This window comes from Pinus tabuliformis, chromosome J, assembly GCF_031772625.1.
Source record: "Pinus tabuliformis cultivar Carrire ecotype Pingquan chromosome J, CPIR1, whole genome shotgun sequence".
NCBI lineage: Eukaryota > Viridiplantae > Streptophyta > Pinopsida > Pinales > Pinaceae > Pinus > Pinus tabuliformis.
In genome coordinates this window covers 540,557,462-540,845,819 of record NC_142295.1, presented here as the reverse complement: position 1 = coordinate 540,845,819, position 288,358 = coordinate 540,557,462, and the positions used below count along the sequence as shown (strand labels likewise).

General features: G+C 39.8%; 2 protein-coding genes across 2 annotated transcripts; both read left to right on the top strand.

Moving 5' to 3' along the window:
- The first annotated feature begins 29,207 nt into the window (after positions 1-29,207).
- On the top strand, positions 29,208-30,762 carry LOC149228151 (uncharacterized). Its single transcript, XM_089375646.1, has 2 exons — positions 29,208-29,909; positions 30,033-30,762. Exons 1-2 carry the CDS (start codon positions 29,782-29,784, stop codon positions 30,526-30,528), a joined length of 624 nt encoding a protein of 207 aa, XP_089231772.1. The 5' UTR covers positions 29,208-29,781; the 3' UTR covers positions 30,529-30,762.
- Positions 30,763-68,288: 37,526 nt separating this feature from the next.
- Positions 68,289-199,518, top strand: LOC149228150 (glutamate--tRNA ligase, cytoplasmic-like). The gene is made up of 5 exons (XM_089380689.1): positions 68,289-68,294; positions 68,441-68,594; positions 68,779-69,878; positions 70,023-70,490; positions 198,906-199,518. The coding sequence occupies exons 1-5, from the start codon at positions 68,289-68,291 to the stop codon at positions 199,134-199,136; spliced, it is 1,959 nt and encodes a 652-aa protein (XP_089236815.1). The 3' UTR covers positions 199,137-199,518.
- The last annotated feature ends 88,840 nt before the right edge of the window (positions 199,519-288,358 follow it).

Below are 288,358 nucleotides of genomic sequence, written 5' to 3'. Positions count from 1 at the left end.
TGCTGGGACTCCAACACATGTTAAGCAACACATCTTGGCTCAACCATAACCTGTTCTGCTCCCTTCATTGGATCACAGATGCTTTCTGGACACCCAATACTAGGTACTCCCTTTCAGACTGAGATATATTCTTCTGTGGTAATTTAGGCTGCTCCCTCTGCCACTGAGGTCTTTCAATATATCAACTATCAATGACAATCCATCATCTCGGACACAGAGATCAAATCCCTCTGAAGCTAAAATAGGATTCTTGAGGAAGTCTTGATTGTTCCTTCAATAAGCTCTTCTATTCACAAGTTTGAGGTAGCTCTTATGGATACTTCTTCTTCAATTATTGAGGAAAACAGTCTCTGTATCAACTTGGTGCAATAATAGAAGTGTATTTCACAACGGAGACAAATGTATTGTCACGATCCTCTCCCTCTTATTTGGAGAACATTCTATTCAATTTTTGCTTTGAATTTGATTATGCTACCATCTGTTGCATGCAAACCTCATACTTGCTGATCTCCTGGCTCACTCTGAGCTCGGATTTCATTTGGTACAATTTCTTTCAAGTAGCAATTGTGGAAAGTCCTCTTGCTTTTCTTCGTTCTTACACTTCTTCCAATTGTTGTCAAAGCCTTGGCAGCTTCTACTATGTACCTGCAATCCGCACAGGAGGTCATGGAAGAACAATTACAACTGACCAAGGAGCTGAAAGACAAGATACTAACTAATAGCAATAATCAAACAAGAGAGATATAAAATACTTATCTTTTGAGAAAAAATCTCCCTCTTGATCTTTAGTCTTCTTGCATCCTCCAACAACTTTGTCCACGTCATCATCCTGATGTCATTTCGACCAAATCTAGTGTTTTGTCCATGGACCCTAGGGCTTCCCTATCCAAGCCATTCTTTCTTGCTAGGGTTTACAAATCCTAGATACCTAAATGTCCAAAAAAAAATTTAGAAGTTGAGGTCTTAACAACGACAGATTGGACCAAGAATTTTGTGCAAATCCATTGCAATGTTAAATCTTCCCTTTCATATTTCATTGGCCAAGCATACTTAGTAATTCAGCCAAACATTGATTTTTGAACCCAAGTAGCCCATACATCGAGTTCTACAACATCATTGGATTTTCAACCTTGATGGAGTATTCAGTCTCAAGGTGTGCAATGCATCTTTCAAAAATTAGTGCAAGGTTACAATGATTTGAAACAATAGTCATGCTCCTGAATCAATGTTACAGAATCCTGTATATTTCACCTCGACTTTTCAAACATTCTGTTAATATACGTTCCTCATAATGGTGACATGCTTGAGTAGATACCCAAACCAAGCTATAGTTGCAAACTGATCTTACTCTGGTTAATTACTCATACAGGTTCCCCATATCATACTTGAATACATTAGATAGTTTATATGCTACATGAATAATTGACCTCAAGGGACTGTTTAGGGACATTGATATAGTCTTCTAAAGTATTTTCATTTTCTAGGGCATACTGGATATCAACGTCTTTAAAAGAGTTATAATAGATACTCTTCCAACCAAATCTATGCTTGGTATTTATTGATAGAGATCATCGAGATCATTGACTACAAATATCATTGTGGAAGATGATACATACCTCCCACAGGACTTCATGTAAGTTGTGACTGTTTCTTCATCACTTCAACCGTAGCATCAAATTGAGAAGTCAATATGAGAGATTACTTCAATCCAATTGAGACATCAACTCAAGCCCTTATATTACATATATTCACAAGGCATGTTCAGAAAAACTTTTCAACTCCATTTTCAGCCATTCTGAGATATTAGTCTTGGACTTCGGATTCCTGCAACCAAATTGGAGGCATAATTCAGTCCTTGAGATGACTTCATATTTTAATCTTAAATAGGAACTCGACCTCTTTTCTATCGTCACTAGGCTTTCTACAAGGGTATACTTAGTAATAGTGAATCCTCTTCCTTTGATGTGCAATAACAGAGTCCGTGCAGCAAATGTTGTTAATACTCAACATCTTCAAACATTTAGCACCGCGTGTTATTGCTTTAATCAATAATCTGATTTGAGATACTGTCATGGCTTCTCGAGCAACACATATCATCCTTGACTTTTTAGCACTTTATACACAACCCAAATCATACTTAAATGCACCATAACTCTCCTCAATACCTTCGCCTAATGCATTTACATTCCAAAGGTTCTAGGAGGCATCATTCTTAGATTGTAGTAAGATTTGCATGCAAAATGTTTAAAGCCTTCACCAATCTTACTCTTCTTCAAAAGAACTTTAGTGAATAAAAAACGTATTTTGGATTTCCTCTAACATTCGTCCATATTGAGATTTGGTCTTACTATATTTGAATTGAAAATCAGGTAAAGACCACAGAGTTCCAACTAAGCTTGAAGATATTGCCAAAATTACAGAGAGCAGATACATAACTTGTTGAAAATAATACCAAGGAGAGGTGTTACTAGGCCTTTATCCCTTTTAACCTAGTAAACACATTAATGACTTTTGACTGGTGACATTTATGAGTTATATTAATGTGATGGGTTGAAGAGATACTTAAAAGTGGTGTACCATGTTCTTAATATTAAAGTCACTTGTATTTTATAAAGTGACTTTATGTGTAAAGTACATAGTTCACTTTTCTAATATTAAAGTGAGTTGAGAAAATCACTTTATGAGAAAATTAGAAAAATATATACAATTTGAAAAAGGTACTAGGAGACTTTTAAGTAATGGGGCCAATGTATGAGGGGGGTCATTTGGGAAAAGTGATCTCAACCACACATCTTGAGATTTGGAGATTAAATCTCAACCATTAAATCCTAGGTTAGGGATTCAATCTTTTCCAAAAGACAAAAGGAGAAAAGGGAGGCTCATTGCTCACTTCACACTTGAAAAAAGGAGAAGAGAAGAGGAAAAGAGAACTTGAAGGAGAATTTGTAGATTGAGAAGGAGAGCACAAAAATCGAGGGACAGGCAGTGCAGAAATTGAGGCAAACAACACAAATTTCGAGGGTTGTGGCGTGAATTTCGAGGGTCTGTCCAGCATGATTTTTGAGGAGGGCCTCTGCAGTTTCCTTGCACAAATTTCGAGGGCATCTTCAGTCACTTCCAGCGCAGATTTCGAGGCTGTCTACAGCATGATTTTTGAGGCAATTAGGGCACAGAAATCGAGACAACAACACAGATTTCGAGGCTGTTTTGCACAGATTTCAAGGCTGTTTTGAGTACAGAAATCAACGTTGTTTTCTAAGCACAAAAATCGAGGAGCTGAGTTGTGGATAAGTGCTGAAATTTCTGGGCATGAAATTTTGTAAATTTGGAAATTATTTCAGTGGGCACAAATTTCCAGAAATTTCATTTAAAGCTTCAGCTAAAGGGAGATAAGTACTGTGGTTATTTTTATGTATTTACTCTAATTTCTCAAGCAATAAAATCCTCCTTTGAAGACCGGTTTTCCCCAAAACGCTGTGTGGTTTTTCCGAGGTCACCTTGACAAAAAATAAGTGTCTTTCATGCTTGAATGATTGCATAAATTTTAATTTCATTACCGTTGTTAGGAAATATGAAAAATACTAGAAACACTCATTAAATGTTTGCAATGAATGCATACTGAAAATTATATCAGCATGACAAAACATGTGGGTTGGGTCAAATAAACACTTGCAAAATTGTAAACTGGGGTTGGGGTGCAGATCATTTGTAAGGCCTTAAATTTAAAGTTTTTAGCAGAGTATAACAATTCAAAATATCAGAATTGATGTTGAGTACCTACCTGGGTTTCTGTGGTTGAAGATGCTTTTGATTTGCTCCTGCTCCCGCTCTCGTTACCAAAACAGCCAAAACCTCCCTGCCAAACTGGGCACAACCTCGGTACCCAGCTCCAAAATACTTCAGAATTTCAATACTTTGGTCCCCGTGCCCAAATGAATCAAGAAAAATCAAGGCTCAGTAATCTTTGCTCAGTTTATGACTCTCTGTTGTAAATTCCTTCTCTGTTTTCTCCATTCTCCAAAAGAAAAACCTCCCTCAAAACTCCCTTTCGACTCCCTTATAAACTCTTTCTCCCACCGTCTCCACTTCTCCACTGCCCTACCTGTCATCTCCTCGACTCTTCTTCATTACATGCCACCTGCAATGTCTCTTTGTCTCCTTTATGTTAAATGAGTGTATATTTATTACGTGAGTCATTGAGGTTGCCGACTTTGTTTCTTTTGATTGAATTGATTTTATTATGGTTTTCTTTTATTTAGTTTAATATAATGTTTTATGGAATATATTACTTATTTTATTTATAATTTTTAATAATTCACTTTATTCTTAACATATCATTAAATTAAATTATACATTGACTAAATTAAATTCATAATTTATTATTTTTATTGTCTATCTATATATCTTTGATTAAGGACTTAATCATATATATATATATATATATATATATATATATATATATCAAAAGGCCTCATGCACTTTATATATATATATATATATATATATATATATGGTGAGCTAGAAATTTACTTCGATAATCGATTTATTAACTTAAGCATAGATAGAGTCCAACATTAGCTGGTATGTATACAATTGCACTACATGCGGGTCATGCATATGTAGCTATTGTATTGATGGCCCGTATGTGTGCTAATATTCACATTCTGTATGTAATTATAGGTCGGTCATTACATCATTAATTTTCTACATGGTATCGGAGCTTAGTTGAGCCAAGTTGAGGCTCAGATCTATATTGTCAGTCAGTTGATAAAGAGGGCAGCAAGCTACCAAAGTCTTCAAACAGTGAACCATACCTTTGAAACTTTGCCAGAAACCCAAATATTTCAACAATTCAGAGGGAGAGTGGTTCTAGCTTCTAGTTTTGCTTCATTTGGTTGGTTGTGGGGTCATGGCTACTAGGTTGAGAGTAGAGGACAGATTGGTGGGGGCTGAAAATTTTGGCCCATGGAAGGAGAGGATCATGCTTTTACTGGAGGAGGTGGAAGTGTGGGATATTGTACAAGCAGTTGTACAACCGCCCACTGATCTAGCTCTATTGGTAGAGTTTACTAAGAAAAATGTGAAGGCAAAGAGGATCCTTCTAGATGCCATCAAGGATCATCTGTTCCCTCATGTTTCAGGAATGACATATGCATATCAGATGTGGGAGTCCTTAGTCTCTTTGCACCAGAGTTCTAATGAGAACAGGAAGATGGTGTTGAGACAAAAATTACGCAACACCAAGATGACCAGGACTGACAATGTTACATCTTTCCTCACCAGAGTCTCACAGGTGAAAGATGAGTTGACTGCTATTGGAGAGACTATTCCAGAGGAATAGTTGGTTCGCATTGCTTTAGAAGGGTTCACCGAGAAGTGGGATAGTTTTATCCACAACTTGGTGGCTAGAGAGCATTTTCCTGGATGGAGGAGGATGTGGGATGATTTCCTTGAGGTGGGGATTAAGAGAAGCATGCGCAGTGGCAGCAAGAGTGGGGGGGGAGGTGAAGAGGAGAATGTTGCTCTTGTGGCAAAGGGCAAGAGGACAAAGAAGATCAAGAAGGGGTCTTCTAGTGGAGCAAAGCAGGATAAGGGGAAGCAAAAGGCTAAGGAGAAGGACATGAGCAAAGTGAAATGCTTTGCTTGTGGGAAGATGGGTCACTATGTCGTACAGTGTCCCAACAAGAAGGGTAAGAAGAAACAAGGATTTGCAGCTACAACAGATGTGGATGAGTTTGCAGCTATGTTTGACTCAAAGTGTGCTTTGGTGGTGAGTTTAGCCACTCATGTCACATCTTCACATGCATGGTTCATAGACAGTGGAGCATCTTGCCATATGACCGGAGTTAGAGAGCACTTCATGAGCCTTTTGGAGGATGACATTGACTTGGAGGTTGTGCTTGGCGACAACTCCAAAGTCAAGGCAGAAGGTATGGGGACAGTATCATTTCAGAGGGAGTCATTACCCCCTCTAAAGGTGACAAATGTTCTTTATGTTCCAGGGTTGAAGATGAGTTTGATATTAGTTTCTAGCTAGGAGGACAAGGGGTATGAGGTACCGTTCCGAAAGGGACAAGTGTTATTGTATCCTAGAGGATCTAGTATCGAGTCTACTCGTAGCGAGAGACTATACAGACTCATGTTTCAACCTCTTTGAGCTATGGTGGCTCAGACCAGTAGTAGTGGTTTATGTGAGTTGTGGCACAGGAGGATGGCCCACTTGCACCATGGAGCTTTCAAGATGTTGAGGGAGATGGTTATCGGGTTGCCAGACTTCAACACTGATCATCATGATGTGTGCAGGGGGTGTGCTTTGGGAAAGTACACCAAGACACCTTTCCAGAGCAGTGACAGTAGAGTTGCAGGTGTCCTTGATTTGATTCATTCTGATGTATGTGGTCCCATGTCCCATTGAGTGGATATGAGTACTATGTGAAATTCATTGATGACCACTCCAGGAGGACCTGGATTTACTTTTTGAAGACCAAGGATGAGGTCTTCCGGTGATTCCAAGAGTTTAAGGCTCTTGTGGAGAACCAGACAGGGAGGAAGATCAGGGTGTTGAGATCAGACAATGGGGGAGAGTACACTTCAGTAGAGATGAGAGACTTTTGTGGGAGTGTTGGCATAAAGAGGGAGCTCATTGTGCCTTATAACCCTCAGTAGAATGGGGTGGCAGAGAGGAAGAACAGGACCATTGTGGGTGTAGCTAGAGCGATGCTACATGATTAGAGTTTACCTTTCTTCTTGTGGGCTGAGGTGGTTAACACTGTTGTTTATTTGCAGAACCGAAGCCCACACAAAGTCTTGGGGAGCAAGACTCCTGAGGAGATATATACTGGTAAGAAGCTAGAAGCTGGACATATCAGGATTTTTGGGTGCCTTACATATTCACGTCCCTGAGGAGAAGAGGACGAAGATGGAGCCCACAGTAAAGAGAGATATATTGATGGATTACAACAAGACCAACAGAGCCTACTGCATATACCTTCCTGCACAGAGGAAGATTGTCTTGAGGCGGGATGTGAGATTTAAGGAGAGGGATTTGAGGAGATCTCGGGAGATTGATCAGGTAGAGTAGCAAGCTCCTCAGCAGGGGGGCACACCACAGGTTTCACTAGCATCAAGTGGTACACCAGGATCAGGAGGTTCACCTTCTTCAAGGGTGATAGGTTCACAGAGGATAACTTTGCCTGGTACCGAATCACTTGGCATAGGTTCATCGGGCACGATATCTCAGATTTCAGGATCTCCTTTGGTTAGTACAGAGCCTTCCTCGCCAGGAGGAGAGGCACGAGATGAGGATTTTCTCATACCTCCACACGAGACTACTGCAGGGAAGAGGAAGCCAATATGGCTTTGGGAGACCCTGAAGGAGGCAGTGGGGAGACCTAAGTGGTCAGTGAGGGAGAGCAGACCGCCAGAGAGGTTGGGTGGCTTCGTGGCAAATGTTGTAGAGACAGAGCCAACTTGTTTTGAGGAGGCCGCTAGACAACAGATCTGGAGGGATGCCATGATGGAGGAATATTCTTCTATCATGAAGAATGATGTCTGGGAGGTAGTGCCACGTCCTGATGGGAAGTCAGTTGTGACTTCCAGGTGGCTCTACAAGATCAAGCATGCTGCAGATGGCAGCGTTGAGAAGTTCAAAGCTCGGTTTGTGGCGCGGGGGTTCTCACAGGTAGAGGGAGTTGACTATGAGGAGACCTTTGCATCGGTTGCTTGTTATACTTCCATTAGAGTAGTTATATCTATAGCAGCTGAGATGGGATGGCGGATTCACCAGATGGATGTGAAGACCGCCTTTCTCAATGGTGTTATACAGGAGGAGGTGTACATTGAGCAGCCTGAGGGCTTTGAGTTGCATGGGAGTGATTCTCATGTATGTAGGCTAAAGAAAGCCTTGTATGGACTGAAGCAAGCACCGAGGGCATGGTATGAGAGGATAGATGCCTACTTGCAGCAGCTGGGTTTCCAGAAGAGTGATGCAGATCCGAACCTATACTTTATTTTGGTAGGTGACGATCCACTCATTCTGGTACTATATGTGGATGACTTGTTTATTATAGGGGAGGACAGTCTCATCCAACATTGCAAGAGAGATCTTTCTTCAAAGTTTGATATGACTGATATGGGGTTGATGCATTACTACTTGGGGATGGAGGTTTGGCAGGAGGATGGACACATCTTTGTGGGCCAAGGAAGGTATGCAGGAGATATCTTGAGGAGGTTCCATATGGATGGTTGCAGGCCTATGACTACTCCTATGATCACCAACTGGAAGAGGCTGCATGATGTTGATTCCGAGTTGGTGGATCCCACCTTATATCGTTAGTTGATCGGTTCATTGATGTTGACTAGATATTTGTTTTGCAGTCAATACATTGAGTCAGTATATGATGGAGCCTAGGAGAGTACACTGGGTGGCTGCAAAACATGTGTTGAGATACTTGCAGGGTACAATAGATTATGGGTTGGACTATGTCAGATGTGATGGGGTCAGATTGATTGGTTGCACAGACTCAGATTGGGTTGGCAGTGTAAGTGACTGGAAGAGCACTTCTGGATGTTGTTTGTCATTGGGCTCGACAGTTGTGTCATGGTTCAGTAGGAAACAAAATTCAGTGGCATTTAGCAGCTAGTCAGGCAGGATGCGAGGCATTATGGCTTCGCAAGATGCTTCATGGACTATTTGGTCAGATGCTGAGACCAACTACGATTTACTGTGACAATCAGAGTTGTATTAAATTCTCTGAGAATCCAGTATTTCACGATCGGTCAAAGCATATAGAGATCAGATGCCACTTCCTCAGAGATTGGGTTTAGCGAGGGACTGTGAAGCTTGAGTATATATCTACTGATGAGCAGGTAGCTGACATTCTCACCAAGTCTTTGCCAAGAGGCAAGCATGTCCTTTTCAGAGATAGGATGGGAGTGGTGAGCAACACCTTCCTCGGTAAGAGGGGGTGTTGAAAATAATACTAAGGAGAGGTGTTACTAGGCATTTATCTCTTTTAGCCTAGTAGACACATTAATGACTTATGACTTGGTGACATATATGAGTTATATTAATGTCATGGGTGGAAGAGATACTTAAAAGTGGTGTACCATGTACTTTTTTCTAATATTAAAGTCACTTGTACTTTATAAAGTGACTTTATGTGTAAAGTACATAGTTCAATTTTTAATATTAAGTGAGTTGAGAAATCACTTTATGGGAAAATTAGAAAAAGGTATACAACTTGAAAAAGTTATTAGGAGGCTTTTAAGTAATGGGGCCAATGTATGAGGGGGGTCATTTGGGAAAAGTGATCTCAGCCACATATCTTGAGATTTGGAGATTAAATCTCAACCATCGAATCCTAGGGTTATTAGGGATTCAATCGTTTCCAAAAGACAAAAGGAGAAAAGGGAGGCTCATTCCTCACTTCACACTTAGAGAAGGAGAAGCGAAGAGGAGAAGAGAACTTGAAGGAGAATCTGCAGATTGAGAAGGAGAGATCAAATTTCTAGGAGGCAGCCAAAGGGAGGCACGATTTCCAAGGAGGGCAACACGAAAATTGAGGGACAAGCAGCACAGATATTGAGGCAAACAACAACATGAATTTCGAGGGTCTGTCCAACGTGATTTTTGAGGAGGGTCTCTGCTGTTTCCTAGCACAAATTTCGAGGGCATTTTCCGTCACTTCTAGTGCAGATTTCGAGGTTGTTTATTGTGTGATTTAAGAGGCAGTCATGGAACAAAAAGCGAGACAGACATCACAGATTTCGAGGCTGTTTATGCACAGATTTCGAGGTTATTTTGAGCACAGAAATCAAGTCTGTTGCAACACAGATTTCGAGGTTGTTTTTTGAGCACAAAAATCGAGGAGAGATGTGGATAAGTGCAAAAATTTATGGGCGTGTGTGAAAATTCCTAGATCTAACAATCTCTGGAATCCTACTGCAACCAACTAAATCTACTTCACCTAGATCGTAAATTACGTTACAAACTTATTTCAGATTTCTTCTTGAAATATTGAAGCAAATTACTGAAGCAGCCTACACCAAATTAAATATGTTTCTAAAACATAGAAATTGAGCAAGGAAATACAAACACATAGGACATCGTTATTTTTGGACAAATGTCCCCAAAAAAACCCAATGCGGGAAAACCGGTGTAACAACTCTGAGAGTTTATTATTATTAAGCAGTGACAAATTCTGAATACATCTTTGAATACCTCACAAGGTTATTCAGTTACAGAGAGAAATACTGGCAGAAGCTTTGTGAGATTACCTCACACAATCACTGAGAAAAAATCCCGGTTGATTCGGCTGTTGGATGAGGTGCCCCTGGCAGGCCCTACGCTGTCTCTGCGCTGCCTGTACGCTGTCCCAGCCCAGAGTCACTGCTCTTAGCCTCCCAGTCTCACACCGAGTCTTCTGACTACTGAAACTGACTCTTTGCTCTGATTTTCGACTCTCTCTCTCCCTCTGCACAGCCTCTGCGTGGCCCTGCTGGCCCAACGTCAGCCTCTGCGTGAGAGTTGTTTGATCACTCTCAGTTGATGATTCTTCGATTGAGAATCTCTCTCCGGAAGCTGCTATCCCTGCCCCTCAACTGCAAGAAATCTCCTCAATCGAATTTTCCTCCTGAGAATTTCTTACTTCTGAAAATTGATTTCTTGATCTCTCTTGGTGTACTTCCAAATGACCCTCAAGTCCCTTCTTATATCTTCCTGTTGGACAACCAACAACCTAGATTAACTTCTAATCAAAGGCTCATATCATTTGACTTGATCTCTGTCTTTATCTAGAAGATTCACCCACAATTAGATTAATATCCATTAATATTTTAATTTTCCTAAGTTTACACTTAGGAACCCCATTAAAAATATTAATTATTTTAATATAATCGTCTTTGGGTGGAATTTCCCAAAACAATTTCTGGGTTCTTTGGAATGCATGTGCCTAAGCCTCCCTGCAAAATTTGAGGCTTAGAGCGCATCCGATGCTACCCCAAATCAACTCTCTCTTAGCAAGGAATGTGCTCTAGCAATACACTGCTATTGCATACTGCTCTGACTCTGAAGCATCGTCCTTTGCTCTGCTGATGCTTGACATGCTATCCACCAACTACTGCGCTGCTGCTACTACTGTACTACTGCCTTTGACACTGCCACTGCAAATGCTACATTTGTAGGACAACTCCCTCTCAAATGCTGCATCTAGTATGCTGCTAGCACTGCATCCGTACTGCAACTCAGTTGCTGAGAGAAGCAACTGAAAACACCCAAGGCTAGATAAGTATCTTGTGGATACACCTCGGTGCTGAAATCCTGACTGCTGCTAGTCCCACACTATCTTTTGAAGCCACTGCGTTGCTGAAGCTCTGCATTGTGCCTCCACGCACTGCTCCCTCTCTGCTCTATGTTGCTCACGTTCTGGCCTACTAAACTACTGCATCTATCGAATCGACACTCCATGGCACCAACTGAAAATTCCTCCATCCCGCTACTACTGATCATGGGCTCTCGTAGCAAGGTGATGATCCAAGAGGTGGACTCCTCAACGATCTTGCCCATATATAGTTCTATCGAACTATAGTTCTATATCAGCCCACCTCCCTCCTGGAGGTATCTTCTCTGTCAAGGTGAAATCCTCGTCCTGTTCGATCTTTGCAGCTGCAACTTTAGGAATATGCTTCTCATCCTTGTCCTTTTTCTTCAAAGGACACTGAGATGCATAGTGACCCATCTCGCCACATCTCAAACATTTCACCTTGGAGACGTCCTTCATTCATCTCTATTGCCCCTGCTGTCCCTTTGATGCAAGGGTTACGTTATCCTCCTCCTCTACTTTGGGCTTCGACCCACTACTGTTGTTGCTTCCGTCAAGTTTGACCTTGACTAGGTCTCTCCTCAACTCTTCTTGTTTCATAGTTGCCCACATCTTGTCCCAATTTGGCAATGTTGTTATGCCCAGTATACTCTGGACAAAGACTTGCCATTCATCCGAGACAGAATTTAGAGTTAGTCTCACTAACTCCAAATCCTGAGGTGTGTGCCCTGCAACCGACAACTCATCACGGGTCTCCTTCAGTTTCGTGAGGAATGGATCCACACGTTCTCCCTTCTGCATCTGCGCAGATCTCAACTTCTGTTCTAAGTACATCTTCCGCTGCTCGGAAGATCCATAATACAATGTGGCCAAGGCATCCCACATCTCCTTAGCAGTCCCTCTACTAGCAACGTGACATACAACATGATCCTTGACTCCATCTAGGATCATCCTCTTCGCCTTTCGCCATCTTAGCTCTGTACTTCTTCAGCGGATCTGCATCCGCAGGGATAGCTACCACACTATCAACAAACGTCTTGAGGGTGTGCTCATCTAGAAGGAAAGACATTTTAGCCTTCCAGATGATGTAGTTGGAAGTCCCATCCAACTTGCCCTGATCCCTCAAGCCATTGGTTGCCATATCCTCCGAAAAATGTCGAACAACTCCCTCTTTCTCCCTCTTGTGTAGCTCCTGTTAGCGCTTGAAATTTCACCTCAGGCTGAGAAAGGCAAACTCCAAGGCAACATCAAACCACTTAGCCTCGTAGCTAGCCCTACGGGGCAGGAGAAGGCTCTCTCCGGTCTATCTCGGTAAAGATCTTCAACGGGCGAGATAACCAATAAGGAAACACTGATTTTAGGCTAGTAAACTGATAAAAAGGTTTGAATTGGGAAGTTTTAGGATTTTGGTGGAAAATCGGGGAAAGGCAATTTTGGGTGCGGGGATTGGACACAGTTTTTGCAGGGGGTTCTTTGGGGCAAAGTAGGAGATTGTATTGATGCCTTTGAATTAAGTGAATGGATATGAATGACCGGTGAGGGGCTAAAGAGAGCAAGAAACCTTCAAGAGTTCTCTTTAGACAGATGAAAACATAAATATTAAGCAAACTTAAAAGCAGAGCATGGCAATCATGAATTCTACTTTAACACTTCATTTGCCTAATTTGCAGAAGGAAAAGTAAGGAGATGATTCACATAACAAACTTACAAGTACAAAGAGAAACACACCATCAATACATGTAACCACAGGAATCCCAAAAAGGACTGCAAAACCCTGGTCTTTCTTCCTTTGCCAAAATTGCAGAGATACAATGAGTAATACAATAGAAGCTTTCTCCCTCAAGAGTCCAACCATGAAAATGACCAAGAAAGTACATAATATAGGCAATCTAACATCTTTCCTTGCCTCTAGGGGTCGAGCTCACTATCCTAGGAGCTGTTTCAACCAATTCTAAACTGAGCACTAAAAACTAGGCAGTCAAAACAACTTGCCTCTATAAGCTAGGAAACCAATTCATTCATTAAATTTTTGCCTATCTCATGAATGAATCTTCTAGAAGAGATAAATAAGTGTCAAAATATCATAAAATTACATCATTTACAACAAGGAGGATCAAAATCTACTCCAAAAAGTCAAATCCAGTCAAAACTACGTTTTGCTGAGCTGTAGGTGAATTTCTGTGAAAACTGCCCAACACGTCGCGCCCTGATCCTGAACACGCCGCGCGCCTTTGGAGCTGCTTTTGAGGCACTTCCAAGTGTCCAAATGAGGCAAAAGTGGGCTTGTTGGAAAGGTCTGGATGTCTACTTTCCAACCCAAGTGGAATTTCTGAATTTGGTGGCCATTTTCCCCTCCAAAATTGCAATCTCCCAAGACTGCTTCCTGTGTGTCAAAAAGGTGGTAGAAAGTCATTTTTTGCTTTTTTTTTGACCTTCTGGAGGCTCAAAATTTGATGAAATCTCTTGGTAATTGCTGAGCAGGTGTATCTTTGCATGACAAATCCAAAAATGCTGAGTTTTCCCGAAATGGAGTTGCCCATCGAAAGGGTCGCGCGCGGCGCGCGACGTGTTGGTGGAGAAAACCTGTTTTTTGCCCAAAAATTCACAAGTGACCCAAAAATGCTCAATTTTTTTTGAAATTTGTGCTGGAGTTAAGTCATTTAGCATCATGCTCCTTCAAGGAAGCCTCAGCCAAGATGTGGAGGGGATCGGGCCTTTTCCTTCGTTTTAGTGCTTTGGCCAACCGTCTTTGGAGCACCTTCATTCTTGCTTTGCATACGTGCATTCAGGCCCAATAGTGGTTCTTCATGTTCCGGAGCAGGTCCTTATCTTTGTTGGCCTTGGCCAGCAACCTCTCCAAATGAGCATTGACCTGGAGAAGCATAGCCTCTCGCTCAACGGGTACCAAATCACCGGGTCTCTTACGAGCCAAGTTGCGGTCTTCATGGATCCTCCGCAACTCATCAAGAGTGTGCTCATCTTCAAGTTGCTTGTTGCGCTGCTCTAAGTAGGTGATTGTCCAATTTGCCATTTCCAATCTTTGCTGCAACGAGTCATTTTCAGCCCTTAGGTGCTGGATGATCTCCTTTGGCTCTAGGCTAGGAGAACTGATATCAAGGTCAACAACATCTATGCCTGGATCACCTGATGGCCCCTCATCAATATTGGGCTTCTTGCCTCTCTCCTGTACCTGTGCTGCTGTCGGAAGCGAGGCCCCTTCCACCTGGTGTGGAGATAACACTCGCGGTGCTGATGAAGAAGGCGAGACCCCTTCCACCTGGTGTGGAGAAAATACTCGCCTAGCTGATGCAAATAAGGCCCTGTGGCCTTTCTGATATGTGACCCATGGAGGGGAGCTGACATGTCTGGTCTCAGGAATATCATGCTGCTGTGAAGGCCCTCCCTCCTCATGAACAACCTCAGGGGGTGATGATGCTGGTGCTGTGAAAAAATCTCGAGAGATAAAATCCTCCCATGGGATACCCTGCTGAGCCAACTGATGTATGACCACAAGCTGGATCAAACCATAATGATAGATGCTCCTGTGTTGCTGTGCTGGGCTCTTTCTCTGCATCAAGGGCACCATCTTCTCAATATTCCGGCACATGAAAAATGGTATGTTCATCATCCGTACCCGTGTGAAATGCATCAACAAGCGAATATGTTACGAATACAAACATGAAAATCTGCCCTCACAGGTGAAATAGCGCATGATGAGCCTCATCAAGGGAGCATACTCATCCCTCAAAAATCTGAAAGGAAATACACCAGTCATGTACCTCATGTAGGCAGGTTTAATGCAGGGCTCATACTGAAATCTGTCCAATAGTTTGCGCTTGTTCCACTCTTCTCCCACATTGGGTATCCTTGTTGCTTGAGCAATAATTTCAGATGACAATATAAAATCCACCCCTGCAAGATTTACATGCTCATCATGCAGATGCAAAACAAACAAGCGGACCAATTCCCTATGGTGCTGAATTTGAGAAATCCTCTCGCAAAATTCATAACATGAGAGGTGGCGGAAACATGTGACTGCAAGTAGACAAGCCTGCAAATAGGTCAAAGAGGTGGGCTCCTCTCTCACATGGTGACCACTCTTACCACCCCTGTGAGGCCTCCTTTGTACCTCAACCTCTGGTGTTGACTCACGGTCATCACTTTGCTCATAGTCGGTTTCGGTTTCTGACATGGTTTCAAGAGCAAAGTGGCTGAAATGTACTGCTGCTTCTGCTCAAAAATCTGTTGTTTTAATTGTTGAAATGCTGTTTCAAGGGGACAAATAACACAAGGGAGATGTTAGGGAGGGGAGACTTTTAAGGGAAATTAGGGAAAATATATGAAATAGGGAGTTAAGGGAAGGATTCATGACATATACACCATCACACAATTATAATTTGCAAGGGTTTTATGGGAGATAGGGTTTAGGGTTATATTATTGATTTTTAGGAATAGGGGTATGGTTTTAGGGCTTTTGGTATTTTTGGTAGGGGGATTAGGTAGAAATGATATGGGAGGTGGTAAAGGGATGTGGGGAAAAAGTGGGAGTGAAAAGGATGACCTCGAAAACAACAAAACAAATCCTAGCTTTACTAGCACTTTGACATTCTTAAGCAAATACACATGGACTCCTCATTTGAAAATAATGGCTTTTAAATACATTCTCATGCTCTTTCAAGCTTTAGCAAACAATACATTTTGATGATTGGAGGCCTACCTGCAACCTTGAAGAAATTTGGGGTCGTTTTGTAGTTTACAGGCAATTTTTTGTGGATGAATTCCCAACACGTCGCGCGCAGGTCTGGACGGGTCGCGCGCACCCAACACGTCGCGCCAGTGCTTTTTTCCAACTGCTATGACCCCCTTGACGCGTCGCGCCTTCCCAACACATCGCGCGCAGGTCTTGACGGGTCGCGCGCGGGCTCTGTCTGCAATTTCACCCAATTTCTCTCCAAATCGCTTTTCACTATTGCTTTGAGGCAAATGATGATCAAATGGAGGGAGGGAGGGGCTTTATAGGCTTGATTTAAATTAATTTCCCCTCAAACCCTCTTTCTAATGTTTATAACTTGACACTTTTTCAAAATTTAAATGCTGCTGACTTTATGGTTTCCTTTTGTCCTGAAATTGGTTGAACTGATGCTTTTTCTTGAAAATTTTTGCAGGGATAGCTTCTGAGGAATCTTGGCAAAGGGGACCAGGGCTACATGCTGACTTTCGAAGAATTTTGAATTTTTACAACTTTTTACAAAAATGAGAAAATGACCTTGTCTTTAAAAACAGGGTTTTTAAATCCAAGGTAAAAATTAGCTGTACAAGATGAAATCTTTTGAAGAAATACTTTGATAGTCATCCCTCTGGCCTGCTGGGCATTTATTGACTTTTAAAGACATGACCTCAAAGACAAATTGGACCTAAACCCTAGACCTAGGACTTTTGACCTCAAGACAAGACAAGAAACCTTGAAAGAGTTTATTGACTGAAACAACTTGATCCAGCAGTGCCAAGAGGGGAATAAAGACACCAGCTCCTCCATCAGGGTTATGGCATGCCTAATGGAATGCAATGAGATGACACTGATGAGACACCTACTTATGCAAATGCAAAGAGCTTTGATCGCTGATGGAGGGCTACTAGACCGACTCTAACATTGGCTCCAATGGGGATGGTAGCTCCTTGGAGGTACCAAGAACCTTAGACCTCTGGGAGAGCAGACCAGTGCTTTTCAATCATTGGGAAATGGAGTCATTATTTACATATGTGACCCAAACCGGGACAACTTTATTGACTTTAACAACTGACTGAAAATTGGACTAACTTTGACCCAAACTAACTCAACTTTTGGACAGAAAATGGACTGATAAAAACAACATAAAAAACTCACACCAACTAATCTCCATCTTCAGAATTATAGCCTTCACCGCGGGCCCCAGACTAAAGATGAAAGATCAGTGCACACTTGCAGTGAAATATAAAGTAAAATGGTAATTACAATGATAATGGCTAGAGTAGAAAATGCTCAGACATGGTACCTTTTAAGCAGCCGGCCATTGACCGACCCTCCGAGACAATCATCACCATTCATTTCCTTGAGAAGAAAGGCATTTGGACCACGGTATGCTGCAATTTTGTAAGGACCTTTCCATAAGTTATCAAACTTTCCATGTTTCCCTTTGTCTTCATTTCGGGCATCCCACCTCAAAACAACATCTTCTATCTGGAAGTCATCCAGCTTTTCTTTTCTGTCATAGATTTTCTTTATGCGCTCTTGCAACTTAAGAGTATTTTGAAGAACCTCCTCCCGTGTCTGCTGTAAATGAATCATTTGACTAATCCGCCTTTGCATTGGATCCTCCTCACCACCAACTTCCTGAAGCAACTTTGCTACCGGAATACTAAGTGAAGTAGGAAACACCGCATCTGTCCCGTAAACTAGTTCAAAGGGTGACATACCAATTGACTTTTTCTGACTTACACGATCAGCCCATAATGCATTTACTAACTGTTTGTGCCAGCTCTTCTTATTGTTTTCCAGCAGTTTCTTTATGATGTTTACCAAAGATTTATTCGAAGATTCAGCCAGCCCATTTCCTTGCGGATGATAAGCGGTTGAATGCCCCAAGCTGATGTTATATTTGTAGCAAAAGTCAACCATCTTCTTTGATTTAAACGCTGCTGCATTATCTGTAATCAACTTATGTGGACAGCCGAAACGTGACAATATGTTATTTTCAAGGAAAGAAATAATTACCAAGTCCGTGGCCTGCCGGGTGGGAATGGCTTCAATCCATTTCGTGAAGTAATCGGTGGCTGTCAATATCCATCGATGCTGCCCGGAAGATGCTGGATGAATTTCGCCGATGAAATCTAAGCCCCACTGCTGAAATGGTGCGCTGACTTCAATGGGCTTGAGAGGCAAGGGCTGTAATTTCTGCTTTCCTTGAAAAATTTGACATTCATGACAACTCTTGACTGCTTTATATACATCTGAAAACAACGAAGGCCAATAGAAACCTGCCCTTAGGATCTTGTTTGCCGTGGTCTTCCAAAACAAGTGACCCCCGCAGTCACCTTTGTGAAAATCCTCTACAGCTCTCTTAGCTTCCTCCTCGACCAAACAATTCAGCAATATGCCACCGGGGTCTTTCCAATATAGTGCAGATTTGATGATGCAAAATTTGGCAGCCTTTAACTTCAATGTCCTAGCTTTGTTTCGAGGCATCCCGGGAGGTGAAGACAAATTTTGAAGCACATTTACAATATCAGCATACCAAGGAGAGGAAATAAAGATATCAGATACCTGTAGCGCTGAATTTTCTTCATCTTCGTCGGGCAAGGCAGCAATCAAATTAATGTCTAGGACATGGAGATTTGTTTCAGCCATCAATTTAGCGAGACCTTGGCCCTTGATCAGCTTGGTAGGCTTGATTTCCACATCATACTCCAATAGTGCAGCAATCCACTTACCCCGTTTTCCTTCCGGTTCCGCTTGTACCAAAACATCTTTAACAGCTGCGTTAGGAACATATGCCAAAATGTGGGAATTCAGTATGTACACACAGAAATCTTTCAAGGCTTTTACCAACGCCAATGCTTGCTTTTCAATGATATTATACTTCAGCGCTCCGTCCCTTATAATACGACTGAAAAAAGCAATGGGCTTCTCAGCTCCATCTCTCTTTTGCATCAGCACAGCTGCCAATGTATGCTCAGAAGCAAATGAAAATAAAATAAAATCTTGTGTATAATCCGGGCTGATTAGAGTTGGGGCTGAAGATAAAATTAACTTTACCAAATTGAAAGACTTTACCGCCTCTTCGGTCCATTTGAGCTGGCTATCCTTTTTAAGAATCTTAGTGATTTCTCTAAGGTGTTCGGCAAGATTCGGAATAAAGCGACGCAGAAAATTCAACTTGCCATTAAAGGACTGAATCTCTTTCTTGTTTCGGGGCTGCTCTAATTGCTGAATGGCTTCCACATGTGCAGGATCTATACGAATGCCATCTTTGGAAATGATGTGGCCCAACAACTTGCCTTCACTCATGGCAAAAAGACTCTTCTTTGGATTCAATGAGATACCATATTTTCTGCACTTTTGAAACACCATTGTTAAATGATACAAATGTTCTTCATCAGATTTAGAAAACACAGTTAAATCATCAAGATAAACGACCAAAAAGACATCCTTCTCATTAGCAAAGGCCATGTCCATCGCCCGCTGAAAGGTGGCACCTGCATTTTTCAATCCAAATGGCATCTTGGCATAATGAAATGTTCCCCATGGAGTAGTGAATGCAGTCTTGTCGCGGTCATCCTCATGCACCAAAATCTGATTGTACCCTGAATAACCATCAAGTAGCGACATCCTTGATGCCCCAACTACCCGCTGCAGTATATGGTCCATCTTGGGCAGCGGATAATTGTCCTTTAGCGACACCTTATTCAGATTTCTAAAGTCTATACACAAGCGGATCTCACCGGTCTTCTTTCTCACGGGCACCAAGTTGGAAATCCAATCGGAAAATCTGATTGGCACTATAATTCCAGATTTGTACAACCTGTTAACTTCCTTCTCAATCAATGGCAGCAACTTAGGATTAATTCTTCTCAACTTTTGTCGGAAAGGCTTTTGATTTGGCTTTATGGGAATGGTATGCTGAATAATACTTGTGTCATAAGTCTTCAAATCCGAATAATCCCATGCAAAAACATTAGAAAACGAAGACAACAATCTGATATATTCTTCCTTTACCTTTGGCGACAATGCTTTCGATAGTTTCACCATCTTTGGATTTTCAGCTGTTCCGAGATTCACTTCTTCGACACCTTCTTCCGTTGGCCTCAAGGTTGGTTTGCGAGCCACATCATCTTGATCGAACAGCTCTTCCAAAGGAATTAATCCTTTAGGAATGAAATTGTCTTTAAGCTGCAATACATCCATTTGATTTACTTCCTCAGGTTCTGTGTCTATGGAAATGTCTTTGAACTCACCTTCAACTTGCAGAAAATCCTTGATTTCTTCATCATCTTGGAAAACTTGCCAACATCTTTGATTGTCTGGGACTGTAGGACGGTGCTTCACATAAATCTCAAACTTATTGCTGGAATTCATGGGGATTTTTAGATTACTTGCTGCCTTAGCCAATGCATCCGCAACACCATTTTGGATACGGGGCACACATGTCAAAGTATGTTCAGAAAACAGCTTCAAGATATCTAGGACAGCATTTCGATATGCTCGCATACGAGGATGCTTGGCCTGAAACTCACCTTTCACTTGCTTTATAACCAGCTCGGAGTCGCCATATACTGCTATCTTCTTTGCCTTCAATTTCCGAAGGATTTTCAGGCCAGCAATGAGAGCCTCATATTCCGCCTCATTGTTTGAACAATCAAATGCCAATTTGTAAGAGCATACTCGTACCTTGCTTGGGACTTTGTTTCGGACAGAAAATGGACTTCGAATCCACACACCTATACCAGCACCATCGCTGCCCACAGCGCCATCAAAATCCATGGTCCAAAGACCATCCTCATCATCTTCTAAATGCTGAAATTGTGATGTCTCTGCATTTTTTGTTTGCTTCCCGTTCATTTCAGCTGTTGGCTTCATGACAACGGACCTTTCTTCACTTTATTTTCTCAAAATTTCTCTAAAATATTCTGTAATGTCTGGTATATCTTTTGCTTGAACCAACTGACTATCTATCTCATTAAAATTATCAGCAAACAAAACAAACGATTCCAAATCTGTATGTACATAATTTACAGGATGATTCACTGGCTTTTCCTTACTAGTGATCATGTATTTCATCTTTTGCTCCCTATATAACTTCCTCATCTGACCAAAGACCGGGATTGTAGCATAAGAAAAATCAAGCTGAAGTGTACCTTTGAGCTTGGCTCCCCAAGATCTCGAAAGCAACATGCCGAACCGCGGAGGAATATCCACCACCACCACATCCATCAAAACATTCTTTGCTGGGATTTGATCTAGGCTCACCACCAAGTCCTTGATCAAACCAATACATTTTACCCGGCTGGAATCAAATGAATACAAATCATGATATTTCCTTGTGATGTCTAGTCCCAGCTTTTCCATAATTGCTTTCGGCATCAAATTATGTGAAGCTCCCGAGTCAAACATGGCATTATGTAAAACATACTCATGCAATCGTAAACTGATATAGAATGGAGGAACATCACTTTCGGGAGACTCACCATTTAAAGCAGGCCCAAAAATCAATTCCGGCTGATCATCTTCTACATTCACCGTGTCTAGCATTGGATCAAAATTCAACATCTTGGAGATTTGGCCTCGGTAAGTGCTGTTCTTCATGATTTCCGTCAAAGGAATGGACACTTTCAACTTTGAAATTTCATTCTCCAAACTGAAAGCTGAAACCTTCTCACCTTCTTTAGCCAGAACTTCTCTTTTTTCAACTTTATCTCTCGATGTACTTGCTGGCTGATCTAACTTGCTTGCTGATGATGATTGACTTGCTGAAGGATCAATTATGTCTTTTCCTTTTGTCTGTGGGGAAGCTGAATCATTCTTTGCTGAAGTATCTTTCCTTTTCTGAATGGGATTTATGGGAACAGCTCGGTTTCTTAATTGCCTCTGCTGAGCGGACAAAGCATTGAGATATCCTCTTTGGTATTCCTCCGATTCTTCCTCAAGTACTGCCTCATTTGATAAGATATAATGCTCATCCTGATGTATGACTGAATTTCTCACAAATTCTCCTCCTTCTGTAATATAGGTAGGCAGATCATCAGGAGTGAAAAAGTGATTTTCCTCTCCCACCGTATCACCTTCATCCTCGGATTCTTGGCTAACAAAATTCTGCTGAAAAGGAGGTTTAATTTGCTGCTGAACTGCTGCCTCTTGTGCTCTTGTTTCACGCTGTTTGATTCTATATTGCGACTGCTGTGGACCTCGGAAATTAGGATTATGGATCTGCGTTTCCGGCTTGCTGAGATGAGTATGTTCAAGTGCCCTTTCAATCTTTTCAACCTTACGGAGGAGCTGATCTGATGTAGAAGCTTCTTCTTTGATTGTGACTCGCTTTTCCGCCTTCATCCTTGCTCTTTTATCATTCAAATTCGCTTCAACACTAACAACAATTTTCTGCATATCCTCCAAGGTAGGCGGATCTCTATCTCGCAATGAATAAGCCATCTCCGGATCAAAGCCATCCGGGAATTTGAGAAGTGCTGATTTTCTTGACGGTCTCAAATCATCGGGAATAGCATTGTACACTGTATTAAATCTGATTATGTAGTCTTGAACGGACTCACCATGATTACGCTTGAGGTTGTTGTATTCGGCATTAATCTGAAGCGGATCCTTTCTGATTTCCCATCGATCTAGAAACTGCCTCTGAAGTGCCTCTAAGGTAGCAATGCTCCGGGCTGTCAAACCTCTGAACCACTTTCTTACTTCGCCATCAAATGTTTGTACAAACAAACGCATAGTTACATCCTCTTCATCTATCTCATATAGATCAAAGAAAGTCGTCATTTTGTCTATATGTTGCTGAGCAGAAATACTCTGTGGAGTGCCATCAAACATGGGAATTTTACTCTGATAATCGGCTGGCATATCATGCAGATTTTGGGGAAGAGCAAGAGGAGCAAATCGGGCAGCCATTGCTTTAGGTAGATTGGGTCTAGGAGTAGCAGGTGGAGTAAGTGTAGCTGTAGTATGAGGAGTATGAGGAGGAGAAGTGGTATGGGATGTAGAGGGCGAACCAACTGTAGATTCCGGATAAGTGATTATAGGAGAAACAGAAATAAAAGGAGGATTGGACTGCTCATGCGCCGTGATAGTGGATCCAATATGAACAGATATAGTTTCAACGAACTCAGCAAGATTAGTAGCGTGAATATCTGACTGAAGAGATCTTAGGATGAAATTGTCAACCAATTTATTGTGTCTCTCAACTTCAAGGGCAGCTGCAAAATCAGGGTTGGGAACTAGAGAATCAAGTGCACTTTCAGATTTAGTTTTGAACAAGGACAACTCAAAACTCTCGTCAAAATCAATGTCTTCAAGATACTCAAAAACAGCTGGACATGAATGAGATTTGAATATATGACCAGAATCTGAAGCCAGTTTGGATATCAAGGAACAAATAGCCAATCAGCCTGTGAAAACTCTTAACTAATCATCCAAAAGTTCAGAGTTTGCAAATATACTGGGGCAAAATGCAGATGAAGTGTTACATTCACTAGCTCACGGAGGTCGACTGAAGCAGCGTTTATCTACTTGCGTTGATGCAAAGCAAGAGCGTTTTCGAAGGCTACCTGGCGTATCTTCAGACTCTGTCTAAGACTTATGAAATAAACACATCAGTCAGCAAACAATTTGTTCTTCCCCAGTATGGTCGCCAATATGTTAGCGCTTGAAATTTCACCTCAGGCTGAGAAAGGTAAACTCCAAGGCAACATCAAACCACTTAGCCTCGTAGCTAGCCCTACGGGGCAGGAGAGGGCTCTCTCTGGTCTATCTCGGTAAAGATCTTCAACGGGCGAGATAACCAATAAGGAAACACTGATTTTAGGCTAGTAAACTGATAAAAAGGTTTGAATTGGGAAGTTTTAGGATTTTGGTGGAAAATCGGGGAAAGGCAATTTTGGGTGCGGGGATTGGACACAGTTTTTGCAGGGGGTTCTTTGGGGCAAGGTAGGAGACTGTATTGATGCCTTTGAATTAAGTGAATGGATAGGAATGACCGGTGAGGGGCTAAAGAGAGCAAGAAACCTTCAAGAGTTCTCTTTAGACAGATGAAAACATAAATATTAAGCAAACTTAAAAGCAGAGCATGGCAATCATGAATTCTACTTTAACACTTCATTTGCCTAATTTGCAGAAGGAAAAGTAAGGAGATGATTCACATAACAAACTTACAAGTACAAAGAGAAACACACCATCAATACATGTAACCACAGGAATCCCAAAAAGGACTGCAAAACCCTGGTCTTTCTTCCTTTGCCAAAATTGCAGAGATACAATGAGTAATACAATAGAAGCTTTCTCCCTCAAGAGTCCAACCATGAAAATGACCAAGAAAGTACATAATATAGGCAATCTAACATCTTTCCTTGCCTCTAGTGGTCGAGCTCACTATCCTAGGAGCTGTTTCAACCAATTCTAAACTGAGCACTAAAAACTAGGCAGTCAAAACAACTTGCCTCTATAAGCTAGGAAACCAATTCATTCATTAAATTTTTGCCTATCTCATGAATGAATCTTCTAGAAGAGATAAATAAGTGTCAAAATATCATAAAATTACATCATTTACAACAAGGAGGATCAAAATCTACTCCAAAAAGTCAAATCCAGTCAAAACTGCGTTTTGCTGAGCTGTAGGTGAATTTCTATGAAAACTGCCCAACACGTCGCGCCCTGATCCTGAACACGTCGCGCGCCTTTGGAGCTGCTTTTGAGGCACTTCCAGGTGTCCAAATGAGGCAAAAGTGGGCTTGTTGGAAAGGTCTGGATGTCTACTTTCCAACCCAAGTGGAATTTCTGAATTTGGTGGCCATTTGCCCCTCCAAAATTGCAATCTCCCAAGACTGCTTCCTGTGTGTCAAAAAGGTGGCAGAAAGTCATTTTTTGCTTGTTTTTTTGACCTTCTGGAGGCTCAAAATTTGATGAAATCTCTTGGTAATTGCTGAGCAGGTGTATCTTTGCATGACAAATCCAAAAATGCTGAGTTTTCCCGAAATGTAGTTGCCCATCGAAAGGGTCGCGCGTGGCGCGCGACGTGTTGGTGGAGAAACCCTGTTTTTTGCCCAAAAATTCACAAGTGACCCAAAAATGCTCAATTTTTTTTTGAAATTTTTGCTGGAGTTAAGTCATTTAGCATCATGCTCCTTCAAGGAAGCCTCAGCCAAGATGTGGAGGGGATCGGGCCTTTTCCTTCGTTTTAGTGCTTTGGCCAACCGTCTTTGGAGCACCTTCATTCTTGCTTTGCATACGTGCATTCGGGCCCAATAGTGGTTCTTCATGTTCCGGAGCAGGTCCTTATCTTTGTTGGCCTTGGCCAGCAACCTCTCCAAATGAGCATTGACCTGGAGAAGCATAGCCTCTCGCTCAACGGGTACCAAATCACCGGGTCTCTTACGAGCCAAGTTGCGGTCTTCATGGATCCTCCGCAACTCATCAAGAGTGTGCTCATCTTCAAGTTGCTTGTTGCGCTGCTCTAAGTAGGTGATTGTCCAATTTGCCATTTCCAATCTTTGCTGCAACGAGTCATTTTCAGCCCTTAGGTGCTGGATGATCTCCTTTGGCTCTAGGCTAGGAGAACTGATATCAAGGTCAACAACATCTATGCCTGGATCACCTGATGGCCCCTCATCAATATTGGGCTTCTTGCCTCTCTCCTGTACCTGTGTTGCTGTGCTGGGCTCTTTCTCTGCATCAAGGGCACCATCTTCTTAATATTCGGGCACATGAAAAATGGTATGTTCATCATCCGTACCCGTGTGAAATGCATCAACAAGCGAATATGGTACGAATACAAACATGAAAATCTGCCCTCACAGGTGAAATAGCGCATGATGAGCCTCATCAAGGGAGCATACTCATCCCTCAAAAATCTGAAAGGAAATACACCAGTCATGTACCTCATGTAGGCAGGTTTAATGTAGGGCTCATACTGAAATCTGTCCAATAGTTTGCGCTTGTTCCACTCTTCTCCCACATTGGGTATCCCTGTTGCTTGAGCAATAATTTCAGATGACAATATAAAATCCACCCCTACAAGATTTACATGCCCATCATGCAGATGCAAAACAAACAAGCGGACCAATTCCCTATGGTGCTGAATTTGAGAAATCCTCTCGCAAAATTCATAACATGAGAGGTGGCGGAAACATGTGACTGTAGGTGGACAAGCCTGCAAATAGGTCAAAGAGGTGGGCTCCTCTCTCACATGGTGACCACTCTTACCACCCCTGTGAGGCCTCCTTTGTACTTCAACCTCTGGTGTTGACTCACGGTCATCACTTTGCTCATAGTCGGTTTCGGTTTCTGACATGGTTTCAAGAGCAAAGTGGCTGAAATGTACTGCTGCTTCTGCTCAAAAATCTGTTGTTTTAATTGTTGAAATGCTGTTTCAAGGGGACAAATAACACAAGGGAGATGTTAGGGAGGGGAGACTTTTAAGGGAAATTAGGGAAAACATATGAAATAGGGAGTTAAGGGAAGGAATCATGACATATACACCATCACACAATTATAATTTGCAAGGGTTTTATGGGAGATAGGGTTTAGGGTTATATTATTGATTTTTAGGAATAGGGGTAGGGTTTTAGGGCTTTTGGTATTTTTGGTAGGGGGATTAGGTAGAAATGATATGGGAGGTGGTAAAGGGATGTGGGGAAAAAGTGGGGGTGAAAAGGATGACCTTGAAAACAACAAAACAAATCCTAACTTTACTAGCACTTTGACATTCTTAAGCAAATACACATGGACTCCTCATTTGAAAATAATGGCTTTTAAATACATTCTCATGCTCTTTCAAGCTTTAGCAAACAATACATTTTGATGATTGGAGGCCTACCTGCAACCTTGAAGAAATTTGGGGTCATTTTGCAGTTTACAGGCAATTTTTTGTGGATGAATTCCCAACACGTCGTGCGCAGGTCTGGACGGGTCGCGCGCGCCCAACACGTCGTGCCAGTGCTTTTTTCCAACTGCTATGACCCCCTTGACGCGTCGCGCCTTCCCAACACGTCGCGCACAGGTCTTGACGGGTCGCGCGCGGGCTCTGTCTGCAATTTCGCCCAATTTCTCTCCAAATCGCTTTTCACTATTGCTTTGAGGCAAATGATGATCAAATGGAGGGAGGGAGGGGCTTTATAGGCTTGATTTAAATTAATTTCCCCTCAAACCCTCTTTCTAATGTTTATAACAGTGATGTTAAAATCGCGATAAAATCGCGATTTTATCGGAAAATCGCGATTTTTATCCGTAAAAATCGCCACTTTTTTTTTATACCGATTTTTATCGAAAAAATCGCGATTTTTTGAAAATATCGCGATTTTTTCGAAAAAATCGCGATTTTTTGCGTAAAAATCGTGGGAGGCGCGGGCAGCGGGGTTTTATATGGCAAATTCGATTTTTTTTTAATTCATTGTGCTGTCGCCGCGCGGAGGAGGAGGAGAAGAGGTGAGGGAGAGGAGCTGAAGGGTTTCCGTCGGATTTGGGAGCGAATCCAAGCGTTTTTAGGAGGAATCCAAGCCAAGATCACCAATTTGTCCATAAAAGAGGTATGTAGATTAATTTTTTTTGGTTTTGCTTCTATAAAAACTTTTGTTTTCATTGTTTTTAAAGAATTTTTTGAAATTTTTCATTGATTTGGGATGGGTAATTTGTTATGACTATGAGAACCAATTTTTTATTTTTATTTTCTCATTTTTTTTAAACATTGTTTATTTTTTTTGAATTTTCATTGTTTTTTGGCATTTGCCATTGGCATTTGGTTGGGTAACTTGGGTTTAGAAATTGGGATTTTGGAAATAATTAACTTGTAATTTTGCAAATGCTAAATTGTAATTTGTATTATGTAATCCTAAATTCCTATTTCCTAATCCTTATTTTTCCATAGGTTTGCAAATTCAAAATTCAAAAAAAACATGCCAAGGAAATTGGATCCTTTCTGGGAATATGGTGACCCTAAAACTTCGAATGATAGACAAAACTTGTATTGCAAGTTGTGTGGAAAGGAAATATTCGGGGGGGTGTACAGGTTGAAGTTCCACCTTGCACAAATCCCTGGACATGATGTGGGGCCCTGTCTAAATACAAATGCTGAAATTATCCAAAAAGCCATGAGAGCATTGGGAGAATTAGAGCACACTAGAGATGCCAAAGAAGAACTCAAAAGGCAACTAAAAAGGTCAGTTGAAGGAAGTGGGCCAAGTGGCATTGGTTCTACTGCAGCGTCAGTCAATCCGGTAGCTGCATCATCATATTTTGTTCCTCGAACCACACCTGGTTCACAACCAACTATTGGTTCAATGCTAAAAAGAACTGAAAAAGAACAAGCTGACAAGTTGATGACAAAATTTCTCCTCTGGAGTGATATTCCTTTCAGCATTGTAAGGAGTAATCCATTTTTCCAACCTACTGTTGATGCTATTGCCAGTGTTGGCCCGGGGTACAAAATCCCTTCTCTTCATGATTTCAGAGGCCGGCTTCTTCAAGATGAAAAGCGTGACTGCACCCAAAGATTGGAGGATTTTAGGGCATCATGGGCACAAACAGGATGCACTGTTATGTCAGATGGTTGGACTGACCAAAAGGGGAGAACCCTTATAAACTTCTTGGTTAGTTGTCCCAAGGGGACTATGTTTATCAAATCTGTTGATGCAACTCATCAAATCAAAGATGCAAGAACTTTATGTGATTTGCTGGATGTGTTTATTTTGGAGGTGGGTGCAGAAAATGTTGTCCAAGTCATAACGGACAATGCTGCAAATTATGTTGCTGCTGGTAGAATGCTTATGGACAGGCATCCTACTTTATTTTGGACACCTTGTGCTGCCCATTGTATTGATTTGATGTTAGAGGACATAGGGAAAATTCCCTTTGTCAAAGAGGTTGTTGACTCATCAAAAAGCATCACAAAATTTATTTACAATCACACATCTGTGCTTAGCTTGATGAGAAAATGCACCAACAACAAAGAGTTGGTGCGCCCCGCCATTACACGGTTTGCGACGAGTTTCATATCTCTTCAATCCCTCTTGAATTCTATGTGGGATTTGAAGAGAATGTTTCTTTCAGAGGAGTGGCGTGCTTCGTCAATGAGCCGCAAACCAGAAGGAGAGGCCGTCTACAGACTAGTTTCATACCAGGAAGACTTCTGGGCGGGAGTGCAGGAGGTGTGCGCTGTTACAGAACCTTTGGTAAAGGTTCTTCGGTTGGTTGATGGTGAGAAGCCCGCAATGGGCTATTTGTATGAAGCCATGGACAGGGCCAAAGAAGCCATTCGGTCCTACTATGATGATAAGGGAGATGATGGGTTTCAGAGACAACTCCTTCTATGGGAAGTCATTGATGAGCGATGGAACAACACACTCCATCGTCCCATTCATGCTGCTGGGCTTTTCCTGAACCCTGCATTTTCTTATGCATGTGGGTTTAATTTTGATGTTGAGGTCGTGGAAGGATTATTAACCTGTGTCCAGAAGATGGTGAGATCTCCAGAAGAACGTATGGAGATCTCTAGACAAATTGAGCAATATAAGTTGTCAGGTGGCACATTTGGCTTTGAGATGGCTGTCATTGATAGGACGATTAAAATGCCAGGTATTTTTTAGTTTGTAGTATGTACTTTGTAACTTTGTTTCAACTTTCAAATTTCATTGTTTCTTCAAATTCCATTTTTTTCTTATGTTTATTTAAAATTTTATTTGTAATTTTGTTGTAGACGCATGGTGGAAGATGTATGGTGGCAGAGTACCCCTTTTGCAAAATCTTGCCGTACGCATCCTCAGCCAAACATGCAGCTCCTCGGGATGTGAGCGCAATTGGAGTGTATTTGAAAAAATACACAACAAGAAGCGCAATAGGTTAACACTTAAACATTTAAAATATTGCAAATTTCCAAATAAATTTTTGAATTCATTAAAGTTTTAAACAATATTTTTTTTATAATATTAATTATTAATTATTATTTCATGAACTTTGTACAGGTTGGAGTCCCATAGACTTAATGACATGGTCTATGTCTACTACAATCTTCGATTGTGGGTGAGACAACTAGAGAAGAGTAAGACACCTGATACGGAAGCCATCTCATTGGATGGGATTGACACCACTGCTGAATGGAGGGTTGAGACCGAGAGGCCTCTCATGGATCCCACTGAGGATTGGTTAGTGCAGGATGAGGGGGAGGAGGAGGGGGAGGAGGAGGAGGAGCAGGAGCAGGAGCAGGAGGAGGAGGAGTTGGAGGAGCAGGAGGAGGAGGTGACACCGCCTACCCGGGCTACCCGGGCTACCACTACCACCAGTAGAGGACGTGGTCTCCGTCCACCTAAGCCTCCTGTAGCTGCTACTACTAGTTCTTCAGCTTCTAGAGCACGTCAGACTCCACTGCCATTTCCACCAGCACAGGCACCAGCTTCTACATCTAGAGGGAAAGAGAAAGCTGTGCCATTTTCTCGCAAGAGGGGCAGAGGAAATCAATAGGATTAGACTTTCATTTTATTGTATATGACATTATGACATGATGAGATACATTATCATATTTTTTGTTGATATTTTGAGGCTGAGTTGGACTTGGGACTCAGGACTTACTATTCAGGACATGATTCAATGTTATGTGTGATTTTAGCGCTAGAAATGATATTAAACATCTTATATATTAGTTTTTTTATCATATTTATGTGTCAATGTATTTATTTTATGTTGTAGATGGTTTAGATATTAAAAAAATTGAAAAAAAATGAATATTTTTGTGCCAAACGCTTTTTTCCCGCTTTTGTCGATTTTTTCCGCTTTTTTCCCGGCGCCGATTAAATCCCGATCGCGCTTTGTGCAACATTGGTTTATAACTTGACACTTTTTCAAAATTTAAATGCTGCTGACTTTATGGTTTCCTTTTGTCCTGAAATTGGTTGAACTGATGCTTTTTCTTGAAAATTTTTGCAGGGATAGCTTCTGAGGAATCTTGGCAAAGGGGACCAGGGCTGCATGCTGACTTTTGAAGAATTTTGAATTTTTACAACTTTTTACAAAAATGAGAAAATGACCTTGTCTTTAAAAACAAGGTTTTTAAATCCAAGGTAAAAATTAGCTGTACAAGATGAAATTTTTTGAAGAAATACTTTGATAGTCATCCCTCTGGCCTGCTGGGCATTTATTGACTTTTAAAGACATGACCTCAAAGACAAATTGGACCTAAACCCTAGACCTAGGACTTTTGACCTCAAGACAAGACAAGAAACCTTGAAAGAGTTTATTGACTGAAACAACTTGATCCAGCAGTGCCAAGAGGGGAATAAAGACACCAGCTCCTCCATCAGGGTTATGGCATGCCTAATGGAATGCAATGAGATGACACTGATGAGACACCTACTTATGCAAATGCAAAGAGCTTTGATCGCTGATGGAGGGCTACTAGACCGACTCTAACAGCTCCTAGGCTGGCTTACGCACTCCCTGATGGAGCTAGTAAGTCTGCTGCACCTCCACTGCCCAACAAATGAAAAATATTGATTTCTTTGGCAAGAAATCATTGAGGAAGTATTCCCTCACTATGCATCTGCTTCCTTCTCCTGACGGCTTTTCTGCCCAACACTCAGTGTGCAGAAAACTGCGTCCCTCTAGATCTACATGGCTCTGCGTAGCTCCCTCTGCCTCGGCAAATTCTCGATCTGGCAATCTTACCTCTCTGTCGGCTCACTCAGAGAGAGACAAGCTCGAAAATATAGCCCTCCTGGCTAGAACTGCGCAATCCCTTAGGGGATTTGAACTACTGCTTGTTGCAGCAAGTTGGCACTTGCTTCAATGCTAGACCTTCTCTTCTTGTTTCACATCAACAACTTTGATACCATGTGAAAATTCCTAGATCTAACAATCTCTGGAATCCTACTGCAACCAGCTGAGTCTACTTCACCTAGATCATAAATTACATTACAAACTTGTTTCAGATTTCTTCTTGAAATATTGAAGTAAATTGCTGAAGCAGCCCACACCAAATTAAATATGGTTCTGAAACATAGAAACTGAGCAAGGAAATACAAACACATAGGACACTGTTATTTTTGGATGAATATCCCTGAAAAAACCCAATGCCAGAAAACTGGTGCAACAACTCTGAGGGTTTATTATTATTAAGTAGTAGCAAATTTTGAATACATCTCTGAATACCTCACATGGTTATTCAGTTACAGAGAGAAATACTGGCAGAAGCTTTGTGTGATTACCTCACACAATCATTGAGAAAAAGTCCCGGCTAATCCAGCTGCTGGATGAGGTGCACCTGGCAGGCCCTGCATTGTCCCTACGTTGCCTTTACATTGTCCCAACGTCAACCCTCTCAGGCACAGCGTCACCCAGCTGGGGAATCAGTTAGTAGCCCAGAGTCACTGCTCTCAGCCTCTCGGTCTCACACCTCGGCTTTCGATTGCTGAAACTGACTCTTTGCTCTGATTTTTGACTTTCTTTCTCTCCCTCTACGCAGCCTTTGCGTGGCCCTGCTAGCCAAGCGTCAGCCTCTGCGTGGCCCTGCTGGCCCAGCGTCAGCCTCTGCGTGACAGTTGCTGGATCATTCTCTGCCTTTCTCTGCTGATGATTCTCTGGCTGAGAATATCTCTCTTCGGAAGCTGCTATCCCTGCCCCTCAATTGCAAGAAATCTCCTCAATCGAATTTTCCTCTGAGAACTTCTCACTTCAGAAAATCAATTTCTTGATCTCTCTTGGTGTATTTCCAAATGACCCTCAAGTCCCTTCTTATATCTTCCTGTTAGACAAACAAAGACCTAGATTAACTCCTAATCAAAGACTTAGATCATTTTGACTTGATCTCCGTCTTTATCTAGAAGATTCACCAACAATTAGATTAATACCCATTAATATTTTAATTTTCCTAAGTTTAGACTTAGGAACCCCATTAAAAATATTAATTATTTTAATATAATCGTCTTTGGGTGGCATTTCCCAAAATGGTTTTTGGGTTCTTTGGAATGCATGTGCCCAAGCCTCCCTGCAAATTTGAGGCTTAGAGAACATCCGATGCTACCCCAAATCAACAGCATGAAATTTTGTAAATATGGAAATTATTTCAGTGGGCACAAATTTCTAGAAATTGCATTTAAAGCTTCAACTAAAGGGAGATAAGTACTATGGTTATTTTCATGTACTCACAATAATTTCTCAAGCAATAAAATCCTCTTTTGAAGAGTGGTTTTCCCCAAAAGGTTATGGGGTTTTTCTAGGGTCACCTTGACCAAAAATAAGTGTCTCTCATGCTTGAATGCTTGCATAAATTTTAATTTAATTACAACCGTTAGGAAATGTGAAAAATTGTAGAAGCACTCATTAAATGTTTATAATGAATGCATACTGAAAATTATATTAGCATGACAAAACATGTGGGTTGGGTCAAATAAACACATGCAAAATTGTAAACTAGGGTTGGGGTGCAAATCATTAATTTTCTACATACCTTGACTTTTGGTTCTTATTGTTTCTGTTCTTTGAATAGGGAGGATTTTTGAACTTCCTTTGACTTAGGTAGCTCAGATCTTCTGAAGTCATTCAAGAGATTTCTTTGACTTCAATGCAGTTGGATAGCCACAAGATGCCAAGTCCAAAAGGTGCTTCTTCACAGTTCGGTCAAGGTCTATATTAGGAGCCAAAAATTCGGTCTGATTTGAACTTGATCACAGACTCCACTCCACAGAGAACTCGGATTGACTTCGCTCTTCAAGAATCTCGGATAGGCTTTGATTAGTCTCTCTGAGATTTTTGGTCCTGTGATCTTTTGAGAATTTCAGTCTATGCAATATGTCCTGAAGGTTGGCATAGAGACTAGAACTGAGGTCAAAAAATTAGGGCTTTGATCCTTTAGCAATTTTGTCCATCTCTTTAGGAACTTTGGTCTACCATATAGATTTAACTAAGAGTTGAAAGGATTCATTTCAAGGCCTAATGAGACTTCATCTTCAATGTTGCTCTTTCAACCACAAGCTCTGATACCATGTTGAAAAACTAGGGCATCCTCTATGTTGAAATTTGTAACTAGGTTCAGTCTTCATAATGTCTAATGTAATCATGATTTTATTTGATGTAAAGAGATTTTTATTTTTATTTTTTATTATTGTCATTCTTGATGCATGGGTTTCATGCTCAAGATAAATTTATTTATAGGTCAAGCACCCATTGAGTCCTTCTAGGTTTGTCATAGAGTTATGAAGTCAAAAAGGTCATTGTCATACATGTAAGATCCCTTTGGGCATGTTGTATCTTGTAAAGATTTTTTTTTGTAAAGTCAAAGTGTCATAAAGACCTCCAAGACCTTGTCAAACAAGTCAGCCTACAAGAAGGATCAAGTCGGCCTCATAAGGGCTATTTGACCTACAAGAGAAGCTTATATATAAGGGAGATATCAACCTCATTTGTGCATCAATCAATCAAGAAACAAGAAGTTCGATCAAGGAAGAAAAGGAGACCTAAAAAGATCGAAAAATAGGAGGATTAAAAGAAGGAAAGGAACGACATCTTTGAAGGTTGTTTTGGGTTACCATCTCCTTACAAGTGCGGAGATCAGGGCTACATAACTACAACAAGATCGAATTGCAGATAGGAGCCTAGTTAGGGCACCAAAGGTCTACTTTGCAAGCCGAGTTCCAAAGAAGGAAGAACCAAGTCAAGCGAAGGAGAAGGAAAGAGGAAATCACCATCTTTTCCACATGTGCAAGAGCTAGGGTCTTTACAATACCCGAAAATTGCAGTCAAGAAGTTTTTGGGGTCGAAGTTGTTAGAAAATTTGCCGGAAGCTGTGAAAGTTGACTTGGCCTTGGGGGGGTCTTTGACAAGGGTCTTAGGTCTTGGAATTCATCATCTGAACATTCTATAAGAAGAGAAGAATTCTTGTGGGTTTTCCTCTCAAGAGGAGAGGTTTTGGCCCTAGCTTACAACCTACATTTTGTGTCCTCTTGTCTCATTGATCTTCATTGTTTGGTAGTTGTTTGATGATAGAAAAAACAGTAATAATAATCAAGTGAAAGAAGAAGCTAATCAAGTTAAGTAAAAATACATCACAAACAATTATCAAAGAAAGATAAATCATGTAATCTAGCTGCCCCTAGATTTCTCAACATGGTATCAGAGCTAAGGTGACAAGACAAGAAGAGGCAGTGTGAAGATCATTGAAGAATGATACATAAGGGCCGAGCTTAAGGAAGAACATCAAAGAGGACTACCCATCTCATCTCAAGGATCAACACTTTGTGGAAGAAGAAGACCTCAAAAAACCCCTAGAGCATTCAAAGAAGGATTCTACACTTGAAGCATTCTTGGGAAGCTCAAACATTCTACAATCATCATCCAATGAAGCAAAAAGAAGCATTGCCATCATCATAAAAGGAATCAAGACTATCTCCCTCTCTTGAAAAGGAAGTGTTGATTTGGGGTAGCATCGAATGTGCTCTAGCCATGAAAATTGGTGGAGAGGCTAAAGCACATGAGATATCCAAGACTCATAAATGGTTTGGGGAAATTCTACCTGGTGAAGGAGATATTAAAATAATTAATATTTTTAATGGGTTCCTAAATCTAAACTTAGGAAAAAAAAATATTAATGGGTATTAATATAAAATCGCGTTAGAAGGTTCTAAATGACATGGATCAAGCCAAATCTAATCTTAATCGTTGATTAGAGATGTAATCTCAGCCATTGAAGATTCAACAGAAAAAGTATAAGAGGAGGCTTGAGGTCAGTTGGAAACACACCAGAGTGATCCGTCAGTTCGATTTTCTAGAGCGGGGTTTGCTAAGAGAAATCGAACCAGTGATCCAAGTTGTAGCGAGGGGTAGTGAGTGCATAGTAGAAAGGCAGAGATAGTGCTGGAAGACCAGCACAGAGGCAGAGAGGCAGATGCAGAGTCAGCAGGAGCCACGCAGAGGTCAGCAGTGACTGCGCAGAGGGCCAGAGGGCCTGCGTGAGTGACGTAGAGGCTGCAAAAGTGACGCAGAGGGTCAGAAAGGTTGTGCGGAGCATCAGAGGGCTGATGTAGAGGGTTTCAGGCTGACGTAGAGGCCAGGAGGGCTGACGCAGTGCCTCAGTGAGGCGCTGGAGAGAGTTTCGTGGAGCAGACTTTCAGAATATCTTCTTCCGAAGAGAGGTATTACTATTCGATAATTTTCTCTGTCGGGTGAGCCAGTTTGGCACCCAGTTGTACTCAAGAAAATATGCTTAATAATAAAACCCTCAGAACTGTTGCACTGGTTTTCCCAAGTTGGGTTTTTCCGGGGACGATTGTCCAAAAATAACGGTGTGCCTTGTGTGTTTGTCTATTTCTTTCAGTTGATGATCTGTAGATGGTTGAGACTTCATTGTGTTTATTTCAGTATTTATATGGTTAAATAACTTGTTCAGTAATTAAACAAGTAGGCGAAATAAACCAGATAGTGCAGGAAAATTTCTAACGGGTTAGACTTATAAATTTCAACAGGAAGCACTAGGAAGACATCTTCAAGAAATCATCATCATCAAGAAGGGATCTTCTATTATCAACATCATCAAGAAGGCATCAAGTTGAAGATATCATCTTAAGAAGGAGCATCTTCACTTGACAAGTAAGTATTTTCTATTTATGTCTGAATCTGCTATCAATATGACTTCATTTTGCAAGGAGAGCAACAAACTGGTTGGGTCATCAAATTTCCTTGCATGGAAAAAGAGGATAGATTTGATCCTCATAGAGAATGAATTTATTGAATATGTTAAGGGTTCAATCTCCAAACCATCTCAAGAGCAAGCTCAAGCACTATCGAAGTATATGAAAGGGGAAATAAGGGCTCAAAGAATCCTTGTAGAACCAATCAAGGATTCCCTCATCCCTTATGTAGCAAAGTTGGAGAAATTGAAAGATATCTATGAAAAGTTGGTAGAATTGTTTTCTGTAAGCACTATAGGAGAAGTCATATCATTGAGAACTGAACTATACAAAATGAAGGTATCAAAGGAAGAAGGGGTAGCCTCATACCTTATGAGGGTATCTCAAATAAGAGATCAACTACAAGAACTAGGAGAAATAATGTCTGATAAAGAAATGACCACCGTTGTGCTCAATGCACTACCTGATGAATGGGGCAACTTTGTATCAAGTATCTATGGAAAGAAGGAAGCCACTCCATTTAGTGAACTTTGGTCATTATGTAAGATTGAAGAAACTAGGTTGAAGGCAAAGAGCGATGTTGGATCAAGTGAACAAGTTCAAGCATATGCTGCTATGGCTAGAAAGAAAGGGAAGTTTGGAAAGTTTGATCCTCGGAAAAAGAAGAAGATCAACATGTCAAAGATCCAATGCTATGAGTGTAATGAATATGGTCACTTTAAGAGGAATTGTCCAAAACTCAAGAAGGACAACAAGAAGAGAAAAGAAAGAAATGAAGCCCATATCACCGAAGAAGTAGAAGAACCTGAAAAGAAGAAGTCAAAGGAGGAAGTGAAACACCTTTATTATGACTGAAATAACCTCCTTCACTTTGTTTGTAAGAAGATAGTAGTCATGATGGAATGCATCACAATAATGATAGGATGCATTATAGCTGAGATAGAAATGACATCATCATAGAAGCATGATATAGCTGAAGTTGAAGTCTATATAAAGAAATCATCATGATAGAAAGGAAGTAGCTCATGGTATCTTCATTGAAAGCATGAAAAGACAACCGAAATAGTAGTATATATGGTTGGACAAAGTCATCTAGCAAGATAAAAGATAAAAGAGGTCATCATACATCATCATTATTAGAAAGGAACATTTGTAGAATGAGGATCATCAAGATCCTCCACTAGAATCTTTATAAGAAGGTTCACCCTACTATGAAGAAAGCAAGTGCCTTGCAGATAGTCCACATTCCACCTTGTGTGGGATCCACTGGTAAGGTATGATGACGAAGATGTGCAGCATGTTGAGTTGGTTGAAGTACTTTCATCTTCAAGCAAGAAAAGGAAGCTGCTAGAAGGAAGTCTAGATGACCAAAAAAAGGAAAAGGTATGTATATATTTGATAGATAAAGTCATGTCATCATATAGTTGCAGATAGCATGGTTGAATGCTCTATCTCATGAGCATGATCAAAGAAGAAGGATCTCTTCCATTAGAATGATGCATGAAGGCATGTAGATAATGTGCCTTGAACTCTTCTACATATTGATAAGATGAAATCAACATAATATGACCTCATATGGAATATGAGGTGGTTGACAATCATGGTTCCTATGTTGAAAGAACCATGTAAAGAAGATCCTGAGGAAAGAAATATGTGAAAAAGATGAAAGAAGAGTTTGTGGGAAGATGCATCTATAAGATAAGATAAGTGATCAACATCTGATATCTAGGAGGATTAGCTATGACATCTCCACAAAGAAGGTATGAAGACCCTAATATGTATGATGGAAAAGGAAAACCTTGGTAATATGTGTCTTAGAGATGGATTCATACATATGCAGGATGTTGATGCTACAAAAAGCCGATGCCTTGATGAAAGGCCATCATAAAGAGGTAACTTTGATTTATTGTTCATTTTGATTTTTGAAAGCATCTGGTTGGGTTGTTACAGGGCTACCAAAAGAAGGTTGTAGAAAGTCACCTACAACCTGTACTCATGAGATTGGATGGAAGATCCTGAAAGAAACATGACTTGGAAGAGGTCGCTACAAAGGCAGATGTGGACTAGAATATCACTTTCCGATAAAGAGAAGGATGGCATGACTATTGGTTCAACCCTATGGTTCGTTGAAGGGAAGTGATGGAGAAAGATGGCCGAAGCCCTACAAAGAAGTTATGATGAAGAAGGCTCCATAATGAAGAAGATGAAGTTCATGACATGATGTAGAAAGAGGAGCCCTACAAGCAGCTAATAGTACCATGATCTCCACCAAAGAGCAGATAGTTGTTGTTGGAAACAAGTCCCTAGTTGAGAGGGAGCTTGGGCAAGTCCCTTGTTAAAAGGGAGCTTGGGAATATTCCTTTTATAGGAATGTGTAGATCCTCCCTAGTTGAGAGGGAGAGATAGACACATCATTCTTGTCTTCATGTTATGAAGAAAGAATGGAGGATTGGGTAAGCATTTGAGATTGATTCCAATACTCTTTGAGGATGTGGTAGGGCATCCAATAGGCAAGAGTAGTCGAAGAGGAAATTCCTTAAGGATGTGTTATTCCAAGACAGGAATGGTCCTAAAAGGACATACCTTGTGAACATCCGGATGGGGTATGTGCCTTGAGAGACAATGATGAAAGGTGTCTATTAGTCATTGTCTCGCCAACATTGTGCTTTGATCTTGTGGAGAGATAGAGTTGTTAGTTAAGGCCTTGCTATGTGACAATGTTGGTTGATATGATGAGATGCGCTGATATAAGCTAATATGATAGCTTATGAGATAGCTTACCAATCCGACTCTTATTATGAGAATTCTTCAGTATTAGAATGTCCAAGTACTGTGTATGGATTCTGAATACCTCCCTAGTTAAGAGGGAGTGTTGAAATGTGTAACTAGGTTCGGTCTTCATAATGTCTAATGTAATCATGATTTTATTTGATGTAAAGAGAAAAAAAAGAAATTTGTTATTATCATTCTTGATGCATTGGTTTCACGCTCAAGATAAATTTATTTATAGGTCAAGCACCCATTGAGTGATTCTACGTTTGTCATAGAGTTATGAAGTCAAAAAAAGTCATTATCATATATGTAAGACCCTTTTGAGCATGTTGTATCTTGTAAATAATTTTTTTTGTAAAGTAAAAGTGTCATAAAGACCCTTTGAGACCTTGTCAAACAAGTTGGCCTACAACCAGGATCAAATCGGCCTCATAAGGGCTATTCAACCTACAAGAGAAGCCTATATATAAGGGAGACATCGACCTCATTTGTACATCGATCAATTAAGAAACAACAAGTTCGGTCAAGGAAGAAAAGGAGATCTAAAAAGAGCGAAAAAGAGGACTAAAAGAAGGAAAGGAACGAAGTGTTTGAAGGTTGTTTTGGGCTACCATCTCCTCACACGTGTGAAGATCAGGGCTACATAACTACAACAAGACCAAATTGTAGAGAGGAGCCGAGTTAGGGAACCAAAAGGTCTACTTTGCAAGTCGAGTTTCAAAGAAGGAACAACCAAGTCAAGTGAAGGAGAAGGAAAGAAGAAATCACCATCTTTTCCACACGTGCAAGAGCTAGGGTTTTAGCAGTAGCCAAAAATTGCAGTCAAGAAGTTGCTAGGGTCGGAGTTGTTAGAAAAGTTGCTAGAAGCTGTGAAAGTTGACTTGGTCTTAGAGGGGTCTTTGAGAACGGTCTTCGATCTTGGAATTCGTCATCTGAACATTCTATAAGAAGAGAAGAATTCTTGTGGGTTTTCCTCTCAAGAGGAGAGGTTCTGGCCCTGCCTTACAACCTACATTTTGTGTATTATTGTCTCATTGATCTTCATTGTTTGGTAGTTGTTTGATGATAGAAAAAAAACTAATAATAATCAAGTGAAAGAAGAAGCTAATCAAGTTAAGTAAAAATACATCACAAGCAGTTATCAAAGAAAGAGAAATCACCTAATCTAGCCACCCCTAGATTTCTCAACAATCTATACATATAATTACTTCTTATGAGATTTATTATTTTAATCTTCTTCTTGTTATCCTTTCCAGCATAAAGAAATTACAAAGAGGATCTCAACAGTAACACAAAAGTACCATAAGGATCATAAAGGGGTAGTTACACAAGAGCAGACATTTTACCCTGGGAAAACCCACATGGGGGAAAAATCTAGCAATCCTTTTCTTATAGAATCAATTAAACAAGAAAGAAATTAAAGTCAAGATCATAGGCAATTGACAAACATAAATTACAAGCTCAACCTCTCACTAAGAAATTGAGTCAACCCTCCTTAATCTGATTGCAATTACAGAGATAGAAGATGTCACCCTTTTGCAAAGAGATATACCACAGAACTTCGACCCTCTTCCACATATCTGAACCATAAAATTGCAGTCTCCTAGCATAGAGATTCAACCTCCTACAGAGATTTGGCCCCTTCACATAGAAATAAACCATATAAAACATCGGCCCGTCCAAGAGATATGCCACACATAATTTCGGTCCTTCTAGCACAAAGATTACACAGAGAAATTTGGTCCTTTGCCTCAGGTAGATGCCATAGGAACTCGCACTGAACTTGGCCTCATGATCTTGCTTGAGCGAGGGCAGAAAGAGCATCTCTTATATTTTTTATTTTGACCTCTTTGATTCCTTGTAATTGCAGAGACATATTCCTTGAGAGGGTGATCCAAAGTGCACCAAGAGGGAGGCGAAATGACTCCTTTATATAACCATCATGAGGTCGAATGGGTGCCATAAGGGGATGAGCAAACTTGAGCAAGAGGAGGGCCAACTTGGTTTTCTTGTGGAGGGAAAATCATAATTTCAAAATTCAATTTTTTTTTTTCCAAAGGTCAAGAAGAACATGCTAAATATAATTTATAATTTTACATGTATACATTGTTCATTATGAACACCGACCATAGCTACATTCTTCAACAGTCTCATGGTCTCCAAGTGATGAATAATCCTGAATCTGCTCCAATGTTGAGGGCATTGAAGATGGTGCTAGCCCTCCCATGTCTCAAGGCATGAGACAAACCTCATCTAGGCCCTGGATCGATTGCCACACCATGTAATTACTGCTAAGCGGATTGAGGGCATGTCGGTCCAGGTGCATCATCCCATGAATAATAAAGTAAATGCAGGAATGCTATGGGTGCTGAAGGTGCCCATGGCTATGAATGATGCTCTATAACTGTCCGGAGTCCCATGGCTCTCAACACATCACCTGTGGGTGTCAATATGTCCCTCTAGAGGACCTAGACCCCAGTTAAGTTGCCCAGACCTATAGATGGAACCACCTGCCAATTACACACAATATCCAGTGCTACAACTTTCACCATCAGGTACATTAATCATTATTGCATCTAAGTGAACCAAGCTTGAAAGAAATGTGAAAATCCAGAAACCCGAATCCTATTGTAGCAACTGGAAATTATTCACCTTATTGTTATTTTTAATTAACAATTTATTCACTGTTTCCTACAACAAATACTGAATAACTCACACTGCAACCTACACATAAAACTGCGGAAGAATAAACGCTGGAAGAAATGCTAGCACACACACAAATTTACACAGTTATTTTTGGACCAATGTCCCCAGAAAAACCCAACTTGGGAAAACCGGTGTAGCAGTGAGGGTTTTATTTATTATGCAGCAGTGAAATTTGAGTACATCTAACAATTCCCAACTAGCTATCGAAACAACAAGAAAATCTGAGTAAAACACTGAAGGGAATTACCCTTCTCCCACAAGCAATCTATGGCTGGACTTTCCCTATCAAAACTTGGCCTTCTGGAGCACTGCGTCAGCGTCTGCGCTGCTTTGCGTCGCTGGTTGGACGACTTGCTTTGGATTGGGCTCAGATGAAGTCGTTCTGCCTTTGGAAGCTGAGAAAATCGTCTCTCCGACCCTTTGAGACTCCTTCTCAGCTTCTGGAACTGAGAATGATTTTCCTTCTCTCCAAATCGATTTACTTGACTGAAGCATTGCGCATCCCCTCAAAACTACCTCTCTAGGATAATTTGACTCACTTGCTGCTGCCTCTCCAGATTTGGAAAATCTTTCCTCCAGATCACTATCTTTGCCCCTCACTCACTGCTTCGATCTCACTATCTCTCTCTCCGGAAATTGACTGCTACTACTCTGGAAATCGATCTGCTCATGTAATCGAATCTCTCAAGTGTCTTCTCCAAGTGCCTATCGACATCTTCTTATAATCCTCTGTTGAGACTTCAACGACCAAGCTTAGATCTTAGTCGATGGCTAGGATTAACTTGAAGTCAATCTGTGTGAGTTTCTAGAACATTCACACCTTAACTTAATTAATTCTGATTAATTAGTCATATTCCCTAAGTTTAGACTTAGGAAATATTTAAAAACTGACTAATAATCTAATTAGGTCATTTCTAGACGGAATTTCCAAAAATGATTTTTGGGTTTTGAAGATCTCCTGTATTCTAGCCTCTCCACAAAATTTCGTGGCTAGAACACATCCGATGCTACAAAAAACTAACACTCCCTCCTAGCGAGGAATGTATTCTAGTGCTCTACTGCACATCCTGTGACAACACCCTATCTCTGCATCATCTCCTGTCACGTTGTTGATGTCTAGTTGTTGCTGCCCAAAAACTACTACGCAACTCTGATATCTGTGCGTTTGTGTTGCTGTTGACCGTACTGTACTGCTGCCAACACTGCATCTGCACTGCAACTCCCTCTCATCTATTGCTGTTGTAACTGCAACAACTGCAATTGAGAAGCATCCTAAATACTGAATCAACTTTGATCAGCATGATGCATCTGCCACTCGAGTCTCTGACTATTGTTAGTATCTGCACTGTTAGTGAAGAATTTACGTTGCTGCTGGCTCTGCACTATGCCAACTGCACTATTGCCAACTCTGCACTGCGGTCCCCAGCATCTGACTACTATTAGCCTATGCATCTGTCGCTCTGGCATCTAACTGCATCAACGATCACTGATCCATCCTGCTACTGAATACTATGGGCTCCCGTAGCAAAGTATTGATCCAAGAGGTGGACTCCTCAAGGATCCTGCCCATCTGTAGCGCTCTGGGTCTACACAACCAAATCACTCCACCTCACTCCTGGAGATATGTCAGCAAACATGGCGAAGTCTTCCTCCAACTTGGAGGACAACCTATCGATCTTTGCTGATGCTGCTTGTTGATCTTGCTTCTCCTCCTTGTCCTTCCTTCTGAGAGGACACTGGGTACTATAGTGACCAAGCTCACCACATATGAAGCACTTGACATTCGACAGGTCCTCCTTCTTCTTTTGTTGCTCCCCCTGTCCTTGACTAGGACCCTTAGATGCGAGGGACACATTCTCCTCCTCCTTCACCTGCTTTTGTCCGTTGTTGTTGCTACTGATGGAGCTCTTTAGAAGAGCTCACCTCAATTCCTGTTGCTGCAAGTCAGCCCACATCGTGTCCCATTTTGGTAACTTGTCTCTGCCCAGTATGCTTTGGACAAAGACCTTCCAGTCGTCAGAGACACTATTGAGTGCGAATCTCACAAGCTCTATGGGTTGAGGCATTGCCCCAACAATTGACAGCTGATCCCAGGCCTCCTGAATCCTGGTGAGGAAGGGGTTTATGACTTTTCCCTTCTGCATCCAGATTAGCCTCAACTTCTCCTCTAAGTACATCTTCCGCTGCTCGGAAGTGCCCTGGTAGAGTGTGGAGAGAGTCTCCCACATTTCTCCGGCATTCCCTTTGCCATCTATGTGTGAAACAATGTGATCCCGAACTCCGTCTACGATCAACCTCTTTGCCCGCACCATCTCCTTTTTGTACTCCTTCAGCTAATCTACATCCTGGGGTTTGGTAAGAGTAGGATATATTATCATGCACAGAGTTGATTCCTAGTATCTGATTTCCATCAACTAGTAGTGTTGTCGCACAAAGTGTCTAGGAACTGTGACAACGCTTAAAGTAAGGGTTGTCACTCTAATCCTTACTCACTCTGTTTAGATTCTCTCCTAGACAAGTGAAGGGGGTAGTCCCTAAGGTGAGTGGATGAGGATAGCCTGTGGAACACAGGCTCTAGGAGATTTTAATGATGAACAACTTGACGAGTTTAAAGCAAGTCTCGGTCAATTAAGATAGATTAAAATATGAGACAATCACAAAATATAAATGATTACAGACCGATGCCTTTAATATTTAAATTAACCATAGACTAAATAAAACAAGTTATCCAGAGAAAACTTATAGATGTGGCAAAGCGACAATCATGAACAATTAGTTGTAAAATGCCCAAAACTTTAGCATACAGGATAATCTAGCAAAATAATATTTCTCCAATAGTCAATATGATTTAAAACATTTATCGCACCTTGACCATAGAAAAATCATGAAAATTTTAGATTTTGCACTTAACACCAGAAACACCAAGGAATTTTAAGTTAGCATTTTAAGTATTCCTTAGGCAATAACTTCAATGGTAAATGAAACAGTCAAAATCTTTTAATGTGACGAAAATAAAACAAATCAAAGGGTTAAAAAATAATTTTTTAATGGGCCATAGGCCACATTAATTTTTTTTTTTAATGTTAAAGTGCAAATCCTTTAATTTACTTCAGTTCATTCTAAATTCTAGAGTCATCAAAAAAAAAAATCTAGAAATTTTTAGTTTTTAAATTTTTTAGATTTTTGAATTTTTTTATGATTTCTAGTTTTAGAATTTTTTATATTTTTTGAATACATATAAAAAAAATCAAAATAAAATCAAAATCAAAATCGTAAATTGAAAATAAAAAATTGAAATAAAATCAAATTGAAGTATTAACAATAAAAGCCAAAGCAAGTTTGGGGTTTTACATATCCTTTCTTCTTGCTGCCCTGTTTGAGGGCTCTTCTGCATACTTCTCTTGAAGTATTGTTTTGTAAGTGGTTTACCCACACTACAGCATATGCGTTCAGCATCTACAACATGTAATTTTCTGATTAATGGAAATTACGAATTCTCTTCTTCGGAAAAAAAATAAAAGCCAAAGCAAAAAATCAAAATAAAAAATTTGAATCTAACTTAAGTTAGGAAATGAAAATTAAAAAAGAAAAGACGAATGTATTAAAATCTAAATTAACCCTAATCGTGAACACAATAAAACAAAACAAATAAACAAATGAAACAAAAATAAAAATCGAATGAAAAAAAAATAAAAAAAATCGAAATGTCTAAAGTCTAAACCTAACGTACGTACAAAAGAAAAGAATGTATTTCGTTTTGCAGGGTACGATAGTGAGCAACTCGATGGCGAGGAAGACGGAGCCTGAAGGTTTGGACGGAGGTCTGAGGACGGTGTAGTGAGAGGAGGTGGAATGCGAAGGATGGGGAATGCGGGTTGCAGGTTTGACGGTAATGAAGACAGGGAGAATGGAGCAGCGACAAAGGACGCGGGCAGGAATGGAGATGGAGGGTTACGCAACAAAGGAAGATTAGAGGACTGTGTATGCTACACGGATCTGTAGCTTCACGTGGAGGAGAGAGGATCTAGAACAATGGAAACGACGGGACGCAGAGATTAGAACTCGAAGGAGCTTGATGCAGATGATTTGGTGAGGAAATTGCAGGGAAAAGGGAGATTAGGATAGCAGTGTTGAAGCTTCGCAGGAGCTCGTGGCTGGAGATGGGCAGACAGACCATGATTTGGCAGCGGTTAAGGAGGATTCTTAGGGGGCTGCGAACATATAGATGACAGCAAGGAGAGAAAACGCAGGCAGACAAGGGTAAAAGGAAACTTGAAATTTTCCAGAAAGAAAAACCCCAAACGCAGACAGTAAAAAATTTCGAAATTTTTTGTTTAAAAAAGCCCAGGCAGCAAAGAAACTGTAGCCCAAAACTCGAGATAAACCTAGAAAAACGAATTTCACACCAATTTATTTTCATGCTTTAGATTTATCAGAGAAACCCCTGTAAAATATTTCCAGATTTAAAAAATATAAAACCCTTGGACTGCAAAATAATGCTCCTGCAAAAAATGATTTTGAGGCCAGATCTTACCCTCCAGGGCCTAGATCTGGCTTCAAATCAAACTTTACCTTCAGATCTGCAACTTGTACCTGAAAACAAAAATACCCAGAACCCAGATATACAAAAAATAAATAAAACCCAAGAAACCCAAGTCAGAAAACCCAAAAACTTTACAGATCTATGCACAGGAATGGCAGATCTATCAGATCTGAGGAGTGCGAGTCCAACTCCGCTCCCAGATCTGATAATCTAAGGCTCTCAAAATACAAATTTATCAATTTCGAACATAAAAATTTAAATTTTTTCTTTTTAAGGAGGTGCTTAGCTTGAAACCCTTTATGCATCACTAACAAAAATCTTATGATAAGCTCGAGATTAAATTTAACTGGGCTCTTAAGAAAACACGGATCAGGAGTTGGCTAGTCCAACTGAAAACTTCCCCGAATGTCCGATGATCTAAAATCAAGATTTTCCTGCAAAACTTAATTCAGCCATCAAAATAGAGCGAAAAAATGATAATAAAATTCAGATAAAAAGAGAAGCCTGCTATTACATTCAAAATTTAAATTATCACTTAAACCCTAGCGACTGAGCAAGATACCTGTACTCAAATCACTCTTTCAGAAGCTATCATCAATGGCTAAAAAAAAAATTACGCATGAAAAAGACACATCTTACAGTATTTCCATGAAGAGTAACACCGACGAAAATTAACCCCAAAGTCTTCCTTTATTATTCAAAAAAAGATTACACGAGCTTTTCGCTTAGCACACGACTCAAAGATCGGATGGATCAACTGACAAATGACCTCCTATTTAAAGATAAATCTTCCAATGGCTAGTTCGAGTGATCCTCGTCAAAGCAATCTCGACCGTTGATGAGGATTAAAATTTCTTTTAATCTCATCCGTCGAAATATTAAATTCTTGAGGAAATTCGAATTTTTCAATTAAATGCATTTTAATTAACTCAAAAATAAAAAATTTGAGTTAATTTCCTAAAAAATTTGACTTTGACTTAATCCCCAGGGACCAAAGGCTTAAAATTTAGCAAAATAATTAATTTACCTTAGTCTCGAGACCTTTTAAAATTTGATTTTTAAGGACCCATGAATTTTGCTTTTGGAGAAGTTTAATTTTACCTAGGACCTAGAATTAATTAAATTTTTGGCTTAGGATTTTAATTAATTTTGGCCAGAAAATTTAATTAATTAACATATGAGGGGATAAATTATTTTTTCCAACCCTTAAGACATTTTACATCATAATTTTCATATTTTTTATATCATAAGGGGGGAAACCCATCTGTAATAGACCCTCATAGACTACCCATTTCTGTGACACATATAATCTAGCAGACCAAGCAATTTATAATTAAATAACCTAACCAAATAGCTAGGATTATTCCCAAATCACTTTTACATAGACTCGATCTATAACACTAGGGCTCGCCTAAGATCCCAGTGACAAAATACATTCCGGTTTTGGGGTGAGATTGAAGGAAAACTATGCCGACCATTCGAGAATGGATCGGTGAGACAAATAACCTCCTAGAATGTAAATCGTCACCAGAAAAGTAGGTTTACCTAGGCCATTACATACATGACATGATTCTGCTGAGATTATTTACATCATATATATGAAGAATGGGTTTACATTATAACATGATGATCAGGTTGATGACGATAGCTGGATGGCACGAACACATCGATCAAGCGCTATCCCTTTTGTGAAAAAAGGGGGTGTACTGCTATGGATCGTTGACACGTAGTGGTCAACATTTGGCTCTACTTGGGGACGCGTTGCTGCACCGGAGGAATGTGAGAATCCAGAATCTGCATCCACGCAACACACAAGATAACATAAGTAGCGTCCATCCAAAATCATCATATAACATTAAGCACATGAAAGATATAAGCTCTTCATTTATTAACTATCCTAATAACATGAAAAACATGAATCTGACATAACTACAAAATGAAACGCTAAAATGAAAGGGTGTAGGGTTAGGAATACAATACAAAGGATGCCCAGTGGCATCAGATGTCCTCTTTGAAGTACAATTTGAGCATTTGGCCATTCGCTGGTAAATACAATGGTTCACCTGTTAACGCTCGAATTTGCCTCAGGCTGAGGAAGGCAAAACTCAAGGCAACATCAAACCACGCTCAGCCTCGTAGCTAGCCCTACGAGGACAGGAAAGGGCTCTCTCCGGGTCAATCTCGGAAAAATATAATCAATTAGGCTCGAGATGACTGAAAATATAACTAATCTTAGGCTAGGTATTAAGTGCAGAAGTTCAAAGGTGAGTTTTTTGGGGTTTTCGTTGAATCAAAGGGAAAAACAATTTTGGGTGCGGGAATGAGACACAGTTTCTGCAGAGGTCTGATTGGAGCAAGGTAGGCAATTGTTTTGATGCTTTTAAAGCAATGAGGTGAATAGATCAGACAGATGAGGAGCTAAGGAGAGCAAGAAAACCTCAAGAGTTCTCCTTAAACAGATGAAAACATAGGATATCAAACAAACTTAAAGGCAGAGCATTACGAATTATGAATTCTACCTTAACACTTCATTTGTTCAATTTGTAGAAGATGAGGGAAGGAAAATGATACACATAACAAACTTACAAGTACTGAAAGAAACACACCATCAAGACATAAAGCCACAAGAATTCCAAACAGTGCTGCAAAACCCTAGTCTTTCCTTTGCCAAAATGCTGAAGAAAAATGTACAATAAAGTCTCCAAGCCTCTTCCCAAAGAGTCCAACCCTGAAAATGACTAAGAAAATACATAATATAGGCAAGCTAACTCATTCCCTTGCCTCTAGGGGTCGAGCTCATCATCCAAGGAGCTGTTTCAACCAATTCTAAACAAAGCACTACAATCTAGGCAGTGAAAACAACTTGCCTCTATAAGGTAGGAAACTGATTCATTCATTTAATTTTCACTTTTTAGTGAATGAATCTTCTAGAACAAGTAATAAAGTGTCAAAATTACATCATGTTTCATTAATTACATCAATAGGAGTGAAAAAAAATCCATCGCAAGTCAAAACTGGTCAAACTGGCTACGTTTCCTGAGCTGAAGATGAAAATTGTGCCAAAACACCCTGATGCGCCGCGCGTCTTTCCACTTGCATTTGGGGTACTTCCTGGCATTCAAATTGAGCTCAGGTTGGCTTGTTGGAAAGCCCTAGATGTCTACTTTCCAACCCAAGTGGAATTTTCCAATTTGATGCCCATTTGCCCCTCCAAAAGTGCATTCTCCCAAGGCTGCTTCCTGTGTGTCCAAAAAGGGGCAGTGAGGTCATTTTTTGCATGTTTTTTGACCTTTTGGGGACCAAACCTTGATGAAATGCCTTGGCAATAGCTGAGTAGGTATATTTCATCATGACAAATCCAAAAATGCAAACCATTTGTGATTTGGACCTCCCAATCTTATGGGTCGCGCGCTGCGCGCTACGCGTTGAGCCAAAAAACCTGTTTTTAGAGCCAAAAATTCAAAATTGACAAAATTTCCTCCAAATTCCTTGAAATTTGGGCTGGGGGTCCCCAATCAAGTACCATGCTCAGCCAAAGAGGCTTCGGCCAAAATCCGAAGACGATCAAGCTCCTTTTTTATTTTTTGCTTCTTGACCGCTTTCTTCAATTTTGCCTTAAGACTCCTAATTCGCGCCTTGCAAACTAGGTTCCGGACCTTGTAATGCATAGCCATGTGTTTTAATAATGCATTGTCTCTATTGACCTTTTTCAGTCGTTCCTCCAAGTAGATGTTGACCCTCTCGAGATTAGCCTCTCGATCCTCATTTACCTGTTGCTCTAGAGAGGTGAACTCAATTTCTCTATGTTGGGCAGCTTGGCGATTCTCACGGATGTTCTGTAGCTCTATGATCACGTGCTGGTCCTCAAGCTGTTTATTCCGCTGCTCTAGATACTTGATATATTGGGTCTTCTCTGATTCTGAAACTGTCTCATCATCATGAATAGTAACAAAACCTGATGGCTCACCTGAAGGCCTCTCCTCATGCTTGGGCTTCTTGCCCTTATCCTGTACCTACGGTGCTGCTGTCGAAAGCGAGGCCCCTTCCACACGAGGTGGAGATAACACTCGCTGTGCTGATGAAGTCAACGAGACCCCTTCCACCCCGGGTGGAGATAGTACTCGTCGTGTAGATGCAAATAAGGCCCTGTAGCCTCGCTGGTATGTCACATATGGAGGAGCACTTATATGCTCAGTCTCGGGAATGCCTGGCTGGTGTGAAGGTCCTCCCTCATCATGAACTATCTCGGGAGGTGGCTGTAATGCTGCAAAGTAATCACGGGAGATGAAATCTTCCCAAGTAATGCCCTGCTGTGCCAACTGATGCATCACTACGATTTTAATCAATGCATAATGATAGATGCTCTTATGCTGATGTGCTGGGCTCTTCCTTTGTACTAAAGGCACCATCCTTTCTATGTTGCGACATATGAAAAACGGAATGTTCATCATACGTACCCTTGTGAAATGCATCAACAAACGAACATGGTACGCATATAGACGTGAGAATCTGCCCTCGCAACTGAAATATCGGATGATGAGTTTCATCAATGGTGCATACTCATCTCGTAGGAATCTGAAAGGAAAAATTGCACTCAAATGTCTTATATACCCGGGCTTGATATATGGCTCATAGTAGAATCTGTCTAACTGCTGGCGTTTGCTCCATTCCTCCCCTACATTTGGTATCCCAGTGGCCTGAGCAATAGTCTCGGGTGACAAGGTGAAATTCACTCCGGCAAGGTTTACATGACCATCCTGTAAATGTAGAACAAATAAACGGACTAGTTCCCGATGATGCTGGATTTGTGAGATCCGCTCACAGTATTCAAAACATGATTGATACCGAAAACAGTCCATTGCAAGTGGACAAGCTTGCAATTGAGCCAAAGAAGTAGGCTCCTCCCTGACATGCTGACCACTTTTGCCACCTTTGTGATACCTCCTTGGCACATTTACCTCCGGTGTAGAATCACTATCATAATCCTGCTCATAAGCTGACTCGATCTCTGACATGTCTTTGAAAACAAGATAGCTGATAGCTGGAATATATATGTTGATGTATAAACTGTGTGTACAATTGCTTGTAAACTGTTCTTTTGCTCTAAGAATGCTGTGACCAAGGGGACACAAATGCACAAGGGAATATTAGGACAAGGGAAGCATTAGCGAATTAGGAATTTGGAAATAAAAACAAGGGACTTAGAAAAGGGAAGGGAAATGATAAGGATAATGTGTTCTGTATTAGAGGCGAGAGATTAGGATTTTGAGGGATTATGTGTAGGATGAAGGAGGGAATTAATGGGGAGAATAAGGGTGAATTTGGGAATGGGAAATAAAGGGAAAGGGAGAAATAATGACAACCTTGGTTACATTCTGTTTTTTGAAACCCTTACAGCAATTTTTACACTAAACCCTACAGCAATTTCATTGACAAGGATGGCTCTCCACTTGGACTTCAAAAGCAAACATATCATGAAACATTACATTTATCTTTCAAAACCCAAGCACAAGTGATAGATGCGAGCCTACCTGCAATTTTGTGCGGAGAGGAGGCGAGTTCATGTGCTTCTAATCAAATTTTGGGCTCAAAACCCCAGTGCGCCGCGCGCCTAACCCAACGCGCCGCGCGCCTCTGATGCGCCACGCGCGTGTAATTTTGCACTGCAATTTCTTGCCTGATGCGCCGCGCGCCCCTGATGCGTCGCGCGCCAAGTCCAACGCGTCGCGCGCCCCTGAAACTGCTCCAACTTCCTTACAAATTCACAATTTCGCTTTGGAACGATGCTCTTCACTCTTGGCATGCAAAATGAGTTGAAAATGTCATGAAATATCTTTATAAAGACTCCCTTTTGATTTTTGCTTGGTCCATGACCCATTTTGTAATGTTTTGTTGTTGACACTTTTTCAGGATTAATAGACTTCTGACCTTTTTAGTTTCCTCCTTAAATTTGATTGAAATGATGATTTTCTTTGCAATTTTTTGCAGGGATAGCTGTGATATGATCTGGCAAAGGAGACCAAGGCTGCGCTTGGACATTTCAAGAACTGAAATTTTTGAAGATTTTTACAAAAATGAGATGACGACTTATCTTCAAAACAGAGTTTTGAAGAAAAGTCCTAATTTATCTGTATAATGATAACAATTATTGAAGTAACCACCTATCGAGGACATCCCTCTGGCTTGCTGGTCTTCTTAGACTTTGCAACACAAGACTGACTCAAACCCAAGACCTAATGACCAAGAACCATTGTTATGACCCAAAAATTCGAAACAGGATTGTACATGACCTTTGAAGACTTATTTTTATGAATAGACCTGAACCAGCAGTGCCAAACACGAGGGGAATAAGTAACACAAACCATTCCGTCAGAGTTATGGCATGCTTAACGAAATGCAACCAATCGAAACCGATGGGACACCTAAACATGAAATGCAAAAAAGAGCTTTGATCTCTAACGGAGGGATAACTAGACCGACTCTAACATCACCTTCCAATCTGCTCAAATGGAATGAGTTGGGTCCAGCAATGCTTCGAATGATGTATGGTCCCAGCCACAAACTGTCAAATTTGTTATGTTTTCCTGGTTTTTCATTCTTTCGATCCCACAACAAGACCATATCTCCAACCTGCAAAGATCTAGGACGAGATTTTTTGTCAAAGCTTTTCTTGATGTTAGATTGATTCTTATACATATTATCAAAAGCCTTCCTACGAGTTTCATCCAACTCTACAAGCTGATCAATTCTATTCTGGACAACAGTTTTATCGTTAGTAAAGTGTTGAAGGAGTTGGTAAGCTGGCAATTTAAGGTGCACTGGCAAAGTTGCATCCAGGCCATAGACTAATTCAAAGGGACTTTTACCAGTAGCTTTCTTTTTTGTTATCCTATCTGCCCACAAAGCATACTTGATTTTACTGTCCCAAGATCGCTTGTTATCTCCCACTATTTTCTTGATAATGGTTATAAGATTTTTATTACTTGATTCAGCTAGGCCATTACCCTGAGGATAATAGTTAGATGAATGAGATAACACAATGTCGTACTTAAAACAGAATGATGAAAGTTCCATAGAACTGAAAGCCTTAGCATTGTCAGTAGTGATCTTGGCAGGGACACCAAATCTAGTAATTATTTGATTTTCAAGAAAGTCCATAATAACCTTTTCAGTGGCATTCTTAGCTGGAATGGCTTCTACCCATTTTGTAAAATAATCAGTAGCAGTCAAAATCCATGAGTAGCCATTGCTAGAATTTTCATGGAATTTCCCTATGAAATCCAGACCCCAATGCTGAAAAGGAGCCTCAACAACCACAGGTTGAAGGGGCAGGGCAGCTAGCTTCTATTTCCCAATGAATAGTTGACAGGATTGGCAACATCTAACAAATTTGTGCACATTAGTAAAAATAGAAGGCTAGTAATATCCAACTTTAAGGATTTTGTGGGCAGTAGTTCTAGCCGCATAATGCCCTCAACAAATTCCAGAGTGAAACTTAGAAATAAACTTTTTAGACTCAACTTCGTCAACACATCTAAGTATAATGCCCTCTGGATTTCACCACCCAAGGCCATCCTTCATGAGGCAATACTTAGAAGCCTTTAATCTAAGAGCCCTTCTTTTATGAGCAACTAAATGGCTAGGACATGTAAGATTCAATAGGTAATATATAATATCCTTGTACCATTCATGCTCTCCTAACCTTTGCAGCTCAGGTGAAGATGAATCGTTAAGACAAATCAAACCAAGAGCTTTCTCGTTATTTTCAGTTAACATCTCAGCTAAACCTTGACCCTTGACCAACTTGGTGGGTTTAATTTCCAAATCATATTCTTGAATTTTCATTACCCACCTAGCACGGGTTCCTAAGCAATCAGTTTGAGTTAATATATCTTTGACAACGGAATGTGGGATGTAAGCTATGACTTTGGAATATCCCACATATGTCCTGAAATGCTTAAGAGATTTAACTAAGGCATAAGCTTGCTTTTCCATGGTAGTGTAATTGAACTCAGAATTCTGAAGCGCTCTACTCATGAAAGCAATAGGTTGTTCTTGCCCATCCTTATTTTTCTGAAGTAAGACACCAGCAATGGTATCCTCAAAAGCAAAAGAGAAAATCATGAAATCCTTGGAATAATCGGGACTGATTAAAACATGAGCTTAGAAAAGCCTTTCTACTGTCTTCTTTCCACAGAAAATTTGCGTCTTTTTTCAAAAGACTTTGAATAGGCTTTGCTAATTCTGCGTAATTTGGAATAAATCTTCTAAGGAAATTTATTTTTCCTAGGAAGGACTGGAGGGATTTTAGATTATGGGGCAGAGGAATCTTTTGAATTGCCTCAACCCTTTCAGGATCAATCTTGATCCCATCCTTTGAAATTATGTGACCAAGTAACTTCCCTTCAGTTACCCCAAAGATAGATTTAGCAGGATTTAAAGAAATGCCAAATTCCCTACATTTGTCAAAAACTTGCCTAAGATGACTTATATGATCAATACAATTCTTAGAAAAAACAGTAAGGTCATCTTGATATATTTCAATGAATTTTCCAATTAAACCTTTAAAAGCATAGTCCATGGCCCTTTGGAAAGTAGCCCCAACATTTGTTAAACTGAAAGGCATTCTTATGTATTCAAATGTTCCCCATGGTGTGGTGAAAGTCGTTTTATGTCGATCCTCCCTTTTTACCCAAACTTGATTATACCCAGAAAAACCATCTAACAATGACATCATCCCGGATCCCGTCACTCTTTGCAACATGGTCTCCATATTAGGCAAAGGGTAATTATCCTTTTTACAAGCTAAATTAAGGTTTCTGAAATCAACACAATCTGATTGTACCGTTCTTTTTCCTAACGATCACCAAATTTGAGCACCATGTAGAATGCCTAGTTTGAGCAATAATGCCAGCAACCAACATCTTTGTGAGCTCCTTTTGGACTAAGGGGGCCAATTTAGGATTTATTTGTCTAAGTTTCTGACGAAATGGCTTAGCATTTTCATCCTTTAAGGGAATGGTATGTTCCATAACATCTTCCCTATAGCCCTTTAATTCATCGTAAGAAAAAGCTAAAACATCCCTATACTTATGAAGTAAATTTATTAATTTCTTTCTTTCATCTTCATTAGTACCTTTACCAATTTTAATAATTCTAGGATCTTTAGATGTACCAATGTTTACTTCAACAAAGGACCTACTTTGTGGTCATTCGTTGGACATTAATAAAATTATCTTATCTTATCTTATCTATCTAGGATCAATTTTATTTTCCTCTTTCCTTTTAACAACATCATGTCGATCAAAGTGTTGCTCAAGAGCAACGACATTCCGAGGAGTAGGATTTAAAATATCTTCATCGATATCAGGTCCATCCTCCTTATAATTTACTTGAAAACCCTGAAACTCATCCAAATTGTCTAAGAAGCGAATAATCTGTCTTTCATCATCAAAGACCTGCCAATGCTCAGAATTATCTGGGACAGAAGGTCTAAAAACAATTTCCATCTTAATTTTATCTTCAATTAAATTATCAGATAATTGCATGGTGGAAGCAGCAACAACTAACTCATCGGCCAAACTATTTTGCTCCCTTGGGATAGCTTCAAGGTTAATGGCATCAAAATACTCCATGGTATCCCACACAACATTCCTATAATTTTTTAATCTCTGATTTTTACATGTGAATTTATTTTTAATTTGCATGATAACTAAATCTGAATCACCCTTGATACTTATCAATTTAACTTTTAAAGCTTTTTCCAATTCAATACCCAACAACAAGGCTTCATATTCAGCCACATTGTTGGTCGCTTCAAATTCTAACCGATAGGCAAATTTGAAAATATGACCAAGGGAGATTTTAAAACAATCCCCGCACCTTTACCATGCCTAGATGCTGCACCATCAAAGTATAAATACCAAACCTTATCTTTTAAATTACCCACTTTTTCTTCAACCTTGGCCTCCAAGGGAATGATAGAATTAGATAGGATAGCATGATTCCCTAGGCTAGGTTGTTCACTTATGATTTCATTGTGGGGACTTTTAGGATCTTCCACATGGAATCTCCTTTCAGGCTCTCTGTTTAACTTAAGATATCTTTGACCATTAGGGGAAGGAATCATAGCATATGACCAGTTCATTTGTATGCTTCCTCCTAAATCAAAGGCCCATTTCCTAGACAACAACATACCCCAAGCATCAGGCACATCAACCACAACAATGTCCATAACAATCATGATATCAGGGTAGACAGACAGATGGAATTGTAGGTCCTTAATCAACCCATGAACTTCAATTTTCTTCGAATCCATGGCACATATGTTATAGTATGGCCTAGATATCCTTAAGTTAAGTTGTTCCATGACTCTCTTAGTCATCACACAAGCGAAAGCATCAAAGTCAAGCATGCAGTTATATAAGCAATAATTGTTCACAAGCAAAGTAATGAAGAACAAAGAGTGTTCTTTATTATCAGAATCCATACTCTGCAAGTATATGGGAGCATCCTAATAGAAAGCCTCAGGAGGTTCCTCTTGAGTAGCATTTACCTGGGTGCTACTAATAGCATTCAATAACTTAGTCCTTTGGGAGGGGATCTTTACTATTTCGGTGACAGGGACCAAAAATTTAGAGTTATTAAACCAACCTTCTAAATCAATATTCATTCCAGAAGCTGATCCAAAATTAAGACTTCGAGAGTTAACTGGGTTATCATTTTGATTTCTCCTCTGATAAGTTTACCCCTTGTCCTTAGTGATTTCAAGGACTCACTTAGGTGGAGGTTTCTCACCAAAGAGCTTAATTAAAACATCAGTTTCCTGATCAAAATTATTGATACTATATGAAGATGTGAAAGGTCTGATAGATTGACTATTTTGCTTGACCTCTTCCCAATTTTTCTACGACAAGTGATATTCTTTACCAGCCACATTTATCTGGTTGCTTGTCCCAAGCATCTGATGATGCATGATTCTCTTGATAGTAGGAAAAGTGGCTTCTTCATGAAGCTCATCACAGGCTCTACAACAAGGCGGGGTCTCCTCCACAAGATTATTCGTCTCAAGAGGGTGAGGAGGCTGTTTTGCTCACTAGACTAACCTTTCTTCTGCCAATTATTTTGATTATTATTATTATTATTATTATTATTCTGACCCCTAGGTTGATGCATTTGGGCCCGTTCCATTTGAATCAACCTAGACTGTAATGCAATTATCTCCTTAGCATGATAAACGATCATCCTAGCTTGATTTAACTCCATATTTTCTAACTTCTAAAGCAATTTTTGCGTAGATTCTTCTTCAGATTCCTTTTCTTTTCCTTTAGGTTCTTTTAATTTAACAACAGATCTATCAAACCCAGGAACTTCATATTTTCCAGAAGCCTTCTTATCTTTTTCAAGCTCTTCAGCTGTGATTTGACAAGCCTTGTAATCACCAGGCTTGGACCTTCTCAGTTCATAAGAAATGTCAGGATTGAAAGCATCGAGATAGTGTTCAAGAAGCATTTTCTCAGTTGGTTTGTAATCAGTAGATATTTCTTTAAGCATACCATTAAACCTTCTATTAAATTCTTCACACATCTCATTTTCTTTCTTTTTAATGACGCTAATGGCTTTTGCTAGAAATCGATCTTCTTTCTTATCACCAAATTTCTCTTTAAAAGCATTAAGGAGGGAATCATATGAATCAATGCTATGATTAGGCCTATCCCTAAACCAATCCATAGCATCCTACTCAAGGGTCAAGACGAAGCATTTCATTTGCACATCCTCATAATTTTGAGCCAGAGCGAATTTAGCCCACCAAGTCGAAAAAGCATATAAATGATTTTTAACAGTGATTGCATTATTTCCTTGGAAAGCGGGTAGCTTGTCTAGACTAGCATTAGGAAGGTTACGAGGATAACCTTGGATGTTAGCAAAGTTAAGAGGTTGATAGATATCCATGATGTCTGGAACGGGAGGATTCAAGAAGAGTGAATGGATGTCACAAAGAGCTTCCTGGCCGAGATTGTCAAGGAGCGTACGAGAAGAGAGCTTGTGTAATCTAGCTCTAAGAGCCCTTTCAGGATCCGAAGCAAGATTAACCAAGCTACTTGGGTTCCTCCTAGTACACGCCCTTGTAGAAGATGAAGGAAGTGGAGTCGCCACCCGGACAGAAATCTAACTTAGACACAGAAGACGATATGAGATGAATATGAAATGAAGGTAGATGAGAGGACCAAGGACAGAAAACTCTATCCCCGGCAACGACGCCAAAAAATGTTGTCGCACAAAGTTTCTAGGCATCGCGACAACGCTCAGAGTAAGGGTTGTCACTTTCATCCTTACTCTGTTTAGACTCTCTCCTAGACAAATCAAGGGGGGTAGTCCCTAAGGTGAATGGATGAGGATAGCCTGTGGAACATAGGCTCTAGGAGATTTTAAGGATGAACAACTTGATGAATTTAAAGCAAGTCTCGGTCAATTAAGATAGATAGATTAAAATAAGACACAATCACAAGATATAAATGACTATAGACCAGTGCCTTTAATATTTAAATTAACCATAGACTAAATAAAACAAGTTATCCAGAGAAAACTTATAGATGTGGCAAAGCGACAATCATGAACAATTAGTTGTAAAATGCTCAAAATTTTAGCATACAGGATAATCTAGCAAAATAATATTTCTCCAATAGTCAATATGATTTAAAACATTTATCGCACCTTGACCATAGAAAAATCATGAAAATTTTAGATTTTGCACTTAACACTAGAAACACCAAGGAATTTTGAGTTAGCATTTTAAGTATTCCTTAGGCAATAACTTTAATGGTAAATGAAGCAGTCAAAATCTTTTAATGTGACAAAAGTAAAACAAATCAAAGGGTTAAAAAATAATTTTTTAATGGGACATAGGCCACATTAAAAAAAAAATAATGTTAAAGCGTAAATCCTTTAATTTACTTCATTTCATTCTAAATTCTAAAGTCATAAAAAAAAAAAAAAAAAAAAAAAAAATTTAGTTTTTTATTTTTTTAGATTTTTTTATATTTTTTGAATATATAAAAAAAAAAAAAAAAAATTAAAATCAAAATCGTAAATTGAAAATAAAAAAGTGAAATAAAATCAAATCAAAGTATTAACCATAAAAGCCAAAGCAAAAATCAAAATAAAAAATTTGAATCTAACTTAAGGTAAGAAATGAAAATGAAAAAAGAAAAGGCGAATGTATTAAAATCTAAACTAACCCTAATCATGAACACAATAAAACAAAAAAAATAAACAAATGAAACAAAAATAAAAATCGAATGAAAATAAAAAAAAATCAAAATGTCTAAAGTCTAAACCTAACACACGCACAAAAGAAAAGAATGTATTTCATTTTGCAAGTTACGGCAGTGAGAAACTTGACGGCGAGGAAGATGAAGCTCGAAGGTTTGGACGGAGGTCTGAGGATGGTGCAGCGAGAGGAGGTGGAATGTGAAGGACGGGGAATGCGGGTTGTAGGTTTGAAGGTAATGAAGACAGGGAGAATGGAGCAGCGGCAAAGGACGCGGGCAGAAATGGAGATGGAGGGTTACACAACAAAGGAAGATTAGAGGAATGTGTATGCTACACGGATCTGCAGGTTCGCGTGGAGGAGAGAGGAGCTAGCACGATGGAAAGGACGGGACGTAGAGACTAGAGCTCGAAGGAGCTTGATGCAGATGATTTGGTGAGGAAATCACAGGGAAAAGGGAGATTAGGACAAAAACGTTGAAGCTTCGCAGGAGCTCGTGGCTGGAGATGGGTAGACGGACCACGATTTGGCAGCAGTTAAGGAGGATTCTTAGGGAGCTGCGAACAGATAGCTGGCAGCGAGGAGAGAAAATGCAGGCAGACAAGGGTAAAAGGAAACCCGAAATTTTTCAGAAAGGAAAACCCCAAACGCAGACAGTAAAAAATTTCGAAATTTTCTGTTTAGAAAACCCCATGCAACAAAGAAACTATAGCCCAAAACTCGAGATAAACCCGGAAAAAACGAATTTCACACCAATTATTTTTATGCTTCAGATTTATTAGAGAAACCTCTGTAAAATATTTCCAGATTTAAAAAATATAGAACCCTTAAACTGCAAAAATAATGCTCCTGCAAAAAATGATTTTGAGGCCAGATCTTACCCTCAAGGGCCTAGATCTGGCTTCAAATCAAACTTTACCTTCAGATTTGCAACATGTACATGAAAACAAAAACACCCAGAATCCAGATATACAAAAAATAAATAAAATCCAAGAAACCCAAGTCAGATAACCCAAAAACTTTACAGATCTATGCACAGGAATGGCAGATCTATTAGATTTGAGGAGTGTGAGTCCAACTCGGCTCCCAGATCTGATAATCTAAGGTTCTCAAAAGCTAGATTTATGAATTTCACACATAAAAATTAAAAAAAACTTAAATTTTAAAAGAGGTGCTTAGCTTGAAACCCTTCATGCATCACCAATAAAAATCTTATGATAAGCTTGGGATTAAATTTAACTGGGCTCTTCAAAAAACACGGATCGGGAGTTGGCTGGTCGAACTGAAAACTTCCTCGAACACTCGATGATCTAAAATCAAGATTTTCTTGCAAAACTCAATCCAGCCATCAAAATAGAGCGAGAAAATGATAATAAAATTCAGATAAATAGAGATAACTTCTATTACATTCTAAATTTAAATTATCACTTAAACCCCAGTGACTGAGCAAGATACATGTACTCAAATCACTCTTTCAAAAGCTATCATCAATGGCTAAATTTTTTTTTTATGCATGAAAAAGACACATCTTACAGTATTTCCATGAAGAGTAACACCGGTGAAAATTAACCCCAAAGTCTTCCTTTATTATTTAGAAAAAAGATTACACGAGCTTTTCGCTTAGCACACAACTCAAAGATCGGATGGATCAACTGACAAATGACCTCTTATTTAAAGATAAATCTTCCAACGGCTAGTTCGAGTGATCCTCGTCAAAGCAATCTCGACCATTGATGAGGATTAAAATTTCTTTTAATCTCATCCGTCGAAATATTAAATTCCCGAGGAAATTCAAATTTTTCAATTAAATTCATTTTAATTTACTCAAAAATAAAAATTTTGAGTTAATTTCATCAAAAATTTGACTTTGACTTAATCTCCAGGGACCAAAGGCTTAAAATTTAGCAAAATAATTAATTTACCTTAGTCTCGGGACCTTTTAAAATTTGATTTTTAAGGACCCACAAATTTTGCCTTTGGAGAATTTAAATTTACTTAGGACCTAGAATTAATTAAATTTCTGGCTTAGGATTTTAATTAATTTTGGCGAGAAAATTTAATTAATTAAACTATGAGGGGATAAATTATTTTTTCTAACCTTCAAGACACTTTACATCATAATTTTCATATTTTTTACATCATAAAGGGGAAAGCCAATCTGTAATAGACCCTCATAGACTACCCATTTCTGCGACACAAATATAATCCAACAGACCAAACAATTTGTAATAAAATAACCTAACCAAATAGTTAGGATTATTCCCAAATCACTTTTACATAGACTCGATCTATAACACTAGGACTCGCCTAAGATCCCAGTGACAAAATACATTCCAGCTTTGGGGTGAGACTGAAGGAAAACTCTGCCGACCATTCAAGAATGGATCGGTGAGACAAAAAACCTCCCAGAATGTTGATCGTCACCAGAAAAGTAGGTTTACCTAGGCCATTACATACATGACATGGTTTTTTTGAGATTATTTATATCATATATATGCAAAATGGGTTTATATTATAACATGATGATCAGGCTGATGACGATAGTTGGACGACATGGACACATCGATCAGGCGCTATCCCTTTTGCGAAAAAAGGGGGTGTACTGCTCTGGGTCATTGACACGTAGTGGTCAACAGGTAGCATACAGGGATTAAAGACGAGGCTAAAATGGATTCCAACAGTTATCTGTATGTCACAACAATAATCAATAGTATTTGGAAGTTGTGGAATTCCAATTTGGCTATGGGATCCATGGATTCGTCTAGTTGTTAGATTGCATCACTTCTTGAGGGACAAAGTTGTGAAAGTGATTGGTCCACTTCCTTCTTAGATTATTAGGAGAAGGATTGTTGATATTTGCTCTATATGGCGAGAAAGGTTTTACCTTCTGTTAATCAGGATCAAGTCTAGCCATGGACTGGTAGACTTTGACTTCGCTGAGATGCCTTGGCAAGATATGTTTCATGGTTGTGGGTTCAACACTTAGATACTTTGGCATGGGTTCCAAGAGAGGAGAACCAAGTATGAGCACGATGGGTAGGCAGTTAGGACGAGAGTGGTTTAGTGTTAGCATGGTGACTTCTTTTTGAGATTAGGGTGGGACCTTGGAATTACAAGGCTTGGCAGATCAACAATTGATAGGGATGGATGGATATTTACTGGGGAAAGTCACTTAGATTTTCCATTGGGCTTCTGTGTTGACGGGATCATTTCACTTGTCAGTGATGTAGGCGACCTATATATCGAGACTCCTCCCATTGGTGAAAACCCATAAAAAGGAAGGGGTAGTGGTTGTGGTGATAGTGGTCCATTACCTCATTTTTGTCACTTGGTCTAGTGCTTGCCTTGTAGGGTTCCCCTCTACAAGGCATGTTAGATTTTGCAGCAACATTTTTGGCGTTGTTGCGGGGGAGGAAGCAAGTCTACCTGCCTGTAATCTAAAGATTAAGCTTCATTCCTTGAGGGGACCAAATCTCAAACAATAAGGTAGATCCTCTTCTGGGGACTCCATAGGAAGAATGGAGACCTAGTTCTTTATTGAGTTTTAAATTTTCAATGGTTGTCAGGTGAAGCAAGCATCTCTTGAGGCATTTTAAATTCACCTTGGCGACTCCCCATTCAATTATTATGCAAGACTCAAGGTAATGGCTCCTTGGGAATCTGCATGGGATGTTCCCTTCTTTGGATGTCAAGGACATTCTTGGATATCCAAATTGTTGGGATACATATTCTATGATGAATGTTCCAAAATTCGATGGTGACCCTTCTTCAATTGTGAGTCATATTGCAAAATTTATCAAGTATACTTTAGAGATCAACATGGTTCATGAGGATCCTCTCATGAGCTTTTTCATTAACTCCTTAGGGGATGATAAAAGAGATTTGGCTTAGGCATTCTTGTATACCTAAAAGCATCTCTTCCATTAAGGTGTTCATTGAAGAATTTCTTAAGGATTGGGGATTGATGTGTCATCTTGAAGTTGTTCTTTAAGATTTGACCATAGCTCTCCAGGAAGAGCACCTCTTCAATTATGTTGAGGAAGTTGAAGAAGATCATTACCATCCTAGAGAAGAATACCATAAGGAAGAATCTTTTCTAGATCATCAAGATGAACACATTAAAAGTGATCTTGAAGATGGTCTTGAAAAGGAGCATAGTGGGGATCATAATGAAGATGGTTCTTTGGCAAGAAAAGTTGGGGCAAGCTCCACCCTTTTCATGGATGTTAACTTTGATGATGTACTTGTTGAAAATATTGATAAGGGCGATCCCATTAGTTCCCTAGAGGTTGACATTTTTGATTTCCTGCATATAGAAGAAGGGAAGTGTGATATGAGTAACGTTCATTTTGACAGTGATTTCATATATGATGTTGATGTGAACAAGGACCTTGTCTTGCGCTATACTCCATATGATCAGGAAGATATGATCATTGATATATTTGAGCCCTCCTTATATCATGTCGTTGTTGTTCCTTAGTCATATTCATTCACATAAATCTTGAACATGATAAACTGACATTGGTTGACCCTTTTGAATGTGATTGTTGTGACAAGCGGCCTAGTTGTTAAGATCTTTCGTGTCAACCATCTCCCTCATCATATCACTACCAACATGTTCCTTAGGATATCAATGACAGTTATATGCCTAAGGTGGCACTTCAACGTAAATTCCCTGAGCTTGATCATCGATTACTCCATCTTTAGGCTGCAAGAGAGGATCCAATGGTGTAGGTATATTTCCTCTTTTCCCTCTTTATCTATAGCTCCTTTTCATGATGCATGTTCATCTTCTTTTCCCACCTCCCAACCTTGTGATTCAACATGTAAATTGTGAAAATTTCTGAATCTATACAAACAGAAATCCTACTGTAGTCACTGGCTTATCATCTCCTACTTGTTATTTCATTCAACAAGTTATTTAATTATAAACAATGATGAAAAACACTACTGCAGACCACACGGACATACAAATCATAAATTGAAACAATAGATGAGACAAACACACAAGGGACACCATTATTTTTGGACAACACGTCCCCGGAAAAACCCAATGTGGGAAAACTGGTGCAGCAGATAGAGGGTTTGAACTTTGTATTATTAAGCAAGCAGAATCTGAGTACAACAGGTTGCCTCTCACACCGGCTAACCTTTGAGATAAATCACAGCAGCAAGAAATACATACGATGGTTTACCTTGTTCTCTAAGTCACAATTGATCCACTAAGTGGCCTGACTCCGGCGAACACTGTGAAATCCCAACGCAATCACTGCTTGGGCCAGCATCTTGCCTCTAGGAGATTGCGTCACCCCTTTTGGTGGATCGATTTCCTGGAGGAAGACTGTTGTTCAGCCCTCCTGGCTCAGAACCTCGCTTCTCCGGCAAAATCTCAGACTTCTGACGAATACTTTGCACTGCTACTGCAAGAGACCCTCCTGGCCTGCGTCAGCACTGTGTGAGCCCCTTATTGGGCTGCTTAGGCCTCTACATTGCCTCTCTAATGCTATTGTTGCCTCTCTGCCACATACTCTTTGGTTCGGAACTCCTTTCCGATCCAAATCTCTGCTTCTACCCCTCACTGAAACTCAGATCACTTGTTCGATTTTCTTAGCAAACCATGTCCCAGAAAAATCGAACTGAGTGATCGCTTGGTGTATTTCCAACTGACCCTCAAGCCTCTTCTTATACTTTTCCTTTTTAATGAATCAACGGTCGAGATTAAGTCACTAATCAACTACTAAGATTAAAACAGACTTGATCCTCGTCTCTTAGAAGCTTCTCACCCATATTTTTATTAATACCCATTAATATTTTTATTTTCCTAAGTTTAGACTTAGGAACACCATTAAAAATATTAATTATTTTAATAACTCACAATCTGGGTGGAATTTCTCCAAACGATTTCTGGGTCTTGGAGATCTCATGTATTCTAGCCCCTCCACAAAGTTTTGGAGCTAGAGCACATCCGATGCTACCCAAAATCAACACTCCCTCTTAGCGAGGAATGTGCTCTAGCATTACTTCCCAATAGAAGCATCACATTGATCCACTGCATCGGTCCTCTGTGATGCTGATGCTTGGCCTACTATCCTTCATCCATTGCACTGCTGCATCTTGTACTGCTACCCATGACAAAGTCACTGTCATTGCTGCATCTATACTGCAACTCCCTCTCAATATGCTGCATCACGCTGCCCATAGCACTGCCACTGCTAACTGTTGCACTGCAACTCAGTTGTTGAGAAGTAAGTAACTGAAAAGCCACCCAAAAGCTGACATGTTGGTCAGTCTGGATACCCCGTGATGCTGAACCTACCTCTACTGCTAATCTATTCTGACCCTCTGTTGCTACTGCATTGCTGCAATCTACTCTATGCCTCTCGCACTGCTGCAACCTCCACTGTGCTGCTTCAGACTTTGACACTCTAGCTCTGCCACTATTTTCTCCATCATCCCTCACATCAACTGACTCCCGTCATTCTGCTACTGTCATTAAGGGCTCCCGTAGTTGTATGTGATCCAAGAGTCTGGGCACCTCAAGGATCCTGCCTCCATCATGTAGTCCCCTCGACTACAACTCCATGTCGCCCCACCTCTTCTCCAGAGGCGCATGAGCACTCATGGCACAATTGTCATCCTTTCCTTCCCTGTCAGCATTCACTGGAGCAACCTTCGAGTTAGAAGCCTCCTCCTTGCCCTTCTTCTGAGGGCACTGAGTGGTGAAATGTCCAAGTTCCCCACACTTGAAGCATCTGACCTTGGAAATATCCTTCTTCTTTCTCTTTTGTTGCCCTTGTTGTCCCGATGATGCGAGAGCTGCATCCTCCTCCTCCTCCTTCTTGACCCGCGCTCCTTTATCGCTACCCCCTGACTTGGTCCACCTCCTGATCTCTTCTTGTCGAAGAGCTGCCCACATCTCCTCCCAACTGGAGAGAGTCACTTTGCCCAAGATACTTTGGACAAATGTCTCCCAGTCCTCGGTGACTGCATTTAGGGCAGTCCTGACCATGAACTCAAGATCTGGTGTAGGCCCCACGGAAGTCAACTGGTCTCTAATCCCTTGCAACCTAAGGAGGAAGCGATCGATTTGAGACAAACTAGCCTTGCTTCTAGTGCATTCTTTTTCATTGTATTTATTCATCACCAAAGTGTCCTATGAGTTAGAAATTCTCTTTCAATGCTGTCTTGACTTCTTCCCATATGGTTATGAGTTGATGGATAACTTTGTGCTAATGTGCGAAATATTCCACCCATGGCAGTACATTTGAGAGTTATGAATGCAATTGTCACTTTTGTTAAAAAATTGATTAACAACAAAATATGATTCTAGTTGCTACAACCATTCATCTATGGCTTTGGCGTCAATATCTCGTTTGAATAAAGGGATTTCAATGCTCTACCTTATTCTTAATGGATCATTACTTCCTCCAAACAGTGCATTGGCTCCATGATTGGGATTCTGATTGTGATTATGTCCAAGTGTGAAGTGTCACAAATTATGTGAATTGATCATACATTTCCTTTCTCTGTTTGCAGAAGGCTTCTTCCATGATGCACTATACCTTTGCTATAGAGGCACATGTTTTGTCTCCCATGGTATTGCTACTTCGATGTCTGAGGTGTATGATGGAACTACCTTGAACTAAGCAAATGAAATGGCACTTGACTCAGGATTGTCCTGGGCTGCTACCAGTTGCATTGCATGAAGCAAAGTTGCATTGGGTGGAGTTGCACTAATTGCATCAAGATGGAATCCATGCCTGTGAAGCATATCACAACTTGGAGGAGTACCACAACTAGGAGTAGTATTGCTTGAGGTTGTGCTTCTATGTATGTGAAATGCGATGCTGATCACTCCATGTCTGCTTTCAAAATTTGGAAGCTAAGAGGCCATTTTCGAAGTGCAAGTTTGTTGGCAGTTGGGCAGTTAGGCTACATGGTGTTAACATGGAATTTTTTTTTACTACATGGATCATGTTTACCATCCCCTTGCTTAGTTTGTGTGACCCTTATAAAAGTCTACTTCTGCTCCTTTTTGGTTGCAACTCATTCAATCAAATTAATATTTCCATTTGAAAACATTATTTTTCAAATTTGTACATAACTTTCTTTGTATTATTTATTGCCTACATAGTGCCTTATCATTGAAGGATAGCTAATTACATTCTATAGTGGATATTGAAGTGAATTTAAGTAATCATTTAAAACTAATCTGAAAAATGATCTGTAGGTTAAATTCCCTAGCATTGCAAAGCCAAAAATTTCATTTCGATGCCATGTACATAAATATTATATATGGGATAGCAAGTTCATGATGGATGTATGTGCACATATTCATTTTCTAAGTGAATTTTATTCATTTGTTGCAGTGATGTTAAAAATGGGTGTTAAAAATGTCTGAATGCTTTCTATGTATTTTTTAGCATTTTTAGAAATTGATTTTATGAATGTATGATATTGTGCCAGATTGATGAATGGGTGGAATATGCAACTGTCTTTTCAGCGGGAGCTGAATTTGAAAAAACATGTACCTATGTGGATAGATATCTTTCACTACGGACCTTCCTGGTTGAAAATAGTTTATCTGTAGCTGATATAGCAGTTTGGTCCGGTCTAGCAGGTAGACTTAACTATCTAACGGTCATGTATACATTTGTACCCATCTTTTTTTATCAGTCTCTTGTCAATTGAAGCACATGCTGATCATATACAGAGAGACATGTCACATACGAAATAAATACTGGTTTGTATCTCTTGCTCTTCTAATAAGTCACTTTAAGTTTGCTGATTTCTATTGTTCCCAGGCACTGGGCAGAGATGGGAAAATATCCGCAAATTAAAGAAATTTCAGAACCTGGTCCGGTGGTTTAATTCAATATTGTCACAATTTTCAGTGTTGAGTGAAGTAGTTCAAAAATATGTAGGCAGAAGAGGAGTTGGCAAGCCAGGGCCGATGAACATAAAAGAGAGTGATGGTACTGGGATCAAAGGTCAAAGCAACGAGAAAGAAAAAACAGAGGGTTCTTTTGACATTGATTTGCCAGATGTTGAGATGGGAAAAGTGTGTACCCGGTTCTGTCCTGAGCCCAGTGGGTATCTCCACATTGGGCATGCAAAAGCTGCTTTTTTAAACCAATATTTCGCACAGAGGTATAAAGGACGCTTGATCATACGCTTCGATGACACGAATCCTTCTAAAGAATGCAATGAATTTGTGGAGAACATTCTGCACGATCTTGATAGTTTGGGCATTAAAGGAGAAGGACCCACATATACTTCAGATTATTTTCCGCAGTTAATGGAGATGGCTGAGAAACTAATATCTGAGGGAAAGTCCTATGTAGATGACACACCCCGAGAGCAGATGCAGAAAGAGAGAATGGATGGAATTGAGTCAGTGAATAGGAATAATAATGTAGAACAAAATATGGCTTTGTGGAAAGAAATGGTTGCTGGGACTGAGAGGGGCAAGCAATGCTGTCTTAGAGGGAAGATGGATATGCAGGCCATAAATAAATCACTTAGGGATCCTGTTTATTATAGATGCAATCCTATATCTCATCATCGTGTTGGGTCCAAGTACAAAGCTTATCCAACATATGACTTTGCATGCCCATTTGTTGATAGCATTGAGGGTGTAACACATGCTCTCCGTTCAAGAGAATTCCATGATCGCAATGAACAGTATGACAGAGTTCTGCTGGACATGGGTTTGCGCAAGGTTCATGTATGGGATTTTAGTCGTTTAAATTTTGTTTACACTCTTTTGAGCAAACGAAAACTAAAATGGTTTGTAGATAATGGAAAAGTAGAGGGTTGGGATGATCCTCGGTTCCCAACAGTGCAAGGAATAATACGAAGAGGCTTGACTGTGGAGGCCTTGAAGCAGTTTATTCTGTCTCAAGTAAGACTAGATACTGGCATTCCTTTTTCTGTATGATTGTTCCTTTGTGCCTGTTCTTGTTATCATTGTATGATTGTACTTACTGTTTCTCATATTCCAGATTTAGTAGAGATTTATGAGTTTTGTTCTAAACCATTTTTTTAGGGAGCATCGAAAAATCTTAATCTTATGGAGTGGGACAAACTTTGGACAATGAATAAGAAAATTATTGATCCTATATGTCCAAGACACACTGCTGTTTTTCAAGAAGGTCGTGTGCTTTTGTGCTTAACAAATGGGCCTGAAGAACCTTTTGTTAGAATTGCACCCCGACATAAAAAGTATGAAGGAGCTGGGAAAAAAGCAACTACTTACACAAAAGAAATCTGGCTGGATGGTGCTGATGCACCAGCTGTCTCAGAAGGTGAAGAGGTAACGCTGATGGATTGGGGCAATGCCATCATAAAAAATGTTGAGAAGGACAAGGATGGTACCGTCATATGTCTTAGTGGAGTGCTGCATCTCGAGGGTTCTGTCAAAACAACAAAGTTGAAGCTTTGCTGGCTTCCAGAGATATCTGAGCTGGTCAATCTGTCTCTTGTTGAAGTCGATCACTTAATTACTAAAAAGAAGGTGTGTTTTTACGAATTTCTTTTAACCTAATAACTTTACAATGGATAAATATGTAAATATATTATTTACCTTTATGTACCTAATATGTAAGTGAAAAGTATCATTGTTGTTTTTGATTTTCCAATATAAACTTTAAAAAAATATATGTTATTAGTGGCAAGTGGATTGTGTATTGTAGAGTCCAGACCCTTATAGTACAACTCCTTGAGAATTTATGCAGATAGTTATTTGCTTTCAGTGCAGTTGCATGCCAACCTTTTTAATTTAACTGCACAATAGTTAGATTACACAGTACGAAACTATTTAATCAAACTGAATAGACATGTTCAGGAAAAAATATATTGTAATTGATTGATAAATAAAAGGTTGCAAGGATGACTGCAAAGCTACAACACACAACGTTGTGACTCCTGCTAAATGGTACAGACTTTGATAATATTGTTTATAATTATTATTACTATATGATGCACTTTAAAAATTTATTTGGGTACATAACAATGTCACCCCCCCTTGAAATGCTTCGAACCTAGAGCTGCAAGATTAACATTTGATCGTCTAAGAGGTGGAATAACAGAAACATTTTGATTGGAATAAAGATGGAAACTTCATATTTTGTTTGTCCTGAATGTTGAGAATTGTAACTAGTATCGGTCTTCATAATTGTATTTGTGTCATGATGTAATGAATTTGTCAAAAGAAAATAAAAATTTATTGTAAAAGAAAAATATTTACAAGCATGGGTTTCATGCTTTGTTTACTTTGTTTCTAGGTCAAAGCACCCATTGCGTGTTTCTAGGGTTTATGTCATGAGTCATTGTCCACGTCATCTTACCCTAGACTCTAATTGGGCATTTTGTATCAAAGAAGAAAATTTATTTATGTATATTGGTCTAATATGGCTCCTCCACCAAGTCAGCCTGCCCTCCAGTCAAGTCGGCCTTGTTACCCACCAACTTGTGGGTGAAATCCATAGGATAAATTTTCTCCTAAATCATCTCCAGCCGACAGCCAGCAACCCCTTGCAGCCCCCAGACAGCTCGATGTGCCACCATCTCTGCCACCTGAGCCAACCATTATGTGCCCTCACCCTTTCTGTATGATCTTATGTTTGAAGGCGGGCCTTCCTAACTCGAAGGTATGGCTTTTCATTATATAATTGGGTATTTTTTCTTACTTATTATGGACACATTTGGACATGGATTAGTGGGGGATTTGGCGGAAAGAATGAGCTTGGTCTATACTCTTGTTCCCGTGTCTAATTTGGTGGTTAACCTTGTATCCTAGTCTAGTGGGATCTCCTTTATTGACTACTAGCTTTAGGAGGGGCACTACATGGGAAATCTCGATTTTGGTTGCGTGGTCCTACTTCCCGACACCATATACATCACACCCCTCCGCTCATTATAACCCCTTTCCACATATTTCCCATCTTGGTCCACGTTTGTCCATTGGATCCACAAGGAGTTAGCTTCCCCCTCCTTTTGTCCATACTTTGGGTCGGGCCTAGAATGATGCCCCAGAGGTCGATTGTAGTGCCCCGCTCTAGTTGACTGGCAATGATATGTCATTAACATTTATTTAGCCCTAAGACCCACACTTTATTCTTTGAGGACCCCAGGTTGAGGATCCGGACCTATGACTCTATTATTAGTGGCTTTGATATTAGTGGTTGTGATGATTATGTATGTTCTCTATTGAATTTATGATGATGATAGCAGTAAAGGATATGTATGCTCTCTATTAAAATCATGATGATGATAAATTTGATGGATAGGTATATTTCTATTGATGTTACGATGTTGATAGTTTAATGGATATGTATGTTTCCATTGATGTTTTGATGATGATAGCCATGATGGATGTGTCCTCTATGTTAACTACTTTCTTTAGTTCAGGCTTACAATGGACAATGATGTGAATGACTAGGAATTGTTAATGATGCTATTATGACAATGACTAACATTGAAAAACCTTGTTACTAATGATTATTGAGTATGGCAGGAAACCATCAGAGGCACTCGCATATGACGAGTTGATGGCACCTGGTTTGATGAAAATTCATATTATTTTATCTTTGAAAGTCTAAGTCGATCCTGGAATCTGCCATATATGTTTAACTATATTCTGATGATATATTAATGGTTGCAAGCACAGATTAGTTGCTTGACCGAATGACTCACATATGGGTGATGGTGTTGTACAAGTGGATGGAACTACATGGGAGGGGTGGGACAGTGTCCCTGATCTCACCCACTAGCACTCCCGCCATGACTTGGGCTGAAAGGGTTGAAACACCTTCGCCTTGAAGATCACGATGCCATGAGGGCAGGTCCCCAAGTTGGGTCGCTCATGAGGATTTTACCGGGGGGCGCGCATCAAGGCGGATTCCTTGATCCCCGACACCATTAGTCTCACTATAGCAGGCAACATAAGAGATGATAGTGGTCTATGATGTTGCACCTATATTTTCCCCTCGTAGTCACTGAATGCTTGAAGGGCAAGTGGCGTGGCACCCTTGGAACTTCAAGGGAATTTCTTGAAGGGCATGACCAACTTGGCACCCTTGGCATCACAAATAAAATGTTAGGCGTGGCACCCTTGGAACTTCAAGGGACTTTCTTGAAGGGCACGACCAACTTTGCACCCTTGACATCACAAATAAATTGTTAGGCATGGCACCCTTGGAGCTTCAAGGGAAGTTCTTGAAGGGCACGACCCAAACTTGGCACCTTGGACTCATTAAAAATAAATTAATTAATAAATATAACCAAGAAATGAAAACTAGGTAAATTTACATCAAGGGTAAATGATGTTAGAAACCGAGGTAATTATATCAAAAATAAAACTTGGGTTAAGAGGATCATAGGAAGAAATAAAATAGATTACCTTAAAAATTCTACCCTTCCCATGTTGGAAAATACTAAGTAGATTATGTGGTTTAATTAGGTAAAAGGAGAAAGAAGGATATAATTGTAAGGATAAAGATTAATCCTAAACTAATTAAACCTAATTAAGAAAATAAGAAGGTGAATTAAAATAAGAATAATAAATTAAATTTAGAGAAATATAGAGAACCTCCATGTGGCAACAACCAACATAAGAATATCCATCTAAGAGATAACTTGAGTTAAATTAGGGGGGTAGATAGGGGATCAAATCTTGACTCATTAATTGACTTTAGTAATGAACCCAAATCAAGGAATAAAAAGGGGGATAAAGAGGCGACTAGGAGAAGAAATAGGAATCTTGTGGAGGTGAGGAAAATATTAATTCTAAATTGAAATTTAAGTAAATAATTTTGGGAGACCCTTGATGAGAGAGTGACACTTGGGTGGGTGAATAATCAAGCTATTGAATTATAAAAAAAAAAATAACTAATTATGCATGACATGCCAAGTGTCACATATGAGGACTCCTATAAAAGAAGGGGCAAGCCATGAGAGAAGACACTTTTGGGAACCCTATTATTGGATGGATGAGATGATGTCAAAGCAGTGATTACGATCCTATAGTGAGTTTGGTGAGGTAGAGGATTTTAGAGAGGGGACTCTTGAGCCAAGGAGTGCTCTCCTCTACCAGCTATTGCAATTCTCCATTGTACAACCCCATTGCAGCTCGGGGGTTCGCGGGGAAGAAGAGTACCCAAGGAGTAGGCTGGGAGGTTAACCAGTGGGTCATCGCATTCGGACCAAGTACGTCGTCATTCACTCTCGGAGGTGACCGACAACAAGGGAAGACAAGTAACGACAAATCAAGTGGAATCTAGTCTTCTGGTGAACGATACATATGTGTTGCAATATTATTTTGTATGATTTCTTTATGGCCTTAGTTAAATATATGTAAATTTTATGATATGTTCAGTGAAATGAAATTGAGGAATGTGTTAGACATTGCTGAATAAATTTGAATTCCCAATGTTTTCTCTTCTGGTTGTATTTTATTGTGGTTTATTAAAAAAAGAAAAAAATATATAGTATAGAACTGATCCTTACACTTGGTATAGAATTGGTCCTTACACTTGGTATCAGAGCTTAGTTGAACCCTTGAGACCTATGGGCCCATGCATGCATGACTAGTTTGTTAAATATCTACTACACTCTACCTTGAAATTGTGTATGGTAACCTTTCAAGGCTCTCCCTAATAAGCTGCAAATTTATTTTTGGTTAAAGAGAAAAAAAATGAATACTTAATAAAATAAGGATCTCCCATAATTAAAAATAAAAATAAAATAATAATCCTATTCATTCCAATGGTCTGCTGCAGTTCAGGTTATTTTCTCATGGGCTGGGTTTGAAGAATTGGACAATCTTGCTATCCCCTGAATTGCAGGATTTGTTTTTTTTTTTGTTAAATTTGGTTTCAAATGAAATGCCAAGAGCCCACAACGTTGTTCCTGGTTTCCAGCTCTATTTCGAGGTTATATGCTGCCAAGGGTGCCAATTTGGGATCACTGTTAAAGAGAATGATAGATACACCACATAACAAGTAAACATTCAACATACCCACATAAGCAGGCTAGGTCTAAATATGCCATTGCAATGTCAAGCAATTGGATAGTCTGCGATTGTTGGTGGGTTCTGAAAGCCGAAAAACATTATCACCTTCATATGCAATGGCAATGGCTTCATCGTTATGCAATCAAAAGAAGAATGCGATCCTCTTCCTGCACTCGACACTTCAGAACTTCAAACCAATTCTTACCCATGCTTATAGCCACACCGGCACACCAACTACATTTCAGTGGCCACACTGCTTTTGTCAGCGAGCTGAAAACATTATGCAAGGAGGGCCGACTGAAAGAGGCGCTGCAGTTCTTGCATCTAATGGACCGGCAAGGCTTTTCACAGAACTTTTCCACCTATTCTTCAATTTTACAATGTTGCGTGAATAGAAAAGCATTAGCAGAGGGCAAATTGGTCCATTCCCACATTCTCCAAACGAGATTCGAACCAGAGGTTTATTTGGGTACGAAGCTTGTGATACTGTACGCCAAGTGTGCCAGTCTGGTGGACGGTAACAGAGCTTTGGAGGAAAACGACGGAGCGTAATGTGGTTTCATGGACTACCATGATTGCAGCTTATTCAATGAATGGTTCTAGAGAGGAGGCATTGGGAGCTTTCTGTGATATGCGGCGAAGTAGCATTCAGCCGGATCATTTCACTTTTGCAAGTGCCCTTGCAGCATGCCCATTGTGAAAAGCCACACACTGCCTCCTCCCTCGCCCATTTTGCGGTACAGAACCAGAGCAATCAATAACACACACAAAATCTTACCAGATCGCACTAACAGAATTAGATTTTTACCAGATCACCCTGACTGGGTAGAACAGTGACAAAATTAGATTTTTACCAGATTGCCCTGACTGGTTAAAACTATGACAAGGTTTGGGTGGAAAGAACGGTAGCTAGTGAAAGACAGGATGCGATGATTTATATAGTGGGATGTAGGTAGATCCCCGAGTTTGCGAAAAATTTGTAGTATCTTCAATTCCATGCATGGTGGTAGGTGTTATAAGCGCCACCAACTTCCCCGCCCACTTCGACATTCATTATTCAAAGATTACGGTCATTAATTCCAAATAACACTATATCACCTCCGTTAAAATCACCCACCACCTCCATTATTGAAATTTGGTCGAGCAAAACAAGCGTTATATGCCATGATCGCACAACGTTCTACACAATCGGTGGATTTCGGAAGATCGAAGAGAGACAAATTATCAAAAGATTTATTAATATTAAAAACCTGACCTGATTTTGAGGGCTCTGCTCCAAACTTTTCTGCGTAGGACTCTGCCCCGATGATGGAGAGAAGTGAAAGTGTTTAATTTCTTGACCTCACTCTTTTAAATCCCATTTTAAAATATTCTTGAAATCCATTGAATTAAATTCAAGTAATTATATGTGCAATATTCAACTATTACAGGAGATTTCACGACGTGGTGGTGGTAGACGCGAACGGTTATAAATCCTGTACTGCAGGGAATGCAAAGCGCTACGACACTGGCAACGACATGATTACTCTGAATAAGGGTCATAACTACTTTATTTGCAGTTTTTCCTCGGCACTGCTCTCTTGCTGGGATGAGACTTGTAGTCACCGCCGATTAGACATGCGTGTGATAATTGTCATTCGCATCTGATCGAATATACATCGCTGCGCTCCAGCCGTTTCTCCAAGCATGAAATCCTCATTTTTGGTCCCTATCTATGCTTATATAACCATATCTATATATCTATATATTTATTTATAGCTGCTACTTATGTTTTGTTCATTATGTTTGCAATGATTAGCACTACTTGTTTGTATTCCCTGAATATAAATATTGTAAAGCTGAGCATCCCGCTTATGTACGTGTATAACGCAAGCAAATGATGATAGATATCAGCACTACTTCTTATTTCCTGAATAGAAATATTGTAAAGTTGAGCATCTCGCTTATCTATGTTTATAACCTAAGGAAATGATGATAAAACCGGATATTCGCTGTAAATCATAGTTACCAAAAATTCGGTTGAATTGGGGGTAAAATGTTTGGAAATACTAATTCGATTGGAACAACAAATGGTTCAATTTGGTTCATTTATTTGAGCATTCGATTTAGTTCAGTTATTTGAGCCTGTCTTTAAAGAGAGCAATATTTTAACATAATAGTGTTTTTAAGGAGTTAGGCTGCAATGCAAGTTAGGAGTGTTTGCTTTGAATTTTTGTTAGGAAATAAAAATGTGTGGCTCTATGATTTGTAGGCATATAATAAGATTTTAACACATATAAATAAATTGTATTTAGAGAAAGAAATTAAAGAAAAGAGAAATAATTGTGAAATTCGAAAAATTTTATTTTGCAATTCCATTATTGGTTTGAAGGGTTGGAAAGCCAGATAAAAAATAAATAAAAAAATGTAAGCATATAATGTTAAGGTTCTAACACATATATAATTGTGTGTATTTAGAAAAAGAAAAGGAAGGAAAATAAAAACAATTGTGAACTTGGAAAATTTTCATTTTTCAAAATATTCTTTCTTTGGTGGGCGCGAAAGCCAATAAAACAAGAAAAAAAAAATGTACATTGTGACTCATTTTCTAAATATATTTTTATTTTGAACTCTACATAAATCAGTGTAAAATGGTGATTTTCTAAATATGTATTTATTTATTGGATAAGAATTTTTGACTAATGAGTTAAAAGTTTAATGAGTGAAAGTACATTATTACTCATTTTCTAAATATATTTTTATTTTAACTAAATCTACATAAATAAATCAGTATTGATTTTCTAAATATGTATTTATTTATTAGATAATAATTTTTGACTTGAAATTTTTCATGGGAAATTTTATGGATTCGAATTCAAACTTGGTAACTATGTTGTAAATTAAGATGAAAATAATAATGGTTTTTCAAGAAAAGCTTTTAAAATTGTGTTGATTTATTTTGTTTTTAAAACATAATTTACAGCCCCCGGGTTATGGATGGTGTGTTAAGACCATTACACTCAAAATTTAGATTTGTCATATTATAAAAACATTATAAAAATATTTTAATTTTCACAATTTCATTGGATTCCTTGATAAATTTAAGAGGGATGATAGATTCATGTATATAATTAATTAAATGTTAAATAATATTTTTTTTTTCTAGTTAAGACTAACCTAAGTACCCACGGGGGATTTGAACCGATGACCTATCGCAAGGAGTGCCTTAACAAAGCACCCATTCACCGTCAATCCAAAGCCCGTGGGCAAATGTTAAATAATATTAATGACCATGTTAAATAATATTAATAACCAAAGAAATCAATATTGATTTATTAATTCTATTTATAAGATATATTAATTTTCAAATTTATTTATGCATAAGTATATAGCAGTGTAAATTGCAAATTGATATAAATTTAAAAGTTCGAATAATTTGCCTTGTTTTCAATTTTGTTGTTTCAAGATATGGTTGTTGATTGGAATTTTTCATTTCTTACCTTTGTAGGGATAAAGTAAAATGGTTTTTCTTATATTTTATTTTAATTTGGTGAGAGAGATCGGTCAATTGCTCAAATCGAAACAATTTTTGAGACCTTTAATGTCGTTATATGATGGAAATAAATGTTCAAAATCCTCATCATATTATTTAGCATCTTTGAAATAGTGAACAAGTGTGGAACTCTTTCTAGGGTACACTGCATTCACTGGATTTCTATCAATGATGGACGCACATGCATTGCAGTGTCCCTCACGACTTGCTTGCAGTGTTACCACTTGACAAAGTCCTGAACAACCCATTTTTGCAACCTTTTCACCTTTTCCCACTTTAGTTGTAGATTTTCCATATCGCATTCCCCTTCCTGCACACACCCCTATTTAATTTATATTAGTATTAATTTTGAGTTTAAATATTATTTTGTATGTCTTATAAAGTCATAATTATAAATTTAGAGAGCAATGATTACTCTCTAACCCAATGTCTAGGTTGTGTAATAATTTCACATGTAAGTGGAAATCTACATATATAAATCTCTATGTTAGAAGAAGGCTAATGTAAATCTATATATCCAAATCTTTATGTTAGCAAAAGGCTAATGTAGAATAGTTCAACAATGAGCAAATTTTTATTGTTATACATATTTGTAAAATTTAGATAGTAATGTTTACTCTTTAGTTTAGTGTCTATGTTGGTAATAAATATATATGTAAATGGAAATCTACATATCCAAATATCTATTGTTAATTAGTTGAAAACCTTTAGGGTTATTTAAGGAAGATTAATTTCCCCAAAGTGGTTTCTATCTTTAATTCTTCTTATGAGGTTTGAATCTATCACTTGGTTGGACTAACTCCCAACCAAACCAGCTGGCCTACACCTTAGACATGCCAATTGTTTGGCTTCTTGATGTAACTTTTGCATTAAAGTGCTTATGATACTAATTTTAGATACAAAATTAAGTAAAAACAAAAAAACAAAAAAAAGGTACTAAGACTTACATATTTCATAAGACACCATTGAGTTGATGGATGAAGGCAAACTACCAAGAGATTCATCCAAATCTATTGTCGATTGAACTTTCAATGCAAAGGAAGAGGAAGGAGTAGGGGTCCATATCATAATCAGAACCAAAACAGAAATCGGCAAAATTCATAAGGAAATGCATCTCCTTCGAGAGGTAGAGGAAGGAATCCCCGTCAATTCAGAGGAAGAGGCAGAGATGGATCTCGCGGAAGAGGACAAGGAAGAGTTGGAGATAGAAATGGAGGAAGAGGCTGGGGACCACATTGTTATTATTGAAAAAATTTGGCCATCTTGAAAGAGATTGTTATGCAAAAAATGTGAGATATGGAGCAAAAAGGTGTTGATACAGTTGCTGAAGAAAATAGGAATGAGAAGTTATTCATATCAATTTTGATGGCACATATTGAAGAAAGTGAAGCATGGTATATTGATTTGGGATGTTCATCTCATATGACATCTAAAGAGGAGTTTGTGTTGATGCAAGAAGGAAGAGTAATAGCTTATGCATCAAGGAAACTGAGAAACCATGAAGAAAACTACGCAACCCATGATCTAGAAATGGAAGCAATTGTTTATGCACTAAATATTTGGAGACACTATCTTCTAGGAAGGAAGTTTGATATTAGGACTGACGATGGTGGGCTAAAATGCATATTCCCTCAAGACCACTTAAATACAAGACAAAGACAATGGTCTGAGCTAATTAGTAAATATGATTTTGATATCACTTACACAAAATGAACGATAAATAGGGTGGTTTATGCTTTAAGTAGAAGGCCTCAGATACTTTTAGTGATTCCCTTAAAGACAAATTTGAGGGAGAAATTGCTTGATTTACATTTTAAAGACACCTGGTATCAGGAGGTTAACAAAAGTTTGAGGGAGGATGAAATGAGGGTCCCAAAATATGAAGAATGATCCCTTGATAATGATGGGCTACTACGATTTTGGGGAAGGATATATGTACCACTGAATGAAGATATACGCTAGTTAATCTTGAATGAAGCACATCACGTAGTATACATGGCACACCCTGGTGTTAAGAAGATGAGTGCGGACCTGAAACCACTCTTCTTTTGGAAAGGGATGAAGAAGGACATCGTGAACTGGGTAGCAAGATGCTTAGAGTGTCAATGAGTAAAAGCTGAACATAGACATCCAACAGGGTTATTGAAACCCCATGAGATACCAAAATTTAAGTGGGAAGTTACATCAATGGACTTCATTGTGGGACTACCAATGACCTAAAGAAGACATGATTCCATATTTGTAGTGGTGTACACGTTGACCAAGAGCGCCAATTTCATACCAGTTAAGACTAAATATAAGGCACTAGAAATAACCAGAGTTTTTATTGATGAGATTATGAGATTGCATGGAGTGCCTAGGAAGATCATATTTGTGACAACTGTTAGTGGACCAAGTTAAGGTCTAGTGGGACAAATATAGTCCCAATTGAGCTACTTTGGAGGACACCGAAGAGATGCGTTACCATTTTCCTTACCTATTCCAAGGACTTCGAGACGAAGTCCATTATTAAGAGGGGGTGTATGTAGTGCCCCGCTCTAGTTGACTGGCAATGATATGTCATTAACATTTATTTAGCCCTAAGACCCACACTTTATTCTTTGAGGACCCCAGGTTGAGGATCCGGACCTATGACTCTATTATTAGTGGCTTTGATATTAGTGGTTGTGATGATTATGTATGTTCTCTATTGAATTTATGATGATGATAGCAGTAAAGGATATGTATGCTCTCTATTAAAATCATGATGATGATAAATTTGATGGATATGTATATTTCTATTGATGTTACGATGTTGATAGCTTAATGGATATGTACGTTTCCATTGATGTTTTGATGATGATAGCCATGATGGATGTGTCCCCTATGTTAACTACTTTCTTTAGTTCAGGCTTACAATGGACAATGATGTGAATGACTAGGAATTGTTAATGATGCTATTATGACAATGACTAACATTGAAAAACCTTGTTACTAATGATTATTGAGTATGGCAGGAAACCATCAGAGGCACTCGCATATGACGAGTTGATGACACCTGGTTTGATGAAAATTCATATTATTTTATCTTTGAAAGTCTAAGTCGATCTTGGAATCTGCCATATATGTTTAACTATATTCTGATGATATGTTAATGGTTGCAGGCACAGATTAGTTGCTTGACCGAATGACTCACATATGGGTGATGGGGTTGTACAAGTGGATGGAACTACATGGGAGGGGTGGGACAGTGTCCCTGATCTCACCCACTAGCACTCCCGCCGTGACTTGGGCTGGAAGGGTTGAAACACTTTCGCCTTGAAGATCACAATGCCATGAAGGCAGGTCCCCAAGTTGGGTCGCTCATGAGGATTTTACCGGGGGGCGCGCATCAAGGCGGATTCCTTGATCCCTGACACCATTAGTCTCACTATAGCAGGCAACATAAGAGATGATAGTGGTCTATGATGTTGCACCTATATTTTCCCCTCGTAGTCACTGAATGCTTGAAGGGCAAGTGGCGTGGCACCCTTGGAACTTCAAGGGAATTTCTTGAAGGGCATGACCAACTTGGCACCCTTGGCATCACAAATAAAATGTTAGGCGTGGCACCCTTGGAACTTCAAGGGACTTTCTTGAAGGGCACAACCAACTTTGCACCCTTGACATCACAAATAAATTGTTAGGCATGGCACCCTTGGAGCTTCAAGGGAAGTTCTTGAAGGGCACGACCCAAACTTGGCACCTTGGAATCATTAAAAATAAATTAATTAATAAATATAACCAAGAAATGAAAACTAGGTAAATTTACATCAAGGGTAAATGATGTTAGAAACTGAGGTAATTATATCAAAAATAAAACTTGGGTTAAGAGGATCATAGGAAGAAATAAAATAGATTACCTTAAAAATTCTACCCTTCCCATGTTGGAAAATACTAGGTAGATTATGTGGTTTAATTAGGTAAAAGGAGAAAGAGGGATATAATTGTAAGGATAAAGATTAATCCTAAACTAATTAAACCTAATTAAGAAAATAAGAAGGTGAATTAAAATAAGAATAATAAATTAAATTTAGAGAAATGTAGAGAACCTCCATGTGGCAACAACCAACATAAGAATATCCATCTAAGAGATAACTTGAGTTAAATTAGGGGGGTAGATAGGGGATCAAATCTTGACTCATTAATTGACTTTAGTAATGAACCCAAATCAAGGAATAAAAAGGGGGATAAAGAGGCAACTAGGAGAAGAAATAGGAATCTTGTGGAGGTGAGGAAAATATTAATTCTAAATTGAAATTTAAGTAAATAATTTTGGGAGACCCTTGATGAGAGAGTGACACTTGGGTGGGTGAATAATCAAGCTATTGAATTATAAAAAAAAAATAACTAATTATGCATGACATGCCAAGTGTCACCTATGAGGAGTCCTATAAAAGAAGGGGCAAGCCATGAGAGAAGACACTTTTGGGAACCCTATTATTGGATGGATGAGATGATGTCAAAGCAGTGATTACGATCCTATAGTGAGTTTGGTGAGGTAGAGGATTTTAGAGAGGGGACTCTTGAGCCAAGGAGTGCTCTCCTCTACCAGCTATTGCAATTCTCCATTGTACAACCCCATTGCAGCTTGGGGGTCCGCGGGGAAGAAGAGTACCCAAGGAGTAGGCTGGGAGGTTAACCGGTGGGTCATCGCATTCAGATCAAGTACGTTGTCATTCACTCTCGGAGGTGACCGACAACAAGGGAAGACAAGTAACGACAAATCAAGTGGAGTCTCGTCTTCTGGTGAACGGTACATATGTGTTGCAATATTATTTTGTATGATTTCTTTATGGCCTTAGTTAAATATATGTAAATTTTATGATATGTTCAGTGAAATGAAATTGAGGAATGTGTTAAACATTGCTGAATAAATTTGAATTCCCAATGTTTTTCTCTTTTGGTTGTATTTTATTGTGGTTTATTAAAAAAAGAAAAAAATATATAGTATAGAACTGATCCTTACACTTGGTATAGAATTGGTCCTTACATCGATGCAGCTAACAAAAAGTTAAAAGCATAATTTGGTCACTATCAACAAGAAATGTACCATAAAATGCAAAAGATGGCTGAGACATACAAATTTAGCACGTGGACAAAAGCCAACATGAGCTCTACCCCTGTCATTATGGCCATCATCCTGGTTCCTAGGGCCCCTCATATGAGCCCCTTGCATCATTGAGGAACCCATGATTGTCCCAACCCTTGATGAGTGATGAGCTGCCCAATCTTAAGGGGGTATCCACTGCTATATCATTCACATTATTTTCTCATTCCCCGGAGCCTGAGCAATTATAAAAAGAAAAATCGTTAAAAGGCAAAAGGCATATGAAGAAGGGTGGAAGAACAATGGCCAGGGGTAACTCATGTACCACGATTGCTCCCTCCATCCATATACCCATGTGTGGGCTTCCCTCATCATTGTTACCCTTGTACCTTGGCATGGGCCCTTGAGCCTCCCCTGATGCCCCACTCTATTCCATCATTAGATCACATGACATCTGCCATTTAAAGGATGTACCATGGACCTGTCACTCCCTTGGAGGTTGAAACCACCTAATAGGGTCTTTGATTAACCTCTTTATTGCACCTGGGGACGCTTGTACATTCTAAAGCCCATTATGGGATGACATTCCACTATGAAGTGTCCACTTGGTTCCATGATTTATAAGCTCATTCACTCAATTACACTAATGATCTAATGTATTGGAAGGTGAGGAGGCGCATTGGATCTTATACAGGATTGCAGGTGGGTCTTCATCTTGGGGTTTGGTCTCCCTATACGGGGTCCAAGCCCTCTAGAGGGTTATATTGGCATTTATAGGGTGTGCGTTAAGAGCCATGGGCCTCCACTATAGCAGTGAGTAGATTGCCATGCCATGGGATCCTTCAACACTAGTCATTGCTCGCTCGTGTTCCACTTATTTAATGATGATGATGCACATGGACCACCTTACTTAGCCGGCTACACACTTGCAACATACACTTGGAATTTATCCAGGGCCCAGATGAGGTTGTGTCTCACCATGGGAGACAAAGGGAGGGATTGCATCATTGTTTTAGCCCTTGCAGATGGGGTACATGCTTGTTCGATCTAGTTGGAGAACCATGAGGATGATTTTGTGCCCCCACAACCACTTAGGAGCACCACAGGTCATTTGCTTGGAGATCAAGTGGTCATCCCCTTTATCACTATTTTTTTTGCCCTTCCACTCATTTTGGCACATGAAGGACTTCACTAGGCCTTTCAAATGGCCCTCCTAGCTATTGTATTACCATTTCTGCCCCCTTGAGAGGCTTATTTTTCATATTATGGTGCTATTTCGTGGGTTTTTCACCAAAGAATGTTATTTTGCACATTATTTTATTATTAGGGGCATTATTAGGCCTAATTAGGCAAATCAAATCCCTTAGAGGATCATATATATTGATGAGAGGCTCATTTCATTCCTCATCATCACTTGGATTAGTATCTCTCTCTTCTTGAGAACTTCACACTACCTATTGATGGACGAATTAGAGGATCTTTAATGCATTTCAATGTTTGGATAATCTCTTCTTGATCTTCGAGCTTTTCTTTTGTCTTTATATGATGATTGCATATATTCGTTATACTTGTAAGTGCTCTTTCATGCTTATCTTTCTCTCTTGTACACATGATTAATGTATGGAATTTTCGTTCATGAAATCTGAAATGTGCCCTAATTGTTAATACTGAATATAATTCATATAAAAACAATAAATATAAATATAAATATAATAATAATAAATAATAATTAATTAACTAATGGTTAGTTAGTTAGTAATGAAGAGGCATGTCTTAGAGACATGACCATTCATGAAAGGGCACCTGCCTAGGGTATATAAGCAGATCCTCATTCTCATTTGTAATCATCTCATATCTTACATCAATTCAATATAAAGTTACATGTCTTACAATGGACATTTATGTCTTTGAAGTATTTTAAAGATTTCCGCTGCATATACGACTTTTGGTCGTTACATTGGTATCAGAGCCACGTTGGCAGATCACCCAGCCTTTGGCCATCAACCTCTCGTCAACCTTGCGTTGTGTAATTGAAGTGTTTCGCTTAGAGTTTGGAGATTCTCCATATCGCCATTTAGGCCTTTGGTAAAAAAAAAGGGCCTTTGGCCATTGACATTTCAATTATTCTAGTAAAAACAAATATTGTCCGATGTAAATTTTGAAGGAGAACATTCATATATGTAAAAAATTTCTACATTATTGATAAAATTGCATGATAAAGTCAAAAGGGAATCTTTCCAAATATCTTTAAAACTATACGTAAGAGAAGAAAGGGTAGATTGTTAATTTTTGAAATTGCGGTCAAATTCCACCTTGGACAGCTCAGATGACCATGATAATGATTTCATTAGATTCCTCTTTTGGAGAGGACCAAAATCAACCTAAATATCACCCAATTTGGTCACACGGAAGTTGAGTTTTGAATTATTTTATTCATACATGTATTATGGAATGGGTCAGCCCTAACCACATGTGTACCTGCTTAGGTTGGCCTCAACCCCATCTGGACCATTAGGAAAGCCTATAAATAAAAGAGACCTCAAGCTCATTTGAACACATTGATCAAGCCATCTTCTCTTCTCTTATTGTCTTAGTTCGCACAGGTCTGTCGGAGGAAAGTTCGCACAAGGGTCTGAAATCTCAGGGGCGAAGCTCGCACTGATCTAGGGTTTTCTAGATCTCGAACACTGGCACAGAACTGGGTATTTTAGTCCCTGGACGCTGGCACATAGTGGTCCTGACAGCGTCTAGGGAGCCTTGGATGTTGGCACAGTGTGTTATGGGAGCGTCTAGGGTTTCAGAGATAGATTGGGTTGTATTAGTCCCCAAATGCTCACATAGAGTGGTCCTGAGAGCGTCTGGGCTACCATAGACGCTCGCACAACAACCTTATGAGAGCGTCTAGGGCTTGAGGCAGATCTGGGTATGGTTGACCTCGGACAACCTCATCTAGTTCACCTGGGAGTGTCCAGATTTGTTCCGGACGCAATCATCCAGTTATGCAGAGAGCGTCTAGATTTGCTTTAGATGCTCGCACAGCTCCTTCTCCCTGCGTTTGAGACTCATGGATGAGATTTCTTTATTCTGAAGATTTCGCTCAGTGACAATAGTGTTCAATAGTGTCCAGCAGTTGTCTACAGTCAGTGACAGCATATTACAGTCATCAGAATCAGGGTTTTGATTTCAAGCATGATTAGATTTGTTTCATGGATATCATAGTTGTTTTGTTGCATAGATGAAGTTATGGATCATTGTACTCTCTTTTGCTGAATCATTTGATGACGATCTAAGAAGAAGAAGATTTGCAAGGGTTTTCCCCATAGTGGGTTTTGCCTTGGTCTCGGACCAATCTTGGTGTCTCTATGTGTGTGCATGCTTTTCTTCTATTGTTCCTTTATGTTCCGCTGCATTGATGATGATGATGATGTTGTTCTTTCTATATAATTGCATATGCTAATGAATAATGGTGTAGATCTGAATAATGTAATGATGATATGGGGTGAACTTAATGTATTAATGAAGAAATTCAATTATCAAAGCAAAGAACAATGTAGCCCTATGAAAAATTAACATGGTATCAGAGTTGGGCTGAAGAAAAGCCATGGAGATCACCCTGATGATGACACCTTTGATGGAAGCAAGAAGAGGATGGTGGAGACCTAAAAGAATTCTAGGGTTTGAAGAAAACCCTAGGCAACTTGATTATTAGGGTTTGATGGATTCTATGAGGTTAGGGTTGGAGAGAAAACCCTGGTTTATGGAAACAATATGAGATATGGAACCTAGCTGGTCAATGTGAAGATGCTCAAGCACTTGACAAAGATTTGATGAAGCCCTAGATGGGATAATCCCTAGCAGACCTGGTTGGATAATTGAAGGCAACATTGGTATATGGACCATGGACATTGATGGCTCTTGAAGATTGGTTCAAGAGGGAGAGGATCACCTCTCATTGAAGATAAGTATTTATTGACTTATGATGCCTCTTACTTCTATTTAGAATTATGGATCTGATGATTACGTTTATTGCTTATACTTTCTGCATATGTATTTGAGTGTATGGATGTTTCTAACCTCCTTGATGAGATATGATGAGCATATCCTTCTGAGGATCATTTGAGATGTAGGAAATAAAAGCTAGATCTAGGAAGAGGTACTTGATGACAGATGACAAAGTGCTTCAAGTTGTCTAATGAAAAGGTGCACAGGTATTTGAATACCACAAGGTATGCATGGTATGTTGTATTTCAATTTTCAGTTGTAACATTGATGGCTCGGTAAGCCCTAAGATATGATGAGAATGTCTCTTTCTTTGATGGCTCATACATGCATATGAAATTGACTTGGATCTATGTTTCCTATGATGAAATGATGCACCTGGTGTTGAACATTTTGATCTTCTTGAATTCTATGAGGCTATCTAATGTTGATACATTGATACACTTGATGATTGGCTAACATCCATCCATTGGACATCTTGATCCTATAAATAAGGCTAGCACCTTGACTCTAGTAAATGATACTCTTGATACTTGTCATGATGGATTTCATATAGAAGGACAGCTCATTGACTCCTATACATGAGTCCGCTGATAATGCTTGTGATAAGCATGATGAAAGCATTAAGGAAAGAGAGATTGACGCTTTTGTTGTTTTGGTAAAGCTTTATTGAATGACCTAACCTGATCCTATTGATCACGATAACCTTGATGTTAGAGGTATAACTATGAGATTGATATTCTAGATCTCTTACTACTTGTGGCCTTGTCTTGATGGCATATGGTTAAAGTGAATGTCCTAACTTGATGAAGTGACTTGATAGAAAGTGCTATTGTGTTTATAATGTTTGAGATATGATGTTGCTTCTATCTATTGCTTTGAGTCTAACCTTTGATGAAAGATTGATGTCATGGTGATGATAACCATGATAGATATATGTTTATGATCTAAAAGATATGTGGTTGCTTGACTCTGGTAGAGACAGGTTGATAACATGAATGAAGATGAATTAAGTAGATCCCCAGTCAGAGGGAGAATCTCTTCTCAAACTACTATTTGCATTATGTACTGTGGAAATATGATTTATGTGCATCTAACATTATTGATCTGCAGCAAAATCTCAGATTTGAAGCTTATACAGAAATTAGGGTCTTTGCTCCAGATGCAGTCACAAAACTGGGAGATCTCATCCCTGTACGCATGCATTCTAAGGCCCAGAGAGCGTCCAGGCAACTAAAGACGCTCCCATGATAACCTCAAGGGAGCATCCAGGGGTTTGACTACAATTGACCATCATTTGAATCTTTTTGACGCTGTCTGAACTCTGAATCAAGATGTTTCTGACATATCCTGCCACTGTAATCTGATTTCTAAAGTTGTTGGGTTAAATTGTTGATCACATAAGAATGAAGTATCTTGCATGAAATCATATGTTCACCTAGAAGATGTCAGTACCACAGATGTGTTGCAGATAACAGCAAGATTTGCAAGCAATAAAAGCTTGTATGTTTGCCAATGAACATGCACACTGAACTTGTGTTTGCAGCTGACCGGGACATACATATATATATGTCACTATGTTTGTGCTACAAAAGGTTGGCATGATTTGGTTGATTGATATAGATAAGTAGTGTTTAGTGTTTTGTCATGATACTTGACAATAACTTTGAATTGATGATCGAGAGATGCTTTGACTATAAATCTCTCTAAGATAGTAAATTTGGACTTGACCTAATGTCTAATGATCTGATTTGGCGATTCTTGATTTTCCTTGATATCAATGCTATGTGGGCATAATGACTTTTGTTGGTATTCAAAAATTGGACTCCTTGTTCCAAGCACAATGGTTGAGGTAATGATAGTTGGGATTCAACAAGAGAATGGAACCTGCATGACTCATCCTTGGTGTATGCATTTGCACGTAGTGACCCAAATGTCTTTTGAGAATGGCATGATGAAGTCATGATTTGATATGGGCTCCACCTATCTCCTGGTTGAAAGAATTGATACTATGATGTTGATGACTTTGATAATGGTTGTGATCTGACTTCTAAATTTTGATAAGCTGACTCTATTGATGTGATGGTACAACATTGACTTATGTAAGGCTGATTATGTTGGCTTAGCAAGGCATTATGCTTATAGCTTTGCATGAAGCAAGCTCTTCGATCCAGATATGTCTATATTTGACAGTTATCTGATGAAGTCAGGATGATGAGTTCCAAGGTATGACATTGATTTTGATTATGGTTTTGGTTTTATATCCTGATGGTCTACTCTTGACAGGTGATGAGCCTCTGATGATCTCATTAGCTTCTAAAGCTTGAAATGATGTATCATGGCATGATGAATCGATTTTTGGAATTTGGAAAATAAATTCTATATTGCATAGCTATTGAAAATGTTTTGAGTAATGAAAATGCAAATCCTGGGATACTCTAATTTGAAGTTCAAAGATGTTGTTGAACTTGACATGGCATCCGTCAGCTGATTGAAGCATTGGTGTTCTATTTTGAACATCCATCTGTATATGTATGATGTGCATAGAACCTGAATAAATTCATGATTGAGCCACTTCATTCACATAGAGTTGCCACCAAGCATCCTTTGAAATATCTGCATGAGATATTCTATTTTTGAGGCTAAGATAGTTCTCCTATGATATGTGACTGTTAAAATTTCTAAGCCTAACACGTCAGAAATCCCTACTGCATTATCTGGTTTATTATCTCCTACTTGTTCTTTCCATTAACAAGTTATTTATAAATATAAATATCGAAATAAACACAAATGCAGCCTTAACACATATATAGATCAACAACTGAAATAACTGAGACAATCACACAAGGGACACCATTATTTTTGGACAATCGTCCCCGGAAAAACCCAATGTGGGAAAACCGGTGCAACAGATATGAGGGTTTTATTATTATGTAGTTTCTGAATACAACTAGGGTGCCAGAAATGGCTCACCCTTAAGAGATTTTCCTTGGCAGAAGTACCTCTCCTTGGAGACAGATATTCCGACTGATCAGCAACCGGATGATTGATCCCACAACAACTTCGACAGTTCCTTAGTTGGACAACGAAAGCTGCTCCAAGCTTCTTTCTGGAACTGCGTCACCCTCTACAGCTTTGCATCTGCGTCTCAGCTCCCAGTTTGCCCCACGAAAATTCCTCAGCGTTGCCTCTACAACCCAACGTTAGCTCTGCTAGCCTGTGCAGCCTCTGCTGCCTCTACGTCAGCCTTCCTAGGCTTTACGATGTCTCTCTGATATGTATTCTTGGCCTTTTGCCGAACTGCCCCTCGCTGCAACAGATCACTAGTTCAATTTCTCAGCAAACCCTGCCCCAGAAAATCGAATTGACTAATCGACTTGGTGTATCTCCAACTGACCCTCAAGCCTCCTCTTATACTTTTCCTGTTGACGATTCGACCGAGATTAAGTCCCTAATCAACGTTTAAGATTAGATTTGGCTTGATCCTCGTTATTTAGAACTTTCTCACCCATATTATATTAATACACATTAATATTTTAATTTTCCTAAGTTTAGACTTAGGAACCCCATTAAAATTATTAATTATTTTAATATCTCTCCATCTGGGTAGAATTTCCCCAAACGATTTCTGGGTCTTGGAGATCTCATGTGCCTTAGCCTCTTCACCAATTTTCATGGCTAGAGCACATTCGATGCCCTCTTAGTGAGGAATGTTCTCTAGTAATGCTTCACCACAGAAACATCACACTGATCCTCTGTAGCGGTACCTGTGTTGATGCTTGGCCTGCTGCCTCACATCCCCTGCACTGCTGCGAGCACTGCCTCTGCCACTACTGCTAGCACTGCCACTGCTACATCTATACTGCATCTCCCTCTCAACATGCTGCCCCTAGCACTACCACTGCTAACTGCTGCATTGCAACTCAGTTACCGAGAAGTAGGTAACTGACTTCCCCCAAATACTGACATCCGAGTCAGTCTGTAAGCCTCGTGATGCTAAAGTTGCCTCTGCGGCTAACCCGTGCTCCCTCTGCTACCAATGCGCTGCTGAAAACACCTTTGTCCCTCTCGCACTGCTGCATTGCTACAGACTTCTGCACTCTAGCCTTGCCTTGCTGCTCCACCACACTTTGCTCCGCTCGACATCTGTCATCATTCTACTGTCGTTAAGGGCTCCCGTAGCCAGATGTGATCCAAGAGTTTGGGCACCTCAAGGATCCTGCCCCTAGTATGTAGCCCTCCTGACTACAACTCGATGTCTTCCCACCTCTTCTCTAGAGGCGCGTGAGCACTCATGGCACAATCGTCATCAGTCTCGACATCTTTCTCCGCCTTGGCTGGCGCTGCCTTTGAATCAAAAGCCTCTCCCTTGGTTTTCTTCCTAGGACATTGGGATGCATAATGTCCCAGCTCCCCACAATGGAAGCACTTAACCTTGGAGATTTCCTTCCTTTTCCTCTTCCCTTGTTGTCCCACAGATGCTAGAGCCGCATCCTCCTCCAACTCTTTCTTGATTCGACCTCCCTTGCCACTACTCCCGGCCTTGGTCAACCTCGTGATCTCTTCCTGGCGAAGAGTTGCCCATATCTCCTCCCAACTGGGAAGAGTAGCCCTGCCCAAAATACTTTGGACAAATGTCTTCCACTCCTCGGAGACTGCATTCAGTGCAGTCTTGACCATAAACTCTAGATCCGGTGTAGACCCTACGGAAGTAAGCTGGTCGCGAATCTCTTGCAACCTGAGAAGGAATGGATCTATTTGTTGTCCCTTCTACATCTGATATGACCGCAGCTGATTCTCCAATAGCATCTTCAACTGCACAGAAGAGCCTTGGTATAAGGTGGTCAGCGCCTCCCACATCTCCCTTGTTGTGTTCTTCTGAGCGATATGTGGTATGACATGATCTTTGACCCTGTCTAGGATCAAGCATTTTGCCTTCGCCTCGGCCTCCTCATACTTCTCATTAGCATTCGGATCAACTGGGACAACTACGGTTTTCAAGGCAAAGTCCTTGATGCGATGTTTGTCCAGGATTTCCAGGATCCTGGCCTTCTAGATGAAAAAATTGGAAGTTTCGTCCAATCTGTCCTGATCCCTCAATCCATTGATTGTCATCTCTGCTCCTGTACTAGACTCCCTCTGAGTCTCGACTTCCCTCCTCGAAATCCTTCTGCCAACTGTCGAACTACTCTCCAATCCTCCTTTGTCGCTGCAACATGGATCTGGATTCCTTGGCTAGAAATCCGTTGAGGTAGTGATTCCCTCTACCTTGGCTCCATCTCCTTAGACGTTGTTCTGCTTCGACAAAAATAGCGTCCCACCAGCTCTGCAAATCTCAATCTACCCACAACTCCCCATGCTCCAAAAACTGAAGAAACTGAGCCTTTCAGGCTCTGCGCAACCCCGACAATGGCTGAATCTGCTCCTCCTTGCCACAGCGTCGATCCTTCCTGGCTGAGAAAGATGATCGAGCACTGCATAGGTTTGATCTGCCCCTTTCTGCCTCTGCACTGACCCTCCTCCTGGCTCGAAATGATGACGCAGGCTTTGCGTCACTTCTTCTCTAGCTGCTTCTGCTTTGGAACAACGTTGTCTCTCGGGACAACTGCTACTGCTGCAAATTTCAGATTTCTGCTGGTGCCTTCAGTCCTCCTGTGATCTGCAATGCTCTGATACCATGTTGAAATTTCTAAGTCTGACACGTCAGAAATCCCTACTGCATTATCTAGTTTATTATCTCCTACTTGTTCTTTCCATTAACAAGTTATTTATAAATATAAATACCGAAATAAACACAAATGCAGCCTTAACACATATATAAATCAACAACTGAAATAACTGAGACAATCACACATGGGACATCATTATTTTTGGACAATCGTCCCCAGGAAATCCCAATGCGGGAAAACTGGTGAAACAGATATGAGGGTTTTATTATTATGCATTTTTTAATACAACTAGGGTGCCAGAAATGGCTCACCCTTCAAAGATTTTTCTTGGTAGAAGTACCTCTCCTCGGAGACAGATATTCCGGTTGATCAGCAACCGGATGATTGATCCCACAACAACTTCGACAGTTCTTTAGCTGGACAGCGAAAGCTGCTCCAAGCTTCCTTCCGGAACTCCATCACCCTCTAGGGACTACGTCACCCTCTATGGCTCTGCGTTTGCTTGTCAGCTCCCAGTCTGCCCCACGAAAATTCCTCAGCACTGCCTCTATAGCCCAGTGTCAGCTCTGCTAGCTTCTACGTTGTCTTTGCGTCAGCCTCTTGGCCCTCTGCGTCTTTTGCGCTGGCCTCCTCAGCCTCTGCATCAGTCCTAGATGCCTCTGTGTCAGCCTTCCTAGGCTCTGTGTTGTCTCTGCCTCTCTGATATGTATTCTCGGTCTTCTTTCGAACTACCCTTCACTGCAACAGATCACTAGTTCGATTTCTTAGCAAACCCTGCCCCAGAAAATCGAATTGACTAATCAACTTGGTGTATCTCCAATTGACCCTCAAGCCTCTTCTAATACTTTTCATGTTGATGATTCATTGGCCAAGCTTAGGTCCCTAATCAACGACTAAAATTAGATTTGGCTTGATCCTCGTTATTTAGAATTTTCTCACCCATATTATATTAATACACATTAATATTTTAATTTTCCTAAGTTTAGACTTAGGAACCCCATTAAAAATATTAATTATTTTAATATCTCTCCATCCGGGTGGAATTTCCCCAAACGATTTCTGGGTCTTGGAGATCTCATGTGCCTTAGCCTCTCCACCAATTTTCATGGCTAGAGCACATCCGATGCTACCAAAAATCAACAGTGACTACATGGATGTATTGTTATCGTTAAGCACATTTGGATGTTGCTTTAGTATGAGATCTACCATGATATCTTGGATGAGAGGTCCATAGTACGATTGAGGATGAGTACAATGTTGCTAGCATGGCTAGCTGTGAGGCAAGATGAAGAAGCTCCTTAGAGAGTTGTCTGAGCATGATCTGGATATGACATGGATACATTGTGATGACATAGAGTGAGATCCGATTGGCAGAAAGTCCCATATTTATAGTTGGGACCGAGATACTCTCATATATTGAGACAGTGCAGTTGTTTGAAACAAGCTTAGGCTTGTGGTTGGCACCTCCTTGAGAGGGAGGATGATTATGGTATCCTTTTGTGATTTATATGATTATTTATGTTCTGACATGATATTTGATTTGATGTCCTGTATGAATAGGAAACAACTGCTATTGAGACAAGCTGATACCAGATTTGAGTATGATGAGAGTAGCGCTGATCGAGGACATTGAGCCAACTCTTCCTCCCTGTTTGAGCTCCCAGGGTGAGGAATTGAGATGGAGGGCTCCTGGGGTTGAGGGAACTCTGGACAATAGGGTATGACCCCTATCTGTTACCCATAGGGTTGAATATGTTGCTCCCCTATCTTCATAGGGTCAGAGAATGTTGCTCCCCTATTTGGTCTTTGCAAAGTATATCCCAGTTGGCATCATACCCACAAGTTGGGCTTGTCAAGAATGCCGCTTATTGTTTGGCCAATGAGTTAAGAGTGTACAACTCAAGTCGATTATGATGCAGGTGTTCTACTGCATGACTATTCAGGGTCATCGATGGGAAGATCAGTAGGCAATAGGATGGGTTGAGATAACCCTATGCGATTCTAGGTTGAGATTGAGCTCCCTGATGAGATCCTAGGGTCGAGATGTGCTCCCCTGTGTGTTTGGATATCCTATTGCTCAATATGGGGTTGTAGATGTATAGCTCCCCCATGAGATTTTGGGTCGAGATGTGCTCCCCGATGTGGTTCCAGGTTGAGATGTGCTCCTTGATGATATGCTCTCCAATGACGATTGATGATGATATTTCGGGTAGTTGCTTACTGACAGAGATTCCAGATAGCAGCCTATTAAAATTGGAAACTAGGGCCAAACTCCACATGGGTCATCTTATTTATGACAGTTGATATTTTTCTTGGATTCCTCTCTCTGTGAGGTGTAGGATTGATCTAAAGATCATCCGATTTTGACATGTACAAATGAAGTTATGAATTTATTTTGATTATGGACAAATTGTCAAGGTCGGCTAGCAAATTCATCTAGGCTCAGAAGCCCAACAGTCACGTCTATTCATCCTCAACGTTTTCCTATAAATTCTTGATGCCTCCTCCTCATTTGGACACACTTCACTTCTCACACATCTCTCTCTCCTCACATGATTGGGTATGGATTTCTGGGTAGCTCTCCACACGTGCGAAGCATTGTGCTTTTTTGTTCCATTTGTTGACCAACGTTGACCAAATTTGCAGGAGGTTGTTTTGACTGTGTTGACCATCTTTGACTACGATTTTGTGTGAGGAATTTTTGTTTGGGCAGGCCGCAGTTTTGGGTACGAAATCCGAGGCTATTTGACCTCTGTTTGACCAGTGTTGACTGTGGTTAGGGCTGACCGCAGGTTGACTGTTTGACCAGACTTTGACTAGGCTAAATTTGACTGTTTTGAGGGTTGTTTCATCTTGTTTTTTGGAGGCCAAAGTTGACTGAAGTTGACCGAATCTTTGAGGGTCAAATCTGCCTTGTTGACCAACATTGACTTTTCTGGTTAGGGCTCTTTTGTTGTTGTCATAAATTATTAGAATTTGTAAATTGTACTATCTCTCTCTGCTGAACTATTGAAGACTAAAAGAAGATTTGATCAAGGGTTTCCCCACATTGGGGTTTGTCCCTGGCTGGTGCCACATCTTGTGTCCTCTTGTCTTGGCTTGTCTTATGTTGTTTATGTTTATGTTCTATCAGCATTTTACTTACATGTTTATGTGATTGCCAAACTGAAAATGATATTGGGTTCATAAAGAAATTGAAGTAAAATTGCTCTAAAGCATAGAACATACCATTGTTGCCTAAAATTAACTAAAATTAACATGGTATCAGAGGTGAGGTGAAGACAAATCCCAAGCAAGAGTGAAAGAGCAATCACCAAAGACAGTGGGACAGGGACAAAAGACTCAATGGGTTCCTCATCCTACTTCCCAGCTGAAGACAAGCTCCATCATAAATCTGACTATCATGGATGGAAGATGTCTCTTGATTTGACCTTGGAAGAGAAGTGATGGATTATGAGCAGGGTAAAACCCCTAAGCCTCCTTCAAATGCACTGGCTGCTGCGAAGACCAAGTACAATAAGGTTGAAGTCAAAGCGAAGAAGATCATCAGCGATTCCATTGACAAGCATTTGGTGGCCTATATCTCCGAATTGAAGACCTCCAAGGAGATATATGATAGGTTGGTCGGCATGTTCAAGGTTAGTAATGTTAATCAAATTCTCTTTCTCAAGAATAAGTTGAAGGATATTAAGAAGGGAAAGGACGAGGACATTCAATCCTATTTCTTGAGGATTACTGAGATCAAGAATGATCTACTCTCGATTGGAGAAGTCATTCCTGACAGGGAACTTACTCTCACCACCCTTGGAGGACTCCCACTTGAGTGGTATGTATTTAGAACCACTATACTCAACAATGATCGAATTCCAAGGTTTGAAGAATTGATGTCGAGATGCATTCAAGAAGAAACAAGAATGGTGGAGCAAGAAATGCCTTCTAATAGAAGCAACCCCACTGCATTCTCTGCTCATTCCAAGAGGAAGAACAATGCAGATTCAAAGAAGAAAAGTCAAGGAAGACCGGGTTTCAAAAATGGAAGGAAGGGAAGATGTTTTGTTTGCAATAAGTTTGGCCACTATGCAAGGGAGTGTCCTAATAGAAGGGATACACCTCAAGATGATGACTATCATAACAACTCCAAGGGCAACTTCAACAACAACGATCAAAGGAATGGCAAGTCCAATGGCAAAGGAAAAAGGAATGCGGGACATCAAGGAAATGGTTGACCCTCCAAGAAATCAAGGAACTCCAGGTATGATGAATCCAATGTTGTTAACAATAAGAAAAAAGAGTATTATCTTATATCGGCCCTCTCCACTGCCTCTCCTCCAGACACTTTGGGAAATTGGCTGATTGATAGTGGTGCCTCAAGGCACTTCACCGGATACAAGGAAGCCCTCTCTAATCTAATAGAAAAGGAGACAAACTTGGAGATCATCCTTGGAGACAATGCCACCTATCTCGTGAAGGGAGTAGGGAATGTTACCCTTCAATTGAATCAAGGTAACACTATTCATTTGCAAGAAGTACTATATGTACCCGATCTCAAGAAGAACCTGGTGTCCATTTCAGCAATGGAAGATAAAGGATTCAAGGTGGCTTTTATTGATGGAAAGGTATGTGTTTGGAAAAGAAATTTCAAGGATGCTTTTACTCTTGGGTTCAGGGTTGACACTTTGTATCAAGTTGGAGGAAGTCCATTGGGAGCCATGTCTTGCGACACATCTCTACAATCTGAACTATGGCACCGGAGGTTCGCCCATCTTCATTATAAGGCCCTACCTGATGTGAGACAGATGGTGACAGGTATGCCCGAATTCAAAGTAGAGCATGAAGGTGTATGTTCAAGATGTGCCGAAGGAAAACTTACAAGGGGACCATTCCCCTCAAGTAATAGCAAGACCACATACATATTGCGATTGATCCACTCTAACATATCTGGTATGATGCCCGTAAACTCCTTGGGAGGATACTTATATTATCTCACCTTTTTGGATGATTATTCTCGCAAGACCTGGATCTACTTCTTGAAGAAGAAGGATGAAGTGTTCACCTTGTTCCGACATTTCAAAGCCTTGATCGAAAACCAACTCTAGAAGAAAATCAAGATATTGAGGACTGATAATGGGACCGAGTACGAATCCAATGAATTCCAAGATTATTGCAGAGAAGATGACATTAAGAGGGAGACTACAATGCCATACATTCCCGAGCAAAATGGTGTGGCTGAAAGGAAGAATCGCTCTATTGTAGAAGTTGTTCGTGCCATGCTTCATGATCAAGTGTTAAAATTGGCAACTAGGGCCAAACTCCATGTGGGTCACCTCATTTATGGCAGCTGATATTTTTCCTAGATTCCTCTTGTCGAGAGGTGTAGGATTGATCTAAAGATCATCCAATTCCGACAAGTATTTATGGAGATATGAATTTATTTGTATTTACTTGACAAATTGTCAAGGTCGGCCAGCAGTTAAATGTGTGGCACACATGCCTAGTGAATCATATAAATACAAGAGAGGTTGATTCATTTTCTCATCATCTCATCTCACTCATTCTTCTCTCTCTCCCCTTAGCTTTGGGTTATACAAGGAGCAACTCACACGTGGGAAGGAGGAGGATGCATTAGGGCAAGGAGGACGCTGAAAGGAGGACGCAGAAGTTGTTAAAGGTATCTTTGACCTACGTTGACCAAGAGTTGACTCATCAAGGGTGCGGTTTTGGCGTGGCTGCCTCTCCTAGGCAGGCCGTAGATTTTGGCACAAAAATTGAGGCAATCCATCCACAAATTTGACCAGCGTTCACTGCCCTAGTTTTGGGCAGCAGTTTGACTGTGTTTTTGGGGCTGTTCAAGGGCTATTTCTTCAGGTTGTTCGAGGGCTAATTGACTGGAAATTGACGAAGCATATTGGAGGTCAATTTCAACTCGTTTGACCAAGTTTGATTTTGCTGATGTAGGGTTTGTTGTTGCTGATATAAAATTACAAAATTCTGATTTTGTACTATCTCTCTGCTGAACTATTGAAGATAAAAGAAGATTTGATCAAAGGGTTTCCCCGCATTGGGGTTTGTCCCTGGCTGGCCGCCACATCTTGTGTCTCTTGTCTTGGCTTGTTTTATGTTGATTGTTTAATGTTCTATCTACACTTTACTTAATGTATATGTGATTGCTAATCTGTGGCTAATAAGAAGAAAAGAAGTAAACTGCTCTAAGCATAGAACATACCATAATTTAACATGGTATCAGAGCTGAGGTGAAGACAAAGCCCAAGCAAGAGCAAGAGAAATCACCGAAGAGAAGGTTGGCAAGGCTATCCTAAAAACTTCATGGGGTCCTCAACACTCTTCCCCGCCGAAGACAAGCTCTATGAGAAGTCTGACTATCACGGATGGAAGATGTCTCTCGATTTGACTTTAGAAGATCAGGAAGTGTTGGACCATGTGAGAGGCAATATTGTTGCGCCTCCATCAAATGCATCCGTTGTTGCTAAAGGCAATTGGTCCAAAGGAGAAGTCAAAGCAAGGAAGATCATCTGGGACTCTATCGACAAGCGCCTGGTGGCCTATGTTTCCGAGCTGACAACCTCCAAGGAAATCTACGATAGACTGGTGAGTTTATTTAAAGTTAATGATGCAAATCAAGTTTTGTTCCTTAGAAATAAGCTGAAGGAAATTAAGAAGGGAAAAGATGAGAGTATGCAAGCATATTTCTTAAGGATCACCGAGATCAAGAATGATCTCCTATCTATTAGGGAAGTAGTTCCTGACAGGGAAATGACTATCACAACCCTTGGAGGACTGCCACCTGAATGGTATATATTCAGGACTACTCTTCTCAACAATAATGTCATCCCAGGATTTGAGGAATTGATGTCTAGATGTATTCAAGAAGAGACAAGGATGGAAGAGCAAGAAATGCCTGCACTTAAAGGCCATCCCTCTGTGTTTTCTTCTCATGCTAAAACAGGAAACAATTCTGGGGCTAAATCCAAATGAAAGGCTAGACCAAAGGGTGGAAGAAAAGGTTGATGTTACAATTGCAACAAAATGGGCCATTATGTGAGGGAGTGCCCTGATAAAAGGGACTCACAGCATGACGATGACCAAAATCACTCTCAAGGCAATCAAAGGAATGGCAGGTCCAATGGCAGAGGTAAAAGAAATGTCGAAAATCAAGGAAGAAGACAACCCTTCAAGAAGGCAAGAAACTCCAAGTTTGAATCTAATGTTGTTAACAATAAGCAACATAAATATTGTCTACCAGCGGCCCTCTCTACTATTGCTCCCCCGGACTCGTTGGAAATTGGCTTATTGATAGTGGTGCCTGAAGGCACTTCACTAGTTACAAAGAAGCTCTCTCCAATCTAATAGAGAAGGAGACCAACCTGGAAATTGTTCTTAGGGACAATGCAAAATATCCCGTGAAAGGCATAGGGAATGTCACTCTTCAATTGAATCAGGGTAATACAATTCATTTGCAAGAAGTCCTATATGTACCTGATCTCAAAAAGAACCTGGTGTCCATTTCGGAAATGGAGGACAAAGGCTACAAGGTAACCTTCATTGATGGCAAGGTACGTGTATGGAAAAAGAATTTTAAGGAAGCTTTCACTCTTGGGTTTCGAGTCGATTCATTATATCAAGTCAGAGGAAGTCCGCTGGGTGTCATGTCTTGTGACACATCACTTCAGTCCGAACTATGGCATCGGAGGTTTGCTCACCTTCATTATAAAGCTCTACCCAATGCAAGACACATGGTGACAGGGATGCTCGAGTTCCAAGTAGAGCAAGAAGGTGTATGTCCTAGATGTGTCGAAGGGAAGCTCAAAAGGGGACCATTCCCCTCAAGCCAAAGCAGAACCTCCGATATATTGCAGTTGGTTCACTCAGACATATCTGGTATGATGCCTGTGAACTCTTTGGGAGGATATTTATATTACCTCACTTTTACAGATGATTATTCTCGCAAGACCTGGATATACTTCTTGAAAAAGAAGTCTTGAAAAAGAAGGATGAAGTGTTCACTTGGTTTCGTCACTTCAAAGCCTTGATCAAGAATCAAACTGAAAAGAAGATCAAGATCTTAAGGACTGATAATGGGACTGAGTATGAATCCAATGAGTTCCATGACTTTTGCAAAGAGGCTGGCATTAAGAGGGAGACTACAACACCATATACTCCTGAGCAGAATGGTGTGGCGGAAAGGAAGAATCGTACGATTGTGGAAGTTGTCCGTGCTATGCTTCATGATCAAAGACTTTTGAAGTTTCTATGGGCCGAAGCTGTGAATACCACCGTATATGTGCAAAATCGATGCCCTCATCAAGCATTGGGTTCCAAGACTCCTGAAGAGATGTTCACTGGTAAGAAACCTGACATATCTCATTTTAGAATTTTTGGAAGTCCAGTATAATTTCATGTGCCGAAGGAGAAGAGGAATAAATTGGGTGCATCTGGAAAGAAAGGAATCTTCGTGGGCTATAGCGAAAACACTAAGGGCTATAGAATCTATGTGGCTGGTCAGAGGGAAATCGAGATTAGCCATGATGTCACTTGTGATGAAGATATGGCTCTTAGCAAAGTTGACAATCTTCCTACTCAAAGGGGATCTAAAGAAGCCGACACCAGGGAACCAAAGGAAAAGGAAGATGAGACGATGCCCGATGTGGAAGAACCTATGGATCCTATTGATCCTCCTCCGCAACAGCCTTCCTCTTCTAGGAAAAGGCCTTCATGGCTTAGGGGGACACTTGATGATGCTGAAGGGCACGTTGCACCCAGGGGAACCTTCCGGGAAAGTAAGAAGCCGACTAGGTATCAGGGATACTTGACCATCATGAGCACGATCATCCAAAATGAACCTTCGTCATTCGCAGAAGCTGTCAAGCATCAAGTATGGAAGGATGCTATGACTGAGGAATATGAGTCCATCATGAAAAATGATGTCTGGGATGTGGTCCCCAGACCCCAGGACAAAGCAGTTGTCACTTCAAAATGGCTTTACAAGATAAAGCATGCAGTTGATGGAAGTGTGGAAAAGTATAAGGCTTGTTTTGTCTCTCATGGCTTCTCTCAGAAGGAAGGTATACTATAGACTATGATGAGATATTTTCACCTATTGCCCGATATACCACCATCCGCTCGATCATAGCCCTTGCTGCTTCGCAAGGATGGAAGCTACATCAGATGGATGTCAAGACCGCGTTCTTGCATGGTTCGATCAAAGAGGAGGTCTATGTGGAGCAACCCGAAGGATTTGAGATTCATGATCGAGAATCTCATGTGTGTAGGTTGAAGAAGGCCCTCTATGGGCTGAAGCAAGCACCTCGAGCGTGGTATGAGAGGATCGATAGCTACTTGATGAAGCTGGGATTCACTAGGAGTGAAGCCAACCCTAACCTTTACTTTAAGGTTGAAGATGACAATCCTCTCATACTGGTGTTGTACGTTGACGACCTCTTTCTAACAGGTGCAAACCCTCTCATTCACAAATGTAAGAGGGAGTTGGCTTCTGAATTTGAGATGAAGGACCTAGGACTGATGCACTATTTCCTAGGACTAGAAGTCTGGCAGAAGCTAGGGGAGATTTTCCTATCTCAAGGAAAATATGTGGTGAAGATATTGGAGAGATTCGGTATGGTGGACTGCAAGCCCGTGACTACCCCGATGGAGCTTGACTTCAAGAAGTTAAGTGGTAGTGCTACCGGACCCGTTTTACGAAATGCTACCGAGTATCGTCAACTCATCGGAGCATTGATGTTCTTGGTGAACTCTTGTCCGAATATATGTTTTGCAGTCAACACGTTGAGTCAACATATGGTTGAACCTCACCACTCACATTGGATTGGTGCCACGAATCTGTTGAAATATCTTCGTGGCACAATCACTCATGGGTTGAGATACATTGTCGGAGATGTGAGACTACATGGATATACCGATGTTGATTGGGCAGGCAGTGTGGTGGATCAAAAGAGCATTTCTGGGTGTTGTTTCTCTTTGGGATCTGCCTCGATATCCTGGATGAGCAGGAAGTAGAAGTCGGTGGCTTTGAGCACTGCCGAGGTAGAGTACATTGCTGCTAGTATGGCCTCTTGTGAGGCGGTCTGGTTGCGAAAGCTCTTCAGTGAGCTGTTTGGATTTACATTGGATACCACTGTGATCCTATGTGACAACCAAAGCGGGATTCATTTATCAGAGAATCTCGTATTTCATGATCGCTCCAAGCATATCGATATTAGGTACCACTATATTCGGGATATGGTGCAGCGGGGAGCAATAAGGCTCCAACATATCGGTACAGATGAACAGGTCGCTGACATTTTGACGAAGCCCCTGGGAAAGGTCAAATTCTTGACTTTCCGAGAATGACTTGGTGTCGTTCAAAGACCCTCTTATGAGGGTTGAGTATGATGTATTGAGCTCTGAGAGCTCCAGGCGGCGCGAGGTACTTCTTGGAGCGACATGCGACCACAGGGCGACTCACCATCCCCTGGTGGTGCACAATGTACAAGGTGAAAGGTTCAACCTTCCCTTGTGACACGCCGTGGTGACTGTAGGACAAGATGATTAGTTCTCCCGTGGGCCAGGATGATTAGTTCTTCGTGGCAACTGTGGAACATGATGATTAGTTCTCCTGTGGCAATTGTTGGACAGGATGATTAGTTCTCCTGTCGAGGCATCCTACCCATGCAGTCTGGGACTCATGGGAAGTATCTCTCATCTGATCAATGAGCAGGGAAATGGGGTTAGGGACCATAGTAGTATTATCGATGGACGCATCATTGTATTTACCCTACTCCCTATGCTAGGATGACCTCCATTGATCTGGGATCAATGATACTGATCTGGGATCAGTGAGAGTGGTATGACACACTCTGAGACTAACTTCGAGTCAGTGGAGGATGGTATGATACATCCTTGATCATTTCTTCTTCTTCATAGTTCGAGCAAAGCAGAGCAGAGTAGAGCAGGGCCAAGCAGTGCAAGGCAGTGCATTTGATGGTTGGGATAGTAGCGACGGTCAAACGGATTGCAGATGGAGTTCTCCCTAGTTGAGAGGGAGTGTTAAAATTGGCAACTAGGGCCAAACTCCATGTGGGTCACCTCATTTATGGTAGCTGATATTTTTCCTAGATTCCTCTTGTCGAGAGGTGTAGGATTGATCTAAAGATCATCCGATTCCGACAAGTATTTATGGAGATATGAATTTATTTGTATTTACTTGACAAATTGTCAAGGTCGGCCAGTAGTTAAATGTGTGGCACACATGCCCAGTGAATCATATAAATACAAGAGAGGTTGATTCATTTTCTCATCATCTCATCTCACTCATTCTTCTCTCTCTCTCCTTAGCTTTGGGTTATACAAGGAGCAGCTCACACGTGGGAAGGAGGACGCATTAGGGCAAGGAGGACACTAAAAGGAGGACACAAAAGTTGTTGAAGGTCTCTTTGACCTGCGTTGACCAAGCATTGACTCATCAAGGGTGCGGTTTTGGTGTGGCTGCCTCTCCTAGGCAAGCTGCAGATTTTGGCACAAAAATTGAGGCAATCCGTTCACAGATTTGACCAGCGTTGACTGCCCTAGTTTTGGGCAGCAGGTTGACTTTAGTCAACAGTAGTTTGACTGTGTTTTTGGGGTTGTTCAAGGGTTGTTTCTTCAGGCTGTTCGAGGGCTAATTGACTGTAAATTGACCAAGCATATTGGAGGTCAATTTCAACTTGTTTGACCAAGTTTGACTTTGTTGATCTAGGGTTTGCTGCTGCTGATATAAAATTACAGAATTCTGATTTTGTACTATTTCTCTCTGCTGAACTATTGAAGATAAAAGAAGATTTGATCAAAGGGTTTCCCCGCATTGGGGTTTGTCCTTGGCTAGCCGCCACATCTTGTGTCTCTTGTCTTGGCTTGTTTTTTGTTGATCGTTTAATGTTCTATCTGCACTTTACTTAATGTATATGTGATTGCTAATCTGTGGCTAATAAGAAGAAAAGAAGTAAACTGCTCTAAGCATAGAATATACCATAAATTAACATCAAGGCCTTCCATAGTTTCTATGGGGTGAAGCTGCAAATACCGCCGTGTATGTTCAAAACTGATGCCCTCAACAAGAATTGGAATTTAAGACTCCCGAAGAAATATTCACTGGTAAGAAACCCGATGTCTCTCATTTTAGAATTTTTGGAAGCCTCGTATAATTTCATGTGCCGAAAGAGAAAAGAAGCAACTTGGGTGCATCTGGGAAGAAAGGAATCTTTGTGGGCTATAGTGAAAATTCTAAGGGATATAGAATTTATGTGGCTAGTCAAAAGGAAGTTGAGATAAGTCATGATGTCACCTTCGACGAAGATATGGCCCTCAGGATGATCAACAACCTTCCCATCCTAAGGAAGGACAAAGAAGCTGACACAGGGAATCAGGGTGAAAAAGAGGACGAAACAATGCTTGATGTTGATGAACCTATGGATCCTATTGATGCACTCCCTCATGAGCCTTCCTCCTCCAAGAGGAGACCGTCATGGCTTAGGAAGACTCTTGAAGATGCTTAGAGGCACATTGCACTAAAGGGGGATTTTGAAAGCAAGAAGCCGAACATGTATCAAGGATATTTGACCGCCGTGAGCACTATCTTTCAAAATGAGCCTTCATCATTCGAAGAAGTTGTGAAGCAACAAGTATGGAAGGATGCTATGAATGAAGAATACGAGTCAATTATGAAGAATGGTGTCTGGGATGTGGTCCCTAGACCCCAGGACAAATCGGTTGTCACTTCTAAGTGGCTCTAGAAAATCAAGCTTGGAGCTAATGGAAGTGCAGAAAAGTTCAAGGCTCGCTTTGTTGCTCGAGGCTTCTCTCAAAAGGAAGGTGTAGATTACGATGAGATATTTGCACCTGTTGCTCGATACACCACCATTCGCTCGATCATAGCCCTCGCTGCCTCGCAAGGATGGAACCTACATCAAATGGATGTCAAGATCGTCTTCTTGCATGTTTCAACCAAAGAGGAAGTCTATGTGGAACAACTGGAGGGGTTTGAAGTACATGATTGGGAATCTCATGTATGCACGTTGAATAAAGCTCTCTATGGATTGAAGCAAGCACCTCGGGCTTGGTATGAGAGGATCGATAGCTATCTAATGAAGTTGGGATTCACTAGAAGTGAAGTCGATCCGAACCTTTACTTTAAGGTTGAAAATGATAAACTTCTCATTCTGGTACTTTATGTGGACGGCCTCTTTTTGACAAGTGCAGACCCTCTCATTCACACCTGTAAGAGGGAGTTGGCTTATGAATTTGAGATGAAGGACCTAGGACCGATGCACTATTTTCTAGGGTTGGAGGTCTGGCAAAATCCAAGTGAAATTTTACTCTCTCAAGGAAAATATGTTGTGAAGATATTGGAAAGGTTTGGGATGGTGGACTGCAAGCCTGTGACTACTCTGATGGAACTTAACTTTAAGAAGTTATGTGGTAGTGCTGTTGGACCTGAATTGGGAAATGCTTTCGAGTATTGTCAACTCATAGGAGCACTGATGTTCTTGGTGAACTCTTGTCCGGACATATGTTTTGCAGTTAACACATTGAGCCCTCAGCCAATACATGGTTGAGCCTCATCATATACATTGGATTGCCACCAAGAATCTTCTGAGATATCTTCAGGGCACAATCAGTCATGGACTGAGATACACTACCGGAAATGTGAGGCTTCATGGTTATTCTGATTGGGCTGGCAGTGTGGTGGATCGCAAGAGCACTTTTGGATGTTGTTTTTCTTTGGGTTCTGCATCGATATCCTGGATGAGCAAGAAGCAGAAATCGATTGCCTTAAGCATCGCCGAGGCCAAATACATAGCTGCTAGTATGGCCTCCTGTGAAGTTGTCTGGTTGAGGAAGCTATTCAGTGAGCTGTTTGGACATGTACTGGATATCACTGTGATCCTCTACGACAACCAGAGTGGGATCCGATTATCAGAGAATCTTGTGTTTCATGATCGCTCCAAGCATATAGATATGAGGTACCACTTTATCCGGGATATGGTACAATGAGGAGCAATAAGGCTCCATCACATTGGGACTGATGAGCAGGTCACCGATATTCTGACAAAGCCCCTTGGAAAGGTCAAATTCTTGGCCTTCCGAGAATGACTTGGAGTTTTGTGGAGAGACCCTCTTATGAGGGTCCTATACGAGATGAACATTGATCTTTGGGAGATCCGGGGGGCTTGGGGTACTTCTTGGAGCGGTGAGCAACCATAGGGTGAGTGGTTCAGCCTTCCCCTAGTGGTTTGTTGTGCACAGGGTAAGTGGTTCTTCCTTCCCCTATGATATCCCTTGGTGACATGTGAGCAGGACGAGTGTTTCATCCTTCTCCTGCCGAGACATCCTACCCATGCAGCTTGTTGACCACTATGTGTCAACGACCCATAGTAGTACACCCCCTTTTTTCGCAAAAGGGATAGCGCTTGATCAACGTGTCCGTGCCGTTCGACTATCATCATCAACCTGATCATGTTATATTGTAAACCCAGTTTGCATGTGCAAATTGTAAATAATCTGAGCAAATCTGTGTCATGTATGTAATTGCCTAGGTAAACTTAATTTTCTAGTGATGATCTACATTCCGGAAAGTTTTTTGTCTCACCGATCCATGATCGACAGAGTTTTCCTTCAGCCTTACTCGAAAACCAGAATGGATTTTGTCATTAGGATCTTAGGGGATTCCTTGTGTGTTAGATCGAGTCTATGTAAATGTGATTTGGAAATAATCCTAACTATTTGGTTAGGTTATTTTATTACAAATTGCTTGATCTGCTAGATTATGTTTGTATCGCAGTACTGGATGGTCTATGAGGGTCTATGTCAAACGGGTTTCCCCCTTGAGATGTACAAATGTAAAAATCATGATGTAAAATGTCTTAAGGGTTAGAAAAATAATTTATCCCCTCATAAGTCCTAAGTCCCAAGTCCTAAGTCCTAGGTCCTAGGTAATTTTAAATTTTCCAAAGGCTAAGTTCAAGAGTCTTTTAAAAAATTAAATTTTAAGAGGTCCAGGGACTAAGGTTAAATGATTATTTTGCTAAATTTTATGCCCTTGGTCCCTAGGGTTAAGTCAAAGTCAAAATTTTGAGGAAATTAATTCAAAAATTAAATTTTTGAATTAATTAAAATGCATTTAAATGATAATTTCGAATTTCCTCATTATTTTAATTTCGACAGATGAGATTAAAAGATTTTTTGATCCTCATCAACGGTCGAGATCGCTTTGACAAGGATCACTCGAACTAGTCGTTGGGAAATTTTTCTTTAAATAGGAGGTCAGTGGTCAGTTGAGATCATTCGATCTTAGAGTCGTGTGCTAAGTGAAAGCTCTCTTGTAATCGTTTTTCATGTGCAAATAAAGAAAGACTTTGGGGTTAATCTCTACTGGTGTTACTTTTCAGGAAAATGTTGTAAGATGTTTTATTTTCTTGCATAGATTTATTTTCAGCCATTGATGTCAGCTTATTGAAGAGTGATTTAAACACAGGTATCTTGTTTGATCACTAGGGTTTGAATGATAGTTTAATTTCTGAATATAATGGTAGGTATCTCCATTAAATCTAAATTTCATTGTCGTCTTCTCTCTCTATGTTAATGGTTGAATTAAGTTGTGCAGGAAATCCTTGATCTTGAGATCACCGGGCGTTCGGGGAAGTCTTCAGTTGGACCAGCCAACTCCCGGATAGCATTTTCTGAAGAGCCCAATTGGTTTTGATCCCGGGCTTATCATTAGATTTTCTGTTGTGGATGCATGAAGGGTTTTCTGAAGCACCTCATCTTAAGTTTAAAATCTTAAAAAATATATGTGTGGCATAATGACAGATTTGGCTGCTTAGAGCCTTTAACTTGTGAATATTATAATTATTTAGCTGGTTTTTTAGGGTTTTTAGTTTCATCCTTTCATATATTGTTTCTGGGCATTTTTTTTATCATTGCAGGTTGCAGATCTGAAGGTGAGGTTCAATCTCGAAGCTAGATCTAGGCCCTGGAGGGTAAGATCTGGCCTCAAAACCAGTTTTCTGCGGGTGTACAGTTCTGTTGCTCGGGGTTTCATTGTGTTGCACGAAAATTTTTCGATTTTTTTTTTAAAACAAATTGTGTTAAGCTCTCGCTGCACCCATCGAATCCGTGTTTCTTATTCAGCTGCCATACCCAACACTACAATACGCTGCCCATGTTGCCCTCAATCTGCAAAAGTGTGATCTCAGAACGCTGCCATACTCCCATCTGTCTGCAGCCTCCATAACCCGTAAAACCCTTCTACGCAGCTCTTCCCATCTCAGTTTCTTTTCCCTTACCTCTACGTTTTCCCTTACTTCTGCGTATCCTCTGCCAAGCTATGGCCCTCACTCCCTGATCTCCATCATTGAACCCATCTCCACGCCCAAGCAATTCCTTTTCTCTCCCACGCAGTTTTCTCTCCATGCAATCTCATTCCCCATCGTAGCTCCCTACGCTGCCTCCAAACGCATTTTTGACTCCTCTGCGCTTTTCTTCTCACCTGCAATACACTCGGATCCCTTCCCCTCACTGCATTTCTTCCTCCGCAACCCCATCTCCTCTTCAAGCTGCGAATTCCCTTCCTCATCCTAGCTGCTCGAGCTCCCCTCTTGGTTGCTTGCTGCCATTGCTCGTCTGCTCTCCGGAACCCCCACGCTAACCTGCAATTTCATCACGCTGTCGTTGCTACTCTCCCCTCCGCGTAGATCCGTTCTCCTTTCAAAGTCTTCTCACTCAACCTGCAAGCTCCTCATGCCTAACTCTCCGTCGTCACAAACCTGCAGAGGCAATAAAAACACATTTTGATTTTTTGGCTAGGTTTTGTTTTTTTATTACATGCGTTGATGTATATATTTCTTTAGGATTTAGGGTTAGCGTAATTTAGTTAGCGTATATTTTTTTTTTATGTTTGATTTAGATTTAGATCTGAGTTTTATTTAGTTAGGATTTAGATTTTATAAATTTTCATTTTTGTTAGATATATAGATCAGGTGTTAGTTTTTACTTTTGATTTCTTTTAGCTTAGCTTTTAGTCTTAGAATTAGTTTAGTTTAATTTAATTTTAAATCAAATCAAAAATTTTAAAAAAATCCTAAAAGTGAAAAAATTTCTGTCAAAAAAAAAAAAAAAAAAATCTTAAGAAATCTAAAACATTTAAAAAAAAAAAATTCGATTTTTGGTTTCTTTTTCAATGTATTTGATTTGTATATATTTAGGTTAGCTTAGGTCATTTAGTGAAAAAGTCTAAAAATAAAAAAAATAAAAAAAATATTTTTGAAAAAGATTAATTAAAAATTGGAAATTCCTTTTGATGTCTTTTTTCTGTTGTGGTATCAGTATTCATCATTTTACTATAGTTAAATGTGCTTAAATTATTATACCTAAGGATTAGCTATTCGAAGGTGGTGAATCATTCCTTGAAACTGATTAGCATTTAAATTTTGTGGTTATTTAAAGCATTTGCATCTCTTGAAATTAAATTGCTAAGGCATTGTGCTTCTATAGAAAATCTTTCATTATTTCTTGAATTATATAATGCTCGTTACATATCAGATATTTTACAAATTTTGCAAGCATTCATTAATTATTTCATAAGCAGCAATAGCGAATTGATTACCTTGGATCATTAACTCCATAAGGCACTGGTATTTATCTAATCAAATTCTGAAGTCTTGCTAGGCTTTAATCAAGTATTCGATTGCTTCGCTGTGTCTCCCGAACCGGCTGATTCACAGCTGGTTCTCTTTTATCCCATAGGGTCTACCCTCCTTAGCCTGCTATAGGGAAACGACTTAAACGGAGAGATTGGGGATCAGGGTGACAGCCCTCGGTCTGAGCGTTGTCGCGGTGCCTAGACACTCTATGCGACAACACAGCCTGGGACTCATGGGAAGTACCTCTCATCTGGCCAATGAGTAGGGAAATGAGGATCAGGACCATAGTACTACCGATGGACACATCGTGTACTATCATACTCCCTATGCTAGGATGTCCGATATTGATCTGGGATCAATGGGAACTGACTTCGGGTCAATAAGAGTGGTATGAGACACTCTCTTTTGATTGGGACTGACTTTGGGTCAGTAGAGAATGGTATGATACATTCTCGATCACTTCTTCTTCTTCATAGTTCAGCAGAGCAGAGCAGAGCAATGCAGAGCAGTGCATGGATGGCAGAGATAGTACAGATTGGTAGATGGATTAGCAAGTGGAGTTCTCCCTAGTTGAGAGGGAGTGTTAAAATTGGCAACTAGGGCCAAACTCCACATGGGTCATCTTATTTATGACAACTGATATTTTTCTTGGATTCCTCTCTCCGAGAGGTGTAGGATTGATCTAAAGATCATCCGATTCTAACATGTACAAATGAAGTTATGAATTTATTTTGATTATGGACAAATTGTCGAGGTCGGCCAACAAACTCATGTAGGCTCAGAAGCCCAACAATCACATCTATTCATCGTCAATGTTTGCCTATAAATTTATGATGCCTCCTCATTTGGACACACTTCACTTCTCACACATCTCTCTCTCCTCACATGATTGGGTATGGATTTCTAGGTAGCTTTCCACACGTGCAAAGGACTGTACTTTTTTGTTCCCGCCGTTGACCAGCGTTGACTGAATTTGTAGGAGGTTGTTTTGACTGTGTTGACCATCTTTGACTGCAGCTGTGTGAGGAATTTTTGTTTGGGCAGGCCACAATTCTGGGCACGAAATCTGAGGTTGTTTGACCTTTGCTTGACCAGTGTTGACTGTGGTTAGGGCTGACCGCAGGTTGACTATTTGACCAGACTTTGACTGGGCTGAATTTGACTGTTTTGAGGGTTGTTTCATCTTGCTGTTTGGAGGCTGAAGTTGACAGAATCTTTGAGGGTCAAATCTTCCCTGTTGACCAATGTTGACTTTTCTAGTTAGGGCGCTTTTGCTACTATCATAAATTATTAGAATTTGTAAATTGTACTATCTCTCTCTGCTGAACTATTGAAGACTAAAAGAAGATTTGATCAAGGGTTTCCCGACATTAGGGTTTGTCCCTGGCTGGTGCCACATCTTGTGTCCTCTTGTCTTCTATTGTTTATGTTTATGTTCTATTATCATTTTACTTACATGTTTATGTGATTGCTAAACTGAAATTGATATTGGGCTCATAAAGAAATTGAAGTAAAATTTCTCTAAAGCATAGAACATACCATTGTTGCCTAAAATTAACACAGCCTGATGGATAGAGGGTGGTAGCTTGAGCTCCCCTTCGGTATCAAATTCTTCTTCTTCTAGATTCAAGAATGTTCAACATATGAGTAGGAACAATCAAGAGATAAGTAGGAATAAGATAAATCAAGAGGTACATGATTGGAGATGATGAGATACTTGAGGTGGTCATGACATGATGACTACATGATAGAGATGATCAGTGATGGTACATGATGACACTTGGAGATTCCAGAATGGTATATTGATCGATGGACAAATATTGGCAGGTGAAACTCTCCCTAGTTGAGAGGGAGTGTTAATTTCTGCAACTATGGTCAAATTCCACCTTGGACAACTCAAATGACCGAGATAATGATTTCATTAGATTCCTCTTTTCGAGAGGACCAAAATCGACCTAAGGATCATCCAATTTGGTCAAGCGGAAGAGATCTGAAGTTTGACTGTAGCTTCTCTCTCCTTTGATCAAACTCTTTTGGGATTGTTTTGACTTGAATTTGACTATTACGGAAGGCTGACTATTTTGACTGTTGACCAGGTTGATTTGGAGTTGATGTGAAAAATTCATCTATCACAGCAACTAAAAATTATTTTCCTAATCGTTAATTTATTTAACAATTTATTTGCAGTTTGCTACGACAAATACCAAATAATTCACACTGATTTTCACAAATAAACTGCGGAAGAAAATAGCGCTGGAAACTGAGAAAATCTAACACACACATAAAAATATGACACTATTGTTTTTGGACAATTGTTCTTGGAAAAACCCAATTTGGGAAAACTGGTGCAACAAATGAGGGTTTTATTATTATTCTTCAACAACAAATCTAAGTTCAATAATTTGGATGCCAAACTGGCGATCCAATCTGAGAGAATCACTGGCAAACTTATTCAGAGGATTTTTCCTCACCCCATAGCTGATTTCAGCTCCCGAAACTAGCCCCTTAGCAATTCGTACTGCCTTTTGCGCCAACGTCTGCGTAGTGCGTCCACAGGCCTTGTTGTTGCTACCTTTAGAAAATTCTAAAATCTACAGTGCTACTTCTCTCTGGATTTGGAACTGATTCATTGGTCCTCTTGATCAAAATCCTGACCACCAGCTACTGAATCGACTGCTCCTCCAATTATATCGAAATGCTCTGTTGCTGCTTGCATAGTCCTTGCATAGTTCCTCTGGACAAACTCGCACTCCCTCAATCTGACTCTTCCGGCATTGAGAACCTCTATCAGAATACTGCTTCAGTCCTCTGCCACCTGCTACTCGATCTCTAGCTTGAATCCTCCTGCTGAATCACTCTTCTATCGGAAAATCGATTTTCCTAGATCATTGAGTGTCTGCACTGGTTCATTCTCCATCTAACTGCCGACTTCTTCTTATAATCCTTTGTTGGAGCACCAACGACCAAGATTAGAACTTAATCAAGGGCCTAGATTAATTCTCTGCCAATCTGTGAGTTGTTAGATAATTCTCACGTTATCTCAATTAATACTGATTAATTAAGCATATACTGTAAGTTTAGACTTAGGAAATATTTAAAAATCGACTAATAATCTAATTGAGCAATGTCTAGGTGGAATTTCTAGAAACGATTTCTGGGTTTTGGAGATCTCATGTGTTTTAGCCTCTCCACAAAGTTTCGAGACTAGAACACCTATGATGCCACAAAAATTAACACTCCCTCTTAGCGAGGAAGGTGTTCTTGTGCTACACCATTGTTGCTACAACACACTGTCTCTGTATCACCTCTTTGCCATGCTGCTGATGTCTAGACACTGTGACTAACTGCCACTGTGCACCAACTACTGCGCAACTCTAATGTTGCATCTGTGTTGCTGCTGACATTGTTGTACTACTATCAACTCCGCATCTACACTGCAACTCCCTCTGATTTGTTGCTACTACAATTGCAACTGAGAAGCATCCAAAATAATATGTCCTTTCTACTAAAACTGGTTCTCCACCATACCCATCTGTTCTATGAAATAGACGAACTTAGTTGTCCCTAGAGCTTTCGTGAATATATCTGCAACCTGCTCTTCTGTGGGAACATATTGTAGTTGGACTGCTCCACACTACACACAATCTCTAATGAAATGACACCGAATATCTATGTGTTTCGACCTGTCATGAAACACTGGATTCTTAGAGAGCTTAATGCAACTCTAATTATCACAGTAGACATTGGTCGCCTCCATCCTCTGCTTGAACAAGCTTACTAGCAGCTTCCGAAGCCATATAACTTCGCACGTAGCTGTGCTTGCTGCCATATACTCTGCTTTTGCAGAGCTCAGTGCTACTGACTTCTGCTTCCTGCTACACCAAGAAACCATTCCTGATCCAATGTTGAAGCAGTACCCAAAGGTACTTTTCTTGTCCACTGAACTTCCTGCCCAATCTGCATCTGTGAACCCACATAGTCTGATGTCATCCCCTCAGGTATATCTCAACCCATACTCAACTGTGTTGTGCACATACCTCAAAACATGCCTCACTACTTTCCAATGTACCCTCTTCGCTTCTACCATAAATTGACTGAGGGTATTGACTGTGAAGAAGATCTCTGGCCTAGTGTTGACCAGATACATGAGAGAACTGTTAAGTTGTCTATACAAGTGTTGGGCATGGGATCCCCCGCAACAGGTTTTGGGGCTTAAAGCCCAAGTTTTGGTCAAAGATGGTGTAGAACTTCGCGAAGTGCGGCCGCGAAGCGCAAAGTGTACAATCGAGTCCTAGGGTTGTCCGCCCTAAGAATTGTAATTTAATGTAAAGTTGTGTCGGCCTACCCATGGTCCACAGACCATGGGATTGTATAAATAGAGCGAGGCTCTAAGTGTAAAGAAAGCGAAGCTTAGTAGAGAATAGATAGAATAGCAAAGGCATGGTTAGAGCCTAGAGTGGAATCTGAAGTGTACTGGGTTGTAGTAGTAGGAAGAGGCTCTGCAGCTGAGTGCGCAGAGGCCTAGTAGAGTCCACAGCTGAGTGCGCGGACCCCTGTAGCTGAGTGCGCAGGGCGGAGTCGGGTCTGTACTTGGGATTGAAAGATAATAAAGAGAAGTTTATTTTGTGCATCTATTCTGGAATCTTTATGTTGATGTTATACATTACTTTTACTCTGTTTATTTACTGCGCGCACTTGATGAATACTCGTATGAATGCTTATATGTGAATTTAATCTAAGTAATCAACTAATGGAGACTAATTAAGGAAGACTTGGGTAAATAACACGGGTCGTGCTGCGGCTAGAACTGCGCGAAGACAGTATCACAGGGCGTGGGGTACCCACAGGTGCGCGTAGTGCAGTAAGTGCGAAGGTTGGACTGCGTATCAATCACCTCATATCAAACATCCCTAGGGTGCGGAAACCTGGTTCTAGCACCCTCCCATACTACTTCGAGTGAGACCTCAGTCCGCGCTCCGCGGACTGTTGCCAAAAGGGCCAATAGTACCGGGATTTGCTTGGCTAAATCACTTCCGAACCTAGGTCAGGCCCCACTAAGCCAACAAATGGTTTTGTTGTCGGGACCGGGATCTGCATAAGGGATGTCTGATGTCGTGCCACTGGAACCCAACAAAGAAGGAAATTGAAGAGTGGTTGGATAAGAAGATTCACGAGTTCGCGGCGCAGGAAAACAGAAATCCGCGGGTATCTAAGGAACAGTGGTTGGATCGCTATTTGTACATTGAAATCCACGAGATTTTCTTTGCATCCTTTTCGTCGGAGCTGTATGAGTGGATTGCGAAGCTAGCAGACAGCCAAGGAAGGTGTAGGCTTGACAAACCAATAGTGTGGACTCCGGAACTAGTGCGCAGACTAGAAGCCTCAGAGGATAAGATAGCGCGAGCTATGGACCACTGGCTCGACCGAATAATAGGAGGATTTATCACTGAGTTCGCGGTGGACACGACTGTCAGTTACAGCGAGGCAGAGCAACGTTTTCTCAAGGGACCGCGAGGTAAGTATATTAAATCTTTGAACACCTGGATTAAGATGATGTTATGTGAAAAGCGGGTTATGCGAATAAATTAATGTTTGGGACTATGCGGAGCGGAAAGATCTACAGAAGCGGGAGTAGTGAAGAATTAGAAAACAGTCCCTTAATTTCACCCTCGCGGGAGAGCGAGGACAAGCTCGCGAAGGTTTCTCCGAGAAGCGCGGTCAGTTTGATAAGGCAGCAGATTCCGTGGTTACCACCTCCACCCACATCGCCACCCACTTCACCTCCCTCACCTCCATCTCCACCTACTCCACCCCCACCACCTCCACAGTTCAGTATGGCGAGCGTGATCAAACTACCAGTATTTAGAGGAGTAGGGAATGAGGATCCGGACCAATTCTGGTTCGTGGTAAGAGCAGTATGGGAAGCACAAGGTGTCATGGACGACAATATTAAGAAGGCTACATTGGTGAGCGCGCTGCAGGATCGCGCATTAACGTGGTATATCAAGCATTCTAACGACCACCCAAACGCAGGATAGCAAAGATCCAGAACGCGCTGAACATGGAATTTAGCAGACCAAAGTCAGAAACACAATCAATCATCGGGTTTAAAGAAATCGCAATGCCCCCGGGCGAGACTCCTTGGGATCTGGATCAACGGCTGAAGAGTACGATCCGCGAAGCCAATATGACGTTGACAAATGGATAGCATCGTGCATGGTTAGTAGCATCTCTGGCACCGCACTTGAGGACGGCACTGTCACAGCAGAAAGTTTCTACCCAGGCTGAAGCGTTGGAGATGGTGATGAGATTACATGAGACCTCGATACAGGACCCTGGGTTGGGGGTTTAACAAATCCACGCGCAACTACAGAATCTGTGTTTGGAAATGCAAAGCTTGAAGCAGGATAGGGCACTGCGGCCAGAGACACGTGAGGAGGTATGGTGCATAAAGTGCAAAGGCCAGGGCCATGACAAGGATCACTATCCAGTGTTTGCAAACTACTTGGCAGGAGGAGGGCCAATGCCATTGAGACTGGAGGCGCAGGTAGGGCCGAGTGCGACACCCGCTTTATGGTGCGCGATCTGTCAGATAGGAGGGAAACACACGACGGACAATTGTCATTTGCTGTAGAAATATACACAGACACCCCAACAATTGTTTTGTAATTTCTACAGGTCGGTAGGCCACGATGAGCGCACTTGCCGTAGTTACGAGCTAATGATGGATCGGACCCCAACCTATAGGATGCAGACCGAAACGCGAGCCCTCGACCCAGATGCGGGGATGGCGCGCGCTGGATTTCAGGGGCGAGGTCGGGGATGAGGTGGAATGGGACCAAGAAGGGGCCGCAGACAGTTAATTTGTTACAATTATGGAGGACCAGGGCACTATGCCCGCGATTGTACCAACCCGACGAGGATATCTTGTTCGTATTGTGCTCATTTTGATCATGAAACACTAGACTGTCCTACGTTGATCATAAAGATGTGCAAAAAAGGGGTATTCCATCCTCCCCCAACTCAGAATATACAAATGATGAGGTCTGAGCCACGTGAAGAGGACCCAAATGTAAACATGATGCTCAGAAGCGGTACAGCCATGGGAGAAGATACGGGGAAACAACCAGAGGAAAGTACATGGGTTCGCAAGGCTCCTGCGAAGGAACCTGAGTTTGACTTAGAACGCGCAAAGGAGACATCCATGGAAGCTAAGAAGAGCTTCGCGGAGGCCTTCACTTCAGGTAGTAAGGATCAACCAGAGCCAGGGATGGATCCTTCAATGCTCACTACCTTTCTGGAAACATGCATGAAACTGCTGCGTGACAACAAGGTAGTTAAAGGACTATAGGAACTAATTACCAAGTGCGCGGGGTCAGGAGAAACGTGCGTAGTCAAGAAATTGGGAAAGCATGCATTGCGTTGGGGAATATGAAATGGATCAGGTAATCATAGATCTGGGTTCGAACGCGAATGTATTACCAAAGCAAACATGGGAACGCATGGGCAGGCCCGCGTTGCAATGGTCCCCTATTCAATTACGAATGGCGAACCAACAGAAGATTTTTCCCATGGGAAGGTTGCAAGGGGTAACAGTTGATATTGAAGGCGCGAGCGCGCAGGCGGATTTTGAAGTAATAGAGATTATCGATGACAACAATCCCTATCCCGCGTTGTTAGGAATAGACTGGGCCACCGATATGAACGGAGTCATCAATCTGAAGAAGCGCAAAATGATCTTCGAGAAAAAGTCACTACGCGTAGTAGTCCCACTGGACCCAGCCGAAGGAGCGTGCTACATTGAACCAATGCGCGACGATGAAAGCGACAATGATCTTGATTGTATTTACAAGATAACTGCGCAAGACCAGGATTGGGTGAATCTGACTGCAGATGGGAGGATCTCGTGGGAGTGCGAAAGCTCCTGCACTTCGGATTCAGACGAAGAAGTAGAGCGCTAGCAGAATCGGTTGCACGAAGTGACAATGTTGAATTGCAACATGATGATTAGATCACTGCGTTGCGTGACAACAGAGGCAAGAGAGCTGCCGACATATGATGGATTGATAGCGGTGGACGAATTCCTGAGCAAATTTGAAAGTGCGGTACCCGAACAGCAGCGGTTCGATGCGTTGAAGTGGGCACTGCGCGCAACACCCGCACGATGGTGGGATACACATCAAGGAAATTTTGAGGACTGGCGCGGATGTAGAAGGATGATGCGCCTACGATTTGGAAGCCCCCAGCTTCAAACAAAAGTCGGTCAGCAAGGACGGAACAACTTGCGCGCCCACCTGTCTCGATGGGTACAGACATGTGCTATGCAGTCCACACAAGCACACCCCAAATTCAGGATCGAAAATCGGAACAAGACAGTAGTAGGAGAGGCGACGCGCACCACAAACGTTCCACGTAGAAGCATTCAAGAAGGTATGTGGAATCCTAAACAGAGTTCACCAGGTCAGGCGAACTGATTGGGACCTGCACGTACCAACGATCTGAGGGGCCTATAGGGCCATGTGTAAAAACCTGAGTGCGGAGACGATTCCGAAGTTGAGGAGCAGAGTCGAGACCATAATTTTGGAGGAAAGGAATCCTCACGCAATAGCTCCCACAGTTGGGACAGTACGCGAGGACCAGGATGAAGGAATTATGCAGCTACGCGAGGACGAACATATGCAGATTCAGGAAGCCATTCGGCGAGGGAACCTTAAGCTTCACGAACTCGAAGAAGATCGGGTATGACTGAGGAAGAAAAGCATGTTAATGGACGCAGAGATCAAAAAATTGGAAAACAAAATTGCGCAAGCATGTCACGTTGATAAACTAAGAATGACAGGACAAGATATGGGCAGCCATACTACTGCATTAGAAGATTGTCGCCGAGCATTTGTGACTCTGCTACCATGGCTACGACCGCACCTTACCAGACAAAGTAACCAGGGGAGCACACTGCATAAGGAAGAACGCACGGCACTGACTGTCGCGAGGGTAATTGAGGAGTGCCCGCAGACTAGGCTGGAAGGTGAATTGAAGTCTCGCATAGGTGGTGCGACCACCTGACTATCCGTAGGGAGCACAGTCTCAGCGCTCCAAGCAGTTGAAAGAGAGCGCGGGACTATAAAAGAGTCTGTGAGGGAGTTGCGCGATAAGGAGGTTGCGCGCAGGATCGGCATGTCACAAGGGTCGCGTCCGCGCAGAGGGGGTTGCGCTGCCGTGCATGTAGGCTGGGAAGTGACCGTTGGTGTCACTGTTCATGACAAGATATCCAATTTAAGACAGAGGAGCGGGCGGCGGGCAATTAAGACACGAATTAAGAGCTAGATTTGGGACAATCTATCGCCAAGAAGGCATTAATGACTCAGAAGTGGGGGGAATGGTCAAATTCAAATTCAAAAGATGTTATAAAACCCCCGGGGCTAGCCACGAGACAACACTTGGTTGTTTGAGATTTGAGCAGTTACAGAGCATTGAGCGCTGAGCACTCTTATCACCTTTGAGTACGCGATCGAACAGATCCCGTGAAAACACGATGACTGCTACCAGACCAGGAGTGTGATTCGCCGAAGATACCGCTAAGGCCGCGGAGCCCCATATGGCCCATGAGGAGCTCGGAGATACGGTGGTTGTGCCAGATGTTCCAAAATCGCCACGGACGCTGCGGCCGAAGAAAGATAAGCAGACTATGGGACCAGTTCGCGTATCCCCAAGAAACCCACGGTTCGGCAAATTGTCAATGGAAGAGAAAGGCAAAGCCGTCACCGTTGAATCAGATGCAGAGGAGGAAGACTTACAGGCTCTAATTGATCAAATAGAGGCGCAAGACAATGTGGAGGAGGATGTCCCACCAATGCCTTCCGCAACAAAGTTACCCACGTACGTCCCTCCGTGGAAAGGGAAAGTTAAGGCAGCCAAAGACCTGGAGGCCATGAAGAGTGCACTCCAGACCCCGCTCCTCCCCGACGGCATTACTTTTGAAGGTCCGCCCCTCGGCCGGGTGCCTACCCTGAAGTTCGAAGATTGGGACCTCGCAGACCGCGAGAAGTTCCCGCACCTGACGACGGAAAGCTTGATAACACAACAGTGGAAGGGCCAGTGATCATGTTGGAACCGCGAAAATGGCTGCGCGGTGTGGAGAAGGTCGGGTTACTTCATCTACGATGGATACCCCACTTTCACCGCGCACCCATCACCATTTTCGTCATCAGGCAGCTGTTGTGCCTGGTGCATGATGGGTATCTATGGCTAGAGGAGCCGATTCCCATCATGGCGGAACTGATTCACAGAATTTCTCGGCTTCCTTGTAAGGGAAGGGACCCCGCGGAAATAGCTGGTAGAAGCAGCGATTTGGCTCTCGCGGAAGCCATGAAAACCAAGTACAAGCTGGAGAAGAAGAAGCGCGGCTATGCAATTGCGAGTATCAAGGACAGAGGCGTGCGTGTAGCCACCCAGCTCCTAGTCGGCAAATTAATGCGGAAGTGCCGTGCCGATGAAGTACCAGCGCCCATGGTTGTGTTGGCCAAGCAGTGCGCGGAGGACGTCCAGTTCAACTGGGCTGAGTTCCTCTGTGAGGAATTTTTGATAAACTGCAAGGAGGCCCAAGAGCAGGGTAAGACCTTCCACTACACGTGGTTGCTCTTATCCATTGTACTGGTAGCAGGTGAACTACCGGCAGATAGCCAGTTCCCACCTATCAACCAGGACCTTCCTGAGGCCACGAAGTACACTTCGCTCTGGGCCACGAAGGATGCAAAGCGGATTCACGTGGTCAAGGTGTTTTGGGTGCTGATGGAGGCGAGCATCCGGATATGGATCAATAGAAGGCCATGATTGTCTCCCACAGTGTACGCCACTTTGCAGAGTTTAAAGCGAACATGCACAACATTCATGTCCGGGTGCGGAAGGATCCAGCGAAGGAATGGACAAAGCTTCCATTTATTGCTACGGATGATGCCATCTTTACAGCATTGGAAACATGGCCTCCGGAGTGGCGTGCCCCGGACATGGCAAGAATGGAGATAGCTGCAGCCCAGCAAAGGAAGAAGGACACCAAGCTGCGCATCGCACAGTTGGCCGAAAAGAGGCACTAGGGACAAGAAGCAGCCGCACAGCAGAAGACGATCGATGCAGCAGCAGCGACGCAGACGATAGAAACCACAACAGCGCCAATAAAAGAGGCAAAGGGGGGCCAGGAAATGTCCACAGGGCAGGGGACTGAGGACAACGACCTGGATGAAGAGTGCGCGGATCCGGAAACCACCTTGCAGCAGTTGAAACGACCGCGCGTCCCTAAGAAACAAGTTCCCAGAAAGAAGACTAAGGCATCCAAGACGTCCATTGACCCAATCACGCTTACAGAAGGTGATCTTTTTGACATTGGCGAAACGGTTCGCAATGTCACTAAGGACGCGCTCCAAGAGGTAATGATGGAGCAAAACACTGTGTTGGGGGCGCTCAGAGCGCAGCTACAAGGCTTACAGGTACAGACCCCCCAAACAGGTACAATGGCTCCGTACGTCGCAGCAGGAACTGCAGAGGCCGAACAGACGCTGCGCGCCCGTATGGACAACCCTTTTGTGTTGCCCGAAGGTGCGCTAGCAACAACAAGCGAAGTTGACCGGGCTACAATGAGCAGCATGAAAGGCGTAGGCTTAAACTTGGTAGCCTTGTCGCGTGAAACCCTGTACCAGTTGCAGATGGGGTCATCGCAGAGCTCCACGCCAGGGAAGGCCGCGCGATCCAGGTCTTGAATGAGCAGAAAGTCAACATGGATCAGCTCAGCCTCCAGCGTGATGAGCTGGTTGCGCAGCTTGCGGACTGGAGCAGGCGGTAGAGGATGCGTGTAGGAGCGTCCCAGAGTTGGCCGTGCCGGCAGAGCTACCAGCAGTAGAGCAGGTCCACCAATTGGCGGCCGGAGTTCGCGAGGCCAAGGAGGAAACGACAAAGGTTCAGTTGGAGCTGAACCTGCAGATTGCCGAGCTACGGTTGAAGGCGCAGCCTTCCACGCCCCCAAAGGTCAGAGAGCAGCGCGCCTGCACTATCCAAACGAGGTTGGAGCAAATTGGCCAAGCGGTACAGGACTGCACCGGGATGTTGGATCAAGCACTAACCATGCTTACATACCTACAGGAAGATCCAAACCTACAGCGCCTAGAGACAGAGGCGTGCGAGTTGCAGCAGGAGTACGACAGTGTCTGGGGGACTGTGTAGACGGTCGCCCTTACTCAATGACTCGCCAAACTGCAGCAGGCAAGGGCACTGAAGGACCAGTTAGACGTCACGCGACAAAAAGAAGCCTTGCTTAAAGCGCGCATCTAGCCATGGATCGATGAAGCTTTCACAATTACAGCTACCATCGAAGGAAAGTTGGCACAAATGCAGGGACTTTATGCAGTTAGACAGGGAGGTGACCCTGCTCACGAAGGTTCAGAGATACGCGTGCAGCAAGTACAACAGACAGCGGAACAGTGTGCCGCGGACATCCAAGCTGTGTGAGACCTGCTGGATGGACTCCGCGCAAAGATCGCCGCACCAACAGAGTGACTCGGGACGAGTCACGATGATTGTGTTGGGGGCTTGTTGGGCATGGGATCCCCCACAGCAGGTTTTGGGGCTTAAAGCCCAAGTTTTGGTCAAAGATGGTGTAGAACTCCGCAAAGTGCGGGCGTGGAGCACGAAGTGTACAATTGAGTCCTAGGGTTGTCCGCCCTAAGAATTGTAATTTAATGTAAAGTTGTGTCGGCCTACCCATGGTCCACGGACCATGGGATTGTATAAATAGAGTGAGACTCTAAGTGTAAAGAAAGCGAAGCTTAGTAGAGAATAGATAAAATAGCAAAGGCATGGTTAGAGCCTAGAGTGGAATCTGAAGTGTACTGGGTCGTAGTAGTAGGAAGAGGCTCTGCAGCTGAGTGCGCAGAGGCCTAGTAGAGTCCGCAGCTGAGTGCGCAGACCCCTGCAGCTGAGTGCGCAAGGTGGAGTCGGGTCTGTACTTGGGATTGAAAGATAATAAAGAGAAGTTTATTTTGTGCATCTGTTCTGGAATCTTTATGTTGATGTTATACATTACTTTTACTCTATTTATTTACTGCGCGCACTTGATGAATACTCGTATGAATGCTTATATGTGAATTTAATCTAAGTAATCAGCTAACGGAGACTAATTAAGGAAGACTTGGGTAAATAACACGGGTCGCGCTGCGGCTAGAACTGCACAAAGACAGTATCACAGGGCGCGGGGTACCCGTAGGTGCGCGTAGTGAAGTGCGAAGGTTGGACTACGTATCAATCACCTCATATCAGACATCCCTAGGGTGCAGAAACCTAGTTCTAGCACCCTCCCATACTACTTCAGGTGAGACCTCAGTCCACGCTCCGCGGACTGTTGCCGAAAGGGCCAATAGTACCGAGATTTGCTTGGCTAAATCACTTCCGAACCTGGGTCAGGCCCCACTAAGCCAACAACAAGGTGGGGTCGGCATCCTTGTCATCTGATGCATCTATCTTCTTCTAGTTAGTGATCATGGGCGTAGACACGGGTCTACAATCCTGTATTCTGAACCTCTTCGGAATATCTGTAGCATATCTTCCTTTCGCAAGGAAGATCTCCCCGTCCTTCTACCACACTTCCAATCCTAGGAAATAGTGCATCAACCCCAAATCCTTCATATCAAACTCTGCTACAAAGTTCCTCTTATAGTCCTCTATGAGCCTTGATGATCCTATCAAGAAGAGATCATCCACATACAATACTAGGATGAGTGGCTCACCCTCTACCATCAAGTAGTAAAGGTTGGGATCTGCGTCACTCTTGACGAATCCCATCTGCTGCAAGTAGTTTTCAATCCGACCATACCATGCCTCGAGAGCTTGCTTGAGCTCGTATAGAGCTTTCTTCAATTTGCACACATGAGTGCGCCTCTCATGAGTCTCGAATCCTTTTGGTTGTTCTATGTACACCTCTTCCTCTATCACCCTATTCAAGAATGTTGTTTTGATGTCCATTTGGTGAATCTTCCATCCCATCTGAGTTGTTAGGGATATAACTGACTGAATAGAGGTGTATCTGGAAACTGGGGCGAAAGTCTCCTCATAATCTATCCCTTCTTTCTGTGTATACCCCTTTGCCACGAACCTAGCCTTGTACTTCTCTACGCTACCATTTGCAGCATATTTGATCTTGTAGATCCATCGAGAACCTACAATTGTCCTGTCTGCAGGCCTCGATACTACCTCCCAAACATCGTTCGTCATGATAGAGTTGTATTCTTCTACCATGGCATCTACCCACACCTGATGCTGTGTGGTTTCCTGAAAGCTGGAAGGTGCTGCAACTTAAGTTACTAATGCTTGATATCTGTCAAGTTGTCTGCGCTCTCTCGTGTTCTTCCTAGGAGCTCCAATAAACTTCTTTGCATCTTTCAATGTCTGATGAACCTCTCTGTTGGTTCAACCACTAGTAGTGGGAGGTTCAACCAACTCCTCCTCATTCTGCCTCTATTGCTTTGTCTCCCCAGATTTCACTAGATTTCCTGCTCCTGAGGAAATGTTAGTACTGGTTACTGTACTGGATCCCTGTGACTGCCCCACTAGACCAAGGGAGCTTCAACTGGTTGATTCTGATCACCTGCAGGCATCTCACAAGATCTCTTGAAAGCTCGATCTTCCATGAAATTTATGTCCTGTCTTGCTACAATCTTCCTACTGCTAGGAATGTAGATCTTGTATGCCTTGGAGGTTTCGCTATACCCAATGAGAAACCCCTTCTTTGCAGTGTGATCCAATTTGGTGTGTTTTTCATCTGGCACGTGGCAGTAAGTAACACTGCAAAAATCATGAAGTGTCTAACTTCTGGTTTCTTCCCTGTGAAGACCCCTTCTGGCGTTTTCTTCCCCAATGCTCTATGAGGATTCTTGTTCTGAATATACATTGTTGTGTTACATACCTCTGCCAATAGAAACCTGGGCAAATCTTGGTCATATAACATTGCTTTTGCAGCCCCAACTATAGTTATGTTTTTCCGCTCCGCTACACCATTTTGTTGTGGATTGTTAGGAGTTGTCCTTTCTCTTATGATGCCTTCCTTCACACAAATTTGTGGAGTCTTTATCAATATACTCTCCACCATTGTCTGAGCGAAACACCTTGATATTCTTCCCTGTCGCATTCTCCACGAGAGCCTTAAACTCCTTAAAACGATTGAAGACCTCGTCCTCAGTCTTCAAGAAGTAGATCTAGGTTTTCCTGTAATGGTCATCAATAAAGGTGACGAAGTATTCGGCACCCTTGAGGGCTCTAGTAGACATTAGGCCACAAATATCTGAATGTATAAGTCCTAACATGCCATCTACTTTGTTGTCATTTCTTGGGAATGCAACCTTAGCATACTTCCCAAGCACGCATCCTCTACACACAACATCGTGTTCTGTGCCAAGTTCTAGAACCCCTGTTACTGTCTCCCTGAGCATCTTGAGTGCTCCATAGTGTAGATGTCTCATTCTTCTATGCCACAACTCATTCAGTTCCTTCCCATTACTACTGTCACTGCTTATTAGTGCCATTGGAGAGTCGACCTGCAATTTTTACAAGTTGTTTCTTCGAACTCCAATATGTCTTACCCTCTTCCAGCTCAAGTGTTTGACAAACACTTTCTTATTGATTTAGGGTAGCATCGGATGTGCTCTAGGCCTCAAATTTTGCAGGGAGGCTTGGGCACATGCATTTCAAAGAACCTAGAAAGCATTTTGGGAAATTCCACCTAGAGATGATTTTATTAAAATAATTAATATTTTTTAATGGGACCTTAAGTCTAAACTTAGGAAATTAAAAATATTAATGGGTATTAATATAATTGTGGGTGCAACTTCTAAAAGAAGACGTTGATCAAGTTGAAATGATCTAAGTCTTTGATTAGGAGTTAATCTAGGTCGTTGGTTGTCCAACATAAAGATACAAAAAGGGGCTTGAGGGTCATTTGGAAAACACATCGAGAGATCAAGAGATCGAATTTCTGAAGTGAGAAGTTCTCAGGAGGAAATTTTGATCAAGGAGATTTCTTGTAGTTGAGGGGCAGGGATAGCATCCGGAGAGAGAGAGAGAGAGATTTTCTTAGCCGAAGAATCATCAACAGAGAGAGGCAGAGAGTGATCCAGCAGCTCTCACGCAGAGGCTTACGCAGGGCCACGAAGGGCCACACAGAGGGTGAGAGAGAGTCTGAAATTTTGTTGGGCAGAGTCTGTTTCAGAAGCCGAGAGACTGGGTGTGAGACTGGGAGGTTGAGAGTAGTGACTCCGGACAGCAAATCGATTAGTTGGCTGGGTGACACAGTGTCTAGAGGGGTTGACGCAGGGACTGCGTGAGGACTGCGCAGAGGTAACGTATGGCCTGCTAGAGGCACCTCATCCAGTGTCCGGATCAGCCGGGATTTTTCTCAGTGATTGTGTGAAGTAATCTCACAAATCTTGCTGCCAGTATTTCTTTCTTTGTAACTGAATAACCCTTGAAGTATTCAGAGATGTATTCAGAATTTTCTACTGCTTAATAATAATAAACCCTCAGAGTTGTTGCACAGGTTTTCCCGCAATGGGTTTTTCCGGGGACATTTGTCCAAAAATAACGGTGTCATTTGTGTTGTATTTTCTTTCTTGCTTAGTTTCTTGTTTCCACATATAATTTAATTAAGTGAAGACTGCAATAGTATTTACTTCAATATTTACCATAGCACACTGTAAATAACTTATATGAATTAACAAGTAGGAGAAGTAACATCAGGTTGCTGCAGTAGGAATTCCGTTGAGGAATTTTCACAGAATAAGATGCATTGCATGTTGATTTTCGCATTAGAACTAATATCATATTCTTTTATCATGCTAGATTAAATGCATTTAGATTAGAATTGCATTTAGAATTAAAATTAGTTTCTTGTTGATTTTTGTGGCCTAGCATGAGCATGAGCGATCGTAAGCGCCGTAAAAACATGTTGCCCCGTGTGCTTAGTCTTTGATGTGTAGGCAACAGGTTTGTGGTCCCAAGAGATTATTGGTGTTCTCATGACCTCCTCGTTCGAGCACATTTGTGCACTCTACTAAGAGATCATGTCTCAGTTGAAGCCAGATCTTACCCACCACCAGTGGGTGACGCCCATAGGAGAAATTATTCTCCTAGATTTTCTTCATCTAGCAGCCCCTTTGTAGCCCCAAATAGCTCGATATGCCACCATTTCTGACAGCTGAGCCAGCCATTATGAACCCTTGCCCATTTTGTCATGATCATATGTTTGAAGGTGGGCCTTTTGATCCTAAAGGTGTGGCTTTCATTATGTAATTGTGTATTTTTGCTTACTTATCATGGACACATCTGGACATGGATTAGTGGGGGGATTCGGTAGAAAGAATGAGCTTGTTTTGTACCCTTGTCCCCTTGTCCAATTCGATGGTTAGTCTTGTATCATAGTCCTGTGGGATCTCCTCTATTGGCTTCTAGCTTTAGGAGTGGCAATACATGGGAAACCCTGTTTTTCACTGTGTGGTCTCGCTTCTCGACACCACATATATCACTTCCCTCCACTCATTTTAACCCCTTTTCACTTTTTCCCCATCCGGGTCCACATTTGTCCATTGGGTCCACAAAGTGTTAGCCTCCCCCTCCTCTTGTCCACACTTTGGGTCGGGCTTGGAACGATTGTAATGACCCAGGTACTAGTACAAAATGTGAATTATTAGCATGCATACGAGGCATGCGTCGCATGTACTACACTAGTATTCATATTAAATTATGAAGAATTTCCAAGCATAGGATAAAAGACGTAATTGTTGAAGATACTAAATAAATACCTAACTCGCAAAAATGTATTGAAATATGTATTTTGTGTGTGTCGTCATCATAATAGGTAACAATACAATATTATTCAAAATAAAAGATTAATACTCTATACTGTACAAAATTAAAAATGGAAAATAAATTATATGAATAAATAAGAGGGACAAGTATAAATGAATGGAATGAACATTTAAAAGGATATTATACATGTTATACAAAAAAAAGGCAAACAAAAAAGGAATATAATATGTTAGCCTACCTAACCCAACCAATTCATAAAAGCATACTACAATATTAATATTGTGGAGGGTGAGTAATATAATACGTATAAGTTCCAAAGGTAATGAAAAACCTATCATCTTAAAGAGAGACCACCACATCCAATTATAAATGCCTTACCTTCCTCACGAAGCTAGCACAAAGGAGAGGTAGTCATGCAACCGATTGAAAGTTCGAGAAGAGCCTCAAGGAAAAATATAAAGGGAATAGAGATTAAGTTTTGAGGGAGGAAAAATTTTGGGGAAGAAGGAAGGAGAACAATTTTAACAGAGAGTATAGATAGTAGGGCTGAGCCTTGATTGTAATGAATTTTTTGGGCACGGGGAATCAGATTGCATAAATTGGGAAGCATTCTGAAACTGAGTACCTAGGTTGTACCCAGTTCAGCAGGGAGGTTTTGGTTTTTTGGTAGCGGAAGCGGGAGTGGGAGCAAATCAAAGGCATCTTCAACCACAGGAACCCAGGTAGGTACTTAGCATCAAATTGATAAATTCAGAAATTGTTATATTATGTTTCACACTTTAAATTTAAGGCCTTACAACGATGCCCCTGAGGTTGATGCAGCTAAAAACAAAGTTTAAAAGCATAATTTGGCCACTTACAATAGGAAATGTAACATAAAATGCAAAAGATGGTCGGGACATAAAAATTTAGCACGTGGGCAAAAGCCAAACATGAGCTCTACTCCTATCTTTTTGGCTATCACCCTGGTGCTTAGGGCCCCTTATGTGAGCCCCTTGCATCATTAAGGAACCCATGGTCGCCCCAGCCCTTGGTGGGCGATGGACTACCCAGCTTTAAGGGGGTGCTCATTGTTATATCATTCACATCATGCTCTCATTCCCTAGAGCCCCGAGCAGTTAAAAGAAAAAAAAAATCAATAAAAGGCAAAAGGCATATGAAGAAGGGTGGAAAAACAAAGGTCAGGGTAACTCATGTACCACGATTTCTCCCTCCTACATCTATACACCCAAGTGTGGGCCTCCCTCATTATAGCTACCCTTGTACCATGGCATGTGGCTTGGAGCCTTCCCTATTGCCCCACTCCGTTCCATCATTATTTCATATGACACCTGCCATCTAACAGATGTACCATGGACTTGTCACTCCCTTAGAGGTTGAAACCACCTAATAGGGTCCTTGATTAACCTCCTTCTTGAGCTTGGAGACACCTGTACATTCTAAAGCCCATTATGGAAGGGCATGCGACCATGAAGTGCCCACTTGATTCCACGATTTGTAAGCTCATTTACTCAATTGCACTAATGAATTGTTGTATTGGAAGGTGAGAAGACGCATTGGATCTTATATAGGATTGCAAGCGGGTCTTCATCTTGGAGGTTTGGCCTCCCTATACGGGATGCAACCCCTCTAGAGGGTCATAATGGCACTTGTAGGGTGAGCGTTGAAAGCCATGGACCTCCACCACAGTAGAGAGAAGATAGCCACACCATGGGATCCTTCAGCGCACCTATTGCTTGTTCGTGTCCCAATTATTCGATGATGATGATGCACTTGGACCACATTGCGCAGCAGGCTACGCACTTGCACCACACACTTAGCAGTTGATCCAGAGCCCAAATGGGGTTTTGGCTCACCTAGGTAAACAAGGGAGGCCTTTTATTATCGTTACAACCTTTAGTGATGGAGAACAGCATTGCTTGATTCAGTTGGAGACCCATGAGGCCATTCTTTGTGCCCCCATGGCCACTTGGGAGCACCACAGGTTATTTGCTTGGAGATTAAGGGGGCACCCTCTTTATCATTGTTAATGGAGCCCTCCTATTCATTATGGCACGTGAGGGACTTGATTTGGCCTTCCAATGGACCTATTAGCTATTGTTCTATCATTTCGGCCCTCTTGATAGGCTTGTTATTCATTGTTGGAGCTATTTGGTGGGCTTGTCACCAATTATTGTTGTTATTTTGCACATTATACTATTCTAGGGGTTAGGTTAAATTAGGCCATTCGAATTCCTTCGAGGATTGTATAAATATGAGAGAGGCACTCTCATCCATTCATCATCACTTGGATTTGTATCTCTCTTGAGAAAAGAACTCAAACCTCCTATTGACAAATGAATTGGAGTTTTATTGATGCATTTTGATGTTTGGATAATTTTTATCTAATCTTGGAGCTTTATTTTTTCTAATGTGATGGATCATGGATGGATATACTTTTTTCGTCATTTAAGTGCTTTTTAATTCGAATTTCTCGTGATTTATGTCTAATGTGTGGAATTTTATATCATGATTTATTTGTGCCCTAAATGTTAATGTGAATTTATGAAACACATTGAATCTTCATCTGTTGCATATGTTACTCATCTTGGAAATAAGAGTGAATGTTCCTAGAGGTAGGTTATGTACCTTTGACCTTCAAGCTCCATCAAATTCTGGAAATCGAAGTATAAACTCCTTTTTGTGACCAAACTAGGGTTTCTCTAGTCTAGCGAAGTTGCAAAGGGACTCCTTGGTAGAGCAAAAATCTCAAAATCAAAATCACTTTGACTCCATTCTCCACATTTGGCTAGGCACTAGTCTCAATCCTTGGTGATCACCCTTCAAAACCTATCTTTACGTCTTTCCAAAAATTTCGGCCCTAACCCTAGACGACCTAGCTAGGGAATCCATCTAAATCAATTTGAGCCATCCTCTTGCTCAGCAATTTGGTGAGGAGGTCCGCTGGGGTGTCTTCTACTAGTCCTCCAAGTTTGAAGCCAATCCCACAGGCAGTTTATGAGAAACACCAAGCCCTAGCTCCAAACTTGTTTTGGTTTAGGTCTTTCTTGGTTAGCGCCCTTGCAAGGGATCGAGCGTGCTTAAAAACTCTAGGGAATTTCATCTATTATTGAATCCATCCTTTCACCCTTACTTGACCTAGACATTTGGTTGAAGATCGCCCTAAACCGTAGGCCTTGTTTGGGTGTCCTTGGTCTGTTTATGGTCCCATTCATTCTATGACAAATCATCTTACAAAAACTGCAAAAGAGATCATTCTCCTTTCCTTGGGAATCCTTGATGTAGGCATTTCCATCATATTGATCCATCCTTACCTAGGTCTTGACATTCCCCAATTAGCCTTTCTAGGAGAGCCCTTTAACTTGCTTTTTAAGCAACCAAGCCCATTATTGGAGCCTCTCCTGTGAATGGGACTTAGAAATCACTACATATTCTATCATTGATTTCATCCTCCTTAGTGATTTCCTTCCTACTGGGACTCCTCCTGTCAATGAAAATCCGAGAAGAGAAGGGGACATATGATGTGGTGATAGTGGGCCTTTGTCCCAAATTGTTGTTGTACTTGTGCCCTCTAGCTTTAGCCTTTTCGCCAGGCCTGCTAGTTTGTGTAGCAACAATTCCATTTTGGCAAGAGATCCAAAAATACCAATCAAGTTGTTGAATACTGTCTCTTACGCTGACTTCAATAGTTGATCTTTCAACAAAGCTCTGATTCCATGTTGAAATTCTATGGCAAAAGCAATAGAATGCAATTTTTTGCTAGGTAATTACTTCCTAATGGTTTTCAACCAGTTTTTTATGCCATTGCTATCATTGAATAATTACACTTTAGAAAATCTCAATAGTAAATGCAGCAGAAACAATAAAGATCATAGAAAGACAACCATGTGCAATAGAGTCAATAATTTTACCCCAAGAAATCCGACCTTGGGAGAAAACCCATCAACTTTTATTAGCATAAATTATTCTTCAGCAAGGTTTACAAATCAACAATTTGTCTAGAAATATGTGTCATTAATCCAACTCAAACACCAATCAAACCTGGTCAAAAATATGTTGATCAATGTTGGTCGAAGCAGCCAAAGTATCAAAAAAACAATGTTTGTCAAATTGCCTTGAGTCAAAGTTTGGCTCTGCAGTTGACTATAGTCAACTATGGTCAACCCTATGGTTCAACAATTCGCACATGCGGCCCTCCTGTGGTCAACAATTTGTAGTCAACCCTTGGTCAAACAATCATATTTGGTCAACTATTGCAATCAATTGGGCTGGTCAAACTTGTCTAGATTTCGGTCAAATATTCTTCACATGTGCAGCCAAGAGAGAAATAAAAGATAGAAAGATGATCACCAAAGCATATTTCATCTTGCTCATACTTGCTCTTTATCAGTGGAGAAATGAGATGTCACATCATCTATTTATACTTGTTGAAATGGGGTAAAATAACCCGGGTCCCAAGGGACACACTCTTTCATTTGGTTGGCCGACTTGTCAATCCAAAAATAAGTTTTATTTTAAGTTTTCTAGGCCGACTTGGAGACCCCTTTTGCCATGAGAGAATACCTCCCAATGCTACAAAAAATCAACAATAACAACCATCTTGTTATTCTACCATTAGTAATAGGTTTATTCATTGAGTACTTGATAGAAAAATGGTCGATATGAATAAAGATCTCATAACCGGTGATGTAGTGATAGAATTTGTTGATCGCATGCACAACTGCCAATATTTCTTTCTTAGTAATAGTGTAATTGAGCTCAACAGGTTAGATTTTCACTAATTAAAATAAATAGCAAAAGTCTTAAGGTCCTCCTTTTGACCTAATGTTGCCCCTATTGTTGTATTGGATTCGTATGTGGAAATATGAAATGGTAAAGCCCAATTAGGCCCTCTTAATATTGGTGTCATAGATAGTTTTTCTTTAAGCTTCTCAAAAGTAATCTGGCAGTTAGCATTCCAATAAAATTCAGTGTTTTTAGCAAGCAATTTAAACAATGGCAGGGCTATTTTGCTAGGGTTTTCTATAAATCAACAATAATACCCTGCATAACCTAGGAAACTTCTTACGTCCTTTTGACTTGATGGAACTGTTAATTTTGCAATGATTTCAATCTTGGCTAGATCTACTATTATTCCTTCAACAAATATATGATGTCCCAGTAGAATCTCTTTTATTAATAACATAAAACATTTCTCATTGCTAAGGGACACATTGGTCTTTATGCATCTTTTTAGAACTTTTTGTAGATTAACCAAAGATTCTTCAAAGCATTGCCATATACAGAAAAATCATCCATATAAATTTCAGTGCATTCATGTATGAAATCAACAAAGATGGCTAGGACTGCTCTTTGAAATGTAGCTGGTGCATTGCACAAACCGAAGGGTAATGCCTTATAGGCATATGTTCCCCAAGGACATGTGTAAGTTTTTTGTCCTGATCTTCTAAAGCTATTTTGATTTGGTTGTAGCAATGTAGCCACTAAACCCATCCAAGAAGGAAAACTATTTCTTCTTAGCTAGGGTATCGAGGATTTGGTTGATGAATGGTAATGGAAAATGATCTTTAAGTGTAGCTTTATTTAATTCTCAATAATTAACTCAGGCTCACCATTTCTCATTATTTGTAGGTATGAAATCTAAATGAGGAACCCATCCTCTGTTGGAGATAGGGTAAATAAAATCTACATTTAATAATTTTTGGAGTTCATCTTTCACTGTCTCCTTAAGTATTGGAGTCATTCATTTTTGAGGTTGTCTTATAGGTTTTGCATGTTCATCTATCTAGATATGATGGATGCATGTTCTAGGATGAATTCTTTGCATATTTGTGTAATTCCAAACAAATGCTTTGGGATATTTCTTTAATACTTGAATCAATTGGTTTTCTTGAGATGGTTCCAATGTGGAAGTGATATTCAAAGTTTTTCTTGGTTCAGTTTCAACAATTTTGGTATTCGAATTAGCCATCGAATTTAAAGGAAAATTTGTTTGAAATAAAGGCTATAAAGAATTTGTTGTACCATCTTCTTGAAAACTTTGTTCTAACAAATGATTTGTAGCCATATAGTAAGTTGCTTTTAATTGTTCTGCAATATTAGGGTTAGAAATGAAACAATCTAACAAATATTCATTTGTTGCATCCCTGAAATCAATAGATTGATTAATAATGAATATAGGTTAAATTACTTGTTCCTCTGAATCGGTTTCTTCAAGACATGATAATTGTTCTAATTCATTAAATGATTTAACAAGGGAATATAATGTAATTTGTTTACTTTCACTTCTCTTTAAAATTGTCATTTTTCCTTATCTACATCTAATGAATGTATTAGTTGTAGCCAACCATGGTTTTCCAAGCATAAAGGGATGTCCACCCAAATTAGGTTTAGGTTGTAGAATTAGAAAGTCTACTGTATATTCCCATAAATTCAAGGAGACTATTACATCTTCAATTACACCTTCCAGTTTCATTCTTGATCTATCCGCTAACTCAATAACTGTAGGTGTTGGTCGAAGATTATGTAAATTTAAACATTTCATTGTATCCATCGTCATTACATTGATAGCTTCACCTAATTCGATTAATGTAATCAGAATTGAAAGATTGTTGATAATAATTGTTTACCATAGGTATTCCAAGATCAACATATTTTTTAGTTTCAATTGTTTATGACATTAAGCTAACCAAGTTTCCAGTGATATGAATTGTATCTGGATGTTTCTTTCTTTTACCTAGTTTCTTAAAACATGATTCCTTACTTGTTTTTGTGTAAATAGGTATTTCCTTAATAGCTTACAATAAAGAAATTCTAACAAAAAGATTCTCCAATTGATTTAAAAATCGTGCTCAAGAGGGATCACTGGCTTTTCTAAAATCAACCTCTCTGGAAAAGGAGGTGATTTGGTTGCTAGTGATTGATCTTGGTGAGCTTTTGTGCTTTTATGTAACTCAATTTTGCCAATTTTGTGAGGAATTTCCCCAATTTCTTCTTATTGTTTGTGAAAATTCCTACACTAAAGGAACCGCTACTACAGCAAATTTGAATCTACTTCACCTACTTGATTTTTTTATTACATTCATCAAGTTATTCTTCTGAATACTGAAGCAAATTACTTATGCAACCTACACTAATTAAATATTTGATCTCATGAAACAGAAAACGGAGCAAAGAACAAGATACATAGGACACACTTATTTTTGGACACAATAGTCCCCAGAAAAACCCAATGCGGGAAAACCGGTGTAGCAGCTCTAAGGGTTTTATTATTATGCAGGAGAAATATCTGAATACAAATCTTGGATGCTCATCTAGCAATCCTTTACAGAGAAAATACTGGCAGAAAATCTGAGTGAGTTTTACCTCACTTCATCCTCCAGAATTTTCGCTGATCCGGCACAAGACTGGCTAACCCCAGCTATTTCTGCACTGGCTCTGCATTAGCACTGCGTCACCTTCTCTGCCCTCTGCGTCAGCTCTCCCGATTGTTCCGGCAGTTCCCGTCAATTCCCAACAGTTTCAGTTGTTCCCGCAGTTCTGGATTCTACGTGACAGGCAGTTTTTCTGTGTCAGCTCTCCCCGCTACTGTGCTGCCTCTCTACAAGCTCTCTCGTCCTCTCCATCAGTATTCTCCGGAAATTCCTTCTTCTGGATTTTCACTGCCCCTCAGCTGCAAGATCTCCCTAATCGATGTTCCTCCTAAGAACTTCTCACCTTAGAAAATCAATTTTCTCAATCTCTTTGTGTGTGTTTCCAAATGAACCCCAAGCCTCCATTTTATACTTTTCCTATTGAGTCTTCAACGGCCGAGATTAAATCTCTAATCAAAGGCTAAGATCAAAACATGACTTGATCCACCTTCTAGATCATTCTCACCCATATTTTGATTAATACCCATTAATATTTTAATTTTCCTAAGTTTAGACTTAGGAACCCCATTAAAAATATTAATTATTTTAATAAAATACAATCTGAGTGGAATTTCACCAAACGGCTTTAGGTTCTTTAGAACTCATGTACCTTAGCCTCTCCACCAATTTTCAAGGCTAGATCACTTTCGATGCTACCAAAAACTAACATTGTTCTTCTATGATTATGAGAGATTCCTTTTGTAAAATTTTACTTGACCTTAAGTGGATATTTTCAACATAAACAATTTGCATAAAGTGGGAAGTGTTCCTTCCTCAGTATTATATACAAGTTTTTTCACTTTACTATTGAGATTTTCCATTTGCATTGTGTAGGTCTAGGTTGAGGTTGATTAGGTGGCCTGTGGTAGCGAAAGTTGTTGAGGTTGGGTTATTTGTGGTACAGGGAATGCCCATTGAACATATGGATTGTGTGGTTGTTGGAAATATTGCAAAAGAAGAGGTTGTTATTGGCATGGATGTTGAGGGCATGATCAAGCATAAGGTTGTTGACGGGTGTAGGAAGGCTATTTTCCATAGGCTTGTCCTTGCCAACCTTGTTGATAAGGTTGGTTTGGAAATTGTTGAGGTGGCCAAGCTTGCCAGGGCATAGGAGTATTTTGTGTATTCTACATAGGATATTGAGGAAATTATTGAGAAAACTATTTGGGGTTCTGAGACATACCTGTAGGTCAAGTTTTCCAAGGCCTTCTTGGTGGTGCAACATAATAAAGTGACTTTGATGCTTCACCTTCTCTTTTATAGATTGTTTTTAGCTCCGATATTGTTGGACAATTTTCCATTGAATGTTTTTTTGCACAAATTCCAAAAATTTCAATACTATCAAAAGGATATTCACGTAAAGAATGTTTCTTTCTACATTTAGGGGAAAATATAGATAATACTTCACTCTGTTCTTCTTGCCTATTTTGAGGTTTTAATGTATCGATTTGAGAGCTAAGAGTATTTAAGAGGTCAGTTTTAAAATTTTATAAACGATTGCCAAGTTCTACCCTTGTAACTCCTCCTAAGGCTGACTTAGTCACCTTTGAGAGAGCATCTCGTTGCCCATTACCAGATTTAGCTCTTCCCCTGGAGTATTTCCCGAACAATTCAGTAATTTGTATCATAAGGTAATTGAGAAATATCCCCTACCCCATAAGATTAAGGACATCTTGTTAAGTTTAGGTATGTTCTATGCTTAGAGCAATTTAATTCAATTTTCACAGTTAGCTCAATATCTTTTCTAGATTAACAATCACATCAGCATTAAAGTAAACCGCAGATTGAACATAAACATAAATCGCAGAAGACAAGCCAAGACAAGAGAACACAAGATGTGGCGCTAGCCAGGGACAAGCCCCAATGTGGGGAAACCCTTGATCAATTCTTCTTATATGTTCTTCAATAGTTCAGCAGAGAGATAGAGAGAGAGAGAGATAGTACATTTACAATAGAAGTCAACACTTTGACTCGTCTAGATAAGAGCATAGACCATCTCTAAGAAGATTATACATGAGATCAGTTGAAGACAAGCTACTTCAACTGATTCTCCAAGGTGACTCCTTCACCTATTATTGTGTTGCATCTCGTCATCATGCTGCACCTCACCGTGCTGCACCATGCTACACTACTGTCCCCGTGTTTGGCACTGTTGTACCTTGTGTCACTGCTACACTATGTTGTCACCCATGTGCTTGCTGCACCATTGTTGCTTTGTGTACTCGCTGCACCAAGTACTATACTGCTGTCCCAATATACTTGTAGCACTATGCTTGTTGCTGTCCATGCTTTAACATGTTGCTGTTGTCCATGCTTCACCGTGCTTTCTGCTGTCCATGCTTCACCATGCTTGCAGCTGTCCCATGTGTCATCATGCTTGCAGCTGTCCTATTTACTTGCTCCGCCAAGCTTCATTGCTGTCCCATTGTCATCATGCTTGCAGCTGTCCTATTTGCTTGCTCCACCAAGCTTCATTTCTGTCCCATTGTCATCATGCTTGCAGTTGTCCTATTTAGACATGTTGTACCTTGCTGTCCATGTATTGATCATGTACAGCTATACTGTTGTCCCACTGTAACACCTACAGCACACATTTCCATGCTGTCACCTACAGCACACTTAGATTTCAGCTGCAGATCTTGGCTATGCTTGACGGCAGATTAGGACTTCCCTTTGATAACATATAGTAGCTCCTATTGACTGTATATTAGGCCTCCTCTCCTAGCTGTGTATAGGTCTCCTCATTTGCTGTGGATCTGGCCTCTCTTTACTGCGGATTTAGGCCTCCTTTCTGCGGCCAGACCTCTCCCTTAATGGCTGCTAGAGCGCTCTTTCATCTGTGGCTAAGTCTCCATTTCGATCTGCAGCTAGGGCACATTTAACTCAGTTGTAACCCTACCTTAGATCTGCAGCTAGGGCATACTTAAGGCCTCCTTATGACAGCGGATTAGGGCAGCGTATAAGGGCTCCTTTGGACAGCGTATGAGGGCAGGTTAGGGCAGCGAATGGGAGCCTCCTTATCGCTGTTATGGTATCCCTTTTGTTGCATCTAAGGGCTGTCTCAAACCCTTCCAGAACAACGTATAGATTAGGGCATGATAGGACTGCGTTAGGGTCTGCTGTTAGGCCTCCTTCACCACTTGCTAGATTTCCCTTTTCTCCTGCGTCTAGGGCTTCTTCATTAGGGCAGCATAGAGCCTAGGGCACTCCTTCTAGATCTTCATTAGCGCAGCGTTATCCCTTAGGATCTCTTCTCCCACCAAAACCCAAAGACAAATAGAGAGGAAGAGATCCCAAGTGAGTGTGTCCAAATGACTTTCAATGCACCTCTATTTATGCTAAAACGTTGAGCACATGTGGGGTTTATTTGGTTGTTGGCCGACCTTGACGAATTGTCCCATAACACAAATAAATTCATATCTCCATGAATACTTATCGGAATCGGGTGATCTTTAGATCAATCTTACACTTCTCGATGAGAGGGATCCAAGAAAAATATCAGCTGCCATTAATAAGATGACCCACATGGAGTTTGGCCCTAGTTTCCAATTTCAACACTTCCTCTCAACTAGGGAGAACTCCATCCACTGATCCATATGTTTGACTGTACTATCTCTGGCATCAGTGCCCTGCACTGCTCTGCTCTGCTGAATCATGAAGAAGAAGAATTGATCGAGAATGTCTCATACCATTCTCTACTGACCCGAAGTCAACCCCATATGAAAAGAGTGTGTTATATCACTCTTACTGACCCGAGGTCAGTTTTATTGATCCCAGATCAATATCACAAGAGAGTGTCTCAAACCACTCATACTGATCCCAAATCAATGGAGGTCATCCTAGCATAGGGAGTACGGTAGATACAACAATGCGTCCATCAATAGTACTACTATGTTCCCTAACCCCATTTCCCTGCTCATTGATCAGATGAGAGGTACTTCCCATGAGTCCTAGACTGCATGGGTAGGATGCCTCGACAGGGGAAATAATCATCCTGTCCTTAAGTCCTCGGGGTATCACAGGGGAAGGCTGAGCCATTCACCCTGAACACAACGCACCATTAGGGGAGCGTGAGTCACCCTATGGTCGTGTGTTGCTCCAGTAAGTACCCCAAGCCCCCCAGAGCTCCCAGAGCTCAATGCACGCAACATGCAGGACCCTTATAAGAAGGTCTCTCAACGACTCCAAGTTGTTCGGGAAAGTCACAGATTTGACCTTTCCCTTGGGCTTTGACAAAATGTCTTCGACCTGTACATCAGTCTCAATGTGATGGAGCCTCCTCGCTCATCAACGTACCATATCCCAGATAAGGTAGTATCTGATGTCTATCTGCTGGAGCAATCATCAAATATGGGATTCCTCAACAATCGAATCCCCCCTGGTTGTCACAGAGGATCACGGTGGTATTCATCATGTGTACAAACAACTCACTGAAGAGCTTCCACAACCAGGCAGCTTCATACGAGATCATACTCGTAGCTATGTATTCAGTCTCGGCGGTGCTTATAGCAATCGACTTCTGCTTCCTGCTCATCCATGATATCGAAGCAGAACCCAAAGAGAACCAGCACTGAGAAGTGCTATAGTGATCCTCCACACTGCCTGCCCAGTCAGCATTTGAATAATCATGCAGCTTCATATTTCCGGCAGTGTATTTCAGTCCATGAGAGATTGTGCCCCGAAGATATCTCAGAAGATTCTTGGCACCAATCCAGTGAGGCTCAACCAAATATGAGCTCACCATGCTAACTGCAAGACATATATCCGGACGGAAGTTCACCAAGAACATCAATGCAAATGATTTTATGAAACTCAGAGGCATTTCCCAAATCTGTTCCAGCATCACCACCATATAACTTCTGAAAGTTAAGATCCTCAAGGTAGTCACTGGCTTGTAGTTTACCATTCCACATCCGGAATCCAACTCCCTCTTACTTCTGCAAGTGAGAGGGTCTGCACCTGTCAGAATTAGGTCATCCTAAGAAGGTGTCGGTATGAGAGGTCTATCATCCACAACCTTTAAACAATGGTTTGGATCGGCTTAACTCTTAGTGAATATCAGCTTCATCTAACAGCTATCAATCCTCTCATATCAAACCCGGGGTGTTTTGCTTCAAGCCATATAGGGCTTTCTTCCACCTGCACACATGAGATTCCCGATCATGAATCTCAAACCCCTCGGGTTGTTCCAAACATGTGGACCTGCTACATGAGGGGAATGGTCCCCTTGTAAGATTTTCCCTTCGGTACATCTCAGATATGTACCTTCATGCTCCTTTCAATTAGGCATCCCTACCATCATTTGACTCACAGACCTTCAATGCTATGTGTCAACTGACATGGTCCCCAATGGACTTCCTGCAACTTGATACAAATTGCCAACCCTGAACCCAAGAGTAAAAGCATCTTTGAAAATTCTATTTTCAAACACATACCTTTCCATCGATGAATGCCACCCTGAAACCTTTGACTTCCATTATCGAAATGGATACCAGGTTCTTCTTGCGATCAAGTACATAAAAGATATTTTGTAAATGAATCGAGTTACCCACTTTCAATTGAGGGGTAACATTCCCTAGACCCTTTCCAAGATAGGTGACATCGACTCCAAGTATAATCCCACAGTTGTTTCCATCTCTACCAAATTCAAGAGAGTGCCCTTCTATCTGATAAGGTGCCTTGAAGCACTACAATCAATAAGCCAGATTCCCAAAGAATCTGAAGGAGAGGGCCAATACAAGATAATGCTTCTTCATCTTATCAGAAACAACATTTGATTCTTCATACCTAGGGTTCCTTGCTTTCTCAGAAGAGTCGGTCGTTTCCTTGATGACCTGAATTACCTGTCATTCCTCTGATCATTGAAGATGTCCCTGGAATGATTGTTATCATCATCAAGTGATGTGTCCTTTCCATTCAGACACTCCTTCGCATAATGGCTGAACAAGTCATCTGCCTTTCCTTCCACCCTTAGATCCAGACTTCCCAATGAAGTGATCTTTAGGTAGGCCATCATAAGCTTCCGTTGCGCCATTCTGATAATGTTCTCTGCTTCGATTTCACCCTTGGTGAATTTGAAGAGGGATGAGGAATCCATTGATCCTTTTGTCCTTTCCCAACTGTCTTCGGTGATTGCTCTTTCACTCTTGCTTGGGCATTGTCTTCACCTCACCTCTAATACCATGTTAAGTTTAGGTATGTTCTATGCTTAGAGCAATTTAATTCAATTTTCACAGTTAGCTCAATACCTTTTCCAGATTAGCAATCACATCAGCATTAAACTGCAGATAGAACATAAACATAAATTGCGGAAGACAAGCCAAGACAAGGGGACACAAGATGTGGCGCTAGCTATGGACAAACCCCAATGTGGGGAACCCTTGATCAATTCTTCTTATATGTTCTTCAATAGTTCAGCAGAGAGATAGAGAGAGAGAGATAGTACATTTTGTTGATGTTTCTAAGTTTACTTAGTTTAGAAACCCTTCATGCACTTTTTCTGATTTATTCCTACCTATTTTGTTATTTTTCTTTAACAAGTTATTTACAAAGTAAATACTGAAAATAAACACCAGTGCATGCTCAACATATTACAGATCAGCAACTAAAAAAAACAAGAACAAACACACCACATGACACCATTATTTTTGGACCAATCCCCGGAAAAACCCAACGCGAGAAAACCGGTGCAGCTATATGAGGGTTTTCTTATTAAGCAATATCAGAGTACAATCTGGGTGTCGAAACTGGCCTACCCAATAGAGAATTTCCTTGGCAACTATACCTCACAGTTTGAGAGAAATCTCCTGGTTGAAACCCCGAAAAATCCTTCCGGCAGCTCCTCAGCACAAAACTGCTCTGCAACCCCAGCGTCAACCCCTCTTTGTCTCACGCTGGCCCTACATCAACCTTTCTTGGCCTGCGTAAGCCCCGGGAGGCCCTGCGTTAGCTTTCTGGGCCTCTGCGTTAGACACGCTAACCTCTCTAGTGCTCTGCGCAGCACTTGGCTACCTCTGCATGGCCCTACGTGGGCCCTTGCTGGCTCTACGTCACTCTCCTTGGCTGCTGCGCTACTCTCTCGGCACAATCTTTGCCTTCTCTATTTCTCTATACTCAATGCCCCTCAGTTGCTCTTCCGATCACTGATTCTATCTCTCTTAGCAAACCTCGCTCTAGAGAATAGAATGACTGATCACTCTGGTGTGTTCTCCAAGTGACCTTCAAGCCTCCTCTTATACTTTTCCTGTTGACATATCAATGGCCGAGATTAAGTCCCTAATCAACGGCTAAGATTAGATCTAGCTTGATCCATGTCTTTTGGACCATTCTAACACAGATTCATATTAATACACATTAATATTTTATTTTCCCTAAGTTAGACTTAGGGACTCCATTAAAAATATTAATTATTTTAATATCTCCTGATCTATTTAGAATCTGCCCAAACCCTTTATGGGTATTGGAGATCTCATGTGCCCCAACCTCTCCACCAAATTTCGTGGCTAGAGCACATCCGATGCTACCCCAAATCAACACTCCCTCTTAGCAAGGATTGTGCTCTAGCAATACTCCTCACTAGGTATCACTTTGATCATCCGGCATCGGTACCTGTGCTGATGCTAGGCCTTCCTGCCCAACATCCTCTGCACTGCTGCATCCTATATTGCTGCGCATGGTTCTGCCACTGCCACTGCTGCATCTGTACGACAACTCTCTCTGCATCCGTGCTGTTGCTGGTCCTTCCTCCCAGCACTGCATCTGCACTGCACCTCCTCTCGTCATGTTGCATCATGCTGCCCACTGCTGCACTGCAACTCAGTTACTGAGAAGTAAGTAACTGATCTCCCAACTGACCTCCCTGTTGAGCTAGAGACACCCACTGATGCTGAAGCTCCCTCTGCCGCTGACAAGTGCTCCCTATCTCTGACCTCTGCACTGTTGCAACAACTCCCTGCATCTCGCACCGTTGCACACCTCTTTGTGCCTTCCTGCACTGGTGCAACACTCTTGTGCCTCTCGCACTGCTGCAGCCTGCTAGCTCTGCGTTGTCTCGGGACTCTTGCATTGTAGCTCTCTCTGCCGCTCCATCCGCATTCGTCTCTACCCACTCAGCCAGTCCTGCTACTCCTCGTCGGGGCTCCCGTAGCAAGGTCTAATCCAAGAGGCTGGGTACCTCGAGGATCCTGCCCCTCATCGCCTGTAATCCACCTGACTACAACTCGATGTCTCCCCACTTCCGCTCAAGTGGCGCATGTGCACTCATGGCACAGTCATCGTCTGTCAAAACTTCCTTCTCTGCCCTTGTTGGCGTTGCCTTAGTCTCGAAAGACTCTCCCTTACTCTTCTTCCTTGGACATTGGGTCGCATAATGACCCATCTCCCCACAGTGGAAGCACTTGATCTTGGAGAGATCTTTCTTCTTCCGCTTCTCCTGCTTTCCCTCAGATGCTAGGGCCACATCTTCCTCCTCTTGCTTGACTTTGATCCCCTTACTGCTGCTACCTGTCTTCGACTACCATCTGATCTCTTCCTGGTGAAGAGCTGCCCACATCTCGTCCCAAGGTGGAAGTGTCCCTCTGCCCAGTATACTCTGGACAAATACTTCCCAGTCTTTTGAGACAACATTCAGGGCTGTCCTCACCATCAGCTCCTGATCCGGTGTCGCTCCTATAGTAGTCAACTGGTCTCAGATCTCATTCAGTCCTTCGAGGAAGGTAGCAATCGATTGACCCTTCTTCATCTGATACAACCTCATCTGGTTCTCGAGCAGCATTCTTCTCTGCACAAAAGTATGCTGGTACAGGTTCTTGAGAGCCTCCCACATCTCAACTGCCATTTCCTTCTCGGCTATATGTGGTACCACATGATCCTTGACCCCATCAAGGATAATGCACTTGGCCCTTGCCATCGCCTCTTCGTACTTGTCGTTATCATTGGGGTCGACTAGGATAGCTATAACCTTCAAGGCGAAGTTCTTGACACGATTCTTGTCAAGCACTGATAAGATTCTGGCCTTCCAGACTACGAAGTTCGATGCTCCGTCCAGTCTATCCTGGTCTCTTACCCCGTGTAGTGCCATGACGCTCCTCTACTTCCCTCCTAGAAGTTCTCTGTTCGACTCCTCTGAGTCTCTACTTCTCGTCTGGAAGTTCTCTTCTGGACCCCCTCTGAGTCCTGATTTCCTTCCTAGAAATCCTTCTGTCGCTTGTCGAGATGCCCCCTACTCTGATCGTCTTGTGCAACTCAATGTTGCACGAAGCGGGAGCGAAGCGGAAGCGGAAGCGGGAGTGCGGAAGCGTCATTTTCCAAAAATCTAGGAAGCGAAGCGTCCGCGGAAGCGTCTGCTATATATATATATATTTTTTTTATATTTTTTTGCATTTATACTCAAAACAAACATCCCAAATACCAAATTAATTGTAGAAGACATGAAAACATGCATATTTTTGCATAAATCAAGATAGATATGGCATCCATGATTCCATTGTAGTTACTAGTATGTACAACAATCATCTATATTCTAGCTATTACAAACATACATCAAATTTTTAAGCATATTATAAAACATAAAACATTTAAGCATATTATAAAACATAAAACATAGAGCATATTATGATTTATCTAGCAAGTGAGCAACTGTCAACATTTGTCATGTCCAAAATTCAAATAGTAATGTTTACAAAATATGTCACTTGGTCACCGCCAAGCCAAAAAGGTTCAAAATTCAAATTCACAAGTCTACAAGTCTAATGAGTAATCTATGACAAAAAGTAGTAGATTGTGAATATATCTACTAATCTCTCCTCCTTCCACCACGAATAGAACGTGATGGCGGGCCTCCACGTGGTGGCAATGAAGAAGATGGTCCTTGTGTAAGTCGTGGCACTGAAGTCTGAAACTGATGAAGAAGAACCCCCTGCTGTTGGTGTTGAACCATGGAACCTAGGAACCAAGGGACCAGATGGGGGTGGGGGTGGTGGCATATCAACACGGTCATCATCATCCTAGAATCGCTCAAAAAATTCATGCAAAAAAAAAAAAAAACACTAGTTAACAAAAAAATTAAAAACATGAATTAGAGAAATGCTTTATAAGGGAAAATTGGAAAATTCATACCACAATGGACATACCTGGATAAGAGCATCCTCTAATTGCTCTAGTCGCAACACTCCATCCTCCAAATTGGGCTCCTCTGGATTCTTGTCCCAAATCAACAAGTCTTTATTAGACTTTGCATCTTCACAGTAATGGGACAACAATCGCAAGTTGTAATGAACATAAACCAAGCTCTCTGCCCGGTCTAAATTCAACCTATTCCTTTTAACACTGTGGATGAAAGAATAAGAGCTCCAACACCTCTCTGCAGAAGAAGTGTTTACCACCTGTGATAGCACCCGCAATGCCAAACTCTGTAGAAGTGGAGTACCCCCTCCATGCATGTTCCACCACTCGAGCAGAAAAAGTCTCTCGATCTTGAATTGCATGCATGCTCCCAAATGGACCAGTGTTGAGCGTATAGTTGCTCACCTGTCTCCGTACCAATGCAGCCTCCTCCTCATCAGGGATTAATTTACTCAATGCAGCCATATATTTTTCGTGAACCTCTCTATCTTGGTGTGGTTTTTTCCTGCTTCCCCCCCCCAGGTGCTGGTGTTGAAAGCCATGATGGATGATAGTATTTAGGTGTCAAAACATATGCTAATGCATGCAATGGAATATTTAGCATTTCCCATCGGTTTTGCACCTCTACACGAATATAATTGTACAAGGTGGTATCTCTAGGCTCAACAATGTCTTTAATCTGCCCCAACATGCTATCCATTTGCTCATACACCTCCCCAATTACTGGTCGATCTGAATCTGCAAACTTGATCATGTAATAAATTGGTTTGGTGAATTGCAAAACATATTTAACCTGTGACCAAAAGTAACTATCAAGAACAGTGTCCTTGACTGCATTAGCACCATCTGAGTCAGTGTTAATTTCATCCCATGTTTCAGCACACACCAGATTAGTTAAAGCTTGTCTCACCCTCACTAGCCGCCTAAAGGTGAGGTAATAACTAGCAAATCTTGTCTTTGCAATTTTAAGCAATTGCAACTTGGAGTAAGTGCCATAGAAGTAGTTTACCCTTGTATGCCCTGTGATGAATTTAATGAGCTGCTTCCCTTTCCTGTAAACCTCAGCAATCCACCCACAATCTTTGTGTTTCACAATATCATGCATCAAAAGGTTCAATGTGTGAACCAGGCACCCAGACCAAAAGATGTGTGGATGAGTACGCTCAATAATTTTTTTTGCTGCCTTACAATTTGCTGCATTATCTGTGATCACTTGAACCACATTATTCGGACCAACATCTTTGATTGATTTCAATAGGAGATCTGCAATGTTTTGTGCAGTTGCACTGATGGAGGAGGAGTCATGACATGCAATAAATACTGCACCACTAGAAGAAACACCAAGAACATTTATCAAATGTTGGTTTCTAATATTTGTCCACCCATCTGATACAATGGATACCCCAGAATCCACCCACTCATGTGTAAAACGTGTCAAAGCTCTTTGAACCTTAGCTTTTTCTCTTTCTAATAACACTGTTCTAGCTTTCTCATAGTTGGGGGCCTTGTATCCTTTTGGGGCTTCATTGATGGCCTTTACCATGTCATGCCAATAGGGAGAGCGAAGCACATTGAATGGTACACCGCAAGCACAAAGAAAACGGACTATCTTTCCATCCACATCATCCCTCCCAGCAACATTAAGGAAATCCCCTATTGTTCTTCTACCTCCAGAGGTTGCAGAAGTACCATGAGGAGATGGGCAACTACCAAATTTAGAGGTTGCACTTGATTCAGAATGAGTTTTTTGTTTCTTGTTTTTTCGTTGTGCAGCCATCTCTATTTGGATGTATTTTCTTCTTTCTTCAGTTGAAATGTTTGGGCAAATTTGTACCCCCACAGAACCCTTTTTTTCATCACTGTCCAGCACCCCACAAAGATGCCTCCTCAGACGGGTATATGAACCCGTATATGGTTTTCCTCCATGACAACCATGAGGGCACACAAATTTGTAAGATCCACCACCCTTTCCCCCATCAAGTTTGGTCACATAGTTCCACAAGGGTGTTGATGTACCTTTCCCATCTTGTGCTTCAGTGTCCCCTTCAAGTTCATCCCCTTCCTCTTCAAACCCTTCCTCCTCATCATACATTGGGTCACTACTATTAGGACCAAGTTCATCCCCTTCCTCTTCCCCTCTATTCCTCACCCTTGCCATCATTAAAACCAAGAGTGGAATGATACATAGAAGCCAAAAGAACACCATCTTGGAATATGGATATAGGTGGTGGACAACCTGTAAATAAAGGAGCAAGTAGAAACAATGGGAAAGAGTAGGAGAGGGAGGAGAAAAATACAATTTTTTTTTCAAAAAAACAAGGGAGTTTGGGGTTTGAACTTACCTCTTTAGCTCTTGTAGATGAAGTCCTCCAAGCTCTTGCTCCAAGCTCCTCCTCCTTCTCCTAGCTCCTCCTTCTTCACTCCTCCAAGCTCTCCTCTCTTCTCCTCTCCTTTCCTCTCTTCTCTTCTCCTCTCCTCTCTTCTCTTCTCCAACTCTTATAAACTCAAAGTGAGAAAATGAGGAATGAATGGGAGCTTTATGCTTTTCATTCCTCACCTAAACTCACCCTAAACTCACCCTAACCCACCCCCTCATTGCAAGTTAAGTTAACTTTTAAAAAAAATTAAAAAAAATTTAAGTTTAAAACCGAGCCCGCGCGGAAATTTCTGGAAGCGCTCCGAAGCGCTCGTGAAGCGTGCGCTTCCGGGCCCGAAGCGTGGCGCTTCCGGAGGCCCGAAGTGCCCTCCCGAAGCGCGGATCGGGGGCAACGCAACCCAAAAACCAGGAATTGTTTTAAAAATTCGGAATCGCGCTTCATGAAAACTGGAATCGCGCTTCGGCTGGAGGTTCCGGAACGCTTCCGTACGGGACGCGATTCCGGCCTAGGATCCGGGGGGGGGGGGCTTCCTGCAACTATGGTGCAACTGCACTGCTAATCCAAGTTCCTCGACTAGAAACCCTCGATAAAAACTCCTCTGGCCCTACTCTGTCAGGTACTGTTCTGACTACAGTACATCACCAGCTCCACTCTGCAATATTTCTACAGCCTTCTAGACTCTAGCAACTATCTCTCTATGAATTGCGTCAGCGCCTCTCTGCCTCACGTTGGCTCTGTGTCACCCCAGATGGGTTTGCGTCAGCCCTCTGGCCCTCTGCATCAGCAACGCTGGCCTCTCTAAGGTTCTGCGCAGCTCCCGACTTCTTCTGCGTGGCTCTGGCTGGCTCTACGTCACACTTCTTGGCCTCTGTGCTGCTAGAAACAACTTTTGTCACCTCGGGACAGTTGTTTTCTGTTGCTATTGCTCCGCTCGGCTGATGTCTCTTAGTCCTTCTATGATCTGCAATCACGCTCTGATACCATGTTGAAGTTTCTAAGTTTACTTAGTTTAGAAATCCTTCATGCACTTTTTCTGATTTATTCCTACCTACTTGTTATTTTTCTTTAGCAAGTTATTTACAAAGTAAATACTGAAAATAAACACCAGTGCATGCTCAACATATTACAGATCAGCAACTAAAAGAAACAAGAACAAACACACCACATGACACCATTATTTTTGGATCAATGTCCCCGGAAAAACCCAATGCAGGAAAACCGGTGCAGCTATCCGATGGTTTTCTTATTAAGCAATATCAAAGTACAATCTGGGTGTCGAAACTGGCCTACCCAACAGAGAATTTCCTTAGTAGCTATACCTCACAGTTTGAGAGAAATCTCCTGGCTGAAACCCTAAAAAATCCTTCCGGCAGCTCCTCAGCACAAAACTGCTCTGAAACCCCAGCATCTGCCCAATCTGGACTACGTCAGCCCCTCTTTGTCTCACGCTGGCCCTGCGTCAGCCTTTCGTGGCCTACGTCAGCCCCAAGAGGTCGTGCGTTAGCTTTCTGGGCCTCTGCGTCAGACACGCTGACCTCTCTGGTGCTCTGCGCAGCACTTGGCTGCCTCTGCGTGGCCCTGTGTGAGCCCTTGCTGGCTCTGCGTCACTCTCCTTGGCTGTTGTGCTGCTCTCCCGGCACAATCTATGCCTTCTCTGTTTCTCTGTACTCAATGCCCCTCAGCTGCTCTCCCGATCACTGATTCTATCTCTCTTAGCAAGCCCCGCTCTAGAGAATAAAATGACTGATCACTCTGATGTGTTCTCCAAGTGACCTTCAAGCCTCCTCTTATACTTTTCCTATTGACATATCAACGGCTGAGATTAAGTCCCTAATCAACAGCTAAGATTAGATCTGGCTTGATCCATGTCTTTCGGACCATTCTAACATAGATTCATATTAATACACATTAATATTTTATTTTCCCTAAGTTAGACTTAGGGACTTCGTTAAAAATATTAATTGTTTTAATATCTCCTGATCTGTATAGAATTTGCCCAAACCCTTTTTGGGTATTGGAGATCTCATGTGTCCCAACCTCTCCACCAAATTTCGTGGCTAGAGCACATCCGATGCTACCCCAAATCAACGCATTTACAACAGAAGTCAACACTTTGACTTGTCTAGATAAGAGCATAGATCATCTCTAAGAAGATGATACATGAGATCAGTTGAAGACAAGCTGCTTCAACTGATTCTCCAAGGTGACTCTTTCACCTATCATTGTGCTGCATCTCGTCATCATGTTGCACCTCACCGTGCTGCACCATGCTGCACTACTGTTGTAACAACCCATCTAATTGACCCATTAATAAAAATGTTAAACCTTATAATATATGAATATATCTATACATTAAACTTTATGATATATAGTTAGACCTTACAAATATAATTTAAAAGATATATATATCATTAAATAATTATAAACATATTTTGAAATGTTATAAGTATATATATAACATTAAATAATTATAACATACATGTGATAAAATGTTATAAGTAGAAATCGTTTAATCTTCATAAAATATATTAAATAAAGGTTATGAGAAATATCATTTAAGATATACCATGTATTAAAGGAATGTTATGAATATATATAAATTTAAAAGTTATGAACTATGGAAACAGCGTGCCAACATTGATATCACATTTGTTCAATCGTATAAAAATATCTGAACTCATAAAGACCCCTACCTACTGAAATTTATCACTGGAAATATCGCGAGAGACTTCAATGCTGAGAGGCGGTGGCTGCAAGTGGGAGGGCGGCCACCGCCAGGCAAAGGGGGATATTTATAGCAGCAGCCTGACCCGGGAGCAGGGGGGAAAAACCGGAGGAGGATTGAGGATTGATCAGCAAAAACCAGGAGATAACCTTGCAGTGGCAGAGTCTTGACTGATCTGAGTTCTGGGCACGGAGGGACAGAGAGCCTCTGTGGAGAGCTTCTCTGGATTGAGCAACCAGGTTGCTCTGTCAGGTTGGGTGGAATTGGTCGTCTCAGAATTGAATCAAATCAGCGGAATCGGAAGTCGGCAAGCAGCTCAGGTAGGTGCAGATTTCAATTTTATGTATCACTGTTTTCAAATTTATATGCGTGTCTATCTGGTTACTGCAAATTCATAAACAGGGCACTACACATGGTATCAGAGCCCTGTTCAAACCTTCGGACCTCCCAACCCTACGCTCCTGTACGTGCTTCCTCTACCGGTTAATTTCTCCACGAACTTGTAATCAGATTTCCCAGAGATTTGTTTTATACACTTCGGAGGCCACCAAAATAAGTCACGGAAAAACCAAACTTCAGCACTTCGCTGACCACAACACATTCCGTCTGCTTCAGAAATGGGTACAGGAAAGTACATATGATTCTCTTATGTCTGCTTCAGAATTGAGTATGGAAGAAATGTGCATCGTTTATCTTGCCCTTAACACTTCGCTGGCCTTAGCAACAGAACAGATCACAGAGAACGTAATTTTGGCATTCGATTTTCTCAGAAAAGTAATACCCCTTGCTCTTCTTTTCTTTTAAAACCCCAGAGAACGTAATTTTGGCATTCGATTTTCTCAGAAAAGTAATACCCCTTGCTCGTCTTTTCTTTTAAAGCCCCAGACCAAGATCGATAACCACAGAGGGTCTCGCTATCTTTCAGATGGCACACCTGTGCCCAAACCAAGTTAAACAGAAGATCGCGCTATCTTTTAACAACTTCTTGGCAGAGGAGGAGACGTGTGGAACAGAATGAGTAGCCACAAGTGCAACGTAAGCGTAACGCCTGCCTCTCAGTTGCAACAAGTTATTGAACGAAGGACATACGGTCTCGAAGATGAACATCGCCTGGGGCAGATTCTGAGCCGGCGAAAGACATTCCGCCTTCCTTATTAAGTGATAGACAATGACGATGGGAAAAGAGGACGCGGATTTAAACGGCAACTTACCATCGATTGACCTGAAATTTATACATTGCGATCGTAACGATGGAATGAATTTGATATTTTAAATAATATTTTTTCTCATCTAAAATAATTTATAGAAAATATATATGTTTTTGGAAATTATTTTATATAAAAAAAAAATTATTTTATAGAAAATCGCAGACCAGAGTTTCGTTGTCTCCTCAAAGATATGACCCAAATGAATTCTACCCCAGCTATGTCAATGGACGCTGCTGGACTTGGGCGTAGTTATCACAGCCGTCTAGCTCTGTTGGCAGAGCGCAAGACTCTTAACCTTGTGGTCGTGGGTTCTGGAGCCGCACGGTGGGCGTCATAAACTACCACAGCCGTCTAACCCTTATTAATAATTCAATTAAAATTTAAAAAAAAAAAAAAAAAATTCATATATGTATTATCCAGCGGTTTATTAATATTAATTTTTCCATCTGCCAAAATTTACAGCATTCTAAATTAGAGCTTCCGAAACTTACGGTGACAGTAAGTCGCGGGATCACGTTTAACTTACACCGAGCAATAAACTCAAATGCCAAAAAGGTTCAACGCTTATTACTATGATAACGAAAGCCTTTGTGAGTGTCGTAGGCTAGAAGTGGTTCATTTTTCATAGATACAAGGCTCTTACTATTAGCATGTCATTCAAAATATATACTTAATAATAGGAGTCTCAGTTAAGCGGTGATCCAGTATTGCATGTAGTTGGATTCTCTGTACATTTACATATCAGATTTACTTGAAAACCCCAAGTGACATCTTTCAGAATTTGGATTCAGCTGCACCCAAAAACGGGCATCCAGCATATAGTATGCACTACAGACTACAGCATTTGCTCAGTGCTGTACTACATTTGAATTGCATAAAAGATAATGCCAGTTTGTATGTAAGAATATATTTAATATTATTAATGGTATTATTTATTTAGAGTTAATACTTTATATTATTAAATGAGGTAGCAAGTGTTGAAGGAGTTTTTATAAATTTTGGGGATAAGTAGGTATTCAAATCTATATTGAGCCTCGATATAGCCTCAAACCATGTAATTGAAGTTAATGATTTGCTTCAATGTCTAATGTCAACCAATTTCATTAAGGTTCGAGATTGACCACTTGGGGATTCATTGATAATTATCAACCTCATTCTCCAAAGTAAAACTCCTGGATATCTTTAACTAGCATCCATAGTTACTTGAATTACATTGGGAAAAAGATAAATTGGAAATTTTGTATTGCTTCCAAATTCCATGAGGCCAAAAACAAAGAGTAGATAAATATGTAACAACTAAGGAAAATGCATGAGTTCAAAAAAAAATAAAAATATATATATATATATATATATATATATATATATATATGATCAGCCTATACTTAGAACTCCCTTGTTCATTAATTAAGATATTGTCATGTCTCATTGGATCTTCCATAAGATGATGCCTCATAAAAGCCAAGTGGAAAGTTAGTTGACAAGACCCTTGCTCCTTCTCCACATGCTCTTGAACTTGACCTCTTTTAGTTATCATTCCTCTTGTAGGTAAATGGAGCATTTGGATTATAATCATGGTGAATATTCATCGCAGTTGGCAATTTCATTTTTTTCCAATTCAAAGTATATATTGTAAATGTGCAGGCATTAAAATCAGTGCTCACCTGTATAAGGGTGTGACATTCTGCCCTTAGGTTTTTGTCATGGCAGGAACCCATAATTTAGCACACTTCCATCACCCGAAGGAAGAACTACTTATGAGTTGAATACTTTTGACTTTTGGAAATTCAATTAGCTAATTCATGCGCCAATCAGTGGAGGCACCAGCATGTTAGAACCAATAGCAAACTGCTTGCAATTTATTGCCAAGTTGTCAATGCTGGTAATCATACAAGCTAAAGATTTAACCCATACCCTTGTAATTTATTCGGGGTATGGATACAGATGACCCCTTAAAAGTTATAGTCAGGTTGAGGTATGACAGTTATGTTACCGATGTACATTGTAAACGAAAAGCTAACATTTTCGTTTTGGATGTCATTAGGTAAATAAACTTAGGATATCTTACCTTACGAACTAATAACCATACACTTCTGCATTATTCATTTTCATTTTTAGAAAACCCTGCATTAGGACAAGGAGGTCGCGTGGCCACCCTCCTTGACCTCGGTACCAGTAAGATCCGCCTAGCGGGTAAAAATAGCAAAACTATACCCGTTTTAAATGTGAAGTTGCAAGGAAATTGGTGTGTTAAAATTCGGTTATCCGCCTCATTTTTTTTTTATATATATACATTTTATTTGTGTTCAGGGACCGTTACTATGGTGAAGACATATGAGCGACGACGACGTGACCAGGCAGCATCATCACCATTAATGCCGCCACCGTCGCCATCGCCACCGCCACCGTCGCCATCCCCCTCACCCTCGTCACCACCAAGGCAGCCGTCATCATCAAACGTTCAAGCGCCAGAGTTGGCTGTGATAATGAACTCCTTGCAGGCCTTGTTGGAGACATTAAAGGAATCAACTAAGGCTAAAAACAAAGAGGAATCTCAGCATGCAGCCACCAGTTCAGCGGAACCACATAATTTGGAGCCCAGAGGATCGAGAGAAGACATCTCTAGAGAGCTTCAGAAAATTAGACTCCCAGAATTTTCGGGAGGTCGAGCTGGTGAACGCGCTGAGGCATGGCTGGAAGGGATGAACCGGTGCTTTAGGTTAAGAGAATATTCGCCTTCAGCAAAGACAAAAATTGCCGTGTTTCAACTAAAAGAAAGTGCCCTGATTTGGTGGGGAAACCTAGAAAAGCAGCTACACCTGACATCAGACAACGTTCCTTGGGATCTGTTCGAGGAAAGGTTCCGAGCGAAGTATTTACCTCCATATTTTCAACAGCAGCAAGCCAGAGCCTTTCATACACTAATTCAGGGAAGTAAAACGGTGGAAGAGTACGAAATAAGGTTTATGGAGCTGGTAAAATACATTCCCTACTTAGACTCTTATGAACGTCAAGCTGAACGTTTCATATTTGGGTTAAACCCTCGCATCAGAGCCTTGGTAAGTATGTGGAAACCATCTTCGGTAGCCGAGGCAGTCGAATGTAGCCGATATGCAGAAGAACACCTTGGAATCAAAAAGGATATAGGGCCAGCAGGGCCTTTACAATCAGGACTTCCAGGGAAGGCCCCACGGAACTTTTTCAGAGGAGGTAGCTCGAGGCCACCTTACGGTAACAGGTTTACCCCAAGTATGGGGACAAGAGTTCCCATGGCTGTAAACACTATAGCTGCGGAATCATCCAGCACCAGACCTTGGGCATCGCGAGGGACTACCAGCAGAGGAAGGGGTGCGAGAGGAACCAACATGGGAGGACGTGGCTCGTTCTCTAGAAATTCACACCCCGATTCAAGAGGATCAGCACAGCTCAATTGTTGGGGATGTGGGGGGCCGCATTTCCAGCGTAACTGCCCAGAAGCGTCCTCGGACATACTGCATAGCAATGGGAGGGAGCCGATATCAGCCAAGCGGAGTAATCATAGAATTCATGCAGTAGTCAACCACGACCAAGCAGCCCATCAATCCACTGTAGTGGAATCCTCAGGTATTATCAATGGTGTAAAACTCAAAATCTTATTTGATACTGGTGCCACAGATAGTTTCATTTCGTCATATGCATTAAACAAATGTGGGCTGGCAGCTCGTAGACAAAATGATTTCCACCAAGTGGAAATGGCCTCAGGAGAACTCCAAACTGTGGGCTTGAGTGTGGATCAATGCGAAATTGACCTAGGGGTCTGTTCGACCAAACTAAAAGTCTATGTCACCACCCTAGGGACGTATGATCTTATCATAGGTATGGATTGGCTGGAAGCCCACCAGGCGTGGGTAGATTGTTATGGAAAAAGGATTTTGGGCTTAAATGATGAGGGAGAAGTAATCCAAATTCAAGGAATCAAGAGAGAAATTTCCTTACGCTTCATTTCGGCAATGCAGGTGAAGCGTTGTTTAAGAAAGGGTTGTCAGGCTTATGCAGTTCACGAAGTAAGCCAGGAAAAGGGACCGTCCTTAGAACAATATCCGGTGTTAGCCGAGTTCCCGGATGTATTTCCAAAGGAACTACCAGGATTACCCCCGGTAAGAGAAGTGGATCTCACTATTGAATTAAAGCCAGGTACCCAGCCGATTTCTAAAACGCCTTATAGAATGACAGCTCCAGAACTTCAGGAATTGCAAATCCAGTTGAAGGAACTACTCGATATAGGGCTTATTCGGCCCAGTACCTCACCTTGGGGCGCTCCTGTAATTTTTGTGAAGAAGAAAGATGGATCCTTAAGATTATGCATAGACTATCGGGACTTGAATCGCGCTACAGTAAAGAATCAATACCCTATGCCGCGGATCGATGATCTTTTCGATCAAATGAAAGGAGCTTCTGTCTTCTCAAAAATTGATCTTCGATCAGGATATCATCAGCTAAGGATTTCTGAAAACGATATCTCTAAGACAGCATTCCGGACACGTTTTGGCCACTATGAATTTACGGTGGTACCATTTGGGTTAACAAATGCGCCAGCCGTATTCATGAATCTTATGAACAGTGTTTTCCGTCAGTATCTTGATAAATTTGTACAAGTCTTTTTAGATGATATTCTCATCTACTCCAAGAATGAGGAAGAGCATAAGGAGCATTTGCGGTTAGTATTGTCCTGCCTTAGAGAACGTCAGTTATACGGAAAACTGTCCAAGTGTTCCTTCTTTCAGGAAAAGATTCATTATCTGGGTCACATCATATCAGGTGAAGGAATCTCAGTAGATCCTGAGAAGGTAAAAGCGATCATGGATTGGCCAATACCGAGAAATGCACATGAGATACGAAGCTTTATGGGCTTAGCTGGTTATTACCGGAGATTTGTGGAAGGGTTCTCCAAAATCGCGAAGCCAATCACAACCCTCCAGCGTAAAGGTGTTAAGTATGAGTGGACCGAGGAATGTAATAATGCATTCTCTGAACTCAAAAGACTACTCACCAGCGCACCAATCCTAAGAGTCCCTGATATGGGCAAAGACTTTACAGTATGTACTGATGCATCCAAGCAAGGGCTGGGTGCAGTATTGATGCAGGATAGGGGAGTGATAGCTTATGCTTCCAGAAAGCTAAAACCTCATGAAGAACTCTATGCTACTCACGATCTAGAATTGGCCGCTGTAATGCTAGCTTTAAAGATCTGGAGACACTATTTGGTAGGACGAAAGTTTACACTTAAAAGCGACCATCAAAGTCTACAATATTTGTTCACCCAAAGAGACTTAAATGCCAGGCAAAGGCGATGGAGTGAATTCCTAAGTGAGTATGACTTCGGAATATCATATATTAAGGGAAAGGAAAATGTGGTAGCCGATGCCTTAAGCAGGAGACCCCGGATATTTTCTCTCATACCCATTAAGGTGGACTTAAGACAGCGAGTGCTGGATCGCCTTATAAAAGACAGCTGGTATTTAAAAGTGAGGGCAAGTCTTGGGGGGATTAAGGCGAAAGAATCTAAGTTCGAGGGTTATGAATTAGAAAGCGATGGGATCTTGCGATTCCATGGAAGGATGTACATTCCTGATGACAAAGATCTCCGAGATACCATCCTCAGGGAAGCTCACAAAGCCGTATATTGTGCTCATCCTGGAGTAGGGAAAATGTATGCGGATACCAAGAAACTCTTCTTTTGGGCAGGCATGAAGCGTGATATCGCTCAATTTGTCGCAAAATGTATGGAATGTCAGCAAGTAAAGGCAGATCATTGTCACCCAGCGGGTCTCTTACAACCCCACGACATACCTATGTCTAAATGGGAGACCATCTCTATGGATTTTATCACTGGACTACCTCTTACTTCTCAAAGACACAATGCCATTCTGGTAGTGGTGGATAAATTAACAAAAAGCGCCCATTTTATTCCGGTAAGAGATACTTATGATGTTGCTGACGTAGCTCGAGTATTCATAAACGAAATTATCAGATATCATGGAGTACCTAAGAAGATTATATCCGATAGAGATTCGCGATTCACTTCCAGATTCTGGACGTGCATGCAGACAGCCTTAGGTACTCAACTAAATTTAAGCACGGCTTACCATCCTGAAACTGATGGGCAGACTGAAAGAGTAAATCAAGTACTTGAAGACATGTTGCGGATGTATGTAATGGATCAGCAATCCCACTGGGAAAAGTATTTACCCTTGGTTGAATTCGCTTACAACAACAGTTACCACAGTTCGATTGGGATGCCTCCATTTGAAGCTCTATATGGCAGACCGTGCAGAACACCGTTAAGTTGGGACAGGTTAGAAGATCGAGTGATAATAGGACCAGAATTAATCCATGAAATGGAAGCACAGGTCAGACAGATTAGACAGCGATTAAAGGAAGCACAGGATAGACAAAAGAGTTATGCTGATGCTCACCGATCTGATAGGAGGTATGAAGTAGGGGACCAGGTCTTCGTCCGCATCAAACCAAACAAAAGTACTATTCGATTCGGAAAAGGGACAAAGTTGTCACCCCGATTTATAGGACCGTTTAAAATCATGGAAAGAGTTGGACCTGTTGCCTATCGTCTTGCCCTGCCATCCCACCTGCATAGAATCCATAATGTATTTCATGTTTCTGTATTAAGGCATTATGTAGCTGATCTATCTCATAACATCCAGTGGAAAGAATTGCAGGTTTCGGACGAGGGAGTCATAACGGTCGAACCGTTACGTATACTGGAACGTAGAGTTCGACAGCTGAGGAACCGCCTGGTGGACCAAGTTAAGGTCCAGTGGGACAAGTATAGTCCTGGATCAGCGACTTGGGAGGATACAGAGGACATATGTCAGAGATACCCTAGTTTATGTCCATTTTGAAGAACTTTACACTATGTTTAGTATATATATTTACTTCACCTCTATCAGAGAACCAAAAACATTTGAATGATTAGTGATAAACATGAAACTTTGCGGCATAATATATGTTTAAAGATTCCTGTTGGTACGTGGATACCAAAATAATGTGTGTTCAATTCCTGCTGGTACGTGGATACCAAATTAATATGTGTTCAATTCCTGCTGGTACATGGATACCAAAACAATATGTGTGATTATATGACTAAATTATAAATGTTGAAGTAAAGTTAAGACCGTCAAAAGAGTTTACTTCCGATAGAAATTAAACAATATAAATCTGTTTTAGTTTATGCATGTCAAAACGAGCAACTGAAATAAAAGACAGGAAGTGAGTACCCCTATAGAAAAGTCAGAATACATGCATAGAAAATAAACAAAATTCTGTTATATGTAGATAATACATAAGTTATTTCGAATATGCTGATGCACATTTTACAAATGCTGGGTAAGTGTAAGATTGCAAGTAAACTGGCAGATAAACTATGATTGCGGATAATTGATCCAATTTTCGAGATGGCCACGTGATGACAGAACTCAGATCAGTTAAAGCTCAAAGTGATTCTATGATAGGGTGGTAGCCCTGATTTTACTGGAGGGGTGGAGGTGTTACCCACCGTTTATCCTCCGAATCCTGGAGTCATGGGAGGACTGTGCGAGTCACGCTCCCCTAGACGTGTGATGATGACTGCCGGATGCCTACTAGTAATCAGGTCGGTGTAGTCGACGCTGTTACCTTTGTGTTATGAATGGTTAGGTCAGTAAATTGACGCCATGGCATACTCTAGTAGAGGACGGATAGGATGGGAGTAGAAGAGATTAGGAAGGATAGGATGAGTTTGAATAGCTTGGGAACCTGGATAAGAAAGGGCATGCCCGTTAAAACCTTGAACCTGAAGCTCTAACTTCGGGACGAAGTTTTCAGAAGGGGGAATGTATGTAACAACCCATCTAATTGACCCATTAATAAAAATGTTAAACCTTATAATATATGAATATATCTATACATTAAACTTTATGATATATAGTTAGACCTTACAAATATAATTTAAAAGATATATATATCATTAAATAATTATAAACATATTTTGAAATGTTATAAGTATATATATAACATTAAATAATTATAACATACATGTGATAAAATGTTATAAGTAGAAATCGTTTAATCTTCATAAAATATATTAAATAAAGGTTATGAGAAATATCATTTAAGATATACCATGTATTAAAGGAATGTTATGAATATATATAAATTTAAAAGTTATGAACTATGGAAACAGCGTGCCAACATTGATATCACATTTGTTCAATCGTATAAAAATATCTGAACTCATAAAGACCCCTACCTACTGAAATTTATCACTGGAAATATCGCGAGAGACTTCAATGCTGAGAGGCGGTGGCTGCAAGTGGGAGGGCGGCCACCGCCAGGCAAAGGGGGATATTTATAGCAGCAGCCTGACCCGGGAGCAGGGGGGAAAAACCGGAGGAGGATTGAGGATTGATCAGCAAAAACCAGGAGATAACCTTGCAGTGGCAGAGTCTTGATTGATCTGAGTTCTGGGCACGGAGGGACAGAGAGCCTCTGTGGAGAGCTTCTCTGGATTGAGCAACCAGGTTGCTCTGTCAGGTCGGGTGGAATTGGTCGTCTCAGAATTGAATCAAATCAGCCAGCAGTTCAGGATTACCAGTCCTGAAGCGGAATCGGAAGTCGGCAAGCAGCTCAGGTAGGTGCAGATTTCAATTTTATGTATTACTGTTTTCAAATTTATATGCGTGTCTATCTGGTTACTGTAAATTCATAAACAGGGCACTACAATTGTCCCCATGTTTGGCACTGTTGTACCTTGTGCCACTACTGCACTATGCTGTCACCCATGTGCTTGTTGTACCATTGCCGCTTTGTGTACTTGCTGCACCAAGTACTATACTGTTGCCCCAATGTACTTGCAACACTATGCTTGCTGTTGTCCATGCTTTACCATGCTGCTGTTGTCCATGCTTCACCATGCTTGCAGCTGTCCCATGTGTCATCATGCTTGCAGTTGTCCTATTTGCTTGCTCCACCAAGCTTCATTGTTGTGCCATTGTCATCATGCTTGCAACTGTCCTATTTAGACATGTTGTACCTTGTTGTCCATGTATTGATCATGTACAGCTATACTGTTGTCCCACTGTAACACCTACAGCACACATTTCCATGTTGTCACCTACAACACACTTAGCTTTCAGCTGCAGATCTTGCCTATGCTTGACGGCAGATTAGGACTTCCCTTTGATAACGTATAGGAGCTCCTCTTGACTGTAGATTAGGCCTCCTCTCCTAGTTGTGTATAGGTCTCCTCATTTGCTGTGGATTTGGCCTCTCGTTACTGCGGATTTAGGCCTCCTTTTTGCGGCCAGACCTCTCCCTTAACGGCTGCTAGAGCTCTCCTTCATCTACGGCTAAGTCTCCATTTAGATCTGCGGCTAGGGCACATTTAACTCAGTTGTAACCCTACCTTAGATCTGCAGCTAGGGCATACTTAAGGCCTCCTTATGACAGCGGATTAGGGCAGCGTATAAGGGCTCCTTTAGATAGCGTATGAGGATAGGTAGGGCAGCAAATGGGAGCCTCCTTATTGCTGTTAGGGTATCCCTTTTGCTGCGTCTAAGGGCTGTCTCAAACCCTTCCAGAACAGCGTATAGATTAGGGCATGATAGGACAGCGTTAGGGTCTGCTGTTAGGCCTCCTTCACCTCTTGCTAGATCTCTCTTTCCTCCTGTGTCTAGGGCTTCTTCATTAGGGCAGTGTAGAGCCTAGGGCACTCCCTCTAGATCTCCATTAGGGCAGCGTTATCCCTTAGGATCTCTCCTCCCACCAAAACTCAAACTCAAGTAGAGAGGAAGAGATCCCAAGTGAGTGTGTCCAAATGACTTTCAAGGCACCTCTATTTATATTGAAACATTGAGCACATGTGGGGTTTATTTGGTTGCTGGCCGACCTTGACGAATTGTTCCATAACACAAATAAATTCATATCTCCATGAATACTTATCGGAATCAGATGATCTTTAGATCAATCTTACACCTCTGATGAGAGGGATCCAAGAAAAATATCAGCTGCCATTAATAAGATGACCCACATGGAGTTTGGCCCTAGTTGCCAATTTTAACACATCTATATAATCTTCCTGGATTCCTTTTAAGAAAATTGTTCAGGTAAACTCAGAACATAGATTACTTTCTTTTGATTTGTGTAGATTGTATGTAAATCTCTCCAAACTTTCATTCTCTTGTTGACTCATCCTAAAAATGTCTTCTTTGGAATTTCAGGATCTACAATAAGGTTGATATTTTCTCAAAAATGTCTTTTTGATTCTCCTAATCTCATAATCCATTTGCTAGTTTTTGTAGCATCGAATGTGTTATAGCCACGAAACTTGGTGGAGAGACTAGAATACATGAGATCTCCATAACCCATAAATCGTTTTTGGACATTCCACCTAGAGATGACTTAATTAGATTATTAACCTATTTTTTAATGTTTCCTAATTCTAAACTTAGGAAAATTGGTTAATTACTCAAAATTAATTAAATCAAGGTGAGAATTCTCTAGAAACTCACATGGATCGACTCTGATATGATCTTGTCCCTTGATTAAGTTTTAACCTTGGTCGTTGGTGCTCCAATAGAAGATTATAAGAAGAAGTCGATGGGCACTTGGAAAATACATTTGAGCAGTTCGATTTCCTTGGCAGATTGATTTCCAGAGAGCAGCAACAGTTGTCGAAGAGCTAGAGATCGAAGCAGAGACAGTGAGGGGCAAGGACAGTGATCCGAATGAAGTTTTCCAGATCCGGAGAGACAGCAGCAAGTGACAGAAGTGATCCACGCAGAAGCAGAGCAGTTCGATTTAGCTAGGGAGAAAGTCGATTCAACTTCCAAAGGCTGGGAAAGTCTTCCAGAGGGCTGAAGAGTCACTTCTAGCAGCAGAGGCAGGCAAGACGGCTTGCTTGGAGGCTAATCTAAGCCACACGTGTGAGAGGAAGTGCAAGGACTGCGCAGAGGGCCTACACTGGGGTTTGGACGACTAGTTTTTCAGGAGGAGCCAGTGTCAGGATTGCTTGTGGAGTGAGAATTTCTTCTCTCTAATTATTTTTGTCAGATACTTTTTGTTTGGATTGCCAGTTGGGCATCCTTAGATTGTACTCAGATTTCACTGCTGCATAATAATAAAACCCTCAGCTACTGCACCAGTTTTACCAAGTTGGGTTTTTCCAGGGAAAATTGTCCAAAAATAATTGTCATATTTTTGTGTGTGCTTGTTTTTCTTAGTTTCCAACGCTATTTTCTTCCACATTTTATTTGTGAAAATAAAAGTGTGAATTATTTGATATTTGCCATAGCAGACAACAGATAAAATGTTAAATAAATTAACAATTAGAAAAATAATTTCTTTGTGATAGATGAAATTTTCACACCATTTTAATGCAGAACCTTTAAAAGTAGTAGGGAATAAACGATTTTTTTGTGGATCACTTGTGTATTCATATGTACGACATAAAATATCAAATTCAAACAAGAAAGTATCGGGGTCTTAAGTAGGCATATCTTTAGAAGATTGGAAGAACAAGAGGAATGCCTTTCATTTTTATCTCAGTTCTCAAGATTGCAAGCACATATAAAATGGGAAATCCAAAAGTGGTTTCATCATCTTGGTCTTCTTCTTCTTCAACTCTAGCTCTTCTTCCTCCTACATTTGATCATCTTTCATCATGGTTTGCCTTAGCTTTTCTTTCCCTTTCTGCTTCAATTATTTCCCATTCTTCTCGTCTTTCTCTTTCTCTTTCAAGTATTTCTTGTTCTCTTTCTCTTTCCTATCTTTCTTGCTCTTCTCTTTCTTTGCATTCTCATTCTTTATCTACATCTACCATTTCTCCTTTAAACAAATTTGAAAACTCGTTAGGCCAATCAAAATCACCTTCTAATGTTTTACTAGGCAGTTGAGGTTTTTCTCTCTTACATGTTGTAATAACCCACCTCTAATATAGGGAACACAAGAATATTAGCATGCATATGATAGCTAAATATGCATGTATCACATGCATTGCACTAGTGTATATTCTAAATTAACTATAAATGTTCAATATCACGACACTCCTTCAAATAGAAGTTACACCCTTACCCATCACCATACATATTGCTCAGCGCGTCATAGTTAATAAGCAAATAAGCAATACCCTAAGTAATTTCAATAATATAAATTTAAAGTATAAAGTAAATATGCTTATAAGAATAAATGTAAAATTTAAAGTCAAGTATAAATATGGTTATATATTTATATATCCCAGAATATATAAAAGAAATAATAAACTATATTAATAAATTGTCAAATGATAAATTAAATCAAATTATAGTACGTACTTGTTGGAAATACTGAGAGGGGGGTGAACCAATATTTCTTTTCAATTGTTACTTTTACCAGTTAGATCATTTATATTTAGAACACAAAATGAACAATAAGAATAAATGTTTTTATTAATTTCTTTTTCACAATAAATCAAGTACAATGTATATAGGGCTGCAACCCTAGATGATGACACTGATCTTCAATATCCCAGGCTCCAACCTGTTGCCAAGCACCAACTTGGACTTTTGTGAGGCTCCAATCTCTAGGGCACCGACCCTATCTTCTCAAGGCACCGACCTTGCGTTTAGAGGCTCCAACCCCTCGGCCACCAACCCTTCTCTGGTATAGACTCCGATCTAGTTTCTTGAGGACTCTGATCCTCTACGGCTCCAACCCTATCTTATCCAAGGCACCAACCTTGAGTTTAGGAGCACCAACTCCAAGGACACCAATATTATATTTGCCAAGCACCAACTTGGACTTTCCAAGGCACCAACCTTGTCAATTCAACTCCAAGGACACCAATATTATATTTGCCAAGCACCAACTTGGACTTTCCAAGGCACCAACCTTGTCAATTCTGAGGCACCAACCCCAAGGGCTCCAACCCTATAGCTTTGTCAAGGTATGTTTGGTTGTACTTCACGGCTCCCAAGGTCTTCTTCACCGAGCCCTATCAATCTTCAGCTTCATTGTAGTATTCACATCACGTCATCAATGACAACCTTGATCTTCACATGAAGGTGTCTCTGTTGTTCTTCATGGTACCCAAACAATTTCTCCAAAGTCACCTCATGAGGGCTTCAGTGAAGCATCATATCTCCAAGGGTGTCTCCTAGATGTATTCAAGAAATCTTCAATATGCTGCCCTAACAACTCTCCAAGAGTTCCAAAATACTTCACTGTCCAAGTACTTCACTTGTCCAAAAGCTCCAAAACAGCTAATGTTTCACTGCTCCAAGAATTTTCACTTCAATGTTCAGAATAAATTATTTATCCCTTCAAATTCATCACTGTTCCAATGTTCAATTCTTTATGATCTCTTTACTGTCTAAATTTTATGAGTTTCCACAGGTCTGAGCTATACTTCACAGGTATGAGGCAATATACCACAGGTCAAGGTTGCAACAAATTCAAAGGTGAACGAGCCTCAAATCAAACTGTTGATACCACAGGTCCAAATCAAATGATCTGAGCTGACTGTCTCAAGTAAGTGATACAGTGAACTGTCCTTCAATATGAACTGAAAGCCTGGGTGATTGTTCCTGTTTGCAGTTTCAAGGTGACACTGCAAATCTGAGGTTTTGTTTACCACATGATGATGATGAACCACACTTGTTGGTTCGAAACGCGTTAGCCAAAAAATTCTCTCATGTGATTTCTACCGAAAGACTTTGTTTAATTCATTATGGATCACAGAAGCTTGAATACAGAAAGAAATGATTTATCACAAAGAAAGTCTGAGCTTCCAACTGTGACTGTGTCTTCAACAAGCTTGAGCATAAGATTGTCTACACACTGAAGCACCACAAGTTGTTGTAGATCTTGAGGTTTTGTGCCCAAGTCCGAGTTTTTGTGATCAATTCGGGCTTGTTGTTCCAAACTCCTATAGGTGACCGAGCTGACTTTGGTGAGCTTCTGTGGCTTATCTGAATCTGTACGTCCAAATCTAAGTTGCACGAAACGGGGAAACGGGTACGAGTTTCCGAAACGGGAAGCGATACAAAACGCGACCTCCCCAAATTTTGGAAACGGGGAAACGCGAATATATATATATATATATATATATAGAAAATATTTAAATATATATATATGTGTGTGTGTGTGTGTGTGTGCAATCATAAAGCATAAATGATACATTATAATTTATTACACTTAAACATTAAGATTTAATTTACATCACATTTACTCATGAATGATCACATAATGAAAATAAAAGTATCGGAATATCCAAAAGCAACCTTTATTAGATATCCAAATCTCAAAATCAGCCTTTATTTATATTAATATATGAGGCTGCAAGTACAATAAAGACTATTAAGGCTGCAAGAGAGAGATCCAAATCAAGATTTTCTGCATCCACATCCCATTCTTTAGAAGGACCATTGTTGTATTGGGAGTCTCCTCCTACATAGTCGAACACCTTAGTGCTCTTGATTAAATACACGTTTCATACCCTAGTACCCTACATGATTTTGTTTATTGGGAGTTTCCCCTGCATAGAGGGCTTGGTTCTCTTGATTAAATAGAAGTTCCATACCCTAGTACATGATAAAATCCAATGGAAACATTGCAACCCCCTCAATCCTGAAATCCTGAAAAACAAATAAGTCTGCTGGATTTTGAGTGAGATCTAAAATTCTACTTTCTCCATATGAAATCCAATGAGGGCGAAACCACTCTCAAACATCCTGAGTCATTTCATGGTAATGTTAAAAATTTAAGTAAAAGGATGAAAATGAAAAATAAAGGAGAATATCACTTTTACTTTAAGAATTTAACATTACCATGAACTGCATGTCAACACTAGGGCAAAAATTCACTTTTATAACTTTAGACACACATCTAGAAAATTAAAAAACAAATTTGAAAAAAACAAAAAATTAAAAAAAACACAATTCAATTGGGAAACGCGGGCTGTACGGCCTGGAAACGTGTTTCCGGCCGTACGGCCACGTTTCCGTTTCGGGAAACGTGGCCGTAAGGCCGGAAACGCGTTTCCAGGCCGTACGGTACGCGGAAACGCGTTTCGTTTCGTTTCCCGGGAGGAAACGACCCCTAGGGCCACGTTTCCTGCAACTTAGGTCCAAATCTAGTTGTCGAATTACTACAGCATTATCACGGGTATGTTCTTGAAACAGATTAGAAGATTTGCGTTCCAACGAAAATGATTATTAAATAAAGAGACTGCAAGTTTCTGGGGCCCGAGGCTACGAGATTTTCAAAAGAAACATACGCCTTTGTTCCAAATAAAAAAACCGAACTGCCACCACCTTGACTTCTTCTTCAAGTTCCGATATGTATTCTCCAGCTTTCGATATGTATTCTAGAAATGTTGTCTCAATTCCAGGTTTTCGATATGTATTGATCTTGCAATTTCTTTTTGATATCTCTCGATTATCTTTACGGCAATTTCTTTTTGATATCTCTCGATTATCTTTACCACCACCCCTTCCCTGAGTAAAATAATTTCAACATCCGTCAAGCCAAAAAGAGTTGGGTTTGAAGCATAACCTTTCTAGACAAGGATTTACAGTGCACGACGAAGAATATAGAATTCAAACTAGTTCCTGCAGGTCGCCATGCGAAGAAGATAGAATTCAAGATAGTTTTTGCAACTCGCCAGACGAAGAATATTGGAGTCATTAGGCTTGCAGTGCGTGATTGGATTTAGTACGCGCGGCTTCCACCGGATGAATAGCGAAGGCTATGTCCGGTAGCGAGCTCTCTGGGTGGCCTTAAGCAGTTTTCAACAATTTCAAATCCAAAGGTTAATACTGAAATTAATGTTGATTTCAGTCAAATCCAAATCCAACGAATGACTCATATACAACACAGTGACCATATACAACACAGTGACAGATACTTATTGACATCCAACAGTAGCAGGTGAGGGCGTTCGGAGTCTGGTGGGTTGAAGACAAAAAGCGACAAGCCTGCTAGGAATAGCAAGATCTGGGAGATTGGCATGTCTTTGAATCTGTAGATGGGTCAGTTCGCCAATTTCAGCATCGCTTCTTTTTATCCAGTTAGCAGCACTCATTTCGGGACTGACAAGATTGAATCTTATCAGAGGGCAGCTTTTGATCCAAGTTTTTGTTTCTATATGTAGAGATGTGAAGCGAATAACTGTTTTTTGTAATTGATATTCATTTCAAGGGAGTATACTGTAGATTTCAGGGTGGATTTTGTCTCTTCTTGCGTTGAGCGGATCATACAGGCAGGCAGCAGGAACCCTCCAACGCCATTCTGGATTTATTGGGGGAAAGGACCTAGAGAAACCACAGCATAAACCTCTACAGGCAGCAGAAACCCTCTGATGCCATTCTGGATTTATTGGGGGAAAGGACCTGGAGAAACAACAGCGTGCGACTGTAGTGGAGCATTAACACGATTTCAAGGGCGTATTCTGTAGAGTTGGGCCGACATTCAGAAGGCATTTGCAGCTTCGCCTCCTTTACCTGACACATACTGGTTTCTTTTGGAGCGACAATGAGTTCTCGTTTGTTCAGTGCAGTTGTCCGAGCAATGTGAGCAGAGAAGTGTGAGCAGTGTGGTCAGCAGTGAGAGCAGCGAGCAATTAGCAGTGAACAGTGAGCAGTGTGAGAGAAGAGATCTTTTATGCAACAGAAGTATCGAGCATCAAGCAAGGAGTAGCAAATGCATTCAAACATGACAAAGGAACAAGAAACTTTAGAACATGTGGAGACAAATGATTTAGGACAAATGAAAATTGCTTCATCCGCCAAAGCTGGGAAGTGTGTTTGGGTCAATGCCAAACAATATCGAGGCATTTTAAAACAAAGAATAGCCCGTCTAAAATGGGAGCAAACATACTCGAGCCCTTTGCAAAAATCACTCAAACAAGTCTCCTTTACAAGCACGTGGCAACAAGAAGTCCAGAAGAAAAGGCATTGATGATTCTGCCATATATAGTCCCACATCCACACCTCTCACCTGGTCATCTGATCTTTATGTGAAAAAATTGTTAAATGCAAAACAAAGGTTGGAGGTTTTAGAAGCTAAAGAGCAGGAAAGAGATCATAAAATTCATATAATAATAGCTGAGAACAAGGTTTTCGCAGAAAGCAATAAAGTTTTAAAAGAACAAGTGGCATTGCTACAGGAAGCTCTCCTAATAGGGAAGACAGAATGGCAATGCATGAAGGTGGATGTGAAAAACATAAATAAATTTGTAGTGGAAAGTACAGAGGCAATGAATGTGAAATCATCCCAAGATAAAGGGAAAATGATTGTCCAAATAAACAACCATGCAGAGAACGCAATAGAAGAAACAAAAGGAGATTCCACCAAAGTTTCCAAAACTTGGGCTCAAGTTATTAGCAATTCTGCTAATAAGCAGTGTTCCACGGGGACGCGTCCCCCAGGGTTGGGTGCGCGCACCCCTCGCACCCCACGCACCCGGGACGGGAAGTCTCTTGGGGGTGCGTTTCCCCACGCACCCTTTTTGGGGAGACGCAAGGGGGTGCGTTTCCCCAATGTGGGAGTCTAGACTCCCTAAAAAGGGTGCTTCTGGGCGTCCCCCTTCAGTGTGGGAGTCTAGATTCCCCAAAAAGGGTGCGCCTGGGCGTCCCCCTTTAAATTTGTCTAATAAGACTTAAAAATTAAAAATTCAAAATCAAAAATTCAAAAATCAAAACCATTAAATTTTTTTTTAAACTAAATAACTAAAACTTAAAAGTCTAAGCTGAGGGACGGTGAGTCGAGTCATTGCCGTTGAGAGACGTTGAGCCGAGACAGCGTGCTGCATCCCCTTGCAGGCTTGCCGTTGGCAGTTGCTCCAGCCGCTATTGTTTAAAATTTTGACCACGACTTTCAAGTTTCAACCGCAGCCCAGCATCCTCGGACCTCCTGAGTCCTTTGCCGTCAACCCTCTGTCCCTGACGCTGTGCGGCTCCACCTCCAGGTAGACATTAAAGCTTGAAATCTGAACTGTTTTAATGTTGTAGTTTTAAAAAAAAAAATTGTTGTCACAGTGAACATACAGCCTACGGCCCTGCTGTAATTTTTAAAATTTTATTTTTATTTTTTAAATTTGATATTATTTGTTTAAACTATAATTATAATGTTTTAAATTTAAATAATTTTTATATATAAATTTTAATGAAAACTTCAAAATGCTTCAAAACACAGTCACTTGAATTTAATTTTTATTTTTTGCTTATGTTTTTGTTTTTAAATTTTAATAATTTAAATTTAATTCTACTATATTTGCATTGTAAATTTTAATTTACATGATGAATTTTTTTTTTTTAACTCTTCCTGCAGGGAAAAAAAACAAAAAAAAAATTTGCAAAATAAATTAAAACAGTGACACAACAAGCTGCAAGCCTGCAAGTGTAAAATCGTTGATTACAACATGAGCATTATTTGAATATTTTATTATTGATTTTTATTTTTGTTTTTCGAATCTCATGGTATGTATGAATAATAATTAATTCAATAATGAGACTTGTCACTTGAGTATGTCATATGAATGATGTATGTATCAAAATGAATGATGAGGATGGATCAATGATTCAAATTTCAATTGTCTACTTAATATTTTTATGCTTTCATTATTTAACAGTAAACAATGAATATGAACTTGAATTATATATATATATATATATACCTCAACGACTCCTCGCACCCCCGAAATTTCCCTAAAATTTGAGGGTACTCCCACACGTCCCCCCTGTGCGTCTCCCCGCACCCGCGTCTCCCCGCACCAGAGTCTTGGTGGAACATTGCTAATAAGGAAGGAGGAACAAATATTCAAGGTGACAATATGCAAGTTAGTGAAGGCAAGGAAAGACAAAACAGGGCAGCAAACATAATTATTAAAGGGGTGAATGATTATGGGAAAAATGAATGTACTCTTGACCTTGCAAAAGACTTCTTGAAAGACAAGTTGCTATGGCAAGGACAAATATGCCAAGCATGGAGGGTGGGAAGTTTAACGGGGAGAGAGCCAGGCCCATAAAAGTGTTATGCCCAGCTTGCGTGATAAATATATCATTCTAAGCAAGAAACATCTCTTGAGGGGTTCTCGTTTTTTCCTAGAAGAAGATTTAACTGTAAAACAACAGGAGGAAAGAAGGGATGAAATTTTAAAGGTTAGGGCAGCAAGAGATGAAGGCAAGAGAGCATGGATTTACAAAGGCAAGCTGTGATAGCGCGATTTGGACCTCCTTCCAAAATAGAGTAGCAAGATGGTAATAAAGAAGAGGCAACAAACTCTTCAACAGGAAATCAAAAGCAAGATCAGTCTGGGAAAGCAGGGGCAAAGACTCAAATGTGAGTCTTGCATGTCAAAATAAATAGCAATCAAGTGATACCTAGGTTTCCTTAAGATTAGTTTGTTGGAACTGCAAAGGTTACCCATGGAGACGAGGACCTGGGTTAGGGCCTATTGCGGAAGATAGAGACATAATTTGCCTCATAGAAACACATGAGCATGAAGGGTGCAAGACACCTCTGTTTGAAGGATACTGGAAGATGGCAGTAGGGAATGGCAAAGGGCATGGGGGTATCATGGTTTTAGTAAGGAAGAAAGAAGGTCGTCTCATTCAGTTAGAAAAATAAGACTCAAATAAGCAATTCATTTGGTTTAAAATATCAGAAAATGGAAACCACATCAGAATTGCAGCATGCTATTTTGCACCGCAAGTTTCAAAAATCTACAAAGGTAGAGGGCTTGACCACAAAGATCCATTTGCAGCCTTAAAAGCGGATATTGCAACATATTCGCAGCTAGGTGAAGTCCTTATAGTGGGTGATTTCAATGCTAGGACTGCAAGTGAGCAAGCTAGCATTCTTTGTTGTAAAGATGATTGTGACCCTATTTGGCTTACAGAGGAAAGTAATCATCAGTCTGAAAGAATTTTAGAGGACAAGGACTGCAATCTCTTCGATGAACAATTGCTTACTCTATGTGGGGCCTTTGATTTAGTCACTTGTAATGGCTTGACTAGATGGGCAAAGTCCGGTAATTTCACTTGCAATACTTACAATGGATCAAGTGTGGTAGATTATGTAATTTGCTCGCATGGTTTGTGTGAGAAAATGGAGGAAGTTTTGACTGGCGATCAGCTGTGGGACTTCAAATCAGATCACAAGCCAATTTATTTATGTTTCTCTTGGATTGGAAAGAAACAATTAGAGACAAAAATTTATCATGTCCAACAAAATCTCCCACAGGGCATAATTCTTTTGACCCCAGAAAAATGTAATACCTTCAAAATGACGCTCGAGAGGCTCTTCGAGAAGGGGAAAATTGCAATTCACAGCCTTCATAGTCATGAATTAACACATTTAATTCAATGCGCACTTGCAAAGTGCAAAAGAGCAAAAATTAAGAAGTCTGAAACAAATTGCTTTCCGGTTAATGCTTGGTTTGACGAGGAATGCAAAAAGGCAAGGAGAATGTGGAAAGAGTCAAACAAGGAAAACATAAAACTCAAAACTTACAAGTAGTTACTAAGCAAGAAAAAGGTCGATTTCATGATTTCAAGGAGGGAAGAATTAATCTTCCTTGGAAAAAGTAATCCCAAAGTATTTTGGAAGGAGCTCCAACCGAAAAAGATACAAATTGGAAATAATATTACAGCTTCTAAATGGTTTGACTATGCAAGACAACTCTATGAGCAGGTTCCCAAGGTTGACCCTCCCCCCTTGGTCAACACTGATACTGAACTCTTCACGGTACAAGAGGTAGAGATGGATATCAAGAAGTTGGGTGTTGGAAAAGCAAAAGACTTAGCTGAACTCCAAGCAGAATATCTAAAATGGTGCTCAAAGATTCTTTCACCTCACATTACAAAAATCTTCAACAACATCATACAACAAGGGCTCCCCACAGATTGGACAACTAGTCTAGCAATACCTATTTTCAAGAGCGGTGACGTCAATAATCCCTCCAATTATAGGACCATCATGATAAACCCTTTGTTTGCAAAGCTATTTGGAAGCATGCTAGAAAACAAAATTAGCAAGTGGGCAGAAGAAAGAGATAAGCGTGCTAAAGGGAAAGCAGGTTTTAGACCTAAACATTCCACAGTGGATCATTGTATAACTTTAAGGCACATCATTGAAAAAGTTTTGGGAGAAAAAGGAAGATGTCTTTTGCTGCTTTGTTGATTTCAGAAAAGCGTTTGACTCAGTTCCTAGGGATTATCTTTGGCATAGAATGGAGGAATTTGGGGTTCCTAAACATTTGAGAGCAATTGTGCATACGCTATATGAAGAGGTGAAAGTCAAAATTAGGACTTTAGCAGGGATTTATGAAAGTTTTAGAAGCGATATCAGGGTCAAGCAAGGTTGCCCGTTGTCTCCTACCATTTTTGGTTTATATATTGACAAGCTTGAGGAGTGGTTAAATTTGCAAGGGGGTGATGGTATCTATTTGGGCAAGTTTGTTATAAGGCTTCTTTTGTATGCAGATGACCTTATTTTGATTGCTAAATCGGCTCTTGGTTTGCAAGAGCACTTACTATCCCTTGAACATTTTTGTAGAAGTGTGGGGATGCAAGTCAACATTAGCAAAATGAAAGTAGTGGTCTTCTATAAGAAAAGAAAACATAACTAGTATAAGTTCTACTTTGAAGACAACATTCTAGAAGAAGTTGCGGATTACAAATACCTCGGAAGTGACTTCAACAAAAATCTAAGCTGGAATGATTGTAGAAAGAAAAGAACTTTGGGGGGTTGGAAAGCATTTTATGCTTTTCAAAATAGGTGTAGAGAGGCAGAGTTATGGGACTGGAAAACCACTCAAACTCTTTTTGGGCTTCTAGTGATTCCGGTGATTCTCTATGGTTGTGAATTATGGGCCAGTAGTACATCCGACATACAATGGAGACAAATTGAGAAAATTCTGAAGTGTTTGATTACAAACAAATTTAAGATTAAAAGTGCAGTTCCTTATGATATCTTATTAAGTGAATCAGGGACTGCTCCCATTGAAGCAATTGCTTTGGCAAGAGTCATAAGGTATTTAAAAAAAATTGAGCAAATGGAAGAGGGTAGATGGCCTAAGGTTGTCTTTAATGATAGATTGGGCAAGAGCAAAAAAACTTGGATGCAGCAAAATAACAAATGGTTTAGTAAATGGGGTATTTGCTTGAACGAGTGTCCCATAAACAACAAAGAGATAAAAACTTTTGTTATGGAAAAGTTCCACAAGCGTACTTGGGATAAGGAGATAGGAAGAAAGAAAAAAATTATATTGAAGTGTTTAACCCCTCTCATAGTCATCAACCAAAAGCATACATAGAGGTCAATATCTCTTGGAGAGCCAAAATTCTTATTGCTCAGTTAAGGACTAATTCTCATCAACTCCGTTGCGAAACAGGGTGCTGGAAAAGGCCAAAGGAAGTGTGGGAGGAAAGAGTATGCATTTTTTGTTCTTCTGGAAAAGTGGAAACAGAAAAGCATTTCATTTTAGAATGTGAGACCTTCAAAGACAACAGGGAAAGTTATGCAGATATGCTCGCAGCTAGCTCTTGGGAAAATCTATTTAGCAAGGGGTTTGTCGAGAAGCTGAGAGCAGTGTTGCAGGAAATGTCCCCCCCCTCGGATCTAAACCCCGAAACGCAATCCGTACGGATGTGTGGGGGAAGCGTCGTCCGAAACGCGCTTCGGAAAAACCGAAACGCGTTTCGAATTGATAAACACGCTTCCTGGAAATTCCGGAAGCGTGTGCCCGAAGCGCGTTTCATACGGTGCTTCGGTTGTACGAAGCGCCGCACTTCGGAGGACGAAGCATACGGATCGCATACGATTCCGTACACGCTTCCTCCATTTCCGCCGCACGGCCAAAAAAACGCTGTTTTATTTTTATTTTTGTGTATGTTGACTTGTTGGGGGTGGGTCCACCTTGGGTTAGGGTGAGGAATGAAGGGATTAAAGCCCCCATTCATCTCTCATTTTCTCACTTTGAGTTTATGAGAGTTGGAGAAGAGAAGAGAAGAGAGGAGAGCTTGGAGGAGTGAAGGAGGAGGAGCTTGGAGGACTTCATCTACAAGAGCTAAAGAGGTAAGTGCAAACCCCAAACTCCCTTATTTTTTTTATATTTTTTTTGTATTTTTCTCCTCCCTCTCCTACTCTTTCCCATTGTTTCTACTTGCTCATTTACTTGCAGGTTTTCCACCACCTATATCCATATTCCAAGATGGTGTTCTTTTGGCTTCTATGTATCATTCCACTTTTGGTTTTAATGATAGCAAGGGGGAGTAGGAATAGAAGGGAAGAAGCACAAGAGGACAGTGGTCCCAATATGAGTGACCCAATGTATGATGAGGTGGAAGGGTTTGAAGAGGAAGGGGATGAAGTTGAACCTGAAGGGGAAATTGAAACACTAAAAGGGAAAGTTGCATTAACACCCTTGTGAAACTATGTGACCAAACTTGAAGGGGGAAAGGGTGGTGGAAGCTACAAATTTTTGTGCCCTCATGGTTGTCATGGAGAAAAACCATTTAGTGGTTCATATATCCGTGTGAGGAGGCATCTTTGTGGGGTGATGGACAGTGATGATAAAAAGGGTGCTGTGGGGATACAAATTTGCCCAAACATTTCATCTGAACAAAAAAGAAAATACATCCAAATATAGGAGGCTGCACAACAAAAAAACAAGAAACAAAAAACTCATTCTGAATCAAGTGCAACCTCTAGATTTGGTAGCTCATCTCCTCATGACACTTCTGGAAACTCTCGAGGTAAAAGAACAATAGGGGATTTCCTTAATGTTGCTGGGAGGGATGATGTGGATGGAAAGATAGTCCAATTTCTTTGTGCTTGCGGTGTACCATTCAATGTGCTTCGCTCTCCCTATTGGCATGAAATGGTAAAGGCCATCAATGAAGCCCCAAAAGGATACAAGTCCCCCAACTATGAGAAAGCTAGAACAGTGTTATTAGAAAGAGAAAAAACAAAGGTTCAAAGAGCTTTGACACATTTTATAAATGAGTGGGTAGATTGTGAGGTATCCATTGTATCAGATGGGTGGAAAAATATTAGAAACCAACATTTGATAAATGTTCTTGGTGTTTCTGTTAGTGGTGCAGTATTTATTACATGTCATGACTCCTCCTCCATCAGTGCATCTTCACAAAACATTGCAGATCTCCTATTGCAATCAATCAAAGATGTTGGTCCGAATAATGTGGTTCAAGTGATCACAGATAATGCAACAAATTGTAAGGCAGCAGGAAAAATTATTGAGCGTACTCATCCACACATCTTTTGGTTTGGGTGCCTGGTTCACACATTGAACCTTTTGATGCATGATATTGTGAAGCATAAAGAATGTGGGTGGATTAATGAGCTTTACAGGACAGGGAAGAAACTCATTAAATTCATCACAGGGCATACAAGGGTAAACTACTTCTATGGCACTTACTCCAAGTTGCAGTTGCTTAAACTTGCAAAGACAAGATTTGCCAGTTATTACCTCACCTTTAGGCGGCTAGTGAAGGTGAGACAAGCTTTAACTAATATGGTGTGTGCTGAAACATGGGATGAAATTAACACTGATAGAGATGGTGCTAATGCAACCAAGGACACTATTCTTGACATGTACTTTTGGTCACAGGTTAAATATGTTTTGCAATTCACCAAACCAATTTATTACATGATCAAGTTTGGAGATTCAGATCGACCAATAATTGGGGAGGTGTATGAGCAAATGGATAGCATGTTGGGGCAGATTAAAGACATTGTTGAGCCTAGAGATATCACCTTGTACAATTATATTCGTGCAGAGGTGGAAAACCGATGGGAAATGCTAAATGTTCCATTGCATGCATTAGCATATGTTTTGACACCTAAATACTATCATCCATCATGGCTTTCAACACCAGCACCTGGGGGGGGAAGCAGGAGAAAACCACACCAAGATCAAGAGGTTCACAAAAAATATATGATTGCATTGAGTAAATTAGTCCCTGATGAGGAGGAGGTTGCCATGGTACGGAGACAGTTGAGCAACTATACGCTTAACACTAGTCCATTTGGGAGCATGCATGCAATTAGAGATTGAGAGACTTTTTCTTCTCTTGAGTGGTGGAACATGCATGGAGGGGCTACTCCACTTCTACAGACTTTGGCATTGCAGGTGCTATCACAGGTGGTAAACACTTCTTCTGCAGAGAGGTGTTAGAGCTCTTATTCTTTCATCCACAATGTTAAAAGGAACAGGTTGAGTTTAGACCGGGCAGAGAGCTTGGTTTATGTTCATTACAACTTGCGATTGTTGTCCCATTACTGTGATGATGCAAAGACTAATAAAGACCTTAAGATTTGGGACAAGAATCCAGAGGAGCCCAATTTGGAGGATGGAGTGTTGCGATTAGAGCAATTAGAGGATGCTCTTATCCAGGTATGTCCATTATGGTATGAATTTTTCTTATAAAGCATTTCTCTAATTCATGTTTTTAATTTTTTTTGTTAACTAGTGTTTTTTTTTGTATGAATTTTTTGAGCGATTCCAAGATGATGATGATCATGTTGAGATGCCACCCCCATCTGGTCCCTTGGTTCCTAGGTTCCATGGTTCAACACCAACAGCAGGGGGTTCGTCTTCATCAGTTTCAGTGCCACAACTTCCACAGGCACCATCTTCTTCATTGCCACCACGTGGAGGCCCGCCACCACGTTCTCTTTGTGGTGGAAGGAGGAGATATTAGTAGATATATTCACAATTTACTACTTTTGTCATAGATTAATCATTAGACTTGTAGGCTTGTGAATTTGAACCTTCTTTGTCTTGGCGGTGACCAAGTGACATATTTTGTAAACACTATTATTTGAATTTTGGACATGACAAATGTTGACAGTTGCTCACTTGCTAGATAAATCATAATATGCTCTATGTTTTATGTTTTATAATATGCTTAAATGTTTTATGTTTTATAATATGCTTAAAAATTTGATGTATGTTTGTAATTGCTAGAATATAGATGGTTGATGTTCGAATAATTAATAATTGATGTACATACTAGTAACTACAATGGAATCATGGATGCCATATCTATCTTGATTTATGCAAAAATATGCATGTTTTCATGTCTTCTACAACTAATTTGGTATTTGGGATGTTTGTTTTGAGTATAAATGCAAAAAAATATAATATATATATATAGAGAGAGAGAGAGCAGACGCTTCGCTTCTTATATTTTTGGAAAATGACGCTTCCGCGTCCCCGTTTCATCCCCGCTTCGTGCAACATTGGCTGGGTGCGTTTATTTTGAAGATTCACAGAAAAAGGGCGAATACATCAAGCAGATAAAGAAGCAACTTGTCTCATAGGCTATCTTTAGCCTCGTGGACGTTAAAATAATTTCTTCTTCTTCTTCGTCTACTTCTTCTTTGTTGACCCGAGACTCACTTGATCGGAATTGAAGCTCGTGTTTTTTTATACAAGTTTAATGAGACATAACGTTGTGGAGGGGCCGACGAGTAGGTTGAATAATCGTGTAATATACCCAACGTGGGCCACGATAATGCATCTAACCTGAGGCTGAGTTTTGAAGAGGGGGCCACGATAATAAAGTCGATTTGTTTATTTATTATATAAATATTTTATATCTTTTTTTTGTATTCATGCATGGTTTCATATATATGTGGTAAATACATTTTTATTGTTATATATTTTATATCATATAAATATAACATATATATTTATATTTGATATAAATATATGTATATATATGTCTAGTGATTTCTGCCCCCTTTTTTAAGTCTTTGGTATATTCCTTCATTTTGGTCATCCCTCAAATGTCAAATTAGGGTTAGGGAATTAGCTAGGGTTTCATATACTAGGGTTTGGGTTTGCCAACAAGGCTAGGGTTAGGGTTTCATATTTTTAGGGTTAGGGTAACATAGTCTAGGGTTTGGGTTTGCCAACAAGGCTAGGGTTAGGGTTTCATAGTTTTAGGGTTAGGGTAACATAGTCTAGGATTAGGGTTATTTATCACAAGAATATTTGCCATCTCAACAATGCCATATTGTCATCAATGACAACCTTGATTAACAATAAATTTTGTAATGACCCGCCTCTAATATAGGGAACACAAGAATATTAGCATGCATATGATAGCTACATATGCATGTATCACATGCATTGCACTAGTATATATTCTAAATTAACTATAAATTTTCAATATTACGACACTCCTTCAAATAGAAGTTACACCCTTACACATCACCACGCATATTTCTCAGTGCGTCATAATTAATAAGCAATAGCCTAAGTAATTTCAATAATATAAATTTAAAGTATAAAGTAAATATGCTTATAAGAATAAATTTAAAATTTAAAGTCAATTATAAATATGGTTATATATTTATATATCCCAGAATATATAAAAGAAATAATAAACTATATTAATAAATTGTCAAATGATAAATTAAATCAAATTATAGTACATACTATGGACCAAAGGTATTGATATAAAAATGAATTCTAAATTTTAAAGATAAACCTAGCACACATGTCAATATACCAATTCCTTAAGTGAATATGATTACACGCTACAAAAGGATTGAAGGTGTCACCGTGTAAAAGAGTGATGGATCCGCTAGTAGAGAAAGCAGTGACCGCCAAGGAGTAGATATATAGAGACAAAAGGGAGCACGAAAGGGGAGGAGAGGTAGAGTTTGTTTGGGGAAACAAGAGATTTTGGGAAGTTTTACAGAGACGGGAATTTCTAATAGAGTCACAGATATTGAGCTTGATTGTTCTTGGAATTTTGGGCACAGGGACCAAAAGATTTGTCTTCTGGATCTGGGGATTGTACAGGTAGACCCTAGATAGGCTGGGAGGTAAAGGGCGGTTTGGTAGCTGCAGCAGCGAGAACAAGCACAATTGAAAACACCTTCAACTGATTCCAAGTATTCTTCTGTAATTAAAAATTTTAAATTCCAATTACTGTCTGGTTAAAATTGCACAATTAGGGCTTTACATTGTCTGGTTAAAATTTTAAAGCCTTAAATTTAAAGTTTTTAACAAAGTATAACAATTCAGAACATCAAAATTGATTAATTTGATGTTGAGTACCTCCCTGGGGTTTCTATGGTTGAAGATGCTTTTGATTTGCTCCTGCTCCAGCTCCCGTTACCAAAACGACCAAAACCTCCCTGCCAAACAGAGCACAACTTCAATACTCAGCTCCAAATTCTTCAAATTCGACGTACTCTGGTCCCCGTGCCCAAAATTTCAAGAACAACTGAGCTCAGGTTTCCTTCTATCAGTGACATATAATTTCCTCCTTTTTGTAATTTCCCTTTCTCTGTAATTCTTCCTCTCTGTCCAAAAACCCCCCTTCCTCGGTCTTTGAGTGCTCGGATTAATATTTGTCCTCAAGCGGTCACTGCTTTATTCCACCGCCCTCATTCGATTTTCTATCGTAATCATCTATTTTACGTGTTACCTCAGGGTGAGGTACTTTAATATATAAAGGTTGATAAGTTTAATTTTTTTTATTCTTTGTAATATATAAACAAAATATAATTTAATACATACCTTTATTTTATAATATTAAAGTAAATGAACAGTTATCCATAATACATATAATTATATTAAGTGTTTGATATTTTTTTTAAATGAATATTCAAAAACGAATATTAATATTTTAAAAAAATGAATATTTGCACATATTTACATTAAGGGGATTGAAAGTGTTAATTTTATTTAATAACCTTATAATTACGAAATATTAATATGTATCTTTTGAGAGTGTCGAATTTTTAGGTAATACTTCCCTTAAATAATTTAGGTACTTGAACATCTTTTATATTTATTTAATAAGTATACTAGTGCAAGGCGTGTGACATATGCATATGTAGCTATCATATGCATACATCGTACACATGTTAATACCCTTTTGCCTATAAACCAAAATGGGTCATTACACATGTTCCTAATTTTTCAAGAACTGGTTGAGAAATTGGTTTTCTTCGTTTTTCTACTAAGGAGGTTTCTAGTTGCACTTGTTTGCTCTTTACTTGTTGAGCCAATAATGTTTATGTTTATACAAGCATCAACCTCTTCCCTATAGATTGCTTTTGTTCCAATTGCTGAATAGTTTTTTCTTCCAATATTTGGTGTAGTTTGTTCTTCTAATTTTTCAGTTTTTGATGTTCCCAGTACCACTAGAGGTTGATCAATAGTGGGGGGTTTTGTTTTATATACCTACATTTCTGATCTCTAAGTCTAGTGTAAGAATGCATAAATAAACATAATTAAAAACTAAGATCTAATTCAAAATTGCATATATAAACATGACTAGAATTTGCAAAGAATCAATTAAAGTGAATGTGCAGGTTTGTACCTCTCCTCTTATCACCTTCACTCCTCTAGGTCTTCACTGTTTATATTTTGAAAAACTGAAAACAAAAGTTTAAGAAATACTTCTAGTTCTAACTATAAGTTGGCATATGCTTCCCCAGAAATGGCACAAAAGTGTCTAATCTATGGGCATAAACTAGGACACGATAATTTAATCAATCTGAGTGTTCATCAACTTAGAAGCACATGACTATTTGTAGAGAATTAGATTTAGACTTGTTGTCACTTTAAGAAATGAAAAATGATTAGTTGTCCTAAAGCCAAGTTGCTTAGGTTAACTAGCAGGTAGTTCTAAAATCTAAAAAATTCTAAATTGGAAAAATCAAGAAAGCATGAAACAAAACTAATCTAATAACTCAATCAACTAAAAGAAACTAACCACACTTTTTAAAAATAAAAGCGCTCAAGTAAAATCACAATTCTTGAAAAGTAAAGGCACACTTCTTGAAAAGCAAAGGATGCTTGAGTTAGTCTAGTTTGTTGACTTGCATACATTAGGGCCTTTTCTCATGGATAGACACTCCTAATATTTTTCATAACCTAGCAATAAGCTTGTTTCTTAAGACATTTGTTAATTTATGAAAACAAGATCTATAATGCTTTGATGCAACACTAGTTGATAAGCTATGCATGCACTAGGGTATTTTCTCATGGATGGCCACTTCTAGTCTTTTACATAACCCAACAATAAGACTGTGTTTAAGAGCATTAACTCTTCTATGATAAGAAGGCTCAATCTGCTCGTGAACAGTTTTAGAACTAAAATAATAAGGTTGATAATGCAAACAACTAATTATAATATGAACAACTACAAGCATGAAATTGGGAATTTTAAACAAGATAGATTGAATCTTGTGAAATAAGAAATATGAAAAAGAGAACTCAGATCTCATGAAATAATAGTTTGCTTGCATAAGTATAGACAAAGATAGAAGAAAACATATGAGAATATACCAGCATATGTTGAAAATAAGTTGTCATTGATGTCAACTCATGCAGAAGCCAGAAGAAGCCCCACTTTCCCTAGTGTTGTTATGGCATATGATCATGAGAATGCTTGCTAGACCATCATCATTTGATTGTACTCATCATGTTGTTTCCAATGGTAGGTGGTGTTTCACTCATTTTGTCAAAGTTCCAAGGAAGCGGAAGTACCAAATTTTTCAACAGGATCGAATCATCTATCAGTGATTTACTATGTTATTGTAAACTCATTCTACAAATTTTTAATGTAAATGATGCTAGTAAGACCACGAATGTATGTAACAACCTAGGTAAGATTATTATTTTGGCGATGATTTCATCCTAGGAGGTTTTTCGTCTCACTGACTCATTTGTGTTTCTAAACACGGATGGTTGGCAGAGTTTTTCCCTCCAGCCTCACCCCAAAGCTAAGGTGGAATTTGTCGTCAAAGTCTTAGGTGAGTCCTAGTGTTCTAGTCGAGTCTTATGTAAAAGTGATTTGGGAATAATTTAAGCTAATTGGCTAAATTATTTTATTGCAAATCACTTGGTCTACTAGATCATGTTGTGTCGCAGACTTGGGTATGTGTCTTGAGAGTCTAAGCCAAATGTGTATTCCCCCTTTGAGGGTTGTAAATGTAAAAATCTTATGTATTAGAAGGTGGAAAAAATATTAAATCCCCTCATGTGTAAATTAATTAATTTTTCTGGCAAAATAAAATTAAATCTTAAGCCAGAAAATTAATTAATTAGAGTCAAATTATGTTTTCTTAGGAAAATTAATTCTCCAAGTGGCAAAATTCGTGGGTCTTAAAGAAATCAATTTTTTAAGATTCTCCACCAAGGGAATATTGTATATTTCAATAAAATTTGGACCCTTGGACCTTGGTGGTTAAGTCAAAGTCAAATTTTTGAGGAAATTAGCTCAAAATAATTAATTTTGAGCTAATAAAAATGGAATTAAATGATAAATTCGAAAATTCTTCAAAAAAAAAAAATCAAGGGTCGAGATTAAAAAATGATCAAATATTTTTCAACGGCCAAGATTATTTTGACAAGGATCAAAGAAACTAGTCGTTATTTTTCCACTTGGAGGATTGATCTATAAATTAGAGAGTCAATTAAGTCTCTAGCCATATGATTTATAGCTAGGAAATTGTTGCTAAAGCATTTGTGTAAACTATTGTCCCGCTGGGAACTATTTTTTCTACCATAAGAAAGACTTTGGGGTGCAATTCGAGGTGTACTTGTTCATTGGTTTATGGTATGTACTGACTACTGGCTTCCTATGTTGTTCTTATATATGATTATTTCAAGATAATACATAGTGTTTGCAGGTAATTCAGTCCTTGGTCTCCAAGTTCACACACTGTGGGGAAGGATCATTTTGCTTGGATCCTAAGTATTTATATGGTGGATTAAATCCTCGTTAAGACTGTAGTGTGCATGGGTTTTCTGAAGCATTTTTAGCCATTTATCAAAGAAAAATACCATAAAAAGTTTTATTTCTAAAAATTTACTTTAAAATCCTGGTATAATTTGTAAAATTATTTTTGCTAATTGGGATTTGGGGTTTTAAAAAATTGTGTATATTTGGGGTTTGGGTGTTGTATATACATTTTTACAGGTTTGAATCAAGAGAAAAGGTTGAAATAGAGCTAGATCTAGGCCCTAGAGGGTAATATCTAGGCTCTAGCCTCTAGGAAATTTTGAAGGGTTAGCCACAGAAAAATTTTTAGAAAATTGAAGAGTTGAAGCATAAAAAAAATTGGGGCAAGGGTTTCAAGGTTTTCAAGGCTCCTAGCCCCTGTTTTCTCCTCCAAAGCCTCAACGTCATCCCTCTAGCCCTTTGTGTCACCCCTTTCAGCCTTCCTAAGGTTGGTTGTAAGCCCTAGGGCTCTCGGCTTGCCCTCTAACCCTTGTCGCAAGCCCTAGAGGCCCTTCCGACCCCCTTCGTGGACTCTCCTCCTCCTTCCTCGGCCTTCGTCCTCCTCTGCTAGCCCTCTCCTCTCACCTTCGCTCCTCTCCTCTCACCTTCGTCCTCCTATGCTAGCCCTCTCCTCTCACCTTCGTCCTCCTAGGGTGTTGCAGGCCTTAAGACCTCTAAACCCTAGGCTGCAGCCCTTAGTGGGCCTTTTGGCCCTTCCTAAGCCCAACAACAGCCTTTTTTGGGCTTGTCGTAAGGCCTAATAGGCCTTTTACCCTAGTCGTGGGCCTATTAAGGCCTTTTCCCTTCATTTTTGGCCTCTCTCTTGCCCTCTCTTGGCCCTAAATTTCCATATGCTTATCTCTGAATTTTTTCTAGACTGATTGTTGGTGTGTTTTGCAAAGAAAATTGGTCCAAAGTTTGTATTTTCAGGTATCAAGTCATTGGACAAAATTTTGCACAAGTTGGGCTAGTAGACTTCAAGGCCTAGGGCCTAAGGGTTTGATCTCCAAACCCTTGTTCCCTCACTGTTTTACTTCAGCAAGTAAATTAGTTCACTGTTTTATGTGTCAATGTATTTATTTTATGTTGCAGATGGTTTAGATATTAAAAAAATTGAAAAAAAATGAATATTTTTGTATGTTACGATTTTTTCCCTATTATTACCGATTTTTTCCCGATTTTTACGATTTTTTCCCCGCGAAGAAATTATCCCGATAACGATTAGTGCAACATTGCATATAAAGCTAATTTACTTCTTGTCACAAATCTTTCACTGCTATCATAATAGTCACTTATTGCTCATTGTGAGGTCATTGGAACATAAATTGCATAAGTGCTCTCATAGTCTTACACTCTATTGTATATTGTTCCTAGCATTGACATTGTGGAAGTGACTAACATTGTGTTTTCCTTGTGAGTTTGTATGCTATAAAGTTTGAAATTCACATCTAATAAGCTCACTCTCTAAGCACATTTCAAATCTTTGGTTTAAGTACATAAATTGTTCCTAAGTCTCTCTAATCCAAGTGGTATTGAAATAACTTGTTTCATTTGTGCATCTAATTGGTGGTGATCTAGATTGCATCTAAGTGTTCTTAACTTGAAAATTGATAAATCATATTGTGTTGAGGAATATTGGCTAAGAACACTTGCTATCTTATTGTCTTTTGTGGATAATGGTCATTGGCTTATCATACTGAATCATTGGTTAACTGTTGCTCTATTGTTTATCAATTGTGGATCTATATTCATTAAGCAATTGCATCTTGTGGATATCTTATCTCTTGTTGGCACTATTAAAATCTAGCACTTGTCTTTTGGTTGAGATTACCTTTTCTAAACATTGTGAAGTACTTAACATCATAATTGGGGTAAAAAGCTAACTAGGTACTCAAGTAATCTCACCCAAAAGTCTCCCTCGTAATCTCTTTTACAAGCATCCTAGTTTTAGCTTGCATTAAAACTTACCTCCTAGCATAAGCTAGGTTGATAGAGATCTAGGGCAACCCTTTTCCAATTAGCTTGAGAGATTCAATTCTTCTTAGTGGTTAACACAGTGACCTTGCAGTTGTTAGAGGCACAGTCTCTGCAGCACTGGAGGCACTGGGTGGGTGAAACACAGGGGGAGGTATCGTTAACTAGGCCACTGCCTACTTCCTGTTGGCGTCCATTTCACAACCTACTATGAAGTTGTTTCTCAAAACAGTTAAGGGAAACATTCTACTTAGACTAGGCATATAATTAAAAATAACCAAGATCATTGCATCACACATAGATTCTAGGATTTGCACATCATATAGGTTAGTTGATCATTCAAGCAACGGGTGTCCATCCAGTTACTTGGCATTAATTTACATTAAGCAAGAATTGTGACTCCATAAGGCACTAGTCTCATACTTGAAAATCCGATCTAATCATTAAGCTTGCTAACATTTTACCAAGTAGCTAGGCCACTCATCTGTGTCTCCCAAATGAGTTGGTTCCCAACTCGTTCTCCTTCACCTCATTTCCAGAGGGACTACCCCCCATAGCTTGTTGTTGGGAGAGCAGCTAGAACGGAGTGGGCGGGGATCAGAGTGACAGCCCTTGCCCTCAGCAGTTGTTGTGGTGTCTATACAATCCGAGCGACAACAGGTGGCACACCTCATAACTGCTCACGGTTGAGATATGCCCTCTCAAAGTTAAATCCCCGAAGTTGTGGTCAAAGTGCCCCAAATGAATAATGTTTTGGTCCAAGTTTTATCTTAAAATTTGATGGAAATATAATGGGTCGTGGCAGTTTCAAGTGGTTGACCAAATCAGCCTCAAAAAGAGAAATTTATATTTTGTAAATCGTTTCAAAAAAGTAAGTTAAGGTCGGCTCCACAAAAAATGAATTTGTAAATTTTTTATTTAAGTTCAGGTTAACTCCTCATTTTGAGGATGTTTTAGGGCAGGTCAGCCCTCCTTTAATGTGCCCCCTTCAAGTATAAATAAGGCACTTGGTTGCGCTCCAAATGCATCATTTCTTCTTGCATTATCTTACTTAAATCACTCTGAAATTGTATGAGGTGGTGGGTAGCGTTGAACATCTGGAGCAGGGCTGAGTTTCCAAAGGTTTTGTTTTTTATTTCTTATCTTCTTTCTTGTGGTGATATGCTGGTCTGGGGCAAATCAGAGGCAGAACAGACCGAGTTTCTTGAAGCACCTTTGAGGCCATATTTGGAGCTAATTTTGGCCTATTCTGAGGCCTATGAAATTGAGTTTTGTGAGGGTTGTATGAATCTGAGACAGGGTTGTCTTGATCACTGTGTAAGGTTTGTTGTAGGGACCAAATTTCAGACCTGTATTAAGCCGCAGAAGGAGGCTGAGTTTTGGGCCTGGTTAGGGCCACAGTTCAGGACAACTGAAGGACATATTTGGGCCATTGTTGGTAGGCCAAGTTTAGGCTTGATTGGGCAGTGCCAAAGGGATTGAGTGAGGCTTGTGTTCAGGGTTGTCAAGTAGCTGTTGAAGAACAAATTAGGGTATCCTCTAATAGTAGATTTGAAGTGAGTTTAAGGGCTGATCTAAGAACAGATCTGAGGCAGAATCTAAGGCAAACAAGTGGCGGAGGAAGCTTACACAGTGGCTGCAAAGATCATGATGATCAGACCTCTTCCAACTGATATGACGTTCTGAGGTATGAGCTTTCTTTAATAAAATTGTTGAACTGTACTTTGCTTGATGAAGTTCTATCAAGGGTTAATGGTTTATAAAAGCTTATCTACAACAGTATTTAAGGAGCAGACCTGAAGGGTGAACTCAGATCTGAGTAGTGACAGGACAGTGATCGCCTGATAGTTTGATAGATTCCATGTATTGAAACACCATTGCATATAATCTATGATCTGAGCATGTTTTGGCAGAGACAGCAGTAAAGTATCATTGATAGTGTTCGAAAACTATTGTAAGTGGGTCATTATCCTTGGTACATGAGCCCACAATTTCTTCTTCTATCTTTTATTTTAAGGATGGCGGGGTGGTGCAAGGCGGAGAGTGAAGTTTCCTTCAGGTTGGAGCCTGAGAACACTTCAAGGTTGCATTGTGGTGCTAGGGCAGCAAATCAATGCTAGCAAGGTGTTGGAGCATCCTTCCAATTGGAGTTGGTAAAACCAGGGTGTTGGTGCATCCTTTCAAGGAGTTGGGGCTTTTTGATAAAATTGAATGCTTTTCTAACTGAGTACTAAGGAGTTGGGTCTTCCCTTCAGTTGGTGCTGATAAATTATTGTACTCATCATTCATATTAGAAAGCATTCAGTGGTTTTTCTCCCGAAAGGGTTTCCATCTAAAAATATTTGTCACATGTGTATGTTTTTCATGGCATTCTTGTATTGTTTCATGATGTTGCTTTCATGATATGTTGATGAATGGTATAATGGCTAAAATTGGTATACTGATTCACCCCCCTCTCAGCATTTCCAACTACATATACAGTTATGGATAACAAGTGGAAAACAAGAGCATACATTGAGATTGTGGGGGCCCTCCGCACCCTAGCTTGCACACTTTTGAGACTACCAGTTAAGAAAACTCAATCAGCTGCATTTATTGATAAAAGAAACATGTCCAAAGCTACAAAATAACTCCGAAGATCTGAAACTAAAGCCAAAATTCTTCAAAGACTGAAATATGGGAATTATAAACTTACAAACTTATGAAAGTCTTTACATGCTTGGGTATTTATACATAAATTTTTGGAACTGAAATGCTATGAAAACTCTAACCATCAGCTAAAATGCTATTTCAAACAGTTAGTTGGGTCAAGCTCTATCTTTGGAGTGCCTCTAAATCAGGTGAAATCCCTCAAAAATCAAAACAGTTTTGAATTTTAGGCTGAAATAGAGTATTATACAGCAAACAGGCTGCATTGACCAAGAGTTGACCAGGAATGTGTGAGTCGAGTTTTAGAGAGCCAATAGGTATTCATCCATCTGTGGTTCCCAAGGAACAAAATACATATTCTAGAATTCGCCCAGCTGTCCTGCACATATCCCAATAAATGAGCATTTACCTGAAATTCCATTTTCTGGTAATTTCCTGGTTAGATTTATTTCCTACTGCACAAATTTTGTCAAAATTTCACGATTTAAGAGAAAATTATTCAAATACCTTTTTGATATATTTTTAGGCCAAAATGAGGATAAAGTAGGTTGTTAATTTTAGGTATGTTCTATGCTTAAAGCAATTTATTTCAATTTTCACAGTTAGCTCAATATCTTTTCCAGATTAGCAATCACATCAGCGTTAAAGTAAACTGCAGATAGAACATAAACATAAATCGCAGAAGACAAGCCAAGACAAGAGGACACAAGATGTGGCGCTAGCCAAGGACAAACCCCAATGTGGGGAAACCCTTGATCAATTCTTCTTATATGTTCTTCAATAGTCCAACAGAGAGAGAGAGATAGTACATTTACAATAGAGGTAAACACTTTGACTTATCTAGATAAGAGCATAGATAATCTCTAATAAAATGTTACATGAGATCAGTTGAAGACATGCTGCTTCAACTGATTCTCCAAGGTGACTCCTTCACCTATCATTGTGCTACATCTCGTCATCATGCTGCACCTCACCGCGCTGCACCATGTTGCACCCATCATTACAATGCTGAACCTCATGTTGTACACATCATACTGTTGCACTGTTGTCCCATGTGCCATACTGTTGTCCCACTGTTATGCTCCAACAAGCATCATAGCCAAGTTGTCCCAATGTGTTAGCAGCACCATGCTTGCCACCATGTACTTGTTGTTGTTGCTGTCCTATTGTGCCACTGCTGCACAATGTCATAGCTGTCCTAATCATTGTGCTGTCCCAACATGCTGTTGTCCTAACATGTTGTTGTCCCAACATGCTTTTGTCCCAATATGCTGCTGTCCCATCATTGTGTTGTCCAACGAGTTTGCAGCACCATGTACCTTTGCTGCCATGTCACAACTATTGGTTGATACAATGATGCGTCCATCGATAGTACTACTATGGTCTCTAACCCCATTTCCTTGCTCATTTGCAAGATGAGAGGTACTTCCCATGAGTCCCAGACTGCATGGGTAGGATGCCTCGACAGGAGAATCATTCATCATGTCCCTAAGTCACCTCGGGGTATCACAGGGGAAGCCTGAGCCATTCACCCTGTACACAACGCACCATTAGGGGAGGGTGAGTCGCCCTATGGTCGCGTGTTGCTCCAATAAGTACCCCAAGCCCCCCGGAGCTCCTAAAGCTCAATGCATGCATCATACAGGACCCTCATAAGAAGGTCTCTCAATGACTCCAAGTTGTTCGGGAAAGTCACAAATTTGACCTTTCCCCGGGGCTTTGACAGAATGTTTGTGACCTGTACATCAGTGTAAATGCGATAGAGCCTCCTCACCCATCGACGTACCATATCCCAGATAAGGTAGTATCTGATGTCTATATGCTGGAGCAATCATAGAATACGGGATTCCTCAACAATCGAATCCCTCCCTGGTTGACACGGTGGTATCCATCATGTGTACAAACAGCTCACTCAAGAGCTTCCACAACCAAGCAGCTTCACACGAGATCATACTCGTATCTATGTATTTGGTCTCAGCGGTGCTTATAGCAACCGACTTCTGGTTCCTGCTCATCCAGGATATCGAACAGAACCCAAAGAGAACCAGCACTCGGAAGTGCTCTTGCGATCCTCCACATTGCCTGCCCAGTGAGTATTCGAATAATCATGCAGCGTCACATTTCCTGCAATGTATCTCAATCTATGAGAGATTGTGCCCCGAAGATCCTTGGCACCAGTCCAGTGAGGCTCAACCATTTATGAGTTCATCATACTAACTGCAAATCAGATGTCCAGACAGAAGTTCACCAAGAACATCAACGTGAATGAGTTTATGAAACTCAGAGGTATTTCCCAACTCTGGTCCGACATCACTACCATATAACTTCTGAAAGTTAAGATCCTCAAGGTAGTCACGGGCTTGCAGTTTACCATTCCACATCCGGAAATCCAACTCCCTCTTACTTCTGCAATGAGAGGGTTTTCACCTGTCAGAAATAGGTCGTCCTCAGAAGGTGCCGATATGAGAGGTCTATCATCCACAACCTTTGAGCAATGGTTTAGTTCGGTTTCACTCCTAGTGAATCTCAGCCTCATCAGACAGCTATCAATCCTCTCATACAAAGCGCAGGGTGTTTTGCTTCAAGTCATAGAGGGCTTTCTTCCACCTGCATACATGAGATTCCCGATGAATCTCAAACCCCTCGGGTTGTTCCAAGCCTGTGGACCTGCTACATGAGGGGAATGATCCCCTTGTAAGATTTTCCTTCGGTACATCTCAGACATGTACCTTCATGTTCCTTTTGAATTCAAGCATCCCAGTCACCATCTGACTCACATCGAGTAGGGCCTCACAATAAGTAGACCTCCGGTGCTATAGATGAGATGTGTCAATTGACATGATCCCCAATAGACCATCCTGCAACTTGATATAAATTGCCAACCCTGAACCCATGAGTAAAAGCATCTTTGGAAATTCTATTTCAAACACGTACCTTTCCATCGATGAATGCCACCATGAAACCTTTGACTTCCATTGCCGAAATGGACACCAGGTTCTTCTTGCGATCAAGTACATAAAGAGATTCTCATAAATGACTCGAGTTACCCTCATTCACTTGAGGGGTAACATTCCCTACACCCTTTCCGAGATAGGTGGCATCGGCTCCAAGTATAATCCCACGATTGTTTCCATCTCTTACCAAATTCGAGAGAGCACCCTTCTATCCGATGAAGTGCCTTGAAGCACTATAATCAATAAGCCAGATTCCCACAGAATCTGAAGAAGAGGGCCAATACAAGATAATGCTTCTTTATCTTATCCAGTGTTGAAAATATCGGTATCGGCAAAATATCGGCGAGGGTCCAGAAAATATCTTATCGGCAATATCGGCAAAAATATCGGCAAAATATCGGCAAATATCGGCAAGCATAAAAAATATTTTTTTCAAATTTTTAAATATAGCCGATATTTTGCCGATATTTGCCGATATTTTGAAAATATCGCGATATTTTCTCGGCGATATATCGTTTTGCCGAAAATATCGCGATATTTCCGAATATCGCCGATATTATCAACAGTGATCTTATCAGAAACAACATTTGATTCTTCATACCTGGGGTTCCTTGCTTTCCTTGAAGAGTCAGTTGTGTTCTTGAGGACCAACTTTACCTGTCATTCCTCTGATCATTGAAGATGTCCCTGGAATGATTGTTATCTTCATCAAGAGATGTGTCCCTACCATTTGGAAACTCCTTCGCATAATGGCCGAACTTATTCCTTTCACCCTGAGATATGAACTTCCCATTGAAGTGATTTGTAGGTAGGCCATCAGAAGCTTCTGCTGCGCCATTTTGATAATATACTCTACTTTGACTTCACCCTTGGTGAATTTGAAGAGGGATGAGGAATCCATTGATCCTTTTGTCCTTTCCCAACTGTCTTCGGTGATTGCTCTTTCACTCTTGCTTGGGCTTTGTCTTCACCTCATCTTTGATACCATGTTAATTTTAGGTATGTTCTATGCTTAGAGCAATTTATTTCAATTTTCACAGTTAGCTCAATATCTTTTCCAGATTAGCAATCACATCAGCATTAAAGTAAACTGCAAATAGAACATAAACATAAATCACAGAAGACAAGCCAAGACAAAAGAACACAAGATGTGGCGCTAGCCAGGGACAAACCCCAATGTGGGTAAACCCTTGATCAATTCTTCTTATATGTTCTTCAATAGTTCAGCAGAAAGAGAGAGAGAGAGATAGTACATTTACAACAGAAGTCAACACTTTGACTTATCTAGATAAGAGCATAGATCATCTCTAAGAAGATGTTACATGTGATCAGTTGAAGACATGTTGCTTCAACTGATTCTCCAAGGTGACTCCTTCACCTATCATTGTGCTACATCTCGTCATCACGCTGCACCTCACCGCGTTGCACCATGCTGCACCCATCATTATAATGCTGGACCTCATGTTGTACACATCATACTGCTGCACCTTATGCTGCACTGTTGTCCCACTGTTATGCTCCAACAAGCATCATAGCCAAGTTGTGTTAGCAGCACCATGCTTGCCACCATGTACTTGTTGTTGCTGTTGTCCTATTGTGCCATTGTTGCGCAATGTCATAGTTGTCCTAATCATTGTGTTGTCCCATCATTGTGCTATCCAATGAGTTTGCAGCACCATGTACCTTTGCTGCCATGTCACCACTGTTGGTTGTCCCATCATAGTTGTTGTCCCAACATGCTGTTGTCCATGCTTGCTGCTATCCAATGAGTTTGCAGCACCATGTACCTTTGCTGCCATGTCACAACTGCTGGCTGTCCCATAGCATTCTTTTGTTGTCCTAATTTACTATATAGTTGTCCCTTGCAGCTCCATGCTTGCCATGCTTACCATCTGTTGTTTCACCATGCTGCACTGCATCACAGGTTAGGGCATCACCCTACAACCCTTATCCTCCATACAAATCAGCAAGACAACCTTCTAAAGACTGCGGTTCTCCAAGGGAATAACCCTCCACACCTATGCTATTCCTTTTGGCTTGTTTAACTGCGGTTAAGGCCACGCTGTCCCTACAGCTCCTTCACGTTGTCTAGGGCAGCCTCTTCGTTGTTCCTTTGACCCTTTATACGGCGGCTAAGACTCTGTTGTCCACACAACCCTTCACGTTGTCTAGGGCAGCCTACACACTGTCCCTTTGACCCTTCATGCTGCGGCTAAGACTCTCTTGTTTGACTGCGGTTAGGGCTGAATTAGACCAGCGTTTAGGGTTGGATTAGATCAGCATTTAGGGCAGCCTTTAGGTCTGCGTTAGGGCAGCCTTTAGTCTGCGTCTAGGGCTGCCTTCCATCTGTGTCTAGGGCAGCCTCTTTTCCTCCAACGTCTAGGGCTTCCACTCCTAGATTTCTCTTCCACTAAAACCCAAGACAAGTGGAGAGAAATCAAGATAGAAGTGTGTGTGAGAAATGACTCTCAAGTCATCTCCTTTTATACTAAAACGTTGAGCACATGTGGGGTTTATTTGGTTGTTGGCCGACCTTGACGAATTGTCTTATAACACAAATAAATTCATAACTCCATGAATACTTATCGGAATCAGATGACCTTTAGATCAATACTACACCTCTCGATGAGAGGGATCCAAGAAAAATATCAGCTGCCATAAATAAGATGACCCACATGGAGTTTGGCCCTAGTTGCCAATTTTAACATAGGTTTATTGGGTCGGATTAGGGTTCTGGTTAGGGAAAAATAAGCATCAAAAACCACACCCAACAGTGAGGATGTTGTGCTTGTCCTTCTTGTTCATTATTTTTGTGATGGGAAAGTCAATATGGTTTTGCCTTTGATGATTTTCATTTATTTTCCACACCTTTTATCATTGATCTTGTTTTTGGTGCAATCACACGGTCCTGCTTGCTTTGATGCTTATCTTGTAGAATGAACAAATATCAGAACACTACTGATAGGAAATGCTGTATTTGGAACACTACTGGGTAGGAGTTGAGATGCATGCTCCTATGGTGAGGAGAAATCATATATTGATTTTTACTACATATTCTTTTCCTATCTTTGTGCTTGATTTTCAACTATTCTTGCTTTTGAGATAATAACATATTATTTGATCCTTATGTCCTTAAGATGGAGCTTGACTGTCAAATATTCTCTTGTGATATCCTTTTATCTTCTGTAATTGCTCACTTTTATGTTGAATGATGATATCAACCATCTATTTCTTCTGTCTCTTTTCAATGTGTGCTTTCATTTTTTCTTATGCAACCTTTTTACAAATTCTATCTTCAAAACTTTTGGTAACCTCTTCATATATGATCTTTGATTCTTCCTCCTTTAGACACCTTTTCACACTCTCAACATTATTAAGAAGCTTGATTAAGATTACACAACCTTTTGATTTCTCCTTATTTCTTTGTCAATTCTTCCTTTAACTCATTGCTGTCCTTCTTCAATTTAGCTATTTTGAAATATCGCTGCTGAAGTTCTTTTGCTTCCTTCAATTTATTCTTGATTTTTGGTATATTTCCTTCATAATCAACTCAAATAGTATCCAATGTCCATTTCCTCTGACTTTGTTTCCTTTATCCATATATCTGAGAAGCCTTTGCCAAATTCATCCAACATGTAGTCAGTTCTGGTTGCGCAAAACCTTCTACTCTCACTTGATTTTGAAGTACCTTAAAATGTTACAACTCCACACACTTCATTTTCTTTAACTTGTTTCTTTTGCCCTTTTGTTTTTTATATTTCATCCTATCCTTTGCATGATGTTTAGAGGTACAAATGGACATTGCATATTTCTGTAGGTTCTATTGGAAAACATGTCCACATCAGTAAATTGTTGTTGAAGAAATGTTAAATTTTATTTAATGAAAGAAAGATACACAGGCATGGCATTAAGTATCCAATAAGAATCAGCACCAAGGCCATTAAGAATCTTCTGCATTTTGATGCAAAAAAAACTTCTAAAAGGTCCTTTCCTTCTATGTTCAGCCAAGATTTGAGGAGAGGGGAGTTCAGAGTCGACTTTCAAGAAGGGCTGAGAGGCCCCCTAGTTTTCAGGGGATGCCAGAAGGGGACAGCACAGGGAGCCCCAAATACAGTAAAAAAGCATTAAAAATCAAAGAAATTATTGAATAATTAGTAATATGAATTATAAATATACACGATCAATCATCTAATTAGATAATTCTTGACATGTTAATCTTGAAATAGGTGAATCATTACACTCATTAGTAAGCAAAAAAATGAAACATAATTTCACTATATATGCTTTGTCAGTCCAGACTTGAATGTAAAGTCTTGTAGGGATTTTACTGTATAAGTTTTGCAACTAGCGTTTCAGGTCACAGCTATGATCCATCATCAGAGCCTTGCGGAATAATGAGAATGACATAGGCGAAAATTTCTACAGAATGGTTTCATTATTTTAGTAATGCGTTATATATGTAATATCAACATTTGTTTTTGAAAAGGAGCTAGAGAGGCATTTGTTTAAAAAGTAAAGGTTTTTGGCAGCGTTTGCAAGCTACAAAAATATTATTTCCCGCTCTCAAAATATGAAAGACATTTTTTTGAGCTGCTAGTATTATGAATGTGTCAAATTTGAATAAACACAATTGAGTGGAGTGTGAAGACGAGAATTGTTGGTTAAATGTGGCAGCTAATAACTAGTTAACTTGTCAATTAAATTTCCCTTGAGTTTTCTGGTGGATAGGAATGATGGTTTCTTAAAAAGGATTTTTATAGAGGAAAGATGAAAACAAAAACTTGTGGAAAAAGCTGGAGAAAATCCTGAACCAACAGTAATTGGGTTGGGGATCAAGCGAAGATGGTCGAAATTTAGTATGATAAAAAATTATGTTACATCCAAATTTAATGAATGTTATTACAGTCTTGATAAAATTGTAATAGTACACACATAGAAAATCAGAAAGGGCTTGTGTAGCAAAAATATAGGAGATAATGAAGCTAAAAGATAATGCGATCAAAATGATGGTGCATTGGTTTTGTAGGGTGTCAAATGATTGAAAAAGAAAATGATGTATTGGACATGGATTATGCAATTTTCAGAGAGATAAGATTTCAACAGCATTGATCCTGCATCATTCCATAGTGTATTCTATTACATAGAATGGATTGCTGTGATCTGTCTTTATTATGAGAAAAGTTCATAATATGCATAAGAAAATGTGTAGTGTTATTGGCCGGAATTTTATAAATGCCAGGTAGAGATTGATCATATGATGGAGAAAATTCAGGAAATATTGGGACACATGCCAAACATTGATGAACTAGAAGAAGACACATTCTGGACATATCCAGTCCAGAATAGGAGTTTGATGAACAGTGAAAACCATCTAGGGCTTGTTAAATATTCTTCTTCTAGTCATTTGACTGTGATAAAGTTAGTCTTTCTACAAATTTTTTGATGTAAAATTAGTATCTTCTAAGTCAATTTTATTCTATTGAGTCAGTGGATATGGTGTTATTTATCATAGATAAAGTATAAAACAAGACATCAAATTAGAGTCGATCTTGAAAGAGATGTGAACATCCATAACCTGTATCTTAAATTAAAAGGTGTAAATGAGTCTGTACAAATACGAGTGTGTACACATTTGAGATAAAAAATCGTATGAAGAAATGTTAAGATTTGAAAGCCTGAAGTCAAGGAAGTCTGTACAAATTTGGAGTCTAAGTTAATGAAAGTCTGTAGTCAAGGAAATCGGTACAAATTTTGGGAGAGTAAGAATATTTGTTAAATTATGAATTTGAGGTTTTGTGCAAGAACGGTGTCATATGTCGTTTGTTGGCATTAACCACTCCAATATAGGGCACAGTTTTGTATGCAGGTAAAATAAGAAAAAAAGATTGAAGAATAAAACTGTATTCTGGGGGTTTGAGGAGAAAGCAAAGGATGATATGCAGACTCATATAAAAATAGAAAGGAAGAAGATGACCAAAATAATAGTAGAAGCTTAACATAGATATAGTGGAAATGTTTTCCATTTCCCTGCATGACTTTTTTTTTATGACAGTTATGTCGTTGTCTTCATTGTTGAAATCATTGTTCAAAAATGTAAATAAATTAGTCACGTGTAAAACACAAACGAAAACTTATCAATGAAATCAATCAAAGAAGTAGCTTGTTAAGAGTAAATCATACGAGCATTCCAGTCTAACGCTGAATTAAATGGAAGTATGTTGCAATCTCAGATCAAAAGTGAAAGTTGTATCAGGAGTTGCATCCTAGATAACTGGCAGTGGCTGAGGCTTATTCACAAAGTAATCTGGTAGATGTTGGAGTTCTACAACGACCTGAAGGTTCAGAAAAATCCCAAAGCATTTGTTAATTGCCTGAAAAAATGAACAAATACAAGTAAAATAATGACTCATTAAAATGATGCATTAAGCAAGAAAAAGTGTTATAAAGAACTAGCAATACATAAGTGGTGAATATAATTGTTGAAGTAAATGAGCTATTTTTAAAAATTGAAAGAAAGAAATAGTTGAAGTGACAGATTGCTGATAGGAAAGCAATAACTTAAATAACCTGCATGTTTCTTCCTACAAGATAATAGTACACAGAAATTTGTATCGTAGCCCAACCTATGAGGTTGCCTTCTCCCTTTTCCCACGGACTTTTTGTTCCTTACTTTGTACTAATTGCTGTTCTCGTCTAGAAACTGATTTCCCTTTTATATTCATCGGTGCAGTTCTCTGGGCCAAAATAATTTTGATGAAAATTTTAAGCTTTGTGCTCTTACATGTCTGTAAGCTTTTACAGTTCTTGGATACATAGTAGTTTTCTTCTCGTGTTATTTCTTTACAAAGATGTTTTTCTTGTTCTTATATGAAATAATTTATTCTTATGACTTCAACTGACTTACATATTGCAGCTTAAGGAAACTGGCAATTTTCTTGAAATTCTCAATCCATGTACGAGATGGGAAGTACCGGCTATTGGTGATGCAAATATCCGCAACCTAAAAAGAGGTGATATTTTGCAATTTGAAAGGATCGGCTATTTTAGATGTGATGTACCCTATTTGAGGCCATCAAAGCCTGTTGTTCTGATTGCAATACCTGATGGTAGACAGCAGTCTGTCTTGAAAAGGCCAGCATCTTGAGGATCAGTGTCTGATTCAGTCAATGCGAGTAATAATTCATTATATTGCTTTACAGTGTAGAGAGCTGGTTGTCTCGAAAAGGCCATTCTCTTAGACTGTCTAAGGCATGGTTTATCTGAACTACATTAAAAACTGGATTTTGTCATACTAATTTTAATTTACTGCATGCAATAAGCATCAGTTGTCTGCAAATTAGACTTAGATGAATTTGGTTAAGGTTCCACGATTATTTGAAATTGAATTCTAGAGTGTATTTCAATTATTTCTGCACAAGCGAAGAAAACATCACAGCTAGTAATTTGTAACATTGATTGAACTCTGAATCTGCACACTTTGCTTGAACCCCACGGCAATTTGCAATCTTGATTGTTTCATTTTCCTTTCCTGATGTGTGATATTAGGCATATGTCTTGGATTTGATTTCACAAAATGCAAAATTACCACGACATTTTACTTCATCATTTCTTTCATATCTTTAACTGAGAATACATAAGATAGATAGCGCCGTGGTGTACGATATTTTTTATTTTTATGGAAGAGGCGGGTTACTGTTTCTTCCTAGAGAAGAAATCACTCGTACAGAGGAAGTCACTCATGCTCGAGTTATGTATGAAATGGTACTTGTAACTGAACCATGCTTGTGTGTCTGGTTCATCCCATGCACAATAGCTCGGCAATGCAATAAAATTCTTTTTTGATTTGAGAAGTCAGTATCAAATTGTTTCCTGTACATTCACTACAAGATCAGAGTGTACTATTGATGATTTGGGGCTGGGTGAAGTTGCTGATTTCTGGGGTTCAATTCTAAGCAAACTTCAACTTGCAGTATGATTACAATCAAAGTCGTTGTAGAACAAATCACTCATGTTCGAGTTAAGTATGTGTAGAAAATGGCAGTTGTAACTGAACCATATTTGCATGGCTAGTTCATCCCATGCACAATGGCTAGGCAATGCCATAAAATTATTTTTTGATTTTAGCAGTATTCATTGTTTCCTGTACATTCAATGCAAGATCTGAATGTATTGATTATTTGGGGTGGGGTGAAATTGCAGATTTCTGGGACTCAATACTGAGCAAATTTCAACTTGCAGTATGATTACAATCAGTTACAATAGCATCTGCAAAATAATTATCGTTCAACAGTAAAAAAATGGAATATAAAACTCATCAAATGTGATTCGGTATGAAGAGACCATATTTCTATGTATTTTAACTGAACTCCATATACGAGTAATAGCGTGAAGGTTTTTTAATTAATGCTTTATATGAATCTTTTCAATTTCAGTCAAACTTAAAATGCAGTGTTCTATGCCCATCCAGGTTTGAAACTGAGTTCTTAGCATGGCAATACCTGTCTCAACCACTAGACCACAACCCAATGATTGCATATAAAGATTCTTTATTTTATGCTAAGCTATTGATAAATATAAGTTATAATAAAATGAAGTAGGTACACAATTTTACCTGCTTGAAACTAGATCACAAAAATTACCAAAGTATACAGGTCATGATTTCAATTTTCGATAGCAAGAAAATCAAATTTCATGGTGCTTTGGAGGGAAAACAATAAATTGCTTCTTTATTTCTAGGTATTGTGACATTAACAATTTCAAAGCCATATTAAATGTATAATTTATTCAGTTTCATGTGAAATAGAAGGAAAGGCTTTTTTTTTGTGAAATATTTATTTGGTGACAGGGTTAATGGCTTTTAGAAATTTACTCTCTGAGAACAGTTTGTTAGTCCATTGTTTTATGAAGCTGAAGTTTAGTTGTCATCTATGTGATCCTTGATGGTGAAAAAATTAGTTAGTTACTAGTTTGGAAAGTTCTTAGTTAAATGATCAAAATATTTGGATTTACTTATTGTTTTGTAATTTTTTGGATTTGACTTGTCAAAAGATAATAGCTTGAGTGGTAGTTAGCAGGTTTAATTCCCCCAACACTCGGGTTCTATTCTCTAGAGACATGTCACCATGGTGAATAGTGGCAGCCATTGTGATTCGATTTTGGGTCTTGTCCAAAATAGTCCTCCAAAGTTACCGATTCACCATTTACCATTAAAAAAAGAAAAAGGATTTGACATAGACATTTGAGTGATATCACTTGCAAATCTCTGGTATTGCCCTAAAAGAGCCTTGGATGAACCATTTAGGAGCAAACCCAGTCACCTCCTAAACCCCTCTTGTTTTGGGTTGCTTTGGGTCAGTTTTTTCAACTAGGTCAATAAGTTGGCAAACACAAGGAAGAAACAATTTTTAGGTAAGGATATGGAAACCCTTCTTGCTTTGGGTTGGTTTGTTCAATCGGGTCAATAATTTGGCAAACACAAAAGAAAAACAATATCAAATTTTACGTAAGGATTTGGAACTACCATTCGGTCATCAAGTCAAATGGGAGGTAAAGCAAGTGTCCATTTGGAGATGGAGAATTCCAATGAGGCATCCACACTAGTGGATAAATCTGATTTGGATCCATGTCTTAAACTCTATGATGAAGGCTAAAAACACAACCCTATCATAGTTGTTCAAAACCTAATCTAGGGGTAACTTCTTACTCTACAAAATTTTGATGTCAAGGACAACTGCTCATATTCATAACAATCCCATCAAACTCTGGGGAGAAAACCCACACAATCTTGTAAAATTAATTCGGCTAGTCTGAAAAAGAAGGCTGCAAGCATCAATAACAAAGATCAATACATGAAAAAATAATAGAAATGTGGATCAAGTGCTCAAGCTTCATTCCTATGATAACCCTTTTGGGCAATTAAAGGAGATAGAGTCCAAAGCTCAATAGCATAGATCAAATATTCTAGTATCCAACCCATTTCTCCATCCTAGAAACTAATTAAATAAAAACTATTCCTTTGAGTGGTGTGCTTAGATAAATACATAAAAAAAAAATAGAAATGTGGATCAAGTACTCAAGCTTCATTCCTATGTCAACCTTTTTGGGCAATTAAAGGAGATAGAGTCCAAAGGTCAATAGCATAGATCAAATATTCTAGTATCTAACCCATTTCTCCATCCTAGAAACTAATTAAATAGAAATATATTCCTTTGAGTGGCGTGCTTTCCTTGGCCCAAGAATAGTAATGCATGTGCACTCCAACTAAACCTAAAACTAAATTGGAACTAAAGTAATCTCTCACTCAAGTTGTGGTAATCTCTAGATAGATTAAGGTGTAGTTCAAAATACATTACATATATTCATCTCAATCAATAAATAGTCATTGTGGATAAAATTAATTCTTTTGCCATAAATAATCTCCAATGGAACTACTCCTTGCATAGATAAGACATTATCTTCTCCAAAGAGATCTCGAGTGGTAGATATTATTCAATTTATTAATTGTTTTCATCTTTATCCACATTGATTCACATATCAATATCAATGTTTTAAAACTCTGACTCCGACTCCGACTCGGCCAAGGGTCGACTCCGACTTGGTATTGACTTGGTCAGCTCGATTTCAATGACTCGATCGTTGTAAACAATACATTAAATATTTATTTTTTTTATAAAAAAACATAATTTTAAATATTTTCATTCATGCTTCCAAACACACAGCATTAGAATATAGATAGAAGACAACATATGATCAAAGTAGGCTCATGAATATATCCATTATATCAAAATGGCACCCAATGCACTGTCTAATACATACATGATGATGATATAGAGATCAAAACAAAAACACATAACCAAGGAGGCTAAAAATGGTGTTATCCTCCAAAATAGATTGTAAGTCATCAAGGAACTAATACAAAGGTCCAAGAGTGTTCCTCACTCCAAGAAAGTCCCAAAGTGCATGTGTACATCTTCAAAAGGTGCATCCTCCACCATGATGTCATCTAGGAGAGACCCTATGTCACCCTTTTCAAGCATGTGAGTGACATGGCACTCCTAAGGGTAATCATTGGCATCAAAGAGGTATGTGCTAGCCCTCCTAAGTCATCTCAATGATAATCATCCTCATTTTTGCTTTGGAAGAAGGCACCATCCACCAAAACAGGGTCAAGGCCAGCCAGGGGGCATCTTCAGTCCATTTGGGTATATCATCAAATAGTCCAACGTCCAAGCTTTTAAGTTTAGTGTTTTAGCATTTGGAGGCTCATCAAGGGGTGTAGCATCACGTAGAATCAACTCAAGGCTCGATGCTCATCTTTGGAGGGCCAAGGTTGGGGCCACAAAGTTAGGTTTGCTTTAAGAAAGGGGCAAAGAACCAATTGGAAGGTTTTGAAGAAGAATGAAGCTATCCCTTAAGGAATCTCTACTGCATATGTGATACCACCTAAACAAACCTCTCAAGATCAAACAAGATAAACTTATTTAGGGACAAAAAACCATTGAAGTATCATAGTGAAAACTTTGGAGTCCCCCAAAAGCAAAAAAATAAAAAAAATCGTTGTTTTTTAGTTCACAGGCCACTGTCATCCAACCCAGCCGAGTAGGCTCAGACTCGGCCAAGTTGGCTGAGTTATTACCGATCCGGCCGAGATAACCCGGTCGGCCGAACCGGTTCACTGGCCGAGTCGACCCGGTGAGGCCTTGACTCGGACCAACTCGGTCGAATCTTAAAACACTGGTCAATATCCTCGTGCTTGGCAAGAACAAGTGTCAACTTTCAAGGGGGAGGGAAAGAGAGTAGGGCTCATATATGACCCCGAAGGAGAAGAGGAAATGGAATATGCTTGTGGATTAGGAAATGACCAACAATGAGGTGGAAGCAATCACAATGTATTAAGGCTTCCTTTCTTTAAAAGAAAGAGGAGTATAACAAGCAACAATGGTTGGAGATTCAATAGTGATTTTAAGATAATTGTTCCACCAAATCACTCTCTAAAATTTTGGACTCTCTTGACTCACTTTGACTTGAGAATTTGAGAAAGCATACTGCTACCAAGTGTGGAGAAGAAAAATGGGGAGGTCAATGCCTAGGGCAACCTCAACACTATGTTAAATGAAGGTTTATACAAGCTACATCAGGGGGCTGCATATTTTATGCCCCTCCCATGGTATGATAGCATGTTATGATAGTTATAACAAATTATAGCATGTGCCTTGTCATGTAGTTACGAAAGGACGATGGCTTAAGTCTCTTCTATTGCTCACTTCACCTCATATAATGAGCAATCCAAGGTATGAGTGTGGGTTTTTTTGGAATGTTATTGTGGCTTGGTTCAATGATATTATTGCTACTATTGCCCTTAGCTCTAACAACAAAGGAGCATTGGAAGCAAGCTAGGGTGATTTTGTTTGGGATGACCTTTTGTGGACTCTATATAAACTTGAAACGATAATGACCCACTACCATTATAGAAACAAGTGTTGTGTTTTGTGCTAGATAAGGAAGGTCTAGAAGGGGGTTAAACATTTTGAGAGTGAGATTGTTGAAGTACAATGTAATTTGATGTATTTTGCCATCAATTGAAATCAATGGTTGGTAGAATTAGACAGAAAATTCATAGTAGAGAATAGACTAGTTTGAGTGGAAAGCATGATACATCTTTGGAACTCAAGGAAATGGAGAAGAGGGACCTATGCATGCATGTCGGTGCATTGTTGGAAATACTTGGAGCTAGAGTAAAAATTGGGTTCTTTTCTAGTTAAAAGGATTTCGATCTATTGTAACCTCACTTGGGAGTTTGTCTCATCTCCTTCCCTTTGGACTTTGTAACATTTGGGGACACCTCTCTCTGTGCTTTTTCTCTAGCCAATGAGGAGCATGTGGACATCCTATGCTTTTTGAAATAGGTTTGAACTAGTGGACATTGTAGGAGAAGTCTACCTTATTAGTCAAGCTGAAGTGTAAATGCATTTCCAAGGATGTTGTATTGGAGAATCTCGTGGTATTAAAAGTTAAATCTCTTCAAGGGAATCATTTATAGATTTTTCTATACCTGCTATGTTTTGTCAAATAGGTTTTTTTGCTAATTCAATATGTAAGGTGGTACACCTACCAACCTTATAAAGGTTTAAATTGAAAGGTCAAGAATAGGGAGTTTTTGGATGAAATATTATGTTTTTGAGAATGTAAGTTTCCACATTTATTGATAAATTTATGAGTTGTTTTTGGAAATAAAATGTGTGTGAAAGAATGAAACATCTAATGTTCCGAGTGGACATTCCACCCATCATCAAGGACAAAAGAAGCTTTTAGAAAGATATGAGAAAAAGGTGATGGGTTTTGGATTTAAAAAGGTAATTTGATAGAATTTGGGAGACAGTGAATAACCGTTGAATAAATAAAACAAAGTAATTATAAGAACTACTAAATAAATATTAATAAGGGATTGGAAAGAATAAATAATAAAAGGTATAAGAGCTAAGATTTAATATGTGAAAATTTTAAAAAGCAAAAATTAAATTCAATGTAAATGAAAAAGAATAAGTTAAAAATGAGTTATAATGTATGAAATCAAATATAATAATAACGATTTATAGATTATTAAAGAATAAATATAGCATGAAAAAAATGACAAAACAACGCAACATGAATAGGGAAAAAAATTCTTAGAGGAGGGGGAGCGGTAATGAGAAGATGCTAAGTAAATTTTACACGAGAAATAATGAAATATAAAGGAGAAACAATCAAATCCAAATTTTAGAGGGGAATTTTATCAATGTGATGAATAATGATGGAAGCTACTTAAGACTAAGCTTTCAAAATGTTCCATGAAGATATTGACAATAGCTGCTAATAAAGAAGATCACATGGTTGTGTCGTTAGTCTGCAACCAAAATCTTAACTTTTGTATTATGGTGGTGTCTAGTTTGGCCATGATTTTTCTAATATAAAATATATCTATTATTGTTGAAAAATCCTCATGCTCAACAAATTATAATTATGAAAATGATATCTATGCATATTTCAAGACATGGTATCCTCTCTTCAACCAATCATCACCACCTTGTAAGCATCATGCTAATACATAAAAATAGGTAGGTTAAAAATAGTAGCAACCCCTCTATTGGACTTAAGAATTGTCATTTTTTTGTCATCATGTACATGTCTTTTTACTTACCCATAACGTCACAGTTATCCTTCTTTATCCTTCTTTATGCTTAAAATCATAATGTTGGTATAAGGTATTTTATGTTGCATTTCTTTAGTATTTTATTTTAAAATGTAATTAAAATTAGGCCAAATGCATATTTTGTATTTACTTACAAATAATGGCTTACTTGTGAATAATTTGTAATAAGATATTAATTCAAGATATTATGCTACAAAGTAGAGGAAATTCCAATTAATGGTGCCAAGCATTTATATATCCATATGTTGCAGATAGAGCATGCTATGGTTGAGAAAATTGACCACCACCAATCATGCATCCACTATGGAAAAAAAAATCATATTTTTTTATGGTTTTAGTTATTATGAAACATATTGTATGTGTCCACATAAGAAATTAGAAATCTTCTATTTATATGCCGTTATCATTAATATATATTTGAACATATTCTGGGAAAATTGTTATAGTAAGAATTTGGCAATAAAAGATAATGCCAAATTTGTTGAGAATTAGCATGAATATTCGGAATCATTTTCTATATTTTATTAAGTTGCAAAACGATTGCAACCACTTGAGATTAATTACTTGTCAAGTGGATATATATTTAAGCAAACACCCGTATAAAAGAAGATAGTGTCATATTTGTCCTATGGGCTTGGAGATGCTCAACAAGAGAAGAAGACACTTAGCTTGGATTCTATGCTTTATTATTTAATTTATATATTAATTTCTTTCTGATTTATTTATATATTAATTTCTTTCTGATTTATTTTGTATGTTATAAAAGTAGAGAGGATTGAATTTAATAGTGATATAAGTTAATATCAACACTTTATAGGGCCCACTCCAAAAGAAAAGAGTTGTGTGTAATTTAGGTAGTCATTACTTCTAGTGTGATTTCATTTGTTTATGTAAATGTTTATTTTTATAGTCTTATTTCTTTATGTATTTATTAAGTGTAGTTTTTATTTTCCAATTGAATATTTATGGTTAATTCCAGTAATTTACTTTTGTGTGATTTACTTTTCTACAGTTTACTTTTCAGTAATGTGTGGTGATTTACTTTTCTGCAACTTACCTTCCAATAACGTGTGGTGTGATTTACTTTTCTTCATTTGTTTATGTAAATGCTTATTTTATAGTCTTATTTCTTTATGTATTTATTAAGTGTAGTTTTTATTTGAATATTTATGGTTAATTCGAGCAATTTACTTTCATGCAATTTACTTTTGTGTGATTTACTTTTCCACAGTTTACTTTCAAGTAATGTGTGGTGATTTACTTTCCAGCAACTTACCTTCCAATAATGTGTGGTGTGATTTACTTTTCTGCAATTTAAGTGCCAGCGTGATGGTATGTGATTTACTTTTCCGCAAATTAGTTTCTAAGAAAATGTAATGTGATTGTAACACCTCCCCCCTTGAAAATAGAAACCTTGAATGGCAATGTTTAGTGAACTAATGAACTCTCCATAGGACTCTATTTTCTACCATTTGACAAATCTGAGAATGAATCTCTAAGTTGGCATCGATATTACACAAGGTGTTATTTCCAGTACTAACGGTTCATTCTAAGTTGGCATCGATATTACACAAGGTGTTATTTAGGTACTAACAGTTCATTCAAAGTTGACATCAATATTACACAAGGTGTTATTTAGGTACTAACAAGGTGTTATGTAGGTACTAATAGTTCATTCTAAGTTGGCATCGATATTACACAAGGTGTTATTTAGGTACTAATAGTGGCTCCATATGGAGACAATGTTAGGTAAACTTGACCTTGTTAAAGACTCAAGGTTCTTAGGCCAACAATGGTGCTTTTGGGCACTTGGTGTAAGTGGCTTATGGTATTAACCTCATGGTTTTACATGTAGTTAAAGTCTTTAAAAGGTTTGAGTATTCTCAACTGTAATGTGCTAGAGTTTAGCATAAGCCTTACTTTGTTGGGGGGTGTTGGCAAACTTGGATGCTTAAAGTCAACAATAATAATAGAATTATCATTAGATGGTTTTTCCCTGGTTGGAATTTTCCGAGGTAAGTCATGTGACGTGGTTTATGTCTGTTATACTTTATAATTATTTTTCTTCTTGCATCAATTTAATTTTTAACAAGTGGTATAAGAGTCAAACTAAGGGTCAAAAAGGAGAAGTTTCTACTTGGTTGAGAAACAATTGTAGTGTTTTTTTTTCAAATCGTAAAGGGGTTGAGTGCAGTGCATGGCAACTTGCTTGGAGATGGCATGAGATCATTGTTTCAACAGTCAGATGCAAATGCAAAGACCAAAGCGAACATAGAGAGATGTTGGTTGTGATGAAATGACACGAGCAGAGAAATTGGTGTGAGCAAATGTGTGGAAGTGAGAGAATGGTGACACACAACAATAACAATAAAAATTATTTTGGAGATTGAAATTTCTAAAGTACATGTAAATGGGGCATACATCTGTGAGACCTAGTCAAGTATGCATACCCCTTCCAGTAAAGTCTTGACATGGATGTGACATGGACCTAAGTGACAGGGGAGAGGATCATGCAAGTTTTCGAATTGGATCTGAAGAATTTCTCTAGTCAAGTTTAAAGGGAAGAATTTCCCTAGTCCATTTTAAAGGGTGGATTGCTAGGTAAACTTGACCTAGTGAAATAATCAAGGTTCTTAGTTCAACAATGGTGGTTTTAGGCACTTGTATTGGTATATTGTGGTATTAATCTCATGGTATTACACATCTTTAAAAGCTTTAAAAGGCTTGAGAATTCTCCATTGTAATGTGCTAGAGTTGAGCAGAAGGCTCACTTGGCCAGGCGAAGGATGTAAGCGATGAAGGATCAATTTGCCAACTTGGCCAACGAACACTAACAGAATATTATGTTAAATGGTTTTTCGATGGATTGGTGTTTTCCATGATAACATTTGTATTTATGTGTGTTTTTGTTGTTGGTAAATTTATCTCTCTGAGTTAATTTCTCTTGGTGATTTTAACATATAGCATTACCTTTCGAAGTATTGAGACTTGAGAAATCTTTGGGAATTTTATTCAACTCTCCAACATGGATCTTCCCACCATAACTTTGTCAACTCTTCTCAAGGTAAATTTGTGTGAATCGTTGAGATTTCTACTTCTTCAATTTTACCTTAATTCTTTGACCAAAAAAACCACCCCAAACTTAGGTAAGTCGATCATCCATGGAAACCATTGTAAGGAAAATTAATGCCATTAATATATTCGTTCATAGTTTTCTCATATCACTTCCTCTTCTTGCAATGTTGTCTCAATTTGGGAATTGCTTTAGGTCAAAAATAAGGATGGGAGATACATATTCTTCAAATTCTCCATGTAAACCACTATAAAGAAGATTAATGCCATTAATGTATCGTTCATAGTTGTATCATATTACTTAGTTTTCTCATATCACTTCCTCTTCTTGCAATGTTGTCTCAATTTGGGATTTGCTTTAGGTCAAAAATAAGGATGGGAGATACATATTCTTCAAATTATCCATGTAAACCACTATAAAGAAGATCAATGCCATTAATGTATCATTAATAGTTGTATCATATTGCTTCTTCTTAAGTCCAATGTTGTCCCAATTGGGGATGTGTTTTATATAATAATAAAAATTAAGGTTAGGAGATGCATATTCTTCAAATAGTTCATTCTCATGTTGGGAACATATTGGCAAAAATTGGGCTTCTAATATTGGGTATCTTTCTTTCTAGCTAATTACTATACTAGGTCATATTTATTCAAAGACTCTCAAAGAGCCAATAGCATGCAAAAAAGGAAAATTGACTCAGAACTAATTTGTTCAAAATGAAATTATTTAGATATAAGCTAAACCTTCCTTACTCTACAACAAAGCACAATAGCTCAAGTATAATCATATTTCTAGTGTAGCGACCCAAGCATTTCATTATCATGTTAACTCTTCCTCTGTACTTTTTTGAGGATGAAAACAATGAGAGGTACCAAAATCTAGATAGAGGATGAAAGCTTGGTTTTCTTGCTCCAAAATAGCACGATTGATAGCTCATAATCATGTTGGGATGCATTTAAAATTAGTAGAGTCCATCCATACTTGAATATGATCTTCACATCTGCATATTCCCAAGCATTGGCTAGAATGAAAATTGAGGACAAATCAAAGGTTTAGTGGTGGAAACATGGTTGTCAAATTTTTCGATTGTCCACCAATAGGAACTAATGATTCTCCTTCGCTATTGTTGACACCATCCTTTCACATCAAAAAAATTGTTGAATGCACTATTATGATTGTGCAACAATGTGTCTTCAAGCTTTTCTCATCTTCGCAAAGGCTTTCCTTGTACTATGACCAAATAATTTGTTTGATAATCTCCCACTAGATATTCTTTGTGCATAACTATCACAAAAATATGTCTCATTATCACACATGTTCTACTACAAGCTTAGATGTACATTAAATGAAGCTAGTTTATTATGTTGAATCTCATTATCACTTCTTTGGTCTCCAAAATATATAGAATCTGGGAAAAATAATGTCTTATTGGTTTTATTTTGATTTATCATTCTCATAGCATCCATTTTCTTCACAAACAAGAGAAACAATCATAGCACAATTGTTGTTTTTATCAAAGGTAACAAGTCTTACTAATACAAATGCATTGCTATGGGCCATGTTGGGTCCCTATAATACTAGTGATTACCCCATTACTATTGTAGTTATACCCCTTATTTATATTGTTGTGCCCCTATTACCCCCATATTGTTATTTCTGTCCCCCTTAGAATCCCTCTATTGTTATTTTTGTGGCTTTATATTATTATTGTTAGGTCGGCTGGATTATATTGTGACTCCTTAGACTCCTATATATAGAAAGGAGGTTTTGTCATTTGTATCATCCAAGAATTGTTCATTTATGTAATGTAAAGGAGGTTTCCCCCACGAAGAGGCTGAATTCTAAGGCGTTGATCTATCTTTTCTATCTTTTCTTGAGCTGGTTTCATAACATTTGGTATCAGAGCTTTGGATTCTAGGGTTTCGCTGCTCCAAACAGGTCATCGTGGAATTTTCGTTTTAACTTTTTTTCTGTGACGTTTCAGAAGTCGCAAAAAAAAACAAATTTGAGAAGAAATTGCGCTGAACCTTGGGTCCGAATTTCAGAGCTTTTCGCGCGATATTTGCGGAGATATGATCTGAGGAAGTTGGTCTTTTTGCAGACTCCTGAATTACATTCAAAACAGGTGACCTAGGGAAAATCATCATAACTTTCTCTCTGGGGATCGGATTGAAATTTCGTAAGAAGGTACAGAAAGAGGACGGACTGTAGTTTCTTGTGTGTGTGTTTTAGATTCAAAGGTTGAAACAGTGACTCTTGGCACGTCGTACAAGTTCGATCTGTTGAACCAGTCTAAAAGCAAGTCACTATGGGAGATTCCACATAACTCTTCCTTGGAGAATCCAATTTGGCTCAAACTTGTGGCATTGGAAAGAGGACATAGAAGGCTACTATAGATAGCAATTTCAGAACTGGATGATCCGAAATTACAGAGATACATCAGATTCAATATCAGGCTTCTATAAAGTGAAAAAAGGTGTGTAGTTTTCTTTTAAATTTTTGTGTAAGCTTGGTTTAACGGAATTCAAAGGGCATAGTAAAGCATTATTATCGGTAACTGATGCCCCGAGGAAAGAAAATGCAAACACCTAGTAAGGAACCTGAAATCTCTAGCATGACTCATGAAGAAGAGGAAGAAATGCTACATGATATATCAAAATTACAAGAACAAGTGCAACAAATGTCATGCTCACAAAAGCTAACAGAAGCTAAGATAAGTGGCGTGGAATCTAAGGTAAATGGCGTGGAATCTAAGATAAAAGGCATGGAAGCTAAGATGGATGATTTGAAGATAGATTTGAAGACAGACATGGAAGAATTGAAGAAGTTGCTACAAGAAAGGGTCACTAATGGTGAAAAGGTAGTAAAGGAAACTCATGATGAGAACAAAAGAAATGTTAATCATGATTCCATAGACGCTAATGTTGGATCGAAGAATCACCATATTCCAAAAATCGATATTAGGAAGTTTGATGGCAAGGATCCCGCCACATGGATATTACAGATGGAGCAATTCTTCGATCTCAATAATGTGCAAAACGCACAAAAGGTATGTATGGCAACTATATATTTAGAAACAAATCAGTTTGTATGGTATCAATGGCTTTGCTCTCGTAAACAATTTATCACTTGGGCAATTTTTACGGAAGAATTGATAGCACATTATGAAGATACAAAAAGCAACACTTTTTTTAGCCAATTGATAAGTCTCAAACAAAAGGGTTCAGTAATGGAGCACATTGAGGAGTTCCAAAAATTGAACATAAGGGTAAAAGATATTCCAGAGGATAATAGGATTGATGTGTTCATAGGGTCTTTAAAGGATAATATCCAACATGATGTTCGCCTTTGGGAACCTAATTCATTAGAGAAGGCATTCAGGTTAGCAAGAAAAATGGAAAGCAAAATTATGGCAACTAGGAAGCATACCACTCACAAAGATGGAAGTGTTGTTGCCCCTAGTCTTCCACAACCTATAAGGTTGACACCACAACAATTGGAAGAAAAAAGAGCAAAAAGGCTTTGTTACAGTTGTGATAGCAAATACACTAAAGGTCATAAGTGTGCTGAGAAGAAATTATTCTACATAGATTGTGAAGAGGAAGAAGAAAAGGAGCAAGAAAGGTCAAAAGAAGAAGATATACTCCAGGAACAAAGCCTAGATGAAGAACAAATAAATCCGACCATATCTTGTAATGCATTGGCGGGAATTACCACTCCTCAAACCATCAAGATAGAAGGACAAATCAAGAAGAAAAAGGTAATAGTGTTGATTGATTCCAAAGCACCCACAATTTTATTCATTGTAGGGTAGCAAAAGAATTGAATTGCTTCCTATATCCAACACCAGAGTGTCAAGTGATGATTGCAAATGGAGGAACAATAAATTGCTCTGGAAAGTGCCATAATATCAAGCTATCCATGGGAGAATATGTATTGACTAGCCCAATGCTTTCCATTCCAATGGGAGGTGCTGATGTTGTACTAGGAGTCCAATGGCTACAATCCTTGGGTACAATAGCTTTTAATTTTCAAGAACTTTTCATCAAATTTTCTACGGAAGGAAAGGAAGTTGAATTAAGGGGTATTGCAGGGAAACTAGGAAAGATAATCAGCTCTAATAGCATGACAAAGCTTCTAAAAAGGGAGGAATCATCTATTTCTCCAGATCTCCAAATAGTCCTGGACAATCATTCCAAGGTATTTGAGACTCCAAAAGGTCTCCCACCTATGCGTAGTCATGATCATGCTATTCATCTGATTCCAGGAAGTGTTCCTCCAAAAATCAGGCCGTACAGATATCCCTATGTCCAAAAAAGTGAAATTGAACGTATGGTTGCAGAAATGCTAGAGGCTGGTATAATTCAACCGAGTCAAAGTTCTTTCTCAGCTCCAGTAGTATTGGTGCACAAGAAGGATGGATCATGGTGCATGTGTCCGGATTATAGGGAGCTCAACAAGCTCACTATTAAAGATAAGTTCCCCATTCCTGTTATTGATGAATTACTGGATGAATTGCATGGATCAATTTACTTCACCAAGTTGGATCTTCGTTCAGGATATCATCAAATCAGAATGAAGATTGAAGACATTCCGAAAAAGGCATTTAGAACTCATGAGGGTCATTATGAATTTTTGGTCATGCCTTTTGGCCTTACCAATGCACCTTCAACATTTCAAGGTTTGATGAATTCAATTTTCAAACCATTCCTTAGAAAATTTGTGTTAGTATTTTTTGATGATATACTAATCTACAACAAGTCTTGGAAGGATCATGTTGAACATGTTGACAGGGTGCTACAACTATTGGACAAGAAACAATTATATGCAAAAAGATCCAAATGTTTCTTTGGAGTCCAGGAGGTGGAATATTTGGGTCATATTGTATCTCATGAAGGAGTTAAGGTAGACCCTAGCAAAATTAAAGCCATTAAGGAATGGAAAATCCCCACATCCATAAAGCATCTGCGAGGATTTCTTGGGTTGACAGGGTATTATCGCAAGTTTGTTAAGAATTATGGGAGAATGGCAGCACCTCTAACAACATTATTGAAGAAAGATTCATTTTCATGGACTCCAGAAGCAACAAAGGCCTTTGAACATCTTAAAGAGGCAATGTGCCAAGCACTGGTCTTAGCTACACCGGACTTCACAAAAACCTTTATTGTGGAATGTGATGCTTCAGGAAATGGAATTGGTGCTGTTCTAATGCAAGATGAAAGACCCATTGTTTTTGAAAGTCGTCCAATCAAGGGAAAGTTTTTAAGCAAAGCTATTTATGAGAAGGAAATGTTGGCAATACTCTATGCACTTAAGAAATGGCGACCCTACCTAATGGGAAGACACTTCAAGGTAAAAACGGATCATGATAGCCTTAAATACTTTTTAGAACAAAGATTATCCTCTGAAGAGCAACAAAAGTGGGTCACAAAGATGTTGGGTTATGACTTTGAAATCATCTACAAAAAAGGGAAGCAAAATGTGGTGGAAGATGCACTCTCAAGAAAGGATGAGGATGTGGAAGCATTGTTGTGTGCCATTTCTATTATCCAACCAGATTGGATAAACGAAGCAAGGGAGGAATGGAAGAATGACGAAGAAGTGTGGGCACTTATTCGAAAGCTACAACAAGATTCCAGTAATTTTGATACATTTAGCTGGCAAAATGATTTGTTATGGTACAAAGATCGCTTATACCTCTGTAAGAATTCCCAGCTAAAACAAAAGATTCTTATGGAATTGCACACTTCTCCCTTAGGAGGGCACTCAGGATTTTTAAAAACTTACCACAGGGTTAAGAAGGAATTTTTTTGGGATGGCCTTAAATCAGATATTCAAAAGTTTGTGGCGGAATGTTTGGTTTGCCAGCAAAATAAAGTTGAAACAATTAAGACACCAGGTCTATTACAACCTTTATCCATTCCAAGCCAACGTTGGGAGGAGGTTTCAATGGATTTTATCACAGGTTTACCCAAGTCTGAGGGAAAGAGTGTCATCATGGTGGTAGTTGACAGACTTACCAAGTATGCACACTTTTGTGCATTATCACATCCATTTAAAGCCAGTACAATTTCTACTGCATTTATGGAAACAGTTCAAAAGCTACATGGAAACCCAAAGATTATTGTAAGTGACAGAGATCCCATTTTCACTGGAAATTTTTGGACAGAATCATTTTCTTGTCTTGGTACTCAGTTAGCTCATAGCTCATCTTATCATCCTCAATCTGATGGGCAAACTGAGATAGTAAACAAATGTTTGGAAGGATATCTTCGTTGCTTTGTATCTGATAAACAGACACAATGGGTCAAATGGTTGCCTCTGGCTGAATGGTGGTATAACACTTCCTTCCATACAGCAACAAAAATGACCCCATTTATGGCACTTTATGGGTATCAACCACCATCCATCACATCATATTTAAGAGAAAATTCTAAGGTTCAGGCAGTGGAACATCACATCGAACATCAACAACAAGTCCTCCAACTCTTAAAGGATAACCTCGTGTTGGCACAAAATAGAATGAAACAACAGGCAGATCAACATCGCAGTGAAAGAAGTTTTGATGTAGGTGATTGGGTATTCCTACGGCTACAACCATATAAGCAAATGTCCCTAAAGCAAGCTAAGAAGGATAATAAATTATCACCAAAGTATTATGGTCCGTACAAGGTGTTGCAAAAGATTGGTACTATGGCATACAAATTGGAGCTTCCTGCAGCTTCTTGATTGCACCCAGTTTTCCATGTTTCATGTTTAAAGAAGGTTATAGGTGACAAGCTCCCAATTCAAACAATATTGCCAGAACTTGACGACGAAGGAAAAATTATATTGGAACCGGAAGCAGGCACAGAAACAAGAACTCGACAGCTACGAAATCGATCAATTTCAGAGTATCTTATCAAGTGGAAGAACTTATCCGCTGAAGATTCCACATGGGAGGATGAGAATTTTATGCAGAAGTATCCATAACTACTCAAGCGTTGAGGACAACACATTTTTGAAGGAGAGGGGCATGTTGGGTCCCTATAATACTAGTGATTACCCCATTACTATTGTAGTTATACCCCTTATTTATATTGTTGTGCCCCTATTACCCCCATATTGTTATTTCTGTGCCCCATAGAATTCCTCTATTGTTATTTTTGTGGCTTTATATTATTATTGTTAGGTCGGCTGGATTATATTGTGACTCCTTAGACTCCTATATATAGAAAGGAGGTTTTGTCATTTGTATCATCCAAGAATTGTTCATTTATGTAATGTAAAGGAGGTTGCCCCCTCGAAGAGGCTGAATTCTAAGGCATTGATCTATCTTTTCTATCTTTTCTTGAGCTGGTTTCATAACAGGCCACCTCTAAATCTTTTGATATTTGATCCTCTAAATCGAATGATGCATTAGGAAACAATGTGTAATCATCATATTTCTTGCAAAAGTCTATGTTGGATCCATGATAAAGCAAACAAGTGTATCTATTAGGTGCAATATTTAACCCATTAGTCTCCTTTATATGTTGGCATACATAACTAGTCATTGCTATGAAATGTCTATGACTAGCTACTTCACCTGTTGTCCCATAAGATTCGAAATTGAGCCCATGGAATCTTTCAATCATTCAATACTCCTTTTCTTCATCATGATCTTCAAGGTTAGTACAATACAAAGTACCATCCACTACATTGTTTTCAAAGCGAAGAGTTTCATGCAATTTCACACATTTATCTTCTTCATTATATGTTCATCATTTCTCATAGAAAGAGTACCTTCCATGGTATTCTTATTGCATCCAAAGTGCTCATATATATTTCCAATCCAAATATATTTTATGCATACATGGGAATTTGAGGAAGAAAAAAGAACATTGCAAGTAGTTTGTAGAGTAGAATAGTGCATACTACGTTTGTGCGTCAACAAGGAAAGTTGTCATGTTGTTGTGAGACTACTATTTTGGTTCATCTCTGAAGTTTTGATTCATTTTCAACTCCTTTCTTAGCTTGTACATGAGAAATTTCCCTAGGGTTTTTTGTATGTTCATTCTGAACTTCATGGATGAACCCTTCAACATATGACCTCTTTGAGAGATTGGATTCTTGATTACTCCATTTTCCCATGAATATTCTTTCAAATTCCTTACTAGAGGAAATGCAACCCTTAAGTAAACTAAGATACCTTTATTTAACTTCTTTTAAATGTGTGAACAAACATTTTCATATTCCATGTAAACCTTATAAACAAACCCAAAGTATACAACTAAATCATCATTAGTAAACACAGAGTCATTCTCCTAGAATGTTGGGACTTTCTCTATCATTTATTTGGGAATTAAAAAGGACTCCATTATATGGAAGTAAGATCTAATGGTGTATACATTAAAGAGGTCCCCCTTCTATGAGACGATGACATACTTGCAATTAATTATATTTTTCAATGATTTTGCAAATTTCTTCTTTTATAGAATAGGGGTTGTATATTTGGCGAAGTTACTAGGTGAAAGCTTTTAATGCTTTGAACACTACTACTTGCTCTCACCCTAAAACAATAGGACATTTAAATTCAAAGGAACAATTTTGTGTTCCTCAATTAAATTTCCACATGAGATCATTACTATTTAAAGAGTGGTTCTCATCATTTAAGTTGTTGTAGCATAAACTACTAATTCTTAAGGACTCCTCCTAGTCATAGGCAACAATAACAACACCCCGAAAGAGCTTTGGATCAATCATTTAGGATTGAAGTACCTATCACCTCTTGATCTCCTCTCACTTTTGTTGGCTCATGCTAACACTAAGGGGGCATCTCTATCACTTTCCAATGACCTATGGATTAAGAAAATGAAGCTTGGTCAATGAGTAGGCATTGCACACAAAAAGAGAACAATGGCAACTTTTACAGAAGGATTTGGAGGCTAGTGCATACCATTGGATCACAAAGTCAAATGGGAGCTAAGAAAGTATCTATTTGAAGATAGATATCTCCAATGAGGAACCTCATTGGATCGATATTTATGAAACCTTATCATGCATGTTGAAACAAAACTATATCCTATTCATGTAAAATCTAATCATGGGGTAACTTCTTAGCCTACAAACTTTTGGGGTTAAGGACAACCACTCATATTCATAATAGATTCATTAAAATAGAGAGATAAAAATCACACAAGCTTATAACATAACTCAATTTCTCTAAATAGGAGGCTACAAGCATCAGGAATGGAGATCAATACACAAGAAAAGAAGGGAAATGTGCACTAAGCACTCAAGATTCATTTTTATTCTAGGATTTTTGGGCAATTCTATTGATATTTTTGCAATAGCGGAAAACATTCTCCCACGGGGTCATGCTAATTTGACTAGTGGGCGAATGTTACATTCAGCCATGGGGCCATGTTGATTTGGCTAGGAGTGAATGGCCCAAGGACAGGAATTCTCCCATGGGGTCATGTTGATTTGACTAAGGGAGATTGATACATTCACCCATGGGACAATGTTGATTTGGCTAGGGATGAACGACCCATGATGCTCACATTGTGCTCCAGGATGGAGTGATCTATTTTTTATAGAGCGGGTTTGAATTGTTTACTGATTAGTAAATGATTCTAGTCTAATTTTGAGTTGTGATGTAGGCTCCATTAGTGAAAGGGTTTCTTGTGATGAGAAGCCACCTTGATGGGTCTCTACTCAACCTTAGATATTTATATAAATAGGCAAGCATGTGAGAGAGAAATCATTAACATAGCAAGCTCATTTGAATCTTTTCTAGTGGAGGAGAAATTTGGCCAAGGAGAAATTTGTTGTTGGAGATCATCTTTATCTTTTCATCATCATAATTTTATCTCTCTTGGACAACCGCATGTGTGAGAAAAAAGTACAAGTTGTCTAGGTTGCATTGACTGAAGTTGACTGAGATTTAACTAACGTTAACTAGATCTATTTGATTGTTTTTTGACCTAGTTTTGGAGGGGGCACATGTGAGGTTTTACCGCAGGTTTCTTACAGGTCACACATGCATATTTGACTGCAAGAGTTGACCACAAGTCCAAGTTGACCATAGAATTTGATTGTTTGACTAGCATTGACCAGTTGATTTGATTGGTTTATTAGCAACATGTTGACCAATTTTGACTAGTATTTGACTTATATTTGATCCAAAATGGATCTTGTATAAAAACCTCTAAGTCTAAAGTCTTCATTTGATTTAATAGCGCAAGAGAAAGAATGACAGAAAAACCCAAAATCCAAAGGAAACGGAGAAACGCAGTGTGAATTCCCTAGAGCCGTTGGATCCACGGGATTAGCGGATGAAATCAAATCGCATGGGAGGAAGCCAGTGGCATATCAACCTCAGCCTCAAGCGATTTGCGATCAGCGATGACATATGAACCATTGATCGAGCGCGCAGATCAACTGTGGAGCGAGATCGTATCGCATCGCAAATATGCCGAAAGGAGGACTTACCGCAGGCCAAGGATTCATGCAATATGCGATTACGATTATCACATCGCAATATCGCATCGCACCAAACCAACAGGGAAAGGACCCATAGCGTCGCGAAGGGCCGATATGCGATACGCCAATATCAGCGATCGACGATCGGCAGAGGGGATCACAGCCATATAACAGAGCCATGCATTGCGATGTGTGATAAAGGCCAGAGCTGATAGGTTTATGGACGCAATTTAATGTTATTTGAGTTCTGGCATAAAGTGTTTTTATCGGGATTTCCTATGTTTCTGTGTATTTCCTTTGGGAACCGAAAATGCGTTATTTTGAGGATTTGTGCCGCGGGAAGGCCAAACGGTTGGTTCCACCCGTGCCGGCCAGTCTTTCATCTTATTAGCTGCCTTGTGCCCCAAGCGTTTCGACAATGAGTGCATAAACGCTCGACAGGAGCCAGAAAGCCAGGAGAAGAAGGGGAACAGCCGGGAGCCAGAGAACCCAAGAAGGGGATTGAACCGACAACACCAATAGGCTTAAAAGCCATTCAATGGCAGCACAGAGAGGGGAGAAGTCAGTTGAAGACAGTCACAGAAAGACAGTCAGTCAGTCAGACTGAGGCAGATTGAATAAAGGGACAAGACAGAGGGAGAGTCTGTGCACTCTTTTAGACTCAAGGTTTTCGAGCAAATCCCTCTTTGATTTCACTGTTGGTTGAGACTCTGTTTTTGAGCTCACTCTTGTAATAATCTGTTCTTGAAGACTTAATATAGAGGTCGACACTGAAAGCTGTACCAGGAGACATAGCCAGGAAGTCTGGTGAACTCCTTGATTGTTTGATGTGTTGGTGTGTGTCTGTTATGTTTTCTGACTGTTAATTTTATATATTATCTGCAATCTTTTCGATCTGTTGCACTAAGTAATATAGGAATTTTCTTGCACATGAGTTTGTAACACCTTTTCTTCTTGATTTAGTATCCATTTCAGATCAAGTGGTATCAGAGCTTTCGGTTTTGGTTTTGTTAAGGTTAGACAAGCTTGTGCTGGATTTTGAATGCTAACTAGATTAAAGCTCAGACTAGGAGAAGGAGAACTTGTTGAGGCTAATCCAGAGATTGGAAGAGTCTATTCTCAGAGGAGAATGGCAAAAGAAGCTCCATTGGGATCAGAATCTCAATTTATAGAAATTTTTAAGGCACTCCAAGCCATGGTGGAAGAGATGTATCTGGAGTTTAAGAAGGGTCGAGGTGAAAGCACTGCAACACCCAAACCAGACAAAGGAGCAGAGGAACCTTTTCTAGTTGCCCCTCTAGAAGGCAAAGGGAAAGGGGAAATGCCTCCTCCACCATCTCCTCCATCATCACCTTCATCATCCTCATCATCTTCTTCGCATAACACTAGCTCTTCTAAGAAGAAGAAGAAAACTTCCTTAATCAAATTAGATGTGAAGTTTGATTTGCCAATTTATGATGGAGAACTCAATGCAGAAAAGCTAGATAATTGGATAAGACAAATTGATGTATATTGCAGGGTACATAACGTTGATTCAGAAAGGAAGAAGATTCAGCTGGCTAGCCTTCGACTTGGAGGAACTGCACTAGTATGGTGGGAAGGCAAGACACAAGCTAATCTGCAAAAACATGGTAAAATCATTTCTACCTGGAAAGAATTTGTTTCTACCATCAAAAAGAAATTCTATCCTTTAGCTTACATGAAGCAGACAATGATGAGTTGGCAAACTCTTTGTCAATTGAAGGGTCAAAGTGTACAGACTTATACTCAAGAATTCAAGAAAAGAGATTTAACTCTAGGTATATCATTAGATTCACCTGAGACTTTATTGAAGTATATAGGTGGTCTTCATAGCTATTTAAAGCATACTATTCTCATGTTTAATCCCACTAGCTTAGATGATGTATCAGTTCAAGCCACACATCTAGAAGCTAGAGGTAAGAATGTAAACCCAGAGGTTGGGAAATCATCTAAATATTCTGTAAGCAAGAATAAGGAAAAGAAGAAACTGAAATGGAAGGAGAGGAAAGCAAACACTGTAAAGAAGGATAAACCTTCATGCACTCATTGTCAGAAAGAAGGACACGATGAGGCACACTACTGGTCTTTGCATCCAGAATGGAAACCTAAGAAGTTCGGTGGAAAGGAGAGAAAGAATGTTGCTACTATTCAGCAGGACTTGGGATCAGATTCAAGTGATGAAACAACAGTTACAGCCACAAATATTAAAGGTAAAGATTCTGAAGCATCCACAAGTAATTCTTCACAATCTGTTGATAATGAACATAATGAGAGGGAAAGAAATGAGCATTTTCATATTAGAGTAATTTCCAAGCACAATAAGATTGATACTTTAGTTGATAGTGGATCACAAGTACATTTGATTTCTGAAACAATTGTAAAGAAGTTGGGATTACAAACAAAACCTCATGAGAAGCCATATCCATTAGGATGGGTGTGTGATAAAACAAAGCTACAAGTAACGAGACAATGTAAACTTAGGTTTGCTATTGGGTCAACATTTGTAGATGAGGTTGAGTTAGAAATAGTTCCATTGGATATATGTGGTATTGTTTTCGGAAGTCCATACTTGTATGATAGGAAAGCTATTTTCTATAGGGCTAAGAATAAGTATCAACTCACTAAAAATGGAATAGAATACATTGTAAGAGTTCATAAACTCAAAGGTAATTATTCTCTCATAAACTCAGGGCAGATGAAAATAATTGTGAATTCAAGTATGCAATTTTTAGTAATGGTTGTTAAGGCAAAGGATCTTGAAAAATCCAATGCATTTGAAGGTTGTGATTCTAAACAGAAAGTTTATTTAGTTAAATTTGTTTCAGAGTATGATGTTCTATTTCAAGAACCTAAAGGTCTGCCACCCAAGCGAGAAATAGTACATGATATTTATTTACATCAAGATGCTCCATTACCTAACATTGGAATGTATAGGTTGTCAACTTTAGAAAATGCAGAGCTAAAGAAGCAGGTACAGGAGTTGCTCGATAAAGGGTTTATACGACCAAGCACATCACCATGTGGATCTCCAATCGTGCTGGTGAGAAAGAAAGATGGTTCGTGGAGAATGTGCATTGATTATAGAGCACTAAATAAAATAACGATCAAGAATCGTTATCCTCTTCCTTGTATTGATGATTTATTAGATCAATTGAAAGAAGCAGTTTACTTTTCTAAGTTAGACTTGCGAAGTGGTTATCATCAGGTCAGAGTTGCAAAACAATATGCATGGAAGACTGCTTTCAAGACAAAGCAAGGACTTTATGAATGGTTGGTTATGCCTTTTGGCTTAACTATGCTCCTGCTACATCTATGAGAGTTATGAATGATGTACTCAGACCATTTATTGATGACTTTTTAATTGTTTATTTGGATGAAATTATTGTTTTTAGTAAGACATGGGAAGACCATGTAAAGCATGTGGAGTGGGCTTTAGATGTTTTAAAGAGAAAATCTCTATGTAAAACTATCAAAATGTGAATTTGGCAGAACATCTTTAAATTATTTGGGTTATATTGTAGGGGGTGGTGAATTGAAGATAGATCCCTCTAAGGTTGAAGTCATTGTGAACTGGCCTAAACCCAAATTTGTTACAGAGGTTAGGAGTTTCCTAGGGGCAGCACAATACTGGAGAAAGTTTATCGCTAACTTTTCTTTGATTGCAACTCCATTACATGCTTTAACAGGATTGAAACAGGTGTTTAAGTGGGGAGGAAAATAGCAGAAAGCATTTGACACCTTAAAGGAAAAAACCTGTACAGCACCAATACTAGCACTTCCAGATCTTCAACATCCATTTGAGATTGAGACAGATGCCAGTGACTATGCCATGGGGGGCAGTGTTGATGCAACACGGAAAACCCATATGCTATCATTCTGAGACATTTTCTTCTGCAATAGTTAATTATCCCACATATGATAAAGAATTGTATGCATTAGTACAAAGTGTGAAGAAGTGGAAACATTACCTAATGGGTAAAGAAACAATCATACATACAGATCATCAACCACTTCAATATTTGCACTCACAAACTAAATTGCAGCAATCAAGACATTATAGGTGGATGGGTTTTCTACAGCAATTTCATGTTGTCATCGGATATAAGAAGGGCATACACAATAAGGTTGCAGACATGTTATCAAGACCAATCATAAATGCATCTACTATACTTAAGCATAACTCAGTAATGCATGAAAGTTACATTGAACAATATGCTCAAGATGTAGATTTTAAAGATGTATATGCAACTTTAAGTCATGGCAAGCCAGTAGAAGAATTGGATTATTATGTAAAGGACCAACTCTTATATCATTTGGGAAAGTTATGCATTCCACAAACTAAAAGAGTTAACATAATCTGAGAAGCATATACTTCTCTCATATCAGGTCATTTTGGTGTAAGTAAAACAGTTGCACAATTGCAAAGGTTCTGTTATTGGCCAAGAATGCATGAGACAGTTTCTAGATATATCAAAGGATGTACTATGTGTGCTACAAGCAAGCCCAATAATAGGAAATTAGGCTTGTACACTCCACTTCCAATTCCTTCTCGTCCTTGGGAAAGTGTTTCCATGGATTTTGTTGGGGGATTGCCAAAATCTAGGAAAGGTCATGATTATTTGTATGTTGTTGTGGATAGGTTCAGTAAAATGTGTATTTTGATACCATGTAACAAGCAGGTTACAGTTGAACAAACAACAAAGTTGTTCTTTCAGAATGTATGGGTTCATTTTGGGTTACCCACTTCTATTGTATCTGATCGAGATTCTCGATTTGTTGGGAAGTTTTGGTCAAATCTATGGGAGTTAATGGACACCATATTGAAGAAAAGCATAGTGTTTCATCCACAAACAGATGGTCAGACAGAAGTGGTCAATATGACAATGATCCAGTTGCTCAGAGGCTATTGTAGCAAGCATCCCAAGCTTTGGGATGAGCACTTGTGTTATGTGCAGCATGCTTACAACCATGCCAAGCACTCTTCTACTCAGAGATCTCCTTTTGAGACTTGTTTTGGTTTTATACCAAAGTCTCCCTTGGATTTTGTCTTTGGTAAAGACATAGCAGTTGATGGACACAGTGATGTGGACAAAGCAACCAAGTTCATTGAACAAATCCAGGAAATTCACCAGGTAGTACAGGAACAACTGGAAAGAAGTCAAGCCAAGTACAAGGCAAGACATGACAAGCATCGAGCTGAACATAGTTTTCAAGTTGGTGATCAATTTTGGCTATACATCAACAAAGACAGAATGCAAGGTGAAGGTAAGAAGCTAAAACCAATAAGGTATGGACCTTTCAAGATACTTGATAAAATTGGTGAAAATACTTTTCGCCTTGATTTGCCAGCTTATATGCAGATCTATTCAGTCGTTAATGCAGAAAACTTGAGGTTGCCTGAGCCTTCATTGATTGAAGATCCTGAAGAGCAAAGTCAGTTGCCTTCTATTGGGGATTTGTTGCCTGAGTGTCTCAATGAGTTATGGGAGGACACAGTTCTGGACAGGAAGGTAAGAACTACGCATCAAGGGGATGCTGAGTACCTAAGACTGGGACTCAAAGGGTCAAATCCAAGCAAGGCACGATGGATAGAAGTTAGACAGGTGAAGGAGCAGTATCCTCACTTGATCGATGCCTAAAACCAACTTTTGGTGGTCCAAAAGCTTTTCTGTGGGAAGGCATGATCCAAAATGGATATTGTATAAAAACCTCTAAGTCTAAAGTCTTCATTTGATTCAATAGCGCAAGTGAAAGAATGGCGGAAAACCCCAAAATCCAAAGGAAACGGAGAAACGCAACGTTAATTCCCCAGAGCCGTTGGATCCATGGGATCAACGGATGAAATCAAATTGCATCGGAGGAAGCCATCGGCATATCAACCTCAACCTCAAGCGATTTGTGATTAGTGATGACATATGAACCATTGATCGAGCGCGCATATCAACGGTGGAGTGAGATCGTATCGCATCGCAAATACGCCGAAGGGAGGACTTACCGTAGGCCAAGGATTCATGCGATATGTGATTGCGATTATCGCATTTCACCAAACCAACGGGAAAGGACCCATAGCGTCGCGAAGGGCCGATATCGGCGATTGGCGATCGGCAGAGGGGATCACAGCCATATAACAGAGCCATGCCTTGCGATGTGCGATAAAGGCTGGACCCGATAGGTTTATGGACGCGATTTAATGTTATTTGAGTTCCGGCATAAAGTGTTTTTGTCGAGATTTCCTATGTTTCTGTGTATTTCCTTTGGGAACCGAAAATGCGTTATATTGAGGATTTGTGCCGGGGGAAGGCAAAACAGTCGGTTCCACCCATGCCTACCAGTCTTTCTTCTTGTTAGTTTCCTTGTGCCCCAAGCGTTTCGACAATGAGTGCATAAACGCTCAACGGGAGCCAAAGAGGTCGGAGAAGAAGGGGAATGGTCGGGAGCCAGAAAGCCCAAGAAGGGGATTGAACCGACAGTGCTGATAGGCTTAAAAGCCATTCAATGGCAGCACAGAGAGGGGAGAATTCAATTGAAGACAGTCACAAAAAGACAGTCAGTCAGTCAGATTGAGGCATATTGAATAGAGGGACAGGACAGAGGGAGAGTCTGTGCACTCTTTTAGACTCGAGGTTTTCGATCAGATCCCTCTTTGATGTCACTATTGGTTGAGACTCTGTTTTTGAGCTCACTTTTGTAATAATCTGTTCTTGAAGACTTAATATAGAGGTCGATACTGAAAGCTAGACCAGGAGACGTAGCCAGGAAGTCTGTTGAACTACTTGATTATTTTTTGTGTTGATGTGTGTGTCTATTATGTATTCTGACTGTTAATTGTCGATATTATCTGCAATCTTTTTGATCCATTGCACTCAGTAATATAGGCATTTTCTTGCACATGAGTTTGTAATACCTTTTCTTCTTGATTTAGTATCCATTTCGGGTCAATATTATTGGTACAGATATTTAGACAAAATTATGATTCGCAAAACTTAATGAATGACAATTTCTCCTCAAGAAAAGATTGTTGGGTTTTTCTCCCAAGGTTTGGTTTCCCAAGTGAATATATATATATATATATATATATATATATATATATATATATATATATATATATATATATATATATATATGCATGGTTGTCTTTCTATGATCTTTATTGTTTTTGCTACATATACTATTGATATTTACTAATTATAATTATTCAATGATAGCAGTGGCATAAAAATTATAGTTTGAAAATCACCATGAAAAATTCTTTGGTGGAAAATTGTATTATATTTCACTTGCCATAGAATTTAAACATGGGATCAAAGATTTGTTGAAATATTAGCCATAGACCAGCCTCATATTTCAGCATTCAGGCAACTTGTATAAGTTTTAGTTCTCTTGTCAAGATGGTGCCCTATCTAAGGGTAGAAGATAGTTTGGATGGTGCTACTAATTTCATGTCTTGGGAGACAAAAATCCTCCTTTTCTTCGAAGAAAATGATAATCATAATCATGTGAAGGAAAATGTTCCAGAACCAAAGGGAGCTGAAGAGAAAACCAAGCATAAGAAGAATGAAGAAAAGGCTAAGAGATCTCGATAGATTCCATAAAGGGCCACTTGATTCCACATGTTGTTGAGTTAAATACTGCTAAAGAAATTTGATGCCTTGGTGGGATTGTTCGAGAGTAAGAATACTAGCGGGAAGTTAACCTTGAGACATCAACTTCATTGTATCATGATGTCTAGATCAAATTCAGTTGAGTTGCCCAAGTTTGATCATCTATGGACATACTATGTACAAGAGGATGCGATATTGTTATCTAAGAACAAGTTGCAGAGACCTCAGGATGAAGAAACTCAAGCCCTTGAAGTTTATGAAAGAAAGGGAAAGGAAGAAGAAATTTTGGTAACAAAGAGACAAGTGTGTTAGCACTCCGTAGTTTTCCTAGGCTTAAGAGGAAATTGCAGAGGTAACCACAAACAACTTTAAAGCTGGGATCTAACCCTTCCAGCTTCAGAGAGGGCTCTATCCATATGAATTTTCAATTATTGTCTTAGTTTTTAGGCTAGTTATGAAGATCAAAAGATATGTTTTAAAATTGTGGTTGCAGGATGAAGGAGGGGTCCATTCGGCATGGAGTCATAAGAATGTTCAGTAATCAATCACAAATAAACAGAGTAGTTGAAACAGGGTGAGGTAAGCAAACTCTTGGATCTTACAAAATATTTGTGTTATGGATGAGATGAATAAGAGTGAGGATCAATTAAATATAAAGCATACAAAGATGAATTTTATATTTAATTTTAGAAGGAAAACATTTAGATTGCTTAACAAGCCAAAGTAGAGTATTGTGAATAAATTATACTCATAATCTTCTTGTGAACAATAAAAAAAGAACATTCATATGAAACCTTGAAGGAAAGGCAATTTTACAAAGAGAGAAACATCACCATATATGTGACACAAGAATCCTGAAACAACACTGCCTTTGTATTTCTGAATTGATTACTTCAAATAAAATTCCATAATTTACAATCAAAATAAGGATCTTCTCTTTTTCCACACTCAACCTTTTCCACTTTCTTCTACAAAATATTTATAGAGTTTGTCTCAAAAATATTTGGACTTAAAACAAAATTTATTACAAAAATAATATTTACTAAAATGATGTAGATATTTCAAAAATAAAACTAAATAATAGCAATTTTGGACTGATTTAGATGTTCTACACACACTTCGAAGATTGTTGTTGATGATCGTAGCTATAATTTTTCTCTTCTGTTGACTGCTCCTGATATTTAGGATTATGTTTCCGTTTTTCTGTCACTGGTCACTAGAATTTTGCTTGATTTACTTGATGAGCTCTAGTAGTTTATCCCATTTGTCTTCACTCGAAATAGGGAAATTTACCATGTTTCTAAATCTTTCATCCACCTCTATATATGTTTTGAAAGTTTGTTTATTAAGAAACATGTGATGAATTTCATGTTGGATAAACAAGTCATATTGTAAACCTTCAATGAAATTTTGTCCACTTATTATCCCTCTTACTTTGGAAAATTTAGATCTATCTGTAGCTATGTTGCACAACTAGTCCTAGTAAGTTTCTAATGGAATCAATTTGCCATTAGAAGCTCTCAAAGGTGGAAGTCCTTTCTCTTGCAATAGATTGAATTTTCTGTTGAATATTTTTACTTGGAGCTCTAACTCTTTACATTTGTTTTCTAGTTGTACCATAAGATTTTTCTTTGTTAGAAATCTTTTTACCTCCATGATTGTGTATGTTTTGTCCTAAATTTGTAATTCTTTGAGCTCATCCTTGGTTTTTGAGTTCAACACCTTGATGATTATGTTGGCTTCTGTTGGCCTGTGTTCGATCTCAAGTTTTGTTTATTCAATTGTTGCCTTGACATTTTTCACCAACTCTTCTTGCTCAAATATAATTTGGAAGGATGACCATAGCTCTGTGATATTGGCATTAATATTATACAATATGTTTTTATTAGCTTCTGCTAATATTTGTACTATTAATGATTGATCTTCATACCTTTCAAGTTGTTGAGTGAGCTTAAAGTTTTTCTCCACTTCTACTAAATATGCATTGTCATATTTAATTTTATTCTCTTCCATTCTTTTCAATGTTGCTAACAATCTTTCATTTTCTTGGTTGGTCAATGATAAATCTCTCAGATATTTCACTAATTTTATAGAGGAATCTACAGTAGTTGACTCTGTTCTTTCTGTTGAGGTTGTTTACGTCGTTTGTTGTGTTGATGTGCATGTGGCTGCTAATTTTTCCTTTTCTTTTAAAAGTATCTCCATATCTATCTCCATCTTCTGAATTTGAACATTTTGCTCAACTATCAACTTGAACAAATTTTCTTTCTCTACTTCCAGTTGAGTAATTTATTTGGCATGTGGGTGCTCTGTAGTTGGAAGCTTGAGTTGTTTTCTCAAGGCTTGAATATCAACATTTTTTTTGTCATTTCCTCTGCTTCTTTAATGTCACTAGGATCATATCCTAGCTTAATCACCAAATCTTCAAGAGCTTTAATTATGGTGTCTTTGGCCAAGGATGACATTCTTTCCATCTTCAGTTGTGAATGAATATTGTTCAGAGAGGCTTGCAGTTTAGAGGTTGCCATGGTTGAACTTGTTAATGTTGAATATATCATCTCACCAACCTGTTTATGCAAGTCAATCTGATCAATTGCATGAATCTTCTTGGTGTCAAAAGCAAAGACAGATGTTTTGTAATCTTATGCACTTTTAGGGACTGGAACTGTAGGTTCCAAGAAAGCTAATTGGAACTGCCCCTTCTCTGTTTCAAGGGCAGACAACAGCCTGTGTTGGGTAGTAGAAGTCTGCTTCCAAAATTCTAAATAAGTTGTGACCTTCAATGCTTCATTTTTCCTCTTAATCTATTTGTACCTCACAAAAATATTTTGTTGTGTTGCAATCTAAGAAGCAGAAGCCTCAAGAGACTCTGTTGTTTCGTCAATATGTGCAAAAGAAGTAGTGGGAAAACCTGTTAGTGTTACGAGTGAAACCACCATAGGGCTTTGGGTTAAGAACACCAATAGAGCAGAGGGAAAAACTCAACAAGAAATGCTCAAACAATCTGTTAGCGCTTGAAATTTCACCTCAGGCTGAGAAAGGTAAACCTCAAGGCTACATCAAACCATTTAGCCTCGTAGCTAGCCCTACGGGGCAGGAGAAGGCTCTCTCCGGTCAATCTCGGCAGATCTTCAATGGGATGAGATGACCAACAAGGTAACACTGATATTAGGCTAGTAAACTGATTAAAAAGGTTGATTTGGGGTTTTTTGGGTTTTTGGTGGCAAATTGAGGAATTGCAATTTTGGGTGCGGGGATTTGACACAGTTTCTGCAGGGGGTTCTTTGGGGCGAGGTAGGAGACCGTATTGATGCCTTTGATTGAGGTGAGTGGATGGAAAAGACCGGTGAGGAGCTAAGGAGAGCAAATAATACTTTGAATTCTCCTTAAACAGTAGAAAACATAGAAATTAAACAAACTTAAAAGCAGAGCATGGCAAGCATGAATTCTTACTTTAACACTTCATTTGTTTAATGTGCAGAAGTAAAAGAAAGGAAATGAATCACATAACAAAGCTTACAAGTACATTGAGAAACACACCATTAACACATGAGTCCATAAGAATCCCAAAGAGGACTGCAAAACCCTGGTCTTCCTTAGCCAAAAAATTGCAGAGATACAAGTGAAATAATACAATGATAGCTTCTCCCTCAAGAGTCCAACCATGAAAATGAGCAAGAAAGTACATAATATAGATGATCTAACCTCTTTCCCTGCCTCCATGGGTCGAGCTCACTATCCTAGGAGCTGTTTCAACCACTTCTAAACTAAGCACTACAATCTAGGCAGTCAAAACAACTTGCCTCTATAAGCTAGGAAACCAATCCATTCATTAAATATTTACCCTTTACATGAATGAATCTTATAGAAGTGTTAAACAAGAGTAAAAGTGTCTTAGAGTTACAATAATTACATCAAAGATAATCATTTTCCACCCCAAAAAGTCAAACTGGGTCAAAACTGCGTTTTCTGGGCTGTACAATGCAATCTGGCAAAAACTGCCTGACGTGTCGCGCGCCTTTGGAGCGATGTTTGAGGCACTTACAGGTGTCCAAATTGAGAAAAACTGGGCTTGTTGGAAAGGTCTGTGAGTCTACTTTTCAAACCAACTAGAATTTTTGAATTTGGAGGTTATTTTCCCTATCAAAACTTAATTCTCCCAAGACTAGTTTCTGCAACTCAAAAAAGGGCCAGAAAGTCATTTTTTGGTAGTTTTTTGACCTTTTGAGGGACCAAAACTGCACAAAATCTCAAGTCCATCCATGGGAATATGTAACTTTGCATGAAAAATCTAGAAATTCTGAGTTTTCTCCAAAAGGAGTTGCCATGATGAAGGGTCGCGCGCGGGGTGAGACCCGTTAATGGGAAAAACCTGCAAATTGCCTGAAAATGTCAAAATTCACCCAAAATTCTCAAAAAAATTTGGGTTTTGTGCTGTGGCTGGGCTAATTAGTGCCCTGATATTTGAGGGAAGCCTCAGCCAAGATACGGAGTGGATTGGTCCTCTTTTTCCGTTTAAGGGCCTCGGACAACCGCCTTTGAAACATTTTCATCTTGGCCTTGCACACATGCATTCTTGCCCAGTAATGGTTTTTCATGTTCCTCAGCAATTTCTTCTCTTGGTTGGCCTTAGCCAACAGCCTCTCCAAGTGTGCGTTCTCCTGGATGAGCATGGACTCTCGGTCAGCGGGCAATGGATCACCGGGTCTTCTTCGGTTCAAGACTCGGTCACTACGAATCCTCCATAACTCATCAAGTGCCTGCTCATCTTCCAACTGTTTGTTGCACTGCTCAAGGTAGGTGATGGTCCATTGTGCCCCCTCTAATCTCCTCTGCAAGGCATCATTTTCAGCTCTGAGATGCTGAATGATCTCCTTTGCCTCTTGGCTAGGAGAACTGGCCTCAAAGTCAACAAACTCAATATCGGGAACTCCTGATGGACCCTCATCAATCATGGGTTGTTTGCCCCTCTCTGGTACCTGTGCTGGTGAAGAAAGCGAGGCCCCTTCCACCTGATGTGGAGATAACACTCGCTGAGCCGATGATGAAGGCGAGACCCCTTCCACCTGTTGTGGAGATAGTACGCGACGAGCTGCTGCAAACAAGGCCCTATGGCCTCTCTGATAAGTGAGCTGAGGTGAGGAACTAACATGTCGAGTGACCAGAATATCAGGCTGCTGAGATGGTCCTCCCTCCTCCTGAATGACCTCAGGATGTGGCTGGGGTGGTGCTGTGAAAAACTCACGGGAAATGAACTCCTCCCATGAGATGCCCTGCTGAGCCAACTGATGCAAGACTACGAGCTGAATCAAACCATAATGACATAGGCTCCTATACTGCTGGGCCGGGCTCTTCCTCTGCATGACGGAGACCATCCTCTCAATGTTCTGATAAAAGAAGACCGGGATGTTCATCATCCGCACTCGAGTGAAGTGCATCAAGAGGCGAATGTGATATGAGTATACCTGGGAAAATATGCCCTCACAGGTGAAATAAAGCATAATGAGTCTCAACATGGGGGCATACTGACTCCGGAGGAACCTGAAAGGAAACACATCGGCCAAATGTCTCATGAATGGTGGCCGGACAAAAGGCTCAAAGTGAACTGTATCCAATACCTTACGCTTATTCCAAATTTCCTCGACATTTGGAATCCCTGTAACCTGTGCAATGATCTCGGGTGTCAAAATTAAATCCACCCCAGCAAGGTTAACATGTCCCTCATGCAAGTGCAAGACAAAGAGGCGGGCCAACTCTCGGTGATGTTGAATCCGAGAGATCCTCTCACAAAACTCATAACAGGACATGTACTGAAAGCAAGAAACTGCCAAAGGACAAGCTTGTAGACCTGCCAAAGAAGTAGGCTCCTCTCTCCTGTGATGGCCACCTTTTCCACCTCTATGTGGCCTCCTTTGTACCTCAACCTCTGACACTGATGCTTGGTCATCACTCTGCTCATATGTTTCGGTTTCTGACATGTTTGAGGAGCAGAGTGGACAAAATGTACTGCTGTTTCTGCTTGTAAAAGTGCTGAACTCTATGTTGTTTCAAGGGGACAATGACATGAGGGAAATGTTAGGGGAGGGACCTCTTGCACAAGGAATTGGGAATATATGAATAACAGGGAATTTAGGGAATACATTGCAAACAAATATTTGCATATATACAGGCATACATGTACATAACAAGGATATAGGGAATCATTTACAAAATCACTGCATATAGGAATGCATGTATAAACAGTGAACATATGGGAATATGAATACATGCATTAACAGGGAAAGATAGGGAAACATATTTACAAAACTCTTTACATATTCACCAACAAATTCTTGTGTTTACACATGCATATGGTGCAGCAAGATTAGGGTTTGAGTTTTTTGATGCTTTGGGAGAGGGGTAGGGTTTGCATTTTTAGTGATTAGGGAGAAGGGAGGGTTTGCATTTTATTTATAAAATAGTATGGGAAAATAGATATGAATGCGAATATGAGTAAAAAGGGAAGGAGGGAAACAATTTACCAAGGGAAATACCTTGAAACAACACAAACCCTAGCACATTTAAACATTAACAATGCAGTCATATAGTGTCTTTTCACTTGCATGATTTGAGGTTAAAACACAAGCATGAGGGCTTACATTCATAACCAACCACCAAAATGATGTGTAGAGAGCCTACCTTGAACAAATTCGATGACTTGGAGGAAGATTGAGCAAATTTGAAAGGAGATTGCAGAGAACAGGTTGACGGGTCGCGCGCCCCTCCCAACGGGTCGGGCGCGCTTGACGGGTCGCGCCCGTTCAAAAACTGAACTGCTGGATGGCCTCTGACGGGTCGCGCACACCTGACGGGTCGCGCGCCTGGCCTGACGGGTCGCGCACCTGGCCTGACGGGTCGCGCGCCTGTCTTGAGCTCGAACCTTGACCAATTTTCGCCCAATGCTCTTGATGTTTGCTCACTCTCTCTCAACCATGCTTTGGATGCACAATGAGACTAATAGGAGGGAAATTGAACTTTTATAAACTCCATTTGAAAAAATTTAATGCTGAAACCCACTTTCTAAAGTTTATCTTTGACACTTTATAAAACTGACTTTTTGGCTTCCTTTTGCCCTGAAATCGACTCTTTTAGTGCTTTTTCTTGATTCTTTTTGCAGGTAGATCATCTGAGGGATCTCGGCAAGGGGACCAGGGTTTTCATGATGTCCGCTGCAGTCTTTTGAAATTTCATCACTTTTTACAAAAATTTTGAAAAAAATGACCTTGGCTTTAAAAACAGAGTTTTTAAATCCAAGGTGAAAATTCACTGTACAAGATAAAAATATCGAAGAAACATGTTTACAATTCCTCCCTCTGGCTTGTTGAGCACTCATGGACTTTCAGAGACATGACCTTGCAGAGATAGATGACCAAAACCCTAGACCTAGGACTTTGACCTCAAGACAAAACAAGACAAGCTTGAAAGAGCTTAAGGACTGAAATGACTTTGATCCAGCAATGCCAAGAGGGGGACAAAGACACCAGCTCCTCCATCAGGGTTATGGCATGCCTAATGGAATGCAAGACACTGATGAGACACCTATTTATGCAGATGCAAAGAGCTTTGATCGCTGATGGAGGGCTACTAGACCGACTCTAACATTGGCTCCAATGGGGATGGTAGCTCCTTGGAGGTACCAAGAACCTTAGACCTCTGGGAGAGCAGACCAGTGCCTTATCATCATTGGGCAATGGAGTCAATATTTATACATGTGACCCAAAGTTGGACAAATTTATTGATTTTGACAATTGACTGAAATTTAAATTAACTTTGACACAAACCGACTCGCTTTATGCAGAAAAAGACTGATTAAAAAAACTTGAAAAACTCACACCAACTAATCAAACACAAATGACTCATGACTGACTTAACTAAAACAAGAACTTACTAAGCTTATTGAAGGGCAGCAGTCCATCAAGATTTGAAATCATGATGACAACCACCTGTGTTTCTTACAAGACAATATACATTAAACTATATCAAAATGCCAATGCAACCAATCAAGCAAATGCCTTTTTGATTGATTCTCCTGATTAGATCTTCTGGTCAACAATACAAACCTATCACTGGGCATCCAAAAACATAGCTGACCATGATCTCCTTCATCACTGAACACAACAATAATCACCTTCACTACTGACTGCAAGAGATCTGCCATTGGATCTTGAAAAACATAAAGTCTTGCCACTGCCACCTCCTGCTGAAAGATCAAGGTGTCCTTTGCTTCAAATTCTGATCTGTCTTCATCATGTGCTTCGGTAAAAGTATGCTCATGGGCTTCAAAAAATTCTGAACAAGTAGATGAGCAGATCTCCTCTTGTAAAAACATTTCAACACATGAGACATATGAAGAATCTGAAAGGTAATCCTGTATGCTATGATCTTCTGTAGTCTGAATGTGTTGTAGGTCATTTGTATATGATATGACAGCCGGATTATCATCTTTGTGAAGGAAAACATTATCTGTTTGCTAATCTACAAGACAATCATCTTCTTCAACAGAGGAAGAAGTTTCCCCAACACTTTCCTGACTATGCGTGCATTGCAAATCTGCTGTAGCTTGGGTTGTAACAAGACCTTTCAAGAGTTGATCTATCTCCTCTTCAGACAAAGGAGACAATGCCTTTTGTTTTCTTCTGCTTAAACAGTAATTATCTTCATATGACAGGGCATTCAAACTATCATTTATTACTGAGCTATTGAAAGGAGATTCATCACTTACTTGCACAAAGATCTCACCTTGCTGTTCATGAACATCTGAATCCAAAACTCTGTCTATGATCTCAACAGCAGAGCTCTCCTTGATGGGCTTCAGCACAAGATATGCTTGGTCATCACGATCTGAATGTAGTTCTGAAGTAGTTGTCCTAACATTATCACATTCTGCAATCTGGTTTTCTTCTATGGGCAGATCTGAAACAAGCTCTTCTCTTTCATCAATTACAGCCATATGACCATCTTCAACCTGCTGATCTTGATTCTGCTGCAAAATTTCCTGATCATCTTGATGGGTATCCACTAGGTTCTCTTCATGTTGCTGAAATGGATTCTCATACAGAGCCTCCATGATCTCAGCATTCGTGAAATTATCATCTTCATAAAACTTCTCAAGGCTTTCAATAAAACTATAGGAATGCTTGCAACAGTCTTGAACTAAATTCAATGATGGATAAGAATCCTTATATCGTTCAATGAACAAGGCATGAAAATCCTTTAAACAGTAAATACAAGCAGGCGGCAAACTTTCATACCATGATTGGGCTTTACCTTCCAGAGTGGCCAAGAATATCTTCATCAAGCAATCTTCAGGAAAATCCACCTTCAACTTGCGAATATGCATATGAAATCTAACTAGATGTAAAGCAACATCCTTCTTACCATCATCATTAAATGTAGGCAAATTCCTTGACCAATCTACCTTGGGAATTTTATTTGGAAAACCAGGGATGTGATCTCGGCTCAAGGGAGCATATCTTCTTGCGATCCGATCCATCTTGAAAAGCTCAAAGCTACTGATCTCTCTGCAATGAAGTCACCATGAAGCATTGATCTTTGGAGTTTTCAGTGAAGGAGTCGCCAGTGAATGATTTCAGCCTTGTCAGTGTCTGATCGTTGTCCACCATCAACAATCAGATCTGAACTTGATACATGTACTGGGATAAAATGCAAATGAAGTGTTGTATTGACAATCTCACGGAGATTGACTGAAGCAGCGTTTATCTACTTCCGCTTATGCAAAGCAAAAGCGTTTAGAAGGCTACTTGGCATAACTTCAGGCTCCGTCTAAGACTTATGAAACAAACACATCAATCAACAGACAAGTTTTTTCTCCCCAGTATGGTCGCCAGTATGTTAGCGCTTGAAATTTCACCTCAGGATGAGAAAGGTAAACCTCAAGGCTACATCAAACCATTTAGCCTCGTAGCTAGCCCTACGGGGCAGGAGAAGGCTCTCTCTGGTCAATCTCGGCAGATCTTCAATGGGATGAGATGACCAACAAGGTAACACTGATATTAGGCTAGTAAACTGATTAAAAAGGTTGATTTGGGGTTTTTTGGGTTTTTGGTGGCAAATTGAGGAATTGCAATTTTGGGTGCGGGGATTTGACACAGTTTCTGCAGGGGGTTCTTTGGGGCGAGGTAGGAGACCGTATTGATGCCTTTGATTGAGGTGAGTGGATGGAAAAGACCGGTGAGGAGCTAAGGAGAGCAAATAATACTTTGAATTCTCCTTAAACAGTAGAAAACATAGAAATTAAACAAACTTAAAAGCAGAGCATGGCAAGCATGAATTCTTACTTTAATACTTCATTTGTTTAATGTGCAGAAGTAAAAGAAAGGAAATGAATCACATAACAAAGCTTACAAGTACATTGAGAAACACACCATCAACACATGAGTCCACAAGAATCCCAAAGAGGACTGCAAAACCCTGGTCTTCCTTAGCCAAAAATTGCAGAGATACAAGTGAAATAATACAATGATAGTTTCTCCCTCAAGAGTCCAACCATGAAAATGAGCAAGAAAGTACATAATATAGATGATCTAACCTCTTTCCCTACCTCCATGGGTCGAGCTCACTATCCTAGGAGCTGTTTCAACCACTTCTAAACTAAGCACTACAATCTAGGCAGTCAAAACAACTTGCCTCTATAAGCTAGGAAACCAATCCATTCATTAAATATTTACCCTTTACATGAATGAATCTTCTAGAAGTGTTAAACAAGAGTAAAAGTGTCTTAGAGTTACAATAATTACATCAAAGATAATCATCTTCCACCCCAAAAAGTCAAACTGGGTCAAGACTGCGTTTTCTGGGCTGTACAATGCAATCTGGCAAAAACTGCCTGACGGGTCGCGCGCCCCTGCCTGACGGGTCGCGCGCCTTTGGAGTGATGTTTGAGGCACCTACAGGTGTCCAAATTGAGCAAACGTGGGCTTGTTGGAAAGGTCTGTGAGTCTACTTTACAACCCAACTGGAATTTTTGAATTTGGAGGTCATTTTCCCTGTCAAAACTTAATTCTCCCAAGACTGGTTTCTGCAACTCAAAAAAGGGCCAGAAAGTCATTTTTTGGTAGTTTTTTGACCTTTTGAGGGACCAAAACTGCACAAAATCTCAAGTCCATCCATGGGCATATGTAACTTTGCATGAAAAATCTAGAAATGCTGAGTTTTCACCAAAAGGAGTTGCCATGATGAAGGGTCGCGCGCGGGGTGAGACCCGTTAATGGGAAAAACCTGCAAATTGCCTGAAAATGTCAAAATTCACCCAAAATTCTCAAAATTTTTTGGGTTTTGTGCTGTGGCTGGGCTAATTAGTGCCTTGATCTTTGAGGGAAGCCTCATCCAAGATACGGAGTGGATTGGTCCTCTTTTTCCGTTTAAGGGCCTCGGACAACCGCCTTTGAAACATTTTCATCTTGGCCTTGCACACATGCATTCTTGCCCAGTAATGGTTTTTCATGTTCCTCAGCAATTGCTTCTCTTGGTTGGCCTTAGCCAACAGCCTCTCCAAGTGTGCGTTCTCCTGGATGAGCATGGACTCTCGGTCAGCGGGCAATGGATCACCGGGTCTTCTTCGGTTCAAGACTCGGTCACTACGAATCCTCCATAACTCATCAAGTGCCTGCTCATCTTCCAACTGTTTGTTGCGCTGCTCAAGGTAGGTGATGGTCCATTGTGCCCCCTCTAATCTCCTCTGCAAGGCATCATTTTCAGCTCTGAGATGTTGAATGATCTCCTTTGCCTCTTGGCTAGGAGAACTTGCCTCAAGGTCAACAAACTCAATATCGGGAACTCCTGATGGACCCTCATCAATCATGGGCTGTTTGCCCCTCTCTGGTACCTGTGCTGGTGAAGAAAGCGAGGCCCCTTCCACCTGATGTGGAGATAACACTCGCTGAGCTGATGATGAAGGCGAGACCCCTTCCACCTGCTGTGGAGATAGTACTCGCCGAGCTGCTGCAAACAAGGCCCTCTGGCCTCTCTGATAAGTGAGCTGAGGTGAGGAACTAACATGTCGAGTGACCGGAATATCAGGCTGCTGAGATGGTCCTCCCTCCTCCTGAATGACCTCAGGATGTGGCTGGGGTGGTGCTGTGAAAAACTCACGGGAAATGAACTCCTCCCATGAGATGCCCTGCTGAGCCAACTGATGCAAGACTACGAGCTGAATCAAACCATAATGACATAGGCTCCTGTACTGCTGGCCCGGGCTCTTCCTCTGCATGACGGAGACCATCCTCTCAATGTTCTGATAAAAGAAGACCGGGATGTTCATCATCCGCACTCGAGTGAAGTGCATCAAGAGGCGAATGTGATATGAGTATACCTGGGAAAATCTGCCCTCACAGGTGAAATAAAGCATAATGAGTCTCAACATGGGGGCATACTGACTCCGGAGGAACCTGAAAGGAAACACATCGGCCAAATGTCTCATGAATGGTGGCCGGACAAAAGGCTCAAAGTGAACTGTATCCAATACCTTAGACTTATTCCAAATTTCCCCGACATTTGGAATCCCTGTAGCCAGTGCAATGATCTCGGGTGTCAAAATGAAATCCACCCCAGCAAGGTTAACATGTCCCTCATGCAAGTGCAAGACAAAGAGGCGGGCCAACTCTCGGTGATGTTGAATCCGAGAGATCCTCTCACAAAACTCATAACAGGACATGTACTGAAAGCAAGAAACTGCCAAAGGACAAGCTTGTAGACCTGCCAAAGAAGTAGGCTCCTCTCTCCTGTGATGGCCACCTTTTCCACCTCTATGTGGCCTCCTCTGTACCTCAACCTCTGACACTGATGCTTGGTCATCACTCTGCTCATATGTTTCGGTTTCTGACATGTTTGAGGAGCAAAGTGGACAAAATGTACTGCTGTTTCTGCTTGTAAAAGTGCTGAACTCAATGCTGTTTCAAGGGGACAATGACATGAGGGAAATGTTAGGGGAGGGACCTCTTGCACAAGGAATTGGGAATATATGAATAACAGGGAATTTAGGGAATACATTGCAAACAAATATTTGCATATATACAGGCATACATGTACATAACAAGGATATAGGGAATCATTTGCAAAATCACTGCATATAGGAATACATGTATAAACAGTGAACATATGGGAATATGAATACATGCATTAACAGGGAAAGATAGGGAAACATATTTACAAAACTCTTTACATATTCACCAACAAATTCTTGTGTTTACACATGCATATGGTGCAGCAAGATTAGGGTTTGAGTTTTTTGATGCTTTGGGAGAGGGGTAGGGTTTGCATTTTTAGTGATTAGGGAGAAGGGAGGGTTTGCATTTTATTTATAAAATAGTATGGGAAAATAGATATGAATGCGAATATGAGTAAAAAGGGAAGGAGGGAAACAATTTACCAAGGGAAATACCTTGAAACAACACAAACCCTAGCACATTTAAACATTAACAATGCAGCCATATAGTGTCTTTTCACTTGCATGATTTGAGGTTAAAACACAAGCATGAGGGCTTACATTCATAACCAACCACCAAAATGATGTGTAGAGAGCCTACCTTGAACAAATTCGATGACTTGGAGGAAGCTTGAGCAAATTTGAAAGGAGATTGCAGAGAACAGGTTGACGGGTCGCGCGCCCCTCCCAACGGGTCGGGCGCGCTTGACGGGTCGCGCCCGTTCAAAAACTGAACTACTGGATGGCCTCTGACGGGTCGCGCGCACCTGACGGGTCGCGCGCCTGGCCTGACGGGTCGCGCGCCTGTCTTGAGCTCGAACCTTGACCAATTTTCGCCCAATGCTCTTGATGTTTGCTCACTCTCTCTCAACCATGCTTTGGATGCACAATGAGACTAATAGGAGGGAAATTGAACTTTTATAAACTCCATTTGAAAAAATTTAATGCTCAAACCCACTTTCTAAAGTTTATCTTTGACACTTTATAAAATTGACTTTTTGGCTTCCTTTTGCCCTGAAATCGACTCTTTTAGTGCTTTTTCTTGATTCTTTTTGCAGGTAGATCATCTGAGGGATCTCGGCAAGGGGACCAGGGTTTTCATGATGTCCGCTGCAGTCTTTTGAAATTTCATCACTTTTTACAAAAAATTTGAAAAAAATGACCTTGGCTTTAAAAACAGAGTTTTTAAATCCAAGGTGAAAATTCACTGTACAAGATAAAAATATCGAAGAAACATGTTTACAATTCCTCCCTCTGGCTTGCTGAGCACTCATGGACTTTCAGATACATGACCTTGCAGAGATAGATGACCAAAACCCTAGACGTAGGACTTTGACCTCAAGACAAAACAAGACAAGCTTGAAAGAGCATAAGGACTGAAATGACTTTGATCCGGCAATTCCAAGAGGGGGACAAAGACACCAGCTCCTCCATCAGGGTTATGGCATGCCTAATGGAATGCAAGACACTGATGAGACACCTATTTATGCAGATGCAAAGAGCTTTGATCGCTGATGGAGGGCTACTAGACCGACTCTAACACAATCATTAAAAATCCTTATTCTACTAAATCGCGTAGGAGTGTCTTTGCCCGATGTCCTTCGTTTGGGTAGACCCCTTGGGTGAAAACCCTCAGCTTCTCCCAATGTTCTTGAAACCTGAAAATTATTCAAAATAGAACATACATGACAGTAGAAACATAAAGGATATACATGATGTTAACTTTAAATCATATAAATGAATGACTAACTATACATCAATAAAGATTCATAAATGAATTACAACACAACTTTGATGCATAAACACATTTCATGTTGGAAATAGAACAACATTCCTTATTATTGAAGTAAGCTATAGATAAGGTGGAGAAATACGACCTGAGTCTTTCTTTGGCTCCAAGCAGAACTGTCCTCCAAATTCATCCTTTCCCGATCTTCTGCAATCTTCCTCCATCACCAACACAAGGATATCTCAAGCAAGATGGGGGATATCTATAATTAAGGAAACAAGGGTTTCCTGAAGCTTTGGGGAGTGTAGGAGGCACAGGGATTCTTCAGAGTTGATCAGGGATAATCTCACTATAGTATCAATATCTCATCCTTTCTCCCTTAAGGCCTTCCCGTGGAGGTGTATTTATACCTCTCCAAATTAGTTTTTTCAGTTGGGAAATAGTTGGGCCACGGGCAATAGGAGGTGAGTAACAGGTAAAACCCGTGAAATCTGCTCGAAATTAAGGAAATTTAATTTTTTTAGGTGTTTTAACATATGTACGCGGGTTGGGTATATGTTGACCCATGTGTACATGCTTTTATAACAGGGAAAAGTAGCGTATAGGGAATAAAACGTTGTTTTTTAAGATTTTGGACCAGGTCTGGAAGGAAGGGTTGCCCTAGGCCATAAACAGAGCATCAGATCTACCAAGAGTAGTAAATGGTGCTATAACAGTTAGAACAACTGTAGTTTTCTCCTGTGAGCCCTTTTCTCTAAGGATTCCTCCTGAGTGTTTGTTTTCTTTCTCCTCTTGAAAACTAGAAAGTGCAAATTGAGGTTCTGAGTTTGTAGGAGACATACTTTCCCTTGACCTTTTAGTTTCTTTTTATTTTGAGATAGGAATTTGTAGGGATGTCTGACTCACAATTTGTTCTTCATCTTCTTGTAGTATATTCTCTGTCCCCTCATCCTGATTTGCATATTTCTCTATTTCTTGTCTAGGTGTATGTACATAAGGTGTGGTCCTTTTCTCCACTCTTAATTTTGAAATTATCCCTAAAGGATCATAAGACCATGTGAAACTCAATTTGAATTTCATTTGCTTCAGTAAAACATCTACCTCCTTAGTTGTTGCTCTGGTATTGACGATGAAAGGGCCAATATTTTCCTTCAGCTTAAATTGTGCCTTTTTCTTTCTTGATACAAACTATAAGTCATCCATATTCATCATTGTCCTAATGTACTCTAAGGCAAATATTCTTATTGGCACAAAAACTGGAAACCTGTAAGGAGGGATTTCACATCCATATATCCTAATTTTTGTATAGTTCTGGTAAAGATACCAGACTCCAACCTTGGCTTGCTTGTTAAGATGTAAAACTCTCTTGATTTGTTTTGAAATCCTTGGTATAAAATCACTGCTAAGAATACATAAGGACACATGCAAGAACTGATCTACAAAATTATTGAAGGAGTGTTCTTCTAAATTCTTCCTCACCAAGGAAGTCTAGTGAATGACTAACAGTGGTCTTCCCTATGCATCCCACTTTTTTAATTGAAACTTGAATCTGTCTGCTTGATGAAATAACAACAAATATACAAGAATCAATTGGTGTTTGAATGCAACTTCAGCAGAAATTTTCAAAATTTGATCATGAATAACATTTGACAGAAACTGATTGTAATTGAAAATGATTGAGGGCTTCTGACCAATAGAGAACACTGACAAAAATCCTAATATTACTTCATCTACCCATTGATCTATAGGATAACCTAATAAGAAAGTGACCATAGAAATAACTTGCCTTGACATTTTAGGAAAGATAGAAGCAGAATATGGGGGATTAGTTCTAGGTAACTCGGAATTCTCAAGCAAAAATGACTCAAAAATACGGGCTCGTTGAGGGAAAGTGAGTTTGTAATATATCTCCATTAGTGATTCAATGGAAAAAGGATACGAGGGAGTTTCAGGATCAATCTGGAGTGCTTTAGAGATAGCTTCAGGTGTAATTACAAATAGAGTTTCATTGTTTTGGGCAATTACAACCCTCTAGCTAGGGTGATATCTGAGATGACACCATGTTACAAATTCTAGAAAAACATGAGTTTGAGGGGGGATGAATTGAGGTAAAAATGATTCCCAAATGCTTAATTCATCACTGACATCTAAGAACTTTTGGTTTGCCCAGTTGTGGAGTTCATACAGATCAAACTCACACTGGGTCTCTGATATCTTATATTGTGTGTCAACCAGGGGAAGTTCATCAAGGTTTACAACAGGGGGCAATGTAGGGCTTTCTAAAACCAACTTCGATTTGCCTTTGTGGGATGACATTTCTGACTGCAAATTAAAATCTAGGGAAGCAAATTACCATATTTCTATGATCACTGGTGTAAGAGGACGATGGCGTGCCTACAAAATTCGGGACTGAACCTGCACTGGTAAGAAATGAAATAGCAAAAGGAGTTTATGTAGGGGATGTGTAGCATTTAAATGGGAGGGTGAATGGTTAAAAGGGAAAAATAATCATTTTTGGCGTGTCTCATTAGGGAAATTAGACATTAGCGGGAAGCATTAAACATCAAAACGGTCATATGACTATTGGCAGGGAATTAAAAGATTTAAATGGTTATGTGGTGGGGGAAGAGGAGAGAATGACAAGTGGCAGAAAAGTGAATGGAGTGGGAACAGGAGAGGGAAATTTGCTTTCAGGGGGGGTGGGGTAGGAAGTAAGTTATTTCAGGGAAGGGGGCCCCAAACTCATCATGGGGCTGCCACGTATGGTTTGGCGGTTTCCAAAAAGCCACTTTTTGGAAACCTTCCCCCTGTTAACTTCTAAAAGTGCGAGGGGGGGTGCTGAACTTTGTCCTCCGTCATTGATCTAGGCAGGGACAATCCTGTCCATCCATTCATGCAATCGCTTTCACAAAAAGGACAAAACATCCAATCGTCCATTTATTTACAAATTAAATAATAATCCTCCAATAATAAAAAAGGATTAAAATCAATAAAATGGTTTAATGCGGCATTTAAACTAGCGTGCTTTATTTTGGGACATTCATTTTTAATTTTTTCATATATTTTTCTTTTGTCCTCTTTTTTTATTCCTTTCCTATTTTTTTCGTTTTTTCTTTTCTTATTTTTTATTTTCTATTTTTTTTCTTTCAAAAAGATAAAAACAACTAAAGTAAAAAATAAGTTACAACATCCCTCAGGATAAATAGCTAAACAAACATACTTTGATCACTATATTATATGACCCTAGCAATGGCTCCAATGGGGATGGCATCCTCCCTGTGAGGTGCCATGAACATCATAGAATAGTAACCTTATCCATTGGGCGCTTGTTTGACTCTTAATCAAATGAGACTAACTTTGATTGACTAAAATTTTATTAAAAATAGCAACAACTCATAAGAGACTCAGGGCCTTCACTTTGGGCTTCAATCTCTAAAGGTAGCCACCCACACTTGCAATTCTGAAAACATAAAAAGATATTTACAATGATTGTGGCTAATACCAGCTGGACCTAATTGAAGTAATGTTTGATTAGCATGCCATTAACATGCCCTCGAACACTTAATTCCCCTGTCAAGTCCTTCAACAAAAAGGCATTGTTTCCATGAAAGGTTGCAATTTTGTACGGCCCCTTCCACAAACTTTCAAATTTTCCATGTTTCCCCTTTTGTTCATTCTTTGCATCCCATTTCAACACAAGATCATCAATCTGAAAACCTTCTTGTTTTACCCTCTTGTCATGAATCTTCTTAATCTTGTCTTAGATCAGTTGAGTATTATTATAAACCTCCTCTCTAGTCTGCTACAAATGTACCATTTGATTAATTCTCCTTTGCATATCAATATTTTTCTACCTCTCCTTCTTGTAATAATTTCAATATTGGAAGCCTTAAGGAAGTAGGAAAAACAACATCAACTCCATAAACCAACTGAAAATGAGACATTCCAATTGACTTCTTGGTACTTACCCGATCATCCCATAGTTCATTTGTTAACTTCTTATGCCAAGACTTTTTATTCTCCTGCAATAAATTTTTAATGATATTGACTAAACTCTTGTTAGAAAACTCTGCCAAGCCATTGCCTTGTGGATAATAAGCAGTAGAATGTCCAAGAACTATATGATATTTATTGTAGAAATCAATGAGTGTTTTATATTTAAATGCAACAACATTATCAGTAATTATCTTATGAGGATAGCCAAGCCTAGACAAAATGTTATCTTCTAAAAATTGGATAATGACTGAATCTGTGGCTTGCCTAGTTGGAACTTATTCTATCCATTTGGTAAAATAATATGTTGTTGTTAGAATCCATTTGTGTTGAGCTGATGAACTTGGATGAATCTCCCCAATAAAATCCAATCCCCATTGTTGAAATGACACCTCCACCGAAATGGGTTTCAGGGGTAAAGGCAACAACTTTTTCTTACCTTCGAAAATTTGGCATTCATGATAAGTAGACACTCTTTTATGAACATCACTGAACAATGAAGGCCAATAGAATCTAGCTCTCATGATCTTATTTTTTGTAGTCTTCTAGAAGAGATGGCCTCCACAGTCACCCTTATGAAACTCTTCCATCACTTGATTTGCTTCACCTTCTAATAAACAATTCAGCAGTATGCCTCATGCATCTTTCCAATACAAAGATTGATTTATAATACAGAATCTAATAGCTTTCAATTTTAGGAACCTTGCCTTAGTCTTTGTCACTCCAGGTGGGGCTTGAAAATGTTGTAGAACATAAATAATATATGAATACCAAGGAGAAGAAATGAACCTTTCTAATACTTGTTTGATAATTTGCTCTTCGTTGTCTTGCGCTGCAATGAAATTTATGTCTAATACATGTAAATTTGACTCAGCCATCATCTTAGCTAGTCCTTGACCTTTTGTAAGCTTTGTTGGCCTGATATCAATGTCATATTCCAAAATGACATCTATCCACTTACCTCTCTTTTCTTATGGATCATTTTGAGTAAGGATGTGAGAATGTAAAGGAAACGATGTGAGAATGTAAAATGTACACCCTGAAGTATTTCAAGGCTTTCACCAAGGAAAAGGCTTTCTTCTCCATTATATTATACTTCAAAAGAACATCCCTTAATCCTCTACTGAAAAAATTTATAGGTTTCTCATGGCCCTCCTTGTTTTTCTACATCAACACTACTACAATAGTATGCTTCGAGGCAAAGGAAAAAATAATGAAATCGTTTGTGTAATCAGGACTAGCCAAAACAGGAGAATGAGTTAAGGTTTAATTTACCTCACTAAATGACCTTCTGTTTTAGCATTCCACTTAATTTCACTATCGTTTCTCAACATGTTTGTCATGGCTCTTAATATTTCAGCAAGGTTTGGAATAAACCGCCTAAAAAAACTTATCCTCCCAATGAAAGATTGCACTTCCTTTTTGTTCCGTGAGGGATAAATCTTCATGATTTCCACAATTCTTCTTGGATCAATTATGATGCCATCCGTTGAAATTATGTGACCTAGCAACTTACCTTCTTCCATTCCAAAAAGGGACTTTTTTGGATTCAAAGAGATACCAAATTTCCTGCACTTCTCAAAAACAATTTTCAAATGATACAAATGATCTTCATCAGATTTAGAAAACACAGTAATGTCATCAAGATATATCACAATAAACCTGTCTTTTTCATCTGCAAAATCAATATCCATTTCCCTTTGAAATTTTCCCCTGCATTCATAAGTCAGAAAGGCATTTTCACATACATGAATGTTCCCCATGGTGTTATGAAGGTTGTTTTGTCCTAATCATACAAATGCACTAAAATCTGGTTGTCACCAAAGAAACCATCAAGCAATGAAATTATGCTAGAACCAACTACCCATACAATATATGATCCATCTTTGGCAAGGGGTAATTTTCCTTGAGAGAAACCTTATTGAGGTTACGAAAATCCACAGATAACCTTATCTCTTCGGTCTTCTTCATCACTGGTACTAGATTTGAAAACCACTTATAAAATCTCAAACGAACAATAATCTTTGCATCAAAAATATTTCTTACCCCTTTCTCAATTAAGGGTAGCAAAACACGATTCACTCTCCTTAGCTTCTACTTGAAAGGTTTCTGATCTTCTTTGATAGGCATGGTGTGGTGAATAATACCTTTTTCATAGGCCTTCAAGTCCTCGTATCCCCGTGAAAAAACATCAGAATACTCCCTTAACAAATCAATGTATTTTTGCTTCTCTCCCGGAGATAGAGACTTAGAAAGCTTTATAATTTTTGGCTTATCTTCAATCCAAATATTACAGTCTTCCACATCAAACCCAGTAGGTCAAATTGTAGGCTTATGTGCTACATCATTATCAATCAATTCCTCCAATGGAACTAAACCTCTTGGAATCACAATGTCTTTTAGCAGCAATACTTCCAGATTTAATTCATGCTCATCATTGCTTTCTCTAATTTGATTGAATTCAATTTGATCTATATCACAGTCAACCTTACTACCCCCATCAATATGAAAATTTACAAATTCTCCCTTAAATTGCAGAAAATTATCTAATTGTTTTTCACTATCAAAAACTTTCCAATATCTCACATTGTCTAGGACAATAGGCCTATGTTTTACCTCAATTTCATATTTCTTATTCGAATGGAAAGGTATATTACATGTACTGGCCGAGGTGGCCAAAGCATCAACGAACACATTTTGATCTCTAGGAATCACAAATAGATGATATTCCGAAAAACATTACAAGAAATCTAGGACAGAATTTCTATATGCCCTCAATCAAGGGTGTTTGGATGAATACTCACCTTTAATCTGCTTAATGATTAATTTTGAATCTCCATGCACTAAGATCCTTTTGGCTCCTGGCCTTTTCAAAGGCTACAGCACCAAAATCAAAGCCTTGTATTTAGCAACATTGTTGGTACATTCAAAATCAATTTTATAGGAATAAGTTTTTGACCTTCCTGATTTTGAGTCTAAGATCCATACACCAACCCCAGCCCCTTCCTTTTTGATTGCCCCATCAAAATCCATATTCCATAAGCCTTCTTCATCATCATCATTTTTTGTTTTAGTCTCCAACATCACACCTTCTTTTTATGCTTTGTTGTCCATGTTTTCAACCTCATCCTCCAAACATATATCATTATACAGTATAAATGAATCCATGTCTGAATGTACCGAATAAACAGGATAATTATTTGGTTTATCTTGACTTTTTACCATGTACTTCATGATATATTCCCTATACAACTTCCTTGGTTGTCCAAATATTGGGATCGTGGCATATGACATGTCGATTTCCAACGAGCCCTTCAATTTCGCACCCCAAGATCTAGATAACATCATACCATCCTTTGATGGGATGTCATCCACAACCACATCCATGACCGCACTCTTAACTAGAATTTGTGTAAGGGTGACACATAAATCCTTTATCAAACTAAGACACTTCATTTTACTAGAGTCAAAAGAAACAAATATTTGTATTGTTTGGTTATATCCAACCCCAACTTGTCCATGATCTCCTTAGGATTAAGTTGTGTGAAGCACCCGAATCTAACATGGCATTATGAAAAACCAAATCATGAATATTAAGGCTCATATATAATGGTGGCACATTACCTTCCTAAGAAATTTCTCCCTCAATATGCAGACCAAAAAGTAACTCTAATTGATCATCACTTAAATTCATTGTGTCTAATACTTTCTCAACCTTCGATGCCTTGAAAATTTGACCTTTATATGCATCCTTTTTCATCAATTCAACTAATGGGACAGAAATTTTAATTTTTTATATTTCATTCTTGAGATTAAAAGATGATTGATAATTTTCTACCTCCTTAACGGTTGTATCTTGCATTTGAGGAGCTTCCTTGGGATGATCAACCTTTGTTTGACTTGTAGAAGGTGTATTAGTCTGGATCTTCTTGGTAGGATTTGCTGCAAATTTTTTATTTCTCAAATTATATTACTTGTGAACCTCCAAAATGGAATTCTGATAACCCTTCTTATAGTCTTTGGACTCTGCAGCCATGACTTCTTGTTGTGATTGCAAGAACAAATTGTGTTCCTCCTTTGTCAAGAAAATGTTTCCTACTTCTCCCTCCCCAAAAAGATTAATTTGATCCTCTTTTTGCTCTTCTGCTACTTCTTGTTCTTCTTCTACACAATTTTGTTGGAAAGGAGGTCTGATTTTTTGTTGGTCTGTTGGATTTCTTTGGTCTCTTTGTTTGATTTGGATTTGTTGTCTTCTAAAGTTTGGATTTCTGATTTGAGGACCTCCTTGAAGCTCTCTTGCAACAAACCTATCTGTCAAATTCATTTTATCCATCATTTTCTCCATGGTTTTAACCAAAGTATCCAACTTAACATCTGATGATGTTGAAGTCTCCTTGATATTTACCATCTTCTCTGACCTTAACTTAACTTTCTTGCCTAGTAAGTTTTCTTCTACATTTACTGCAGTCTTCTACATGTCTTCCAAAGTAGTTGGACTTCTTTCTCTTAATTGGTAAGCCATGTCTGCATCGAATCCATCTGGATAGCAAAGTAAGGCCAAACCCGTTGGAGGATTTATTTATGCTGGAATAGAGTTATAAGTATTGTTGAATCTATTTATGTAGTCTTGAACTAATTCACTTGGATCTCTTCTCAAACTTTCATATTCTGCAAGAATTTGAAGTGGATTCTTCTTTACCTCCCACCGAGAAAAGAAAACTTGATGAAATTGTTTTAAATTAGCAATATTGCTTGCTACCAACCCTCTGTACCACTTCCTAACTTACCCTGCTAGGATTTGGGAAAAAAGTCTCAGTTTCACATCCTCATCATCTACCTCTTCAAGGTTTGTAAAATCATTCATTTTGTCTATGTGTTGTTGTGTTGTAATTGTCTCAGTACCATCAAATTGAGGAATGTGTTTTCCATAGTTTTGTAGCATGACATTCAAAGGTACTTGCAAAATTAGTGGGGCATATTGAGTTTCCATGATTATGGTATGAGAGTTGGATGTACTCACTACAGTGCTTGATGATGAAGGTGGCAGAGGTGAGGAAACTATAATATGTTGAGTTGTTGTAAAGGGAGGAGAATAGACAGCGGAAGTAACAAGATCAGAGCAAAGAGAAGATATAAAAGGAACATTTAGTGAATGAACAAAAGATGTAGTGATGTAGTAGCAGTCTGCTGAAATATGGATGATTTTTCTACTACCTTATTCAACTGATGAGCTAAATCCTCAAGTTTGTGGAACTGCTATAAAATATCTCTGTCGGACTTTAAAATACCAATTTTTTGTTCAGGGATATGTGGTATTAATTTAGATTCATCAAGGATTGTTTTAGACACAAATTTTTTAGATTTAGATCTAAAAAGGCTATGTTCAAAAGACAAATCAAATTCAATGTCCTCAACTGTTATAATACTTTCAGGAGGGGTTTGAGATCTCTCGATAGGACTATTATTTGCTTGACCTTCTTCAAACTTCTTTCTCCTAATCATCTTCTGAGGATCACTTACAACTTTAGGAGGATCAGGACTTGGATGTGATATTGTGTAGATATTTCTAGAAGTCATATTTCCAAGAAAACTTGTCATAACTAGTTTTAAACACAACTTTTGGGTGAAAAATTCAGCCTAATGATTTCTACCCCATTGTCACCCTTTGAAATAAATGTTTACCAGGGAATATTTAGCTTTTGAATGTTCCCCAGTATGGTCGCTAGAATGTTAGCACTCCGTAGTTTTCCTAGGTTGAAGAGGAAACTACAGAGGTAACCGCAAACCACTTTAAAGTTGGGATCTAACCCTTCCAACTTCAGAGAAGGATCTCTTTGTATGAATTTTCAATTATTGTCTTAGGTTTTAGGCTTGTTATGAAGATCAAAAGATAAGTTTTAAAATTATGGTTGCAGGATGAAGGAGGGGTCCATTCGGCATGGAGTCATAAGAATGTTCAGTAATCAATCACAAATAAATGGAGTAGCTAAAACAGGGTGAGGTAGGCAAACTCTTATTTCTTACAAAATATTTTTGGTATGGATGAGATGAATAAGAGTGAGGATCAATTAAATATAAAGCATACAAAGATGAATTTTATATTTAGTTTCAGAAGGAAAACATTTATATTGCTTAACAAGCCAAAGCAGAGTATTGTGAGTAAATTATACTCATAATCTTCTTGTGAACAATCAAGAAAGAGCATTCATATGAAAACTTGAAGGAAAGGCAATTTTACAAAGAGAGAAACATCACCATATATGCGATACAAGAATCCTGAAACAATATTGCCTTTGTATTTTTTAATTGATTACTTCAAATAAAATTCCACGGTTTACAATCAAAATAAGGATCTTCTTATCATTTTTGGGATTCAACTGCGTTAAGTAAGTCATTCAAACGTATGACCATTTCCATGAGAGGTAGTCGTAACTGACTAATTTCTCATGATTTTTGAATAGTTCACTTAGCACTCATTGCATCGGGTGATGCTCACAGGGGTGAAGAAGTGGGATTGAAACTAGTGAAATGTGGAGAACGAATCACATAGCATCAATCATCACTTCCGGGGCTTGCACCCGGTAACCAGGACTTCCCAGGAGGTCACCCATCCCAGAACTCCTCTGGCTCAAGCGCGCTTAACTGTGGAGTTTTTCCCCACAATCAAGCCCACTTAGCTTGCTACCCCATTTGCAAAACCTTAGCAAGTATTGTGCCTCATGAACCATTCAAGTAGAGATCCCTTGACTCTTTTTGAATTTAAGTATGGGGGATTTACGCAGTGCATTATATTAGATATCATTTTTGGGATTCAACTGCGTTAAGTAAGTCATTCAAACGTATGACCATTTCCATGAGAGGTAGTCGTAACTGACTAATTTCTCATGATTTTTGAATAGTTCACTTAGCACTCATTGCATCGGGTGATGCTCACTTAAGCGCGCTTGATCCAGAGGAGTTCTGGGATGGGTGACCTCCTGGGAAGTCCTGGTTACCGGGTGCAAGCCCCGGAAGTGATGATTGATGCTATGTGATTCGTTCTCCACATTTCACTAGTTTCAATCCCACTTCTTCACCCCTGTGAGCATCACCCGATGCAATGAGTGCTAAGTGAACTATTCAAAAATCATGAGAAATTAGTCAGTTACGACTACCTCTCATGGAAATGGTCATACGTTTGAATGACTTACTTAACGCAGTTGAATCCCAAAAATGATATCTAATATAATGCACTGCGTAAATCCCCCATACTTAAGGATCTTCTTTCTTTCCACACTCAAACTTTTCTACTTTCTTTTTCAAATATTTATAGATTTTATCTCAAAAATATTCAGACTTAAAACAAAATTTATTACAAAAATAATATTTACTAAAATGATGTAGATATTTCAAAAATAAAACTAAATAGTAGCAATTTTGGATTGATTTAGGTGTTCTACACACACTTCGAAGATTGTTGTTGATGATCGTAGCTATAATTTTTCTCTTATGTTGACTCCTCCTGATATTTAGGATTATGTTTCCCTTTTTTTGTCACTGGTCACTAGAATTTTGCTTGATTTACTCGATGAGCTCCAATATTTTATCCCATTTGTCTTCACTCGGAATAGGGAAATTTACCATGTTTCAAAATCTTTCATCCACCTCTATATATGTTTCAAAAGTTTGTTTATTAAGAAACATGTGATGAATTTCATGTTGGATAAACAAATCATATCGTAAATCTTCAATGAAAGTTTGTCCACTTATTATCCCTCTTACTTTGGAAAATTTAGATCTATCCGTAGCTATGTTGCACAACTAGTCCTAGTAAGTTTCTAATGGAATCAATTTTCCATTAGAAGCTCTCAAAGGTGGAAGCCCTTTCTCTTGCAATAGATTGAATTTTTTGTTGAATCTTCTAACGTGGAGCTCTAATTCTTTACACTTGTTTTCTAGATGTACCATAAGATTTTTCTTGTTAGAACTCTTTTTACCTCCATGATTGTGTCTGTTTTGTCCTGAATTTGTAATTCTTCGAGATCATCCTTGGTTTTTGAGTTCAACACCTTGATGATTTTGTGTGCTTCTGTTGGCCTGTGTTCGATCTCAACTTTTGTTTGTTCAATTGTTGCCTTGACATTTTGTACCAACTCTTCTTGCTCAAATATAATTTGAAAGGATTACCATAGCTCTGTGATATTGACATTAATATTATACCATATATTTTTCTTAGCTTCTACCAATATTTGTACTATTAATGATTGAAATGCATACCTTTCAAGTTGTTGAGTGAGCTTGAAGCTTTCTGCACTTCTGCTAAATATGCATGTCATATTTAATTTTATTCTCTTCCATTCTTTTCAATGCTGCTAACAATCTTTCATTTTCTTGGTTGGTTAATGATAAATTTCTCAGAGCTTTCACTAATTTTTAAGAGGAATCTGCAGTGGTTGACTATGTTCTTTCTGTTGAGGTTTTTTCCATTGGTTTTTGTTTTGATGTACATGTGGCTGCTAATTGTTCCTTTTCATTTAAAAGTATCTCCATATCTGTCTCCATGTTCTAAATGTGAACATTTTTCTCAACTATCAACTTGAGCAAATTTTCTTTCTCTATTTTTAGCTTAGTCATTTCTTTGGCATGTGGGAGCTCTGTAGTTGGGAGCTGAGTTGCTTTCTCAAGGCTTGGATATCAACAATTTTGTTTTTTATCATTTCTTCAAATGCTTTATTGTCACTAGGATCATGTCCTAGCTTAATCACCAAATCTTTAAGAGCTTTAATTCTGGTGTCTTTGGCCAAGGATGACATTCTTTCCATCTTCAGTTGTGAATGAATATTGTTCAGAGAGGTTTTCATTTTAGAGGCTTCCATGGATGAACTCGTTAATGTTGAATATATCATCTCACCAGACTATTTATGCGAGTCAATCTGATCAATCGCATGAATCTTCTTGGTGTCAAAAGCAAAGACAAATGTTTTGTAATCTTCTGCACTTTTAGGGACTGGAACTGTAGGTTCCAAGAAAGCTAATTGGAACTTCCCCTTCTCTGTGTCAGGTGCAGACAATAGTCGGTGATGGGTAGTAGAAGTCTGCTTCCAAAATTCTAAATAATTTGTGACCTTCAATGCTTCATTTTTCCTCTTAATCTATTTGTACATGGAAAAAATATTTTTTTGTGTTGCAATCTAAGAAGCAGAAGCCTCAAGAGACTTTGTTTTTTCGTCAATATGTGCAAAAGAAGTAGTGGGAAAACCTATTAGAACAACTATAGTTTTCTCCTATGAGCCCTTTTCTTCTAAGGATTCCTCCTGAATGTTTGTTTTCTTTCTCCTCTTGAAAACTAGAAAGTGCAAATTGAGGTTCTGAGTTTGTATGAGACATACTTTCCCTTGACCTTTTAATTTCTTTTTATTTTGAGATAGGAGTTTGTAGGGATTCCTGACTCACAATTTGTTCTTCATCTTCATGTAGTATATTCTCTATCCACTCCTCCAGATTTGCATATTGATCTATTTCTTGTCTAGGTTTATGTACATAAGGTGTGGTCCTTTTCTCCACTCTCAATTTTGAAATTATCCCTAAAGGATCATAAGACAATGTGAAACTCAATTTGAATTTCATTTGCTTCAATAAAACATCTACCTCCCTAGTTAATGCTCTGGTATTGACGATGAAAGGGCCAATATTTTCCTTCACCTTAAATTGTGCCTTTTGCTTTCTTGATACAAAATGTAATTCATTCATATTCATCATTGTCCTAATGTATTCTAAGGCAAAGATTCTTATTGGCACAAAAACTGGAAACCTGAAAGGAGGGATTTCACATCCATATATCCTAATTTATGTATAGTTCTGGAAAAGATACAAGACTCCAACCTTGGCTTGCTCGTTAAGATGTAAAATTCTCTTGATTTGTGTTGAAATCCTTGGTATAACATCACTGCTAAGAAGACATAAGGACACATGCAAGAACTGATCTACAAAATTACTGAAGGAGTGTTCTTCTAAATTCTTCCTCACCAAGGAAGTCTAGTGAATGACTAACAGTGGTCTTCCCTATGCATCCCACTTTTGTAATTGAAACTTGAATCTATCTGCTTGATGAAATAACAACAAATATACAAGAATCGATTGGTGTTTGAATGCAACTTCAGCAAAAAATTTCAAAATTTGATCATGAATAACATCTAACAAAAATTGACTGTAATTTAAAATGATTGAGAACTTTTGACCAATAGAGAACACTAACAAAAATCCTAATATTACTTCATCTACCCATTGATCTGTAGGATAACCTAATAAGAAAGCGACCATAGAAATAACTTGCCTTGACATTTCATGTTATAGACATTTTTGTGCCTTACAGCATAGAGCATGAAATGTCAATAATCTAAGGGATCCAAAGTCCCTAAACATGTTGTTATTACCCTTAGAGGAACAAGGTCAGCAAACCACAGCACTGCAAATCAGTTCTCCACTGAAAAACACTCAAAAACAGGTCAGTTTTGGATCAAAGCAGCTGCTCCACTAAGCATCTGCGCTGAATGTCAAAAGCTCTATGGTGTACCTGCGCTGCATAGCAAGTGCAACAAAGGCTACCTGCGCTGGGCATACTTTGACATGTGGAGGAATCTTTTTCTCAATGTGCCAGTGCCCAGGAAGCTTCCAAAAAGACACTTGATCAAAAGATTCGCCTAATGATGAGTTAAGAGCTTCTAAAACTCCAAGTGGAAGGTGGAAACTCCGAGTGAAGAGCTGAAGAACAACTGGAGTTGAAGAGGACAACAAGTCACACATCAAGCTGACTTATCTTCACTCCAAAACTCTATATAAGGATCTCATCCCATGGGATCTGGAGGCCGGAATTTAGTGCAAAGGATTGCTGTTGGTTTACAGTTGTGAGCATTGGGTGATTGCTTGAGGGAGGTGAAGAAGAGATTTCTCTCCGTCGGGAAGGTGATGCTGGATTGGACCTCTCATGGTTGTATCACCGCCTGAACCTTACTTCCATATATTAATAAAGCATTTGAGGTTCTTCTATTCGCATGTGTTTCAATGGTGTATTGTCTTACTTGCGTCTTTGATTTATGCTAATCCTTGAATCGATTATGAATGCATGCCTCTTGTAGTTTCCTTTTCTTGTCTTATTTGCAGGATCTCGTGTAGCTGGGCCCGTGAAAAGACTTGGATCTGGGAGCAAGCGGCAAACAAAGGAGATTGGATCGACCATTTGCGCAAGACATTGGTAAGTGGATCTCTTCCTTCTATCTCTTGCATGTCATAAAGAAGAAACTTTAGATAGCTTTGCTTTCAGCTGTTGCTAAGGAACTGTCACCCTTAGAGTGGGTTAGGGTCATTCCGAGTTGGATACTTTCCCCCACAACAGACTGGCGACTCCGCTGGGGATCGTGTCTTGTTGGTAGCTTGTGTTTCTTGCTATTCATTTCTTAAACAAAGGGAGTACCGAATCGAACTGCATTCGAGTCCTTCGAATGCAAAGTAGAGGGCAGCTACTCTAGCCCAGTGCTGGGCATGTTTATGATCTGAAGAGCTGATCCACAAGGACTCTTTGTAGCTCTTTGTGATAGTGTTCATCTTCCTTTAATCACCCTCTAGTGTATACTTGACTGATAGCCTCTGGTTTGGCCAAAAACCATTGATTTTTTAGCAAACTGTGACCCGGAATCTGAGAGAGACGAGAGTTGTCTCATCAGTGCAGCTGCAACAAAGGCTACCTGCACTGCAACGCAGGTCCCGAAGGGGCTACCTGCGCTGCATCTCAGATTGACAGTGCAGCACCTGCGCTGATCCAGTTTTGCCTTGTGCAACTGGGGTTCCCCACTGTCTGTTGCCCAGTTTTCAGTATTGTTTTGCAGCCTGTTGTCAACCTGTATACCCAGCTGAAACCACTTCTCTTTGCCTTCATTCCGCCTCAGTTGTATGAAGAAACCGTGATTGTTCTTATTGTATTTCTTGCTGTCATTCACAGTTTCCCATAGCGAAAGTGAACTAGTCTTGCTATGACCTCTTGGATCTAGACCTATGAGAAAGTGTCATCGTGATTCTAAGAGTTAGTTTATAGCTGTTCATAGCTGCTTGAGCATTTGCTTTCGTTATATGGTTCGAAATTTCAGTATTTCTTGTGTTGAAACGAGTGAATCTTAAGGTGTTCTTTTGATTATTGGACAAACACTTGTTGCTTTCGCTTGAAATTGAATTCGAAATTATACAACAGCTTTCTTTTTGTAATACATCAACATTAAGGAAGAAGAAAAGAAATACTTGCATTGTGCATGTGCATTTTGACAGTTTGCATGTCGATTTAGGAAAAGTGCATCAGTGTGTGCTCTATGATCTGTTTGAAAAGATGATGTCTTTCTTTTCCTTTAGTAGTTAAGGTTTTCATAAGTTGAAAGAATTGAAAAAGCTTGCTTATCATTCTTAGACTGCATTTAGGAGTTGTATCATACATCACGTGGTGATCCATAAAGGCAAACTGCTAAGCAAGATCAACCTAAAAAGAACTGAATTTATCTAACAACGCTTTGAAACATAACGAAACACAGTAGAGGTCTAGGTAGAGACGTGAACCGGCGTCGTTAAACATAGTGACTGTCGATCTCTACGAAGGTGGGTGATTCCTCCTGAGGGACGATAGCACTAATACGGACTTGTGCCCCCGCGTACCGTCGCGTATATTGGGGGACCCCTATAGGAACAAAGCCTTTATTTATAGGAAGCCATGTCGGCCGCCCTACTGATCGCGATGCAGTGAACACAGCATTCACGAAGATCGACCACTCGTACCGTAAAACGTATTCTGTGGTTTCGCGAAAAGTTTGGCACACCCTTTGCCTAGAACTCCAGAGTAGTTTCTTTTGGCCTTTTTCAAACTCTATAACTGAAAAAGTCCATCCGAGCATTTGTCACTTCGGGCTCGTTAATACATCGAAGGAGACTAGAGCCATCTTTAGCTTTTTCTCGACTCTTAAAAAGTGAAAAAGCAAGTTGTGTCTAAAAGCGTCGTCATATAAAATTCATTCTAAGCGGAACATAATCACCCCTCATTCCTACGTTGATCTTTAGGTTGAGAACATGGAACGCACCAACCAAGGGATTCCACATGATGGGACCCCTAGCCCTTTCTCCTCTTGGGGAGAAGTTGGTGCGCTCCACATGGCCACATTGTCGCTTCCAGGACTGACAATTGGCCTGCCAGTTTGGCTATTCTCAACCGCTGTAGTTCAGACCACCACGGTTCCTGAACAGTCGAGTCAGCAGTTAGACCAGTCAAGAGCTACCCTCCAGCCTTCCACTTCTTATAAACCTTCCTCCGATCCTTCTTCTTCGAAAGGTCAAGCCGCCGAAAGCGGAGCTCCCATGGAAAAGAAGAAGACAGAAAAGAAGCAGAAGGAGCCAAAGGCGCCTGGGGGCAAGCAAAAGGTATCTAACGAAAACCCACACACAGCATGGACCGGGCCCAAATCGCCATGTGTCATATGTAGAGGAGACCACCTCCACCGGGATTGTCCCAGTATTCCCCGGATACTAAGGGACTGGTCCCCTCGTTTGCACAGTTCGGAAGCGTCAACCTCTGACAACCAGGTTGAATGCTTACCGTCGACCAGCGAAAGTGAAGGTTCTAGACGACGAAGGGGAAAGAGATTCCCCTGCGAACTGTGTGAAGGCAATCACACTCTTCGCCGTTGTCCCTTTTTAGATGAAGCAAAGAGAGTTTTGGAAGATCAACCGATTGCACCGTTGCTACTTCCTCCTGGATACCAAAAACTCGCGCCAAGTCCTTCGTTGGTCGAAAATACAGTTGCCCCGCTCACAGGGCCAGCTGAAGTGTCAGTCGCTGAAAGTGAACCTACTGAATCCGGACCGGACGAAATTCCAAAGGTCGAAACGGCAGTTGACCCGGTTCTCCCTTCAGAAGTTTCATCTTCAAATACCATAGTCACTGAGGATTCATCTTCAGTTGACACCCTCACCGAAGAGAGTAAGGATGACACCGTCCAGATTCTCTTCATCAACACCGATTCTGATGAACATCAGGGCAATGTGCCCACTCCTTTATCGCAGGAAGGAGCATCGTCAGGGTCATATCCGGCCGTATATTCGGTCCCACCACCAAGCAACCTAGTTGTGTCCTTTGATTGGAACCAACTAGGCAGACCCCGGTTACCAGCCAGTATACCATTTAGAATTATAGTCCAAATATACAAAATGGTGATGGCCGGAACTATCATTGATGAAGGGGCATCTGTGAGTATCCTGTCCTCTATTGCTTGGAAAGCACTGGGTTTCCCGGCGCTTTTGCCTGAGACAAGAAATCTCTCGGGTTTTGACAAAGGAACCAGTCGACCATTAGGGATTCTACCTAATGTGCCTATTACCTTGAAAGAGAAGGCCGTCAAGATGAACTTGATGGTCGTCCAAGGACCCTTGGATTATAACCTACTCCTTGGACGAGACTACATATATTGCATGGAAGCAATAGTCTCCTCACTCTTTCGAATAATGTGTTTTCCATACGAAGGAAGAATGGTCAAGCTCGTAGACCAACTTTCACTTCCGGGATCACGCATCGCAAATAGTCACATACCTATCCTCAATGGTCTATTTGATCAAGAAAGGTCTCTACCTCCGGTTCTTCTTCCTGATGAGTGCGAGTAATTTGGGAGAGGAAGGCCGGAACCCAGGGGGCATGCATCCTGGTCTGCTCTGGAGGCAGAAAAAACCTTGGGTGTAAAGTAGAATTTCCGCGGGAGAATATGACTAGTCCGTACCCCGTCCCCTCCTTCTTCTTCGTAAAACAGAAGAGCCGACAAGAGCTCTCATGCGGAAGAAGGGGCAGTTAGGAATGGGGTTGTTCTGGAAAAAGATTCTTTTGTTAAAGTTAAGTGTGTGACGGAGCGTCGTCATTCACCTTTGTCTAGAAAAGTGGGCTCTGCTAAAGAAGGGGATCCGTTTGCGGCAGCAAGTAGTAACCATCTTTGGATAAAAGGCAAGCCTCACCCATTAAAACAAATGTTTTAGAGGATAAGTAGGGGTAGCCTCCAAAGAAAGGGATTCAATTGCTGCAACAAATTGTAACCATCTTTGTGTAACCTAATGATAGACATCGCCGAAGAAAGTTTCTGTTTGAAAGGATTAGCAGAACGATCTTTGGGTAACCTGAAAGAGGTAAGCCTCACCTGTTGAAAACAAAGGTTTTTAACGGAAAAGTAGGGGCAACCTTGAAATTAGACTTACACCTGGGGGCATGCAAACCTCTTGGAATGCAAGCTCGGGCGGCTTTTAGTTTTAGGTAGGACTAACCCCGCTAACCCGTAGATAAGCCGATACCCGGCTTTCACAAAGAGAGGATATGGAGCAATACGTAGGGAGACGAAGCTCTTTAAAAAATAGCGATCTTCCATGAGACCTTACTACTTTATGACTGGTAAAAACGAGCAGTTTTGGCAAAGTTCATGCTCGTTAAAAAATAAACGCAAGATCCGAGCAGTTTTAATGCGGAAATTCATGCTCGTTAAAAAATAAACATAAGCTTGTGAGCAGGCTTTCCCCAGAGTTCAAGCTCATTCAAAAAAAATGAACCGGTAAATGACCATTTGAGACCGTAAATTCATCAGCCATAAAAGCCTTGGTCGTGTTTGTGTACCGTCACCTCCACTTTTCATTTGGCCGATCATTCACATCCACTTGATTGTTTACCTATTTTGAGGAACAGCTGCGAAGAGTGATTTCACTTAGCCATCCTTGTAATACTGCCGTGATTGGAAAATTCCAACCTGTACCTGGAATTGCTGTTATCCCTGTTTATCACTCGTTCCTCAAAAGACGAGCCTTCTTTGAGCTCTTTTCACTGACTCGTAAAATATGAAAAGTTTGCCAAGTTTTGGCCTTCCAGCTCGTTAAAAGGACCGGAAGAGCTATCCCTCCTCTAGATTTTAATCTTTTTGGACCTGAGGGATTATTGCACAAAAAGATTGAGCGCTTGTCTAGTTCGGCTCGATAAAGATGTCGAACATTCATCCCTTCTGTATTGTTTTATACTTTTTCGGACTTAAGGGATTAAATGACGAAAAAAGGACCCCTGGAGTCCACTTTATGTACCCTTTTCAGACTCCCTAAAAATGAAAAGGACCGAGTTGTCTTTGTCGCTGGGCTCGTTAAAAATATTAGATAGCGACAAACTTGTCTTTAGACGAGAACGAGTTTCCCTATCGCTAGGCTCGTTAAAACATAGTGATGGGCTTGCCTGAAGGGCAGGTTATAGAACAAGCATATGTTATCCTCCTCAAGCTTGACAAAAATAAAGAGGTACTGGTCAGAAATGACTGGGGAAAAATTGGGAAGAACCTCAAAGCTTAATGGTAGCAAGTCGCTCTTGAACATGACACTTTTGCCTCCGTAAATATCGGGTTGGGTTATTATCATTCACCGGTCCCTTCGCCATGGTCTCGCCATACCATCCATACATGGGGTAATGCTACCGATCCATCACATCAGTGTCGTTATATGTTCAAGAGATGTCATTCAGAAAGTGTCAACCGGGTCCCATCCACTACCGTACATCATCTTTCATCCTTCCATGACCGCCACCCTGAATCATATTTCACAGATCGTTTTCACCATCATCACTAGCTCCGTTCCGTGTCACTGATGTGGGATTCATTAAGGCCCTCCTTTGACGGATCACTTCTTGTCAACATCAGCTCATTATCCAAGAAGTTGATCTAGGAACACCCCCTCAGTACTTTGAAGCTTGCATGCCTCAAAGGCAAGTTTCTCACTCCCGGCGATAGGTATACATTAATGACCTTCGACCAGGAGACTTTGCGTGGTGTTCGACGTCAGATCCTATATTCACACCACGTGAATTGTGCTGCAGTACCTTGAGGGTCATCATCATTATCGGTGATTCCTCTCGCGCTTGTTAACAGTTTACATTATTGACTGGTAATCAAGCGATGTCTTTCCATGTTCGACTTCAAGAAATTCTCACATGGATCGACTTGTACTAGAGTGAAGATCGGACAAGTTTGAAGACCCCGGATCTAGTTTCATCCATCCGGGCTACGATATATATTCAGGAGATAAAAACATAGACATGTGCAGCAGATGATCATCCTACTGAAAGGATGATAATTGAAAGCAGAGAATTATCAGTCTATTATCAGGCGATCGTCTGTTTATGTACAGCAAATGTATTTATAAAGCTGAGCATGGGAAATGCCCGCATCATCTAGATCATGAAAAGAAAGTATGAAAAGATAATGTATTGTATTGTATTTTGTTACAGGTCACCTCCCGACGATTGAATGAACTTCGGATCCTCCTAATAAAGCATTTCACCCGATAAACGACCTCATACTTTAGGGGGCAACTGTTATAGACATTTTTGTGCCTTACAACATAGAGCATGAAATGTCAATAATCTAAGGGATCCAAAGTCCCTAAACATGTTGTTATTACCCTTAGAGGAACAAGGTCAGCAAACCACAGCACTGCAAATCAGTTCTCCACTGAAAAACACTCAAAAACAGGTCAGTTTTGGATCAAAGCAGCTGCTCCACTAAGCATCTGCGCTGAATGTCAAAAGCTCTATGGTGTACCTGCGCTGCATAGCAAGTGCAACAAAGGCTACCTGCGATGGGCGTACTTTGACATGTGGAGGAATCTTTTTCTCAATGTGCCAGTGCCCAGGAAGCTTCCAAAAAGACACTTGATCAAAAGATTCGCCTAATGATGAGTTAAGAGCTTCTAAAACTCCAAGTGGAAGGTGGAAAATCCGAGTGAAGAGCTGAAGAACAACTGGAGTTGAAGAGGACAACAAGTCACACATCAAGCTGACTTATCTTCACTCCAAAACTCTATATAAGGATCTCATCCCATGGGATCTGGAGGCCGGAATTTAGTGCAAAGGATTGCTGTTGGTTTACAGATGTGAGCATTGGGTGATTGCTTGAGGGAGGTGAAGAAGAGATTTCTCTCCGTCGGGAAGGTGATGCTGGATTGGACCTCTCATGGTTGTATCACCGCCTGAACCTTACTTCCATATATTAATAAAGCATTTGAGGTTCTTCTATTCGCATGTGTTTCAATGGTGTATTGTCTTACTTGCGTCTTTGATTTATGCTAATCCTTGAATCGATTATGAATGCATGCCTCTTGTAGTTTCCTTTTCTTGTCTTATTTGCAGGATCTCGTGTAGCTGGGCCCGTGAAAAGACTTGGATCTGGGAGCAAGCGGCAAACAAAGGAGATTGGATCGACCATTTGCGCAAGACATCGGTAAGTGGATCTCTTCCTTCTATCTCTTGCATGTCATAAAGAAGAAACTTTAGATAGCTTTGCTTTCAGCTATTGCTAAGGAACTGTCACCCTTAGAGTGGGTTAGGGTCATTCCGAGTTGGATACTTTCCCCCACAACATTTCAGGAAAGATAAAAGCATAATATAGGGGATTAGTTCTAGGTAACTCGGAATTCTCAAGCAAAAAGGACTCAAAAATACGAGATCATTGAGGGAAAGTGAATTTCTAATATATCTCCATGAGTGAGTCAGTGGAAAAAGTATACAAGGGAGTTTGAGGATCAATCTGGAGTGCTTGAGAGATAGCTTCAAGTGTAATTACAAATAGAGTTTCATTATTTTGGGAAATTACAGCCCTCTAGCTAGGGAGATATCTGAGATGACACCATGTTGCAAAGTCTAGAAAAACATGAGTTTAGGTGGGAACTAATTGAGGTAAAAATGATTCTGAAATGTTTAATTCATCACTAACATCTAAGAACTTTTGGTTTTCCCAGTTGTGGAGTTCAAACAATTCAAACTCACAGTGGGTCTCTGATATCTTATATTGTGTGTTGACCAGGGGAAGTTCATCAAGGTTTACAATAGGGGGAAATGTAGAGCTTTCTACAACCAACTTCAATTTGCCTTTGTGGGACAACATTTCTAACTGCAAATTAAAAGCTAGGGGATTGAATTATCGGATTTCTACGATCACTAGTGTAAGAGGATGATGGCGTACCTACAAAATTCGGGGTTGAACCTACCTAATAAGAAATGAAATAGCGAAAGGATTTTATGCAGGGGATGTGTAGCTTTTAAATGGGAGGGTGAATGGTTAAACAGGAAAAATAATCATTTTTGGTGCATCTCATTAGGGAAATTAGAAGTTGGCAGGAAGCATTAAACATCAAACGGTCATATGAATTTTGGAGAGGAATTGAATGGTTTAAATGGTTATGTGGTGGGGGCGGAGGAGAGAATGACAAGTGGTGGAAAAGTGAATGGAGTGGAAGCGAGAGTGGGAAAGATTCTTTCAGGGGGTGGGGGTAAGAAGTAAGTTATTTCGAGGAAGGGGGCCCCAAACTCATCATGGGACTGCCACGTATGGTTTGGCGGTTTCCAAAAAGCCACTTTTCGGAAACCCTCCCCCCATTAACTTCTAAAAGTGCGAGGGGGGGGGGGGGGGGGAACTTTGTCCTCCGTTGTTGATCTAGGCATGGACAATCATGTCCATCCATTCGTGCAGTAGCTTTATAAAAAAGGGCATAACATCAAATCATCCATTTATTTACAAATTAAATTAATCCTCCAATAATAAAAAATAATTAAAATCAATAAAATGGTTTAATGCAGAATTTAAACTAGCGTGCTTTATTGTGGGACATTTATTTTTAATTTTTTTATATATTTTTCTTTTTTCCTCTTCTTTTATTATTTTCCTACTTTTTTTCTTTCTTTCTTTTCTTATTTTTTCTTTTCTATTTTTTTTCTTTCAAAAAGATAAAAACAACTAAAGTAAAAAATAAGTTACAACATCCGGGATAAATAGCTAAAGAAACATACGTTGATCACTATATTATAAGACCATAACAATGGCTCCAATGGGGATGGCATCCTCCCTATGAGGTGCCAAGAACACCGTAGACTAGTAACCTTATCCATTAGGTGCTTATTTGACTCTTAATCAAATGAGACTAACTTTGATTGACTAAAATTTTATTAAAAATAGCAACAACTCATAAGAGACTCAGGGCCTTCACTTCGAGCTTCAATCTCTAATGGCAGCCACCCACACTTGCAATTCTAAAAACAGAAAATGGTATTTACAATCATTGTGTCTAATACCAGCTAGACTTAATTGAAGTAATGTTTGATTAGCCTACCATTAACATGCCCTCCAACAAGTAATTTCCCTTTCAATTCCTTCAACAAAAAGGCATTGTTCCCATGAAAGTTTGCAATTTTGTAAGGCCCCTTCCACAGAATTCCAAATTTTCCATGTTTCCCCTTTTGTTCATTCTTTGTATCCCATTTGAACACAAGATCATCAATCTAAAAATATTCCTATTTTACCCTCCTATCATGAATCTTCTTAATCTTGTCCTGGATCAGTTGACTATTATTATAAACCTTCTCTCTAGTCTATTGCAATTGTACCATTTGATTAATTCTCCTCTGCGTATCATGTGTTTCTACCTCTGCTTCTTGTAATAATTTCAATATTGGAAGCCCTAAGGAAGTAGGAAAAACAACATCAACTCCATAAACCAACTGAAAATAAGACATTCCAATTGACTTCTTGGTACTTACCCAATCAGCCCATAATGCATTATCAACTTCTTATGCCAAGACTTTTTATTTTCTTGCAATAACTTTTTAATGATATTGACTAAACTCTTGTTAGAAGACTCTACCAAGCCATTGCCTTGTGGATAATAGGCAGTAGAATGTCCAAGCACTATGTGATATTTATTGTAGAAATCAATGAGCCTTTTATATTTAAATGCAACAACATTATCAGTAATGATCTTATGAGGACATTCAAGCCTAGACAGAATGTTATCTTCTAAAAAATGGATAATGGTTGAATCTGTGGCTTGTGTAGTTGGAATTAATTCTATCCATTTGATAAAATAGTTTGTTGTTGTTATAATCCATTTGTGTTGAGCTGATGAACTTGGATGAATCTCCCCAATAAAATCCAATCCCCATTGTTGAAATGACACCTCCAACGAAATGGGTTTCAGCGGTAAAGGCAACAGCTTTTTCTTACCTTCGAAAATTTGGCACTCATGACAAGCAGGCACTCTTTTATGAACATCACTAAACAGTGAAGGCCAATAGAATCTAGCTCTTGTGATATTATTTGTTGTAGTCTTCTAGAAGAGATGGCCTCCACAGTCACCCTTATGAAATTCTTCCATCACTTGATTTGCTTCACCTTCTAATAAACAATTCAGCAGTATGCCTCATGCATCTTTCTAATACAAAGACTGATTTATAATACAGAATCTAACAGCTTTCAATTCTAGGAACCTTGCCTTAGTCTTCGTCATGCCAGGTGGGGATTGAAAATTCTGCAGAACATAAATAATATATGAATACCAAGGAGAAGAAATGAACCTTTCTGATGCATGTTTGACAACTTCCTCTTCGTTGTCTTGAGCTACAATGAAATTTATGTCTAATACATGTAAATTTGACTCAGTCATCATATTAGCTAGTCCTTGACCTTTTATAGGCTTATTTGGCCTGATATCAATGCCATATTCCAAAATGACAGCTATCCACTCACCTCTCTTTCCTTCTGGATCATTTTGAGTAAGGATGTCCTTTACCACAGCACTAGGAACAAGAGCAATGATGTGAGAATGTAAAATGCACACCCTGAAGTCTTTCACGGCTTTCACCAAGGAAAAGGCTTGCTTCTCCATTATATTATACTTCAAAATAACATCCCTTAATCCTCTACTAAAAAATTTATAGGTTTCTCATGACCCTCCTTGTTTTTCTACATCAACACTACTAAAATAATATGCTTCGAGGCAAAGGAAAAAATAATGAAATCTTTTGTGTAATCAGGACTAGCCAAAACAGGAGCATGAGTTAAGGCTGACTTTACCTCACTAAATGACCTTTTTGTTTCACGTTCCACTTAATTTTACTATCATTTCTTGACATGTTTTTCATGGCTATTAAGATTTCAGCAAGGTTTGGAATAAATCACCTCAAAAAACTTATCCTCTAAATGAAAGACTGCACTTCATTTTTGTTCCTTGGGGGATCAATCTTCATGATTTCCGCAATTCTGCTTGGATCAATTCTGATGCCATCCTTTGAAATTATGTGACTTGGCAACTTACCTTCTTCCATTCCAAAAAGGGACTTTTTTGGATTCAAAGAGATACCAAATTTCCTGCACTTCTCAAAAACAATTTTCAAATGATACAAATCATCTTCATCAGATTTAGAAAACACAATAATGTCAGTAAGATATATCAAAATAAACCTATCTTTTTCATCTGCAAAATCAATAAAAAATTTCCCTTTGAAAAGTTGTCCCTACATTCATAAGTCAGAAAGGAATTTTCACATACATGAATGTTTCCCATGGTGTTGTGAAGGTTGTTTGTCCTGATCATCTGAATGCACTAAAATCTGGTTGTCACCAGAGAAACCATCAAGCAATGAAATTATGCTAGAATCAACTACCCCTGCAATATATGATCCATCTTTGGCAAGGGGTAATTTTCCTTGAGAGAAACCTTATTAAGGTTTCGAAAGTCCACACATAACCTTATCTCTTCAACCTTTTTCATCACTAGTACTAGATTTGAAAACCACTTGTAAAATCTCAAACGAACAATAATTTTTGCATCAAAAAAATTTCTTACCTTTTTCTCAATTAAGGGCAACAAAACATGATTCACTCTCCTTAGCTTCTTCTTGAAAGGTTTCCGATATTCTTTGACAGGAATGGTGTGGTGAATAATACCTTTGTCATAGGCCTTCAAGTCCTCGTATCCCTATGAAAAAACATCAGAATACTCCCACAACAAATCAATGTATTTATGCTTCTCTCCTGTAGATAGAGACTTAGAAAGCTTTACAATTGTTTGCTTATCTTCAATCTGAATATTACAGTCTTCCACATCAAACCCAGTAGGTTGAATCATATGCTCATGTGCTACATCATTAAAAACGATCAATTCCTCCAATGGAGCTAAACATCTCAAAATCGCATTGTCTTTCAGTAGCAAAACTTCAAGATCTAATTCATGCTCATCATTATTTTCTCTAATTTGATTGAATTCAATTTGATCTATATCACAGTCAACCTTACTACCCCCATCAATATGAAAATTTACAAATTCTTCCTTCAACTGCAGAAAATTATCTAATTGTTTTTCACTATCAAAAACTTGCCAATATCTCACATTGTCTAGGACAATAGGCCAATGTTTTACCTCAATTTCATATTTCTTATTCGGATGGAAAGGTATCTTACATGTATTGGCCAAGGTGGCCAAAGCATCAACGAACACATTTTGATCTCTAGGAATCACAAATAGATGATATTTTGAAAAACATTGTAAGAAATCTAGGACAACATTTCTATATGCCATCAATCAAGGGTGCTTGGATGAATACTCACCTTTAATCTGCTTAATGATTAATTTTGAATCTCCATCCACTCAGATCCTTTTGGCTCCTAGCCTTTTGAAAAGCTACAACCCCAAAATCAAAGCCTTGTATTCAGCAACATTGGTGGCACATTCAAAAGCAAGTTTATAGGAATAAGTTTTTGACCTTCCTGATTTTGAGTCTAAGATCCATACACCAGCCCCAACTCCTTCCTTTTCTTGACTGCCCCATCAAAATCGATATTCCATAAGCCTTCTTCATCATCATCATTTTATGTTTTAGTCTCCAACATCACACCTTCTTCTTTTTCTGATTTTTTGTCCATGTTTTCAACCTCACCCTCCAAACATATATCATTATACAGTATAAATGAATCCATGTCTGAATGTACAGAATAAACATGATAATTATTTCGTTTATCTTGACTTCTTACCATGTACTTCATGATATATTCCTATACAACTTCCTTCATTGTCCAAATATTGGGATAGTGGCATATGACATGTCCATTTGCAGTGAGCCCTTCAATTTTGCACCCCAATATCTAGATAACATCATACCATCCTTTGGTGGGATGTCAGCCACAATCACATCCATGACACACTCTTAGCTAGAATTTGTATAAGGGTGACACATAAATCCTTTATCAAACCAAGACACTTCACTTTACTGGAGTCAGAAGAAAACAAATATTTGTATTGTCTGGTTATATCCAACCCCAACTTTTCCATGATCTCCTTAGGCATTAAGTTGTTTGAAGTACCTGAATCCAACATGGCATAATGAAAAACAAATCATGAATATTAAGGTTGATATATAATGGTGGCACATTACCTTCTTAAGAACTTTCTCCCTCAACCTTCGGACCAAAAATTAACTCTGAGTGATCATCACTTAAATTCAATGTGTCTAATACTTCCTCAACCTTCAATGCCTTCAAAATTTGACCTTTATATGCATCATTTTTCATCAATTCAACTAATGGGGCAGAAAATTTAATTTTTGAGATTTCATTCTCGAGATTAAAAGATGATTGAGATTTTTATACCTCCTTAACAGTTGTATCTTTCTTTTGAGGAGATTCCTTGGGAGGATCAACCTTTGTTTGACTTGTATAAGGTGTATTAGTCTAGATCTTCTTGGGAGGATTTGCTGCAGTTTTTTATTTCTCAAATTATCTTACTTGTGAACCTTCATAATGGCATTCTGATAACCCTTCTTATAGACTTCAGACTCTGTAGCCATGACTTCTTGTTGTGATTGCAAGAACAAATCGTGTTGCTCCTTTGTCAAGAAAACGTTTCCTACTTCTCCCTCCCTAAAAAGATTAATTTGATCCTTTTCTTGCACTTCTGCTTCTAGCTCTTCTTCTACATAATTTTGTTGGAAAGGAGGTCTGATTTTTTGTTGGTCTGATGGATTTATTTGGTCTCTTTGTTTGATTTGGATCTATTGTCTTCTAAAGTTTGAATTTCTGATTTGAGGACCTCCTTAAGGCTCTCTTACAACAACCCTATCTATCAAATTCATTTTCTCCATCATTTTCTCCATGGTTTTAACCAAAGTATCCAACTTAACATCTGATGATGTTGAAGTCTCCTCCTTGATAGTTACCCTCTTCTCAGACCTTAACTTAGCTTTCTTGTCTAGTAAGTTTTCTTCTACATTTACTGCAATATTCTACATGTCTTCCAAAGTAGTTGGACTTCTTTCTCTTAATTGGTAAGCCATGTCTGCATTGAATCCATCTATATAACAAAGCAAGGCCAAACCCAGTGGAGGATTTATTTATGTTGGAATAGAGTTATAAGTATTTTTGAATCTATTTGTGTAGTCTTGAACTGATTCACTTGGAGCTCTTCTCAAACTTTCATATTCTGCAAGAATTTGAAGTGGATTCTTCTTTACCTCCCACTGAGAAAGGAAAACTTGATGAAATTGTTGCAAAATTAGCAATATTGCCTACTACCAACCCTCTGTACCACTTCCTAACTTCCCCTACTAGTATTTGGGAATAAAGTCTCAGATTTTGTTGTAGCAGCTACAACCACCCTCCAAAATTTTGCCTTAGCTTCATTTTGGAGCCTACCTACCGACCATCCTCAGTAGCATGTCTTACACTGTCAAGCACATCAGATTCAGTTGTTTCGTAGAATCTTTTCATCCTGTGCATGCAATTTTATTCAACCCCCTTCACAGGTTGCTTTCCGGACTTAGTGTCAGTTGCTGGTTGAGCATCTCCTTCTAGGAATAGCGCAATTCTGGAGGGGAACCAGCCTTCCCTCCATAAATTGCGCAAACCCAACTGGACACTGAGCTAGGCTCCAAAATTACGCAATTCTTCCTAACAGTCTTCCTCTCAAAAATTGCACAATTCATCCGAGGATAGCTGCTCAGCTCAGAAATTGCACAATTCTGGACAGCAGTCACTCGCTGCTCCTAGAAATTGTGCAATCCCTCTGGGACAGCCAACCTAGCAGCTAGCAGAAATTCGTAAATCCAACCAGGCAGCCTACTGGGCTGAGAAATTATGCAATAATATTAGACATGCTTCCTTGAGAAAATTGTGCAGTCTTACCTAGGACAGCTTCTCAGCCTAGAAATTGCGGAATCCCTCTAGGACAGCCATCTCTGATCAGCCCAGAAACTGCACAGATTTTCATCCCAGGCTCGCAAACTGATGCATGTGCCTTCAGGTTGACTAGCTCCCTCCAGGACCGAGCAAAACTAATTTGCATGCATGTACTGCTTCTCCAAAGGCAACATGGAAAGGAATCCCTTGATTCAAGGATCTATTTTTAGCAGTTGGAGGTTACATGCAAGGATCATTTCAGAAACCTCCCGCCAAGTGTCACTTTTCCTAGATTTGTGGCATGCGCGTCATAACCTCAATTTTATCATAAACCATCAACCAGACACTGCAGAGCTCATTCCTCACATCGACCTTGCAGCTCTAACATCCCACATTGTATCTAAGAGTCGTTGGCACATTCAACTCAGCTATTTCGGGGTAAGCCCACTTTGCATGTCTTACGCTGCGTTTCTATTGCTTTTTGTGTTTTGATTTGTGTGAGTGTTGTCTTATTGATTTCAGTGAACGCTTGTTGTCGTTTTAATGTATGTTAGCTTGTAGAAGCATCGTTTCAGTTTTCGTTCACATCTCACTGTTGTCGCATGCATGACACTATTTTGCACAAACGGTCGTTGTCGCAATGACTCGCTTCACACACATGCATGCTTTCCCGTTTTCTGAATCCTGCACTTGTTGTTTGCATGTATGATCATTCAATCTTGTTTGCACTCATCTCACCATGCATTCAGACTTCTCATGTTCTCAGTTTCCCGTTGGCCAGACAGGGCTGCCTTGGCCCAAACCGTGCCTTGCCCGGCTAGCACTGCGAATTTCCGGAAGAGAAGGATCTACCTTCCCTCTGTAGATTGCACAAGTTTGGCCCAACACTGACCTCCAGGCTTGCATTGAGCAATTCTTGGAGGCAGTGTCATGCTGGCCCCAGAAACTGCGTAATGCAGTTTGCTGGTTGAATGTCATTGCTTACTAAAATTTTGCATTGCGCAGTTTCAATCCTCAGCAGGCCGGTTTGGGCTATGCATTGTGCATTTCTAGCAGTCAGTCAGCCTCCTGACAACCCAAACTGTGCCTTGTGCAGTTTTGTCAGCTAGTCTTCCGACCTCCCTGAGGAAATTGCACAACCTTCACGTTCAATCACGCAGGTATGTTGCAAGTCAGTCCTAAATTTGGTTTGTTTTTCAACTAACAGATTGCTTTCCTTGAGTGTTGCTATGTCTCCAGGCATCACAGGTGTTCATCTGTTTCTTAGCAGCATAAGTACAATGGCTTCCAGGAGAGCAGAGTGACATTGTTGAGAGCAGAGCGACATATCTAGGGATGCAGTCAATCAAGTGTCTATGAACTCGCCTATCCACGAAGAGATCAAGTTTTTCATGGACAAGGATATCAAGATCAATGGCAACAGAATCATAGTGAGCAGCAACAGAAGGCAGCACACCCGCATGCGACGAATGCAAGAGGAAGGTTGTTGATAGCATAGAGACATAGCAAAGCTGCAATTTCAAAGAAAATCCACTCATGACGAAAGTAGCTTTGGAGATTGAGGCTATGAGGTGACGGTGCGACATGAAGATCGCGCGAAGGCAGAGAACGGAACAAAGAAAGAGTTGCATGTGTTGAATGAGAAACTCAAGGAAGAACATGAGCTACACAGATGAGAGAATGAGTTGTAGCAGGAACAGATACAGCAGGGGACACAACATGCACAGACTAATGAAACCGTTCCTGTACAAGTTACAGATCCATCCCAGCAGCTAGCATGGAGCAGACAAGGTAAGCAGTGTTTTTGATCGCATGCAAGGGAATTTAGCAGCATGTCATTGTGCGCACACATGCGATCCCACCTATTTGGCACACTTACCGAGGCGAAGACGGGAAGCAAGTCCGATTGGAGCTGAACATGTATTTTGACAAGTTGATAAGCACAGACACCAGCACATCCTTGGAGGTCAGTGCAGACACTATGCATCAACATGTTTCTGGTCCGGTCGCACCCATGATGACCATGCACATGCTATCAGACGATTTGGATGGAGGATCCATATCAATGTACTCAGATGCAACAGAGGCAAGAGTTCGCTTCAGCAAGATGTCACCATTGAGCACACGGACACCATCAAGGATGACCAAGCTTGGCATCAGCTCACCACCTTCAACCATCACAAGGATGTCAAAAAGTTGGTCTCGCCACAACAGTCCAAGTGTCAGTGATGTCTTGCATGGATTGCTCAATCCATTTTGTCTCGCATGGGTACATGTGCAGATTGTATGTACGTCTTGTCAAGTGTAAGTTCAAGTGTCGATAATTGAATGTAATAGTCATAGAGTAGTTGAAGAGTCATGAGGATAGACAAACGGTCATAAAGGGGAATCTCAAGGGTCACCCCACCCTTTGCTATAAATAGAACCTCATAACCCATTATAAAGGCTTTTGGTTAGCCAAGCTTCTGATAGGACTATCTTAGAGAAAACTTGGACAGTATTGTAATGAGCCTTAGCTTCTCCACTGCACAGAGCTAGTATATCTCTTTGGAGGAGTAGGCGGCAGTGACTGTAACGTTTTGCTATCGAAACTAGTGGTTGGACATGGATGTATTGTATGACGGAACTTACACTTCTTAATATAACAGAGCTAGCATGTTTCGTGCATATGTCGTATTGTATTTCAGCTATCTTCTTTCTCTAAATGATATATGTATATGTTTGCTTACACATGCATGTGTAGCTATTTTTTGTATATGTATGTATGAATCTTTCTGAAATGTGTTGTTTTAACCATCACTTTGGATTTATAGCTTACTTGCCTTCCATGTTATGATGCATTTTTCTCATGTATTTCCTTCTTAACTTCGTGCTGTCACAAGTTTCCAAGGGGTGCACTCACTTCACCATCTGTGTGTTAGAATCGCTCATGCACCATCCTTGACTTACTGCATATGTCACACCCTTGCTACCAACAGGGATATCTTACTTGCCTTCATGCGAAACCGAGGTCAAGGTGATACCATACGACCCATTGCTGGGACTCCTACATCAAACGGTCTGATGTCTAATTGGGACTTCTTACTGGGGAGATACCCTGACATGTTGGCGATTCCAACACCGTTAACATTTCTGGTGCTAGAAGGAGGGCCAGATGACAAGTTGTGTCCTCTCATCCTGTTTTGAACCTTTGCACATCTATCATGGAGTCTTGCACACTGAACCCTCCATGATTTTTTTCGCATGTCGAGCTTGTCCACATCACGAGGGAGTTTTTTTATCTCTTGTCTACATACACGTACGATGGTGAAGGCGAAGTGGCCTGGCCTGTGTTCTTACATGACTTCCTTTCCATGCTTGATGAGGAAGATGGATGTTCTAACGAACGGGCCAATCTGTTGCATGCATACACACTTCGTGAATCCCCACATCAGTGGCTATGCAGCCTACCGGCTGACAACGTGCACTCACTTAAGCACTTTTGTGATCTCATTGAAGATACTTTCTATCACTTTTATCCAGAACATCTTGACAACAAACTATTACAACAACGGAAGGCTCCACATGAATCGCCTGATGATTTTTGGCATCGCTTCCGTGTTTTGCAGTTTCAAGCTCTGAAGAGCAAGATGAAGTTTCAATATATCATTGACAAATTTGGGTATTGTCTTATCAAATTTTTCAATCCCAAGAAGAAATATGAGCCCAAGCCTCGCTTAGCATACTTCAATGCTAGAGCTGCGCAATCGCAGACAAATACTGTCATTGTCACAAGTGATTGTCCATTGTCCCCTCATCAAACAGCTCCACCACTGCATAGTGATGCGGGAGAACAGGCACACACATCAGTTCAACTGTCACATCTTCCCAGCATCACTTCGCATAATTTTCACCCATATTTGGTTGTGAGTCCATCTAGTTGTCATATCCATTCTATAACACAACCTATTTCTTCGTACTCGGATGATCCTCCAGATGATATTGTCTTGTGTTCCTCCATTCCAGACTCTACACTTGTTGTGAACGAGGATCAAGCCATTGACGGAGTTTGTGTTGCACAACCAACATGCGTACTGGGAGCTTGAGCATCAACACTGGGCGAAGGATGACTCCCTTCTGTCTGAACCTCCTCTGTTCTTTCTTGACATCTTTGGTGAACTTGCCATCCATGATTTCGCATGTGTATCTTCATCTACGGATGCACCCATTGTTGATCACTCGCAGGACACACCAGATGTCAGTCCATCATCCGACAATGGAGAGGATAAATTATTCATTGAAAATCCACTTGACCTTTCATCTTCCTTTTCTGGAAACACAGAGGATGAATTTGTCTACTTCTCATCTACCCCTCTATTTGATTTATCAGATCATGAGGATGCCGATGAAATCATTGATTTTTCTGATCGTAGTTGTCGTGATCTATTTACTCCCATATTCGATCACGATCATGATTCTATCACAATTGATTTTTTGAAGCCACCTATTTATGATGATCTATCTGATGACAAAGTCGAAACCCCACAGACTGTCGAGGCACTTCAGCCCAATCTGATGGTTATTTCAAGCCCTTACTATCTTGAGGTTGGTTTCACTTTCGATCAAGAAATTGTTGAATCACCAAAGGCTCCTCATCACTCATCTATATGCATTGAAGATCAATCTCACACAGATCATGCTTCCTCCACTCAAATTGCACGATCCCATCTCTCATGCATTGGAGGAATCTTACATTTCAAGCACACGTGCACGACGTAAGTTTTCTTTGTTCCTTTCATTTGCTTGCATGTCATAGTCAAGAGTATGTGTATGCTTCACAGTTTCACGCAGTGTCGCATAGCACTGTGCCAAGTCCATGGACCACATGTCATGTTCTTGCACTCACTTATGTCCTAGGGACACTTTTAAACATGAAGTGTGTTTTTCTTCGTTGTTATATCTTTCTTGTTTGTTGGTTCGCACAGCCGGGTTGCTCACGGACCAAGCCTTCACCAACATGGGTCAACCAATGTATCGATGGCTGCATTGGAAGTATCACTTCACGTGATCAAGCCCATGCACCGTTAGCTTAGGAGTAGGAGTAGTGTTTGCAGTGTTTGCTTCCAGTTTATTTGCTTGCATGCATGTTTACTTTCTTTGCATGTTTGTTTGAGCTTGACTTTTTTCTTACTCATTTTGCTTTCGCGTTCACTTTTGCTTCTGCTCTACTTTGTTGTTTGTTTGCTTGTTTTTGTTCTTAGGATAGTTTCGCATGAAACCGTGCACCACTCTTGAAACAAGTTGGGTAAAGTACAAGAGTCCTTGTGCAGCTATCACTACTTGGTTATCTGTCATCCTCCCTTTATATGAATAACTTGTTACTTTCAGTCCATGATACGTTGTTGGAAAATATGTATTGTTCGAAGTGAACCTTGGTGAAAACACAACGCTTGCGTGCTAACTAGTGTCACCTACTCTATTTGGTTCTTTTTGGGTTAACCCTTGGAAGCTCAATCTAGTAGAGTAAGTTGGGGGGTGGGGAACCTTAACAAGCACGTCAGAGGTATATAATAAACTACTTCTCTAAAGGAACAACCTCTTCTGCTCTTAATAAGTTGGTGTCCCTCTTCCGCCTTTGAAAGGAATAAGTGCCATGCATAGTTATGAAAAATGAAAAAAATGAAAAGTAAAAAAAATCAAAATGAAAATGAATCAAGCAAAAGAAGAGAAAGGCTTCATGCGTAGAGAGGTGATGCAGGTAACTCATCGGGGTTCTGATTAGGCTTGTTGGCAGCAGAGCGATGCTTGTGTTCTTGCGTGACTCCATCGGGGTACTGTCCAGGCCTGCTGGCAGTGGAGAAACACCGGAGATGAAACTAAGAATCTGACGACTATACTGCTTGTGCACCAATATACCCCTTAACCCCAATCAAAACAACAATGTTGATTTGGCTTGGAATGTGTGTCAACCGACCAAGAGCTTGGCAGATGCTACATCTTACAATCAAGCAAGTGTGGAAACTAAGACGAACTGAGAATTAAAAAACACTTCTGGAGGTATTATACTTGCTTTTCACGAACAAGGTCCATTCAGAGAGTTGAAGTTCTACCAGTGTGTCACCAAGTGTTGTAGCGGCTACAACCACCCTCCAAAATTTTGCCTTAGCTTTGTTTTGGAGCCTCCCTACTGACCACCCTTAGCAGCATTTCTTGCACTGTCAAGCACATCAGCTTCAGTTGTTTCGTAGAGTCTTGTTAGCATGTGCATGCAAGTTTGTTCCACCCCCTTCACAGGCTGCTTTCCGGACTTAGTGTTAGTTGTTGGTTGAGCAACTCCCTCTGGGAATTGCACAATTCTAGAGGGGAACCAACCTTCCCTCCAGAAATTGTGCAAACCCAGCTAGGCTCCAGAATTGCGCAATTCTTCCTGACAGTCTTCCTCTCAAAAATTGAAAAATTCATCCCAAGACAGCTGTTCAGCCCAGAAATTGAGAAATTTTGGGGAAAAGTCACATGCTACTCCCAGAAATTGCATAATCCCTCTAGGAAATCCATCCTAGTAGCTAGCAGAATTGCGCAAATCTAGCTAGGCAGCTTGTTGGGCTCAGAAATTGCACAATACTATCAGACATGCTTCCTTGAGAAAATTTTGTAGTCTGACCCAGGCCAACTGCTCAGCCCAGAAATTACGCAATCCTAGGAGACAGTCACCTGTTCCTCCCATAAATTTCGCAATCCCTCTGGGATATCCATCTCTGCTCAACCCAAAAATTGCACAAATTTTCATCCCAGGCTCGTAAAACGATGCATGTGCCCACAGGTTGACCAGTTCCCTTCGGGACCGAGCAAAACTGATTTTCATGCATAGACTGCTTCTCCCAAGGTAGCATGCAAAGGCATCCCTTGATTCATGGATCTATTTTTAGCAGCTGGAGGTTACATGCAAGGATCATTTCAGAAACCTCCTGCCAAGTGTCACTTTTCCTAGATTTGTAGCATGCGTGTCACAACGTTGATTTTATCAAAACTCATCAACCAGACACTACAGAGATCATTCCTCACATAAACCTTGCAGCTCTGACATCCCATATTGTATCTAACAGTCGTCAGCACATTCAGCTCAGTTGTTTCGGGGTAAGCCCACTTTGCATGTCTTGCGTTGTGTTTCTGTCGCTTTTTGTGTTTCGCTTTGTGTGAGTGTTGTCTGCTTGATTTCAGTGAACGCTTGCTATTGTTTTAATGTATGTTATCTTGTAAAAGAATTGTTTTATTTTTCGTTCACATCTCACTGTTTTCGCATGCATGACATTGTTTTGCACGAACGGTCGTCGTCACGGTGACTCACTTCACACACATGAATGCTTTCCCATTTTCTGAATCATGCACTTGTTGTCTGCATGTATGATCATTCACTCTTATTTGCACTCATCTCACCATGCATTCTGACTTCTCATGTTTTCAGTCGCTCATCAGTCGGACTGGCTACCTTGGCCCAGACCGTGCCTCGCCTGGCTAGCACTGCACATTTCCGGAAGTGAAGGCTCTACCTTCCCTCCAGAAATTGCGCAAGTCTAGCCCAACACTAACCTCCAGGCTTGCATTGTGTAATTCTTGGAGGCAGTGTCCTGCTGGCCCCAGAAACTGCGCAATGCAATTTACTGGTTACAATTCACTGCTGACTGAAATAGCGCATTGAGCAGTTTCAGTCCTCAGTAGGCCAGGTTGGACTATACATTGTGCAGTTCTAGCAGTTAGTCAACCTCCTGATAGCCTGAACTATGCCTTGCGTAGTTTTGGAATTCAATCTCCTGACCTCCCGGCGGAAATTGTGCAACCTTCGCGCTCAATCACACAGGTATGTTGCAAGTCAATCCTCAATTTTGTTTTAGTTTTTGAATGCCAAATTTCTTGCCATGAGTGTTTCTATGTCTCCAGGCATCACAGGTGTTTTTCTGTCTCTCAGCAGCACAAGTACAATGGCTTCTAGGAGAGCAGAGTCAAAGACATTGTTAAGAGCGCAACTGGGGATGCATTCGATCAAGTCTCTATGAACTTTCCTATCCTCGAAGACATCAAGTTGTTATTGGACAAGGATATCAAGATCAATGGCAACGACATCACAGTGAGTAGCACCATCAGCAACAACAGAAGGAAGCACACCCTCGCATGACGAATGAAAGAGGAAGGTTGTTGACAGCATAGAGGCAAAGCAAAGCTCCAAGTTCAAAGCAGATCCACTCATGATGAAAGCAGCTTTGGAGATTGAGGCTATGAGGTGATGGTGCAACATGAATATTGCGCAAAGGCAAAGAACGGAACAGAGAAGGAGTTGCATGTGCTGAAGCAATAACTCAAGGAAGAACAAGAGCTGCACAGATGAGAGAATGAGTTGCAGCAGGAACAGGTAAAACAGGGGGCGCAACATGAAAAGACTGATGAAATTGCGCCCGTACAAGTTATAGATCCATCCCAGCAGCTGGCACGAAGCAGACAAGGTGAGCAGTGTTTTTTATCGCATGCAAGGGAATTTAGCAGCATGTCATTGTGCGCACACATGCGATCCCACCTATTTGGCACACTCACCGAGGTGAATACGAGAAGCAAGTCTGATTGGAGCTGAACGTGTATTTTGACAAGTTGATGTGCACGCCCACCAGCACATGCTTGGAGATTAGCGCAGACACTATGCATCAACATGTTATCAGTCTGCTCACACCTAAGATGACCATGCACATGCTATCAAACAAGTTGGACGAAGGAGCCATATTAGTGTACCCGAATGCAACGGAGGCAAGAGTTCACTTCAACAGGATGTCACCGTTGAGCACACAGACACCATCATAGATGACCAAGCTTGGCCTCAGCTCTCCACCTTCAACCATCACAAGGATGTCAAAAAGCTGGTCTTGCCACAATGGTTCGAGTGTCAGCTATGTCTTGCATGATTTTCTCAAGCCATTTTGTCTCGCATGGTTACATGTGTAGATTGTATGTACGTCTTGTCAAGTGGAATTTCAAGTGTCGATAGTTGAATGTAACAAGAGTAGTTGAAGAGTCATGAGGATAGACGAACTGTCACAAAGGGAATCTCAAAGGGTCACCCCACCCTTTGCTATAAATAGAACTGCATAACTCATTGTAAAGGCTTTTGGTAGGCCAAGCTACCAATAGGACTATCTTAGAGAAAGACTAGACATTATTGTAACGAGCCTTGGCTTCTCCACTGCACAGAGCTAGTATATCTCTTTGGAGGAGCAGGCAACAGTGATTGTAACATTCCGCTGTCGGAACTAGTGGTTGGACATGGATGTATTGTATGGCTAGAACTTACACTTCTTAATATAACAGAGCTAGCACATTTCATGCATATGTCGTATTGTATTTCAGCTGTCTTGTTTACTCTAAATGATATATGTATTTGTTTGCTTATGCATGCACGTGTAGCTATTTTCTATATATGTATGTATGAATCTTTCTTAAATGTGTTGTTGGTTTAACCATCACTTTGGATTGCTAGCTTACTTGCCTTCCATGTTGTGATGCATCTTTGCTCGTGCGTTCCGTTCTTAACTTCATGATGTCACAGGTTTCCAAGGGGTGCACTCACTTCACCCTCCATGTGTTAGAACGCTCATGCACCATCCTTGATTTACTACATATGTCACACCCTTGCTACCAACAGGGACATCTTACTTGCCTCTTTGCAAAACCACGATCAAGGTGATACTATACGACCCATTGTTGGGACTCCTACACCAAACAGTTTGAGGTCTAATTGGGACTTCTTACCGGGGAGGTCCCCTGACATGTTGGTGGGTCCATCACCGTCAACAGTTTCACATCCTCATCATCTACCTCTTCAAGGTTTGTAAAATCATTCATTTTGTCTATGTTTTGTTGTGTTTTAATTGTCTCAATACCATCAAATTGAGGAATGTGTTGTCCATAGTTTTGTAGCATGAAATTCAAAGGCACTTGCAAAATCAGTGGGGCATATTGAGTTTCCATGATTATGGTCTAACAGTTGGATGTACTCACTACAGTGCTTGATGATGAAGGTGGCAGAGGTGAGGAAACTACAATTTTTTGAGTTGTTGTAAAGGGAGGAGTATAGACAGTAGAAGTAACAGGAGAAGAGCAAAGAGAAGGTATCAAAGGAACAGTAAGTGAAGGAACAAAAGATGTAGTAGCAGTCTGCTAAAATATGGATGATTTTTCTGCTACCTTATTCAACTGATGAACTAAATCCTCAAGTTTATGGAACTGCTATAAAATATCTTTGTACTTTGAAATACCAATTTTTTGTGCGGGGATATGTGGTATTAATTTAGATTCATCAAGGACTATTTTAGACACAAAGTTTTTAGATTTGGATATAAAAAGGCTATGTTCAAAAGGCAAATCAAATTCAATGTCCTTAACTGTTATAATACTTTCGGGAGGGGTTTGAGATCTCTGGGTAGGACTATTACTTGCTTAACCTTCTTCAAACTTCTTTTTCCTAATCAGCTTCTCAGGATCACTTACAACTTTAGGAGGATCAGGATCTAGATGTGATCTTGTGTGGATATTTCTAGAAGCCATATTTCCAAGAAAACTTGTCACAACTAGTTTTAAACACAAATTTTGGGTGAAAATTTCAGCCTAGTTATTTCTACCTCACTATCACTGTTAGGTCCCTATACTACTAGAGTAACCCCTTCTTGTTATTAGTGCAACCTCCTTATTATATTTTTGTGCCCATGTAGTCCCCATATTGTTATTTTTGTGCCCCATAGAACCTCACTATTGTTATTATTGTGCCCTTACATTATTATTGTTATGTCAGCTCTGATTATATTATGACCCCTTAGACTCATATATATAGAAAGGAGGTCTTGTCATTTGTATCATCCAAGAATTATTCATTTTTGTAACGTAAAGTAGGTTGCCTCCTAGAAGAGGTTTATTTTGAAGGCGTTGATCTCTCTTTTCTATCTTTTGTGAGCTGGTTTCATAACATTTGGTATTAGAGCTTTGGATTCTAGTGTTTCATTGCTCCAAAATAGGTCATCATGAAATTTTTGCTATAACATTTTCTATATGAAATTTCAGAAGATAAGAAAAAAACCCATTTGAGCCTAAATCATTGTGAACCGCGAGCCTGAATTTTAGATATTGTCTCGCTATATTTTCGAAGATATGATTTGAGGAAGTTAGGGTTGTTGCAAGATCCAGAATTCCATCTCAAACAGGTCATCATGGAATTTGCGCTATAATTTGTTTTCTATGAAGGTTTAGGTTCTGAAAAAAAACAATTTGAGTCGAAATCTTAGTGAAGCTCGGGCCCGAATTTCAAATATTGGTTCTTTATATTTTCAGAGATACGGTCCAAGACATTTAGGGTTTCTAAAAGCTCCTGAATTACATTCCAAACAGGTGACCTTGGAACAATCGTCATAACTCTGTCTCTAAGCATATGATTCAAAGTTTGTAAAAAGTGACAAAAATCATACGAACTATAGTTTTTTGGGTATCATTTTCAAAACCTAAGGTCAAAACAGTGACACGTGGCACGTCGTACAAGTTCACTGTACTGAACCAGTCTATAATTAGGTCATCGCGGGAGATTGGAAATAACTCTTTCTTCAAGAATCCAATTGTGATCAGACTTGAGGGGTTAGAAATAGGACTCAAAGGGATATCATAGGCCGAAATTTCAGAACTTAAAGATCTGAAATTATAGAGTTACATTCGTTTCGATATCGAGCTCCTAAAATCAAGAAAAAGCGATATGAGGAAGTTTGATGGCAAGGATCCGGTAAATTGGATACTACAAATGGAGCAATATTTTGATCTATATGGGGTGAAACTGTTACAAAAGATACGTATTGCATCTTTATATTTAGAACCGAATCAATTTTTATGGTATGAAGGGCTTTGTTCTCGTAAACCACTTGTCACGTGGTCAATTTTCACGGAGGAAATGATAGCACATTATGAGGATACAAAGAGCAACACCTTCTTTAGCCAATTGATAAATCTCAAACAAAAGGGTTCAATGGCAGAGAACATTGAGGACTTTCAAAAATTGAGGTAAATGATATTCCAAAGAAGTACAGGATTGATGTCTTCATAGGGACTTTAAAGGATAACATTCAACATGAGGTTCGTCTTTGGGAACCTGATTCATTGGAGAAGGCATTTAGGTTGGCAAGACAAATTGAAAGCAAAATTATGGCAACAAGAAATCTTACCATTCACAATTATAAAGATGGAAGTGTTGTTTCTCCTAGCCTTCCACAACCTACAAGGTTGACAGCACAACAATTGGAAGAAAAATGAGAAAATGACCTTTGTTACAGTTGTGATAGCAAATACACTAAAGGTCATAAGTGTGCTAAGAAGAAATTATTTTACATTGATTGTCAAGAGGAGGAAGAAAAGGATCAAGAAACATCAAAAAAGGAGGATTTACACCAGGAACCAACCCCCGAGAAAGAAGAAATGAATCTGACCATATCTTGTAATGCATTGGCAGGAATTACCACTCCTCAAACTCTCAAGATAGAATGGCATATCAAGAAGAAAAAGGTAATAGTGTTGATTGATTCGGGTAGTACCCATAATTTTATTCATTGTAAGATAGCCAAGGAATTGAATTTCTTCCTATATCCAGCACCAGAGTGTCAAGTAATGGTTGCAAATGGAGGAACCATAAATTTCTCTGGAAAGTGCCATAATATCAAGCTATCCATGGGAGAATATGTCTTTAATAGTCCAATTCTTTCCATTCCAATGGGTGGTGCAGATGTTGTACTAGGAGTCAAATGGCTACAATCTTTGGGTATGATAGCTTTTAATTTTCAAGAACTTTTCTTGAAATTTTTTTGGGAAGGAAAGGAAGTTGAATTAAGGGGTATCAAAGGGAAACCGAGAAAGATAATCAACTCTAATAGCATGACAAAGCTTCTAAAGAAAGAACAACGGGGTGTAATTGGAAAATTATGTTCACTAGAGGATCCCACATTGAAATCATCTATTTCTCCAGATCTCCAAAACGTTTTGGACAATCATTCCAAGGTATTTGAGGCTCCCAAAGGCCTCCCACCTATTCGTGATCATGATCATGCTATTCATTTGATTCCAAGAAGTTTTCCTCCAAACATCAGGCCTTACAGATATCCCTATGCCCAAAAGAGTGAAATTGAATCTATGGTTGCAGAAATGATAGAGGCTAGTATAATTAAACCTAGTCAAAGTTATTTCTCTACTCCAGTAGTATTGATGCATAAGAAGGATGGGTCATGGTGCATGTTTCCGGATTATAGAGAGCTCAAAAAACTCACTATTAAAGATAAATTTGTCATTCCTGACATTGATGAATTATTGGATTAATTGCATGGATTAATTTACTTCACCAAGTTAGATCTTCGTTCAAGATATCATCAAATCAGAATAAAGACTGAAGACATTCTGAAAACAACATTATTAAAGAAAGATGCATTTCCATGGACTCCAGAAGCAACGAAGGCCTTTGAACATCTTAAAGAGTAAATGTGCCAAGCACCGGTCTTAGCTACGCCAGACTTCACAAAAACCTTTATTGTGGAATATGATGCCTCAGGAAATGGAATTGGTGATGTTTTAATGCAAGAAGAAAGACCCATTTCTTTCGAAAGTCATCCAATCAAATGAAAGTATTTACACAAAGCTATTTATGAGAAGGAAATGTTGGCAAGACTACATGCACTTAAGAAATGGCGACCTTACCTGATGAGAAGATCCCAGTTCAAACAATATTACCAGAACTCGATGAGGAGGAAAAATCATATTGGAACCCGGAGCAGTCATAGAAACAAGAACCCAACAACTACAAAATCGATCAATTTCAGAGTATCTCATCAAGTGGAAGAACTTACCCGTTGAAGATTCCACATGGGAGGACAAGAATTTTATACAGAAGCATCCAGAACTACTCAAGCATTGAGGACAACACTTTTTTAAGGAGAGGGGCATGTTAGGTCCTTATACTACTAGTGTAACCCCTTATTGTTATTGGTCAACCCCCTTATTATATTGTTGTGCCCATGTAGTCCCCATATTGTTATTAGTGTGCCCCATAGAACCTCACTATTGTTATTATTGTGCCCTTACATTATTATTGTTATGTCGGCTCTGATTATATTATGACCCCTTAGACTCCTGTGAATTGAAAGGAGGTCTTGTCATTTGTATCATCCAAGAATTATTCATTTATGTAATGTAAATGAGGTTGCCCCCTTGAAGAGGCTTATTTTGAAGGCGTTGATCTCTCTTTTCTATCTTTTGTGAGCTGGTTTGAAATATCTCTGTCAGACTTTGAAATACCAATTTTTCGTGCAGGGATATGTGGTATTAATTTAGATTCATCAAGGACTATTTTAGACACAAATTTTTTAGATTTAGATCTAAAAAGGCTATGTTCAAAAGGAAAATCAAATTCAATGTCCTCAACTGTTATAATACTTTCAGGAAGGGTTTGAGATCTCTGGATAGGACTATTACTTGCTTGACCTACTTCAAACTTCTTTTTCCTAATCAGCTTCTCACGATCACTTACATCTTTAGGAGGATCAGGATATGGATGTGATCTTGTGTGGATATGTCTAGAAGCCATATTTCCAAGAGAACTTGTCACAACTAGTTTTAAACACAGCTTTTGGGTGAAAAATTCAGCCTAATGATTTCTACCTCACTGTCACCCACAGGAAATAGGTTTAAGCCTTTGAAATAAATGTTTACCATGGAATATTTAGCTTTCGAATGTTCCCCAGTATGGTCGCTAGAATGTTAGAACTACGTAGTTTTCCTATGTTGAAGAGGAAACTACAGAGGTAACCACAAACCACTTTAAAGTTGGGATCTAGCCCTTCCAGCTTCAGAGAGGGCTCTCTCTGTATGAATTTTCAATTATTGTCTTAGGTTTTAGGCTAGTTATGAAGATAAAAATATAGGTTTTAAAATTATGGTTGCAGGATGAAGGAGGGGTCCATTGGGCATGGAGTCATAAGAATGTTCAGTAATCAATCACAAATAAACAGAGTAGCTGAAACAAGGTGAGGTAGGCAAACTCTTGGATCTTACAAAATATTTGTGGTATGGATGAGATGAATAAGAGTGAGGATCAATTAAATATAAAGCATACAAAGATGATTTTATATTTAATTTCAGAAGGAAAACATTTAGATTGCTTAACAAGCCAAATTAGAGTATTGTGAGTAAATTCTACTCATAATATTCTTGTGAACAATCAAGAAAGAGCATTCATGTGAAAACATGAAGGAAAGACAATTTTACAAAGAGATAAACATCACCATTTATCTGACACAAGAATCCTGAAACAATATTGCCTATGTATTTCTGAATTGATTACTTCAAATAAAATTCCACGGTTTACAATCAAAATAAGGATCTTCTCTTTTTCCACAATCAACCTTTTCTACTTTCTTTTACAAAATATTTATAGAGTTTGTCTCAAAAATATTTGGACTTGAAACAAAATTTATTACAAAAATAATATCTACTAAAATGATGTAGATATTTCAAAAATAGAACTAAATAGTAGAAATTTTGGACTGATTTAGATGTTCTACACACACTTCGAGGATTTTTGTTGATGACCATAGCTATAATTTTTCTCTTATGTTGATTGCTCCTGATATTTAGGATTTTGTTTCCCTTTTCCTATCACTGTTCACTAGAATTTTTCTTTATTTACTCGATGAGCTCGAGTTGTTTATCCTATTTGTCTTCACTCGTAATAGGGAAGTTTACCATGTTTCTAAATCTTTCATCCATCTCTTTATATGTTTCAACAGTTGGTTTCTTAAGAAACAGATGATGAATTTCATGTTGGATAAACAAGTCATATTGTAGACCTTCAATGAAAGTCTGTCCACTTATTATCCCTCTTACTTTAGCAAATTTAGATCTATCCATAGCTATGTTGCACAACTGGTCCAGGTAAGTTTCTAATGGAACCAATTTTCCATTAGAAGCTCTCAAAGGTGGAATCCCTTTCTCCTGCAATAGATTTTATCTTATGTTGAATATTTTTACCTGGAGCTCTAACTCTTTACACTTGTTTTGTAGTTGTACCATAAGATTTTTCTTTGTTAGAACTCTTTTTACCTCCATGAATGTGTATGTTTGTTTGTTCAATTGTTGCCTTGACATTTTGCACCAACTCTTCTTGCTCAAATATAATTTGAAAGGATGAGCATAGCTCTATGATCTTGGCATTAATATTATACCATATGTTTTTCTTGGCTTCTGCCAATATTTGTATTATTAATTATTGATCTTCATACTTTTGAAGTTGTTGAGG

Bases quoted from the DNA above. Each gene is read 5' to 3' on its own strand.
- LOC149228150 (XM_089380689.1), top strand. The intron at 68,595-68,778 runs GTAGACTTAACT...TATTGTTCCCAG, and splicing joins AGTTTGGTCCGGTCTAGCAG to GCACTGGGCAGAGATGGGAA. The intron at 70,491-198,905 runs GTGTGTTTTTAC...TACATATTGCAG, and splicing joins ACTTAATTACTAAAAAGAAG to CTTAAGGAAACTGGCAATTT.
- LOC149228151 (XM_089375646.1), top strand. From the start codon at position 29,782: ATGTATGGTGGCAGAGTACCCCTTTTGCAAAATCTTGCCGTACGCATC. The intron at 29,910-30,032 runs GTTAACACTTAA...AACTTTGTACAG, and splicing joins CACAACAAGAAGCGCAATAG to GTTGGAGTCCCATAGACTTA.